This window comes from Bombina bombina, chromosome 3 (genome assembly GCF_027579735.1).
Source record: "Bombina bombina isolate aBomBom1 chromosome 3, aBomBom1.pri, whole genome shotgun sequence".
In the NCBI taxonomy this organism is placed as follows: Eukaryota; Metazoa; Chordata; class Amphibia; order Anura; family Bombinatoridae; genus Bombina; species Bombina bombina.
The window spans coordinates 1047296324-1047584681 of record NC_069501.1 but is presented as its reverse complement, the minus strand read 5'-3'; positions in this window follow the sequence as shown (position 1 = coordinate 1047584681).

Sequence of the window (288358 nt, the reverse complement as noted above, 5' to 3'; positions counted from 1 at the left end):
ATTTTGACCACTAGAGGGCATTAGTTCATGTGCTTCATATAGATAACATTGAGCTCATGCACGTGAAGTGACCTAGGTGTGAGCACTGATTGGCTAAAATGCAAATCTGTCAAAAGAACTTAAATAAGGGGGTAGTCAGCAGAAGCTTAGATACAAGGTAATTACAGAGGTAAAAAGTATATTTCTATAACAGTGTTGGTTATGCAAAACTAGGGAATGGGTAATAAAGGGATTATCTTTCTTTTTAAGCAACAAACATTCTGGTGTTGACTGTCCCTTTAATAATGGCTAGACCACTAGTACAATTTTGACTTGGTATTAAAATTTGTTCCCATATAACATAAAAATGAAGGTCATAGATCCTTTATACTCAGAGGAATTAGCATTGTTTCCAAAGAACAGAAATTAAAATGTTAGTCATTTTACCAGATGTGTATTTCTACAATGTTTAGCGAAGGGACTTGATCATTGGTTTACTCACCATACTTATCTATAAACTGGTCACTGAGCTAAGCTAGAGAGCTTTATTATCTCAGTTCCTACAGGCAATACACAGCAAACATAGATAGAACAGTAGTGAGATCATGCCAGTAAGGAAAATATACTCACACATTACTCACACTTTTGAGGTTCTATGAGGAAGTTGGTCAGGTTTTTAGAGTTAAAATATACAGGGTCAGATTACGAGTGGAGCGCAAACATTTGCTTGCGAGTGATAAGAGGTTTATCACGGGGGTTTGCGTTCATCGGGCTTACCGCTAGTATTACAAGTTGAAAGTAAATGTGATCACTTGAGCGCACGCTAGAATGATTACCACGACTTCAGAGCTCTATTTTATCTTTTTTTGGTACATTTTTGTGTTTTTAGTTTTCATAATTATGTACAGTATATTTATCAAAGTAAGACAATAAAAATTTCTTTATAAATACTAAACTTGAGGCATCTATGTCCAGGCATAAATTAAATAAAATCTATATGTAAAAAAAAAATAAAAAATGGTGCAAACACTTAAGAGACAATTTTTTAACGTAATTCAGAGACAGATACTGCAACCTTTAAAGCACAAAATAGCTGGTGCTCAAAATAAAGACAGGGAATTCAGTACATCTTTTGAAAAAAAGTTATTTTGGATTTTATTGCTTACAGAAAATCATCTATATCATATAGAGAAAAATAGATTATTTCCATTTAGCTCATTCAGTCACAGGGACTGCGATATCCTACCCAAAACACAATAAACAGTAAACACCATAGTGACGTAAAGTAATGTGATTGATTGTGATTACCTCGTATCTAAGCCTCTGCAGATTTCCCCCTTATTTCAGTTCTTTTGACAGACTTGCATTTTAGCAAATCATTGCTGACTCCTAGGTAACTCCGCATGTGTGAGGGCAATGTTATCTATATGGCTCACATTAACTAATGTCCTCTAGTTGTGAAAAACGATTAATATGCATTCAGATAAGAGGTGGCATTCAAGGGCTAAGAAATTAGCATATGAGCCTATTTTGGTTTAGCTTTCAACTAAGAATACTAAGAGAAAAAAAGCAAAATTGATGATAAAAGTAAATTGGAAAGTTGTTTAAAATTACATTCCCTATCTGAATCATGAAAGTTTAATTTTGACTCGACTGTCCCTTTAAAGGGCTGACAACACCACACCGATACAACAACAAACTAATAAACATAACTTTTGTCAAAAGATATGCTGAATTCCCTGTCTTTATTTTGATCACCAGCTATTTTGTGCTTAAAAGGTCGCAGCGTCTGTCTGTGAATTATGTTTAAAAAACCCCACAATAAAATGACTATAATGCTTAAAAATAATATTTGTTACAAGATCTATATGTAAATTGCTATGATCTTAAAGTGATGGTAAACTTATCCTATAATGAACCAGCCTAGCATTTCTCAATATTGCATTTAATGTAGTCGCTAAGTTCTTTTTGAGATCACTGCTAGATTTGGCACCAAAAAATATATTACAAATTCCCTACCGTTCGGCTCCTGACTCCTCCCAAGCCCTACTTCCTTGTTCTGCAAGTACTGACGTCTTCAGCAGCCCCATTCGCTCTCAACGTCATAGAAAAGCGTGTTCACGAATTGGACATAAAAAAAATGCGCTGCTTGCCGATGCTGCATTCAATCAGCCGAAGCTGTTGTATGGCATTCCTACATGTTAGTAGGACGCATGCGTGAAACGGGAGCGCGAGTGGTTTCCCATCTTCAGAAAATTTAATAGTGCATGCGCTTATTACTAAAGGGGCGGATGACGTAGAGTGACGGCTGCCTAACAGCCGACATTTCAATTGGTTTATATAAAAACGTGACCCAAAGAGAAAAAAAATATATATATACGGGTTAAATTTGTGCACGTCCGAAAATTGATTTATAAAGGTGAGAACTTGATTAATACTGAAATAAAAAAAAATTGATGAATTCATCTTAAATTTATTTTAGACACATAATGCTATACCGTATCGACATTACGGTAGCTTTACCATCACTTTAAAGTGACACTCAAGTCAAAATAAACCTTTATGATTCAGAAAGAGCATGCAGTTTTAAGACACCTTCCAATTTACTTCTATTATAACATTTTGCATAGTCCTTTTATATTCACACTTTCTGAGGAACAAGCTCCTACTGAGCATGTGCACAAGCTCACAAGGTATACGTATACTAGTCTGTGATTTGTTGAGGTCTGTCACATGATACAGGGGGCCGGAAAATGGGAGAAAAAATAAATAATTTTGGTGAACTGCTTGTGCAATGCCCCCCCCTGGCTGAAAAATTAAAATCAGCCAATAGGAATGAGAGCTGCTTAAATCCTATTGGCTGTTCAAATCAGCCAATATGATTTAAGTATCTCTCATTCCTATTGGCTGATTTTAATTTTTCAGCCAATAGGAATGCAACGGTACCCCAATATAAAAGTGGTACCTTGCATTGAATCCTCAGTGTGCTGCGGACGATTGCATGAAGAGGACCTCGACGTCGGACCAAAGGATCTCCACCTGGACCTCCGCCTCCGTGCATCAACCGCTCCGCCTCCGCAGGGATGAAGAAGATGCCAGTCCTGCGATGGATGAAGATGGAGCTGCCTGGATAAAGATGCTTCGCCGCTGGGATGAAGATCTTTCGATGGACAGCAACTGTTGGTACTCCAGGCGGAGGTCTTCATGCGATCGTCGATTTGGGGGTTAGTGTTAGTGTATTTTTTGGGGTGTTTTTTTTTTTTTAGATTAGGTCTTTTTTATTTTAATGGACCGAAAAAGAGCTGAATGCCCTTTTAAGGGCAGTAAAAGAGCTGAATGCCCTTTTAAGGGCAATGCCCATACAAATGCCCTTTTCAGGGCAATGGGTAGATTAGGTTTTTTTAGTTAGATTTTTTTATGTTGTGGGTTTGTGGGGGTGGGGTTTTGTAATGTTAGGGCGTGTTTGTTGTAATTTTTTAGCAAAAGAGCTGTTGGTAGTTTATTATAGATTAGGGGGGTTTTTTTTTTGTTTGTTTTTTTAAATGTCGACTTTATTATCAAAATAAGAAGTACAAAATTGGAAGACGCAGCTTCCCAAAGCAAAAATCGACAAAGTTTTACGAGATAAACTGTAATTAACAATGAAGAGAAATACTGGTATACAACCGGTATTTATGTGACCAAAAATGCAATTACATCATATTTGCTTGTAAAGGGTTAAAAGTAAGAGAGAAATGGAAGGAGTGAAGGAGAGGGAGAGAGATGGGAGGGGAAAGAATGATTACACTGTCTAATAGTGAGGAGAAAAAATAAAGTGGAAGAGTTGGGATAACCGGAGCCGACAAAATTGTAAGAATTATTGAAAACTTAGTAAACTATGTAGTTAAGCCCAAAGGCTATATCCCACCTGCTATGGTTATAATAAGTCAGGGGTCTTATCTTCGTATGTTGAGTGATTAAGAATCAAACTAGGAATCGTTATTTCTTAAGGTACTGTTCCCACAAGATGGACATTTCTGCATATACTTCCATTTTGAGATTTTTAAGATAATAGAATTCTTCTATATTAAGTAATTCCGTAACTCTGTTTTGACACATGAGCAAGGTAGGGGCCTCTCTAGACCTCCAATTTCTAGCAAGGAGGTATCTCCCGCTATTGGACATTATGTAGAATAATTTAAGGCAGTGTTTGGTTTTAATTTTCGGGGGTTTGTTCAAGAGCCACACTATAGGGTACAACGAGAATTGAATCCCAAGTATGGACTCCATTTCGCCAATTATAGATCTCCAAAAATTTTGGATTGAATTGCACCACCACCACATGTGCGCTAGGTTACCAAAGCTATGGCCGCATCTCCAGCAACATTGGGATTTGCTTTTGTATAGGCGGTTTAATTTGACTGGGGAAAGATACCATCTATGGAGGATTTTTAAGTTTATTTCCTGCATGGAGAGGGAGATCGAGGATTTAATTACATTATGAAATATTATGGTGCTAGTTTGTGGTAGTATTACTCTACCTAGTTCTTCTTCCCATCTTTCAATAAAAGGGGGTAAGTGACCTGGGAGGGTTTGTGTTAGAATTTTGTAAATTGTTGAGAGGGTATGGGTTATTGGTGGGGTACTTACGCATAAAAGTTCAAAATTTGTCAGGGGCCTCACCATGTTCCCGACTTGTTTGTGGTGTGTTATAAAATGATGGGCGCGAGTGTAGAGGAACCAGTTTCGAAAAATGGTGTAACCCTTGTCTATTACCGCGGATTGGGGGAGGATTTTTTCGTTTGAGGAGATAAAATGTATAGGAATATCTCTATAGAAGGAGTGTGGGATGGTTTCTAGGCTAAAAGGATCTAGTGTAAATTGGTCGTTATCGATGATAGATGTTAGGGGGGATGGTCTAGAGGAAACGTACGGGTGGGTTGCTAAGGTCAAATTCCAGATTTTGTATGTTTCTGCTATAAGTTGAGATTTGAGTCTAACATTGGGCGTCGGTTGAGACAGGTTCCAACAAAGTCTACCTAGGTGAGGTGTACAGGATATAGAGTGTTCTAATTGGACCCATCTTTTATGGTTGAAATGAACACACCAGTCAACCACTCTTTGCAGGAAAATAGCTTGCCGATATTTAGTTATGTTGGGGATTCCCAAACCACCTTGTTTTTTGGGAGTCTGCATAAAGTGTTTATTAATCCTGGGAGGGCGTCTGCGCCAGACATAATCACTGAAAGCTTTTTGGATGGTGGGAATGTAGTTTTTAGGAAGTGGGATCGGCAAGGCCTGCATGATATATAGAAGTCTGGGGAAGATATTCATTTTCAGAACATTAATTCTACCGAGCCACGAGATTTTTTTAGAGAGCCAAGAAGATAGGTCTCTTATAATAGTCTTTTGGATGGGAAGATAGTTTAACTTGAAGGTATTTTCTATCGAAGGGGATAGATCTATGCCTAAGTAGTGTAAAGTGAGGACACCAGTTGAAAGGGATTAGAGTTTTGATTCTAGCTAGGGTCTGGGGGTTCAGGTTAATATTTAGAGCTTCCGATTTCGATGTGTTGATGGAGAAGTTTGATAATGTTTGGAATATTTTAAATTCTTGTAGTAAGGCGGGGATAGATGTATCTGGTTTGGTAATAGTAAATAAGATATCATCTGCAAACAGCGAGATGGTGTAAGTATTTGAGCCAATTTGAATACCCTTGATTGAAGGATTTTGTCTAATTTTAGTGGCCAGGAATTCTATGAAGCATGCGAAAAGGAGGGGGGAGAGAGGGCATCCTTGTCGTGTGCCGTTTCGTATGACAAAAGAGTCTGATAATGTGCCGTTTATCAGTAATTTAGCATTGGGGTGTGTGTATAAAGCGAATATTCTGTTTAGTAATTTAGGGCCGAATCCAAAAGAGAGTAAGATTGCGTGTAGGAAGTCCCAGCCAACACGGTCAAAGGCCTTTTCAGCGTCAATAGATAATAGTAAACCAGGTATATTTTCATCTTGCATGTATTGAATAAGGTTAAGGGCCCTGACCGTGTTGTCTTTTGCCTCTCGTTTTGGGACAAAACCCACTTGATCTTGGTGAATGATGTCTGGGAGGATAGTGTTCAATCTATTGGCTAGAACTTTCGCGTAAATTTTCAGATCAGTATTTATTAAGGAAATCGGGCGGTAGTGAGAGGGGTGATTTAGGGATTTTTTAGGCTTAGGTATAAGGATGATATGGGCTTCTAGGGAGTTAGGAGAGAATTGTTGAACCTCATCTATATGGTTGAAAAACTTAGTGATGTGTGGGAGCAGTTCTTCTTGCAATGTCTTAAAGTATTGGTTACTAAAACCATCTGGGCCAGGAGATTTACCTGTGGGTAGGTCCTTGATCACTGATTGTATTTCCGTAACTGATATGGGAACTTCTAGTTGTGTTCTTTGGTCTATTGTTAGAAGCGGCATATTAAGAGATTTTAGGTAGTTATCTATATCTTTCGACCTATCTTCTGAGGAGGGTGGGTCCTTGTGGGGGGCAGACTGTAAGTTGTATAAATTATGGAAGTAATTCAAGAAGGTATTAGAGATGGATTTTGTAGAACAATGTGTTTTATTATGGTTATCAGTGATATTTAGTATAAAAGTTTTGTGCTTCTTGATTCTTAGGTATCTCGCCAAGGATCTGCCGGGTTTGTTTTGACCCTCATAAGTCATTTGTTGAAGTCTAAGTGCCTGTCTTTTATGTTCTTTGTTTAAGTGTGATGCCAGTTTGGCCTTTTCGGATTGAACGTTTCGTAAAAGGTTGTGGTCAGTTGGATTCTGTTTGTGTTGTTTTTCTAGGGAGTCTATAGAAGAAATTAGATCTGCTACAAGTTTGCGTCTCTGTTTGTTAATGGAGGCTTTAAGAGCCATAAGTTCGCCACGCATAACACATTTGTGGGCCTCCCAAACAGATGTAGGAGAAGACCCCTCTGTGCTATTGATGGTAAAAAATTCTGATAGGTATTTGGTTATTTGTAGTAAAATAATGGGGTCTGATAAGAGTTGATCATCCAATTTCCATATGTAGTCGTGTATTGGTTTGGAAGGCCACCGGAAGGAGCCTATGACTGAAGCGTGGTCTGACCATGTTATGGGAGTGATGTATGAGGATGAAAATAGTGAAAGACCTGAAAATGTAATCAATTCTGGAATATTGTTTGTGTGGGTAGGAGTAAAAGGTATAGTCTTCCTTTGTGGGGTAGAATGTTCTCCATAAATCTACTGCAGTGAGTTTTTTCAGTGAGTTTAATGTTCTAGAAATTTGGGTCTGGGGAACTGAGGATCTGGTGGCGGAGCAGTCTATGGAGGGGTTTAAGGGGATATTTAGATTGCCACACATAATTAATATACCTTTTTGATAGTCTAGGATGATATTTGATAGTTTTTTAATGAAAACTGATTGCTTAGAATTGGGTGTGTAAAAGGAAACCAGCGTGACTGGTCTGCCATATAGTAAGCCCACTACAATGAGGTATCTGCCTAACTTATCCCGTATAATATTTATTTCTTGGAAGGGTATGTTTTTCCTGATCAAGATACCTACTCCATTTTTCTTAGAATTTGTATGTGATGCAAAGAAACAATGGCCAAATTTAGTATTAAACGTTTTTGGTTCTCTGCCTTTGCGGAAGTGAGACTCTTGGATAAATACGAGATCAGATTTGTGGCCGTTAAAGTCCCTTAATGCTTGAGATCTTTTTGTTGGTATGTTGAGACCCTGAGCATTGATAGATTGAATATTTAGTGAGTTAGAAGGTGTTTTTAGGTGGGGTTTTTCAGTCATTGTAAATAAAAATTACTTATAATAAGGCTTTTATTTTCTATGAAATCGAGGTTATGGGGTAGTAAGTTATTTGTTTTGTCGGTTACCGGAAAAGACAGTGTGGAGGTATGGAAAAGAAAAGGGGAAGAAAAAGTAGGGAAAAGCACAAACAGAGTAAACGTTACCATTTTCATTTTCATTTTTGTGGGATCTTGTCGATGAGGGAGCGACTCCCCCTCAGCGGCCCAACATTAAAATATTTAACTATGATTATCTAACATTAGTCCTCTAATTAACATTGTATTTTTAAACACCAGACTGTGTATGAAGCAGTGTTCGTATAGGAATGATATATACTTTGGTTTGATTACAATGAGAGCTAATTATTGCGTTTAAACATTCTGCATTCCTAGCGAGGTGAAGAGTGCGGCAGTAATTTTAACAACAGTATTCGTCTTACACATACGAGGATAAACATTTTCAAATAAACAATACAAACAAGTAGAACTCTTTTAAACATTTTATAGTCCAGACAATAGTATATATTGGCTTCGACTAGAAGCGTTAACTTAGTGAGAGTCTCCCGACTAGATCGGAAGGTCTCAGTAAGCCTAATTACTGGGATTATTCAAACAACGGTATAACAATTAAATATACGAACTGAAATATACGACCTGGGAATGATCTCTGTGATATGATTGAGAATAAACGTCTTTTTTCAATTCAAGTACAAATGTTTATTTGGAAGGATTCACTCTAGGGCGTCTTCTAGACACTTTGATCCATGACGAGTTTCGCTGTAAGGAGGAATGGGGTTGAGTGTTATCTGTTTCTGTTGGATCTTTAGCTTCTGGGCAGTCGAAAGTGAGGTTAAGACTTTTGGATAAAGTGTCCAGATCATCTAAATCTTTATAGGTGATAATTTTTCCATCTTTATGTACCATCAGGCTGAATGGAAAGCCCCATCGGTATTTGATGTTGTGTTCTTGTAAGGTGGTTGTAATAAAGCGAAGGGATCTTCTTTTTTCGATTGTTGCAGGGCATAGGTCCTGGAATATTTTGATATTATGGCCCTGGTGTGTTATTGATCTTTGACTTCTTGCCTGCTTCCAAATGATTTCTTTCTGTTGGTAGTTAACAAATTTCATAATGATGTCTCTAGGTGGATTAGGAGGAGATGTTTTAGGCCTGAGTGCTCGATGGGCTCGTTCAAATGAGGTATCAGATAAGTTTAGAGAAGGTTCCAGTTGTTTAAACAGCTGCAGCAGGTAGTCTGTAAGATTGTCTTGAGTGACTTCTTCTGGAATTCCACGGATCCGTAGATTGCTACGGCGACCGCGGTTGTCGAGGTCTTCGACTTTTAATTGTAGAGCCTGAATTATGGCGTCTTGGCAATTTAAATATTGCGTGTTTTCGCTTACTACAGATTCTAAGTGTTCCTGGCCTTCTTCAATGTACTCAATTTTAGAGTTCATGTCATTCATGTCTTTTCTTAAAGAGGAAATTTCATTCTTGATGAAAGATTTCAAATCAGCTATGTCGCTTTTTGATGGAAGACATGCTATTGTCTGTTGAATCTGTGAGAGTTTGTCGTGCTGAAGTGAAGTAAGATCCTCAGGCTTATTAGGATCCATCTCAGGAATTTGTGAGGATAAGTCTATTTTGCCAGGAGTGACTCTTGTTCTAGGTTTGAAGAATGAGTTAACCTGTTTCTTGTTGATTTTTGATGAAGCTTTGTTGGATCTAGCAGAGCTCCTTGTTGCCATGTGATGAAATATATGAGAAGCGTAAGACCCCAATGGAATAAATTATGGGAGATAGGTTTCCATGTATCTGCGGCACATTTGAATTTGTGTTAATATGCAGTGTTTAAAATCTTCTTTTGCGTTTGGCCGGTGTTGCTTATGTCCCCAAAGGAATTAACTGTGGAAGTTAGCTTTCAATAAGTTTATAAAGTCCGCGTTTAACTGTGTTGATGTTTGTTATTTATAAGCAACTTTTATATATGTACCACGTTGATACGGTGCAACTTTTCAGTGTCTGGGGGGTTTTATTATAAGACCAGAATCGTCTCATCCCATGAGAGACTTGCTAACATGTAGCACAGGGAGTGGTGTTATGCAGTGCGAGGAGCAGGTTAGGTAAGCTTACCCTCTGGTAGTTATCGGGTCTCAAGTTGGATGTGTCTGTTTCTAGAGGAGATCGCAATAAGTAGCGAACGGATTAATGCTGCGTAGTTAGGGCCTGCGCTGCTGTCAATATGGCGACCTCCGGGCATGAAGTATCTTTGCGGACCAAAGCTGGATAGAAGCTGGTATTCTTTGCACTCTTTTTTTACATATCTAAGAGCCGAGGGGGTTTAGGAGGACATCCGGAAGGTTTTCATACAGTTTAGGTCGAAAATCCTATATTTAGAGAGCCGCTGAGTGGGGAAAGGCTACGGAGCTAATTCACAGTGCGACCATGAGCCTGCACGGTCACGCCCCGCCTCCTAGATTAGGTTTTTTTTATCTTGGGGTGGGGTTTTTTTAAGCGGGGTATAAGAATAGGAATAATTATTATTATTTTGGTTAAATTCGTTTGCTATTTTTTTCTAATGGGATTATTTTTATTTTTGCTGTGTTTTTTTTTTTTTAGATTAGGCATTTTTTATATTTAATGGGCCGAAAAAGCGCTGAATGCAATAGGTATATTAGGATTATTTCCTTCCATAAGGCAGGGAGAGTCTACGACTTCATTCCTTACTGTTGGGAAATACAACACCTGGCCACCAGGAGGAGGCAAAGCCACCCCAGCCAAAGGCTTAAATATTTCTCCCTTTCTTTCTCTCTTTCCCTATCCCCCAGTCATTCTTTGCCTTTCGTCACTATAGGAGGTGGCAGAGAAGTGTCAGAAGATTTGGATAGTCCTGTATGGGTATGTTCGAGAAAGGACTGGAGTTTTAAGTAATCATGTCAACCTCTCAGTGAGAGTATTGATGAAAGTTATGCAGGGAAAGTTTTTCTGTGAACCCATCCAGACTGTCGCTAACAACTCCTCAGTAATCAGTGTTGACGAGTTTCACTGCTTGTTTGCTGCTACATACTCAAGTCCATGTCAGAAGCGCTGCTGCAAGACTGTCACACTTGACAAGCTCAGCTGTGCCTGTTCCACAGCATGGATCCTGGAGGGTAAGACCATTTTTTATATATACATTTTAAAACGTTATACAGGGTCACAGTGTGGCTCCTTTATAGCTTGATAGGATCAAGGGTTAATAATTCCTTCAGGGAGATTATTCAAACAGTTTGGGGATTTATATCTGCTTAATGTGAGAGTTTTTTTTAGGCTCATAGGCTGTGTGTTTTTGGCTTGGAAGAAACAGATTTCACTTTAGTTTTTTAAGCGTTCCGCATAATAGCTTGGCACCCTTTTTCACAGCAGTGAAAGTCCTGTCTTACATACCATGTGACCGGGTGCGGTCTCTTTAATTTCCTCAGATCCTGCTGCAGCCATCACTTCTGAGGCGTTTTCACTGTTGGGACTAGGAGGTGGTGAGTGCCCCAGGCATTGGGAGTATTAAGGTGCCGTTTTTTAAATAAAAGCATTTCTTTTTGATTGTCCTCCTGTGGGTATATGCAAAGCTATGGAAGAGTCTGATACTACATTAGAAGGTACTGCTCCTTCTGTATTGATGAATAATTCCTGTTTATATTGTGAGGAGGCTGTGGTTTGCCCACCTGCTCAGTTTTGTTCCATTTGCCTAAACACTGTTCTAAAGTCTAAGTCTAAGTCTGTGTCTCCCACAAGCCTGTCAATACTCATAGCGCTATTAGCCCTTCTGAGCCGTCTACTTCTCAGGAATCTGGGTCCAAAGAAATTACTACCCTTTCTACATTACCCGCTTCACATGCAGTTCTCCGCGGCTCAACTAAACCTCCATCTGGAGGGGACTTTTTCCAGCGGACTTTACCGTGCACTTACAATCGGCGGTGTCTGCAGCCTTGAGTGCCTTACCTCGCTCTAACAAACGCAAGAGAAAGGTTAAACATAGTTCTCCTGACCTAGGGGGATATTTATCAAGCCATCAACCACAAATACGCTGGAATTCCACAGCGTAATTGTGGCGAGCTTGATTCAACCTAGTTATCAAAGCCTGTAGACCGGCAAAAGTTTAAATCTGTGACGTAACATACGATCCGCAGGTCTCAATCCGACACAGATCGATGCTTACGTCATTACAGATGTTCCGAATACACATTCGGCACTATTTGACACTTTTTAAAAGCTATTCCGGCCCAGCGAACCTGATTTTCAATTCGCCACCCTGGAGGCTGTGGATGCCATAGGAATCAATGGGAGTCTGAAAGTAGGGAAAGCTCATGTTCGATGCTGCCAGATATCCCATTGATTTGTATTGTAGAAAACCAGTAACGTTTACACCTAACACCCTAACATAACCCCCGAGTCTAAACACCCCTAATCTGCCACCCTGACATTGCTGCAACCTAAATAAAATGTATTAACCCCTATTCTGCCGCTCCTGGACCCCGCCGCCACTAAATAAAGTTATTAACCCCTATTCCGCCGCTCCCGGACCCCACCGCCACTAAATAAAGTTATTAACCCCTATTCCGCCACTCCCGGACCCCGCCGCCACTAAATAAAGTTATTAACCCTATTCCACTGCTCCCGGACCCCGCCGCCACTAAATAAAGTTATTAACCCTATCCCGCCGCTCCCGGACCCCGCCGCCACCTAAATAAACATTATTAACCCCTAAACCTCTGACCTCCCACATCACTACCATTAACTAAACCTATTAACCCCTAAACCACCAGCCCCCCACATCGCCATAAACTAAATTAAGCTATTAACCCCTAAACCTAACAACCCGCTAACTTTATATTAAAATTACAACATCCTTTTCTTAAAAGAAATTAAAACGTACATTTAGAATTAAAATAAACTATATTAAACTTATATCCTTATCGTGTAGCACTGTAATTCTTCCTCTAAGATAGTATGGAAGTTATATATTTCAGATATATAGTTTATAACCAAAATGTCCTGGAATCTTAAGTAGAGTCTCAGTCTAGTGTAAGCTGGATTAGTAGAGCTTCTGACAGGGTATTCCTTCACGCAATAAGGGTAAGGCAGCGAATGGTCAGAGACAAACAAAGTCCGGCAACAAGAAGGATATCCAGCAGTTCAGCAGCTCAGGGGTAAACCAGTAGAATGGTCAGAGACATGCAGAGGTCAGCAACAATAAGGCAATCCAGCATTTCAGCAGTTCAGGGGTAAACCAGTAGAATGGTCAGGAACAGGCAGAGGTCAGCAACAATAAGGCAATCCAGCAGTTCAGCAATTCAGGGGTAAACCAGTAGAATGGTCAGGAACAGGCAGAGGTCAGCAACAATAAGGCAATCCAGCATTTCAGCAGTTCAGGGGTAAACCAGTAGAATGGTCAGGAACGGGCAGAGGTCAGCAACAATAAGGCAATCCAGCAGTTCAGCAATTCAGGGGTAAACCAATAGAATGGTCAGGAACAGGCAGAGGTCAGCAACAATAAGGCAATCCAGCAGTTCAGGGGTAAACCAGTAGAATGGTCAGGAACAGGCAGAGGTCAGCAACAAAAATGCAATCAGCAGTTCAGGGGTTAAGCAATAGAGTAGTCTTGACACAGGCAGAGTTCAGTAATGATAAGGCAAACAGCAGTTTAGGTTAGAAAATATAAACACCCAGGAGCACACACAGTAACACCTATACTTGGGCAAAGTGCATAAAGTGAGAGGTACTTACATAGGCGCAGGTTCGCGCCAAGAACAGCAAACAGGAAAGCCGCATCAGAGGGCAGAAGTGGCGTGCGGCGATGACATCATCGCCACAAAAACCACTGCAACCCTGGCAACGGCCATGGTAGGAGAGGCAGAGCCGCTGCCAAGACGGAGCGGCGTGACAGTAGAACTGTATATCTTTCAGAATGAAAAAGCAGGAAAATCCAAAGCAATCATCTATGTAGTACAATAGACCAAATCAGGATTATGATTCTAAATAAACCCCTTAGTTTCAGGGCTGACAAGCAGTAATCTAGATTTCATTTAAATTTGAACCAGGACACAATCCAAGAGAATATAGTACAGTTTCGGATGCAACATGAGAACTTGCAATTTTTAATTGGCATCTTCTGTTCATCCTCACACGCAGATCACTCAACAGGAGTTCCCTCTCCGACCTTGTGTCCGCAGGTAATTGTGCAGATTCCGTCGCTGCCCTGGCCCCTCAGCCTGTGAAGAGACTAGTCCCCCGTAGGGGTTTCTTTTTCCTTTTACTCCCAGTTCTCTGGTTTGTTAGTGTCCCCCACTTGTCAGCTGTAGCTGTGTTAGATACACAAGGTGTCACAGGATGATACCTCACTTTGACTCCGGTTGTGGCCCTGGCAAAATGGCCATCCACGGCCTATGTTGGCTTCTTAGGGGGTCCTAACAATGGACTGATGTCCTAGGGCATAGTTTTATATCGTTCTATACCAGCAACTGGCAAAATGGCCATCCACGGCCTATGTTACCACGGCCTTGTGTCCGCAGGTAATTGTGCAGATTCCGTCGCTGCCCTGGCCCCTCAGCCTGTGAAGAGACTAGTCCCCCGTAGGGGTTTCTTTTTCCTTTTACTCCCAGTTCTCTGGTTTGTTAGTGTCCCCCACTTGTCAGCTGTAGCTGTGTTAGATACACAAGGTGTCACAGGATGATACCTCACTTTGACTCCGGTTGTGGCCCTTGCAAAATGGCCATCCACGGCCTATGTTGGCTTCTTAGGGGGTCCTAACAATGGACTCATGTCCTAGGGCATAGTTTTATATCGTTCTATACCAGCAACTGGCAAAATGGCCATCCACGGCCTATGTTGGCTTCTTAGGGGGTCCTAACAATGGACTGATGTCCTAGGGCACAGTTTTATATCGTTCTATACCAGCAACGGACAAAGTACCTTGGGTGAGAACGATACCGAGCTCTTCGGCAGCACACTGAGCACCGTGTGTACTGCCTAGCCCCACCCACCGGAAACCCAGAACATCCTGAGAAAACCTCCTCGCCATTCTTTATATATAAACAAAGTGCTGACCTGCTGACATATTATATATATATATATATATATATAGTATATATACACAAACATATATATATATATATATATATATATATATATATGCATATATATATATATATATATATATATATATATATATATATATATATATATACAGGTATATAGTGTTTTTGTGGAGAGTCATCCACTAGTCAAAACTACACATAAAAAATTTTTAAGGTGCTAAATCGCCACCCTTGGTGCAGACCCTGTAAAAAGATACGTAATATATTATGGCAAGAGATAGAAGCCGCAAATGGGTCTGTGTGTGTGTGTATATATACGATACCAAGCTCTTCGGGCAGCACACTGAGCACCGTGTGTACTGCCTAGCCCCACCCACCGGAAACCTAGAACATCCTGAGAAAACCTTCTCGCCATTCTTTATATATAAACAAAGTGCTGACCTGCTTACATATTTCATATATATATATATATATATATATATATATATATATATATATATATATATTATATATACACACATACACATATACAGGGAGTGCAGAATTATTAGGCAAATTAGTATTTTGACCACATCATCCTCTTTATGCATGTTGTCTTACTCCAAGCTGTATAGGTTCGAAAGCCTACTACCAATTAAGCATATTAGGTGATGTGCATCTCTGTAATGAGAAGGGGTGTGGTCTAATGACATCAACACCCTATATCAGGTGTGCATAATTATTAGGCAACTTCCTTTCCTTTGGCAAAATGGGTCAAAAGAAGGACTTGACAGGCTCAGAAAAGTAAAAAATAGTGAGATATCTTGCAGAGGGATGCAGCACTCTTAAAATTGCAAAGCTTCTGAAGCGTGATCATCGAACAATCAAGCGTTTCATTCAAAATAGTCAACAGGGTCGCAAGAAGCGTGTGGAAAAACCAAGGCGCAAAATAACTGCCCATGAACTGAGAAAAGTCAAGCGTGCAGCTGCCAAGATGCCACTTGCCACCAGTTTGGCCATATTTCAGAGCTGCAACATCACTGGAGTGCCCAAAAGCACAAGGTGTGCAATACTCAGAGACATGGCCAAGGTAAGAAAGGCTGAAAGATGACCACCACTGAACAAGACACACAAGCTGAAACGTCAAGACTGGGCCAAGAAATATCTCAAGACTGATTTTTCTAAGGTTTTATGGACTGATGAAATGAGAGTGAGTCTTGATGGGCCAGATGGATGGGCCCGTGGCTGGATTGGTAAAGGGCAGAGAGCTCCAGTCCGACTCAGACGCCAGCAAGGTGGAGGTGGAGTACTGGTTTGGGCTGGTATCATCAAAGATGAGCTTGTGGGGCCTTTTCGGGTTGAGGATGGAGTCAAGCTCAACTCCCAGTCCTACTGCCAGTTTCTGGAAGACACCTTCTTCAAGCAGTGGTACAGGAAGAAGTCTGCATCCTTCAAGAAAAACATGATTTTCATGCAGGACAATGCTCCATCACACGCGTCCAAGTACTCCACAGCGTGGCTGGCAAGAAAGGGTATAAAAGAAGAAAATCTAATGACATGGCCTCCTTGTTCACCTGATCTGAACCCCATTGAGAACCTGTGGTCCATCATCAAATGTGAGATTTACAAGGAGGGAAAACAGTACACCTCTCTGAACAGTGTCTGGGAGGCTGTGGTTGCTGCTGCATGCAATGTTGATGGTGAACAGATCAAAACACTGACAGAATCCATGGATGGCAGGCTTTTGAGTGTCCTTGCAAAGAAAGGTGGCTATATTGGTCACTGATTTGTTTTTGTTTTGTTTTTGAATTTCAGAAATGTATATTTGTGAATGTTGAGATGTTATATTGGTTTCACTGGTAAAAATAAATAATTGAAATGGGTATATATTTGTTTTTTGTTAAGTTGCCTAATAATTATGCACAGTAATAGTCACCTGCACACACAGATATCCCCCTAAAATAGCTATAACTAAAAACAAACTAAAAACTACTTCCAAAACTATTCAGCTTTGATATTAATGAGTTTTTTGGGTTCATTGAGAACATGGTTGTTGTTCAATAATAAAATTAATCCTCAAAAATACAACTTGCACTCCCTGTACACAAACATATATATATATATATATATATATATATATATATATATATATATATATATATATATATATATATATATGTATATATGTGTATATATATATATATATATATATATATATATATATATATATATATATATATACACAGGTATATAGTGTTTTTGTGGAGAGTCATCCACTAGTCAAAACTACACAGAACATTTTTTTTAAGGTGCTAAATCGGCACCCTTGGTGCAGACCCTGTAAAAAGATACGTAATATATTACGGCTAGAGATAGAAGCCACACATGGGATATGATAAGCCAATTTATCAAAGCCAGGGAATTCAGCACTCTTTTAAATGGTACAAAAAAAATGTAGATATTTATTTGGTATTACAAAAAGTAACACACAAATAAATAAATAGCGTTTGTAGCTAAGCTAAGTAGCTTTGCTTTGCTCGAGCTGACCTGTTACAATAGCAGAATACTAACGTACCTGGAACTGTGTGAAGTCTCTGTCAAAAAGTTTGTCGACCGGTTGATCATACGCGTCGGACTAAGGAAACGGATTGCTCCCATAAGCAGCTGTGAACTGGCAGCTATGTCCGCTAAACTAATGGTGGCTGAACTTTGCATATAAAAAAGCGATATTAATTTCTATAATTGGTTGATGTATCTGTATGATCAACTGTATATTGCCATTTTTTACTAATATCAGCATGTTATTTTGCATTCCACTGCAGCCCACAACTGTCTCTAGCTCTCCCTTGCACGGATGACATAGATCCCATTTTCTACCTGCCCAGGTTTGGCTTGGGGGTTCTGTGTGCAGCAGGGTGTTGTCAGTCCGTGTTAAGGTGTAGTTATTAACCATCTGCTTGACTTGCATTATATATCTTCCTACCGCTTCATACATTTGTTTAGTATCATAGGCGCCTTTGCTATAAGGACAGGTCCTTTATTACATTTCATATATATCATTGCTTTTATGATTGGGTGTTTTTTCACTGTATATTTGATGCAGTAGTTGTGTAGGGGCATTTTCTGTCTGTGATGACATTTGCATATTGCTCCAAACGCTATTTATTTATTTGTGTGTTACTTTTTATAATACCAAATAAATATCTACAATTTTTTTGTACCATTTAAAAGAGTGCTGAATTCCCTGGCTTTGATAAATGGGCTTATCATATCCAATTTGTGGCTTCTATCTCTAGCCGTAATAGATTACATACAATATGTATATATATATATATATATATATATATATATATATATATATATATATATATATATATATACATACACACACAACACAGACACGTTTTAGCCCTTCCAAGTCAAACACCTTGACATATAAAATATCCATATCAAACAAAGCAGCGTTTCTTTTTTTCTTTTTTTCTTTATTATTTTAATAGTAATACTTTTTTATATCTTTGTTCCTCATTCAGAAGAAAATGCTCTTTGTAAAATGCTTTTGTGGCACGCTTAATAAAAGTCTGTGGACAAAGGGAGTTAGCATGACCTCGCTATCTGACCTTTAGATGTTAGCACGCACAATTCTTTCGCTCACACAATAACTTTCAACTTGTGATACCAGCGCAAGAAGAGGAGCTCTATTGATTGAACTTGAGTGCAGTAAGCGCTCAATAGCGCTAATATTTTTCCAATCTTCTTGTAATCTAGGCCTAGATAATTAGACATTGCTACATAATCTTTGTATAAGGCACTTTACAGAAAATAAGGTGAGCTAATAATTTGTATAATTTTATTTTCAGCTTTTAAGAGTTATTTTGTCTTCCAGGCTTTGAATATATTTATTTCTTCCCAGTACATATAAGTAAATATTTATTAAATGTTCATTTTATGTTTCTTATTATATATTGTGATCAGCTGTATGTTAAATATGTATTATTTATACACTGAATACGAAGGTTTCCACTACTCCTTTATAGGGACAGTATACACTAATTTTCATATAACTGCATGTAATAGACACTACTATAAAGAATCTGCACAGATACTGATATAAAACTCCACTATAATAACTTTTAAAAACTTACTTGGAGCTCCTAGTTTAGCAAGTTTAGCACTGTTGAAGAGGATAGGCTGGGACACCCACTGTAAGTGGCTGAGAAAGCAAAAAAATCAGACAATCTCCCCTCCCCTGTACATGAAAAGACCCATTACTCAAACAGAAGCAAGCAGGAGTCTGTAGACTTGGGTCTACATCTGACACTTCGGGGCTTGGATAGTAGTCTGAAAATCAGCACAATGTTATTAAAGAATAAGCAAAACTATACATTGTTACAAAAACACTTCCAGATGGGCTATATAAATGGGTCATCTACAAAACATTTATGCAAAGAAAAATAAAGTGTACAGTGTCCCTTTAAGCACATTATCAACAGCAGTGACATAATTAAAATATAAGCCTTGGCCTGCATGCAGATAATCATGTTCCCAATGATAAGCCAGGACATATCTGTATAACTAGCCTTGTAAGCTGTCGGAGTTATATGTGGAAAGCTGTGAGCAAAAGCAGATGTTTGGAGCAAACTGTCAAATTCACGCAAAAGATAAAAGGGAATTACATGACAAAAACCCTGCATAGGTAATCAGTTAACCACGTTTCTGTGCATTACTGACCAGTGATATAATGTGTGCTATGTGCTGTTATCTGCTCTTTTTTTATTTCTATGAGGGTGAATTTTAAAACATTACAAGAACCCTGTACTGGTTTTTACCTAAGTTTTAAATTCCAAGGCATTCCAATCCATCTAAAAATCCATCTTTCATGCTTTTGCCATTTTTTCCCCAGCAGTGGTTATGCAATGGATACTTCCCATTAAACCCCTCACCAATAATATTCCAGTGCCAAGGAAAACACTTTGCACAGGTTTTGCTTTTTATTTTCTATTTCCACAGAACGTTACCACTTAAAAGTACACAATGATTTGTATCAAACAGGATATTTTGGCTGTTATAACTGCTTTGTTTTTCTTCAAAGTTTCCATATATTTCACGCACAGTTCACATGACACTCATCTAAAATAGAATACTTCAAAATGTATTATAGAGCTTGTTTATTTTTTTATGCTCCTGTGCTGAATAAAAACAACTTTTCTGTGTGAATTGTCCCTTTCAGAGTGCTGGGATGTTTATGTGGTATGTTCAAAGCGCCAAAAAGGTAAGGTATTCTGTATTAAATCTATGTCTCTGGTGTTGTGATAAAGAGCTAATAGCGAGTTCAGAGTGATTATAAAAGGAGATGAATAATTTATTACATATAATAATTTCCTCACAATATGTGGTGTGTGTCCATACTAGACTAATTAAAAAGGGTTATAAATATAAAACATAAAATATAAATAGTAAAACCATTCAGCAGCTAATGCACAATGATAATGTTAAAACAATAAGGGATTATACTTAGGTGAGTAAACCCCGAACAGAGATAGTTGCAATAATATCAACAGTGGTGATCACAATAATATCAATAAGTGGACGTCATAAATAAATGCACGTGCATAAAAAAGAAAAATTGTAAAATGTGTGAAAAATTATGTGAAAAATTATGTGAAAAATTAAAAAATAGAAAATATGTCAAATGTCAGATAAGGTGCAATCTTCTAAACAAATAAAGATGCAGTGTTCTGTTTGTGCCACAAAAAATATAACAAAATTATAACAAAATGTGTGTGGCAGTCAGTGTCACAATCCAAATGAATAATATCCCATTGATGTTTAACAAAGGATAGTGAAAAACTATGTTTAAAATTTAAAAACAAACTTGTTTCCTGATGGTGAAGAATCCAGTGATGGTGATCCTGGGAGAGTGAAAAAATGTAAATCATAAGTTTTATCAACTTAGAAGAGGATCACTACGTGCAGAATTTAAAGTACAGATCTAATAACTGAGCTAGTGAGCTAATGTCATTTACAAGTGGGTCCCAGCCAATCACAAACTAGAATAGACCCGCATGGTTTGGTAAACAGACCGGGCGATCAGCTGTGAAAGGTGTGGTTCCTAACCACACGACAATAACCAATCAAACACTAGTTAGCTCGAGTCCTCCAACCAATACGGTGAATGTATACAAGCCGAATCCAAAGCCGAATGCGCACGAAGGAACGAGATATCTCTCTGACATCTAAACATATGGAGTATAGTTTAATATATTCAAAATAGATCTCCCCTCAACCCGATTTAAACTTATGAAATACAAGGTTTATCAAAATCAAATACCATAAATAATCAGCTACTTCCGGTTTCCAACATCCGGTCTATCTGACGTTAGAATCAAAAAGTCTGTTTATAAAAAGGGTATATATAGCTGCCAGCCACAAACAAAAAACAGTCTAAAGGCCAAGTATTTGACCGAAACGCGTTGACAAGCAGCTGGTAAGCGCAATTCCAATCTTTTTATTTTAGTTTGGACGTTCTGCACTATTTGTTTTATATTCCTACAGGATATCACATCATAACTCAGGATGGATAACAAAGAATTCATCAAGGTCTAAAGAGGACTACTGGGTTCTCCCAGGATCACCATCACTGGATTCTTCACCATCAGGAAACAAGTTTGTTTTTAAACATTTTAAACATAGATTTAAACACTGACTGCCACACACATTTTGTTATAATTTTGTTATATTTTTTGTGGAACAAACAGAACACTGCATCTTTATTTGTTTAGAAGATTGCACCTTATCTGACATTTGACATTTTTTCTATTTTTTCTATTTTTTCACAATATTTTAAATTTTTCACATATTTTACAATTTTTCTTTTTTATGCACGTGCATTTATTTATGACGTCCACTTATTGATATTATTGTGATCACCACTGTTGATATTATTGCAACTATCTCTGTTCGGGGTTTACTCAACTAAGTATAATCCCTTATTGTTTTAACATTATCATTATGCAGTAGCTGCTAAATGGTTTTACTATTTATATTTTATGTTTTATATTTATAATTCATTTTAATTAGTCTAGTATGGACACACACCACATATTGTAAGGAAATTATTATATGTAATAAATGATTCATCTCCTTTTATAATCACTCTGAACTCGCTATTAGCTCTTTATCACAACACCAGAGACATAGATTTAATACAGAATACTTTGTCTTTTTTGCGCTTTGAACATACCAAATAAATATCGTCTTATTCATTAGCTAGCTAGGTAGCCTTTGTTCAAAGTCACAGGTAACAGTGGGTCTTGGCGCTATATCTACATACATCCAGAATGCTGGGATGTACTTTTATGCACTCATACACTTTCTTTTAATTTAACATTAGCACCTTTTGCTTAAACCTTTCTTCATGCAAAAAAAAAAAAAAAAAATTAACATTTTTAACTGCAGCTACTTTTATCTACATGATACACAAATTTTTTAACTGCAGCTAGTTTTATCTACATGATACACAAATTGCTTAGTTTAACAAAAAGTTAAATTGCTCAAATCCTATTTTTAAACTATAAAATATACACAACTAAATACAATCATTTAACTGTTCATTTATGATTAAAATACATACTTGGAGGTTTTAAAAATTAATATAAGGTTAAAAAAAAGAAACTGTTGTTTGCGAACAATTTTTAAATGATATAATTATTTAAGTAAAAAAAGCCTGTAATCAAACATACAAGTTAGATGTCACCAATCAAGAATAATATAGCCACCATGTTTTATTTTTGCATTGGTCAATTATTTTTTTATTCCATGGAAATGTAAAAATACCCCTTCAAAACAACCTTGGCAAAATACTAAGAAAAAGCATTTAGTAATACATGTTTGCATTTTTACCCAATACAATTAAAAGAAACATAGATCTTCTATTATCGTATATGTAATTTATAGTTTAGATGTCTTAACATCTTCTAATGGAATTGAAAGCCATAGAAAAGGAAGACAAAAAAAAATGTATTGAGTATGAAGTTCTTTCTCTTCAATGCCCTATGAACTGAAATGAGGACCTATATATTTGAAGAAGCATGCCTAGAACTTGTTTAGAGGGGCAATCTATGCCCAATAAAGAATTCTGATTACTTATTCTTACATATCAGAGAAGCATCTTGCAACTGGTCCCACATCTATAAGCTTGTAAGAAGTACATGAAACAATTAAATATTCATTGTTTGTTAGGATCAGAAAATTCCACCAAGCCCGCCCACATATTGCGTGTATATTTTGGTATGTTTAGTTTCTCCAATCACTATCGACTCTTAAATACGTTTTGCTAATCGCACATTCTGATTTGTGCATGTGCAATTTGAAATAGCTAACTGAAAAATATTAAATGTGCACTGCTAAACTGTCAAACAAGCAAACAGCTAACTGGACAAGAAGAAAGCTGTGGGTGGAGCTTGGTGGCCATTTTTGATTATTTAAAAGTTTCATGTACTTCTTACCATCTTATAGTTGTGCAACCCCTTGCAAGATGCTTGTCTGGCACTGGGTCTAGCGGTAATCAAAAAGTAGTAGCAAATACAGTGATAGATTCCAATCCTTCTATTACTCAGAACATTTAAAATCTGATAAATTAACTCTGCATAATACAAATCTCTACATGTCTATTGTAAATGATACGTTTACTTATAGTAACATCTGCATTTCCATTCCTGATGCTGATAAAGGGTGATCCATTTTCTTGCTCTTTTTCAGAATGTAATTTAGAAGAAATTACTATATGGTCAATAGTATTTTCACTTATTTCAGTAATATTCACTTATTTCTCTATTTATATATATATATATATATATATATATATATATATATATATATATATATATATATAGGGGTCGATCCGATATAAAGCGTCGCCCGCAAAAGCCGGCGACGCCAATATTTGCGCGGATTTGGTATCACATATACGGCGTAACCTAGAAGTTACGCGCGTATATTTCTGCCGTCGCCCGCAGTTTTTTGGGCCATAGGCAGGTATATCAAACCCGCGCAGTTTGGTATCCAATATGCAGCGTAAGGACTTACGTGGCGAAAATGGAGAAAACTTACTCCATTTTCACCTCGCCACAAAAAGCAGCCGTAAGAAGCCTTACGCTGACTATTGGAGCCCCGTAACTCCCTAAACTAACTAGAAAATAAACCTAACACCTAACGCATGCGCAATGTCTATCTCCCTGTCAACCGCGATCTGCTAAAATAAACCTAATACCTAACGCATGCGCAATGTCTATCTCCCTGTCAACCGCGATCTGCTAAAATAAACCTAACACCTAACGCATGCGCAATGTCTATCTACCTGTCAACCGCGATCCCCCCCCCCCCCCCGAAATCCCTAATAAAGTTATTACCCCCTAAACCGCCGCTCCCGGACCCCGCCGCCATCTACATAAACTAACCCCCTACTGTGAGCCTCTAAAACCGCCGCCATCTACCTTATCTATCCCCTAATCTGACCCCTTACACCGCCGCCACCTATATAAAAATGATTAACCCCTAATGTAAGCCCCTTACACCGCCGCCATCTCTATTAAAATGATTAACCCCTAATTTAATCTACCTACCCCGCCGCCAGCTATATTATCTATATTAACCCTAAGTATATTATAGTTAATATAGGTATTACATTATATATATTAACTATATTAACCCTAATTATATTAGGGTTAATATAGTTAATATAGTTACTATAGTATTTATATTAACTATATTAACTCTATCTAACCCTAACTAAATTTATATTAAATTAATCTAATTCATTTATAAACTAAAATATTCCTATTTAAATCTAAATACTTACCTATAAAATAAACCCTAAGATAGCTACAATATAATGAATAATTACATTGTAGCTATGTTAGGGTTAATATTTATTTTACAGGTAAATTGTTAATTATTTTAACTAGGTATAATAGATATTAAATAGTTATTAACTATTTAATATCTACCTAGTTAAAATAATTACCCAATTACCTGTAAAATAAATCCTAACCTAAGTTACAAATACACCTACACTATCAATAAATTTAATAAACTACTAACATCTATCTAAAAATACAATTAAATTAACTAAACTAAATTACAAAAAAAAACAAACACTAAATTACAAAAAATAAAAAAAAGATTACAAGATATTTAAGCTAATTACACCTATTCTAAGCCCCCTAATAAAATAATAAACCCCCAAAATAAAAAAAATTCCCTGCCCTATTCTAAATTCAACAAATTTCAAAGCTCTTTACCTTACCAGCCCTTAAAAGGGCCTTTTGTGGGGCATGCCCCAAAGAATTCAGCTCTTTTGCATACAACAAATACAATACCCCCCCCCCATTACAACCCACCACCCACATACCCCTATTCTAAACCCACCCAAACCCCCCTTAAAAAGCCTAACACTACCCCCCTGAAGATCTCCCTACCTTGTCTTCACCACACCGGGCCGAACTCCTGATCCGATCCGGGCGATGTCTTCCTCCAAGCGGCAAAGAAGAATTCTTCCTCCGGCGATGTCTTCCTCCAAGCGGCAAAGAAGAATTCTTCCTCCGGCGACGTCTTCCTCCAAGCGGCAGCAAAGTCTTCATTCTTCCGGCGGCATCTTCAATCTTCTTTCTTCGCTCCGCCGCCGCGGAGCATCCATCCCGGCCGACTGCTGAACTTGGAATGATGTACCTTTAAATGACGTCATCCAAGATGGCGTCCGCCGAATTCCGATTGGCTGATAGGATTCTATCAGCCAATCGGAATTAAGTTAAAAAATTCTGATTGGCTGATTGAATCAGCCAATCAGATTCAAGTTCCATCCGATTGGCTGATCCCATCAGCCAATCAGATTGAGCTCGCATTCTATTGGCTGATCGGAACAGCCAATAGAATGCGAGCTCAATCTGATTGGCTGATTGGATCAGCCAATCGGATTGAACTTGAATCTGATTGGCTGATTCAATCAGCCAATCAGATTTTTTTAACTTAATTCCGATTGGCTGATAGAATCCTATCAGCCAATCGGAATTCGGCGGACGCCATCTTGGATGACGTCATTTAAAGGTACATCATTCCAAGTTCAGCAGTCGGCCGGGATGGATGCTCCGCGGCGGCGGAGCGAAGAAAGAAGATTGAAGATGCCGCCGGAAGAATGAAGACTTTGCTGCCGCTTGGAGGAAGACGTCGCCGGAGGAAGAATTCTTCTTTGCCGCTTGGAGGAAGACATCGCCCGGATTGGATCAGGAGTTCGGCCCGGTGTGGTGAAGACAAGGTAGGGAGATCTTCAGGGGGGTAGTGTTAGGCTTTTTTAAGGGGGGTTTGGGTGGGTTTAGAATAGGGGTATGTGGGTGGTGGGTTGTAATGGGGGGGGGGTATTGTATTTGTTGTATGCAAAAGAGCTGAATTCTTTGGGGCATGCCCCACAAAAGGCCCTTTTAAGGGCTGGTAAGGTAAAGAGCTTTGAAATTTGTTGAATTTAGAATAGGGCAGGGAATTTTTTTTATTTTGGGGGTTTATTATTTTATTAGGGGGCTTAGAATAGGTGTAATTAGCTTAAATATCTTGTAATCTTTTTTTTATTTTTTGTAATTTAGTGTTTGTTTTTTTTTGTAATTTAGTTTAGTTAATTTAATTGTATTTTTAGATAGATGTTAGTAGTTTATTAAATTTATTGATAGTGTAGGTGTATTTGTAACTTAGGTTAGGATTTATTTTACAGGTAATTGGGTAATTATTTTAACTAGGTAGATATTAAATAGTTAATAACTATTTAATATCTATTATACCTAGTTAAAATAATTAACAATTTACCTGTAAAATAAATATTAACCCTAACATAGCTACAATGTAATTATTAATTATATTGTAGCTATCTTATGGTTTATTTTATAGGTAAGTATTTAGATTTAAATAGGAATATTTTAGTTTATAAATGAATTAGATTAATTTAATATAAATTCAGTTAGGGTTAGATAGAGTTAATATAGTTAATATAAATACTATAGTAACTATATTAACTATATTAACCCTAATATAATTAGGGTTAATATAGTTAATATATATAATGTAATACCTATATTAACTATAATATACTTAGGGTTAATATAGATAATATAGCTGGCGGCGGGGTAGGTAGATTAAATTAGGGGTTAATCATTTTAATATAGATGGCGGCGGTGTAAGGGGCTTACATTAGGGTTAATAATATTAATATAGATGGCGGCGGTGTTAGGGGCTCACTTTAGGGGGTTATAGATATAATATAGCTGGCGGCGAGGTACGGGAGCGGCGGTTTAGGGGTTAATAACTTTATTAGGTTGCGGCGGGGTAAAGGAGCGGCGGTTTAGGGGTTAATAACTTTATTAGGTTGCGGCGGGGTACGGGAGCGGCGGTTTAGGGGTTAATAGCATTTTTATTGTTAGGCTAGTGAGGGGGGATAGCGGATAGAGGGTTAGACAGTGCGGGCTATGTTAGGGAGGCGTGTTAGACAGTGCGGGTGTTTTAGACTTTAGTCAGGTTTTATAGGCGCCGGCAGATTCTAACGTGCCGCAAGTCACTGGCGACGCCAGAAATTTGTACTTATGCAGATTTCTGGACATCGCTGGTTTGTGAGACTTACGGCACGTTAGCATCTGACGGCGACCTATATGGGATGGCTCGAGTTGCGAGCTGAAACTGCGGGCGACGCCGGTTCCCTCGCTTGCGCCGCAAACTGCGATCGATATCGGATCGCGCCCAGAGAGAGAGAGAGAGAGAGAGAGAGAGAAAGAGAAATAAGTGAATATTCAGCCAGCACAATCTTCCATAAAATTAAGTTCCTTTATTTTATGACATAATTAAAATGCTTTGAGACAGCTTAGCCTTAATCATAGACATGCAAAAAGTTGAAAACAATTAAAACTTATACCTGTTGCTGTTTCACAATTGGATAGCCCTAATCATGTGACTAAACTAAGTTCATCCCTTCATTTAACCATATATTGTCCATTTTTGTTCTGTGGATCAACTGGTATATTTTACATAGAAGAATGCATATAAACAAAAACAATTATATTGATAGGTGGCATAAATACTACAAGTAATTCAGCTTTAAAATAACAGCCTCAAAATTAAATAAAATTTCAATTTTATACTTAATCAGTAATCTTAATTTACTGAAAAATAGAAGACACACCTATGTCTATATGTACTATACGATAATATACATATTCGATTAAGATGACAAGGCTCTATGTTATACTGAACCACTGTAATATTGATGAATACATATATATATGTCCTTGATAAACAAGAATTTGCATATTATAAATGCCACTAGAGAATATACATATCTTATCATTTCAGAATTACCCGACATCACAAAACTTTATTTAGTCTATATTATGTGTGTAAACTTACCAATTTAAATATTCTATCATAACATACTACAGTTCAATTTGTTTATACTTATATTTCTTGGGATATTCAGTGATAAGGTTAAAGTCTCTCTGGAATTAAATCAGGATAACTGTACAGGTGGCCTTATTATATGACTTGGTCCTGATGATAGCTATAACAATCTTTAATTTATCTTAGGTGGGAATTATCTTGATATATGATAGATTATCTAAAATGATATATTTTAACAACTATCCATTACCCTCCAAGACATATATTAAGATGATATGTGACCATCATAACATCTGATTGGTCCTCCATATTGTGGACATATATCACACTGAGATTTTTACTTAGATGTGTATATGTTTTTTAAAAACCTTCATTCCCAAAAATTGATATCATCATATATAGAGTTGTAACCATTCGGAATACGGGTGGCCAGGGAGAAGATCCAGAACGCCTCTCTTTTAAGTAATAATTTATTGAGATCTCCTCTTTTTGCTTTTTTATTTTTTCAATAATCATCCATTTAAATGTTGCCTTTGAACTTGCATGTTCAGAAATAAAGTGTTAAGCTAGCTCTGAGCGAGCATCAGATCTCTTTATATCCGAAAGATGTTGGCGGATCCTGTCCCTGGCCTCCCTTGACGTACATCCTACATATTGTTTTTCTGAGGAGCTGCACCAAGCCATATATACAATATTCTTGGCTTTACAATTCGCGCAGCTTTCTAATTTGTATTGTTTTTGTGTTATGTAAGATTTAAATGTGTCCCCTTTATGTATAAGGCTGCAGGGGATGCATAGTCCAAAGCCACACCTCACCATTCCCTTCGATGTTAGCCAAGAGCTATTATTTTAATTTAGAGAGATATCGCTAGGCGATAAAATGTTCCAGAGAGTCAAACCACGTCTATAGGAGAACCTACAGCCGCGTTTCACTGTATTTATCAAGTCTTCATCTGCCATTAGCATAGGGAGATGGTTCTTGATAATTTTGCATACTTCGTCATAGTCAGTGGAGTATTGGGTGACAAACGTGACCACTCCATTGTTCATACCATCTGTCTTTTTCGACTTCCCTGGTATGTGTCTGGTTTTAGGTTTGTCACTCAGTAATTCCATCCTACTTAAATTATCCACCTGGTCTTTGGTTTTCTTGACAACATTTTTATTGTAACCTCTTGCTAACAGTCTCCTGGTTAACTCTAAACTTTGTTTTTTATAGTCTTTTGCATTCGTACAATATCTTTTTGTCCTTATATATTGCCCTTTCGCTATTGAGTGTGGTACACTCTGGGTATGATTGCTCTTCCCATGTAGAATAGTATTCCAAGAAATTGGTTTTCTGTAAATAGTTGTTTCTATCTTTTTAGTTACATGATCTGCTTTAAGTACCAGGTCTAAGTATGGTATACTTTCTTTGTTAGTTTCAGAAGTAAATTTTAAATCTCAAGGGTTCACATTGAGAGATCGCACAAATTCCTCCAATTCACTTTATCTTCCTGTCCATACAAAAAGTAGGTCATCAATAAATCTATGATATGATTTGATTTTTTTGGCAAATTTATTGCTATCTTTAAAAATATGGGTGATCTCCCACCATCCCATTGTTGCAAATTTTGCCCCCATGGTGGTTCCCCTAATTTGGAGATAGTAAAGGCCATCAAATCGGAAATAATAGTGTGTTAGGAGGAATTGTGCAACCCTCAATATGAAATTAATGAATTCAGTGGTATAATTTGTATCTCTCAGTAGAAAAAACGTTAGGGCACCAATCCCCATTTGATGGGGAATCGAGGAATATGAAGACACTACATCGACAGTAGCCCAGCTATAGGGTTGTTCCCATTTAAAATTGTCAAAAATGTGCAAAAGATGTTTGGTATCTCGGAGATAACTGAATAGGTTGGGGACAAGGGGTTGAAGTAGGCTATCTAGCCAATTAGACAGTGGTTTGCATACGGAACCAATACCCGAAACAATGAGCCGTCCTTTGATGTCCGTTAGAGATTTATGAACTTTCGGGAGTATGTGGAATATAGGTATATATATATATATATATATATATATATATATATAATAATAATTAAGATCATGCTCATGGCTATGTTAGTGAATTTAATGAGTGGAACACAGAGGGGGAACTGTAATAACTAAACAGAACTGTACATGATATTTCGGACATTATAGCTACAGAAGATGTTCTTATTTGTATATTTATGCAGTTAATGAATGCAAGCCTTTATCTTTGATAATGCACAGACACCACTTATAAACTATATTTATTTATTTATTTATTTTAAGTCTAATTACAGTAAAGGAAAACACTGATTCTGGTGCATTCATAAGTGTTGATGCTTCCAAGTCATAATGACAAAGTACTGTATGAAGGCCGAAAAAAATAGCTTGAGAGTGATTGATGGAGGGCTGTATCAAATAAAAGAAGAATCAGAAGAAATAATATCAAAGCGCCAAACAACACTGGCAGGGTCTGGGTGGTGTACTTTGAGTGTTAATCAAGTATAAATTGTAGAACAATGTGACATTTTTAAGACACTTTATTATAATAAACAATTTAAAACAGTATAAGAATATAAAACAATGTTGGTTTAAAACAATGTTACATTAAAAACAAATAATCAAGGATCCAAGATTTTACAAAGGATGACAAAAATACAAAGGATGACAAAAATACAATACAATATTTATAGACTAAAATGTCGGCCTATGAGCGTGATACAGCAGTATAATATATAACTGATGTCTGTAAATGAAGGGGTTTACTTAGTGTTAGATGTTTACTTGATATTGAAATGTGTGTTCCTAGTATTGAGATGCATATACGATAGATAAGCAGGTTGGTGAAAAATAAGTGTCAAAATCAAAATCTTAAAAAATAATAATAATGTAAACTTGACAAATAAACAATGTGAAAGAACTGTTCAAAAAAAGGATAAGCAGAGAACAGTGTAAACAAAAATTTTTTTTGAAATGTTTCCCAAAAGGAAGTCCAAACTGTGTTCGTTAAAATGTCAATAAAAAGTGAATCAGCAGTTTCCAAAAATGGTGAAAATGTATCCAGTGAGGTGCAAAAAATATATAAAAATGTATCCGGTGAAAAAACGATTACAAAACCAGAAAGCAAGTAGTTAAAAAGTAGTAAAAAAGGAGAAAGTCTGTTCAAATTTGTGTTGGTTAATCACACAATCCAAACGAATATTAAATGTGGGTGTGGGAGTTTTCTCCAAAGTTGAGGGAACTAGTGTGTCTTCAAAAATAGATACAACTTGTTGCAGATGAAAATCCTTCTGCCAAAAAGAAAAATAACAATAGTGTAGATGGTTTTTTTAAAATTAGTATTATCAGAATGTCACTCACCAGTCGACGCGTTTCGGTCATCCACTGACCTTTATCAAGACTGGTTTTTTAGTGTTGTTGGGGTCTTTATATACCTTATTTTGTGATTGTTCAATTATCGTGTGTACCGGAAGTGCACCTTGCCACTTCCGGTTTCGCGTAACTCAAATTATCCCTATATTTTTTGGTTACCGTATGTACATTATAAGTCTTTATTTTCTGTCTGCATATTTGTTTTGCTCTTTGCCTGTCTTGTCACTTATCCCTTTCTTATATATATGTGCTTCGTACATACGGTAACCAAAAAATATAGGGATAACACTAGTTCCCTCAACTTTGGAGAAAACTCCCACACCCACATTTAATATTCGTTTGGATTGTGTGACTAACCAACACAAATTTGAACAGACTTTCTCCTTTTTTACTACTTTTTAACTACTTGCTTTCTGGTTTTGTAATCGTTTTTTCACCGGATACATTTTTATATTTTTTTTGCACCTCACTGGATACATTTTCACCATTTTTGGAAACTGCTGATTCACTTTTTATTGACATTTTAACGAACACAGTTTGGACTTCCTTTTGGGAAACATTTCAAAAAAAATTTTTGTTTACACTGTTCTCTGCTTATCCTTTTTTTGAACAGTTCTTTCACATTGTTTATTTGTCAAGTTTACATTATTATTATTTTTTAAGATTTTGATTTTGACACTTATTTTTCACCAACCTGCTTATCTATCGTATATGCATCTCAATACTAGGAACACACCTTTCAATATCAAGTAAACATCTAACACTAAGTAAACACCTTCATTTACAGACATCAGTTATATATTATACTGCTGTATCACGCTCATAGGCCGACATTTTAGTCTATAAATATTGTATTGTATTTTTGTCATCCTTTGTATTTTTGTCATCCTTTGTAAAATCTTGGATCCTTGATTATTTGTTTTTAATGTAACATTGTTTTAAACCAACATTGTTTTATATTCTTATACTGTTTTAAATTGTTTATTATAATAAAGTGTCTTAAAAATGTCACATTGTTCTACAATTTATACTTGATTAACACTCAAAGTACACCACCCAGACCCTGCCAGTGTTGTTTGGCGCTTTGATATTATTTCTTCTGATTCTCCATACATTTCTGACCGCTAGGGGTCAATATATTAGAGCTAAGGGTCTTATATAGCTGGCGCCCAGTGTACATTCCATTCACTCAAATAAAAGAAGATATTTCAAGGAAATATTACTCACCATTTTAACACTGATCAAAAGAACTTTCTTGAGCCAACAATAGAAGGGGCCAGCATGTTCAATGCCAACATGTTGATGCATCTGTAACAGACAAGACAAGGTCTTGATTGTAGCCTTGCCTAATAAAAAGAAAGTTAAAGGTACTGTCTAGTCCAGAATGTTTATTGTTTTAATAGATAGATAATCACTTTATTACCCATTCTCCAGATTTTGATAACCAATACACAGCTAGATTACGAGTTTGGCGTTATGAGTGAAAAAGCAGCGTTATGGCCCATAACGCTTCATTTTCCCTAACACTGCTATTACAAGTCTTGTCGATATAGCTGTACCACACATCTTTTAGCCTGTCACGCAACGTCAGTACCGCACTTTTAAAAAAGTCCTTTTTCAATGGGAATCCCATAGCGCCGGTATTACGAGTTTACCTGGGAGACCAAAAAGTGAGCGGTACACTCTATAACCACAAGATCCGTACCGCCATTTAAAGTCAGTAGTTATGAGTTTTAAGTTACAAAGCTGTACCATAAAACTCATAACTAAAGTGTTAAAAAGTACACTAACACGCATCAAATGAGAGCAGAGAGCAAAAGAGGGAGAGACTTAAAGGGACAGTCTAGTATAAATTAAACTTTCATTATTCAGATAGGACTTTTTTTTTTTTTTTTAATTTATTTTTATTCAAGGAGCTCTGGTACAGAACAAGCACAAGTAGAGATACAAAACAGATAAATTATAGTAATGCACAATAAGAGCAATCTGACAAGAAATACAATGTGAAAGATTACATTATGCATATACAACGTTTCTTAAATTAAAGCAGAGAAGAGATAGAAATATGGAGCATATCCATCTCATTGTTTGCAGGCATAGATGCTTTTAGTTCGAGTGGCATTTCCAGGCTGAAAAGCAAGTGAGTCTATTGGGATATCTCTGAATACAGAGCACCAGGACTCCTTATTTTTCCAACAAATATTAAAAACAAGCAACAAACAAACAAAAAACAAACAAAAACAAACAAACAAGCAAAAAACAGAAATAACACAAACAAGCAAACCAGGGGTGGCCTATCCCTCCAAAGGCTACACTGTGGATGAGACTTAGCATGTACCGCAGAATGTATGTATATTCTTCGAATCTACATTTGCCAAAAAGTTATAACTATTTCAAACATAAGATGCAGGTCAGCCGGGTAAGGTGCTAAGCAAATTTCCTGACACAACTTATCCACTAGATGTATACTTTCTAGGCACATATTTACATGTTCAGGTGCTTCAACTTTTCAGCAGGAGTACGTTACAAGGGTTTGATTCGCAGAGAGTCTAATAAAAGTTAATAAGTGAAAAGATGTTGAGTGTGCATTCATGGGTGTCTGTGAGTAGCTTTGCAGGAGTGGGTAACAGCAATAGGAGGGTATTACTGTAAGAGTTTTAAATCTAGCTCTTACTCTATAAGATGTAATGCTATCATGTGAAGGGCCTGAGATTTTCTTTACTGCTATACCTTAAATAGTTTTCCAGGGTGTATGTATAAAAAGGTTATGGGTTTATAGTTACTGGGAGTAGTATCTCACTAGCCCAGAGTACCTGAAATAACCGCCAAGGGCTGCGTTGTGTTGCGGTTGACCTGTTATAGATAAATGTTGGAGCCTTAGTCTAGGTCAGAGTGCAACTGTGATTTGGCACTAAGGTACATTCAAAATTAATAGGAGTACATGGGTGTCTGTGAGTAGCTTTGCAGGAGTGGGTGACAACAATAGGAGGGTATTACTGTAAAAGTTTTAAATATAGCTCCTACTCTATAAGATGTAATGCTACCAGGTGAAGGGCCTGAGATTTTCTTTACTGCTATACCTTAAATAGTTGTCCAGGGTGCATGTATAAAAGGGTTATGGGTTTATAGTTACCTGGAGTAATATCTTATTAGCCCAGAGTACCTGAAATAACCGCCAAGGGCTGCATTGTATTGGGGTTGATCTGTTATAGATAAATGTTGGAGCCCTAGTCTAGGTCAGAGAGCAACTGTGATTTGGCACTAAAGTACGTGTAAAATTAGTAGGAGTAAAAAGATTTAAAGTTAAAATATCATGATGCATAACATGTTTAAAGTTAAGTGGTTTTTGGTCGCTGCAATCTGGGTCTGCTCCGTTTCGTTCCCGGTGTATATTTATTGATGGACAGGTACCGCTAAACAAACAACTAACCAAACGGCACATGAGACAGCCATAGTAAAAATGTAACAGGGTAACAGAGATTATGAGGATTAAGCAACTGTTTTCTGTTGCATGGCATATAAATATTGAGTGATTAATCTGTGGGGATACTTATGGGCTGGCTAATTCTACCCATAAGTGAGTATTGCGTCATAGCTTGTTAATAAGGGAGCCAAAGAATGAGATAGTACAACTATGATGAACCACATGTACAACGGCAACACACAACATAAGTACATAGGGTAATTGCAAGGTTTCAGTCTGGCGTGTATACAGGAATAAAGGACAATTCACAGCATATGCCAAGGCTCTGCATATGAGGGAGCAACAGGCAGAGAGTTACTGAAAATGTGTAGCTGCAGAGATGTAGCCATAAGGAGCACCAATCTATTATATTATATAGCACATAAGTGTGAGAGAGCAACACAAAGGAATACAATAACGGCAAGTTACTATTATTAACAACATGAACACTATCTAACCCATCATGCATGAAAGTACAGGTAGGTAAGAACAGGACCACACATACCACTCAGCCAACCCCTATGCGGGTTCTGTACAAGCAGAATTCAAGAAAGTTTGTCATTTTTAGTAGCAAAGATGTGTGATGCGCAAGCCTAGCTGGGTACATCAATTCGTGCAGAGGTAAATACTTTGAGTGCAGTCTCAGAAGCAGAGGAAGAAAGTCCAAAGCCGATGGCACATCCAGGTTTCGCCAAGAGCTTATCAGGGAAAACAGGCAAGGGTCCGTGAGCTGAAAGAGTTCTAAGCACAGCACCGTGCTTTGGCCGACTTCCCCATACTCAGTGACGCTGTCAAGACGAACGGCTCTGTGGGTAGTAGACATATTGTTACCGATAGTGCAGTCCCCAGTGTAATCTTGGGAAGCTGGATACTGCCTTGGCCCCGTGTTTCTCGAGTCCGGGTTAATCTGTACGGGAGGCGGATCTCCCTTCCTTCCCACGAAGCAATCCAGAATCTTTACTCTGTTACCCATGTGGACATCCCTAAAAGTTTCTCCCATTGGCGGGGTACAATATTGTGCAGTATCGAATCTCAGCCCGTTGTCCTGCCTATGATCCTGGGAGGCATTATGTGAGTTAGCTGTGGTCAGGCCGTCAGCCTGGGGAGTTTCAGAAGAAACTATCTCAGAGTTGCTGATGCATAGAGGATCTCGATGTTCACAGCTGATGTGTGTCACAGAATCAGCTTTGTTTAGCACGGGGGTCTTTTGTGCCAGCTTCATAACCACTGCGCTAGATACTGGTCCCTTATCGGCCTGAGTGTCTTGCAGTATGCTTTCCAGTGATGATAGTAGATTATCAAATAAGGGTAAGAAAAGCATATAGATGTCGTTAGTAAGATGCGCCATCTTGCCTTTCTGATGCGTTGTAGAGTAGCTATGGCGGTAAAATTCTTATCTGACTCCTCGGTGGCCAGGAGATGGTATGTCCTGATCCACAAAAGTTCCTGGGCACCTAAGCTGCCAAAGGAGAAATGGATGGCAAAAGATATAGCCACAGTTATGCTAGAAACCAGAGATTTAGCTTGGAGCTCTAAAAAGCAGTGGCCATCTTATCACGCCTCCAACCGGAAGTCCTCAGATAGGACTTTTAATTTTAATCAACTTTCCAATTTACTTTTATCATCAAATTCTTAGTTTAAACTAAACATAGGTAGGCTCATATGCTAATTTCTAAGCCTTTGAGGGCTGCCTCTTATCACATGCTTTTTAAATCTCTTTTCAACACAAAGAGACAGAAAGTACACATGGGCCATATAGATAACACTGTGTTCAGGTACAGGGGGTTATTTAAGATTTAGCACAATACAATGCTAAATTTAAGACAATAGATAATAAACAGTCACAGTCATGTGATCAGGGGGCTGGAAGAAGGTTCCTAGATACAAGGTAATCACAGAGGTAAAAAGGATATTAATATAACTGTGTTGGTTATGCAAAACTGGGGAATGGGTAATAAAGGGAGTATCTTTCTTTTAAAACAATAACAATTCTATGGTACACTGTCCCTTTAATATAACAAATTTTTGCGCCAAGAATGGCAAAAATGCAGAGAAAAAAACTTTTGGAGCCAAAGTTTAACAAAGTAAATGACGCGACTCGCATCATAACAGGCACGACTCGCGTCATAACAGGCATGACTTTGCGCCAAAAAAACTTGCGTAAAAAAACCCACACGAAATTATACTATTTGTGTTACGGCAGACGCGACTTTCGCGCCAAAAAATATTGCGCCAAAAATGTCTCAATAAAATTCTGCATCATCGCGACCCTAAGCCCACGAAAATTTAAAAAAATACAGACTCCAAGTTACAACTAACTGGGACCTCAGGTAAGCCTAAAAACGCCCATAAACATAATTTCCATGTTAGACTGCAAAGGAAAATACACAGACTTGACTCATGGCAAATATATACAATATACATTTAAAACTTTATAAGATAAAGTGCCAAACATAGCTGAGAGTGTCTTAAAAAATTATATATACTTAGCAGAAGACACCCATCCACATATAGCAGACAGCCAAACCAGTACTGAAAGATATCAGCAGAGGTAATGGTAGAGGAGTATAATGTCGATCTGTAAAGGGAGGCAGCAGATGAATCCCTGCGACCAATTTACAGAGAGCCTTAGAATAGATTTTCCATAGGTAAAAACATGGTGTCATTAGGCAATACTCCCTTCACATCTCTCAGACAAACACTGTACTTTGAGAGGAACTGGGCTTCAATATGCTTAGAAGCGCCTATCACAGAAGAAAATCAAGCACAACTTGCTTCACCATCTCCATGAGAGGCAAAGATTTTAAAACTAAGGTATGTGTGAGGTGGGAGGTGTATTTATAGGCATTTTGAGGTTTGGGAAACTTTGCCCCCTCCTGGTAGGAATGTATATCCCATACATCACTAGCGCATGGACTCTTGCCACTTACATCAAAGAAATCAACCCGAGCTTGCTTGCTCAGGGTGATTGACAGACGCTTCTCTCACACAAAGAAGGGGTGGGCTCTAAACACTCACGTACTATTATTATACTTTATTTATAAAGCGCCAACATATTCTGCAGCGCTATCCATGGGTACAATTCATTTAAATAAAACAATTATATAAAACTTGTAAGAGACAAGACAACATTTTACAAACACATATAGGAGGAATTAAGGACCCTATTCACATGGGAACGTACAACTTGAGCATATAATGATACATATGAGCAGCAGATTAACAGAATCCACTGCCCATATGGCGCAAAGGTAAGCAGACAACTTCTCAAGTTGAGAAACTTTGTCCGCTCGCTTTATAATACATGTGGGCCTGTTTATCTCTAATTCTACTTTAATTCCATTTGGATGTAACAGAGAGTATAAATTAAATAAATTAATTTAGCCTCTTTAAGGAGTATTTGGGATTCATAGTCCCCTCATCTCCAATTTCTTTTTACCTTACAAATAACTGTGTAAGTGAAGGTTTTCACACTATTATTGTGATATTATTTAAAGTACTTTGCCACACCGTTGTCATCTATGCCATGTTGAGTGGCACATACACTAAGCAGGTAGTTGGCCTACATACTGTAGACCACACCTACAAGAGATTAAGTAAATAATTCCGCTGTAAGAGCATCTTATTAGATCTGTGTTTTTTTATGCGAACACATTGGTCTTATTGGTATGTTTACAAACTGTACAGCGCATCCATTTGCTTTTAACTTGTAATATGTGCACTAGCTTTCTTAGTTGTGGACTCCTTATTGCGTCTTACACTAACAATAGAGTGCCACTTGTAGTTTAGCCAGATAAAGGGGCTTTGTACTGTAAAATTGTCTTTCATTTAATGTGTTCCCAATTATCCATTTTACATACAGGAGTGTATTAAATTGTTTAAAAAATAGTTACTTTACATTTATTTTGTCATTTGCAATAGCTAATTTTGCCTGTTGAAACTTTCTCTTACATGGCATATTTTAATATTGCAGTGCTGGCAAAAAAAAATCTATGTAAACAAGAAGCGGCAGCTAAATCAATCTCCAGTGGGGGTTTTAAGAGAGAGAGAGAGAGAGAAAGAGAGAGATGATACCATTTATAAATGGTTTGTCTGCTGCAAATGGTTACTTATAAACTTTTATCATCTGTTTATGTGTATATAATGTCCCTTAAAATATAGGCATGTTGGGCAAAAGCAAACTATTCTTGTTAAAATGTATTAGCATATAGAAGGTGAAACTGATAATTTTCTAGATATGATGCGCGGGAGCCTTCTATATTTTGCAAAAGAAGCATTCAAAAAAAGGCATTTAAAGGGTTATTAAACAGTATATACATGTTTGATATAATTATGTATCTAAAGCAAATATTAACCTTAGGATAATATGTAGATGCAATTATATAAGTTATTTAAATATTAAAGATATAGGTGTAAAGGTTTAGGCCTAGATTTAGAGTTGGGCGGTAGCCGTCAAAACCAGCGTTAGAGGCTCCTGGTTTTTACCGCCCTCTGGTATTTGGAGCCAGTCATTAAAGGGTCTAACGCTCACTTTCCAGCCGCGACTTTTCCATACCGCAGATCCCCCTACGCCAATTGCGTATCCTATCTTTTCAATGGGATCTTTCTAACGCTGGTATTTAGAGTCTTGGCTGAAGTGAGCGTTAGAAATCTAACGACAAAACTGCAGCCGCAGAAAAAAGTCAGTAGTTAAGAGCTTTTTGGGCTAACGCCGGTTTATAAAGCTCTTAACTACTGTGCTCTAAAGTACACTAACACCCATAAACTACCTATTTACCCCTAAACCGAGGTCCCCCCACATCGCCGACACTCTATTAAAATTTTTTAACCCCTAATCTGCCGACCGCACGCCGCTGCCACCTACGTTATCCCTATGAACCCCTAATCTGCTGCCCCTAACACTGCCGACCCCTATATTATATTTATTAACCCCTAATCTGCCCCCCTCACCGTCGCCTCCACCTGCCTACACTTATTAACCCCTAATCTGCCGAGCGGACCGCACCGCCACTATAATAAAGTTATTAACCCCTAATCCGCCTCACTCCCGCCTCAATAACCCTATAATAAATAGTATTAACCCCTAATCTGCCCTCCCTAACATCGCCGACACCTAACTTCAAGTATTAACCCCTAATCTGCCGATCGGAGCTCACCGCTACTCTAATAAATTTTTTAACCCCTAAAGCTAATTCTAACCCTAACCCTAACACCCCCCTAAATTAAATATAATTTTATTCTAACAAAATAAATTAACTGTTATTAAATAAATTATTCCTATTTAAAGCTAAATACTTACCTGTAAAATAAACCCTAATATAGCTACAATATAAATTATAATTATATTGTAGCTATTTTAGGATTAATATTTATTTTACAGGCAACTTTGTATTTATTTTAACCAGGTACAATAGCTATTAAATAGTTAATAATTATTTAATAGCTACCTAGTTAAAATAATTACAAAATTACCTGTAAAATAAATCCTAACCTAAGTTACAATTAGACCTAACACTACACTAGCAATAAATTAATTAAATAAAATACCTACAATTATCTACAATTAAACCTAACACTACACTATCAATAAATTAATTAAATAAAATACCTACAAATAAATACAATTAAATAAACTAACTAAAGTACAAAAAATAAAAAAGAACTAAGTTACAAAAAATAAAAAAATATTTACAAACATTACAAAAATATTACAACAATTTTAAACTAATTACACCTACTCTAAGCCCCATAATAAAATAACAAAGCCCCCCAAAATAAAAAAATGCCCTACCCTATTCTAAATTAATCGAGTTCAAAGCTCTTTTACCTTACCAGCCCTGAAAAGGGCCCTTTGCGGGGCATGCCCCAAAGAATTCAGCTCTTTTGCCTGTAAAAAAAACATACAATACCCCCCCCAACATTAAAACCCACCACCCACATACCCCTAATCTAACCCAAACCCCCCTTAAATAAACCTAACACTAAGCCCCTGAAGATCTCCCTACCTTGTCTTCACCTCACCGGGTCCCGATCTGTCCAGAAGAGGGTCCGAAGTCTTGATCCAAGCCCAAGCGGGGGGCTGAAGAGTGACGTCCATCCTCGGGCTGAAGTCTGGATCCAAGCGGCGGCTGAAGAAATCCATCATCGGGCTGAAGTCGGAAGTCCATCATCGGGATGAAGTCTTCTATCAAGCAGCATCTTCAATCTTCTTTCTTCCGGAGCAGAGCGGAGCCATCTTCTTCCAAGCCGACGCGGAACATCCTCTTCAACCGACGCCTACTCGCCGAATGACGGTTCCTTTAAATGACGTCATCGAAGATGGCGTCCCTCGAATTCCGATTGGCTGATAGGATTCTATCAGCCAATCGGAATTAAGGTAGGAATATTCTGATTGGCTGATGGAATCAGCCAATCAGATTCAAGTTCAATCCAATTGGCTGATTGGATCAGCCAATCAGATTGAGCTCGCATTCTATTGGCTGTTCCGATCAGCCAATAGAATGCGAGCTCAATCTGATTGGCTGATTGGATCAGCCAATCGGATTGAACTTGAATCTGATTGGCTGATTCCATCAGCCAATCAGAATATTCCTACCTTAATTCCGATTGGCTGATAGAATCCTATAAGCCAATCGGAATTCGAGGGACGCCATCTTGGATGACGTCATTTAAAGGAACCGTCATTCGGCGAGTAGGCGTCGGTTGAAGAGGATGTTCCGCGTCGGCTTGGAAGAAGATGGCTCCGCTCCGCTCCAGAAGAAAGAAGATTGAAGATGCTGCTTGATAGAAGACTTCATCCCGATGATGGACTTCCGACTTCAGCCCGATGATGGATTTCTTCAGTCGCCGCTTGGATCCAGACTTCAGCCCGAGGATGGACGTCACTCTTCAGCCCCCCGCTTGGGCTTGGATCAAGACTTCGGACCCTCTTCTGGACAGATCGGGACCCGGTGAGGTGAAGACAAAGTAGGGAGATCTTCAGGGGCTTAGTGTTAGGTTTATTTAAGGGGGGTTTGGGTTAGATTAGGGGTATGTGGGTGGTGGGTTGTAATGTTGGGGGGGGGGTATTGTATGGTTTTTTTTACAGGCAAAAGAGCTGAATTCTTTGGGGCATGCCCCGCAAAGGGCCCTTTTCAGGGCTGGTAAGGTAAAAGAGCTTTGAACTTTTTTAATTTAGAATAGGGTAAGGCATTTTTTTATTTTGGGGGGCTTTGTAATTTTATTAGGGGGCTTAGAGTAGGTGTAATTAGTTTAAAATTGTTGTAATATTTTTCTAATGTTTGTAAATATTTTTTTATTTTTTGTAAGTTAGTTCTTTTTTATTTTTTGTACTTTAGTTAGTTTATTTAATTGTATTTATTTGTAGGAATTGTATTTAATTAATTTATTGATAGTGTAGTGTTAGGTTTAATTGTAGATAATTGTAGGTATTGTATTTAATTAATTTATTGCTAGTGTAGTGTTAGGTTTAATTGTAACTTAGGTTAGGATTTATTTTACAGGTAATTTTGTAATTATTTTAACTATTTTAGCTATTAAATAGTTATTAACTATTTAATAGCTATTGTACCTGGTTAAAATAATTACAAAGTTACCTGTAAAATAAATATAAATCCTAAAATAGCTACAATATAATTATAATTTATATTGTAGCTATATTAGGGCTTATTTTACAGGTAAGTATTTAGCTTTAAATAGGAATAATTTATTTAATAAGAGTTAATTTATTTCGTTAGATTTAAATTATATTTAACTTAGGGGGGTGTTAGTGTTAGGGTTAGACTTAGCTTTAGGGGTTAATCCATTTATTACAGTAGCGGCGAGATTCGGTCGGCAGATTAGGGGTTAATAATTGAAGTTAGGTGTCGGCGATGTTAGGGAGGGCAGATTAGGGGTTAATACTATTTATTATAGGGTTATTGAGGTGGGAGTGAGGCGGATTAGGGGTTAATAACTTTATTATAGTAGCGGTGCGGTCCGCTCTGCAGATTAGGGGTTAATAAGTGTAGGCAGGTGGAGGCGACGTTGTGGGGGCAGATTAGGGGTTAATAAATATAATATAGGGGTCGGCGGTGTTAGGGGCAGCAGATTAGGGGTACACAGGGATAATGTAGGTAGCGGCGGTTTACGGAGCGGCAGATTAGGGGTTAATAATAATATGCAGGGGTCAGCGATAGCGGGGGCGGCATATTAGGGGTTAATAAGTGTAAGGTTAGGGGTGTTTAGACTCGGGGTTCATGTTAGGGTGTTAGGTGCAGACTTAGGGAGTGTTTCCCCATAGAAAACAATGGGGCTGCGTTAAGAGCTGAACGCTGCTTTTTTGCAGGTGTTAGGTTTTTTTTCAGCTCAAATGGCCCCATTGTTTTCTATGGGGGAATCATGCACGAGCACGTTTTTGAAGCTGGCCGCATCCGTAAGCACCGCTGGAATTTAGAGTTGCAGTGGCGTTAAATTATGCTCTACGCTCCATTTTTGGAGCCTAACGCACTGAAAACCCAGCCATTCTGTGAACTCTAAATACCAGCGGTATTTAAAAGGTGCGGGGGGAAAAAAGCCAGCGTAGCTAACGCACCCCTTTGGCCGCCAAACTCTAAATCTAGCCATTAGTTTTTATAAAGTACTTTAGTTTTTCAAAAGTATTGGGCACTGCCATGTTGGAACCTATATTTACTTTCATTTCTCTCTTCTACTGAGGATAATAAGAGACAGATATAAACCAAACAATAAAAGATTCAAACATGGCCGTGCAGGAAAAGGGGACAAAATTAATAATATATTTTTTTACAACGCATAATTAAACAATCTCATACCATTTAATGCCCTTTAAAGGATTCAACTCAGACAAAAAGTGGCACTTTAGAACCATAATGGCACTAGACATGCTTGATGCAATAATGTGTGAGTAGAGAGTTGAGTTCCCAGATGCACTAAAAAATTGAAAGTTCTCCATTAATGTTGGTTGTGTTCATTGTATTAAATGTACTGCATATAAAAATATCATGCCATATATATACTGTATATTCAGATGATAGACAGATGTTCTGTGTACAAACCTTCCAACAATCATACCGATGCCAAAATTCTTTAAAATCTGCAAAAGTAGGCTTGAGTCTGCAGACAACAAGGCTAGGCATTGTTATAATGTTAGTATAAAATGTGTTGTTTTGCAGTTATCTGCTACAGTCAAATATAGAGATATGTAGCAGGATTAAAGGGACATGAAACCCAAAATGTTTCTTTCCAGGTTCAGTTAGAACATACAATTTTAAACAACTTTCCAGCTTACTTCTATTTTCTAATTTGCTTAGTTCTCTTTGTATCCATTGATGAAAACCATACCTAGGTAGGTTCAGCTAGCTGCTGGTTGGTGGCTGTACATATATGCCTCTTGTTATTGGCTTACCGATATGTACAGCTAGCTCCCAGTAGTGCACTGCTGCTCCTTCAACAAAGGATACCAAGCGAATGAAGCAAAGTTGATAATAGAAATAAATTGGTAAGTTGTTTAAAATTGTATACTCTATCTGAATCATAAAAGAAAATAAAAAAATGTTTACGTACCTTTAACCTTGAAAAGTCTGTAGTGTACATTCCCATTTCTGAGAATTAGAAAATACACTATTTTCAGAGTTAAATTACATGAAAAGGAGCACAATTATTGTTTTACTTCCCATAACTAAACTTGTTACATACAAATTCTCAAGGTGTTCTCTACAGAACTTTTCCCCAATGTAACAAGTGTTGTGCATTTTATCCTCAGTGCACAAAGAGTCATCTAAAATATTACTTTTTATGTTTTTATTTATTTGAATTTTATCACTGGTGCTTTACTTTAATTCTCTGAGTAACAGTTCCCTTGTTTTATATTAACTTTAATAATAAACATAAATCTAAATATAGTATAAATAATATAGTTGCACTTTATTAGTCTATTGTGTCGAAATAAAATTATTTTACAGAGCCCAGGTTAGAGTCTGTCTCCCACCCTCAGAGAAATAGGAGGTCTACAATGATAGGATGGGTAGAGGTTACAGTAGTGAAGCCAAGTCAACAGAGGCTTGATTTGGAGTTACAACAGTGGGAAGAAAAGGGAGTATATTGGCTGTATCCCTGGGAAAACAAATCTACAGAATTTGGACAGCAGAATAATGTCAAGGAGGTATCAAGAATTACGCCCAAGCAGTGAGTATTTTTCACCATGAATATGCTTTAACGTCAAAGTGAATTATCAATGAGTCTAAGTACCCTAAGTACCACATAAAGATGTCATAGAATAAACATAGAATAATGTTCTGTTGTATTTTGCAGCATAATTTCTGGAATCTACAAAGGCTTTCAAGCTGAGTATATATATATATATATATAATAATAATATAGCAATAAGTTCACACTTTGAGGAAGAGAATCTATATCCCCAAAACGTTACGCTGTAATACACTGATGTGTGTTCTAAAAAGACCAGAAAGTGCTACTACAATTATCTTTATAATTTGCTGGCACCCTGGCAGATGACCTTATTGAAGTGAGTATGCACTAGATTTTGAATATTTATATATATATATATATGACAGGGTAATGTGTGTCACTGTCTCTTTTATTGAATGTCAGTATTAGTGAGTCCCAAAACAGAAGACCTTTGGCTCTCTGTCAGCAAAAAGCATCCTCTTTCTATCCATCAGATTGGAACAGAAAGTAGATAATGAGCCAGCAGTTGGATATAACGCACACAGCTGGACTGGATGGGAGGATTTTCCAAACACACCATTTAGATAACAATATTATGTTTAACCCAAGCATAACAGGAAAGAAACATTTACTATTACTACATTTTCTTTCCATAACATAATAACTGTATGCAGAAATCTCACACTCATATGTTCACATTATCTACAGAATAATGCACTTCCTTTAATCAGCAGAGCAGAGCTTGTGTTTTGTTTTGCTAATTGATTGGCTCACAAAGGTGAAATGTAAAAGAGGGAAATATTGGCAGAGATCACAATGGATTAAGGAGTCAAAGTTTATAGATATCTATTTATTGGAATATTTTTAGCCAATTTATGTTGGTATTGAAACTGCTCTGTCATTCCATTAAAGGGACATTCCAGTCAAAATTTAAATGCACATAGATTTATTACATCTTTGAATAGAAACATATTTGCAATATACATATATTGTCAAAAATGCTTCTAGTAAAAGTTATCACTGTTTTAGTGTTAGTATTTTTCTCTGCATGTGCATGTGAAGCATAACTAGATATTGTCACTGCACCCACATTTTAAATAATGTAGCTGCTAAGATCATCTTTGGGTCTTGTATCATGTCAGCAATTAACAAATTGAGGCATTTCCAGATGGTCCAAGAACCTTAGGCTCTCTGAACAAGTGACGAAAATGGATAGGGTACAGCGCTAGACCAAACCTACTCAGCCTCACTATGGTGATTGTTAGAAAAGGAGATAGAGAGGGCGCCACATAGTGTGATATTGTTTTATAGAGAGTGATACAAATGTAGAAAGGTAATGCGCTTACCAAAAACTGTGGTACTGTGCTGTGACCAGTACAATCTCGACCTGCTAGCACTTAAATCAGTGGCTAGTACACTGTCAAACAGGATCCTTCCTGGGGCTCTTCCTTCAAGCTGTGGTGTTAGCTGTGAGATAAATCTTAGTTTTGCAACTTTGAAATTTTGCTCAGTATGGTTGCGTCAAAGAATGTATACAACTTCCAGGATTAAAAGAATTAAAAAGGCTTTATTATAACGCGTTTCTCAACCTCCAAGGGTCGTTTCTTCAGATATAAAAGCGAATAAAATATGTTACAAATTTTGACATTATATACACATTTGTTAATTAAAACGGAAGTTGTCACAGAGGATTTTAAACCAATAGATGACATTACAAGATTCAACTGAGAAGCCGAACAAAGGAGGTTCAAGAAAAAAAAGACCCAGAAAGGGGTTGAAACGCGTAGAGGACTTACCTGCCATCTATTGAGGACTTACCTGCCATCTATTGTGGGCTGTTTGATATTTACAGCTGAGCTGAACTCTGCGTACCCTGGTGTACTGAAGTGCAGAGGTTTGTTTGGATACAACCGTGAAAATTACTTGTGCAAGTAGTCACCTAGGATCCGGAAACCGGGTGACGTCACTCACAGGATTTTGCATACCAAGAATCGAAGGAGTAGCCGTAGTGTCGGGTCAGGTGAGGAGGCCGACAAGTAGACACTTGGAGGAGGTAAGAGAGCCTCCCGACTCCATTCAGTATTACTGACTGTTCTTACCACTAATACAGCGGCAAGGGAAGGAAATATACCACCTTTTGTTCTATAGCCGCATTGAAAAGAAAGCGACTGAAGGTATAACGAGGTTGCTGACACTTGGGGGCACACATACAAGTGACTTGTGTTGGAGAATTTTTAGTTAATCTAGCCCACATTGACATTCTGGATCTTAGTTGGGGATCCCCTTAAGAGACAGTAACAGCTGAACACTTATGAGATTGGCATTCATAGAGCATATTATGTGTCTTTGAATTTGAGAGATTGTAATGTTGAATGAGCAGTGTGAATGTTGAACTGGTTTTAACATATATATGTTTTAGCGGTATATGTTTTTTATCTGTTTTTTGGATTAACCATCGATGAGTTTGAATTTTATTGAACTTTATATTGATTAAAATAACGATTTTCGTTTTTATACTAGTACTGGCTCATTTATCTATATTATATAAGGTGACATCGATACTTTATACACATAGTGAGACTATATATCTATAAATCCTACAGCTTTTTAGCGCCTTCTATATCCATTGTTTTTATGCTCTCTGAACAAGTGCTATGTTTAAAATGCTGGTGCACAGTGCATACTTAAATACACTTTTGAAACAGCTATAGCTTTTATTAGAAGCATTTTTGCTAATGCATGTATAATACAAAATTGCTTCTGTTGATTACCGAAATGCATCCATTTGGTTTTCAATTTAGGCTGGAATATCCCTTTAATTTACCATCCGAGAAGAAACACCCATCAAAAACATCAAAAATACAATTTTATTAACAAAATACTTTCAACAACAACAAATAGCCCATTAAATGTTTATATCCAACCCAGAGAGGCCTGCACTTATTGACTTAACTTGTCTCCCTCAATTAGTTGATGTCTCTGCCAAAACATTCAGATAAAGCTATGGGTCCTCTCTCAACATAAGTAGAAATATAAGTTAACCAGAACTCCATTTATCATGAGCACATGTCTAATTCAAGGAAACTGCTTTCTTTACAGCACCTTGGTTGCAGCCACCTTTATTGCAGTAGAGTTTATGTGTCATGTAAAGTGTTTGCTGTAGTCTATAATGATGGTCTAAATCTGAAGGAGCATAATGCTGTGAATGTCGGGCCAAGAGTCTCTGCCGTACCTCCATTAATGTTAAGAGCAAAATCAGGGCTAGGAAGGGTTTATCCACCAGACTGGAACCCATCTGCTTGCAACACAGTCCAGATGTGTGAGGGTGCGGCAAAGATGAATTCCAAGTCAGCTCATTCAGTTCAATGCTTGGATCATGACGGATGCAAGTTGAAGCTTGGCTCAGGGTCAACAGGTACTGCAAATGGTGATTGTTTCTGAGACTATGCGCAGTTCTTGAGGTTGATGCTGTAGATGGTTCAGCTTATAGTGGAGTGAGCCAATGATGGTAGTTGTTGGCACTAGGTACTGATATCACTGGTCCGCTCTGCTGAATCCATTGCACAGGCTAGGTAATTGTGTAAAGGGCTCTGCGAGAGCGGGTTCGAGGAGTTTATGTGAGGTGGTGGCAGGCTTAGGACTGTCTTGATTACTGAAAGGGGCCAGTAGTATGTGCTTTTTTATGGAATTACCCCTTTTAGTCATGGTTTAGTAACAGACAAGCAAGTAAGTATATTGTATTGGAACTGGACACTTGAAAACTGGAAACAGTATAGGTGAGAAGGTACACCCACACCAGAACTGGAGTCTGAGGTAATGCCCACAATAGGGCCAGGAACAGGAGTGCCCACTTTAATAGGGTGCTAACTTAGTTCGAAGACAGGAAAGCGCCCACTGACTAGAGGTTAAGACAGGAGTTGCCCACTGGAGGTCGAGACTGGAGTGCCCTTTTGAGGCAGAGACTGTACTGCCCACTTGAGGCCAAGACTGGAGTGCCCACATGAGGCAGAGACAGGAAAAGGACATAGATGCTTGACAGAGAAACTGGCACTTGGCAGATACCCTTTGCAGAGTTTGGTACAGGTGCTGGATACTGGAACTGGGCAGATGCTCTCTGCAGAGCTTGGACTCTGTAGCTGGAGACTGCACTTGGCAGAAACCCCCAGCGAAACTTGGATGCACAAGTGAGTGACTGGTAGTTGGCAGATACTCTCTGCAGCACTTGGGTACATGCACTGGATACAGGAACTTGGCAATAACTCTCTGCAGGACTAGGATACAGGAACACGATGCAAGAGAAGCCGAATGATGCCACAGGAAAGACTGGAAGCAGAAACAGGCAGGTACTGAGCGAATAGCCAGGAGACAAGTCGTGGATCAAAGCAGATTAAGGTCAAATTCCCGGCCCGGGTCAGCAACAAGAAGGCAGAGGTACTAGGTAAATCTGAGATGAAAGTACAAAACAGGCGAAAATGTCAGCATCAAGTAATCCAATGACAGAATAGCGTACCAAGGTAGCACAAAGTAAAAACCTATACAGGGGCAAGCAAAAGCAATCAGGAAGTACCTTATAAAGGTTTAAAGGAGCTAAACAGAGTGCAAGCAAGACAGCGCATCTGAAAATATAAAACAGCGTGTCAGTGAAAGCGTGTTCACAAAATGAAAATATTGGATGTCTGCGTTAAATAAGAATAGCGCACATATGCCCTAAAATTATACAGTGCACCCACACTAAATATCACAGTGTGCCTGGCAAAACTAAAAGAGCGCCTGTATAACATCCAAACAGCAAGCCTGTATTAAAAATATAACAGCACAAAAAATAAACAGTGCTCCTACTAAATATTACAAGACTGATAGTGTGCCTGATTCTCGTAGCACACCCAAAAATTGTAGCGCATCTAATTATTTCTCTACTAAAAGACATGGTGCGTCTGAGCCTCAATAGCACGTGCCTCACAAATACTGCAGTGTCTTTTCTGATGTATAAACTATAAATTGCCCTGTCTATGGCGGCACCCTCAAGGCAACCACAACCTGAACCCTTCTTGGCACAAGTTAAAGACTGAATTAGCTGAATTCTGCACCATCTCCAGAGCCCCTCACAGATCTTGACTATGGGATAAACAGATAGGGCAGACTTCTGATGACAATTGCCAGTGCTCTATTTTGACAGGTAACCCCCTTCCAACCCCTGATCCTAATCTTAACATTAATTGAGCAGGACATCCATGCATGTCTATAGTTTTCTGCTTTATAGATTCCTCTAATAATTCTTGAATTAGTTCCAATAGGTACAAAGATTTTAGATTTGTTGGCACCCCAACCCCATGTGAATCTGAATTAAGCTATACTTTAGACAAATTTCAAAATTGATTTCCTTTGCCAACCCCTTCTATCATGTGACAGTCATCAGTCAATAACAGACTCATATAAGAATACTCTGTGAGTTCTTGTACATACAAATTCAGCAGGATCTGGTGCCTCAGAAAGTGATCATATAAAAAGCATGTGCATAATTTGTAAAGTCTCTTAAAACTGTGTGCCCAATCTGAATCTGTTGAGGTTTTGACTTTAGTGTTCCTTTAAGTGGATGCCAAAAAGCAGAATAATGAAGTGATTGCGGGAAGAAATCTATGATATGAGCTCAGCCATATGTGACAAAAAAGTCCAAATTGGTAGTTGTTGCCTAGGACAGTACAAAACTACTAACAACCCACACATCCCAACAATTTTAGCTACTATTTGACCCATATATGTCTTATAACCAGAGGATAGGGACACATAGGGCTAGATTACAAGTGGTGCGCTAATATTAGTGAGGATCACTATAAGCAATATAACGAGTGCACTAACACGCACTCAACGGATTAGCACACCTGAAGAAACCTTTGGTGTTCAAACACATCAATATACACATAAGTGTATAAAACACTACCTAAACTCCAGGTGGTTCATACACAACAGTATAATGCAACCTAAACAGAGTAAAGGAGCATGTAACGCTACTATGACGTTACAATGTTGCAAAGTTCCTTGAACTGTCACTTAGTTGCTGAAATGGAAAGTGAAGCCCTTAGTGTATCAACATGCTTCACTGATCAGAGTATCATAGCCAAACTTCAATCACAAGCTTGTTTGTATATAATCCAGTGTTCAAATAACATTTCCCTTTACAAAGTACCTTCACAGTTACCAATTATAGGTCAAAACCATTCCTGACCTGCAAACTGGTGAATCGTGTCCAGGCTGCTGAAGTTTGTTTTCCGGATCTATCCCGACTTTCAAGTTGCCACCAATAGTGTGCAAAGTTCCGTATCTGTATGGGAGTTACCGCATTACACTGAAAGTTTGCAACGGAACGGTTTGGTAACCGTGAAGGTACTTTGTAAAGGGAAATGTTATTCCGGATAATATACAAATAAGTTTGTGATTGAAGTTTGCCTATGATATTCTGATCAGTGCAGGGCCGGCGTTTTATATAAGGCAGTATAGGCAGCCACCTTATTGCGCACCAGCAGGGGGGCGCTGAGAGCGGTGCCAACTGCCGAGGATAAAATCTGCCGCCCTGAAGCCTGATGGATCATGACAGTAAGGGACAGACACAGGAAATCTATTTTTAGAATATGTATTATTATTATTTATGTTTGTATGTTGTTATTTCTTTCATTATCGGCGATTCGTCACACCCGGGGGTCTGGCTGGCCCCCACCTCCCTGCGTGCTAGTAGGTACAGTGTATACTTCCTGTCCCGCCTGAGCTGGCTCGGCTATTGCTTTTTGCTTATAGCCTATTGGAGGGCCGGGGCGCACGTCAGAGAGTGTGAGGAGGTGGAGCTCACTTGCTGCTGCCTAATCAGATACAGAGTCACTGTCAGACACTTATGACTCACTCGACTGAGACTGTCTGGAGGGAGAAATCGTGCGGGAAACGATGAGCCACCTGACTCCACGTGACAGACTCACACGTCTGCCCCATAAGAGCCATGTGATGTGAGTGATTGCTGCCCATTTGCCCAAGATGGATACAGCCCGGCCTAGCCCAGCCCACAGATGACTGAGTGAGGTAGGAATGGTGGGGATCTCTGAGGAGGCAGGAGCGGGCTGCGGGCATATGTATCAGTAATCAGTGATTTGTATAGAAGATAATTTGCTGCATTGCAGCTGCACTTGATAAAGTTTGTAAGTGCAGACATCTGAAACAACCTAACTATGCGAGTGTTATTACTAGATAGGGTGACCATATTGCCGCTTTAAGAAGGGACAAAATGAAAAATACATATGTCAGGGCTGTTTTCAGGGCTGTTTAAAGAGAAATGTTTTGTATAAGAACCCTGGCATATGTATTTTTCATATGTGTCCCTTTTTAAAGCGGCAATAATGTCAGCCTATTACTAGAGGAAGCTCAGTTTTACCCTAGTTGCCTGGTCTTTGTTATTAATCTTAAGACGTCACTTTTGAGAGCTTTGCTTGGTGCGGTGATAGTTGCAGATGGAGCTGTGAAATTGATTCAGTTATAACGTGTATGTATTATATTAACCTCTTGGATTCTGTAGAACTATGGTAGTTCTGCAGAATCCAAGAGGTTAATATATAAGGACATATTATGCTTAGCATCCTAATAATGTCCAGGGTGGAAAATAACCCAGTTTACCAGGCAAGTGAAAATAAATTAGTCCATCAGAAAATGAATCTAGTGGAGATAATACTAGTACTGGACTAGTGGAAATCTTCCACCCTATTAACATTATTATTCATCAATTCCATACAGAAATTAATTAAGTATTGTAAAATGTTTAAATGTTTTGTGCACACCTTTTGAGACAAATTAATATTGTGCTTTTCTGAGACAAAACCTTTTTGTGGAAGTGTTTTTATGTTTATTAAAACAGTAAACTATATTGGTGCTTCTCAGAATAAAAGTGAGGAGGCTTCCTATTAAACTTTAAAATAAAGTATGAGGTTTAAAAAAAAAAAAAAAAACAGTCCCAGAGTGCATAATTGGAAAGTAAATAAAGTTGTTAATTAAATAGTTGTGTGATTCCTTTTATTTATTGGCTTTCTATCAAGGTTAGTGCAATTTAGATTAATATTAATGAACTACTTATCATATTTCTAATACATAATTCAAATACAGTATTGCATTCAACTAACTAGACACGAGTGATCTGTGATAAAGTTCAGTACTGACTCTGGAGATCATTGTGTAATGTAACATGACGTTTAGAAGATTTATTGAACACCTGCAGATTACTACATTTCTTGCTTGGAAAATTCAACTTTTTAACACATTGGGTGCTAGAGAGTATTATAGCCTATAATGTAACAATGCTGCTCTTTTGCTCTATTTTGCAAATAAAATGTACTTGGTATGGGGGTGGTCTGGAGGAGGGCAGGGAGGTTGGTGGTATTGTCTGGGTTTTTTATGGTGTTGTGGTGGGGGGGGAGGGGGGCGTCAAAAAGCACCTTCGCCTGTGTAGACAAAAATCCTTGCACCAGCCCTGCATCAGTGGAGCGTGTTGATACACTATGGGCTTCACTTTCCATTTCGGCAACTAAGTCACAGTTCAAGGAACTTTGCAACATTGTAATGTCATAATAGCGTTACATGCTCCTTTACTCTGTTTAGGTTGCATTATACTGTTGTGTATGAACCACCTGGAGTTTAGGTAGTGTTTTATACACTTATGTGCTCTGGAGGTACTTGCTAAACTCTGATGTTCTTTCCTTGTAACATTTACAATTGTTTTCCAGGCCTGGATTTGTATTTACATGTGTTTTGCAGCTTTTTAGTTAAGTTGTTTTTTGGTTTGTCAAGGGATATGATAAACAAGATTTAATTATGAACCTGAGTACAGCCTTGTCATGCTTTCACATTTACGAGTTGTGTGAATGTAACTCTATTTTTTAGTCTCATATATTACATTTGTGACTGTTTGCAGGGCCGCCATCAGGGGGTGACAGGGATGACTCCTGTCAGGGGCACAATGGGCCAGGGGGACCCATGTGGTAAGAACAACTTATTTAAAAAAAAAAATATATATATATATATTTTTATTTTTAATTTTGGCAGCCACCAGAGGGTACTACAGCAGAGTGCTACTGAGCGTGGGAAATGTTATTACAAGTAGTAAAGCATTAGCATTTGTGAGGATTTCTGAGTGTGCAATAAACCACTATGCACAGTGTGAGACAGACATGGCACTTAAGTTTGTACAGTGTGCACCTGAGTCAGACAGCAGATCACTTTCATTTGACTTAGTAATTTTTTTTTATTTCTTTGTGCAATTTTGGATTGTAACTTCAGTGTTGTAGTAGTTGTATGGTGGGGCCAGGGGTCCATAAAAACATTTTTTTTAGCAATATGCAGCAGTGTATTGATGATTATTTGATAATGCTGTAGAAATTCTATATTTAAAGCCATGCAGAAATGTTTCCTCCTCAATACACAAATGGTAGGTGCCCTTTTGGCAGATATGAGTTTTTTTTAATTAATATACATATTTTAATTACATTTAAGTTCACTGCCCCTTTATGCAAGGACTTTCCAGATGCAAGGATGCATTTTATCTAAGATTTTTACATCTGCATAAAATGTTATACTCTCAGACTAAGATTGCTCAGTGTTTGAAATGAGACAGGTTAACTTAAAAGTCACAAATGAAAAACGGAGCACAGGAAATATTATATTTTCTCAAAGCATTTATTAAATTTAAACAAGCAGAATAGCAAGATAAAAAATACTTGCAAGTATAAGCTGTCTGGTATGACGCGTTTCGGCCTAAGCCGTCATCAGATACCTAGATAGTACCATATACTGTCACCTTTTATAGGCTCATATGTTAGTTTGTATGAAAAGCACCTGTGAACCATCATTAGTGTAACCTGATACATCTTACACATCTCTGATTGTATTAACCATTAAAGTCTTGAGTTGAAATCTAACATTCAAATAAACACTCATATAAACTAAGTATTAAGTTAAAGCTACACCCTTATACTACTGAGGACTGTAATTTCATATAATATTGACAAGTGTTACATTGTGTGTTAAATTGTAATCACATATTTATGTGAAAATTTACTCTAAATAAGTTAGACACTATTATGTAACTTTAAACAATAAAAAATAATTACAGACTCACTGCAAGGGCAACTAAATAATACAAAAGTCTATTTTAAGTGTAAAATGATGTAAAAGCCCATAATAATATTTTGGGGGACATTAAATTTCAAAAGGTGAATTAAAAAAGAATAAACACCTGGAGCGAATATACAGTGGAAGTTTAAATAAACATTCACTAATGTTTCAGTTCACTGCCCCTTTATGCAAGGACTTTCCAGATGCAAGGATGCATTTTATCTAAGATTTTTACAGTTCACTGCCCCTTTATGCAAGGACTTTCCAGATGCAAGGATGCATTTTATCTAAGATTTTTACATCTGCATAAAATGTTATACTCTCAGACTAAGATTGCTCAGTGTTTGAAATGAGACAGGTTAACTTAAAAGTCACAAATGAAAAACGGAGCACAGGAAATATTATATTTTCTCAAAGCATTTATTAAATTTAAACAAGCAGAATAGCAAGATAAAAAATACTTGCAAGTATAAGCTGTCTGGTATGACGCGTTTCGGCCTAAGCCGTCATCAGATACCTAGATAGTACCATATACTGTCACCTTTTATAGGCTCATATGTTAGTTTGTATGAAAAGCACCTGTGAACCATCATTAGTGTAACCTGATACATCTTACACATCTCTGATTGTATTAACCATTAAAGTCTTGAGTTGAAATCTAACATTCAAATAAACACTCATATAAACTAAGTATTAAGTTAAAGCTACACCCTTATACTACTGAGGACTGTAATTTCATATAATATTGACAAGTGTTACATTGTGTGTTAAATTGTAATCACATATTTATGTGAAAATGTACTCTAAATAAGTTAGACACTATTATGTAACTTTAAACAATGAAAAATAATTACAGACTCACTGCAAGGGCAACTAAATAATACAAAAGTCTATTTTAAGTGTAAAATGATGTAAAAGCCCATAATAATATTTTGGGGGACATTAAATTTCAAAAGGTGAATTAAAAAAGAATAAACACCTGGAGCGAATATACAGTGGAAGTTTAAATAAACATTCACTAATGTCTAGGCAAAATTTTTTTTTTTTTTTTTTTTTTTTCACCAATGTCTCCTTACTTGCAATATTTAATGATACCTTTTTAAGTAATTTAACTACTATAGAGGTTAAATGTATCTTAAACTCTCAAAAATAATAATAGAACTTATGGGCATAAAAAGTTAATAGTGGGGATGTGTAAATATAAGTGATGAGACACTAAATTCTATTTCCAAACATTAATTATGTCTGCCTCAGTATTGAATCCCTGAGGCAATCTGGTATTTAAATTGAAAATCCAAAAAATTTCTCTTCTGGACAAAAGCTGGTCCAAATTACCTCCTCTCACTGGATTCCTAACTTTTTCTATGACCATCCATTTGAATGAGGCCACATGACCACTATGTCTCTCAATGAAGTGTGCCGCAAGAGCAGAACATGGAGTCTCAGATGAAATGTCATTTAGATGCTCCCGTATTCTTACTCTGGCCTCCCTGGTGGTCATGCCTACATATTGCATGTGGCAGACCACACACTGCACCAAGTAGACCACATAGCTTGACCTACAGTTAGTGTAACCTGTAACATCATACACTTTCTGTGTGGCGCATGATTGGAACTGTTTGGCTACCCACGCATGGCCACATGCTTTACACGTGTGAAAACCACATTTATAGTGGCCTATGCTGGTTAGCCAATGACTCCTGCCTATGGCCTTTTCTGTGACCATGCTAGGAGAAAGGTAGTTACCCAAATTGCGGTTCCTTTTTGGTACAAAGTTGCAACCTTTCATTATCACATCATATAAATCCTTATCTCCCTTCAGAATGGGGAGATGTTTTTTAATGATGCTTGTGATTTGTTCATACTGATTTGAAAATGTGGTCACGAAAGTGAGTTTACTCTTATCATGACACCTTTTGTTCTTAGGTGCTTCCTGCAGTAAATCTTTTCTGTCTATTTGGAGTACTTGCTGAAAAGCACTATCTATAGCGGAGTGATTGTAACCCCTCTGTAGGAATCTCTCTTTAAGCCTAATGCTCTCTTGTAGAAAGCTACTTTGTTCTGAGCAATTACGCTTGATTCTGATGAATTCACCCTTGATGATTCCAAAACCAGTGTGCTTCGGATGTGCACTTTTAGCATGTAAAATTGCGTTAGATTGAAGTGGCTTACGATAAAGTTCACTCTCTATTTTATTATCTGCACAGTTGCCTTTCAGTAACACATCCAAATACGCTATTTTCTTTGAATCAAATTCATGGGTGAATTGTAAACCAACTGAGTTATCATTAAGTAAATTTACAAAGTCTTCTATCTGTGAAGTTGTACTCTTCCATATAAAGACCAAATCGTCTATATACCTCCTGAAAAAATGGATACAGTCTTTAAAGCGATTCCTATCTCCATAGACGTGGGACAGCTCCCACCAACCCATATAAAGGTTGGCGTAAGATGGGGCAAATTTTGCCCCCATGGCTGTCCCACGCCTCTGGAGATAGTACTCACCATTAAACAGAAAGTAATTGTGATTAAGGAGAAAAGATGTTACTCTTATCACATAATCCTTAAAGTTGTCTTCAAAGTTGGTAAATTTATCAAGAAAGAAGCGAATTGCTATTAGGCCTTTATGGTGTGGGATTGTAGAATACAATCCCACAACATCCACTGTAATCCATAGAAAACTCTCTGACCAGACTTCATCGTCCAACAGCCTCAAGAGGTGCTTGGTATCCCGTATGTAACTGAGTCAACCCAAGTGGATAGCCTCTCCAAAAGCGACCCTATCCCTGACACTATGGGCCTACCTTTAATGTTTTCCAGGGACTTGTGTATCTTCGGAAGGTGGTGAAAAATTGGAACAATTGGTTCCACAACATACAAAAATTCAAAGGTGGACTCATTGATGAAACCCTCCTCTCTACCATCATCTAAAATATGATACACAAGTCCCTGGAAAACTCCTGTTGGATTACCATCAAGTCTGCAGTATACCTCTGTGTCCTCAAGCTGTCTTTTGGCTTCTTTCAAATACTCAGCCTTCCACATTACCACAATGTTTCCTCCTTTATCTGCTTGTCTGTAGACAACAGATTCTTTACCCCTAAGCTTTTTGATGGCCTCACGTTGCCTAAAGGAAAGATTAGAATGAACTTTTTCAACTGATACTGAATTAGATAAAAACCTAAGGTCTGTCTCTACCCGGTGGTGGAAGGCCTCTAAAACACTACCCCTTGATTTAGTCGGGTAGAATATTGAAGGAGGCTTAAAACTCTGACCCTCTCTGGTTAAACCAAAATTATCCTTATATGTCTCCATTTCTAATTCTAAAAGGGACATGTAGTCACTAGCCTCATCAAAATTAATGTCACACATGGTACCCAAACTTAGTGGTGAAAATTCTTGTAATTCTTCAAAATCAGCATCTTTATTGGTTGTAAAGTATTTTTTTAGGGTTAGCTTGCGTATAAAACAATTTAAATCTATAACAGTATCTAGAAGATTGAAGTTTGTACTGGGGACAAACCCCAAACCTAATCCTAATACTTCCATTTCTTCTTTTTCAAAAATCTCTGTAGTTAGATTTATAACTGTTAAATTTTGTACTTGTTCTTTGCTCTGACTGCTCTCAACCCACAACTTATTTAAAAAAAAATATATATATATTTTTTTTTATTTTTAATTTTGGCAGCCACCAGAGGGTACTACAGCAGAGTGCTACTGAGCGTGGGAAATGTTATTACAAGTAGTAAAGCATTAGCATTTGTGAGGATTTCTGAGTGTGCAATAAACCACTATGCACAGTGTGAGACAGACATGGCACTTAAGTTTGTACAGTGTGCACCTGAGTCAGACAGCAGATCACTTTCATTTGACTTAGTAATTTTTTTTTATTTCTTTGTGCAATTTCGGATTGTAACTTCAGTGTTGTAGTAGTTGTATGGTGGGGCCAGGGGTCCATAAAAACATTTTTTTTAGCAATATGCAGCAGTGTATTTATGATTATTTGATAATGCTGTAGAAATTCTATATTTAAAGCCATGCAGAAATGTTTCCTCCTCAATACACAAATGGTAGGTGCCCTTTTGGCAGATATGAGTTTTTTTTAATTAATATACATATTTTAATTACATTTCAGTTCACTGCCCCTTTATGCAAGGACTTTCCAGATGCAAGGATGCATTTTATCTAAGATTTTTACATCTGCATAAAATGTTATACTCTCAGACTAAGATTGCTCAGTGTTTGAAATGAGACAGGTTAACTTAACACTGTTCCGTTTACACTACAGCTGACATCATTTTGAAATACCTACAAACAAGCCTAAATCCTGCATTTAACCAGATCTAATGGCATGAGACTGAGTACCACAGCTTATGGTTCCACCAAGCCCATATAGATTACAGCATTTTCAAAATCCATAAGTACAGCTGACAGATGCAAACATTTGTACACCATATTTGAAGTGGTGCTCTTGGTTGGGGAAAATGGGGAAAAACAAACAAACCTTTCAAAAGTACTTCTCTTCATCTAGCCATCTACTCAGATCATTAATGTACAATTTTGAATTCACAGAATTATTTTTGTTTGCACATTTACAAATATGATTCTTTAAAAAGTGATCTCTTAATTTCTGCAATTTTTTTATCATGCATTTAGGGGATACAATGTGCAGACATTTTAGCTCCTATGAGTGTTTCTGTGGGTGTCTGTGTTTATATCTTTGTGCTTTTGTTTGTGTCTCTATGAGTGTGTATGTATTTTTTTTTGTGGGTCTCTCTGTTAGGGTGGGTGTGTATGTATTTGTGCATTTTCTGTGGATGTCTGTGTGCTTTTTCTATGGGTGTCTCTCTGAGGGTGTGTATATGTATGCCTTTGTATATTTTGTCTGGATGCTTCTGTGAGGGTGGGTGTGTATGTCTTTGTGTGCTTTCTGTGGATGTCTCTGTGAGGTTGGGTGTATTTCTGTGCATTTTCTGTGGGTGTCTCTGTCATAGTGTGTGTATGTCTTTGTGTGTTTTCTGTGGATATCTCAGTGAGGGTGTGTGTATATGTATGTCTTTGTGTGTTTTCTGTGTGTGTATGTCTTTATGTGTTTTCTGAGGCTGTCTATGTCGGTATTTCCGTGGGTGTATGTGCAAGTTTGTGTTTGAGTTTGTGTGTGTGTCTATTGTCTGTTCCTTTTCAGGACATTTTGACCTTACTACTGATTATTCACATCTTTCAACAGACTTTGAGACTAATGAGACCTTTCCGGAAGTCACCAATCCACCATTTAACCTTTCAATTACTGTTTAGGCAGTTCAGGGCCCTTCCTTTTAGCCACTGCATGCTGTTGTCATCATTTAGTTGGCATCTTCCTTGACAAACAGATAATCAGAACTTCATATTTTGTTTTGTAAATCTCCTTATTTGACAAAACTGTAGTCTACCTCATTACTTGTCAGGTCAATGTAAACAAGTGCTAAGTGTATGTTTGGGTGTCTGTGTCTGAGTGTTTCTTTGCGTGTCTGCTAGAGTGCCTATATGTGATTTCTTATGTGTGAGTGTGTGTTTCAGTGTATGAGTGTTTCTGTGCTTGTGTGTTACTACCTTTACAACATTTTCAAGTTTGACTACACATAAGAATAAAGTGCATATACGTTTTAGTCACTTGGTCAAAACTTGCACATGTCAAAAGGGGGGGGGGGGCTGATCAATGGTTAAGTCAGGGCCCCCAAAATTTCTAGTGGCGGCCCTGACTGCTAGACATAATCTCACTGGCTATCAGAGTGCACACACTTTTTGTATATTTTTATTTATTTATATATATATATATATATATATATATATATATATATATATATATATATATATAGAGTATATATAAATGTGTGTTTATATATATATATATATACACACACGTGTGTATATATATGTGTATATATATATATATATATATATATACACACATGTGTGTATATATATATATATATGTGTGTATATGAATCCAATCATTTTTATAATACCACATGAACAAAACAGATAAACAAGGTAGTTTTTATAAAAACATTATAAATAAATAAAAAAAAATTGTTTTTTTTTTTTTTTTGGAATACTACGGTAACATGAAAGAATACCCCAAAAAATACAAAGAAGCAATCTAACCAAGTGAGCACTCTACAGTCAAAAAACTGACAAATTGAGCTTTTGGAAAAAATTGATTAATATAACTAAGTTTTAAATGAATACAATTTACAATAACAAATATGGAGCAATTTCCGGTTTGCTAAGATAAATAGCAGGCAAGGATGGGAGTGGATTCTAACTCTGATGAAGTGGGCATAGGACCCACGAAACGCGTAAGCTCGCGAGAACTCAGTGACGTCACTTCCGGTTCTCACCAAGGATCCACTTCCGGTTTCGCCGAAACCGCTAACGGCTGTACAAACCCTTTGAGCTCTATCCACTATACACCAACGATTGGACTCTTGTTTGGAGATAAGTTTTATTAATATTTAGGCGCTCCACAGATTGTTTTATCATATATTTATAACACTCTGTTTTAAACCAAACAATTTATTCGATCATTTTATAAATTTTGTAGTGCGCACTACTTATAGCACAAATCGTCAGTATTTTTAACATTTTAGTGACTTCTATATAATCAATTGTCCATTTATAATATACCTGCATTTTTTGATTTTGATTTTTACATTCCATGAATTTTATTCATCTTATTTTGATCCATACATGAATTTTTATATATTTTTTAATACATTTATCAATCATTACTCTGTCAATACTATTGTTCTGGCATCTGTCTGTTACATACTTTCTATGAGTTAGTTTCAGACACTATTGCCAGACCTAGAACAAACAGCTTATAACTCTGTTTTTGTATGTTTTATGTTCCAATTGTGTGAACCTTCCTTTTTTTCTTATTTTTGTGTTTTAATTAAGCATACTAATAAAACATTGTTTTTAGCAATAGGACTCAGCACAATAGTACTGCTTTCAAAAAAATGACTGCAGTCAGTGTGTAACTGAGCCCAACATACCTAAACAAGATTTCAATTTTCCCAAATTTTCCCATTTTTAATACAAAAAACAAAATAAAATAAAACATTTTGTTGTGGTTAAATAAACCTACACTATATCATTCATTTATACTAAAACCATCTTTGGGACCTTTAGCGCTAGTTCCATAATCCTTCTATTTTTATTCTTTACCTCACTTGTTAGTGGTTACAAGTACACACATATAGAACTTAGCTGCTCTAAGGAATACCATATAACACCCACCAGGGTTTATAGATAGCGCTTATAACTGATCCTTTACTTCTATATATGTGTATATATATATGTGTATTTATGGGTTTATAAGTGTAAATATGTATATGCATATATACACATGTATATACATATAAAGACATATATATATATATATATATATATATATATATATATATATATATATACACTTTTGATCCCTTTCTAGTCAAATTCCTTGAAACATGAAATATTTAATTTTAATAATTTTTATTCACCTAGATCACGAGTTGTGCGTTTGTGTTTTAATGCTGAAAAATGTGTAATTTCAGCATTAAAACAGCACCGCAGCCATTACAAGTCTTGTCGGAATAGGTGTGCCGCAAGCCTTTTAGCCTGTAACGCAATGTCAGCCCCGCACTTGTAAAAATGACGTTTTTTCATGGGATTCCCATAGCACTGCCATTACGAGTTTTGTGGTGAGGCTAAAAAACCTGCGTTACACCCTAAAAGGACAAGATCTGTAACGCTAACTAAAAGAAGTAGTTATGAGTTTTACGCTACAAATCTGTTACATAAAACTCCGAACTAAACTGCTACAAAGTGCACTAAACACCCATAAACTACCTATTAACCCCTAAACCGAGGCCCTCCTGCATCACAAACACTATATTAAATTTATTAACCCCTAATCTGCTGCTCCTGACATCGCCGCCACTAAAAAAAATATTGACCCTTATTCCGCCGCTCCTCGACATTGCCACCACTATCATAAACATATTAACCCCTAAACCGCTGCCCTCCCGCATCGCAAACACCATTTAAATATTATTAACCCCTAATCTACCGTCTGCCCCACTATACTTAAATTATTAAGCCCTACACCGCCACCACTATAATAAACCTACTAACCCCTAAACCGCAAACCCCCACAATAAAATATACTAAAGTAAACTATTAACCCCTAAACCGAAAGCCCCCACATCGCAATAAACTAAATTAAACTAGTAACCCCTAAACCTAACGCCCCCCCTAACTTTAGATTAAAATTATGAAAAAGTACAAACGAAATTATCAAAAATGAAAAAGAATTACACCTAATCTAATAGCCCTATCAAAATAAAAAAGCCCACCCAAAAAAAAACCTAGCCTACAATAAACTACCAATAGCCCTTAAAAGGGCCTTTTGTAGGGGATTGCCCTAAGTTAAACAGCTCTTTTACCTGTAAAAAAAATACAAAGACCCCCCAAAAGTAAAACCCACCACCCAACCAACCCCCCAAAATAAAAAACCTAACTCTAAAAAAAACCTAAGCTACCCATTGCCCTGAAAAGGGCATTTGGATGGGCATTGCCCTCTTTTGCTGCCCAAACCCTAAACTAAAAAAAAAAACACCCAAAAAACCCTTAAAAAAACCCCCGAAGATCCACATACAGTTTTTGAAGTCCCGCTTGAACGATCTTCATCCCGACAGCGAAGTCCTCATCCAGGCGGCGAGAAGTCTTCATCCAGGCAGCCTCTTCAATCTTCATCCCAGCGATGAAGTCTTCATCCAAGCGGCGAGAAGTCTTCATCCAGACGGCATCTACTATCTTGATCCCAGCAGCGCGGAGCGGGTCCATACTGAAGACATCCGGTGCGGAGCATCCTCTTCATATGGTCGCCGCCGTACACTGAATCTTCAATGCAAGGTTCGTGATTCAAGATGGTGTCCCTTGCATTCCTATTGGCTGAAAAATTTTAATCAGCCAATAGGAATTAGTGCTGCTAAAATTCTATTTGCTGTTCAAATCAGCCAATAGGATTTAAGATGCTCTCATTCTATTGGATGATGAATAGGAATAATTTTTATTAATTTTGATAATTTGTTTGTTATTTTGTGTAACGTATTTTTTTTTTTTTCGTTTTGGGGTGGGTTTTTATTTTTAGATTATGGCTTGGGCAGCAAAAGAGCTAAATGCTATTTTAAGGGCAATGCCCATACAAATGCCATTTTCAGGGTAATGGGTAGATTAGGTTTTACATTATTTTTATTTTGTGGGTTTAGGGGGTGGGGGTTTGTAATACTGTTAGGGGGTGTTTGTTTTTGTAGCAAAAGAGCTGTTAACTTAAGGGCAATGCCCTGCAAAGGGTCCTTTTAAGGGCCCTTGGTAGTTTATTCTAGATTAGAGTTTTTTATTTTGAGTATTTTTTTTTATTTATTTTTTTAAAGGGAATTAGAATAGGAATCATTTTTTATTTTTTTGGATAATCTTGTGGGGGTTTTTTTAATGGTAGATTTTTTATTTTGTGTCATTTTAGTGTTTTTAATTTTTTTTAATTTTAGGTTTTAGTGTAAGGTAGCTTAGGTTTTATTTGACAGGTGTAAGTTTGTATTTATTTTAACTAGGTAGTTGGTAAATAGTTAATAACTATTTACTAACTAGTCTACCTAGTTAAAATAAATACAAACTTACCTGTGAAATAAAAATAAAACCTAAGCTAGCTACAATATAACTATTAGTTATATTGTAGCTATCTTAGGTTTTATTTCACAGGTAAGTATGTATTTACTTTTAAATAGGTATTATTTAGTTAATCATTGTAAGTTTAATTTAGCTCTATTGTAATTATGTTAAAGTTAGGCGGTGTTAGGGTTAGTTTTAGGGTTAGGTGTAGGAGTTAATAGTTTAATTTAGATTTTTGCGATGTGGGGGGCTGGCGGTTTAGGGGTTAATAGGTTTTTTAGTGGTAGTGATGTGAGAGGCCAGAGGTTTAGGGGTTAATAGCTTTATTTAGTTGCATTGATGTCGGGGAGCGGCAGAATAGGGGTTAATAGATTTATTATGGTGTGGGCAATGTGGGGGTGCAGGGGAATAGGGGTTAATAACGTTAGTAGAGTAGTGGCTATATTGGGGACGGCAGAATATGGCTTAATAACATTATCTAGGTGGCGGCAATATTAGGGCGGCAAATTAGGGGTTAATAACTGTAGGTAGGTGGCGGAGATGTTGGTGGCCGGCAGATTAGGGGTGTTTAGACTCTGGGTTTATGTTAGGGTGTTAGGTTTTAACATTTTAAGCGTTACGGAGCTCTTCTTTCTGCAATCGCGGGTGTTAGACTTTTTTCTGACCCGCTCTCCTCATTGATGTCTATGGGGAAAGCATGCACAAGCACGTCAAAACAACGCTTGTTTTTGGTGCGGTATGGAGCTTAAAAGCACCATATCGCATGCACAAGCTGGGTTTTTAAAAACTTGTAATGGCTGCGCTATAGGGGGTTAAAATACGAAACTTTTGTTGCATTCATTAATTTCCCTATAGCGCGCATAACTTGAAATCTATCTGATTGTGTTTTATTGTGTTTTGAATATAAATGCTTTTCATTTCAAATGTTCTATATCTGTATATGTATCTATACCTGTATATATTTATATAGATATATATAGATATATATTTTCCCCAAAAAAATCATCAGATATATATAGAAATAAATATTTTTTTTTTAAAAATTCTTCTATGTGAAGAACATTGGAATGTAAAATATTCATAGGTCCCTTCGACTTTAGAACAGTTGGTCTAACGCAGTGTTTGGTTAGCGCACAAGTTATAACTGTTAGTTTGTTGTTTTTTTTAAACAGCATGCTCCATTGAAGTCTATGGGAGAAGTCACAAAGTCCTGGAGTTGGTGCACATCGGCCTTTCGCTCACACTCTAAATTTTTACTTTCAACTAGTAATACGCACACTAAGCCAACCACGTTAAACATACCCTTTGAGGAGAGTTTATGCGCGACACATGAAAGCAAATTGATGAAAAACAAGCGAGCGAAAGTCAACACGTGCTAATTTTAGGACTTGGAATATTGCGACCGCGCTAACTTCTTCTCCCCCATAGACTTCAATTGAGAGTGCAAACTGGAAAAAATCTCACTACAGCATTAAACCCAATATAGTTATGAATATTTTACATTCCAATGTTCTTATCATAGAAGAAAATGTTCTATTTATTTTTAAATATATATTTCTATATACTGTATATCTTTTTGTAATATATATATATATATATAAATATATGTAGGTATAGGAATAAGTATAAAGAGATATATATAGGCATTTAAAAATACATAGAACATTTTCCCCTATGCGAAGAGCATTGTAATGTAAAATATTCATAGTACATACACAGTAAAACACATTATTAAATATTAAAATTCAACAAAATGATTTTTCTTGTTTTCAGGTATTTGAGTGGAAAGGGCTCTTAAATATTTATACATATGTATACATGTGTATACACGTGTGTTTTTTTAAACATAAATACACATGTATACACATATATACACATCCCCTTAACATCAAGGGTCGTACAGGGTACGTCTTACACAAACTGGTCTTTAAAGACCAGCGACGTACCCTGTACGACCTAGCTGTTTAAAGCGGCTGGAAGCGAACCTGATCGCTTCCAGCCGCTTTCAAGGTATTGCCGTGATGCCTCGATATTGAGGCATCATGGCAATACCTTTTCTGGCACACCGATGCAGAGAGGGCCACTTTGTGGCCCTCTCTGCATCGGCCAGCGATGGTGCCGATCGTTGGTGGGTGGGAGCAGCTGCAAGGAGGAGGGTGGGCGGCCCATCGCTGGGAATCTTCTTCCGGATTAGTCCCCGGTGCGTGCGGGAGCATGCACGGGGGCGGGGCTGCGTGTGCGCAAATGTGTGTGCGCGCCCCCGCAATCTAAATCATCTCAGTAAACGGTCCGGTTGTGGTGGGAGCGGGTGGTGATCTGTGGTGGGAGCGGGTGATGGGGGTCAAATTTTTATTTATAAAAGGGATCTGGGAGAGGGGGGTATTGAGGAGGGGCCAGCTACACTACAGAAAAAAAAAATATATTAAAAACAATGCACAAAAGTTTGAAAAGTGGCTACTGGCAGACAGCTGCCAGTACCCAAAATTGCACCAAATAGTGAGAGGGGGAAGATTAGAGCTCTGTGTTGGGGGGGTCAGGGAGGTTGGGTGCTATGGGGGGATCCTACACAGCAGCATATGTAAATATGCTGGAATTTAAAAAAAATAAAAATTAAAAGATAGCTATTATTTTAGTACTGGCAGACTTTCTGCCAGTACTTAAGATGGTGGGGACAATTGTGGGGGAGGGAAGAGAACTGTTTGGGAGGGATCAGGGGGTGGGATGTGTCAGGTGGGAGGCTGATCTCTACACTAAAGCTAAAATTAACCCTGCAAGCTCCCTACAAGCTACCTAATTAACCCCTTCACTGCTAGCCATAATACATGTGTGATGCGCAGCGGCATTTCGTGGCCTTGTAATTACCAAAAAGCAACTCCAAAGCCATATATGTCTGCTATTTCTGAACAAAGGGGATCCCAGAGAAGCATTTACAACCATGTGTGCCATAAGTGCACAAGCTGTTTGTAAATAATTTCAGTGAGAAACCAAACATTGTGAAAAATGTTACGATTTTTTTAATTTGATCGCATTTGGCGTTGAAATGGTGGCATGAAATATACCAAGAAAGGCCTTGATCAATACTTGAGGTTGTCTACTACACTAAAGCTAAAATTAACCCTAGAAGTTCCCTACATGCTCCCTAATTAACCCCTTCACTGCTGGGCATAATACATGTGTGGTGCGCAGTAGTATTTAGCGGCCTTCTAATTACCAAAAGTAATGCCAAAGCCATATATGTCTGCTATTTCTGAACAAAGGAGATCCCAGAGAAGCATTTACAACCATATATGCCATAATTGCACAAGTTGTTTGTAAATAATTTCAGTGACAAACCTAAAGTTTGTGAAAAAATTTGTGAAAAAGTGAACAATTTTTTTTATTTGATCGCATTTGGCGATAAAAATGGTGGCATGAAATATACCAAAATGGGCCTAGATCAATACTTTTGGATGTCTTCTAAAAAAAAATATATACAGATGGCCCTCGTTTTACAACGGTTCAATTTACACCGTTTCAGAATAACAACCTTTTTTCCAGTCATGTGACTGCTATTGAAAAGCATTGAGAAGCAGTTCATTTATTAAAATAGCCAGTAGGTGGAGCTGTCCGCTTGTGTTGCAGCAAAGCCAAGCAAGCTGAAATTAATCAGTTTAACCAGACCTGAGCCATCAAGCAGATTTCAAAGGAACAAGATCTTTCTGTCTATAACTCAGTCCAGATTGGAATGCATAGAAAGAACTGTTTGCAGAAAAATGCAAGTGAAGTCTGTGTTGTGTGATTATTTTATTGGGTTTATAATGCTGTTTAGCAAATGTTTTTGTTCATTTAACTTAGTTTAATTATATATCCTGTGTTGTGTGATTATTTTATTAGGTTTATAATGCTATCTAGCATTTAAAGTCTTCATTTCAAAGCTTTTAAAATAATGTATTAGGTGTTACTTATGACAATTTTGAGAGGGGCCTGGAACCTATCTCCCTCACTTCCCATTGACTTACATTATAAACTGGGTTTCAATTTACAACGGTTTCGATTTACAACCATTCCTTCTGGAACCTAACCCCGGCGTAAACTGAGGGCTACCTGTACACATCAAGGGATATTCAAGAATTCCTGAAAGATATCAGTGTTCCAATATAACTAGTGCTAATTTTGAAAAAAAGTGGTTTGGAAATAGCAAAGTGCTACTTGTACTTATTGCCCTATAACTTGCAAAAAAGCAAAGATCATGTAAACATTGGATATTTCTAAACTCAGGACAAAATTTAGAAACTATTTAGCATGGGTGTTTTTTGGTGGTTGTAGATGTGTAACAGATTTTGGGGTTCAAAGTTGGAAAACGTGTGTGTTTTTTTCCCATTTTTTCCTCATATTTTATAAATTTTTTATAGTAAATTATAAGATATGATGAAAATAATGGTATCTTTAGAAAGTCCATTTAAATGGCGAGAAAAACGGTATATAATATGTGTGGGTACAATAAATGAGTAAGAAGAAAATGACACAAGAAAAACACAAACACCGCAGAAATGTAAAAATAGCCCTGGTCCTTAAGGGAAAGAAATTGAAAAATGGCCTTGGTCCTTAAGGGGATATGTATATATACATACATTCACATGTGTATGTATGTATATATACATTATAGCCCTTTCCATTCAAATACCTTGTCATTTACCATATACTTTTTAACCCTTATAACTTTCTATATATTTAAATGAATAATTTTATTAGATAGTGTATGTATGAGTATAAAAGTTAATTTTATTGTATTTATATTGGTTTAATGCAACCTTTTTTTTTTTTTAGCCCTAACCCTTTACACAAGGTCTTCAGTTGTGCTCGTGTGATCACATGTACTTTCCACTTATAATACGCACACAAGTTAACACGGGTTGATATTTTAATATTGTGTGCACACTAACGTTAGCACACCACTTGTAATCTAGCCTTCTGTCTGAATGCCTACCCTGCTTGCTGGCATGACTTCTAGAAACTGTAATGCTCTTGTTTGTTACCTGAATTTCTGTGTATTATCTTGCCCTTTACAAGATTTAATTACTGGACTGTATATTGTTACTAGATAAACTCTTGTTACCAGAAATTGTGTGTATAACCCTGCCAACATACCAGGTAGGAACTCTTTTTGCAGTTACCGTGTTTGACATTTATTGGACTGATCTTATGTATTATAATTGCTGCCTCACCTTCTATGCATTGCTATAGGTTTTGTTCACTTTATATTTGGGTCCAGCCTCTTTCTCTTTTTAAAGGGACAAACAAGTACAAAAAGAATATGCTTCTAATGCTTTAACTTTGTGTTGAAACTCTGCAAGAGCATCAATGCACTAATGGGACCTAGCTGAACATATCTGGTGAGCCAATGACAGGCATATATGCATAGCCACCAGTCACCAGCTGGTTCCTGGTAGTGCATTGCTGCTCCTGAGCCTTTATACGATTTTCAACAAAAGATACCAAGAGAAAGAAGTACAGTTGATAATAGAAGTAAATTGAAAATTGTATTCTCTGTCTGAGACATGTACTTTTCATTTTGACTTTCATGTCCCTTTAACTATAGAGTCCAATACTAAGATTAAACAAGTACATAGTGAGGAGGGCTATAGTGAACATATTGAGACAACTGCCACATTAAGTTTTAAAAAAAAAAGTCTACATTTGATCCTATCTTCAATTATCTTTAAAATGCAACAGTCTACCAAAAGTGCGTGCACGGGTATAAAGTAATATACACTTATTAAGTAAAAAAAATGGAGATGAGGATATTAGGATACAAATTACTGAAGGCTGAGTTCAGATGGGTTTATAACTTACAGATCCTACAGCCAGATGAGATACATACTGTATTAGAGGCTTTTTCTTTTATCTTAACTAAAGATGCAAACCTTCTGGGATACGGACTAAGAGGGTATTTACCTGAAACATGCCTTAAAGGGATAGTCTGGTCAAAATCAAACTTTAATGATTCAGATAGAACATGCAATTTTAAGCAACTTTCTAAGTTACTCCTATTATCAATTTGTATTTGTTCTCTTGGTATCTAAATTTAAAAAAGCAAGAATGTAAGCATAGGAGCCGGCCCATTTTTGGTTCAGTACCTGGGTAGCACTTTCTGACTGGTGTCTAAATTTAGCCACCAATCAGCAAGCGCTACCCAGGTGCTGAACCAAAAATGGGCTGGCTCCTAAGAATATATTCAAATAAAGATACCAAGAGAACAAAGAAAAATGAATAGTAAAAATAAAAGTAAATTAGAAAGTTGCTTAAAATTGCTGCTCTATATGAATCATGAAAGTTGAATTTTGACTAGATTATTCCTTTAAGTAGAAATCTCATGGTATACAGAGGGTATAAGACTGAAGTTGTATTACAGGGGAACAGGAAATGTCAACAATACATCAAGCGTGGTGAGTGAGGTTGGTGCAAAAGAACCAGCCTAGCGGGTGTATATCTCCAATTTCTCCTGTTATTAGGTTGGTGGTGCCGTAACTGAAAAGTAACTTGCTTTACAATCCAACAAAACTCACCGGGAGCATCCAATTAAGTATAAGGTTAGTGAAGAGCTTACATTACATATGGAACTGATACATTACATATGGCCATATGGAACTGATTTTATTTTTACCAAGCGAGAAATACTTTTCTCTAAAGTTTATTAGAAATAAGGAAAATGCAAATTCAAATCTCATATAATTAAAGATTTTTTTTAAAAACACAAACAGCTAAAATACCTTGCAACTCTCTTTTGAGTCCTTGTACCATATTCTCTAAAACTCACTGTTTTCTGCTGCTATTCCACTCTGCAGGGCCGCCACTAGAAATTTTGGGGCCCCTGACTCAACCATTGATCAGGCCCCCCCCCCCCCCTTCCTTTGACATGTGCAATGTTTGACCAAGTGACTAAAACGTATATGCACTTTATTTTTAATTGTCTATTTAAACTTGGAAATGTTGTAATGGTAGTGACATACACCCTCATACACTGAAACACACAAACACACTCACACATAAGGATTCACATATAGACACTCCAGCAGACACGCAAAGAAACACACTAAGACACAGACACCCAAACAGACACTTAGCACTTGTTTACATTGATCTGACAAGTAATGAGGTAAACTACAGTTTTGTAAAAAAAAAAGGAGATTTAGAAAACAAAATATGGAGTTCTGATTATCTTTTTGTAAAGGAAGATGACAACTAAATTATGACAACAGCATGCAGTGGCTGAAAGGAAGGGCCCTGAACTGCCTAAACAATAATTTAAAGGTTAAATGGTGGATTGGTTACTTCCGGAAAGGTCTTGTTAGTCTCAAAGTCTGTAGAAAGATGTGAATAGTTAGTAGTAAGGTCAAAATGTCCTAAAAATGAACAGACAATGGACACACACACACAAACTCAAACTTGCACATACACCCAAGGAAACACCAACAGAGACAGCCTCAGAAAACACACAAAGACATACACACACAGAGACGCCCACAGAAAACACACAAAGACATACACACACCCTCACAGAGACACCCACATAAAACACACACCCTCACAGAGACATCCACAGAAAACACAGACATACATACATACACACACACACACCCTCACAGAGACATCCACAGAAAACACAGACATACACACCCACCCTCACAGAGGCATCCAGAGAAAATACACAAAGACAAACATACACACACCCTCACAGAGACACCCACAGAAAAAGCTCAAAGACATATGCACACACCCTCACAGACATCCACAGAAAATGCACAAAGACATACACACCCACCCTCACAGAGAGACCCACAGATAAAAAATGCATACACACTCCTAGAGAAACAAACCAAAGTACAAATACATAAACACAGACACCCACAGAAACACTCACAGGAGGAAACATTTATGCATCATGCATCCCCTAAATCAACAGTGTGTGACATGCATGATAAAAATTTTTTAGAAATTAAGAGATCACTTTTTAAAGAATCATATTTGTAAATGTGCAAACAAAAATAATTCTGTGAATTCAAAATTGTACATTAATGAGCTGGGTAGATGGCTAGATGAAGAAAAGTACCTTTAAAAGGTTGACATATGTTTGTTTTTTCCCCAACCAAGAGCACCACTTCAAATATAGTGTACAAATGTTCCCAGCTGTCCTTATCGATTTTGAAAATGCTGTACTCTATATTGTCTTGGTGGGACCATAAGCTGTGGTACTCATACCATTAGATCTGGTTAAATGCAGGATTTAGGCTTGTTGGTATGTATTTCAAAATTAAGTCAGCTGTAGTGTAAACTGAACAGTTTTAAGTTAACCTGTCTCATTTCAAACACTGAGCAATCTTAGTCTGAGAGTATAAAATTTTATGCAGATGTGAAAATCTTAGATAAAATGCCTCCTTGCATCTGGAAAGTCCTTGCATAAAGGGGCAGTAAACTGGAATGTAATATATATATATATATATAATGCATATCTGCCAAAAGGGCATCTACCATTTGTGTATTGAGGAGGAAACATTTTTGCATGGTTTTAAATATAGAATTTCTACAGCATTGTCAAATAATCATAAATACACTGCTGCTAAAAAAAATGTGTTTTTATGGACCCCTAGCCCCACCAAACAACTACTACCACACTGAAGTTACAATCCAAAATTGCACAAAGAAGTAAAAAACATTTGCTAAGTAAGTCCTACCTCCTTTGCAAATGAAAGTGATCAGCCGTCTGACTCAGGCACACACTGTACAAAGTGCCAAGTCTGTCTCACACTGTGCAGTGGTTTAGTGCACACTCAGAAATCCTCTCAAATGCTAATGCTTTACTCCTTGTAATAACATTTCCCATGCTCAATTAGCACTCTGCTGTAGTACCCACTGGTGGCTGCCCAAATTTTAAAAAAAAAAAAAAAAATTTTTTTTTTTTTTTAGTTCTTGCCTCATGGGGCCCCCCTGGCTCATTGGGCCCCTGACAGGAGTCACCCCTGTCACCCCCTGATGGCAGCCCTGCCACTCTGTATAACTCTCTTTTGGTATGTGATTGAAGTCCTGTATTTACTGGGATGATATTGTTAATGTTTTGTTATCTGCTATGTGGACGTTCAAGCCTTTTCAATAGTTGATATAATTCTTAGATTTATACAATGAATAACGGCATAACTGGAAACTTCCTCCAAATTCTATTATCTGTTTATTTCAACTTATCTCACCCTGAACTGGCCTGAATCAAAATTCCCAATTGGCCTTTTTGACTCTATGTGATTCTGACATTAAGTAATTTAGTGGACCCATCTGAATGCTCTGCTCTATAAATGTAACACTTGTATAGGGAAGCAAAGCAAGTGGTTAACAAAACATGGCAGTTAACAGTACTTTAATATCATATGCTCTCGCAAGGCAATAAGCATTAGGCAAAATAGTTATACAGGAGTTCAACAAGGTTTGAACAAAGGGCAGGAAATAAGGCAAGAACTGTTATAATATGGTGTTCTATGTGTTTCATTGATTCCCTTCGGTAAAAATGCTCCATTTCTTCATATTCCTTTTTGCTTTTTGTCGATACAACAAACTATCGGCTAGATTGCGGGTTTTGCACTATACAGGGTATCGTACTTTCCATAGCGCTGACATTACGAGTTACTGAAAAAACTCCTTGTGCTGTGCGTTATGGTGTTAAGCTCCATACCACACAAAAGCCAAGGGCTGAGTTTACGTGCTTGTGCACGCTTTCCCCCATAGACATTAAGAGGGAGAAAGTGTTAGAAAAAAACTAACACCTGCGTTCGCGGAATGGCAAATTACCGTTACGCAACCCCATTGATGTCTATGGGGAAAAGAAAGTAACGTTTAAACCTAACACCCTAACATAAAACCCTAGTCTAAAGACCCCTAGTCCGCCGCCCCCTGACACTAAATAAAGTGAATAACCCACAAACCGCCTCCCCCGCATCACTAACACTTAAATGTTTTAACCCTTAAACTGCAGGGCCCCCACATTGCTACTACTATAATAAAACTATTAACCCCTAAACCACGGCCCCCAACATCGCTGACACCTAAATAAAGTTATTAAGCCCTAATCTGCTGCTCTCCAACATCGCCGACACTAAAGAAACCTATTAACCCCTAAACCACCGGACCCCCACATTGCAAAACACTAAATTAAACTATTAACCCCTAAACCTAACACCCCCTAACTTTAAATTAAAAGTTACAATATAACTCTTTAAATAAATAAAAACTTACCTGCGAAAACAAACAAAACTAACATTAAACTATAAATTAACCTAACATTACTATTCTAATAAAATTTTAAAAAACCTACCAATTAAAAAATCTAAATTACAAAGTTAGATAAACCTAATACTACGAAAAAATTAAAAAAATCTAACATTACAAAAATAATAAACACTAAAAATACAAAAAATAAAAAACTCTAAGATTACAAACAGTAATAAACGGAATTATCAAAAACAAAAACATTTACACCTAATCTAATAGCCCTATTAAAAAAAAAAAAAAAAAAAACACCCCCTAACCTAACAATAATCTACCAATAGCCCTCAAAAGGGCCTTTTGTAGGGTACTGCCCTAAGTTAAAACAGCTCTTTTACCTACAAAAAATTACAAAGTTCCCCCAACAGTAAAAAAAAACCCCAACCAAACCCCCAAAATAAAAAAAACTAAATCTAAAAAAAATCCTTATCTTCCCATTGCCCCTAAAGGGGCATTTGTATGGGCATTCAGCTCTTTTACTGCCATTAAAAAGGCATTCGGCTCTTTTACACTGCCCAAAGCCCTAATCTAAAAAAAAAATTGAAAAAATAACTGGTGATGACATCCAGCGCGGAGCGTCCTCTTCTTACGATCACCGCCGTACACTGAAGCTTAAATGCAAGGCACCTGTTTAAAAATGGGGTACCTTGCATTCCTATTGGCTGACATTTTCAAATCAGCCAATAGGATGAGGCTACTGAAATCCTATTGGCTCTGCGCCACCGGGATGAAGATAGAATATGGTCCCATGATGGAGAAAGATGTCGCCGTCTGGATTAAGACCGTAAGTAGATATTCTGGGGTAAGTGTTATTTTTTTTCCATTTTTTGGGGTGTTTTTTTTAGATTAGGGCTTTGGGTATTGTAAAAGAGCTGAATGCCCTTTTAAGGGCAGTAAAAGAGCTAAATGCCCTTTTAAGGGCAATGCCCATACAAATGCCCCTTTAGGGGCAATGGGTATTTTAGGATTTTTTTTAGATTTATGTTTTTTTTATTTTGGGGAGTTGGTTGGGTGGGGTTTTTTTACTTTTGGGGGGGGCTTTGTAATATGTTAATGTAAAAGAGCAGTTTAACTAAGGGCAATGCCATACAAAAGGCCCTTTTAAGGGCTATAGGTAGTTTATTGTTAGATTAGGGGGTGTTTTTATTTAGGGGGGCTTTTTTATTTTTATAGGACTATTAGATGTATTAGGTGTAATTGTTTAGTATTTTTGCTAATTTATTTATTTTTTGTAATCTTAGAAATTTTTATTTTTCGTATTTTTAGAGTTTATTATTTTTTGTAATGTTAGATTTTTTTATTTTTTTCATAGTATTAGGTTTATTTAAATTTGTTATTTAGTTTTTTTTAATTTGTATTTTTTTTTTAATTTTATTAGAATAGCTATGCTAGGTTAATTTATAGTTTAATTTTAGATTTTTTTATTTCACAGGTAAGTTTTTATTTATTTTAAGATAGTTATATTGTAATTTTTTATTTAAAGTAAGGGGGTGTTAGCTTTAGGGGTTAATAGTTTAATTTTGTGTTTTGCAATGTGGGGGGCTGGCAGTTTAGGGGTTAATAGGTTTATGTAGTGTTGGCGATGTGGGGGTCGGCGGTTTAGGTGTTAATAGGTTTATATAGTGTTGGCGACCTGGGGGACCAGTGGTTTAGGGGTTATTAGGTTTATTTTAGTGTCGGCGACGTGGGGGGCTGTCGGTTTAGGGGTTAATAAATTTAATATAGTATTTGCGATGCGGGAGGGTGGCGGATTAGGGGTTAATAGGTAGTTTATGGGTGTTAGTGTACTTAGTAACCTTTTAGTTATGAGTTTTGTGAAACATTTTTGTTTCGCAAAATCCATAACTACTGGGCTCAGATGGCGGAATGGATCGAGTCGGTATAGGCTGTAACGCAAGCATTTAAGCCGGACTGCACAACCTGTAATATGGCGCTATGGAGAATCCCGCATTTTTTGAGTGCGGAATAGATGTTGTGTTACAGGCTAAAATGCCTGTGGTATAGCTATACCGCGTCACTCCCGGTCCCTCACAACTTCCTAATCTCTCCCACCCATACCTTTATAAACCTAAAAAACAGAACTCTGAATTTCTTTTCTATCTAAATCCAACACTTGCTTCACTTGTGCCTCTGGAACTGTCACTCTGTTTGCAACAAGCTCAATTCTATCAATGACCTCTTCCTTAACCTTCTGGCTCTCACAGAAACCTGGCTCTCTCCAGTCCCAGTCTCCCCTGCTGCATTGTTACATGGTTGTCTCCTCTTCAGCCCCATCCCTAGGCCTTGTAACAGGCAAGGAGGTGGTATAGATATTTTACTTCTGCACCTTTCAACAAATACAACCCATCTCTTCACTCATATTTTCTTCCTTAGATACCCACATGATTTGCTTATTCTCTCCCCTCTCTATACGTGTTGCAGTAATATATTGCCCCTGGCTCCCCAATTTAAATGTTTTGATAATTTTGTTGGCTGACTACCTTATTTCCCCTCCTCAGACACCCCTGCCTTAATTTTTGGTGATTTCTACTTCCCTGTGGACAATCCCACTGCCCATGGAGCAAAAAAAACTAATTGTCCAGCTCACTTCCTGTTACATAGAAACATAGATATTGACGGCAGATAAGAACCATAGGCCCATCAAGTCTTCCCAATATTACCTAAAAGTATAGACTTATCTAGTTCGTAGGATAGCCTTATGCTTGTCCCAGGCATTTTTAAAATCCCCCACAGTGTTTGTCATTACTACCTCTTGAGGAAGATTATTCCATAAATCAATCTCTCTTTCTGTAAAGAAGTGCTTCCTCAACTTACTTACAAATAACTTAAAAATAATTACCACAAATAACTTACGATCTGTTACAATGGACCGACTCTCCCACTCACAAAGTTGGACATTCCCTTGATCTGATTTTAAGCTATCAATGCACTCTCTCAAACTTCACAAATTCCTCTTTTCCTCTTTCTGACCAAGTGACCATGATCTCCTCACTTGCAGTATGAAAGCACGTCCTACCTACTACTCTCCCTCCATCTAACCCTCATACTAAACTCCACAGAAGCATTAGGTCACAAGATTAGCAACATCTCTCAAACTTCTGCTCCCTTCCATCTCCTCCTTTTCCTGCCCACACCAATCTATGTGTCACTTCAACTCCCCTCATACTGGTTCTTGAAAATTTGACCCCTCCCTGTTTATCCTTCTCATGCTGTCTGCAGCCTTTGATAATGTTAACCACCCCCTCTTGCTCCAAACACTCCAATTTTTTGGCATTTGCGATACAGCCCTCTTGTGGTTTTCCTCCTACCTCTCTAACCATACCTTTACTGTAGCCTTCTCTGGCTCATCCTCTGCTCCTTTACCACTTTCTGTTGGGTTGCTGCTAGGCTCTGCCCTTGGTCCCTTTCTGTTCTCTATCTATATGTCATTCTTAGGTTCCTTAAACTACCGATTTACCCTGTACGTTGTGAGGTCGCTAGCAGTTTACTAGCGCAGCTTTGCCGACAGTGGCGCAAATACACTAGTACTGCATGCCTCACTTCTAAGAGGCATGTAGATCTATTGCAGTCTTGCCGACATCTACAAGACCTGTGCTATAAACAGGTCCAGAATAGAGGGCATGTAAATGATGTTAAAGGGTTAAAAAAAGTCCAATGGATTTCAAAATAATTTGTATGCTTATGATACCTAAATCTACCTCTCTGCACCAGACCTATCCCCATTCTTGATAACTCGTGTCACTAACTCTCTTTCTAATATTTCATCCTGGATGTCCTGTCACTATCTTTAGCTAAATCTCTCCAAAACTGAGCTCCTTATTCCCCCTTCTTACAAAATCTCTACCCTCCCCAACTTTCTATAACTGTTGTTCTTTAACCCTACATTTCTAATGTCTTGAGGTCACACATGTAATGTCTTGAGGTCACACATGACTTAGATCTTATTTCCCTCCTAACATCCAGCCTTTGGCCAATTCCTATTGTTTCCACCTTAAAAACATCTCCAAAATTCTCCACTTCCTCACACAAGACACAATTAAGATTTTAATCTACATTCTCATCATTTCCTGTCTTCACTATTGCAACACCATCCTCTCTGACCTCCTTAGCTGCTGTCTATCTCCTTTAAAATCCATAATAAATGCCTGTGCCAGGCTGATATTCCTTACATATCGCTCTTAATCTGCTGCACCTCTCTGGCAATCCCTTCATTGGGGCCTAGTTATCAACATGTCTACTTTTCCTGCCTTCGCCGGCCCAATACGCCCGCCTAAGCTCGCCTCACATCGCCGCCGCGGACATGCCAAAAAAGTTATCAAAAAAGCTGTCAAAAAGCTGCGCACCAAGTACGGGGCGATGAGCAGCGGACTGTGAGAGTTATCACTCATCCGATCTCGCTGCTCTTCGGCTTTTTGACAGCTTTTTTGCTAGCCTGTCACTAAGCCCCCACACTAAACTACACTGTTCTACCCCCTATACCGGCGCCCCCGGAGCCCTCCGCAACTAAATAAAGTTACTAACCCCTAAACCGCCACTCCTAGACCCCGCCGCAACTCTTATAAATGTATTAACCCCTAAACCGCTGCTCCTAGACCCCGCCGCAACTCTTATAAATGTATTAACCCCTAAACCGCCGCTCCCGGACACCACTGCCACCTACATTATACCTAGTAACCCCTATCCTGCCCCCCCTATACCATCGCCCTCTATAATAAAGTTATTAACCCCTATCCTGCTGATCCCGCACCTCACCGCAAATAAATAAATAGTTTAACCCCTAAACCGCCGCTCCCTGAACCCGCCGCAACCTATATTAAATTTATTAACCCCTATCCTGCCCCCCCTACACCGTCGCCACCTATATTAAATTTATTAACCCCTATCCTGCCCCCCCTACACCGTCGCCACCTATAATAAATTTATTAACCCCTATCCTGCCCCCCACTACACCGCCGCCACTGTAATAAAATTATTAACCCCTAAACCTAAGTCTAACACTAACCCTAACACCCCCCTAACTTAAATATTAATTAAATAAATCTAAATAATATTTCTCTTATTAACTAAGTTAATCCTATTTAAAACTAAATACTTACCTGTAAAATAAACCCTAATATAGCTACAATATAAATAATAATTATATTGTAGCTATCTTAGGATTTATTTCTATTTTACAGGTAACTTTCAATTTATTTTAACTAGGTACAATAGCTATTAAATAGTTATTAACTATTTAATAGCTTACCTAGCTAAAATAAAGAGAAATGTACCTGTAAACTAAAAAATAACCTAAGTTACAATTACACCTAACACTACACTATACTTTCATAAATTATTCCTATTTAAAACTAAATACTTACCTGTAAAATAAACCCTAAGATAGCTACAATATAATTAATAATTACATTGTAGCTATCTTAGGATTTATATTTATTTTACAGGTAACTTTGTATTTATTTTAGCTAGTTAGAATAGTTATTAAATAGTTATTAACTATTTAATAACTACCTAGCTAAAAGAAATACAAAATGACCTGTAAAATAAATCCTAACCTAAGTTACAATTAAACCTAACACTACACTATCATTAAATAAATTAAATAAACTACCTACAAATAACTACAATTAAATACAATTACATAAACTAACTAAAGTACAAAAAATAAAAAAAATAAGTTACAAACATTTTAAAAATATTACAACAATTTTAAGCTACTTACACCTAATCTAAGCCCCCTAATAAAATAACAAACCCCCCCAAAATAAAAAAATGCCCTACCCTATTCTAAATTAAAAAAGTTCAAAGCTCTTTTACCTTACCAGCCCTTAAAAGGACCTTTTGTGGGGCATGCCCCAAAGAATTCAGCTCTTTTGCCTGTAAAATAAAAATACAACCCCCCCCCCAACATTAAAACCCACCACCCACATACCCCTAATCTAACCCAAACCCCCCTTAAAATAACCTAACACTAATCCCCTGAAGATCATCCTACCTTGAGTCGTCTTCACTCAGCCGAGCAGCGATGGAACCGAAGTGGACATCCGGAGCGGAAGAAGTTATCCTCCAAGCGGCGCTGAAGAAATCTTCCATCCGATGAAGTGATCCTCCAAGCAGCGCTGAAGAAGTCTTCGATCCGGGTGATGTCATCTTCTAAGAGGCGCTGAAGAAGTCTTCTATCCGGGCGATGTCATCTTCCAAGTCAGGTCTTCAATCTTCATCCCGCCGACGCGGAACATCCTTCTTTACCGACGGACTACCGACGAATTAAGGCTCCTTTAAGGGACGTCATCCAAGATGGCGTCCCTTCAATTCCGATTGGCTGATAGGATTCTATCAGCCAATCCGAATTAAGGTAGGAAAAATATGATTGGCTGATTGAATCAGCCAATCAGATTCAAGTTCAATCCGATTGGCTGATCCAATCAGCCAATCAGATTGAGCTTGCATTCTATTGGCTGTTCCGTCACATCTGGAGTGACGTAAGAATCGATCTGTGTCGGACTGAGTCCGGCGGATCGAAGTTTACGTCACAAAATTCTACTTTTGCCGGGATCTAGCCTTTGATAACTAAGGCGAATCAGCCTCGCCACAAATACGCTGCGGAATTCCAGCGTATTTGAGGTTGACGGCTTGATAACTAGGCCCCATCGGCTTTTTCTAGCCTTCAGAATAAAACATAACACTCTGACATTCAAGGCCCTCAATAACACTGCTCCCCCTACTTCTCAGACTTTGTCTCGAGATACTCTCCCCATATGACCTCTCTTGTTACCTCCTTATATTCCTGTCTACAGAACTTCTCCAGATTGGCCCCTATTTTGTGGAACTCTCTGCCTCGCACAAGACTCTCCCATAGTTTTCAAAGTTTCAAGTGCTTCTTAAAGACCCTACTGTTTAGGGATGCATACAATGTACGCTAGCTTTTCCTCAGTTCAGCCTCTTGAACCTCCTTAGCTTGCAAGCCTATGAACCCAGCTGTTTTGTAGCTCACCTTCATGAGAGCTGATTTACAACAGTGCTACTCTTTGCAGGGCCCTCTACCCATTTATCTCCTATAAATGCTAACTTTGCACATTAAACCTATGTTCATAGCTCTGTGGAATCTGTTGCCACCCTACAAATTACTGACGATAACAATAACAAGGAAGAAGATAAGTAGCAAAGGTTCTTTGCTTTTGTTAACTCTATTGGTTATATATTTAACTTGAACTTAGTGTAACTTTTATATCAGGTGATATCAAGTGACATTTTGATTTAACAGCGATTTGTAATTATTTTATACTGTGGCCACAGTTCATACTTTGTACATTTTGTATATTCATGAGTGTAAAATTAATTGCAGAATGTGCTTATATCTCCTATCTTGTATATCATGTGACAGCCATCAGCCAATCACAAAATGTATATACATATCAGGGCTCAAAATTTTAAGCAGGGAGTGGAAATTTTGGGCCCTGCATATATACACTGTAGTTTCTTATACATGCTCAGTAGGAGCTGGTGCTTCAGAAAGTGTTAAAGGGACAGTCTAATTTTTATTGTTTAAAAATATAGATAATCCCTTTATTACCCATTCCCCAGTATTGCATAAGCAACACAGTTATATTAATACACTTTTTACCTCTGTGGTTACTTTGAATCTAAGCCTCTGCAGACTGCCCCCTTATCTCAGTTCCTTTGACATAATTGCAGTTCAACCAATTAGAGCTGACTCATAAATAACTCCACGGGAGTGAGCACAAAGTTATCTATATGGCACACATGAACTAGTGCTGTCTAGCTGTGAAAACTATCAAAATTAACTGAGATAAGATGTAGCCTTCAAGGGTCTAGAAATTAGCATATCAGCCTAACTAGGTTTTTTAGTTTTCAAAAAAAGAATACCAAGAGAACAAAGAAAATTTGATGATAAAAGTAAATTGCAAAGTTGGTTAAAAGTGCATGAATCATGAAAGTTTAATTTTGACTAGACTGTCTCTTTAAGCAATAAAACTCAAGTCTACCCCCTCACTTAGTAAGGAACAACACAAACACAGACAGAAAAAGAAAAGATAGGTGGTCCATAACACATAGCTTTTAATATATCACACTAAGCCTGTCATCCCTAGGGCAGAAAAAATGATAGAACCTGGCAGCACACACTATACTTCATTACCAAAAGATTGTAGCAGAATGATTTTGCAACACGCACAATCAATTGGAACAACAAAAGAGAACAACTTGGTAACTCTAGCAACTAAGCTGTAATGAATATGTTAGGATAAAAACAACTTCCCATGCCTCCTAGATTATATTGTGTGTTTGCACTTCAGATAGTGTTAAAGGGACAATCTATATTAATACACTTTTTACCTAATAACTCCACGGGTGAGCACAATGTTATCTTATGACACACATGAACTAACACTAACTGTGAAAAACTGTCAAAATGCACTGAGATAAGAGACGGCCTTCAAATCAGCTTATGAGCCAACCTAGGTTTGGTTTTCAACAAAGAATACCAAGAGAATAAAGCCTATTTTGATATACACAAATAGACGAAAATTCTGAGCTGCATTTTAAAACTTTTGTGAGTTTATTCAATCTTAAGAACGGTTACATGTGTAACAAATGAACATGCCCTTAGTAAACATTTTGATATATTTTATGCTACTGTTTCGTGGCCAAATGTGATAATATTAGAGAGATTATTAACTTTTTCACAAACTTCAGGTTTCTTACTGAAATTATTTACACACAACTACTGCAGTCATAAGGTTCTCTGGGGTCCCTTTTGTTTAGAAATAGCAGACATGCTGACTTTGCAATTAGAAGGCCTCTAATTTCAACTGCGCACTATACTTCTGAAATTCCAGGCAGTGAAGGGGTTAATAGGTTAGCTAGTAAGGGTAATAGTAAGGCAGGGATTGCCCTCCCAACTGACACTTTTCACATCCCTGAACCATCCCAAACAGCTCTCCCTCCCCACACTCCTGACCACCATCTTAGGTACTGGCAGGCAGTCTGCCAGTATGAAGATTTTTTATAAAAAAATAATAATAATTTATTTATATATTTTCTCACCTCCCTGATAACTCCCAAACAGTTCTCTAACCCCCCCCCCCCCCCCCCCCCCAATGGCATCCACCATCTTAGGTACACTTGCGTTGTCACTTGATAACCGAGAATGCTTGTGCTTCCTGAAGATCGGACGTAGATCTACGTTATGTAGTATGATGGACTATATACCACATGACGTAGATCTATGTCTGATTGGCAGAAGGGTTTAAAATTGCATGCCCTATCTGAATCATGAAATATATATATATATATATATATAAATATATATATCAAAAAACAAGAAGCACTCCAGAAGACTTTCAAATGATGTCACCTTTAATTAGTGAACGTTTTCGGGCAATAAACTGCCCGTCCTCAAACTTACAAGGTTACCGAAACTTACCACCCAGCTGTGTTATGTACCGCCACCAGAGAAAAGTGCGCCACGCTCTCCGCGGTTGATGCGCCGCCCCTGACGAGTGACGTCATCGCCCGCGGCAACGTGAGAGGACTAAAAAGGGCAAAACAGAACAGGCAAAATATTATACAGGCATATAATAAGCCCTAAACCTAAATACAACGCCTATAAGATAAGCATATCAAATAAGTAAATGCTACAGTACTGGCTAGAACAGGGAATAGGTTATATAGCAAAATATAAATGTACGGTTGTCATAGCAACCAGTAAACAATAGACGCCGTATATGGCAAGTCATAAATTATGTCAGTCAAATTTATAATATAGACAAAAATAACACTGCAAATAAGTGGCTCCCCAAAACAGAAAACCAACAAAATTAGGTATAGCATATGCACCAAAGAACTGAAGAGTGGAGTCACGTACAGGATAAGCAGAACGAAATAAGTAAAATAAGCTAATGATATTACATTAATTGGAATGGACCATGGCTCTCAAAAAATGAAATAAAATAAAACAATCAGCAGTAATATGAATGACCATGGACACCCCCTGAAGTATGGAAGAACACCATATATCAAAAAATGTATCAGATAATGGACCGGGATCATAGGAACACCTGCCAATCTAGTTGTGTATTCAGCCCATAAGGCACAAGAGTGTTCAACTCGAATGTCCATTTGGCTTCTTTTTGGAGAAGCAGTCGATTCCTATCGCCTCCTCTTGACAACGGTGGCACATGGTCTATAATTGTATATTTAAGGTCCATGACACTGTGTTTTTGTTCCAAAAAGTGTCTGGCCACTGGTTGCTCCGATGTGCCTTTTTTAAGCGCCGTTTTGATAGCAGAACGATGGTTTGCCTTACGTGTACTCAAATCATCGCAGGTCTTTCCTACGTAATACAGTCCACAAATACAGTGTAAAAGATACACTATATGTGTGGTAGTGCACGTCAGGCGAAATTTATGTTTATAAATTTTGCGTTTTTGTGGATGGGTAAAACTCGGTCCAGTGATTAGACCCCCACATGTTGTGCAGCCAAGGCATCGAACGACCCCTGGTTTTTTTAATATCCAACCATGTTGAAGATTTATAACTTTGTATCGGGTCAGTTTTGATTAGCAAATCCCGCAGTGACCTGGACCTCCTATAACCCACTCTTGGTGGTTCAGCTTTATGTAAAGGTAACGATCTGTCCGTATTAATGATCTCCCAATGCTTATTGAGTATATCTTTTAAGGGGCCTTTGTCACCTGTGAAGGTTGTGATGAATGTCATCCTTTTATCGTCCTTTTTAGGTACTAAATCTCTGGCCTGGCAGACCTGAGCCCGCTGTTCATTCAATAGTTTGTCAGGATAACTCCTTACTTCAAAGCGTTGCACCATCTCAGTGAGTTGTTCTTCCCTTTTATCCATTTCAGAGTTATTCCTCACCACTCTAAGTAATTGAGATTTAGGCAATGCTTTCTTCAATGCGGGAGGATGGCAACTGGTATAATGTAGTAAGGAGTTTCTGTCGGTCTCCTTTCTATACAGAGTTGACTGAATCCTACCAAAGCTTGTATATAGTCTCACATCCAGAAAGTCAATTTGTACTTTGCTTGATGTCATTTTAAACTTCAGAGCTGTATTCGCCCCATTAAGTTCTTGAAACCAATTCTCCAGGCTAGCTGACGTTCCAGACCAGATCAAAAACAGGTCATCTATATATCGCTTAAAAAAGCGAATATTATTGACCTTAAACAATTCTGTCCCAAACTCCTCGAAATGGGCCATAAACAAATTGGCGTAAGATGGGGCCATGCTTGACCCCATCGCCGTCCCCTTCAACTGTAAATAGAAGGATTGTTCAAAGCAGAAATAGTTGGTGGTCAGGCAAAATTCCAATAATTGTAGGATTATCTCAGGAGGTGGTCCAATATATGGATATCTGCAGAGATGAAATAGGACAGCAAGTAACCCCTCGTCATGAGGGATTACAGTATATAGACTAGTCACATCCAGTGTGACTAGCCATGTATCCTCATCTATATCTTCAAATTGTTTCAGCATCTCCAGAAGTGCCATTGAATCCCTCAGGTATGACGGTGTATTGTATACCAAAGGTTGTAAAAATCTGTCGACTAGGGTAGCAATGGGCTGCTGTATTGACCCTATTGAAGATACAATGGGTCTTCCGGGGGGAGGTGAGATCCCCTTATGTATTTTAGGGAGGGTGTATAGAACCGGGGTTCTGGGATGTGGTACCACTAAATACAAGTAAGTGTCCTTATCAATAAAACCCTGATCATATATCAATTTGATATATAAATCCAGCTGTTTCTTAAATGCCTGTGTAGGGTCGTGTGGTAGCGGTCTATATGTACTTGTATCCACAAGCTGAGATATGATCTCCATCCTGTAATCGCTATAGTTTAGAATGACCACTGCCCCACCTTTGTCAGATTCACGTATGACTAGGTCTTTATTATCCGCAAGGTTTTTGAAGACTTTCCAATCTTCTTTGGAGAAGTTATTAAACGTCTCCTTATGTTGTGTGGCTAGAGAATGATTCATATCCTCCTGTAACCGTCGTGTGAAAGTGTTTATACTGGCGTTGGCAAATTGGGGAGTGTATGTAGATTTTTTCTTCAGTTGGCTGTGCTCTGTATCCATATCTCCAAATTTTTCTTTTAAGGATAGTAGTCTCTGAAATTTTTTTGTATCTATATAGAAGTCAAATGAGTCCGTACGAGAAGTAGGCACAAAAGTGAGACCCTTATTTAGAATCTCAATTTCAGAATCACTCAAGATGTAATCACTCAGATTGACTTCTATGTCATTTTGCATCGTTACTTCTGTTACTTCTGTATTGGTGGTTTTCCTCTTATACCCACCTCTCCTGATCCTCTCCCTCTTCCTCTTCCTCTGTAGTTTTTTGAGTGTGTTGTTACTCCTTTAGGGTGTTGTATATCTTGAGAGGGGTTTTGTGCTTGATCCGTGTCAGAGCCTGAACCCGACCCTGAACCCCTCTCAAGAGATACAACACCCTAAAGGAGTAACAACACGCTCAAAAAACTACAGAGGAAGAGGAAGAGGGAGAGGATCAGGAGAGGCGGGTATAAGAGGAAAACCACCAATACAGAAGTAACGATGCAAAATGACATAGTAGTCAATCTGAGTGATTACATCTTGAGTGATTCTGAAATTGAGATTCTAAATAAGGGTCTCACTTTTGTGCCTACTTCTCGCCTACTTCTTGTACGGACTCATTTGACTTCTATATAGATACAAAAAAAATTCAGAGACTACTATCCTTAAAAGAAAAATTTGGAGATATGGATACAGAGCACAGCCAACTGAAGAAAAAATCTACATTCCCCAATTTGGCAACGCCAGTATAAACACTTTCACACGACGGTTACAGGAGGATATGAATCATTCTCTAGCCACACAACATAAGGAGACGTTTAATAACTTCTCCAAAGAAGATTGGAAAGTCTTAAAAAACCTTGCGGATAATAAAGACCTAGTCATACGTGAAGCTGACAAAGGTGGGGCAGTGGTCATTCTAAACTATAGCGATTACAGGATGGAGATCATATCTCAGCTTGTGGATACAAGTACATATATACAGCTACCACACGACCCTACACAGGCATTTAAGAAACAGCTGGATGTATATATCAAATTGATATATGATCAGGGTTTTATTGATAAGGACACTTACTTGTATTTGGTGGTACCACATCCCAGAACCCCGGTTCTATACACCCTCCCTAAAATACATAAGGGGATCTCACCTCCCCCCGGAAGACCCATTGTATCTTCAATAGGGTCAATACAGCAGCCCATTGCTACCCTAGTCGACAGATTTTTACAACCTTTGGTATACAATACACCGTCATACCTGAGGGATTCAATGGCACTTCTGGAGATGCTGAAACAATTTGAAGCCTGACCACCAACTATTTCCGCTTTGAACAATCCTTCTATTTACAGTTGAAGGGGACGGCGATGGGGTCAAACATGGCCCCATCTTACGCCAATTTGTTTATGGCCCATTTCGAGGAGTTTGGGACAGAATTGTTTAAGGTCAATAATATTCGCTTTTTTAAGCGATATATAGATGACCTGTTTTTGATCTGGTCTGGAACGTCAGCTAGCCTGGAGAATTGGTTTCAAGAACTTAATGGGGCGAATACGGCTCTGAAGTTTAAAATGACATCAAGCAAAGTACAAATTGACTTTCTGGATGTGAGACTATATACAAGCTTTGGTAGGATTCAGTCAACTCTGTATAGAAAGGAGACCGACAGAAACTCCTTACTACATTATACCAGTTGCCATCCTCCCGCATTGAAGAAAGCATTGCCTAAATCTCAATTACTTAGAGTGGTGAGGAATAACTCTGAAATGGATAAAAGGGAAGAACAACTCACTGAGATGGTGCAACGCTTTGAAGTAAGGAGTTATCCTGACAAACTATTGAATGAACAGCGGGCTCAGGTCTGCCAGGCCAGAGATTTAGTACCTAAAAAGGACGATAAAAGGATGACATTCATCACAACCTTCACAGGTGACAAAGGCCCCTTAAAAGATATACTCAATAAGCATTGGGAGATCATTAATACGGACAGATTGTTACCTTTACATAAAGCTGAACCACCAAGAGTGGGTTATAGGAGGTCCAGGTCAATGCGGGATTTGCTAATCAAAACTGACCCGATACAAAGTTATAAATCTTCAACATGGTTGGATATTAAAAAACCAGGGGTCGTTCGATGCCTTGGCTGCACAACATGTGGGGGTCTAATCACTGGACCGAGTTTTACCCATCCACAAAAACGCAAAATTTATAAACATAAATTTCGCCTGACGTGCACTACCACACATATAGTGTATCTTTTACACTGTATTTGTGGACTGTATTACGTAGGAAAGACCTGCAATGATTTGCGTACACGTATGGCAAACCATCGTTCTGCTATCAAAACGGCGCTTAAAAAAGGCACATCGGAGCAACCAGTGGCCAGACACTTTTTGGAACAAAAACACAGTGTCATGGACCTTAAATATACAATTATAGACCATGTGCCACCGTTGTCAAGATGTCATGTTCTGTCTCAGGATATCATGTGAGAGCCTCATTGTCTGGAACAGTTGCTTTAAAGGAAGATTAGTAGAAGCCATACTGATTGAAAATGAAAACAAATTTATTTAAACAATAAAATACTTTGTTTAAGCAAATACTTGCAGAATATTTAAATATGCTACTCAGGTATGTTAAGACCACATACAGCAGGAGTGAAAATAAAGAAAACTAGTAAGCAGAGATGCAGATTCAAAAAGGAAAGTCTTTCTCTTGGTAATAACTGAAATGTAAGATTTGCACAAGGCAGAAAACAACTTGCAAACTGGTAACAGGTTTAAAGGTAAAGTCTCTCTCCTTGTAATTGCTGAGTGCAGGAATTGCACAATTGCAGGAAACAACTTGCAAACTGGTAATAGGTTTAAAGGTAAAGTCTCTCTCCTTGTAATTGCTGAGTGCAGGAATTGCACAATGCAGGAAACAACTTGCAAACTGGTAATAGGTTTAAAGGTAAAGTCTCTCTCCTTGTAATTGCTGAAGGCAGGAAACAAACTTGCAAACTGGTAACAGGTTTAAAGGTAAAGGCTTTGTCCTGGTAATACCTTGTAAACAGGTGCAAAGGTGTAATCTTTCTCCAAAGAAGTACAGGAAACAGGTTCTGACTTGACAAAACAGATCCAATGTGAAGACAAAAATGCAGACTAAAAGCCATCCTTAAATAGGGAGGTTTTGCACAGGGTTGGTTCTGATTAATTCCAGAATTGAGAACACCTGTGTGTTGCACAGGTGTAATAACAAGTAAGGCAAATAGTTATTTATCAGATCTTTTAAGATCCCTGCTATTGCTAGAACTGGCTGTGGCTCAACATGTAAGCAAACAGAAATAGCAACCACAGAGCCACAGGTTCAAATCCCCACACAGCCCTTCTTAACAGAATGCCTCCCAGACCTTTTCTTTTTCTTTTTCGTCTGGAGGCTTGGTTCATGACACAAGAGGAGGCGATAGGAATCGACTGCTTCTCCAAAAAGAAGCCAAATGGACATTCGAGTTGAAGACTCTTGTGCCTTATGGGCTGAATACACAACTAGATTGGCAGGTGTTCCTATGATCCCGGTCCATTATCTGATACATTTTTTGATATATGGTGTTCTTCCATACTTCAGGGGGTGTCCATGGTCATTCATATTACTGCTAATTATTTTATTTTATTTCATTTTTTGAGAGCCATGGTCCATTCCAATTAATGTAATATCATTAGCTTATTTTACTTATTTCGTTCTGCTTATCCTGTACGTGACTCCACTCTTCAGTTCTTTGGTGCATATGCTATACCTAATTTTGTTGGTTTTCTGTTTTGGGGAGCCACTTATTTGGATGTGCAGTGTTATTTTTGTCTATATTATAAATTTGACTGACATAATTTATGACTTGCCATATACGGCGTCTATTGTTTACTGGTTGCTATGACAACCGTACATTTATATTTTGCTATATAACCTATTCCCTGTTCTAGCCAGTACTGTAGCATTTACTTATTTGATATGCTTATCTTATAGGCGTTGTATTTAGGTTTAGGGCTTATTATATGCCTGTATAATATTCTGTATAATATTTTGCCTGTTGTTCTGTTTTGCCCTTTTTAGTCCTCTCACGTTGCCGCGGGCGATGACGTCACTCGTCAGGGGCGGCGCATCAACCGCGGAGAGCGTGGCGCACTTTTCTCTGGTGGCGGTACATAACACAGCTGGGTGGTAAGTTTTGGTAACCTTGTAAGTTTGAGGACGGGCAGTTTATTGCCCGAAAACGTTCACTAATTAAAGGTGACATCATTTGAAAGTCTTCTGGAGTGCTTCTTGTTTTTTGATATATCCCATTTTTGCTAGCACCCGAAGCTGCTGATTGTTTGAATCTGGAGTGCACTTTGTTCGTCTATCTATATAAATATATATATTTATCTCCATCTTTAGAGATGTACTGTATATGTGTGTATCTTAATGTTAAAGCCCTTTGTCTGTCTTATTTTTTTCTAACACCTGAGACCTCATATCTTTGAGACCTTATAACTTTTTTGTGCAATATTTTTTTGTGTAATACGTTTGTTAGATTGTGTTATTATGAGTGTAACTGTACTTTTTACTGTACTTTTTATGTGTTTTATGGCCGTTTTTTGTTTTGCGAAACAGCTAACCAGCTCTGAGCTCTGAGTATGCGCTAACCGGATAAGCATTAACTTCAATTGTGCTCAAGTGATAGAGTTTACTTTCGACTTATAATATGAGCAAAAAACCTGACTCACAAAAACAGCTGCGATAAACCCCTTTTCGCTTGCGCACAACAGTTAGCGCTCCACTTATAATCAAGCCCTTGGTGAATTAAAAGCAACACAAATATGAAAACAAATTCAGGCTGCTTGTTGCTAGGTCTTAGAACTAAACAGTGTGTGTGTTTCTGCCAGAGGTTTCCTTGAATGGGATCTCAGTGACTCATTCTCACTCGCATGTTCTTCTCATACCAAATATAAACACGTTTCTCAGAACTTTTAATGTTTAATTTCTTCCCCCCCTATTTGGAAATAAGTCTCAGAAATAAAGCTTGCCATTCCAGAGCTGGGGACTAAAGGTTGAGAAGGAAAGTGTGGCAGAGGGAGCAGACAGCTGATTGCATGACTCAGTGCTACTGACATTAACCCTTTAATTGCATCGGAGACCACATAGCAACACTGTGAGTTCAAAGGAAACGATGAGTCAGTGTTACATTTTAATCACTCTCTGGCTGTGGTTTCTCTTGCAGAGCTTAGTATATTGCTTGTTTTATGACCTATAACCCATGAGAACTGACCCTTAAGCATTGATCTCATTATGTTGACAAAAGCACTTATGTACAATTTAGCTGTGCCTCCTATTCTAATAGTACCAGCAAAAGTCCACAGTGGCTGCCCTGTGACACAGTTGCTTAGCAACCGAAAATACCTACTTCTATTGAATGTGTCCCTTATACAAAAAAAGGCGATTCATTGACTTATTTATAGTAATTCAAAATTCTTATAATAACAAATAAGGTTAGTTTTTAGGCAAAAAACATAATTCCACAGCCCAAAAAATATAAAATAAATAAAGAGCACTAACCTATAATGGAAAGAACACTTTTTAATCTGTCAAAACTATTTTCTGTTGTTCTTATAAACTCTGGTACACCCCCTACTGGCTGTGAATATTTAATTTAGAATTTAAAAAGGCAGTAAAATTTATATCATTTAGATATGTAAGAGTTCTATTTAAACAATGTTAAAAATATTTATTGCATTAATAATGGTTAAGATAAAGCTGTTTATTTTTATTTTTGACTACTTATAGTGCAGAGGATGGCAAATGGTTAACGTCTGCACTATGCTCACAATAGAGAGGACAAAAACTTGTCTTTCTCTTGTGGGGTTCACTATTTCAATGCAAATTCTGGTGACCTCCCCAAAAGGCAGGGAGGAAAGGAGGCTGATGTTTACTTGCCTATTGCCATCTGCAGGGGGGCAGTCCTTATGATGTCACAGGTAAAAGTAATTCTCCGGAACCTCCCAGTTACTGAAGTTGCAATTAGGGGCTTTGAAAGCCCACATTGGCAATAGCCTGCATCAGCACTTAAAGTGTTGTTTTGCATGAGAAGGAGAATTTAATAAAGCTCCTATCTCCCAATGTTTGTATTTGAGGAATAAGTGACCCCTCATTTTAAAGGGTAGACTCTTCTTTTAAAAACGGTGATCACCTACCCTACTAGAAACCAGGCCATTTCTATTTCTTGGGAGGGGCTCTATTACAGACTTCCTAACTCATCCTCTGGTTTTATTAGAGGGGTCTGAAACACTTCAGTGAAAGAGGGAATTATCCTCTTTTAAATAAGGTAACACATCCCCTCTATCAGGTGATCACAGTAGTAATGGTTATTACCTGCTCAAATTATGCAGTCACTGCAATCAACTGTCAACTAGGTGACTTTTACTATGCTCTGAGCTTTAAAGGGGACCATAGCATCCCAAAATAAGCACTATGATGGGACTAGTGGGATATTTTTTTAAAAGAGAGGCCTATTTTTAAAATAAGGGTTTGTATGCCCAGGTGGCTATCACCATGGCAACAGTGGCCACCTGATAGAACCATAGGCATTTAAAACAATATGTTTTGATCCGCACATTGTTTGAACAAAATAATCATGCACTTTTACTATCACTTCATTTTGCTATTTTATGCTATTTTCAAATTAAATTTATCTTCTACAAATGCTTGGTCTTTTAAAAAATTATAAATTTTGTGCGGGTACTATTGAAGATAAGCCCTATTTTTCCTTGTTATATAGGCACACTACAGCCCAATTACATCCAGGACAGCTTTCCACAGTGTGAAAAATAATTATCCATAGTGTGATCTGGAGAAGACACGCAAAGCAGTGTGTTTTGACTTAACTAGACACTAGAAACCATTTAAAGAAGGGCTACTAAAATGCTACATGATGTAGGAAATTAAACTTTGTGAGCTTATTCCGTATAGCGCATAGGAGAAAAGAGAGGGTACAACTATATCACCTCACCAGCAGCAACACCCCCTTAAATTAAAGCTGGCAGCCCCAGCAAATGCAGCTCACCGGGAAATAGCTGGCATTCCAAACTGGCCTTGGGTATTTCAAAGAAAAAAATCTGAAATTAATGTACATGACAAAAACAGCTTGCTCAAGCATATGAATGAGAATTGAATCAGCACTGAAAGGGTTAAGCTAGCAGGAAGTGAATATGTTTGTATAAAGGGAACTTAAAGGGACAGTCTAGTCAGAATTAAACTTTCATGCTTCAGATAGGACATGTAATTTTAAACAACTTTCCAATTGACTTTTATCATTAAATTTGCTTTGTTCCCTTGGTGGTATTTTTGAAAAACTAAACCTAGGTAGGCTCAAACTGGTTTTAAACCGTTGAAAACCGCCTCCTAGCTCAGAGAATTTTGAAAGTTTTTCACAGTTAGACAGTACTAGTTCATGTGTGTCATATAGATAACATTGTGCTGACTCCCGTGGAGTTATTTAGGAGTCTGCACTGATTGACGAAACCGCATGTCCGTCAAAAGCACTGAGATAAGGGGGCAGTCTGCAGAGTCTCAGAAACAAGGTAATCACATAGGTAAAACATATTTTAATATAACTGTGTATGTTATGCAAAACTGGGGAATGTGTAAGAAAGGGATTATCTATCTTTTTAAACAATACAAATTCTGGTGTAGACTGTCCCTTTAAGGACTAATTGCTCGCTAGATGGTAATGTTTTCCCCCCCCCTCCCTCTTACTGTGCACATTTGCGAACCTGAAAAAAAAGGGGATTGAATACTTACCTTTCGCGTACTGGAGAGGCACGCTAACCATGATCCTTCTTCTCAGAGCCCTGGGCCGCATTAACTTTTTCACCTTAGCAAAGGAACATTTACATTCGTTTAATGAAAACTAATGTAAATTTTCCATCAATATTTAGAATTTATTTAGTTTTAAACAAAGTGAATACCGAATAGTGCAGCAGAGTAATATTCAGGGAAATAAATTTCCCTGAATATTTGCTCTGAAAGATTAAGACAAACCTAATTTCCAGTATTTGCATCAGTATTGATCATAAACACATTCAATTATTTGCAAATATATAATCATGTAGATTTCACAAATTTCTAACATTTTAAAAAGGTAAAAGAATGATCCAGGAAAAGCATGCAATTTAAAAACTTTCCAGTTTCTGTTACCAATTGGGTTCCAATTCTAAAAAGATCTCTGGTCTGGTGAGATTCTATAAGAATGCCGGCCAGCCCTTCTATTTACCTGGTGAAATGATAAAAAGCCACTTTTATACTGCATTTTCGTATGGGAATGTGAAGGAGATGCCTACATTACTAAAGTGCACAATAAAATTCATCATTTTAAAATCTTACAAAACAAATTATTCAAATATTCACACAAAAATAGGCAGCAAAAATTGTATTGTTAAGGTACATCAAAATTCGTAACGAAATTATTCACCAAAAATTATATTTTATGAAAAAAACATTTGTAGGAAAATAAAACAATACATAAATCGTATTAACTATGCACAGTTAAAATCGTAAATTAAAGTACACTGGATATGCAAAAAAATGCAAGAAATTCAAACAAAATACAAAACGTAATTGTTTCCCCCCCCCCGTAAAATGGGCTAAACATGGGCGTTCCGTGGGCATATATAAAATTTTATCTCAAATCCCACCTTTATTCTATAAACATTTTCGCACTACAGTGCTCACTATTTAAATAACCAGCCATTACAAGTGACTGGTTAATGCTACCGCAAACTTGCGGTAGCATTTTACGCTTGAATTCATTAACCAGAGATAAGATCTCTGGTTAATGAAAAAAATGTCCCCCTATTGCCCCAAAATAAAGTGTATAGTTCCTTTATATATAAAAAAATTAGCATTTTTTTTTTTTTTTTTTAAATAACTGCACAAAGCAGTTATAAGGGGTTAAAGTGAGCGGATGTGGGGTGTTAGAAAAGAAACTGCACTGAAAAGTGCCTTTACATAGCGATCTATGGGGACTGTTAACATATATGTATATGCTTATATACATATATATATATGTGTTTACATGTGCATATACACATATAAGCACATAAATTAATATGTATTTAATCATTTACATATATATTTAAAATTTGCTGCACTACTTACCCCCTGCGCAGCGCTAGGTTCTTTGCCGTGTCTATCTGCATCAGAACGAAGCTCCCATTGGAGCCTATGGAAGTACGCTCTCCTGAGCGCAAAGCTTCCATGCAATGCACTTTACTTGTAATATAAACACACATTTGCGTGTGCCAGTATTACTGAGTGGAGTGCAAATATCGCACTCATGAAAGCACAATTTTGTGCTCCACTCGTGATCTAGGCCATAATATGGAAGAAAGACTACATCATGCTAACCTGTGATGTCAGTTCTATATACTCAAACATTGAACATCACCTAGGTTTAAAGGAGAGAAAAAAAGACATGCCTGATGAAACAGCTAGTCAGCTGAGAAACGCGTTGTATGTTTTATATGTTTTAAAATAAAACTGTGATTTTAAGTAGTCTGCCTTTTAACTACTTTTTCACTTTGGAGCACTTTAAACCCCTTATTCCAACCATTTGAAAGAACAATCCAGGGAGACCTGATTCAGACAGCTGGTGTCTGTAACATCCAGCCTGCCTTGTTTGCACGATTTCTTTGTGCAAACTGGACCCATTATGTATATTTTCTTGGAATCATTCTTTTTAAAGTTTAGCTTGCACTAGGAGAAGTTCTGTGTCCTTTATATTTTTAAAGGCTACAACATCCAGTATCCAGTCTACTGAAATCCGAGGGAGACCTTGCCCCATCAGTCAGCTGGAGACTGCAAAGCCCAGCCTGCGCATATTGCACTTTATTAGTGCACACACCCTTGTGAGTAGTCACTTGTTAGCAACTGTGTATTCACTGAAAATGTATTTTACTGCACTATGAGGCGTCCTTCTTTACATCTTTTTTAGATTCTTCTTGCAAGTCCAATCCTGCCAGAAGCAGAGCAGACTCAGAAACTTTTAAAACACAACTTCATTGTTTCTTTTATTTCTATTATAATTTTTTATTTTTTATTTTTCACAATTATTGATGTTATAACAACTATATTGTATATACATGATTGCACATAACTGCACATTGTCCCATTATTATTATTATCTCTTTTATTCACACATAGAAATACCCAAATTATTTCAAAGAGAACACACAAATTGAAACCTAAGTTTCATACACATCCATTTAATTTTCAGCACCTTTTTTATAACACAACCATTTATATTTGCATCCTCTGCAAACCTCCTACTATAGGAGTTTGCATTAGACGCTTTATAGGTTTAAAGGAAGTTGATTTTTTTTTAAGTAAAGACAATTCTCTTATGAGTGAACAAAAATCCTTCCTCTTGAATTGTATTGAGTTTGTTCAATAAATTTAAAATAATTATTTTTTAAAATAGTTTTTCCTTCAAATAAAAGGTACAGCTATGGGCACATGGTTTGCCCCCAGTTACTCCAATTTATTCATGGGATACTGTAAGGAAATTTACCTAAAGGTAATACCATAGTGGGTGAACCTTGTGCACTATAAACACTTTATTGATAATATCTATTGATAATAATTTGATATTAACATAAATAATTTTGGCTTCAATTTTACGTCAGAATCTAGCAGCTGCAAGATCCATTTTTTAGACATTGAAATATTTATAGAGCATTGTAACGACCAAGGTTATCCAACCCTGCACCAGTCACTTGTTTGGCACAGAAAGGGTTAACATATCCTTTCCATCTTAACCAATCTGTCACAGTCTATAGCCACTCCAGGCAAGTTTGTGACTTTAGTTCAGTGGGTGCAAGGGTTAACAAACACTCTCTAATCTGTTCTAGACCTAAAAAATGCCCCAAACTCCCCTTAAATGCCACCCACACTAAACTATATCTAAGCTGCCACCACTTAAGATTTATTATATGGGAAATCTTAAGGAAACCCCAGACTAACAAATTAAATCCTAGAATACAATTTAGCAATAAATAATCTAAAAAAACACACTATTAATACTACCAGTCTCTTTCAGTAACATGGTTCAAATTTTAGACAAAGGTAAAAACTTAATAAATTAATATTTATCATGAGCAAAAATCAAGTCACAGTGCATTATTAATAAAATTATGTTAACAAATATATGTATACACAAGCAAACAGTTTTTAAAATAAAAAGGAGAAATAACAGCTACTGTACTAGCTTAGAAGTCTGCGCCAGGGATCTTGGCAACAAAAGATGGTCACTCACTTTGTTGGTACACAGCCTCCCATGCAGAATGAACAATTTTTATTGTCAGACACAACATTTTATTACTGTTTCTCTGATATCAAATTGCTTGAAAATACCTCTTTCCAGAGGGGATAGGGAAATATCCACCCTCTCTTTTTTTTACGACATATCATAAAGCTCAGAATCTTTGGCTGAAATTATATAACATCTTATATTTTCTGTTGTGTATACATATTTTATATACACAGATAGGCAATCCCTTAGTAATGCAATGAGTATTTTGACACCAAACACTATACATTTTGCATTCTCTATGGTTCTGAGGCATTATGACTTATAAAAAGTAGATTTAGGGCTCCATGTACTAAGCCGTCAATTCATCCGTCATTGTAGACGCGGCTAAACTCGCCATTACTCGCCGCGGGCGAAATGGTGTCCGCTGTTGCTATGTACTAATAATCCCACAATAAATAGACACGTCTAGCCCGCCACGAGCAGTGGCGGAATATTGATAAATTTGACGCCTCGCTCGCCGCGACTAAGCTGATGTACTTAACTTTCAGTTGAATTGTCTGGCCAATTGTTAACAAGTGACATGGAAGGTGTCACGAACGTCATAGTAGTCGCGGGAATAGAATTTTGTTCCTATAAAAGTACAACTTTTGTAAACAACTTTATTATTGTTCCAGAATTTTTGGAGAGTGATTACAGAGCGTTATTTTTTGTGATCTTTATTTACAAATTCGATATGGCTTCATCTGGATCTGAAACCGCTTCACAATCCAAGAATCCTCACTTTTCTCATCAGCAAAACGTCGTTTTGATTGACATGATTATTGACTCTTAGAATTATTTGTTTGGATGTCGTGTCAAACAGACACATTTTTCTAGGAGGAAGCAGATCTGGCAAAGGATCAGCGATGCTGTTAGTGCCCAGGGTCCAGGAAAAAAGGATGTTGATCAGCTGAAGAAGCGTTACAACGAGATTAAACGTTTCGCCAAAGCTAAATTGGCCAGAGAAAAAAATTCGGCATGTGCTACCGGAGGTGGACCAGCATATGTGGCAGACCTCAATAATTATGAGCAGAAGCTTGTTCAGCGTCTGGGACCAGAGATCATCACTGGCATAACGGATGATTGTGACAGTGATTTAAGCGGTAAATGTACAACATAATTGACGCAAAAATGTTTGTTAAATTATGATAGCTCATTGTCTCCAATATATATTTCTTAAAAATAACATGATCTGACTTCTTACGCTTCCGTATCTGAATCCATATAGGCCATTTAGGCCCCAAATACTGTAATCATTTATGTCGCATATATGTATAAGGGATTGTACAATAATAGGGTTGTTATACTGCCTTTTTTTTATAGCTATAACGGAAATATACATTTGTTGATTATAAATATAGTGATCCCTAAAGATAACACCCATGTGTTCATTTACAAACCAGTATTGCATAGAAACTCCTTAAAGAGATAATGACAATAGAAATAATGTATTTTGAAATTATTACAAAAATATAGATGTTGTGTAACATGGTATGTTCGACAATAATCATGAGACTGACCCCAGATCACATGCCTTCTTAAATCTCTGCTCTATTGACATCCATGTAGCGTTATTTGAGTATAGAATATTATTTTTAACATCTTTCAAAATTAGAATATATAATTGTTCTCCGCTTTCTAAACATATACTTTTTTCAGACATAGCTATCCACATAGTTGACGCAGTCATATGACCCATCTATGTGCATCAACCAATGATCATTTACTTTGCCTGTATAGATTTGCTTTTCATCAAAGTATATCAATCCAATGAAGCCAAAAACATAATACAATTAAATATTTTTGAAACAGCATTTTGTTATGAGATTTCGAAAGGAAATTTCATTTGTTCATGTCCCTTTAAAAGGCCACTAAATCCAAAATCTTTCTTTCATGATTCAGATAGAGAATAGAAAGTTAAACAGCATTACAATTTACTTCCATTATTTATTTTACTTCATTTTCTAGATATTCTTAGTTGAAGAAAAAGCAATGCACATGGTGAGCCAATCACATGAGGCTTCTTTGTGCAGCAACCAATCAGCAGCTAGTGATCATATCTAGATATGCTTTTCATCAAAGACTATCAAGAGAATAAAACAAATTAGATAATATAAGTAAATTAGAAAGATGTTTATAATTGCATTTTCTTTCTAAATCATAAAACAAAAAATGTGGGTGGCATGTCCCTTTAATGATTGAGCCTTCATTCACTGCCTTGATTATATTATTATTAACACTTGTAGCTTTCAGTTTAAACTAGAAATAACAATAAAAATAAAGTATTAATTTTTTTTTAATTTTTTTTTTAAAGCAACACCAACAACACAAGCAGAGCCTGTGAGGAGTAACAACGAAAGGCCCACTTGTTCTACTTCATCTTCTGCTGTTTCCAGACCACCCAGTGCAGCTGTTTCCAGACCTTCGGCCAGTTTTTCACATGGCCAATTCATACGCTCCACATCTAATGTTACACACACTACTTCATCGGCGGACACACTTCCTGATGTAAGGACCAGCACTCCAGAAACTGGTGTTGGCAGAGCAACTGGTAAGTAATTTACTAATTTAATCAATAATTTAAATGTTCTGTGTTTTATCTCTTATCTATCAAATTTTTTAATTTTTTTTTGTAAAAAAAAAAGTAAAAACATAATTTATGTAAGAACTTACCTGATAAATTCATTTCTTTCATATTAGCAAGAGTCCATGAGCTAGTGACGTATGGGATATACATTCCTACCAGGAGGGGCAAAGTTTCCCAAACCTCAAAATGCCTATAAATACACCCCTCACCACACCCACAATTCAGTTTAACGAATAGCCAAGAAGTGGGGTGATAAAAAAGTGCAAAAGCATATAAAATAAGGAATTGGAATAATTGTGCTTTATACAAAAATCATAACCACCACAAAAAAAGGGCGGGCCTCATGGACTCTTGCTAATATGAAAGAAATGAATTTATCAGGTAAGTTCTTACATAAATTATGTTTTCTTTCATGTAATTAGCAAGAGTCCATGAGCTAGTGACGTATGGGATAATGATTACCCAAGATGTGGATCTTTCCACACAAGAGTCACTAGAGAGGGAGGGATAAAATAAAGACAGCCAATTCCTGCTGAAAATAATCCACACCCAAAATAAAGTTTAATGAAAAACATAAGCAGAAGATTCAAACTGAAACCGCTGCCTAAAGTACTTTTCTACCAAAAACTGCTTCAGAAGAAGAAAATACATCAAAATGGTAGAATTTAGTAAAAGTATGCAAAGAGGACCAAGTTGCTGCTTTGCAAATCTGATCAATCGAAGCTTCATTCCTAAACGCCCAGGAAGTAGAAACTGACCTAGTAGAATGAGCTGTAATCCTCTGAGGCGGAGTTTTACCCGACTCAACATAGGCAAGATGAATTAAAGATTTCAACCAAGATGCCAAAGAAATGGCAGAAGCTTTCTGTCCTTTTCTAGAACCGGAAAAGATAACAAATAGACTAGAAGTCTTACGGAAAGACTTAGTAGCTTCAACATAATATTTCAAAGCTCTAACAACATCCAAAGAATGCAACGATTTCTCCTTAGAATTCTTAGGATTAGGACATAATGAAGGAACCACAATTTCTCTACTAATGTTGTTGGAATTCACAACTTTAGGTAAAAAATCAAAAGAAGTTCGCAACACCGCCTTATCCTGATGAAAAATCAGAAAAGGAGACTCACAAGAAAGAGCAGATAATTCAGAAACTCTTCTGGCAGAAGAGATTGCCAAAAGGAACAAAACTTTCCAAGAAAGTAATTTAATGTCCAATGAATGCATAGGTTCAAACGGAGGAGCTTGAAGAGCCCCCAGAACCAAATTCAAACTCCAAGGAGGAAAAATTGACTTAATGACAGGTTTTATACGAACCAAAGCTTGTACAAAACAATGAAGCATTTTCAGCCCCCGCGAGCCTAACAGCCCACAGGGAAAAAAGAGTCAAATTTTTGAAGGTAAGAAAAAATGATTAATTCAAATGCATTATCCCAAATATGAAACTGACTGTCTGAAAATAAGGAATGTTGAACATTCTGAGTCAAGGCAAATAAATGTTTGAATACATATATTTAGAACTTTATAAACAAAGTGCCCAACCATAGCTTAGAGTGTCACAGAAAATAAGATTTACTTACCCCAGGACACTCATCTACATGTTTTTGTAGAAAGCCAAACCAGTACTGAAACGAGAATCAGCAGAGGTAATGGTATATAAATAAGAGTATATCGTCGATCTGAAAAGGGAGGTAAGAGATGAATCTCTACGACCGATAACAGAGAACCTATGAAATAGACCCCGTAGAAGGAGATCACTGCATTCAAATAGGCAATACTCTCCTCACATCCCTCTGACATTCACTGCACGCTGAGAGGAAAACCGGGCTCCAACTTGCTGCGGAGCGCATATCAACGTAGAATCTAGCACAAACTTACTTCACCACCTCCATAGGAGGCAAAGTTTGTAAAACTGAATTGTGGGTGTGGTGAGGGGTGTATTTATAGGCATTTTGAGGTTTGGGAAACTTTGCCCCTCCTGGTAGGAATGTATATCCCATACGTCACGAGCTCATGGACTCTTGCTAATTACATGAAAGAAATGTCATTATTGACATAATCGAGTTCGAGATCTTTTACAGATGGAATGGAATTTGAAGGACAAATAGCAATGATCTTAGATTTTCATGAAAGGGACACTGTACAAATTATTTTAAATGAGGATTCATGTAGAGTATGCACGCAATTGTAAGCAACTTTCTAATGGGTTTAAATTTTATCATTATTTTCTTTTTGAGAATTGATCATAGTATTACATTAGAAAGTTGATTGAAATTCCATGCTATATATCTTATTCTAAAAAATATTATTTTTGGTTCAGTGTCCAGTTAATTGCAAAGTACATTTTAATTAATAATTTTACTAATAGAAATTTAACTGAATGTAATAGCGTTTGAATATATGGTTACATTGCCTAAAAAATTTTTTTTTTTTTTTTTTTTTTTTTATAGGTGATTTGGGACGTCTTTTCCAGAGATTGACTGGACACTATCAATCTCATGCCAATAGTGGAAAATCCCATTCAAGATGAACCACCAGGAGGAAGCGAGACTCCAGATATTCTTGATGAATGTGGAGATGCACAACCTGATGAAATCCACACACTGGAAAACCTGGAGGAAACTGTTGAAACTCAGGCACAACCAATTGCACTGGAAACAGGTGTTGTAAATATTGAAAATACACCGGCAGAAGGACTATTGGCCGATGTGGGATTAAGGGAAATGTTGACCCTTGCAAGGCAATACAGAGAGGACCACAGAGATATGCAAAATATTATTAACACTAATATTGACCGCTGGGCAGCTCTGTCAGAAAAATGTTTTGAACTGGAAATGCAAAGGAATGACATTGAAAGGCAGAAATTAGAGCTGCAAAGAGAAATGTTCCAGTGGCAGAGGCGGATGGATGAAGAGAAAAACCTGCAAATTAACAGAGCTTTATCCATCACTGAAAGGACATTACAATCTCTGTTGTCTATTGTCAGTGAAAGGGAGGGTACAACAGACCCAGAGAGGCCACTTCTGCAGTGAACATTTAATTTATTATTTATAACACCTTAGTCCCTAAAGTTTTATTTTATGTTAATTGTTTTCTTCTATATATATTTTTTAATTAGTTATTATTTGTGCTCTTTAAGTTAAAAATGTTATTGTTTAATAAAGAGAAATTTTTTTATGCCCAAAAAAAGGTTTATTTACATAAATTCAAAATCACTATTGATTCTTCAACAAAAAAGTTTTTCTCATTAATTATTTGTCATTTTTCTGACAATCATCATGACAAAACAAAAAATTAAATCAAATAACATATTTTCGGTATAAAAAATCTACTTGCTCCATTAACATTCCCAAAGCTGCCCGAATTTTTTAAATTTTTTGTTTAACATGATCTTCAAGAGAACTCTGAGTACTTTTGTCTTCAGTTTCAATAGTTGATGTTGAAGATAAATCTGTAGAAAAATAAAGGAAAAGAAAATTTTAATTCCATTTACATATACATATGCAATGTATAATATGGTTTATTTAATCACAAATATTACCTCCTGATGCACTGTTATATAGGTTATCTATTATATTGGCTTCTACACTTATGTCCACTCCTTTAAAACTTTCATCTGAGCCAACTCCTATTAGAAATATACAATATGTATTAGTTAAAACTTAGATTTTCTTAGATTTCAGATTACTGAATATGAAACATACCTTTATCTACCATCATTGTTGTTAAAACTTATATCCTTGGTTGAGTATCATCATAACTCAAGGTTTCAAATATTGGCACACTATCAGGATTTTGAAAATCTTCCATTTCCATACTATTTTCCATGTCTTCCAAGGTAATATCTATGAACGTAATTACAAAGATAAAGATAGAATACTATTAAATCCAAAACCTAAAATATATTATTTAAAACTTAAATAATAAGTCATTACCTGTCTGTGTTTTTATGAAAAACTTCATATGGTTTGGGCAGGGCCGCCACTAGAAATTTTGGGGCCCCTGACTTAACCATTGATCAGGGCCCCCCTTTGACACGTGCAATTTTTGACCAAGTGACTAAAACGTATATGCACTTTATTCTTAAAGGGACAGTCAACAACAGAATTTTTGTTGTTTTAAAATATAGATAACCCCTTTATTACCCATTTCCCAGTTTTGCATAACCAACACAGTTATAATAATACACTTTTTACCTCTGTGATTAACTTGTATCTAAACATCTTCTGACAGCCCCCTGATCACATGACATTTTATTTATTATCTATTGACTTTTATTTTAGCCAATTAGTGCAGTGTCTGCCACAATTCACGGGCGTGCTCACAATGTTATCTATAGGGTTTACTTGAACTAGCTCTCCCCTGCTGTGAAAAGCAAATACAAAAGCATGTGATTAGAGGCGGCCTTCAAGGGCTTAGCAATTATCATATGAGCCTTCCTAGGTCTAGCTTTCAACTAAGAATACCAAAAGAACAAAGCAAAATTGGTGATAAAAGTAAATTGGAAAGTTGTTTAAAATGACATGCCCTATTTGAAACATGAAAGTTTTTTTGGACTTGACTGTCCCTTTAAGTGTCTATTTAAACTTGGAAATGTTGTAAAGGTAGTAACAAACAAACACACTCATACACAAGGATTCACATATAGACACTCTAGCAGACACGCAAAGAAACACACAAACACACTCAGACACAGACACCCACAGACACTCAGCACTTGTTTACATTGACCTGACAAGTAAGTATCTTTTGTAAAGGAAGATACCAACTAAATGATGACAACAGCATGCAGTGGCTGAAAGGAAGGGCCCTGAACTGCCTAAACAATAATTTAAAGGTTAAATGGTGGATTGGTGACTTTCGTAAAGGTCTCAGTCTCAAAGTCTGTAGAAAGATGTGAATAATCAGTAGTAAGGTCAAAATGTCCTAAAAAGGAACAGACAATGGACACACACACAAACTCAAACTTGCACATACACCCAAGGAAACACCGACAGAGACAGCCTCAGAAAACACACAGACATACACACGCACACACACACACACACACACACACAGACATCCACAGAAAACACACAAAAACATATACACACCCTTACAGAGACACCCACAGAAAACACACACCCTCACAGAGACATCCACAGAAAACACAGACATACACACCCACCCTCACAGAGGCATCCAGAGAAAATTCACAAAGACAAACATACACACACCCTCACAGAGACACCCATAGAAAAAGCTCAAAGACATATGCACACACCCTCACAGAGACACCCACAGAAAACACATACCCTCACAGAGACATCCACAGAAAACACAGACATACATACATACACACACACACACCCTCACAGAGACACCCATAGAAAAAGCTCAAAGACATATGCACACACCATCACAGACATCCACAGAAAATGCACAAAGACATACACACCCACCCTCACAGAGAGACCCACAGAAAAAAAAATACATACACACTCAGAGACACAAACCAAAGTACAAAAACATAAAGACAGACACCCACAGAAACACTCACAGGAGGAAACATTTATGCACCTTGCATCCCCTAAATCAACAGTGTGTGACATGCATGATAAAAAAAAATTGCAGAAATTAAGAGATCACTTTTTAAAGAATCATATTTGTAAATGTGTAAACAAAATAATTCTGTGAATTCAAAATTGTACATTAATGATCTGGGTAGATAGCTAGATGAAGAAAAGTACTTTTAAAAGATTGACATATGTCTGTTTGTTTTTCCCCATTTTCCCCAACCAAGAGCACCACTTCAAATATAGTGTACAAATGGTCCCATGATCTGTCATCTGTACTTATGGATTTTGAAAATGCTGTACTCTATATGGTCTTGGTGAAACCATAAGCTGTGGTACTCATACCATTAGATCTGGTTAAATGCAGGATATAGGCTTGTTGGTATATATTTAAAAATTAAGTCAGCTGTAGTGTAAACTGAACAGTTTTAAGTTAACCTGTCTCATTTCAAACACTGAGCAATCTAAGTCTGAGAGTATAACATTTTATGCAGATGTAAAAATCTTAGATAAAATGCCTCCTTGCATCTGGAAAGTCCTTGCATAAAGGGGCAGTAAACTGGAATGTAATATATATATATATATATATATATAAATAAATAAAATGCATATCTGTCAAAAGGGCACCAACCATTTGTGAATTGAGGAGGAAACATTTCTGCATGGTTTTAAAAATAGAATTTCTACAGCATTGTCAAGTAATCATTAACACACTGCTGCTAAAAAAAAAATTATTTTTATGGACCCCTGGCCCCACCAAACAACTACTACCACACTGAAGTTGCAATCCGAAATTGCACAAAGAAATAAAAAACATTTGCTAAGTAAGTCCTACCTCCTCTGCAAATGAAAGTGACCTGCGTCTGACTCAGGCACACACTGTACAAACAAAGCGCCAAGTCTGTCTCACACTGTGCATAGTGGTTTAGTGCACACTCAGAAATCCTCTCAAATGCTAATACTTTATTCCTTGTAATAACATATCCCATGCTCAATTAGCACTCTGCTGTAGGCTGCCAAAATTAAAAAAAATTTTTAGTTCTTGCCTCATGGGGCCCCCCTGGCCCAAAGGACCCCTGACAGGAGTCACCCCTGTCACCCCCTGATGGCGGCCCTGGGTTTGGGAGATAATTCAATATCCAATAGTGTTATTGGCAAAGGTGGAGAAAGAGCTTCACTTCTGGGTGTTTGCACCAACATTGACCTAAGGTAGCGTGGTGGCTGTTCACACTTTGTTCTCCTACTTTTCATATCTATAAAAAAAATTGAATGAAAAAAATAAATGTAATTAATCCAAGTAATTTTTTATTTTCAAAAATTATGCTTAAAACTACAATGACAATAATTGGACACTGAACCATTTTTTTCTTCAATTGGGATTGTAATAGAACATGCCATTTAAAAAAAATGTATAATTCACTTCAATTTTAAATTTGCTTCATTCTCTAATATTTTTTTTTTAGAAAACAAAAAAAACCATCTACGTTTTTTGTTCTATACAATGTAAATTTTATTGGTGCATGTATTTACCAACCAATAAGAAAAGAAGAACACAATAATGTTTTCACACACAATGTGCCTGCATCAAAACTGAAATTATTGCTTTTCAAAAAAAGATACAAAGAAAATGAAAATAAATTTGATGATAGGAGTACATTGTAAAGTTGGTTAAAATGGCAATTACATTTTACTATACTTATTCAGTTCTGCATGCTTACTTTTCTAACATGTTTCAATGGTATATAGTAATATATTTATATTTTATTCTACTAACTCAGTTCTGCATGCTTACTTTTATAAGATGTTTCAATGGTATATACTAATATAGTTATATTTTACTATACTAACTCAGTTTTGTATGCTAACTTTTCGAACCTAAGTGTATATAGTAATATAGTTAAATTTTAATCTACTAACTCAGTTCTGCATGCTTACTTTTGTAACTTGTTGCAATTGTATATACTAATATAGTTAAAGTAACACTCAGAAAATAATATTGTCCTTGATTCGTCAATGATGACGCAGTTCAAAAATAACATCCTTATTTTATATTATAAAAAATAATTTCATTTATAATTTTGGAACTTACATGTCCTCATCAATCTTCAAATAGATTTATAGTACTTTGGTTCTCTTCTCTTCAAATCACTATATTTTCTAAGACACTGTCGTCTTGTTCTTTTAATTTTTTAAATACGATGCATTCTTCTCAGCATCTCGTATATAATTTTGTCTCTGCATTCCTGTCTCACTCCCCTCACACCACCAATCCGTTTAGGGAAATATTTATCCATGGCATAAACTAATATCACCAATTCTCCAGCACCAAAAGGTTCAGGACGCGACATGTTTGACGATGACGTGATTAATCGTTATGTCAATCATTAGCGCATTGATCTAGATATGTATCCCTGAAAAATTGAAAAAAATATAATGTATACTGTATGTAGATTAATGTATTTTATGAAGGTTTGTAAATTTAATCGATGTTTATAGTTATTACAAATGATATTTTGTTTCTATACATTTTCTTTGTTTCAGATGTGTTGATATGTATTAAAATTAATTTTGTTTTGCAATTGTTATTTTGTTTCTAAACATTTTCTTTGTTTCAGATGTGTTTATATGTATTAAAATTTACTTTGGTTTACAATTGCTAATATATAATGTTTAAAGATTGAAATTTTGTAATAAAATAATTTATTTTCCATTATTTTCTATATGCCACTATTCTTTTAACAAATCTTGAATGGAAAAAGATATTATTAAGGATAAGAAAATAAGTGTTAGAGTAAGCACTTAAGGTATTTATTGGAATATGGGACAACCTAGTAGCTGTTAAAAATTGAGGTTAGAATAAAACAAAGCAAATTAGCAAGTCTTTTTTAACTAAAAAATCCTATCTGATAACATAAAGCACTTTGGAATATACTGTCGCTTGTTACAGCTACAATTCAATGACACAATACAATGAATTAGCATCAGCTATAGAGGGATTACATTACACTAATCACATTATGTAAAAGAGTGAGAGCAGCTGTAGACACTAGTGTGATGTCACAAAGACAATGTATTACCTATAATATATTGTCTCTAATAACTTTGATCATAAACTTTATTGATTTGAAACCTTTGATAATTGAAGAGCAACAACTGTTATGTATTTAACTGTTTATCATGAGTGATTTTTAATAACCTTAATTCTTAAAAAAAAGTAGAAGACAAGTTAATAAAGAAAGTTTTTTATTGATCAACCGAAACTTTAATCTTCAAAATATTGTTCTGAAACCATGTCCCTTGTTGCCATACCACGCCTATTAGCTTGGTCTACACATATTTCTTCTGGTAAATCATCAGCATCTATTGGATCTTCATCTTCTAATGGACAGCCTCTTTTAATTGCTATATTGAGCAGTATGCAGCAAACCAATATAATTTTTGCAACTTTCTCTGGTGCATACTGCATAGCACCACCAGAACGATCAAGACATCAAAACCGCATTTTCAAAAGACCGAAAGTCCTCTCAATAACCCCCCTGGTAGATCGGTGAGCTTCATTGAAACGTACTTGACTTCTGGTCTGTGGGTTGTTATAGGGAGTCAACAGCCATTCTGTACATGAGTACCCTCCATCTCCTAATAGAAGATATAATAAATATAAATATTAATATAAGAATTATTATAAAGATTGAGAACTATACAATACAAATTTAAAGTATACAGATTACAGTCAACAAATTGGGCGCAATTTTTGTACATTGAAATGAGAGACAAATTAGACGCCAGTTATGCTTACCTAGAAGCCATCCTTCAGGCATATTTCCGTCCTCGAACTTCCGGTATAACCCAGTCTGCCTTAAGATGTAAGAATCATGACAGGAGCCAGGAAAGTTAGAACGGACACTGATAATCCTCATGTTGGGGTCACAGACCATCTGGACATTCAAGGAATGGAAATGCTTTCTATTCCTATAGATCTCCTCACAAGCTTGAAGTGGTCTTACAGCAACATGGGTACAGTCTATGGCACCTAGGACATTGGGCATCCCAGCCATCCTATAGAAATCTGACTTCATAGATTGCCATTCTTCAGGGGTAGATGGCAAACAAACATATCGATGAAAAATAACCATCATAGCCCCAATGACTTTGGATAAGTGGCGTGAAAAAGCAGATTGACTCATTCCAATAATGACGCTAGAAACTGCCTGAAAGGAGCCTGTTGCCATAAAATGCAATGCAGCTAATAGTTTCAGAAGTCCCGGAATAGCTTGTGAACGAGCTGTCATCGGCTCCAAATGATCTTCAATCTCTCGATACAGGTGTAATATGGATTCACGATCAAGCCGGAATCTTTGTATGATCTCTCGGTCAGAAAGGCCGTGCAAACCAACCCGTGGAAGGAATACACGGGGGACACGAACTCTCCTTCTTCTAACCATACGATTAGCGACATTTCCAGTATTCTGTCTTCTAGCCCGGATTTGCATCACACGGAGAATAAACAAATACAGAATTCTCTCCATAGCTGCTGAAATGAACAATGTAAGTACAATGCTGATATTACTGCCTTTTATATATGTCTAGACTGGCGTCTAGATTGACTTTCCTATTGTTTTGTACCTTGCCCGCCACCTAAAAGGTGGCGAGGCAAAAATTACGAGGTGGGGGCGGAGATTGATGCGAGCGGACAAATAGATTTTTTAGTACATTCGTTTTTGGCAAGTTGGTGGTCAAATGTGTCTAATTACAGTGAAAAATGGAGAGGTAGCGAGGTTTGGCGGATAAGTACGCTCGCAATTTTAAAGATGCAAGTTTTAACATAGTTGACGGCTTGGTACATATCAGTTTGCGAGTTTTGACGCGAGATTTGTTGCGGGTAGCTCGCTGACTGCTTAGTACATGGAGCCCTTATTTGGAAGGCTGGTTGTCCTGTCAATGACCTCAGTTTAGTGCCTGGATAGAGGCAACACATCCTATCACTCTCTGTGCTGACAGGTTGGGGCAATAAACTTATCATAAGCCATAACATTTTCTCTTGTGGATCTTACAAACTATTTATGAGGGCTCTGGCTTATCTAAGGAAAAACCCAGCAACAAATTTATTCTGAAAAAACTAATGTTTAGTTAGCAGCTAAATAATGAGGTCTTCATTTTTCAGGCAGCTGCCATCGGGCAAAGTGGATGGAAAATATACCCAAAGGGCAGTTTTTAAGACTAAAACGGAAGTGTACAGACATTAAAGATTATAACATGCCATTGAAAATAAATTTCCAGAAAGAGTTATAATATGGAAGAGGTAAAAAACACTAATCAGGGGGTATGTTATATAGGCAGGTGTAATCTCCTTAAAGATTCAAAACCAAACAATAAAAATCTAGGGCAAGGAACGACTTAAATTAATTGAATGTCCCCTTTATCACAGTATTTAGTGAAGATCATAAAGTTATCAAAAATATAATATCAAAACATTGGCACTTAGTAAAAGAATATCCAATATTAGGGGAATTAGTAGACCCAAATCCTAAGTTTATTTTCAGAAAAGCAAACATTTTTAAAAATATTTTGCCTCCAAGCAAATTTAAGCAGCAACATAAACACAAAAAAATAATAATTTGAGGGTGAGGAATTAGAAGGCTTCTTCCTGTGCTTTGATTACAAATCTTGTAGATTTAGTGAAAAAAACAAAAATGTTAATTGGTAACTAGACTAGAATTTTAAAATTAGGGGCATCATACAATGTTCTGATAAGAACATTATATATCTATCACAATGTTCCTGTCATCTACAATATTTAAGCCAAACCAGCAGACAACTTAAAGAAAGAATAAGAGAACATATTTAGCAAATGGAAAAGGGAAATACTGAATCTGTCCTTTATAAACATTTTAGAGAAGTCCATAGCAGGAATAACAAAGAAATTCAATTTTGGGGAAATGTTGGCTCTGAATTAGATCTAAATATTCTTTGTAATGTGTGACATTGACTAAAATATGTTCTGCTTCAAAATCATGTCTAAATATGTTATTTACTAATTTATTATAAGTATTGAGAAGCATAAAGATCTTTAATTTCTTTTAGGTTGCTTCCAGTAGAAAATTTTACAACTAACTTATTCCTATGTATTTTTAATAATATTGCAGGTGCGTTTATTTGTGCGTATTACAAGTTGAAAGTAAATGCTTATGCTTTGTTATCGCAACTGAAGATCTCACGTAAAGGGTTAGGGATAAAAAAAGTTGCACCAAGCACAACATAAATACATTAACATATACAATTACACTCATATATATACACTAATAAAAATTATTCAAATAAATATTAAAACATTTTATAAAGGTTAAAAGATATATGGTATATCGCCATGTATTTGACTACAAAGAACTATAATATATATGTGTCTAAATAATAATTCTTTAATAATATTTAATAGTGTTTCACTGTGTATTTATTGTAAATATGTCATGTTCCGATGTTCTTCACATACAGGACAATGTTAATTATATTGTAAATATAATTCTATATATGTATCTGTGTATAGACTGACCCAGCAGGTTAGCACTCCAGTAAACAGAATGTTCTGCCTGGGGTGCAACAAATATTCAGATAATTTTAAAGCAAAGTGCACTTACCGTGACTTTAACCAATACACCGTTTATTTGTGAACGTTTTCAGGGTTTTACCCCCTTCCTCAGACAGACATATGTGGAAAAATTACCCAAACATTAACAGGCGTCACCCCATAAATGACGCTATCACCCCGGGCAACGCAGGATTTCGGCTGTTAAAAACAAAGTACATATCATGAGATCAGAGTCATATACTACATTATTGCAAGCCTCATGTCACATATATAGATTATTATCAGAATGCAATACAGCAAAAAACGAGGTAGGATGCAATTCAACAACATGATCACTTTATCAGCAATGAACCTAATTGCCATGGTAACCACTTCAATCCTAAAACAGCTTCTAACTGTCAGTGCCCAACACCATACGAGACATAACAGTTTTAAAGGCAAAGTGGCAAAATATCAAACATCATTGCCTACCAAGTCATCATGTTGGGTTATAACATAACTTAATATATATTTATATTTATAACCATTCCAGTTACACACAGAAGCAACATATTTTAGCAGGAGCAACATTTTAGCATACTCTAGCAGTTCTAGTTCATTACAAAAACGTAAACAAAGAATAGACAATTAACAAACAGCAAACAAATATATACAGAAAGAGAAGTCCAGGAACAAACAACAGTTAAATGGATTGTTCTATGGCCCGGTTACCACCTAGGAGTAGCTTTTGTGAAAAGTACAAATGAGCAAAAAAACATAATTTATGTTAGAACTTACCTGATAAATTCATTTATTTCATATTGGCAAGAGTCCATGAGCTAGTGACGTATGGGTTATACAATCCTACCAGGAGGGACAAAGTTTCCCAAACCTCAAAATGCCTATAAATACACCCCTCACCACACCCACAATTCAGTTTAATGAATACTTAAACAGGGGTTGGAGGTGGCGCCCAAGGCTGTCTGGTCAAATTAATTATATTGTGTATATTACAAATGATATATATAAAAATAAAAAATATAAATGTAAATAATATATGAAATTTCGGACAATAATTACAATAAGGCAATCAGCTGCTGGCTATTAATAAATATAAAATTCTCTTTATTACAACATACAATCAATCTTACATTCAATATTCCATTTGTCTGTATAGATAAAACTCGCTACGACACCGGTGTCAGAACCAATTTAAATTTAAAAACCAATTTTAAATTAATTTTAAATTATGTTCGATTTAAATAATCTAAGCTAAAAATGCAACAGATGAGAAAAAAGACTTGGCACATTAACAAATTAAATACAATGTAACGCTACTTTCAGAACCGGGTTCAATTGAACCTATATTGCACTGCCTTGGCGGCTATCAATAGACACTAGTCTTGTTCCTTTATGCACAGTCTTTTAGGTAACAGTGTTCATATAGATAAGTATTCATTCAAAAGTACTTGTAATTTAACGACAGGGTCCTTTATGAATAGGAACAGATCTTAGGACTTAAAGTCTTCTTACTCACTAGTGAGGATCTTTCCAATTACACAGGTTGTCAGTCATTGGCAAGTTCCGCTTACCCGGTGTTCCGGTGATAAGGGCAGTCTTATTCGATCCGCTCACCTGTATTCCACCTTATACTCCTATTCCGTTGGTAGTGGACTTTAGAAAACTCCAAATGTTTTTTCAAAGTGTGCACACTTCAGATCCTCCTCTGATTAACGCTCCTACCGTTTCGCTCAGTACTTCAGTCGGTCAACTCGGTTCTAGCGTGACGGTCCTGGGAGCTATTCGTGTCTGTGTCTTTCCAAACAAGCCGGATACTGGTATGATCTATGCGTTTCAGCTCACCAGGGAGCCTTTGTCAAGGCAGTGCAATATAGGTTCAATTCAACCCGGTTCTGAAAGTAGCATTACATTGTATTTAATTTGTTAATTTGCCAAGTCTTTTATCTCATCTGTTGCATTTTTAGCTTAGATTATTTAAATCGAACATAATTTAAAATTAATTTAAAATTGGTTTTTAAATTTAAATTGGTTCTGACACCGGTGTCGTAGCGAGTTTTATCTATACAGACCAATGGAATATTGAATGTAAGATTGATTGTATGTTGTAATAAAGAGAATTTTATATTTATTATTAGCCAGCAGCTGATTGCCTTATTGTAACTATTGTCCAAAATGTCATATATTATTTACATTTATATTTTTTATTTTTATATATAACATTTGTAATATACACAATATAATTAATTTGACCAGACAGCCTTGGGCGCCACCTCCAACCCCTGTTTAAGTTTAGATTTCCCTAGATTTGATTGCACAAGTTGTGAGAAGTGCAATTAGGAGAGTGGCTTATCTGGTTTAGCTTTATATCAGTTTACACACACTTCTTTAGTCAGTTTAATGAATAGCCAAGTAGTGGGGTGATAAAGAAAGGAGTAAAAAGCATCAACAAAGGAATCTGGAAATAATTGTGCTTTATACAAAAAAATCATAATCCCCATAAGAAAAGGGTGGGCCTCATGAACTCTTGCCAATATGAAAGAAATGAATTTATCAGGTAAGTTCTTACATAAATTATGCTTTCTTTCATGTAATTGGCAAGAGTCCATGAGCTAGTGACGTATGGGATATCAAATACCCAAGATGTGGAACTCCACGCAAGAGTGACTAGAGAGGGAGGGATAAAAATAAACAACAGCCATATGCTGAAAAATTAATCCACAACCCAAAATATAAGTTATTCTGATGAAGAAAAGAAAAACTTATAACATCAGCAGAAGAATCAAACTGAAACAGCTGCCTGAAGAACTTTTCTACCAAAAACTGCTTCTGAAGAAGCAAATACATAAAAACGGTAGAATTTAGCAAATGAATGCAAAGAGGACCAAGTTGCCGCTTTGTAAATCTGATCAACTGAAGCTTTATTCTTAAAAGCCCACGCAGTGGAGACTGATCTAGTAGAATGAGCTGTAATTCTCTGAGGCGGGGCCTGACCCAACTCTAAATAAGCTTGATGAATCAAAAGCTTTAACCAAGAGGCCAAGGAAATTGCAGAAGCCTTCTGGCCTTTCCTAGAACCAGAAAATATAACAAAAAGACTAGAAGTCTTTCTGAAATCTTTAGTAGCTTCAACATAATATTTCAAAGCTCTCACCACATCCAAAGAATGTAAGGATTTTTCCAAAGAATTCTTAGGATTAGGACACGAGGAAGGGACAACAATTTCTCTACTAATATTGTTAGAATTCACAACCTTAGGTAAGAACTTAAATGAAGTCCGCAAAACTGCATTATCCTGATGAAAAATCAGAAAAGGAGATTCACAAGAAAGAGCAGAAAGCTCAGAAACTCTTCTAGCAGAAGAGATGGCCAAAAGGAACAACATTTTCCAAGAAAGTAGTTTAATGTCCAAAGAGTGCATAGGCTCAAATGGAGGAGCCTGTAACGCCCTCAAAACCAAATTAAGACTCCAAGGAGGAAAAATTGATTTAATGACAGGCTTAATACGAACTAAAGCCTGAGCAAAACAGTGAATATCAGGAAGAGTAGCAATCTTTCTGTGAAATAAAACAGAAAGAGCAGAGATTTGTCCCTTCAAAGTACTTGCAGACAAAAGTTTATCCAAACCATCCTGAAGAAACTGTAAAATTCTAGGAATTCTAAAAGAATGCCAAGAGAATTTATGAGAAGAACACCATGAAATGTAAGTCTTCCAAACTCGATAATAAATCTTCCTAGAGACAAATTTACGAGCTTGTAACATAGTATTAATTACTGAGTCAGAGAAACCTCTATGACTTAGCACTAAGCATTCAATTCCCATACCTTCAAATTTAATGATTTGAGATCCTGATGGAAAAACAGAGCTTGAGACAGTAGGTCCAGCCTTAACGGAAGTGGCCAAGGTTGGCAACTGGACATCCGAACAAGATCCGCATATCAAAACCTGTGGGGCCATGCTGGAGCCACCAGCAACACAAATGATTGTTCCATGATCATTTTGGAGATCACTCTTGGAAGAAGAACTCGAGGCGGGAAGATATAAGCAGGTTGATAACACCAAGGAAGTGTCAGCGCATCCCCTGCTTCCGCCTGAGAATCCCTGGACCTGGACAGGTATCTGGGAAGTTTCATGTTTAGATGAGAAGCCTTCAGATCGATTTCTGGAAGACCCCACATCTGAACAATCTGAGAAAACACATCCGGATGGAGAGACCACTCCCCTGGAAGTAAAGTCTGACGGCTGAGATAACCCGCCTCCCAATTGTCTACACCTGGGATATGAACCGCAGAAATTATACAGGAGCTGGATTCCGCCCAAACAAGTATCCGAGATACTTCTTTCATAGCTTGGGGACTGTGAGTCCCACCGTGATGATTGACATATGCCACCGTTGTAATATTGTCTGTCTGAAAATAAATGAACAGTTCTCTCTTCAACAGAGGCCAAAACTGAAGAGCTCTGAGAATTGCACAGAGTTCTAAAATATTGATTGGTAATCTCACCTCTTGAGATTCCCAAACCCCTTGTGCTGTCAGAGATCCCCAGACAGCTCCCCAACCTGAAAGACTCGCATCTGTTGTGATCACAGTCCAGGTCGGCCAAACTAAAGAGGCCCCTTGAACTAAATGCTGGTGATTTAACTACCACGTCAGAGAGTGTCGAACTTTGGGATTTAAGGATATTAATTGTGATATCTTTGTATAATCCCGAAACCATTGATTCAGCATACAAAGCTGGAGAGGTCTCATGTGAAAATGAGCAAAAGGAATAGCGTCCAATGCTGCAGTCATGAGGCCTAAAACTTCCATGCACATAGCCACTGAAGGGAATGACTGAGAATGAAGGTGCCGACATTCTGCAACCAATTTCAAACGTCTCTTGTCTGTTAGAGACAGAGTCATGGACACTGAATCTATCTGTAAACCTAAAAAGGTGACCTTTGTCTGAGGAATCAAGAAACTTTTTGGTAAATTGATCCTCCAACCATGTTTTCGAAGAAACAACACTAGTTGATTTGTGTGAGATTCTGCAGAATGTAAAGACTGAGCTAGTACCAAGATATCATCCAAATAAGGAAACACAGCAATACCCTGTTCTCTGATTACAGAGAGTAGGGCACCCAGAACCTTTGAAAAGATTCTTGGAGCTGTTGCTAGGCCAAATGGAAGAGCAACAAATTGGTAATGCTTGTCTAGAAAAGAGAATCTCAGGAACTGATAATGTTCTGGATGAATCTAAATATGAAGGTAAGCATCCTGTCAAAAGACAGAATAGTCCTTATAGTCATCATCTTGAAAGTTGGTACTCTTACATAACGATTCAAAATTTTCAGATCCAGAACTGGTCTGAATGAATTTTCTTTCTTTGGGACAATGAATAGATTTGAATAAAACCCCAGACCTTGTTCCTGAAGAGGAACCGGCATGATTACCCCTGAAACCTCCAGGTCTGAAACACACTTCAGGAAAGCCTGAGCTTTTACTGGATTTGCTGGGATGCGTGAGAGAAAAAATCTTCTCACAGGAGGTCTTACTCTGAATCCTATTCGATACCCTTGAGAGACAATACTCTGAATCCATTGATTTTGGACAGAATCTGTCCATATGCTTCGGAAAAAAATTATTCTGCCCCCCACCAGCTGAGCTGGTATGAGGGCCGCACCTTAATGCAGACTTGGGGGCTGGCTTTGGTTTCTTAAACAGCTTGGATTTATTCCAACTCGAAGAAGGTTTCCAATTGGATTTTTTGGGGGAAGGATTGGGTTTCTGTTCCTTATTCTGTTGAAAGGAACAAAAATGGTTAGAAGCTTTAGATTAACCCTTAGGTCTTTTATCCTGAGGCAAAAAAACTCCCTCCCCCCAGTGACAGTTGAAATAATTGAATCCAACTGCGAATCAAATAAATTATTACCTTGAAAAGAAAGAGATAGTAATCTAGACTTAGATACCATGTCAGCATTCCAATATTTGAGCCACAAAGCTCTTCTAGCTAAAATAGCTAAAGACATAGATCTAACATCAATTTTGATGATATAAAAAATGGCATCACAGATAAAATGATTAGCCTGTTGAAGCAAGCGAACAATGCTAGACAAATGAGGATCTATTTCCTGTTGCACTAAACTTTCCAACCAAAAAGATGATGTAGCTGCAACATCAGCCATAGAAATGGCAGGCCTGAGAAGATAGCCAGAATATAAATAAGCTTTCCTTATATAAGATTCAAGTTTCCTATCTAAAGGGTCCTTAAAGGAAGTACTATCTTCCATAAGAATAGTAGTTCGTTTGGCAAGAGTAGAAATAGCCCCATCAACTTTGGCTATCTTTTCCCAAAACTCCAATCTAACTGCTGGCAAAGGATACAATTTTTTAAACCTTGAAGAAGGGATAAAAGAAGTACAAGGTCTATTCCATTCCTTAGAAATCATATCAGAAATAGCACCAGGAACTGGAAAAACCTCTGGAGTAACCACAGGAGGTTTATAAACAGAATTTAAATGTTTACTAGTTTTAGTATCAAGAGGACTAGTTTCCTCAATATCCAAAGTAATCAACACCTCTTTTAACAAGGAACGAATATACTCCATTTTAAATAGATAAGTAGATTTGTCAGTGTCAATATCTGAGGTAGGAGCTTCTGATATCATGTACATTAGATGTTGAAGGAACAACAGGTATTGTACTAGTACTGATGGATACATTCTCTGCATGTAAAAGCTTATCATGACAACTATTACATACGACAGCTGGAGATATAATCTCCACAAATTTACAACAGATACACTTAGCTTTGGTAGAATTGTTCTAAGGCAGCAGGGTTCCAACAGTGGTTTCTGAGACAGGATCAGATTAAGACATCTTGCAAATGTAAGAGAAAAAACTACTTATAAAGCAAAATTATCAATTTATTTATTTGGCAGTTTCAGGAATGGGAAAAAATGCAAACAGCATAGCCCTCTGAACATAGAAAAAGGCAAGAGGCATATAGGAAATGGGGTTTTAAATAATGAAATTATTTGGTGCCAAGTATGACGCACAACGCAAAAGGAATTTTTTTGGCGCTAACAACATCCGGAAATGACACACTCGCATCATTGCAGACGCAACCGTGTGCAAGGAAACTTGGCGTCAACTAAGACGCCGGAAATGACGAATTTGCGTCACCGGACGTACCTTCATGGCAAAAATATTCTTGTGCCAAAAATAACGCAATAAACATCAGCATTTTGCGACCTCGCAAGCCTAATTTTGCCCACAAAAATTTTATGAAAAAGCAGTCAATTTGAAAAAAGACTATACCCCAGGTAAGAAAAATATTTTCCTGAATATATTTTTTCCCAAATATGAAACTGATAGTCTGCAAAAGGAAATATACATAAACCTGACTCATGGCAAATATAAGTACAATACATATATTTAGAACTTTATATTAATACATAAAGTGCCAAACCATAGAGTGTCTTAAGTAAAAAAAACATACTTACTGAAAGACACCCATCCACATATAGTAGATAGCCAAACCAGTACTGAAACAGTAACAGTATCTGAAAAGGGAGGTAGGAGATGAATCTCTATGACCGATAACAGAGAACCTTTGAAAAGATTTCCCGTGAGGAAAACCATAAAATCAATAGGCGATACTCTCTTCACATCCCTCTGACATTCACTGTACCCTGAGAGGAAACGGGCTTCAAAATACTGAGAAGCGCATATCACAGAAGAAAATCAAGCACAAACTTACTTCACCACCTCCATAGGGAGGTTAAGTTTGTACAACTGAATTGTGGGTGTGGTGAGGGGTGTATTTATATTCATTTTGAGGTTTGGGAAACTTTGCCCCTCCTGGTAGGATTGTATATCCCATACGTCATTAGCTCATGGACTCTTGCCAATTACATGAAAGAAATATGCCTAACGCACTTTGGGTTTCGTAATGTAGGCGGTGTCGGGTTAGCGCACATGAAAACGTAGTTATCTTAAGTCCCGTTATTGAAATATTAAATATAAAATATTAAAAAATATTAGTTATAATAATTATAGATACTGTAAAAAAATAAATCCTAAAATATATATATAATATATATATAATATATAATAATTATTAATAGTTTTTAATACTTCATATTTAATATTTTAATATTGTGCCTTAAGATAAGTAAGTTTTATGTGCGCTAACCCAACACGCGTTAGACCTACATTGGGAAACCCAAAGGGCGTTATGCATATATTACATTCCTATGTTCTTCACATAAAAAAATTCTAAATTTTATTATCTAATAAATAAATATATATATATATATATGTGATAATGTTAATGTAAAATAGGGCTCAAAATTTCCACTCGTCCACTAGCCATAGGTGGATGGAAATTTAACAGTGGCGAGTGAAAGATAGTGAGTGAGTGTTGAATCAACATTCACTCACTGTCCAAAGCTTGGTGGCGTGTTGCAAATAGCAAAGTTAGCACATTGTATTTCCACAATTTACTTTCTTATTGCAGCACAGACAAACATACATTTTGGGGTATGTGCTAAAAATATTATCTAAAGGGATATTATAAATCCATGAAAGGGCAAGGATATGTTATTCCTCTAGGGCTATAGGGACCCCATTAGTGCTTAGATTCTTACTTCTGAAAAGTGTAAACAGATGCAGAGAAAGAGAGAGATTGGAGAGGAAAAATGAAAGTGAAGAAGAAAATAGAGTTAGAAGAGAGTGGAGAAAAAAAGGAAAGAGTGAAGAGATATGAGAGAGGGGAAAGAAAGAATGTAAAGAGAAGATATGACCTGAGAGAGAAGGGAAAGGGTAAAAATAGAGCTTGAAGAGGAGGGAGTGGAGAAAGAGAGAGAAGGGAGAGATAATTATTAGAACAAAATCTCCAGGTCTGCTAATTTAACTATTGCAATGGGGTTAAACATATAGTTGTCACCTCCAGAGCAGCACTCCATTACTGAAAGCTAGGTGAGCATATATGGTAAGCCAATAACTAGAGGTATATGTGCAAAGTAGGGCCTAGATTTAGAGTTTTGTCGGTAACGACCCGCATAGCTAACGCTGGCTTTTTTCTGGCCGCACCTTTTAAATAACTCTGGTATTGAGAGTTCACAGAATGGCTGTGTTAGGCATATTTAACGCCACTGCAACTCTCGATACCAGAGTTGCTTACGGACGCGGCCAGCCTCAAAAACATGCTCGTGCACGATTCCCCCATAGAAAACAATGGGGCTGTTTGAGCTGGAAAAAAACCTAACACCTGCAAAAAAGCCGCGTTCAGCTCCTAACGCAGCCCCATTGTTTCCTATGGGGAAACACTTCCTACGTCTGCACCTAACACTCTAACATATACCCCGAGTCTAAACACCCCTAACCTTAAACTTATTAACCCCTAATCTGCCGCCCCGCTATCGCTGACCCCTGCATATTATTATTAACCTATAATCTGCCGCTCCGTAAACCACTGCTACTTACGGAATTAAGGTAGGAATATTCTGATTGGCTGATGGAATCAGCCAATCAGAATCAAGTTCAATCCGATTGGCTGATCAGCCAATAGAATGCGAGCTCAATCTGATTGGCTGATCGGATCGGCCAATTGGATTGAACTTGATTCTGATTGGCTGATTCCATCAGCCAATCAGAATATTCCTACCTTAATTCCGATTGGCTGATAGAATCCTATCAGCCAATCGGAATTCGAGGGACGCCATCTTGGATGACGTCCCTTAAAGAAGCCTTCATTCCTCGGTAGTCCGTCGGGCCAGCAGGATGTTCCGCGTCGGAGGTCTGCAAGATGGATCCGGAAGAAAGAAGATTGAAGATGCCGTTGATAGAAGACTTCAGCCGGATCATGGACCTCTTCAGCTCCCGCTTGGATGAAGACTTCAGCCGGATCATGGACCTCTTCAGCTCCCACTTGGATGAAGACTTCAGCCGGATCATGGACCTCTTCAGCCCCCCGCTTGGGCTTGGATCAAGACATCGTAGGAACTCTTCTGGATCGATTGGTGAACCTGGTATGGTGAAGATAAGGTAGGAAGATCTTCAGGGGCTTAGTGTTAGGTTTATTTAAGGGGGGTTTGGGTTAGATTAGGGGTATGTGGGTGGTGGGTTGTAATGTTGGGGGGGGGTATTGCATGTGTTTTTTTTACAGGCAAAAGAGCTGAATTCTTTGGGGCATGCCCCGCAAAGGGCCCTGTTCAGGGCTGGTAAGGTAAAAGAGCTTTGAACTTTAGTAATTTAGAATAGGGTAGGGCATTTTTTTATTTTGGGGGGCTTTGTTATTTTATTAGGGGGCTTAGAGTAGGTGTAATTAGTTTAAAATTGTTGTAATATTTTTCTGATGTTTGTAAATATTTTTTTATTTTTTGTAACTTAGTTCTTTTTTATTTTTTTACTTTAGTTAGTTTATTTCATTGTAGTTATTTTTAGATATTGTATTTAATTAATTTATTGATAGTGTAGTGTTAGGTTTAATTGTAGATAATTGTAGGTATTGTATTTAATTAATTTATTTATTGATAGTCTAGTGTTAGGTTTAATTGTAACTTAGGTTAGGATTTATTTTACAGGTAATTTTGTAATTATTTTAACTATTTTAGCTATTAAATAGTTCTTAACTATTTAATAGCTATTGTACCTGGTTAAAATAAATACAATGTTGCCTGTAAAATAAATATTAATCCTAAAATAGCTACAATATAATTATTATTTATATTGTAGCTATATTAGGGTTTATTTTACAGGTAAGTATTTAGCTTTAAATAGGAATAATTTATATAATAAAAGTTAATTTATTTAGTTAGATTTAAATTATATTTAACTTAGGGGGGTGTTAGTGTTAGAGTTAGACTTAGCTTTAGGGGTTAAAAAATTTATTAGAATAACGGTGAGCTCCGGTCGGCAGATTAGGGGTTAATGTTTGAAGTTAGGTGTCGGCGATTTTAGGGAGGGCAGATTAGGGGTTAATACTATTTATTATAGGGTTATTGAGGCGGGAGTGAGGCGGATTAGGGGTTAATAACTTTATTATAGTAGCGGTGCGGTCCGATCGTCAGATTAGGGGTTAATAAGTGTAGGAAGGTGGAGGCGACGTTGTGGGGGGCATATTAGGGGTTAATAAATATAATATAGGGGTCGGCGGTGTTAGGGGCAGCAGATTAGGGGTACATAGGGATAATGTAAGTAGCGGCGGTGTACGGAGCAGCAGATTAAGGGTTAATAATAATATGCAGGGGTCAGCGATAGCGGGGGCGGCAGATTAGGGGTTAATAAATATAATATAGGGGTCGGCGGTGTTAGGGGCAGCAGATTAGGGGTACATAAGGATAACGTAGCTGGCGGTCGGCAGATTAGGGGTTAAAAAATTTTAATAGAGTGGCGGTGATGTGGGGGGACCTCGGTTTAGGGGTACATAGGTAGTTTATGGGTGTTAGTGTACTGTAGAGCACAGTAGTTAAGAGCTTTATAAACCGGCGTTAGCCCAGAAAGCTCTTAACTACTGACTTTTTTCTGCGGCTGGAGTTTGGTCGTTAGATTTCTAACGCTCACTCCAGACACGACTCTAAATACCGGAGTTAGAAAGATCCCATTGAAAAGATAGGATACGCAATTGACGTAAGGGGATCTGCTGTATGGAAAAGTCGCGGCTGGAAAGTGAGCGTTAGACCCTTTAATGACTGACTCTAAATACCAGAGGGCGTTAAAATCCAGCGTTAGGAGCCTCTAACGCTGGTTTTGACGGCTACGCCCAACTCTAAATCTAGGCCTAAATTTGATAATAGAAGTGAATTGAAAAGTCTGTTAAAATTGCATGCTGTATGGGAACAACAAAAGTTTCATTTTGATTTTCCTGAGGATCCATTGACCTTGCCAAGTACCTAGGAAGTTTGTTGTTCAACCGAGAGGCCATCAGATCTACTTCTGGAAAACCCCAAAGATCTACAATCTGACTGAACACTTTCAGATGAAGAGGCCATTCCCCTGGATGAAGGAACTGACAACTGTGCAAATCCATTCAAAGAATTTGAGAAACTTCCCTCAGGGCTAAAGGATTGAGAGTAAATATTCTCCTCTCAGCAAGGGCCAAGCTTGAAGAGCTCTGAAAATTGTACAAAGACGTTTATAGGCAACCTTGACTCCCTGCGCTATCAGAGACCCCCAAACAGCTCCTAATCCTGAAAGACTTGGATTTGTAGTGATCACAAACCAATTAGAATGAGCAAAATAAGCCCCCTGCAAAATATGCTGGTGATCCTGCCACCAATACAGAGACTGTCTTGTTTTTAGATCTAGAAAAATTCTCTGAGACAACAGAGTATGATCTTTGCACCACTGTCAAAGCATACAAAGCTGAATGCTCTCATATGAAATGGAATAGCAGCCGAAGCTGCAATTATAAGACTTAGAACCTCCATAGAAAGAGCAACAGTGAAAAACTGGAGAGACTGAAGATTTTTACTGGCCAAAACCAACTTCAATCTAATTTGATCTGTTAAAGAAAGTCTCATAAAGACTTAATCTATCTGGAACCCCAGAAAAATAACCTTTGTCTAAAGAACTAAAGAACTCTTTAGCAAATTGATCCTCCAACCATGTTGACGAAGAAACAACAACAGTCTGTTGGTGTGAGATTCTGCTAAATGTAAAGATGGAGCTAGTACTAAGATATCATCCAGGTAAGGAAACACAGCTATTCCCTGACCTCTCATGCCAGACAAAAGATCCTTGGAGCTATAGCCATACCAAACAGTAGAGCAACAAAATGAAAATGCTTGTCTAGAAAATCAAACCTCAGAAACTGAAAGAGACATTTTTGGATTGGAATATGGAGGTAAGCATCTTTTAAATCTATTGTGGACATAAACTGCCCTTGCTGAATGAAAGGCAGAGTAGACCGAATAGTCTTCATTTGAAAGTTGATACTTTGACAAACTTGTTCAGAGCCTTTAGATCCAAAACTGATCTGAACATTCCCCCCTCCTTGGGAACAATAAAGAGATTTGTATAAAATCCCTTTCCCTGTTCCAGCAGAGAAACAAGAACTATCACTCCCATGGATTCCAGATCCAGTACTGATTGAATAATGAGCTTTTAAATAATTCTTCAGAACATTTGACAAAAGAAACCTTCTTCTGAGAAGTCTTGCCCTGAAACCTATCCTATAACTTTTGGAAAACAAAATGTATGCTTACCTGATAAATGTATTTATTTCCGGATATGGTGAGGCAACGTCATCAATTACTAGTGGGAATATCTCTCCTGGCCAGCAGCAGGCAGCAAAGAGCACCACAGCAAAGCTGTTAAGTATCACTCCCCTACCAATAATCTCCAGTCATTCAACCAAAGGAAAGAGAGGTAGCAGTAGCCTTTTGACCCTTATGCTTTCCCGAGAAACAAGCAAAAAGGGCAGAGGACTGGCGAAAACCCTTAGTCGTCTGTAAATAGAATTTTAAACAAGCACTACATCTAAGTTGTGCAACAGACGCTCCTTATGAGAAGAAGGATTGGGACAGAGAGAAGGAACAACAATTTCCTGATTAATATTCCTAACTGAAACCACCTTAGGAAGAAAACCTAGTATGTAGGACCAACTTATCTGCTTAAAAGATAAGGTAAGGAGAATCATACTGCAGAGCCGAGAGTTCTGAAACTCTCATTGCAGAAGAAATAGCAACAAGAAAAAAAACCTTCCATGATAATAATTTAATATCTATGGAATGCATTGGCTCAAACTGAGCCTGCTGCAAAACCTTAAGAACAAGGTTAAGACTCCAAGGAGGAGTAATCGACTTAAACACAGGCCTGATTCTGACCAAGGCCTGACAAAAAAATTGAACTTCTGTCACAACCGCTATACGCTTATGCAACAGAATAGATAAAGCAGAAATCTGACCTTTCAGAGTAGTGACTGAAAACCAATTCTCCAGACCTTCCTGGAGAAAATACAAAATTCTGGGAATCCTAACCCTACTCCAAGAGTAGCCCTTAGATTCACACCAATAAAGGTATTTAAAAGTGGGGAGAAATACAGACTAGCGCTTTAAAAAAGCTGCTAACAAAACTAGAGATAGAGATAGATTATATCAAATTAAATTGAAAATGTATGACATCAAAATATGTATATAAAGCAAATAAATATTTATTTCACATACAGGCTATATAAAATGGCTATGATGTGACCGGTCACATATATTATAAAAATTATCACAATCTCTGTCCAGAAAATAGTGGATTCAAAAATTCTGTATAAAAGAAACTAATACCACCAAAAAAGACCACTAATAGGATATACAAGTCACTTGATAAATGTAATGCAAGCTGTATTGCAAGCGAACTTTCAAATGTTCCAATCTATTTGCAAGTTAGCCTTAAACATAGATTGTTCCGATAATATCCTCCAACGAAGGGTGGAAAAATACTAGGACTGTGTATGTACTTCCGCTCTGTGTTACCTTGAATCCTTGTATATCTCCCCAGTCCCGAACTCATGTTTCACAGATATCACCGGTGGGCTTCTACAACTGCAGCAGAAGACAAGGAGGCACTGGCGTGGAGACGCTTTCGCGGTATACTGTCAGGGTATCTGAATGTTATTAAATAATGTATATATATATATATATATATATATATATATATATATTATTTAATATACTATTCCTAAAGCCTGTTCACACGGGCCATTTTTTGCAGTACAGTGGTCCCACCCCTTGCTCTCTTTCCCCCTCTCTTTTGTGCTCTCTCCCCCTCTCTTTTGCGCTTTCTCCCCCTCTATTTTGCGCTCTCTCTCTTTTGCGCTCTCTCCCCCTCTCTTTTGCGCTCTCTCCCCCTCTCTTTTGTGCTCTCTCCCCCTCTCTTTTGCACTCTCTCTCACTCCACCTCTCTTTTGCTCTCTCTCCCCCCTCTCTTTTGCTCTCTCTCTCGCCTCTCTTTTTTGCTCTCTCTCTCTCCCCTTCTCTTTTGCTCTCTCTCCCCCTCTCTTTTGCGCTCTCTCCCCCTCTCTTTTGTGCTCTCTCTCCCTCTCTTTTATGCTCTTTCTCCCCCTCTCTTTTGCGCTCTCTCCCCCTCTCTTTTGTGCTCTCTCTCCCTCTCTTTTATGCTCTTTCTCCCCCTCTCTTTTGCGCTCTATCTCCCCCCTCTCTTTTGTGCTTTCTCTCCCCCCTCTCTTTTGCTCCTTCTCTCACCCTCTCTTTTGCTTTCTCTCCCCCCTCTATTTTGCTCTCTCTCCCCCTCTCTTTTGTGCTCTCTCTCCCTCTCTTTTGCGCTCTCTCCCCCTCTCTTTTGTGCTCTCTCCCCCTCTCTTTTGCGCTCTCTCTCCCCCTCTTTTGCGCTCTCTCTCCCCCCTCTCTTTTGCTCTCTCTATCCCCCCTCTCTTTTGCTCTCTCTCTCTCCCCCTCTCTTTTGCTCTCCCTCCCCCTCTCTTTTTCGCTCTCTCCCCCTCTCTTTTGTGCTCTCTCCCCCTCTCTTTTGTGCTCTCTCTTCCCCCTCTCTTTTGTCCTTCTCTCCCCCTCTCTTTTGTTTTCTCTCCTCCCTCTATTTTGATCTCCCTCCCCCTCTCTTTTGTGCTCTCTGTCCCCACTCTCTTTTACGATCTCTCTCACCCCCTCTCTTTTGCGTTCTCTCTCTCTTTTGCACTCTCTCCCTCCCCGCCTCTTTTGTGCGCTCTCTCTCCCCCTCTCTTTTGTGCTCTCTCTCTCCCCCTCTCTTTTGCGCTCTCTCTCTCCCCCTCTCTTTTGCATTCTCTCTCCCCCTCTCTTTTGCACTCTCTCTCCCCCCTCTCTTTTGTGCTCTCTCCCCTCCTCTCTTTTGCACTCTCTCCCCCCTCTCTTTTGCTCTGTCTCTCGTCCTTTTTGTTTGCTCTCTCTCTCATCCATCTCTTTTGCACTTTCATTCCCTCCCTCTCTTTTGGTCTCTCTCTCTCCTCCCTCTCTTTTGCTCTCTCTTTCCCCCTCTTTCCCCCTCTCTTTTGCCCTCTCTCTCCATCCCTCTCTTTTGCTCTCTCTCTCCCCCTCTCTATTGCTCTCTCTTCCTCTCTCTTTTTCTCTCTCTCCTCCCTCTCTTTTTCTCTCTCTCCCCCTCTCTTTTTTCTCTCTCTTCCCTCTCTTTTGCTCTTTCCCCTCTCTTTTGCTCTTTCCCCTCTATTTTGCTCTCTCTCCCCCCCTCTCTTCTGCACTTTCCCTCTCTTCTGCTCTCCCCCTCTCTTTAGCTCTTTTCTATCTCTTTTTGTCTCTCCCCCTCTCTTTCTATTTCTCCCCCCTCTCTCTCGCGCTGACCGTGCCCGGCCACGCCCTCACCACGCCCATATCCCTGTTGGTCACACCCACATTCCCATCCGGCCATGCCCACTTTCGCCGCAACAGCATGTCAGGTAAGGCCAGGGGTGTTTGTCCTTGTGCTGTCTCTACTGCACATGACAGCATCGGACAAACACACTTGGCCTTTTATTTAATAGGATATGGCTGTCTACACCAAATGATTCATTTATTTGTAAGACATTAGATGCCTGGCTGACCCCAATTCAATCCTCCCCCACTCAATATGCAAAATTACAATGCATCCAGGTCAGAACAAAGGGAAGACGTTTGGTCTAGTTAAGTTCAGGCAGTTATTTCAAAGAAAGACAAATTACTTCAAAAAGAGGGTCATCTATATGGTTGTATATTGCAAATCTTAGATCAGACATGAGATACTTCTCCTGATTAACATATGCCTAGATTTAGAGTTTGGCGTTAGCCGTCAAAAGCAGCGTTAAGGGCTCCTAACGCTGCTTTTTACCGCCCGCTGGTATTTAGAGTCAGCCAGGAAAGGGTCTAACGCTCACTTTCAAGCCGCGACTTTTCCATACCACAGATCCCCTTACGCCAATTGCGTATCCTATCTTTTCAATGGGCTCTTCCTAACGCTGGTATTTAGAGTCTTGGCTGAAGTGAGCGGTAGAGCCTCTACCGACAAGACTCCAGCCGCAAAAAAAAGTCAGTAGTTAAGAGCTTTATGGGCTAACGCCGGTTTATAAAGCTCTTAACTACTGTGCTCTAAAGTACACTAACACCCATAAACTACCTATGTACCCCTAAACCGAGGTACCCCCACATCGCCGCCACTATAATAAATATTTTTAACCCCTAATCTGCCGACCGCACATCGCCGCCACCTACATTATCCCTATGAACCCCTAATATGCTGCCCCTAACATCGCCGACACCTATCGCTCTCACCACCCTCTCTTTTGCGTTCTCTCTCTCTTTTGCACTCTCTCCCTCCCGCCTCTTTTGTGCGCTCTCTCTCCCCCTCTCTTTTGTGCTCTCTCTCTCCCCCTCTCTTTTGCGCTCTCTCTCTCCCCCTCTCTTTTGCACTCTCTCTCCCCCCTCTCTTTTGTGCTCTCTCCCCTCCTCTCTTTTGCGCTCTCTCCCCCCTCTCTTTTGCTCTGTCTCTCTCTCCTTTTTGTTTGCTCTCTCTCTCATCCCTCTCTTTTGCATTTTCTCTCCCTCCCTCTCTTTTGGTCTCTCTCTCTCCTCCCTCTCTTTTGCTCTCTCTCTCTCCCCCTCTTTCCCCCTCTCTCTTGCTCTCTCTCTCCATCCCTCTCTTTTGCTCTCTCTCTCCCCCTCTCTATTGCTCTCTCTTCCTCTCTCTTTTTCTCTCTCTCCCCCCTCTCTTTTTCTCTCTCTCTCCCCCTCTCCCTTTTTTCTCTCTCTTCCCTCTCTTTTGCTCTTTCCCCTCTCTTTTGCTCTTTCCCCTCTATTTTGCTCTCTCTCCCCCACTCTCTTCTGCACTTTCCCTCTCTTCTGCTCTCCCTCTCTCTTTAGCTCTTTCCTATCTCTTTTTGTCTCTCCCCCTCTCTTTCTATTTCTCTCCCCTCTCTCTCGCGCTGACCGTGCCCGGCCACGCCCTCACCACGCCCATACAGGGAGTGCAGAATTATTAGGCAAATTAGTATTTTGACCACATCATCCTCTTTATGCATGTTGTCTTACTCCAAGCTGTATAGGCTCGAAAGCCTACTACCAATTAAGCATATTAGGTGATGTGCATCTCTGTAATGAGAAGGGGTGTGGTCTAATGACATCAACACCCTATATCAGGTGTGCATAATTATTAGGCAACTTCCTTTCCTTTGGCAAAATGGGTCAAAAGAAGGACTTGACAGGCTCAGAAAACTCAAAAATAGTGAGATATCTTGCAGAGGGATGCAGCACTCTTAAAATTGCAAAGCTTCTGAAGCGTGATCATCGAACAATCAAGCGTTTCATTCAAAATAGTCAACAGGGTCGCAAGAAGCGTGTGGAAAAACCAAAGCGCAAAACAACTGCCTATGAACTGAGAAAAGTCAAGCGTGCAGCTGCCAAGATGCCACTTGCCACCAGTTTGGCCATATTTCAGAGCTGCAACATCACTGGAGTGCCCAAAAGCACAAGGTGTACAATACTCAGAGACATGGCCAAGGTAAGAAAGGCTGAAAGACGACCACCACTGAACAAGACACACAAGCTGAAACGTCAAGACTGGGCCAAGAAATATCTCAAGACTGATTTTTCTAAGGTTTTATGGACTGATGAAATGAGAGTGAGTCTTGATGGGCCAGATGGATGGGCCCATGGCTGGATTGGTAAAGGGCAGAGAGCTCCAGTCCGACTCAGACGCCAGCAAGGTGGAGGTGGAGTACTGGTTTGGGCTGGTATCATCAAAGATGAGCTTGTGGGGCCTTTTCGGGTTGAGGATGGAGTCAAGCTCAACTCCCAGTCCTACTGCCAGTTTCTGGAAGACACCTTCTTCAAGCAGTGGTACAGGAAGAAGTCTGCATCCTTCAAGAAAAACATGATTTTCGTGCAGGACAATGCTCCATCACACGCGTCCAAGTACTCCACAGCGTGGCTGGCAAGAAAGGGTATAAAAGAAGAAAATCTAATGACATGGCCTCCTTGTTCACCTGATCTGAACCCCATTGAGAACCTGTGGTCCATCATCAAATGTGAGATTTACAAGGAGGGAAAACAGTACACCTCTCTGAACAGTGTCTGGGAGGCTGTGGTTGCTGCTGCACGCAATGTTGATGGTGAACAGATCAAAACACTGACAGAATCCATGGATGGCAGGCTTTTGAGTGTCCTTGCAAAGAAAGGTGGCTATATTGGTCACTGATTTGTTTTTGTTTTGTTTTTGAATGTCAGAAATGTATATTTGTGAATGTTGAGATGTTATATTGGTTTCACTGGTAAAAATAAATAATTGAAATGGGTATATATTTGTTTTTTGTTAAGTTGCCTAATAATTATGCACAGTAATAGTCACCTGCACACACAGATATCCCCCTAAAATAGCTATAACTAAAAACAAACTAAAAACTACTTCCAAAACTATTCAGCTCTGATATTAATGAGTTTTTTGGGTTCATTGAGAACATGGTTGTTGTTCAATAATAAAATTAATCCTCAAAAATACAACTTGCCTAATAATTCTGCACTCCCTGTATCCCTGTTGGTCACACCCACATTCCCATCCGGCCATACCCACTTTCGCCACAACAGCATGTCAGGTAAGGCCAGGGGTGTTTGTCCTTGTGCTGTCTCTACTGCACATGACAGCATCGGACAAACACACTTGGCCTTTTATATAACAGGATATGGCTGTCTACACCAAATGATTCATTTATTTGTAAGACATTAGATGCCTGGCTGACCACAATTCAATCCTCCCCCACTCAATATGCAAAATTACAATGCATCCAGGTGAGAACAAAGGGAAGACATTTGCTCTAGTTAAGTTCAGGCAGGTATTTCAAAGAAAGACAAATTACTTCAAAAAGAGGGTCATCTATATGGTTGTATATTGCAAATCTTAGATCAGACATGAGATACTTCTCCTGATTAACATACGCCTAGATTTAGAGTTTGGCGTTAGCCATCAAAAGCAGCGTTAAGGGCTCCTAACGCTGCTTTTTACCGCCCGCTGGTATTTATAGTCAGCCAGGAAAGGGTCTAACGCTCACTTTTAAAGCCGCGACTTTTCCATACCGCAGATCCCCTTACGCCAATTACGTATCCTATCTATTCAATGGGATCTTCCTAACGCTGGTATCTTGGCTGAAGTGAGCGGTAGAGCATCTACCGACAAGACTCCAGCCGCAAAAAAAAGTCAGTAGTTAAGAGCTTTATGGGCTAACGCCGGTTTATAAAGCTCTTAACTACTGTGCTCTAAAGTACACTAACACCCATAAACTACCTATGTACCCCTAAACCGAGGTCCCCCCACATCGCCGCCACTATAATAAATATTTTTAACCCCTAATCTGCCGACCGCACATCGCCGCCACCTACATTATCCCTATGAACCCCTAATATGCTGCCCCTAACATCGCTGACACCTACATAATATTTATTAACCCCTAATCTGCCCCCCCCCCAACGTCGCCACTACCTACCTACACGCCGCCACTCTAATAACGTTATTAACCCCTAAACCGCCGCACTCCTGCCTCGCAAACCCTATAATAAATAGTATTAACCCCTAATCTGCCCTCCCTAACATCGCCGCCACCTAACTTCAAGTATTAACCCCTAATCTGCTGACCGGACCTCGCCGCTACTCTAATAAATGTATTAACCCCTAAAGCTAAGTCTAACCCTAACACCCCCCCTAAGTTAAATATAATTTTATTCTAACTAAATAAATTAACTCTTATTAAATAAAGTATTCCTATTTAAAACTAAATACTTACCTGTAAAATAAACCCTAATATAGCTACAATATAACAAATAATTATATTGTAGCTATTTTAGGATTTATATTTATTTTACAGGCAACTTTGTATTTATTTTAACTAGGTACAATAGCTATTAAATAGTTATTTACTATTTAATAGCTACCTAGTTAAAATAATTACAAAATTACCTGTAAAATAAATTCAAACCTAAATTACAATTAAACCTAACACTACACTATCAATAAATTAATTAAATAAATTAACTACAATTACATACAATTAAATAAACTAAACTAAATTACCAAAAAAAACAAACACTAAATTACAAAAAATAAAAAAAATTACAAGAATTTTAAGCTAATTACACCTACTCTAAGCCCCCTAATAAAATAACAAAGCCCCCCAAAATAAAAAAAATTCCCTACCCTAATCTAAATTTAAAAAGTTAACAGCTCTATTACCTTACCAGCCCTTAAAAGGGCTTTTTGTGGGGCATGCCCCAAAGAAATCAGCTCTTTGCCTGTAAAAAAATAACAATACCACCCTCCAACTTTACAACCCACCACCCACATACCCCTACTCTAACCCAAACCCCCCTTAAAAAACCTAACACTACCCCCTTGAAGATCTCCCTACCTTGAGCCGTGTTCACCCAGCCGGGCACCGATGGACCAAAAGAAGACATCCGGAGCGGCATAAGTCTTCATCCTATCCGGGCAGAAGAGGACATCCGGACCGGCAGACATCTTCATCCAAGCGGCATCTTCTATCTTCATCCATCCGACGAGGAGCGGCTCCATCTTCAAGACCTCCGGCGCGGAACATCCTTCTTCAACGACGACTACCCGACGAATGAAGGTTCCTTTAAGTGACGTCATCCAAGATGGCGTCCCTCGAATTCCGATTGGCTGATAGGATTCTATCAGCCAATCGGAATTAAGGTAGGAAAAATCTGATTTAAGTTCAATCGGATTGGCTGATCCAATCAGCCAATCAGATTGAGCTCGCATTCTATTGGCTGATCGGAACAGCCAATAGAATGTGAGCTCAATCTATTGAGTCAATACTATTTATTGTAGGGTTTGCGAGGCGGGAGTGTGGAGGTTTAGGGGTTAATAACGTTATTAGGGTTGCGGCGAGGTCCGGTTGGCAGATTAGGGGTTAATAAGTGTAGGTAAGGTAGCGGCGACGTTGGGGGGGGCAGATTAGGGGTTAATAAATATTATGTAGGTGTCGGCAATGTTAGGGGCAGCAGATTAGGGGTACATAGGTATAATGTAGGTTGCGGCGGTGTCCGGAGCGGCAGATTAGGGGTTAATAGTGTAATGCAGGGGTCAGCGATAGCGGGGGCAGCAGATTAGGGGTTAATAAATGTAAGGTTAGGGGTGTTTAGACTCAGGGTACATGTTAGGGTGTTAGATGCAGACTTAGAAACTGTTTCCCCATAGGAAACAATGGGGCTGAATTAGGAGCTTAACGCTGCTTTTTTGCAGGTGTTAGGTTTTTTTTTCAGCCCAAACTGCCCCATTGTTTCCTATGGGGGAATCGTGCACGAGCACGTTTTTCCAGCTAGCCACTACTGTAAGCAACGCTGGTATTGAGAGTTGAAGTGGCAGTAAATAGGCCTTTACGCTCCCTTTTTGGAGCCTAACGCAGCCCTTCAGACAACTCTAAATACCAGCGTTGTCTTAAGGGTGCGCTGGAAAAAAAAGCAGCGTTAGCTACGCGGGTCTTTACCGACAAAACTCTAAATCTAGCCGATAGCATTTAAGAGTTCAAAAGAGAGCATCTGTCTCATTACCTAGATCACAGGAACCCCTGGGTTAGTAGAGGCATGATGTCTAAGATTTTTCATTTGAGGCCTAATGAGATTCGAAGAACCAGTTTTTTGCTGAAGAAATGACTAGATGTCACCTATGTGTTAAATTGTCCCTATTGTGTTGAATCCACAAATTCTAGACGATGAACGTTTGGCCAGGCAGAGACACATGTGACATTACAGCCCTTAAATTCATTTTAAACTACAGCCTGTATAATTTTAAATACTATATACGCAAAGAAACGTACAAGGAAATGGCTGCATTGTCATAAATAAATAGTCAGATATTTACTATTTCTTTAAGACAAGGCAGCCATTTCCTTGTACGTTTCTTTGCGTAGAGAAACCCAAAGAGAAATACCCTTTTTTGCAAGCAGAAGGATCGTTGTGCAAGTATAAGAACCAAGCCGTCATACAGAGACATTGATTGGCTCCATAATACATGTGACGATATACGTCATCGGACATGCCGGAAGCAACCGAAGGATAGTGTATACCGCAAAAGCGTCTCCACGCCAGTGCCTCCTTGTCTCCCGTTGCAGTTGTAGAAGCCCACAGGTGATCTCTGTGAAACACAAGACCGGGACTGGGGAGATATACAAGGATTCAAGGTAACACAGAGCGGAAGTACATACACAGTCCTAGTATTTGTCCACCCTTTATTGGAGGATATTATCGGAACAATCTATGTTTAAGGCTAACTTGCAAATAGATTGGAACATTTGAAGGTTCGCTTGCAATACAGCTTGCATTACATTAATCAAGTGACTTGTATATCCTATTAGTAGTCTTTTTTTCTGGTATTAATTTCTTTTATACAGAATTTTTTAATCCACTATTTTCTGGACAGAGATTGTGATAATTTTTATAATATATGTAACCAGCCACATCCTAGCCTCTTTATATAGCTTGTATGTGAAATAAATATTTCTTTGCTTTATATACATATCTTGATGTCATACATTTTTTATTTTTTTATTTTTTTATTTTAAACAATCTTTATTAAAAAATATCAATGTTACAACATCAGAAATCAAGGTCATCAACAGTTGTCAAGGCAAACAACAAATACAGACAATAGGTGATGACGTTGACAGGAGTATATATTGACAGTAGTCGTACAATTTAACATAATGCATAATCCATAGGATAGTATCCTACAACATAGGATACTCACAATCACATAGGTCTCAATTTTATCCCAGAAGTGCAGAGCCGAGAGGACTATATTGTTTTGGATATTAAATGAGGCTCGGATATGTTTAGGGATCCAGATTAGGTCTGAGAGAGAAAGCGAGCCTGGCAGAGTGGCCTGTTCCAATTTCCACCATTTACACTCTGATGTAACAGAGTTCCAAGGGCGGATGTGGGCAAGTCTAGAGGCTTCATGGTAGTGTGCTAAGTTGGGGGCGCCATCACCTCCACTCAGCAATGGCTACTGCATGATTCTTGTAGCTATGCGCGGGTGTTTGTATTTCCAGATGAATTTGTTACATAGCAGGTGGAATTTTCCTATGAGGGATTTGGGTATGGGTATCGGTAAAGTCCGGAAAAGGTAGGTTAGCTTGGGCAGGAGGGTAATTTTAAAGGCTGCCACTCTACCAAGCCAGGAAATGCATGGCACATTCCAATGATCCACGCATCTCTGGAAGGAATGAAGGAGTGGATAGAAGTAAGTCTTGACGATGGTGGAGATGGTCCAAGAAAGAAAGACTCCCAAGTGTTTAAGTTTGTGTTGCGACCAGTTAAATATATATCGTTTTTTGAGGTCAGCATATTCTATGTCAGGGATATTAATAGCTAAAGCGTCAGTTTTGTTTACGTTTAATTTATATTAGCTAACTGTCTCAAAGGTATGAAGGAGTTCAAAGAGGGCAGGGAGGGAATGGGAAGGGTCACTCAGGAACACTGTTAGATCATCAGCGAACAATGCAGTCTTTTGGGGCAGTCCTGTGACAACTACACCCTTAAAATTTTTGCTGGATCTAATTGCTTCAGCTAGGGGTTCTATTATTAGTTCAAATATCAAGGGTGACAGGGGACACCCCTGTCTTGTTCTGTTAGTAATAGGAAAATTAATCCCAAACCTCTTACTGTCGCTGACGGGGAGGCGTACAATGCTTTGACACAAGTGTAAAATTGTGGCGGGAAACCAAACTTATTTAGGACTTTGAAAAGATAAAGCCAATTCACACTGTCAAATCCCTTTTCGGCGTCTAAGGCTAGGGTGGTGCAGGGGATTTTCTTGCTTTTGGCTTCAAAGAAGATGTTTAAAATGTGTCTGGTATTGTCGGGCCCTCCCTTCCCAGAGTAAATCCCACTTGGTCCCAATCGATCAGGGAGGGCAGAATATGGTTGAGCCTAGTGGCTAGGATTTTGGCAAGAGGTTTTGTATCTACATTAGTTAGCGAGATAGGTCTAAAGTTCTCACACGTGTTGGGTTCTTTACCGGGTTTAGGTATTGTCACTATAGTGGCCCCAAGAAACTCAGGGGGAAGGGCACCTGTCTGTCTGGCTAGGGTGAAAACTCTAGTGAGTAGGGGTACAAGGAGAGAGCTAAATTTTTTATAGAAGAGGGCAGTATACCCATCTGGGCCTGGGGCCTTGTGTGGCTTTAAGGTTTTAATGGCTAGTGCTATCTCTTCATACTAAAGGGAGAATCTAAAAGGTCCTTCTGTTAATCTGTCAATGTCGGTAGGGTTAGTGGGTCGAGGAAGTTTTTAATTGCTGTAGAGGAAGGGGCAGGGGCTCTTGAGAGCTCTCTAGGTTATACAAGTCATGGTAGTATTTGGCAAATGTCTTGCCTATATCAGCCAGGAGTCTGACTATTCCATCAGGAGTCTTAATGTATGGTATACGAGCATCAGCCGTCCGCTGTCTCAACTTGTTGGCTAAAAGGCGATCTGCCTTATTCCCCTTGGCATAATAGGTTTCACTTTTTGCAATTGCCATTGCATTTTAACATTTTCTAAATTCGTAATTTGTAGCTTTACTGTTTCTATCTGGGTGAGTGTATTGGGGTCAAGCGTGACCTTATGTTGGGACGTAAGTCTACGTAGTTAGATGTGGAGTTGCACCAAGGTCTCTCCTTGGGTCTTTCTATGTATGGATTGAAGTTTAATTAGTATACCTCAGACATAAGCTGTGAGCGAGCCCCAGAGGCAGTAATCACTCACTGACATATCATCATTGATGATTAGAAATTGTTTAATTTCCTCTTGAATGTGAGTGATATTGCTTAAATCTGCTAAAAGAAATTCGGGCATCCTCCAAGGGGGCCTTGAAATCAAGGTAATGGGGGAGCTCATTGTCATCTGAATGGGGGAGTGGTCTGACCATGTGCAACTTGGCATATGAGCAGTACGTATGCAATCTAATAGGTATGGCTCACAGAAGATAAAATTGATATGGGAGTAGGAAGTATGAACTGCGAAGTAGCACGGGTAATCTCTAGAGTTAGGGTGTAAAGAGCACCAAATATCAAACAGATTATGTTGTGCTATTAGGGTGGAGAATTGTTTGGAGACCTTAATTAAAGAGGGGTAATATGCCCTGTGCTTAGGGGACCATATTAAACTCTCCTGCAAGGAGTAGATTACCTGATTTATCGTCACACAGATATTGCAGGAATTTTCTAAGGGATTTAACCTGACCTGTATTGGGACCATAATAGGACACAAGGGTATATGGGATTCCATCCAGCTTACAGTTTAGCACCAGAAAACGCCCCTGATGGTCTTTATACACATACATTTTTCATATAGTATGCTTTTATGAATTAAAATTGCCACCCCTCTGGATTTACTCGAGAAGGACGCCGTCTTGACTACTGGGTATTGCTTGGATTAAAGGGGAATGGGGGAGCCATCTACCCAATGGGTTTCCTGCAAAAAAACTATCTGGGACTTTGCGTAGTTGAGATATTGCAGACGTCTGCTGCATTTGTTAGGGGTGTTGAGGCCTCTGACATTGTGGGATGTGCACGATAAGGCCATGTTTTAAGACAGTAGATAGAGTGGGTGAGAAGGAATAGAGATGTGAGGGAGAGAGAAAACAGAGGAAAAGGGAAGGGGAGGAAGAAGGAAATAGAGAAAAATAGAGAGAGAAGGGGAAGAGGAGAGAGAAGGAAAAAAAGGGGGGGGAGGGGGGAGGATGGAGAGGTAGTGCTAAATAAAATGAATGTCCGACACTAGGTGCTATAATAAAGTTTTAAAATGAGGGAAAATTAAGGGTGTGGTATCGGCAAGACAAACCGCTTTGGTAGAGAGGCACTTTATGCGGGGGGGGGGGGAGGTTAGGGTACAGTAAGTATAGGCACAGAGTGTCCAATACAGCTAGAGTATGGGAGAACTAGTCATAGATATGAGGGAGAGGAACGGGGGTAAGGAAGGCCATTTATAGGAGAGGTGGGGACGAGTTGCCGCTATATATTCAGTAGGTAAGCGCGGTGTAGCGGCGTCCGGAACCGGAACCGGTAATGGTAGGTAAAATGCTCCAATGGAATGGTCTGGCAGAGTGCCGTAGCCAGCGATCAACTCAAAATTGCTGTATATACAAGAACAGGAAGGCAAATGGCAGGTACTCCAATAACCAGATAGGCGCAACTATATTCGGTAAAAAATTCAAAACTTTAATGAAAAAATATATTTAAAAATTGTATATAAAATACACAATCAAGCTGGACACAAAGACAGGGGGTGAAAAAAAACAGGCCTGACGCGTTTCGCGCCCCCTAGTGGCGCTTATTCATAGGCTGCAGCACCTAGTGTGTGGTGCCTTTTTAAAGGGCAAGGAAAACCATTAACCCTTAGTGTGCAAATCATTGTTAAAAACAGTAACAAAATAAAAACAACAACAAATTTACATTGGGATTACTTACAAAACATATAAATACAGATTCAGATTCAGACATACCTGAGCCAGTGTGTGGAATAATGTGATACCTAGACATCTTAATAAGAAATTAATATATACCAATTACCTAAGTTTGGATACTAGTAACTGAGAGATGTCCTAGTTTTCTTAAATATGTATAAACCAACTAGTATTGTACACAATAGGGATATCACAATATTAATATAGTAAGGGAAATATATAATTAATTAATAGTCTCATGACTACATAGTGCCATTTCAGTTATCAGTGAAGTAGTTAATATCGCATGCTTTATTCATTCCTAGTGGTTGGCATGTATTAAGCTTTAATATCCAAAATATTTCTTTCTTATCTAAGATTTTTTGCCTATTGCCTCCTCTAATTGGAATTTTAGCGATATCAATGATTTGGACTGAAATATCAGCCTTGTGGGTGAAATGTAAACCATTAAAGTGACTAGCGACTGCGGAGTCCTTAGAATAGTTTTTAACGTCTCTAACATGTTCCCCAAACCTGGTTCTGACTTCGCGTGAGGTTTTACCTACATATTGACTTTTACAGATATTACACGTTAAAAGGTAGATGACAAATCTGGTTTTACAGTTAGCATAGAAATCTATGACATATTGTTTATTATCTACACTTGAGTAAAAATGTGTACCCCTAATGAGATTAGGGCAAGTTAAACAATCCCTGCTACCACATTTGTATAACCCCTTCTTGGATAGCCAGTCTCCTGAGGGGACACTCGCAGTATCAGTAACCAAGCTGGGAGCAAGTACTTTCCCTAATGTCCTTGGTTTTTTAGGGACGTACCTGAAATTATTTACAAGTGGTTTGAGAATGTCATCTCCCAGAAGGATATGGGAATGCTTCTTTAAAATCTTTACTACTGCATCATAATTCGTTGAATACTCTGTTGTGAAGGCTATAGTGTCACTAGTGACTTGGTTCTTCTTATGTGCAGTAATGGGTTGTTTATTATAAGCCTTAACTGCTAGTCTGCATTGTTCAAGCCTACTTGGGTTATAGCCTCTCTTAGTAAGTCTATCTTTTAGCTCTAAGGACTGTCTGTCATAGATGGAATCATCTTGGGTATTCCTGCGTAGCCTAATAAACTGCCCTCTTGGGATGGCTTTTTTTACATGTTCTGGGTGTTGGGATGCCGCATGCAGGATTGTATTGCCTGCCACTGGTTTTCTATAGGTTTGAGTTACTATTTGATTATCACTAATTAATAAAGTAAGATCTAAATAGTTAATCTGTTTATCATTTACTTCACCTGTAAATCTTAAACCCATGAGATTATCACTCAAATATGACAGCAAATCATCCAAAATGACAATTTTTTTATCATTATTGACAATTAGCAACAAATCGTCTATGTAACGAACAAAAAGCACTACTTCATCCATCCAAGGGTTATTTGTTGAAAAAATATAAGTAAGTTCCCACCATGCCACATAAATATTTGCAAAAGCTGGGGCAAATTTTTCCCCCATGGCGGTCCCCCTGATTTGTAAGTAGTACTCTTTGTCGAACATAAAATAATTGTGCGAAAGCAAAAATTGTAAGGTTTCACAAATATAATCAATTTCTTGGTCACTAAGATTCGTGTCCCTTTTTAAAAAATAGTTGACTGCTCTTATGCCTAAGTGCTGTGGTATACTGGTATATAATGAAACTATGTCAGCTGTAATCCAACTATAGTTGTCTTTCCATTTGATTGTGTTTAATGTGGTAAGCAGATGTGATGTGTCCCTCAAATAGCTGAGTTGTCTTTGAGCTATAGGTTGTAATATAGTGTCAATCCATTCCCCTAGAGGTTCTAAAAGAGAACCTATGCCCGCAACTATGGGCCTTCCCGGGGGGGTATCCTTGTTTTTGTGAATTTTGGGGACATGATGAAATAACGGAGTGACTGGATAATCTGGTATTAATGTTGCCACATCTTCATTTTTAAAGATCCCCAAAATGACTCCATCTGCTACAAGTTTACCCATTTCTTTTTTGAAAGTATGGACAGGGTTGCCAGGCAACAACCTATATACACTGCTGTCTGAAAGTTGTCTCCGTGCTTCCTCGAAGTAGTAGGACTTATCCATGACTACGATGCTGCCACCCTTATCTGAATTTCTGATGACTATATCATCATTATTTTTAAGAGTTTTAATCGCTAGACGTTCATGATATTTCAGATTATGGGTGACAGCATCGCTGCCAGTGTCCATATCAGCTTCCAGCTTAAGTATATCATCTTGTACCAACCTATGGTAAGCATTGACCATAGGGCCTCTATAATTGGTAGGATAGAAACTAGACCCATGCTTGTTAGGTCTATCCAATATCTCCTTATGGTCCTCCTGGTCAATGCCACCCATATTGTACAATTCATTCAAGGAAACTACTGATATGTTTGATATGTACAACAGGGAAGATTTTTTCAATAAAATATTTTCTAAGGCTGAAAGTGATATTGAGGAGTCAAGCATAAGAACAAACTTTAAAGCACTACAGAATACCTTGATCTCTGATTTGCGCCTGATGTGGGACATTGTAGCTTTTAATAGATACTTAGAGGCAGACCGTATTCCAAGGGGACTCAGAATAAAGAAATATCCATCTTTTGAATTTGAAGACCCCCCTGATATGGAGGATTGGAACTCGGCACTCACAGAGTGTTCCCTTAAACTCATCAGGATCCTTATCAGAGTGAAAGAGAAAAAAAGAATGAAGTTAAAAGTTAAGGTTGAGAGCATTAAAGAGGATCTTAAACCGTTGGAAGCAAGTTCTAAGTTTTCTGAGCACAAAAAGAAAATGGATGAGACTTTGAAAAAATGTGATCAAGAGCAAGCCTCAAGAAAAGGAACAAAATTTGTGCGTGATAAGGAGGATTATGATCTGGATAAAGTATATAACTGGGCAGAGGTGCGCCAACAACAACGTGATAAAAGAAATAAGTCATGGAAAAACAGACAACAGTTCAAAAACATGCAGAAAGATAAAGACAAAGATCAAGTCAAGCTAGCTCCAAAATCCATACTTAAAAATAAAAACAAGAATGCTAGGAAGGTGGCATTCAGTGCTTCAGAGGGAGAGTCCACGGATTCAGAAGCTAACACTTCAGCTATATCCTCTATTTCTTCTTACTGCACTTCTACTGCTTCTTCATCGTCTTCTCCTGCCTCTTCTCCTCCTTCCTCTCCTACTCCTCTTTCCTCATGTGCTTTTTTACAGGTGCAGACGGGGGAAGAAACGGAAGGACAACCAGTGACACGTTTGAAAATAAAGAAAAATGCAGAAAAAGGAAAAAACACAGAAGGAGGTGGCGTAAAGGAAGACAAAAGAAAGCACAAGATGAAGAAAGGGCAGAAGTAACACCCTCAATATCGTCACACAAGTCTTTAGAACAAGGACTCAATGTTATTAATATCTCTCAATATGAGTTAAAGGACAGTGAAATTTCAGTGTTATCAAAAGGACTGGGTTTTGCTCCAACAAATAGGCTTTCATGCTTTAACACTCTCTTGGATGTAAACAAATTCATTCGTAAATTGTCCTTAAAAAGGTTCTTTGCCTTAACTGATAAGGGTACTGAAGAGCCACAAACTAAGATTGTGGCATCAGATGTAGATAAAGTTTCCCCACATTTACCATTTGCTGATGCTTGCTCTGTAGCGACCTTGAATGAATTGTACAATATGGGTGGCATTGACCAGGAGGACCATAAGGAGATATTGGATAGACCTAACAAGCATGGGTCTAGTTTCTATCCTACCAATTATAGAGGCCCTATGGTCAATGCTTACCATAGGTTGGTACAAGATGATATACTTAAGCTGGAAGCTGATATGGACACTGGCAGCGATGCTGTCACCCATAATCTGAAATATCATGAACGTCTAGCGATTAAAACTCTTAAAAATAATGATGATATAGTCATCAGAAATTCAGATAAGGGTGGCAGCATCGTAGTCATGGATAAGTCCTACTACTTCGAGGAAGCACGGAGACAACTTTCAGACAGCAGTGTATATAGGTTGTTGCCTGGCAACCCTGTCCATACTTTCAAAAAAGAAATGGGTAAACTTGTAGCAGATGGAGTCATTTTGGGGATCTTTAAAAATGAAGATGTGGCAACATTAATACCAGATTATCCAGTCACTCCGTTATTTCATCATATCCCCAAAATTCACAAAAACAAGGATACCCCCCCGGGAAGGCCCATAGTTGCGGGCATAGGTTCTCTTTTAGAACCTCTAGGGGAATGGATTGACACTATATTACAACCTATAGCTCAAAGACAACTCAGCTATTTGAGGGACACATCACATCTGCTTACCACATTAAACACAATCAAATGGAAAGACAACTATAGTTGGATTACAGCTGACATAGTTTCATTATATACCAGTATACCACAGCACTTAGGCATAAGAGCAGTCAACTATTTTTTAAAAAGGGACACGAATCTTAGTGACCAAGAAATTGATTATATTTGTGAAACCTTACAATTTTTGCTTTCGCACAATTATTTTATGTTCGACAAAGAGTACTACTTACAAATCAGGGGGACCGCCATGGGGGCAAAATTTGCCCCAGCTTTTGCAAATATTTATGTGGCATGGTGGGAACTTACTTATATTTTTTCAACAAATAACCCTTGGATGGATGAAGTAGTGCTTTTTGTTCGTTACATAGACGATTTGTTGCTAATTGTCAATAATGATAAAAAAATTGTCATTTTGGATGATTTGCTGTCATATTTGAGTGATAATCTCATGGGTTTAAGATTTACAGGTGAAGTAAATGATAAACAGATTAACTATTTAGATCTTACTTTATTAATTAGTGATAATCAAATAGTAACTCAAACCTATAGAAAACCAGTGGCAGGCAATACAATCCTGCATGCAGCATCCCAACACCCAGAACATGTAAAAAAAGCCATCCCAAGAGGGCAGTTTATTAGGCTACGCAGGAATACCCAAGATGATTCCATCTATGACAGACAGTCCTTAGAGCTAAAAGATAGACTTACTAAGAGAGGCTATAACCCAAGTAGGCTTGAACAATGCAGACTAGCAGTTAAGGCTTATAATAAACAACCCATTACTGCACATAAGAAGAACCAAGTCACTAGTGACACTATAGCCTTCACAACAGAGTATTCAACGAATTATGATGCAGTAGTAAAGATTTTAAAGAAGCATTCCCATATCCTTCTGGGAGATGACATTCTCAAACCACTTGTAAATAATTTCAGGTACGTCCCTAAAAAACCAAGGACATTAGGGAAAGTACTTGCTCCCAGCTTGGTTACTGATACTGCGAGTGTCCCCTCAGGAGACTGGCTATCCAAGAAGGGGTTATACAAATGTGGTAGCAGGGATTGTTTAACTTGCCCTAATCTCATTAGGGGTACACATTTTTACTCAAGTGTAGATAATAAACAATATGTCATAGATTTCTATGCTAACTGTAAAACCAGATTTGTCATCTACCTTTTAACGTGTAATATCTGTAAAAGTCAATATGTAGGTAAAACCTCACGCGAAGTCAGAACCAGGTTTGGGGAACATGTTAGAGACGTTAAAAACTATTCTAAGGACTCCGCAGTCGCTAGTCACTTTAATGGTTTACATTTCACCCACAAGGCTGATATTTCAGTCCAAATCATTGATATCGCTAAAATTCCAATTAGAGGAGGCAATAGGCAAAAAATCTTAGATAAGAAAGAAATATTTTGGATATTAAAGCTTAATACATGCCAACCACTAGGAATGAATAAAGCATGCGATATTAACTACTTCACTGATAACTGAAATGGCACTATGTAGTCATGAGACTATTAATTAATTATATATTTCCCTTACTATATTAATATTGTGATATCCCTATTGTGTACAATACTAGTTGGTTTATACATATTTAAGAAAACTAGGACATCTCTCAGTTACTAGTATCCAAACTTAGGTAATTGGTATATATTAATTTCTTATTAAGATGTCTAGGTATCACATTATTCCACACACTGGCTCAGGTATGTCTGAATCTGAATCTGTATTTATATTTTTTGTAAGTAATCCCAATGTAAATTTGTTGTTGTTTTTATTTTGTTACTGTTTTTAACAATGATTTGCACACTAAGGGTTAATGGTTTTCCTTGCCCTTTAAAAAGGCACCACACACTAGGTGCTGCAGCCTATGAATAAGCGCCACTAGGGGGCGCGAAACGCGTCAGGCCTGTTTTTTTCACCCCCTGTCTTTGTGTCCAGCTTGATTGTGTATTTTATATACAATTTTTAAATATATTTTTTCATTAAAGTTTTGAATTTTTTACCGAATATAGTTGCGCCTATCTGGTTATTGGAGTACCTGCCATTTGCCTTCCTGTTCTTGCCGCTATATATTGCCCGCCCAAGATGATATGTTGGTATGGCATTAGGCCAATTATAAAAAGGTGGATCAGTGCTTTGTTTTTATTTTTAAAGGAAAAAACAAAATTCTACGTTAGCATACGAGAATCTGATGTGCCTTGGCACAGAATTCGGTGGGGATGGGACAAGGTGGAATAACAACGGGGATCTTGAGAGTTGAGTAGATGGTTTTAGTCAGATAATCTTGTGCTCAGGTGGTGGGCTCAGGGGTGAGGGCATAGGTGTGATGGCCTAAGTGGGGTCCGAAATGGGACACAAGATCTCAACTGGTGTCTCTTGCAAATAGAATAACAGGGTATGAGGATAGTTGGGCACAGATATCCACTCATCACCCAATCATACTACATAGTTGGGGTCATTAAACTGCTCAGCTAAAACATACTAGAGGTAGTGTACGCTCAATGAATGAGTGGAAAGATAACTGGTTCAATGAGATCACTGAAGGTAAACAAGCAAAAACATAAAGATAACAAAATTAAACACAATGAAACACAATTAAACATTTCCTGATTATACAGTGCAGTATAATAAACAAATAAAGGTTCAAGTTATTAACACATATTTAACAGGCTCTTCATATGGGAACCTAAGGGAGAGGTTGGAAAGAAAATATTCCTTATGAGTGTTTAATTAGGTAGCTGGTCCACTAAAAGCGTGGGAGCCAGACAACAGAAATGGTACACAATTGTACATTTTCAGGTCATACAGTGAGGTATAGTAAACAAATAACAATTCAAGTTTTAACATATGTTTAGTTTAACTTGGAATGCTCTCCACGGAAGCACACAAAGGAGAGGCTTGAGAAAAACATCCCTTGCGGGATCCGCGGCATATAAGAATGCAGCGCTTAAGGCAGGTATTCGCAATTGTGCTTTACCATGTACAAAGTACCGGGGCTGCATACTCATTAGGGCTAAATTCAAACACTTACAGGCATGTAATCTGGTAACCTCACACTCCTCCTCTGTGATGGGGGATGAGAGACAATGTGGCCCAATTAAGCTATGGCTTAGCTGCTAGAGGGGGCAGTCTGAAAATGAGCCTTGATTAGCCCACCGACTCACTATCATAATCTAGGGGCATATTTTAGAGTGAAATAAACCTGAGGAACAAAATTTATACCTAGAACAAGACATATTAAACAGGCAAGGCATATACAACAGATACCAATTCAAAATTCAACTTATACTTATCAGTCCTGTGTCGTGTCGTAAGGCAGCCAGGAGAAATTAAGATCCCCAAGCTTCCCCATTAGAGGAACCAGAGTCCTAAGGCTACAGTTCTGGACAGTGTATGGTCGCCCAGAAAGTGCAAAGAGAATTTCCATGAGCATATACAAAGACTAATCTGTCAGGCGAGTTAGGCTGCCTTTGGGGAAGAGCTATCCTTTCAGATGCTTTGGCGTTTAGACGAGTTTGCTGCTGTGGTCTTTGAGGCTCACCTGAGTGAGTAGTCGTGATGTTCCAGGTTTTGAGAAGTTCCAGTCCTTGAGTAACATTATGGATTGTGTGTGTCGGGTTATCCTTGAAGATCAATAGTTTAATTGGGTAGCCCCAAAGGTACCTGATGTTCTTCTTCCTCAGGGTCGTAGTGACATCTGAATAGGTTTTTCTCTGCTGCAATGTCCGTGCAGACAGATCCAGGAAAATCTGAAGATTCTGGAATTTCTCTGGGAGTGGGAGTCTCTGGGAGTGGGAGTCTCTGGGAGTGGGAGTCTCTGGAAGTGTGCTCTCTGTATCCTCTCTTTATATGTAAAGTAATGAAGCCTGACAATGACATCAAGAGGCGGCCCCTCGGGAAGCCCTTTGGGCCTAAGTGAACGATGGGCTCTGTCAAGCAAATCTTCTGATTCTGATGTTGTTGGAGCTAGGCTGTGAAAGAGTTCTTTGAGATAAGGCTGGAGGTCCGATGAGGAGACAGACTCAGGCACCCCCTGGATCCTAAGGTTGTTGCGCCGAGATCTGTCCTCTATGTCGGCTATTTTATCTTCAACAGAGTCCAGGTATTCTGAGAGGTAGTGGGAAAAAGTCAGCCCATTTGATTGCTCTGTAGCAAGGTCTTCATACTTTCATTCAAGCATATCAATGCGTTCATTTGTAGAGGAGATCTCCTTTTTCAGCTCGGCAGTTGATGCAGAAAGTTTAGCAGAGAGCGATGAGTGATGGTCATCTAGCATAGATTTGAGAGAGTCCAGAATAAAAGTAGGGGTGACTGTCTCCAGGGAGCCATGTTGGATATCTTTCAGGACAGATAGAGCAAAGTCAGCTGATTCAGACCCCGGAGAGTCAGGGGGTTCAGTGCTAGCATGGAGCTCTGACTGAAATGATCCATGACCGTCTTCTTGGGTGGGAATTGTGGCCTGTTCTTCCTCTTTTGCGAGTGCAACATGTTTCCACTGGATAAGTAATGTTAAAAGGATTAATGTGAGGTATGGACACAAGCCCCAGCCGTCAGTTGGGGTATAAGGATATGCACTGACCAGAGACCAATCCCCCAGGGTAATCCAGACACAAGGGCTGAGAAGTTAAACACTAAGCACAGGGCAGATGCTTGCGGCCATGGGGGATATTTATTCCAATATTTTAGAGTGTAGAGGCCTTCAAAAAGTGGTACAAGAGGAAGCAACTGTGCAACTGGTTATATCTGGGTGATGCAATGCCTTACCCAGACCTGTGTGGCCTTGCAGCAGATTCAAGGTATGGTTTATTGAGCACAATGTCCCAGAGGGACCACAGTTAGCTGTTAACTATAAAGCCCATTATAGTATGTGGCATAGCAATGCAATCCTAAATTGTGAACTCCAGTTCTGCTAATGTCAGGTAGTCCGGTATGAGCACAGTGAATGTCCCTCTAGGCTAATAGCTGATCTGTGCTACGTTAATAGTGTGGTATGAGGGCCTAAAAAATTATGTCCCTGCTCCATGTGGGAGCTATATGCTGCAAGTTAGGGTATAATAGTTAGTTTTATCTGTCTACCCTCCAGATGGCAACACACCAGGGGACCCTCGTAAAAGGGCTGTGTCCAGTCTAATATCCTTCTGCGTTATACAGACCCTGCTGTGATACTGTATCAGGAGCAGTGCAGAGGTTATACACTGGGTGTCTGGGCCCAATATGGCGATTCGCGCCAAACCGGCTGCTTATTATTGCGGAGATGAAGGCTTGCAAGTGTGGTTCCCCCTTAGCAAAAAACTGCTAGTGTCCGTGTGGAAGGAGGGGATCGTTGCACTTAGCCAGCAAGGGGGAATACCCGGCTTACCTTCCAGTTGCCGTGATGGGCTGAAGGCTGCAGGATGGAGCGTTGCAGTAAAGATTGGACCTGGGCAGTTCAAGTAGAGGTAAACAGTCCCTCTAATACTGTTAAGCTTACTTCACCTCCGAAGCAGAGAAGTAGCCAAAAAGTTGCGCCTGTAGAGGGGAAACAGATTCGTGCGGCCGGCTCACTTCTATGGCTGCTGTTTAGATCTGGTGATGACCAGGTCTCTGTATTGCAGGTCACCGTTGCAGTTCCACTTCACCTCTACTGAGGAGGTAGACCTTCTCTACGCTGTCCGGTAATGTTTTCCAGGTGATTTAGGGTAAATACAGTGGATATAAAAAGTCTACACACCCCTGTTAAAATGTCAGGTTTCTGTAAAAAAATGAGACAAAGATAAATCATTTCAGAACGTTTTCCACCTTTAATGTGACCTATAAACTGTACAACTCAATTGAAGAACAAACTGAAATCTTTTAGGTAAAGGGAAATAAAAATAAAAAAATAAAATAATATGGTTGCATAAGTGTGAACACCCGTTTATAACTGGGGATGTAGCTGGGTTCAGAATTAAGCAATCACATTCAAAATCATGTTAAATAGGAGTCAGTACACACCTGTCATCATTTAAAGTGCCTCTGATTAACCCCAAATAAAGTTCAGCTGTTCTAGTAGGTCTTTCCTGACATTTTGTTAGTCGCATCCTATAGCAAAAGCCATGGTCCACAGAGAGCGTCTAAAGCATCTGAGGGATCTCATTGTTAAAAGGTATCAGTCAGGAGAAGGGTACAAAAGAATTTCCAAAGCATTAGATATACCATGGAACACAGTGAAGACAGTCATCATCAAGTGAAGAAAATATGGTGCAACAGTGACATTAGCAAGAACTGGATGTCCCTCCAAAATTGATGAAAAGACGAGAAGAAAACTGGTCTGGGAGGCTGCCAAGAGGCCTACAGCAACATTAAAGGAGCTGCAGGAATATCTGGAAAGTACTGGCTGTGTGGTACATGTGACAACAATCGCCCATATTCTTCATATGTCTGGGCTATGGGGTAGAGTGGCAAGACGGAAGCCTTTTCTTACAAAAAATACCATCCAAGCCCGGATAAATTTTGCAAAAACACATCTGAAGTTTCCCAAAAGCATGTTGCAAAAGGTGTTCTGGTCTGATGAAACCAAAGTTGAACTTTTTGGCAATAATTCCATAAAGATATGTTTGGCGCAAAAACAAAACTGCATATCACCAAAAGAACACCATACCCACAGTGAAGCATGGTGGTGGCAGCATCATGCTTTGGGGCTGTTTTTCTTCAGCTGGAACTGGGGCCTTAGTCAAGGTAGAGGGAATAATGAACAGTTCAAAATACCAGACAATATTGGCACAAAACCTTCAGGCTTCTGCTAGAAAGCTGAACATGAAGAGGAACTTCATCTTTCAGCATGACAACGACCCAAAGCATACATCCAAATCAACAAAGGAATGGCTTCACCAGAAGAAGATTAACGTTTTGGGATGGCCCAGCCAGAGCCCAGACCTGAATCCAATTCAAAATCTGTGGGGTGATCTGAAGAGGGCTGTGCACAGGAGATGCCCTCGCATTCTGACAGATTGAGAATGTTTTTGCAAAGATGAGTGGGCAAATCTTGCCAAGTCAAAATGTGCCATGCTGAAAAACTCATACCCAAAAAGACTGAGTGCTGTAGTAAAATCAAAAGGTGCTTCAATAAAGTATTAGTTTAAGGGTGTTCACACTTATGCAACCATATTATTTTAGTTTTTTAGTTTTATTTCCCTTTACCTAAAAGATTTCAGTTTGTTTTTCAATTGAGTTGTACAGTTTATAGGTCACATTAAAGGTGGAAAAAGTTCTGAAATGATTTATCTTTGTCTCATTTTTTTACATCACAGAAACCTGACATTTTAACAGGGGTGTGTAGACTTTTTATATCCACTGTAAGTAGCTAGTATCCTAAGTTTAAAATAACAGAGCCCAGGAGCTCTATGAAGCTCTGACCGTTGCGATAGGCAGTTGGCTCCGCCCCCTTTTAATTTAATTTTATATAATCTATCTCTAGTTTTGTAAGCAGCTTTTTAAATCTCTAGTCTGTATTTCTCCCCACTTGAACTATATTTCTTTGCAGCCATTAGGGAAGGCTGAATTTATACAGACAAGCAGACTAACAGATAGGTTTGCACTTGGGTTTACTGTAATTTTTTAATAAAGGTATTTACGCCATACCTTATGTGAGCTTGAATCATGGTCTCAATGACCGACTCAGAAAAACCATGCTTAGATAAAACTAAGCGTTCAATCTCCAAGCAGTCAATTTCAGAGAAACGAGATTTGGATGGAAGAAAGGACCCAGAGTTAGAAGATCCTTCCTCAGAGGAAAACTCCAAGGAGGCAGAGATGACATGTTCACTAGGTCTACATACCAGATCCTGCATGGCCATGCAGAAGCTATTAGAATTACTGACTCTCTCTCCTGTTTGATATGAGCAATGACTCGTGAAAGGAGAGCAAATGGATAAACTAGATAAACTAGAATGAACCCCCAAGGCATCGCCAGAGCATCTATCAGAGCTGCCTGTGGATCTCTTGACCTTGAATCGTACCTTGGAAGCTTGGCGTTCTGCCGAGATGCCATCAGATCCAACTCTGGTATCCCCCATTTGAGGGTTAACCTGGAGAACACCTCCGGATGGAGAGCCCACTCCCTGGGATGAAAAGTCTGTCTGCTCAGAAAATCCGCTTCCCAATTGTCCACTTCTGGAATGTAGAGGGCAGATAGACAACAATCGTGAGCTTCTGCCCACTGAATAATCTAAGTCACCTCCCTCATGGCTAAGGAACTCTGAGTTCCTCCCTGATGGTTGATGTAAGCCACTGAGGTGATATTGTCCAACTGAAATCTGATAAAGTGGGCTAAAGCAAACTGAGGCCAAGTTAAAAGAGAATTGTAAATCGCTCTCAACTCCAAGATGTTTATTGGGAGAGCAGACTCCTCCTGAGTCCATAATCCCTGCGCCTTTAGCAAGTCTCAGACTGCTCCCCAGCCTAGCTGGCTGGTATCCATGGTCACAATCACCTAAGAAGGTCTCCAGAAGCATTTGCCCTGAGACAGATGTTCCTGGGAAAACCACCACGGAAGAGAGTCTCTCGTTAACACATCTAGATCTATCCTCTGGGACAGATCTGAATGGTCTCCGTTCCATTGCTTGAGCATATATAATTGCAGAGCTCTCAAATGGAATCAAGCAAAGGGAATGATGTCCATGGAAGTGACCATCAACCCAATTACTTCCATACATTGGGCTACAGATGGCCGAACAGTAGACTGAAGAGAGGCAAGCAGAGAGAATTTTGGATTTCCTGACCTCCATCAGAAAAATCTTCATAGATAGGGAATCTATTATAGTACCTAAGAACACCACCCTTCCCCAGATTCACTTTCCATCCGTGGGAACATAGAAAAGACAACAAGATCTCTGTATGGGAGCTTGCTTGTTGAAAAGATGGCGCCTGAACCAAAATGTTGGCTAAGTAAGGTGCCACTGCAATTCCCCGAGACCTGATCACTGCCAAGAGAGCCCCAGAACCTTGGAAAAAATTCTGGGAGCTGTAACAAGGCCAAACAGAAGAGCCACAAACTAAAAATGTTTGTCTAGAAGAGTGAATCTCAGAAATTTGTGATGATCCCTTTGAATAGGTACATGAAGATATGCGTCCTTCAGGTCTATGGTCATCATGAACTGACCTTCCTGGACCAAAGGAAGAATGGACCGAATGGTCTCCATTTTGAAGGACGGCACCCTGAGAAACTTGTTGAGACACTTAGGTCTAAAATGGGATGAAAAGTTCCCTCTTTCTTGGGAACCACAAACAGATTTGAATCCTAGACCCTGTTCCTTTACTGGAACTGTAACAATCACCCCAGAGAGAAAAGATCCTGAACGCAGTTCGAGAATGCCTCTCATTTTACCTGATTTGCAGACAACCTTGAGAGGTGAAACCTGCCCCTGGGAGGGAGAAATTGAATTCTATCTTGTAACCCTGAGAAACAATACCCACAGCCCAAGGATCTGGGACATCTTGTAGCCACTCCCGACAAAACAGGGAAAGTCTGCCCCCCACTTGATCAGACTCGGGACCGAGGGCTTACCCATCATGCTGACTTAGACTCAGCTAAGGGTTTCTTAGATTGTTTCCCCTTGTTCCAAGACTGACTGGGTCTCCAAGAGGACTTGAATTGCTCCTGTTTGGAAGCGGAAGAGAAAGGCTTTTGACCTTTGAAATAAGAAAGGAACGGAAATTACTTTGACGTCCCTTAAATCTAATCTTCTTGTCTTGCGGTAGAAAAGATCCTTTTCCACCCGTAATATTAGATATTATTTTGCCAGTCCAGGCCCAAACAAAGTCTTACCCTTGTAAGGAAGTGCCAAAATCTTAGACTTGGAGGAAACATCAGCTGGTCTAACAATTATGTGTTACCCTGCCCAGGAATTTTTAAAACACCAATAAGCCAATAGGTAATGGAGAGCCCCTCTCTCCACAAATAAGACAAAAGACTAATAAAATAACTTGCTCCAAGAATGAAACAAGAGATTTAAAACCTTTAGCGCTGCATCAAATGCTGCTAAAATTGGTGAATAAAAAATTGAATAAGGTATGATATAACATGTCAGAGAGTATAAAGTTGAAGGACTTTTGGTCTCAAGGATAATAAATAAGCAAATATTTAAAAATAAACAAATATTTAAATTTATTACAAATAAACAGAAAAAAAAATGCTGATCAGCAACTTGAATCACAAACAAAAATAATAATAATAATTGTGTAATATCAAATACTAAAACAAGGTGAAAATTCATACAACAAAGTAAAAATTTGTTCAAAGCAATTCATACAAGACTATAGGCCCTCAAAGGTTATATTGTTGGTTGAGTCCAGAACGGAAGTATTACGAAATCCCCTTCAACAGCTGAATTCTTGAACGCCAAAATGTAGCTGGAAAGGAGCTGGAATGAAAATGGATCCAAATCAAAAAACAAGCAGAGAACCAAAATTAAGGTGTTCAATTTTCCTTACACCGTATTTTGGTCTCTGCAGAAACATCAGCTGACCAAGACTTAAGCCACAAAGCCCTGCAAGTTAAGACAGAGAAACAAGAGAGCTTGGCCCCCAATTTTATAACTTGCATGTTAGTATCAGAAATGAAAGAATTGGCTAGCTTAAGAGCTTTAATCCTATCCTGAATTTCCTCCAACAAAGTTTCCTCTAAAATAGATTTAGATAAAGCATTGCAGCAATAAGATGCTGCACTTGTCGCTGTGGTAATACAAACTGCAGGTTTCCATTGAATACCCTGATGCACATACATCTTCTTCAAATATACCTCCAGCTTCTTATCCATTGGATGCTTAAAAGAGCATCTATCGTCCATAGGGATCGTAATTCTCTTAGCCAGAGCAGAAATAGCCCCTTATACTTTAGGCACTGTGCGCCAAGAATCCTTGGATTCAGCAATAGGAAACATCTTCTTAAAAACTAAAGATGGGGAGAAAGGAATCCCTGTTTTTTCCCATTCCTGCGCAATAATCTCCGTCACACAATCTGAAACAGGAATCACTTCCATAGAGGACGAGAAATCATAGAATCTATTAAGCTTACTAGATTTCTTAGGGTTAACTACAACAGGAGAGTCAGAATCATCCAAAGTAGCCAAAACCTCCTTTAATAAAACATGAAGGTGTTCAAGCTTAAACCTAAAGCTTACTTCTTCCACCTCAGACAAAAGATTAACACTGTCAGAATCAGAGATTTCACCCTCAGAAGGAAATGAGGTAACATCCTCCCTAGAGTTATGAGGAAGATCAACCTGTATAGTAGCTACTGAAACAGGCACTTTACAATCTATTAAGTGTTTAGTTTTCCTCTTGCGTTTTCCAAAACCCGGATAAGCAGATAAAGCTGCAGATACCGCAGAAGATATCTGTGCGGCGAAATCTGCAGGCAAATATACCCCACCAGGAGGTTGAAAGGAACCGCAGGGCACTGCATGCAATGCCATAAAGTCTTGGGACGTTTGAGGAGAAGGCTGCGGCATTGCCTGAACAGCATCATCCTTAGAGACATTAGGCTCATAAGGCAATATTTTTTTTTTACATTGTAGCGTTCTAGCTAAACAAGTAGTACAAAATTGCAAAGAAGAAACAATTTGTGCCTCTAAACATAATAAACATTTATTAAAAGCAATATTATCCAAAATCTGCCCCAGAAAAAAAGGGAAACATTTTTTGAATAAAGGACAACTGTCACTTTAAGAGAAACCTAAAAACAAAAAAAGTTATCAAAAAAATTAAAAAGTTTGACAACCTCTACATCTCAGCAGCACTGAGGTGCCTACCGCAACTCCAGGAGACTTGAAGAGGACATAGAGACTGACACGCAACTGCACATGCACTGAGACAGACTGCAGCAACAACACAGGCGTCGATCCGTTCCGTATAACTGAAAAACAAGGATCACATGACCAGCACATCCGGAAAAGTGCAGACAAGAAAAAAGGCGCGCAATCCGAAAAAGACATAGCAACAACCGTAATTACCTAAACAAATCAAACATTTGCCAAAAAACTAAAAATCTAGCAGCACTCCCAACGTGTAATCCCCAAATCACAAAGTGCCTACATATTGCCTATCGAATCCTATTTAAAGGATTACTAAATCACGAAGAAAAACTGAAGAATATAAATAATGAATCTTTTAACCCCTTAATGACAGAGGACGTACCAGGTACGTCATGGAAAAACATTCCCTTAATGACAATTTACGTACCTGGTACGTCCTCTGTTGTTAGAAGCGCTGGAAGCGATCATGATCGCTTCCAGCTGCTTACAAGGGATTGTAGTGATGCCTCAATATTGAGGCATCACTGCAATCCCTTATTTTACCCACCGATGCAGAAAGGGCCACTCTGTGGCCCTCTCTGCATCGGACTATAGTGATCTCACATTCGTTGGTGGGTGGGAGCAGCTTCTGGGAGGACCGTTAAGTATATGCTCCCGATCGGTATTAGTCTTGAGCAGTTCCTGCAATATCGGCGGTTGCGGCGGGGGGGGAGCGGGGGCGGATGCACGTGCGTGCGCGCGCACGCAAAATATGACCGGAAGAAATAGAAAAAAAATATATAATTAATGCAGATGCCTGGGGTCCTGGGGATCTTCTTTGAGTAGTAAGGGATCTGGGAGGGGGAGGGATGTAGATTATTAAGGGGGGCCCAGCTACACTACAGAAAACATATTTTTCATCTAAAAAGTAAAAAAAAAAATATTTTTGGGGGCAAATTGGGTACTGGCAGACAGCTGCCAGTACCCAAGATGGCGGGAAATAGGTAGAGGGGGAGGGTTAGAAAGATGTATGGGGGGGATCAGGGAGGTTGTGGGGTAAGGGGGGGATGCAGACTGCAGACAGTATGAAAAAAAAAAAAAAAAAAAAAAATGATTTTTATTTCAGTACTGGCAGACTTTCTGCCAGTACTTAAGATGGCGGTGACAATTGTGAGGTGGGGGAGGGAAGAGAGCTGTTTGAGGGAGGTCAGGGGGGGATCAGGGGGTGGGATGTGTCAGGTGGGAGGCTGATCTCTACACTAAAGCTAAAAATTAACCCTACAAGCTACCTAATTAACCCCTTAACTGCTGGGCATATTACAAGTGTGGTGCGCAGCAGCATTTAACGGCCTTATTATTACCAAAAAGCAACGCCAAAGCCATATATGTCTGCTATTTCTGAACAAAGGGGATCCCAGAGAAGCATTTACAACCATTTGTGCCATAATTACACAAGCTGTTTGTAAATAATTTCAGTGAGAAACCTAAAATTGTGAAAAATTTAACAGTTTTTTTTTTATTTGATTGTATTTGGCGGTGAAATGGTGGCATGAAATATACCAAAATGGGCCTAGATCAATACTTTGGGATGTCTTCTAAATAAAAATATATACATGTCAAGGGATATTCAGGGATTCCTGAAAGATATCAGTGTCCCAATGTAACTAGCGCTAATTTTAAAAAAAAGTGGTTTGGAAATAGCAAAGTGCTACTTGTATTTATGGCCCTATAACTTGCAAAAAAAAAAAAGAACATGTAAACATTGGGTATTTCTAAACTCAGGAAAAAATTTAGAAACTATTTAGCATGGGTGTTTTTTGGTGGTTGTAGATGTGTAACAGATTTTGGGGGTCAAAGTTAGAAAAAGTGTGTTTTTTTCCATTTTTTCCTCATATTTTGTATTTTTTTTTACAGTAAATTATAAGATATGATGGAAATAATGGTATATTTAGAAAGTCCATTTAATGGCGAGAAAAACAGTATATAATATGTGTGGGTACAGTAAATGAGTAAGAGGAAAATTACAGCTAAACACAAACACTGCAGAAATTTAAAAATAGTCATTGTCATTAAGGGTAAGAAAATTGAAAAATGGTCCGGCCATTAAGGGGTTAAAGTGCAAAGTCTCCCATACCTAGAAGACAAAAAACTCCTTACAGAAACCTGTGGAAAAAAGAAAGAACAGCGTAACCAACTCTGGCTTTCTTTACTTAGGGCAGCAATATGTTAGGAAACAAACAGCAATATTACGAGTTTTGCGTTAGGCTTCAAAAGCAGCATTAGCCGGTCCCAACGCTGCTTTTTAACGCCCGCTGGTATTACGAGTCTTGAAGGTACAGGTGTACCGCTCACTTTTTTGGCCAGACTTGGAAATACCACAAATCCACTTAAATTGCGTATCCTCTTTTTTCAATGGGACTTGCATAGCGCTGGTATTACGAGTCTGCCAAAAAGTGAGCTGTAGACCCTCTCCTGTCAAGACTGGTACCGCATATTAAAGTCAGTAGTTAAGAGTTTTACACTACAACGCTGTAGCATAAAACTCTTAACTAAAGTGCTAACAAGTACACTAACACCCATAAACTACCTATTAACCCCTAAACCGAGGCCCCCCGCATCGCAAACACTAAAAACATTTTTAAACCCTAATCTGCTGAACCGGACATCGCTGCCACTATAATAAATATATTAACCCCTAAACTGCCGCACTCCTGCCTTGCAAACATTATTTAAATATTATTAACCCCTAATCTGCAGTCTATAACATCACCAACACCTACCTACATTTATTAACCCCTAATCTGCCACACCAACGTCGCCGCCACTATACTAAAGTTATTAACCTCTAAATCTAAGTCTATCCCTAACCCTAAACCCCCTAACTTAAATATAATTAAAAGAAATCTAAATAAAAATTACTATCATTAACTGAATTATTCATATTTAAAACTAAATACTTACCAATAAAATAAACCCTAAGCTAGCTACAATGTAATTTAATAACTACATAGCTAAAATAAATACAAATTGACCTGTAAAATAAAACCTAACCTAAGTTACACTAACACCTAATACTACACTATAATTACATTAATTCCCTACATTAAATACAATTAAATAAATTAAATTAAATTAGTTAAAGTACAATAAAAACCAAACACTAAAATACAGAAAATAATAAACAAATTACAAGATTTTTAAACTAATTACACCTAATCTAATCCCACTAACAAAATAAAAAAGCCCCCCCCCCCTTAAAAAAAGCCCTACCCTACACTAAATTACAAATAGCCCTTAAAAGGGCCTTTTGCGGGGCATTGCCCCAAAGTAATCAGCTCTTTTACCTGTAAAAAAATTACAAATCCCCCCCAACATTAAAACCCACCACCCACACAACCAACCCTGCTCTAAAACCCACCCAATACCCCCTTAAAAAAAACTAACACTATCCCCTTGAAGATCACCTTACCGGGAGAAGTCTTTATCCAACCAGGCCAAAGTCCTCAACAAAGCCAGGAGAAGTCTTCATCCAGATGGCATCTTCTATCTTCATCCATCCGGCGCGGAGCGGGTCCATCTTCAAGACATCCGACGCGGAGCATCCTCTTCATCCGACGACTAACACTGAATGAAGGTTCCTTTAAATGACGTCATCCAAGATGGCATCCCCTCAATTCCGATTGGCTGATAGAATTCTATCAGCCAATCAGAATTAAGGTAGAAAAAATCCAATCAGCCAATAGAATGCCAGCTTAATCCTATTGGCTGATTGCATCAGCCAATAGTATTTTTTCTACCTTAATTCCGATTGGCTGATAGAATTCTATCAGCCAATCGGAATCTAAGGGGCGCCATCTTGGATGACATCACTTAAAGGTACCTTCATTCATCTTTAGTCATCGGATGAAGAGGATGCTCCGCGTCGGATGTCTTGAAGATGGACCCGCTCTGCGCCGGATGGATGAAGATAGAAGATGCCGTCTGGATGAAGACTTCTGCCCGTCTGGAGGACCACTTCGCCCGGCTTGGATGAAGACTTCTCCCGGCTTCATTGAGGACTTCGGCCCGGTTGGATGAAGACTTCTCCCGGTAAGGTGATCTTCAAAGGGTTAGTGTTAGTTTTTTTTTAAGGGGGTATTGGGTGGGTTTTAGGGTAGGGTTGGTTGCGTGGGTGGTGGGTTTTAATGTTGGGGGGATTTGTAATTTTTTTTACAGGTAAAAGAGCTGATTACTTTGGGGCAATGCCCCGTAAAAGGCCCTTTTAAGGGCTATTTGTAATTTAGTGTAGGGTAGGGCTTTTTTTATTTTGGGTGGGCTTTTTTATTTTGTTAGGGGGATTAGATTAGGTGTAATTAGTTTAAAAATCTTGTAATTTGTTTATTATTTTCTGTAATTTAGTGTTTGTTTTTTGTACTTTAGCTAATTTTATTTAATTGTATTTAATTGTATTTAATTTAGGGAATTAATTTAATTATAGTGTAGTGTTAGGTGTAATTGTAACTTAGGTTAGGTTTTATTTTACAGGTACTTTTGTATTTATTTTAGCTAGGTAGTTATTAAATAGTTAATAACTATTTACTAACTAGTCTACCTAGTTAAAATAAATACAAACTTGCCTGTAAAATAAAAATAAATCCTAAGCTAGATACAATGGGGGGTAGTTATCAAGCCGTCAACCTCAAATACGCTGGAATTCCGTAGCGTATTTGTGGCGAAGCTGATTCGCCTTAGTTATCAAAGGCTAGAGACCGGCAAAAGTAGAATTTTGTGACGTAAGCTTCGATCCGCCGGACTCAGTCCGACACAGATCGATTCTTACGTCACTCCAGATGTTCCGTACACAAGTGCGGCACAATCTGACTACTTTTGCTAGTTATCAAATGACTAGCAGGTACGCTCGGCACTTTTCCGGCCCAGCGTACCTGGTTTTCAAACCGCCGCCCTGGAGGCGGCAGATCCCATAGGAATCAATGGGAGTCTGACCATAGCAAAAGTTCAAGTTCGCTGCTGCCAGATATCCCATTGATTCATATGGGAGATGTCTACACCTAACACCCTAACACGTACCCCGAGTCTAAACACCTCTAATCTGTCCCCCCTACACCGCCGCAACTAAATAAAGTGTTTACCCCCTAAACCGCCGCTCCCGGAGCCCACCGCCACTATAATAAACATGTTAACCCCTAAACCGCCGCTCCCGGAGCCCACCGCAAGCTACTCTATACATATTAACCCCTAAACCGACGCTCCCGGAGCCCACCGCAAGCTACTCTATACATATTAACCCCTAAACCGCCGCTCCCGGACACCGCCGCAACCTACATTATACCTAGTAACCCCTATCCTGCCCCCCCTATACCGCCGCCCTCTATAATAAAGTTAACCCCTAATCTGCCCCCCTACACCGTCACCACCTATAATACATTTATTAACCCCTATCCTGCCCCCCTACACCGCCGCCACTGTAATAAAATTATTAACCCCTAAACCTAAGTCTAACACTAACCCTAACACCCCCCTAACTTAAATATTAATTAAATAAATCTAAATAATATTTCTATTATTAACTAAATTAATCCTATTTAAAACTAAATACTTACCTTTAAAATAAACCCTAATATAGCTACAATATAAATAATAATTATATTGTAGCTATCTTAGGATTTATTTTTATTTTACAGGCAAATTTCAATTTATTTTAACTAGGTACAATAGCTATTAAATAGTTATTAACTATTTAATAGCTTATCTAGCTAAAATAAAGAGAAATTTACCTGTAAAATAAAAACTAACCTAAGTTACAATTACACCTAACACTACACTATACTTTAATAAATTATTCCTATTTAAAACTAAATACTTACCTGTAAAATAAACCCTAAGATAGCTACAATGTAATAATTACATTGTAGCTATTTTAGGATTTATATTTATTTTACAGGTAAGTTTGTATTTATTTTAGCTAGTTAGAATAGTTATTAAATAGTTATTAACTATTTAATAACTACCTAGCTAAAAGAAATACAAAATTACCTGTAAAATCCTAACCTAAGTTACAATTAAACCTAACACTACACTATCATTACATTAATTAAATAAATTAAATACAAATAACTACAATTAAATACAATTACATAAACTAACTAAAGTACAAAAAATAAAAAAAGCTAAGTTACAAAAAATAAAAAAATAAGTTACAAACATTTTAAAAATATTACAACAATTTTAAGCTACTTACACCTAATCTAAGCCCCCTAATAAAATAACAAACCCCCCCAAAATAAAAAAAATGCCCTACCCTATTCTAAATTAAAAAAGTTCAACGCTCTTTTACCTTACCAGCCCTTAAAAGGGCCTTTTGTGGGGGCATGCCCCAAAGAATTCAGCTCTTTTGCCTGTAAAAGAAAAATACAACCCCCCCAACATTAAAACCCACCACCCACATACCCCTAATCTAACCCAAACCCCCCTTAAAATAACCAATCAGCCAATCAGATTGAGATCGCATTCTATTGGCTGATCGGAACAGCCAATAGAATGCAATCTCAATCTGATTGGCTGATTCAATAAGCCAATCAGATTTTTCCTACCTTAATTCCGATTGGCTGATAGAATCCTATCAGCCAATCGGAATTGAAGGGACGCCATCTTGGATGACGTCCCTTAAAGGAGCCTTCATTCGTCGTTAGTCCGTCGGGGAAGAAGCATGTTCCGCGTCGGCGGGATGAAGATGGATCATGAAGAAAGAAGATTGAAGACCCCGCTTGGAAGATGACATCGCCCGGATGGAAGATGATCTTCCGCGCCGCTTGGAAGATGACATCGCCCGGATGGAAGACTTCTTCAGTGCCACTTGGAGGATCACTTCATCGGATGGAAGACGTCTTCAGCGCCCCTTGGAGGATCACTTCTGCTGCTCCGGATCTCCTCTTCAGTTCCATCGGTGGCTCGGCTGAGTGAAGACGACTCAAGGTAGGATGATCTTCAGGGGATTAGTGTTAGGTTATTTTAAGGGGGGTTTGGGTTAGATTAGGGGTATGTGGGTGGTGGGTTTTAATGTTGGGGGGGTTGTATTTTTCTTTTACAGGCAAAAGAGCAGTTTTCTTTGGGGCATGCCCCACAAAAGGCCCTTTTAAGGGCTGGTAAGGTAAAAGAGCTTTGAACTTTTTTAATGTAGAATAGGGTAGGGAATTTTTTATTTTGGGGGGCTTTGTTATTTTATTAGGGGGCTTAGATTAGGTGTAATTATCTTAAAATTGTTGTAATATTTTTTAAATGTTTGTAACTTATGTTTTTTATTTTTTGTAACTTAGCTTTTTTTATTTTTTGTACTTTAGTTAGTTTATGTAATTGTATTTAATTGTAGTTATTTGTAGTTAATTTATTTAATTAATTTAATGATAGTGTAGTGTTAGGTTTAATTGTAACTTAGGTTAGGATTTATTTTACAGGTAATTTTGTATTTCTTTTAGCTAGGTAGTTATTAAATAGTTAATAACTATTTAATAACTTTTCTAACTAGCTAAAATAAATACAAAGTTACCTGTAAAATAAATATAAATCCAAAAATAGCTACAATGTAATTATTAATTACATTGTAGCTATCTTAGGGTTTATTTTACAGGTAAGTATTTAGTTTTAAATAGGAATAATTTCTTAAAGTATAGTGTAGTGTTAGGTGTAATTGTAACTTAGGTTAGGATTTATTTTACAGGTAAATTTCTCATTATTTTAGCTAGGTAGCTATTAAATAGTTAATAACTATTTAATAGCTATTGTACCTAGTTAAAATAAATTGAAAGTTACCTATAAAATAAAAATAAATCCTAAGATAGCTATAATATAATTATTATTTATATTGTAGCTATATTAGGGTTTATTTTATAGGTAAGTATTTAGTTTTAAATAGGATTAATTTATTTAATAATAGAAATATTATTTAGATGTATTTAATTAATATTTAAGTTAGGGGGGTGTTAGGGTTAGTGTTAGACTTAGGTTTAGGGGTTAATAAATTTATTACAGTGATGGCGGTGTAGTGGGGGGCAGGATAGGGGTTAATAAATGTATTATAGGTGGCGACGGTGTAGGGGGGGCAGATTAGGGGTTAATACATTTAATATAGGTTGCGGCAGGGTCCGGGAGCGGCGGTTTAGGGGTTAAACTATTTATTTAGTTGCGGCGAGGTGCAGGATCAGCAGGATAGGGGTTAATAACTTTATTATAGAGGGCAGCAGTATAGGGGGGGCAGGATAGGGGTTACTAGGTATAATGTAGGTTGCGGCGGTGTCCGGGAGCAGCGGTTTAGGGGTTAATAAATTTATAAGTGTTGCGGCGGGGTCTAGGAGCGGCGGTTTAGGGGTAAATACATTTATAAGAGTTGCAGCGGGGTCTAGGAGTGGCGGTTTAGGGGTTAGTAACTTTATTTAGTTGCGGGGGGCTCCGGGGGTGCCAGTATAGGGGGTAGAACAGTGTAGTTAGTGTGGGTGCTTAGTGACAGGGGTATCAATAAAGCTGTCAAAAAGCCGAAGAGCAGCGAGATCGGATGAGTGATAACTCTCACAGTCCGCTGCTCATCGCCCCGTACTTTGTGCGCGGCTTTTTGACAGATTTATTGATAACTTAGGCTAATTTTTTCAGGTCCGCGGCGGCGAAGGTAGGCGAGCTTAGGCGGGCGTATTAAACCGGCGAAGGCAGGAAAGTTGACACGTTGATAACTACCCCCCAATGTAACTATTAGTTATATTGTAGCTAGCTTAGGGTTTATTTTACAGGTAAGTATTTAGTTTTAAATAGGAATAATTAAGTTAATGATAGTAATATTTATTTTGATTTCTTTTAATTATATTTAAGTTAGGGGTGTTATGTTTAGGGTTAGACTTAGGTTTAGGGGTTAATAACTTTAATATAGTGGCAGCGACGTTGGGGACGGCAGATTAGGGGTTAATAAATGTAGGTAGGTGTTGTCGATGTTAGGGCCGGCAGATTAGGGGTTAATAATATTTAACTACTGTTTGCGAGGCGGGAGTGTGGAGGTTTAGAGGTTAATATGTTTATTATAGTGGCGGCGACGTTGGGGGCAGCAGATTAGGGGTTAATAATATTTAACTAATGTTTGCGAGGTGGGAGTGCGGTGGTTTAGGGGTTAATATGTTTATTATAGTGTCGGCGACGTTGAGGGTGGCAGATTAGGGGTTAATAAGTGTAGGTAGGTGGCTGCGACATTGGGGCGGCAGAGTAGGGGTTAATAAATATTATGTAGGGTTTGGTGATGTTGGGGGCAGCAGATTAGGGGTTCATAAGTATAATGTAGGTGGCGGCGGTGTGGGGGGCAGCAGATTAGGGGTTAATAAGTGTAAGATTAGGGGTGTTTAGACTCGGGGTTCATGTTAGGGTGTTAGGTGTAGACATAAAATGTATTTCCCCATAGGAATCAATGGGGCTGCGTTAGGGAGCTTTACGCTGCTTTTTTGCAGGTGTTAGACTTTTTTTCAGCCGGCTTTCCCCGTTGATTCCTATGGGGAAATCGTGCACAAGCCCCTTACACCAGCTCACCGCTGACTTAAGCAGCACTGGTATTAGAGTGCAGTAATGAACAAAATTTTGCTCAACGCTCACTTCTTGTCTTTTAAGGACGGGTTTGTAAAAACTTGTAATACCAGCGCTGTAGGTAAGTGAGTGGTGAGAGAAAACTGCTTGTTAGCACCGCACAGCCTCTAACGCAAAACTCGTAATCTGGGCCATAGTAAGCACCACCTTACAACTTCCTAACTGCTTAAAAGCCACCACTACTCTGCAGCAGAGATTGACGTGGACTACAGCTATATCCAAATCCTTGCTTGCAGGGAAAACTATCCCCATAAAGGATTTAATTTCTTCAGACACCAAACTTCACCTCCTCCATTGACAGAGACAAAGAGAATGACTGGGGATAATGGGTAGAGGAGTGATACTTAATAGCTTTGCTGTGGTGCTCTTTGCTGCCTCCTGCTGACCAGGAGAGATATTCCCACTAGTAATTGATGACGTCGTGGACTCACTATAACCTAGGAAAGAAATTATATTTAGAGCCCAGGGGGCCGATTTATCATGCTCCGTATGAAGCTTCATGCCCACGTTTCCCTGTAAAGACTGCTGCTCCATAACTTGTACGCCTGCTCTGAGGCCGCAGACAAATATCAACCTGATTGAATACAATCGGGTTGATTGACACCCCCTGCACAAGAACTGCTGGTGGAATGATAAATGCCAACATCGTATTATGTCCGCTCGCACATTAATAAATAGGCCCCCAAGAATCTGAAACATTCTGAAACAATGCCTCCTGAAAGATACTTAACCTGCCCCCCCACTAGAGAATTTGAATTGGGGGCCGCACCTTCATGCAGACTTGGGAGCAGGAGTAGATATTTTGGACTGCTTATGCCTGTTTCATTTAGCTGTGGAGAAATAAGCTTTTTGTTTTTTACACTGATGAAAGGAATGAAAATGACTAGAAGCCTTAAATTTACCCCTAGATTTCTTATCTTGGGGGGAAAAAAGCACCTTTACCACCAGGAACGGTGGAAAGAATGGAATCTAGATCCACCTTAAATTATTTCTTTCCTTTAAAATAAATGTTCATGAGTCTGGAATTAGAAACTGCCTCAGAAAATCATGATTTTAAAATGATTGCTTATCTAGAAAGGAAAGGCAAGAACATGGTCTTAGCATTATTATAATATACAACTAGGTGTAAAGTACAGCAAAATAAACAATAAAGATTGTATATAATATAATCAAAAAACACAATTTGCAATGGTGCAGACCCTTAAATAGTTTTATAAATCAATATGCAAGATAGAGCCCTGAGGAAGCTCAATTTCAATATGCCAATGTGAGGAGTAAAACGCACGCCGGCTATTGGCTGTTTATACCATTTGACACGTGACGTGATGTATGGAGCTAGAGTGAGCATGGACACCAAGAGCAACTAATCCTTTGTTTGGAGCTATCGTTGCACTTTACTTTCCAAGGCTGGATGTTTGTATCTATACCTTTACATAAGATCTGGATGGTGGACATACTGAGGTTTCACGGAGGCACCAGATTGTAATATACCACATCTTCACTTTGCCTTTTGTGGCTCTTCTCCTGAGCCTGTACTGAAGACTTACCCTGGCCTTATCTGGCTGTAGCTGGGAGTGACTATCTGTGAATAAGGGCTTGGAATACCGGTGTTTGTCTCTTACATGTAATGCTATTTGTACTTGCTATTTCTTTTCTACGAATCACCAGTACTTGTGATAGATATTCTATATCAGCATAGATCCCCAAGTTATATCTGCACTGACATTATCCATTAAATAGTCTGATGGGGTCAGCTAGCAGCTAGGGTGTAGCTAAGATATATGAGATTCTATCTCATGAGTGCCTTTGAGCATGTACATCTCAGCCATTTTATCCCCAATTTAACTAGAGTGGTATACAGCAGTATCTATTTATAATATATACATTGTAGCTCTATTGCCCTTTTGTTTTTTTTTACCGTTCCATGATGTAATTAATAGTAATATTGCAATACAATTACCTCCAGTATTTACAGAGAGGTCTGGTTACTACTAAGCTCCTTTTGGAGTCTCTTTTTATAAAATTGTTTTTAATTGTCTATGTATTCAAGTTTAGAAAGCTTGGTTTTGATGCAAGGATGTTGCACAATTTTTTGCCAGTAATTATATTTCAATAAACTTTCATACTTTATTTAAGAGTTCTGAATCCCCTAGCTTTTTTTTGAGCACTTGTATTTTATCTTATATCTTGCATATTGATTTATAATGCTCTTAGCATTTATCCTAAGAATATCCAAAACATCATTTTCAATAAAGGAATTGGCACATTTAACAAACCTAAAGGTTAAGAAAATCTTCACTGTCAGAATTCTATAGAAATCTGATAAGAAAGGCTATACAACCAAATGGAAACAGCAGCAGAAACATCAGCAATAGCTGGTCTGAAAAGATAGCCTGCCTGCAAATAGGCTATCCTATTAAATTATTCATGTTTCCTATCCAAAGTATCTTTAAAAGAAGTGCTATCCTGCAGAGGGATAGTAGTACTTTTATCCAAAGTAGAAATGGCACCATTCGCTTTTGGGACAGCCTCCCAAAACTCAATATTAGGAGCTGGAAGAGGATATATCTTTTTAAACCTTGCAGAAGGATTAAATTAACTACCAGGTTTAGACCATTCTTTAGAAGCTTCATTAGCCTGATGAGATACAGGAACATTGTTACTAGTAGAAGGTATATCTTGTACTGACCTTTTACGCTTACTTACATTTCAGACATTGTAGCCGTAATTAATTCTTTAATGCCAGGAGCAATATAGGCTGGACATTCCTGTAATGAACAAACAGAAAGAGCAATAATAAATTGGAAGCAAGTGCAGCATTAGTTTGTTCTGAATGCATAGCAGAATATGTTCTATTTATTCATAAATACATGTGTATATATATATCTGATGGCTCTTTGCTAATATATATATATATATGTAAATATATATATATATATATATTGCCCTATATGCAGAACATTGGAATGTGAAATATTTAGGGATGCACCGAAATTTTGGCCGCAGAAAGTTTCGGCTGAAAATGGCATTTTTGGTTATTTCGGTTTTTTTGCCTTTTATTTTCGGTAAAATTGTTGTGTAGCATATTTCAAATTTGATGCCAACCTAGAGCTGCTGTTTGAGTTCATTACTTGACTTAATGTTTTGCATATAATAATACTTTTCTAGGACTATACTTTATTTTGATAATTGGTTAAAAAAAAAAAAACTGGTTAAATCTGATTCTGTTACACAGAACTAAATAAAGAATAATACTAGCGATGCACCAAAATTTGGGCAGCCAAAAATGTGCAACTCCAATTTCGGCCCAAAGAGGACCAAAATGGCTAAAAATGTACAGCCCTCCCCTGTTCTATTGAGTTACATGCCTATCCTTAGCATAAGGTGAGCAGCACAGCACTGGTATGTTACACAGATCACACACATAAGTACCATGACATGATGATATTTAAAACCAGCAGTGCCCTTTTTTTTTTTTTTGAAGGAAACCAAAGTTCTGAATTCAGTATTCAAAGGAGGATAAGTAACATGTTTATAAACACTTGATATTATCAGACAGCCCTAAGCACACACAGTGAATATGTATAAGCCTTATATACAGTGCTTATACATCAGCCTCTTGTGAATAGACATTCTATTCACCTGAGGCAAATATGCGTGCACACTATATATGCATAAGCCCCAAGCTCGCACACAGTTGGTACAAATTAGCACCCACCAGACAGTGTATTGTATACAAAAAAGCACAGTATCTTTCTATAACCACCTTGCACGTAAGGTTGTAGCTAAGTCTGGTGGTCCTGGTGATAGGTGACAGGCAGACACCATTTGGGGCTCCAGACATATAATCTGACTGGTCAGTGTGAGACCCGAACCAGGAACTAGACGGAGATATGATGAGAGACGACCAGGTGCAGCCATGCCCATCCCACAGATAACTACACCCAAAAAACAAAACACATGTCCACCTCGTATTGTTGTCTGGCTATAACCAATCTCTCCCTTGTAGAGCTCCACCAGTTTCACTGCAGATCACGCCCTACGGTACAAGTGACCACGCCCATTTGTTGGAGCTTTCCCGCCTACAAGCTCTCTCAGCTACACACACACACACACACTGTAGTTAAAAAAGAAACAAATTTCGGTTTTTGTTTCGGTTTTCGGCATCCTGAATTTTCGGTATCAGTTTCGGTCTAGAATTTTCATTTTCGTGCATCCCTAGAAATATTTACAGTACATACATAGTTAAACACTTTATTAAATATGAATATTATATAAATATGTATTTATGTATTTAAATACATATATGCACATATAAATACATATGTACACACTAGATATGTGCATGATCGAAAAATTTGGTTCTGTTCGGATCGATTCAGAGTTTTTCGAATTTTGTTTCGGATCGATTCAAATTCGGGAAACTTCGAATGAATTCGTTTCGGATTCGTTTCGGATTCATTCGGATTCAAAAAAATTCGGCTGGATTCGGTTCGGAAATTCGGAATTTCGGTATGTGTGTTGTGTATTAGACTAGTATTATGTATTGTATATTAGGTGTAACCCATAGCAGAGTGATATAACCTAATATACTGTACAATACTAGTGTAATCCATGGCCATCCGAATTTACCGAATAAATCCGAACTAATTCGGATTTATTCTGTAATTTCGGCAGTATTTTAATTTGGAAATTCGGTTCGATCCGAATCTCCGAATTTGCCAAATTTTCCTAATCGATCCGAAACGAATTGCACATGTCTAGTACACACACATATATATATATATATATATATATATATATATATATATATATATATATATATATATATATATATATATATATATATACAGGGAGTGCAGAATTATTAGGCAAGTTGTATTTTTGAGGATTAATTTTATTATTGAACAACAACCATGTTCTCAATGAACCCAAAAAACTCATTAATATCAAAGCTGAATAGTTTTGGAAGTAGTTTTTAGTTTGTTTTTAGTTATAACTATTTTACGGGGATATCTGTGTGTGCAGGTGACTATTACTGTGCATAATTATTAGGCAACTTAACAAAAAACAAATATATACCCATTTCAATTATTTATTTTTACCAGTGAAACATTCACAAATATACATTTCTGACATTCAAAAACAAAACAAAAACAAATCAGTGACCAATATAGCCACCTTTCTTTGCAAGGACACTCAAAAGCCTGCCATCCATGGATTCTGTCAGTGTTTTGATCTGTTCACCATCAACATTGCGTGCAGCAGCAACCACAGCCTCCCAGACACTGTTCAGAGAGGTGTACTGTTTTCCCTCCTTGTAAATCTCACATTTGATGATGGACCACAGGTTCTCAATGGGGTTCAGATCAGGTGAACAAGGAGGCCATGTCATTAGATTTTCTTCTTTTATACCCTTTCTTGCCAGCCACGCTGTGGAGTACTTGGACGCGTGTGATGGAGCATTGTCCTGCATGAAAATCATGTTTTTCTTGAAGGATGCAGACTTCTTCCTGTACCACTGCTTGAAGAAGGTGTCTTCCAGAAACTGGCAGTAGGAATGGGAGTTGAGCTTGACTCCATCCTCAACCCGAAAAGGCCCCACAAGCTCATCTTTGATGATACCAGCCCAAACCAGTACTCCACCTCCACCTTGCTGGTGTCTGAGTCGGACTGGAGCTCTCTGCCCTTTACCAATCCAGCCACGGGCCCATCCATCTGGCCCATCAAGACTCACTCTCATTTCATCAGTCCATAAAACCTTAGAAAAATCAGTCTTGAGATATTTCTTGGCCCAGTCTTGACGTTTCAGCTTGTGTGTCTTGTTCAGTGGTGGTCGTCTTTCAGCCTTTCTTACCTTGGCCATGTCTCTGAGTATTGCACACCTTGTGCTTTTGGGCACTCCAGTGATGTTGCAGCTCTGAAATATGGCCAAACTGGTGGCAAGTGGCATCTTGGCAGCTGCACGCTTGACTTTTCTCAGTTCATGGGCAGTTATTTTGCGCCTTGGTTTTTCCACACGCTTCTTGCGACCCTGTTGACTATTTTGAATGAAACGCTTGATTGTTCGATGATCACGCTTCAGAAGCTTTGCAATTTTAAGAGTGCTGCATCCCTCTGCAAGATATCTCACTATTTTTTACTTTTCTGAGCCTGTCAAGTCCTTCTTTTGACCCATTTTGCCAAAGGAAAGGAAGTTGCCTAATAATTATGCACACCTGATATAGGGTGTTGATGTCATTAGACCACACCCCTTCTCATTACAGAGATGCACATCACCTAATATGCTTAATTGGTAGTAGGCTTTCGAGCCTATACAGCTTGGAGTAAGACAACATGCATAAAGAGGATGATGTGGTCAAAATACTCATTTGCCTAATAATTCTGCACTCCCTGTATATATATATATATATATATATATACAGTATATACATAGATAAACATATTTAGACATGTGTATGTAAGTATCTTTATGTTGCATGCCTTTTTTTTCTAACACCTGAGAACTCATATATTTGAGCCCTTATAACGTTTGTGTGCAATATTTTTGTATTAGATAGTGTTATTATGAGTGTAACTGTACTTTTATATTTATTTTTTATTTGTTTTGTGACACTTTTTTGTTTTGTGAAAGTTAACCAGAGCTGTGAGATCGTGCTATCCTGACGCACATTAACTTCAATTGCACTCAACTGATAGCAGTTACTTTCAACTGCTAATATGAGCGCAACATCTGAAGTTCACAAACAGCAGCGATAAACCCGATATCACTCATGTGTAAAAAAAAATGTATGCAATATTTTTTTAATACTTTTTATGAGATTGTGTTATTATGAGTGTTACTGTACTTTTAAATAAAATTTTGATGTGTTTTGTGCAACTTTTTAGTCGAGTGTAACAGTCATGCTATCCCAATGCACGTTAAATTCAATTGCACTCGAACGAACACGTGTACTTTCAACCTGTAATAAACATGCTACTTCTGATACTCGCAAAGAGCTGGAATAAGCCCTTAGATGGCTGGAAAACATTGCCACTTTCACTATCGGGCCGTGTGAATTTAATCAAAATTATTACTTTTCCTTAATTACTTTGGGCCAGATTACAAGTGGAGTGGTATTCAACACTTGTATTACAAGTTAAAAGTAAACTGTTTTCGCATGCGCACAAACCCGATGTGTATAAAAAGCTGAACTTAGAATATTGCGCGCACTATAACGTATTCCTCCATAGAAGTCAATGGAGCAAAAAAAGTGGGGGAAAAACCTAACACCCTACTCACGTGCAAACCCAATCACATATTCTCAAGTGCGCTAACCCGACATAAAAAAATATGAATATTTCACATTGCAATGTTTTTCATATAGAATATGTTATATATATGTTATATATATATGTTATATATATATATATATATATATATATATATATATGTATATGTATATATATATATGTATATGTATATATATATATATATATATATATGATGGTATTTTGGTACAATATATATCTATATCTCTTTTCCAGCTTATGTAATTTTCTCTTTTCCAGCTTATGTAATTAGACAGTGTGGATCCACAATTAAAATTGGTGAAGATTACTGTTGGGGGGACAACACCCCAAGTACCTTGTGATACAGGTGGTCCAGTATGGAAGTCCACTCGGTAGGCTGGCTTCTTCACTTGCTCCACTAAAACTGCACTGTTATGTTGTCCTCACGTTCACACAGCCTGTTTGCTAGCTGTTACGTCAGTGTGACTCCTCAGTCATAATTAGTGGAGCAAGTGAAGAAGCCAGCCTACCGAGTGGACTTCCATACCGGACTACCTGTATCACAAGGTACTTGGGGTGTTGTCAGCAATGAGTGAACACACTTTATTCACACTAGGTTGGGCTTAAAAGTCTTGCAGAAATTTGTTAAACAGCCTGGATCTGTTTCCACACTGCATGAACTGTGTTTCCCTGGGAGGGACATCTGAAGTACCAGTAATCTTCACCAATTTTAATTGTGGATCCACACTGTCTAATTACATAAGCTGGAACAGAGAAAATAGTCGTCCAGACTAACTTTAGCTGGCAGGACTTTACAAACTACCTGTTTTGAGCTACAATACCAGTGCGTGTATTAACACTTATGTGCCTGGTTCTACAGACTTTACGGCTGCTCTAGTTTTAGCAGTGGGGCCCCATGCTATTAATTGGTGTTTGGTTTATATAATCCTATGCTTGCTGTCATTGTGGTTACCATTAAGCAATTGAGAGTGAAGCTCAGTACACGCATATGTATATTGTTTAGCATAGGAAATACTGTTTAAAGGGATATTTCCTCTGTAAGCAAACATAGCCTGTGATGTTTGTATTTGTTTTATGCAATAAATTGCAATTTGAAATTTGGGTGGAGGATAGACGGTCTGGTCTGACCAGTCACACCCATATAGTAATAAAACTTAGAAAAACACTGTGCAGCCTGTGTCCTTCTTTGATTGACAAAAGTGTTTGGCCAATCCTTACTTATTAAGTATAATTGTGTGTGTATATATATATATATATATATATATATATATATATATATATATATATATATATACACATATAAAAACAAATACATATACATCTTTCGACATGTATACGTATGTATCTTATCTCTACGGTAAAGCCCTTTGCCTGCATTTTTTTTCTAACACCTGAGGGAAGGCAACTTTGTCACAGGATTTAAAGCAATCACACATTAAATTGTTACATCATACATATACCACACCGATAATCTACCAAAAATGGGTGCCAGCTGCAAATTATAAATGCCTGAGATGCCAGAGTACTGATCTATCGCTTGTGCATTTAGGGGTCGATTTATCAAAGCTTTCGCCAGCCTTTGACCCCCAACGACTGCAGGTTCTCACAAGTCTGTATTTAATGAGCCACGGTCATCAGACCGCTGCTTCCCTAACCTTTCACCATCTTTTAGGTGGGGAATTTCAATCTCCCAAGGCTTGTCCAACCGGGGAGATTGACTGCTCCTGCCCCAGTGATTAGCTGTGTCTGGGCAGGGGGCAGTGTTGCACAAGAGCACAAAATTGCGTTCTTGCGGAATTCAGCCTGCCAGAGGCGAGCTGCGACGGACAGGGGCGCGCATGTGTGCCCCTGTCCACTGCAACTTGATAAATAGACCCATATTATAAAATTAGTTGTTAAGACTTTATAGAACTTATGGACTGAACTATCCACATATATAATATTTTCATGTACTTGTTTAATGCTGTATCATTATTTTCATAATGTTAAAATTGTGACTTACGTTGGTTACTGTTTTGTCAACTTTCATAAATATATTTAAAAAAAAAAAAAAATATATATATATATATATTTGGGCTCCCCTTAATGACATACATAGTTCCCAAAAAAAAATTGTGATTAAAGCAATCCCTGTGGGGGCTTGTAATACTGATGAGGCATCTATTAGAACCTCACAATACCAGACAGCTTTAGAGAATCTGGCCCTACGGGCTTGTTTATTAAAGCGTTGCTGGGCCAAACATGAAAAACCACACTGTCACTCACATGGACAGCCCTCAGGGAATTCTATGAAACAGGGGCAGTACCTGCGAGTGGTGAGATGTCTCTCAAACAAAGGGCAAGATTACAAGTGGCACGCTATTTAGCGCTTTTACACAAACACAAACACCCTGCGCTAAGAATAGAGCTGGAACTGATATTACAAGTGCATAGTATAAAATAATTACCAGAGACTGTTAGCGTGGCCAAAATTCAATGGATAGAGAGGTTGAGCTAAACATCGCTCAAATTACAAGTGGTGAGTTATGTGTTGGCAATCAAGCGATTGGAGACTTGAAGTGTTAGGGCTACAATAAAAGTATATAAAACACAGGTAAAACATATTAAAATCAAGTATTTCATTTATATTTATACATATTAAACGTAAAATATATGTTGGCGTGCCCGTGTTACAACTTGTAATATGAGCACAATAATAAAAGCGCTATTGATTTAACTTGAGCTGTGTTAGTGCTCAATAGCGCTAATATTTTTGCATTCTATGTGTAATCTAGGTCTAAATTGTTTCTTTCCTCCACACTTTCAATACAAGTTAAAAAATTTCCATAAAATATTATTTTTGCAGAACAATTGGGTTACAATTGTTAATGCAATTAAACATTACAATTTTACTGTGTATTTGTATTACAATATTTAATTTATTTTGTTTTATAGATTCTTAAATTACATTTTTTTGTGATCCCTATGTATGCATCACTTTCAAATACTTTAAAGCAGGGAACACTGTTCTCAAAGTAAAAACTGCCTTTATATATTAAAACAGGGGCTTCATAGTGAAGGCAAGATTTCTTATAGAATCTCACAAGCCCAGAGAGCTTTATAGAATATATGTAGGAATTTGACTTTGTATATATATTACATTTGGTTTGGTTTTTAATATTTGTTTCATTCATTTAATTTTATTAGTATATACATGTTTATTTGTCATTTTTTGTATTTTCTATTTTATTATGTTTTCTTTATCAACAGTATTATTATACAGATATATATTTTTTTTCTACAAGATATTTTGAAATGTTTTATGTTGTTATTATTCAAAGTTGATGAAATATATAATATTGCATTTTTTGTGGTTTTCAAGCTTAACAGGCTTATTCATGTAGACTTGTAACACTGCTTCACAAAGAGTTAAATTGATTAATTGTTAACACTATACATTTTCAACACACCTGAACAACCACACCTCTCTGACGAAGTGTGATCTCTCACACGAAACGTGTAAGAGGCGTTCTGTTGCACTGGATGGGGATCTCTTAATTACCTGTTTACCATCAATTATGAATACAATATTGAAGTTTGCACCGGACCTGATTGGTTTGGTTTGATCTTTATAGAATCCTAAAACATTAAAAGGCCAGGAAATTGATTGAAGTATAATAATAATAATAATTAAAAAAAAATTACTTATATAGTGCTTTTCTCCTGATTGGACTCAAAGCACTTTACAAGTTAGAGATTTTAGTCTTGAAAGACTTGTGTGAACAAATAGACCTTGAATCTTTGTTTAAAAATATCAAGAGAAAGGGCTTCTGTCACATTGCTGGGGAGAGTGTTCCATAGAGATGGAGCGACTTGGCTAAAAGCTCACCAATTTTAGGAAATTCTTGGAACATGTAGCTTCAGGGCATGTGCTGATCAAAGACTGTGAGTTGGGACTTAGGGCACCAGTAATTCTTTTAGATAGATTGGTCCCTGATTGTGCAAAGCTTTGCAAAATAGCAGGACTATCCTGAATTTCTGGCTTCATTTTGGGCCAGATTACAAGTGGAGTGCAAAATTGCGCTTTCATGAGGACAATATTTACGCTCCACTCGTAATACCAGCGCACGCAAATGTATGCTGGTGTTTGAAGTGAAGCACAATGCGAACATTCACATTGCAGGGAAGCTTTGCGCTCATGAGAGTGTGCTTCCACAGGCTCCAATGGGAGCCTCCTTCTCATTCCGATAGTTGTGGCACAGAACCTAGCGCAGCTAAAGGGGTAAGTTGTACAGGGATTGGCAGCAAAGTTAAAATATATATGTATATGAATATATACATATATCTTTATGTGTTTATATGTGTATAATACATAAATTAACACAAATATATATATGTATATAAGCATATACTGTACATATATATTTACCTATAGTGTATAAGTAAAAAATAGGAAGCTCATGTGCTATATATCTTTATATCTGTATATATTCATGTAGATATATAGGTATAAATATATCTTTTAAAAATAAAAATAGGACAAGAAGTGGATTACCAGTAACTCAGCACTCAAAGTAGTTAATCTAGGTAACATATGTTACATAAACCAGGGTGGGGAGAGTGCCACAAAAAGGGGGGCAAGGTCAAAAATAAAATAAAACGTAACTAAACTCTATTAAAAATAATAACCAATGTGTGTAATTCGTAGTGTGTTTAAAACTTAGATTAAGAACTGAACAGAGAAACTGTGTCTGTAGCCACCACTAAGTTATAACAATACCAAAATTAGTAAACATAAACAGCCCCACAGCCCAGCTAAGACCACTACAAAGGGGTTCATGGATTGCAGGATAAGCTATCTAAGAAAGGGGATTGACCCCATCACATATTAAACTGCTCTATGCAATACTAGAACCCGGGTCAGTGCTGTTCTGAGACACTGTGTATTGCATAGAGCAGTTTAATATGTGATGGGGTCAATCCCCTTTCTTAGATAGCTTATCCTGCAATCCGTGAACCCCTTTGTAGTGGTCTTAGCTGGGCTGTGGGGCTGTTTATGTTTACTAATTTTGGTATTGTTATAACTTAGTGGTGGCTACAGACACAGTTTCTCTGTTCAGTTCTTAATCTAAGTTTTAAACACACTACGAATTACACACATTGGTTATTATTTTTAATAGAGTTTAGTAAAAGTTACGTTTTATTTTATTTTTGACCTTGCCCCCCTTTTTGTGGCACTCTCCCCACCCTGGTTTATGTAACATATGTTACCTAGATTAACTACTTTGAGTGCTGAGTTACTGGTAATCCACTTCTTGTCCTTCTTGTATCTCACATCAGTCAGCATCCATATATTTGTGTTATAGATACGTATGTCTATGATGGTATAGTTACATATATCCAGTTATTCATAACTAATATGTACAATCATTGAAAGGGGTAACTAGTAGTTTCTCATTAGATTTTTCACCCCACCATTGATCCCCTAAAAATAAAAATAGCATTTTCTTCTAGTAAAGAACATAGGAACGTAAAGTATTCCTAACTCACCTTTGGTTTTAGTGCAGTTTATATAGCGCAGTGTCGGATTAGCGCACAAATGACAAATAGAAAAGGATTTCATAGAAATCTATGGGGAGGAGTTAGCATGGTTGCGATATCCGAAAATCCTAAAGTTAGTGCGACTGAGTCTTTTGCTCACTATTTTTTTACTCTCAGTTTGTAATCTGTGCGCTAATCCGGCCTCACTAAGGCCTAGATTTGGAGTTCGGCGGTAAAAGGGCTGTTAACGCTCCGCGGGCTTTTTTCTGGCCGCACCATAAATTTAACTCTGGTATTGAGAGTTAAAACAAATGCTGCGTTAGGCTCCAAAAAAGGAGCGTAGGGCATTTTTACCGCAAATGCAACTCTCGATACCAGAGTTGCTTACGGACGCGGCCGGCATCAAAAACGTGCTCGTGCACGATTCTCCCATAGGAAACAATGGGGCTGTTTGAGCTGAAAAAAAACCTAACACCTGCAAAAAAGCAGCGTTCAGCTCCTAACGCAGCCCCATTGTTTCCTATGGGGAAACACTTCCTACGTCTGCACCTAACACTCTAACATGTACCCCGAGTCTAAACACCCCTAACCTTACACTTATTAACCCCTAATCTGCCGCCCCCGCTATCGCTGACCCCTGCATTACACTTTTAACCCCTAATCTTCCGCTCCGTAAACCGCCGCAACCTACGTTATCCCTATGTACCCCTAATCTGCTGCCCTAACATCGCCGACCCCTATGTTATATTTATTAACCCCTAATCTGCCCCCCACAACGTCGCCGACACCTACCTACACTTATTAACCCCTAATCTGCCGAGCGGACCTGAGCGCTACAATAATAAAGTTATTAACCCCTAATCCGCCTCACTAACCCTATCATAAATGGTATTAACCCCTAATCTGCCCTCCCTAACATCGCCGACACCTACCTTCAATTATTAACCCCTAATCTTCCGATCGGAGCTCACCGCTATTCTAATAAATGTATTAACCCCTAAAGCTAAGTCTAACCCTAACACTAACACCCCCCTAACTTAAATATAATTTACATATAACGAAATAAATTAACTCTTATTAAATAAATTAATCCTATTTAAAGCTAAATACTTACCTGTAAAATAAACCCTAATATAGCTACAATATAAATTATAATTATATTTTAGCTATTTTAGGATTAATATTTATTTTACAGGCAACTTGGTAATTATTTTAACTAGGTACAATAGCTATTAAATAGTTAAGAACTATTTAATAGTTACCTAGTTAAAATAATTACAAAATTACCTGTAAAATAAATCCTAACCTAAGATATAATTAAACCTAACACTACCCTATCAATAAAATAATTATATAAACTACCTACAATTACCTACAATTAACCTAACACTACACTATCAATAAATTAAATAAACACAATTGCTACAAATAAATACAATTAAATAAACTAGCTAAAGTACAAAAAATAAAAAAGAACTAAGTTACAGAAAATAAAAAAATATTTACAAACATAAGAAAAATATTACAACAATTTTAAACTAATTACACCTACTCTAAGCCCCCTAATAAAATAACAAAGCCCCCCAAAATAAAAAATTCCCTACCCTATTCTAAATTAAAAAAGTTACAAGCTCTTTTACCTTACCAGCCCTGAACAGGGCCCTTTGCGGGGCATGCCCCAAGAAGTTCAGCTCTTTTGCCTGTAAAAAAAAACATACAATACCCCCCCCCCAACATTACAACCCACCACCCACATACCCCTAATCTAACCCAAACCCCCCTTAAATAAACCTAACACTAAGCCCCTGAAGATCTTCCTACCTTGTCTTCACCATACCAGGTTCACCGATCCGTCCTGGCTCCGATATCTTCATCCAACCCAAGCGGGGGCTAGACATCCACTGAAGAAGTCCAGAAGAGGGTCCAAAGTCTTCCTCCTATCCGGCAAGAAGAGGACATCCGGACCGGCAAACATCTTCTCCAAGCGGCATCTTCGATCTTCTTCCATCCGGTGCGGAGCGGGTCCATCTTGAAGCAGGCGACGCGGATCCATCCTCTTCTTCCGATGTCTCCCGACGAATGACGGTTCCTTTAAGGGACGTCATCCAAGATGGCGTCCCTCGAATTCCGATTGGCTGATAGGATTCTATCAGCCAATCGGAATTAAGGTAGGAATTTTCTGATTGGCTGATGGAATCAGCCAATCAGAATCTAGTTCAATCCGATTGGCCGATCCAATCAGCCAATCAGATTGAGCTCGCATTCTATTGGCTGATCGGAACAGCCAATAGAATGCGAGCTCAATCTGATTGGCTGATTGGATCAGCCAATCGGATTGAACTTGATTCTGATTGGCTGATTCCATCAGCCAATCAGAAAATTCCTACCTTAATTCCGATTGGCTGATAGAATCCTATCTGCCAATCGGAATTCGAGGGACGCCATCTTGGATGACGTCCCTTAAAGGAACCGTCATTCGTCGGGAGACATCGGAAGAAGAGGATGGATCCGCGTCGCCTGCTTCAAGATGGACCCGCTCCGCACCGGATGGAAGAAGATCGAAGATGCCGCTTGGAGAAGATGTTTGCCGGTCCGGATGTCCTCTTCTTGCCGGATAGGAGGAAGACTTTGGACCCTCTTCTGGACTTCTTCAGTGGATGTCTAGCCCCCGCTTGGGTTGGATGAAGATATCGGAGCCAGGACGGATCGGTGAACCTGGTATGGTGAAGACAAGGTAGGAAGATCTTCAGGGGCTTAGTGTTAGGTTTATTTAAGGGGGGTTTGGGTTAGATTAGGGGTATGTGGGTGGTGGGTTGTAATGTTGGGGGGGGGTATTGTATGTTTTCTTTTACAGGCAAAAGAGCTGAACTTCTTGGGGCATGCCCCGCAAAGGGCCCTGTTCAGGGCTGGTAAGGTAAAAGAGCTTGTAACTTTTTTAATTTAGAATAGGGTAGGGAATTTTTTATTTTGGGGGGCTTTGTTATTTTATTAGGGGGCTTAGAGTAGGTGTAATTAGTTTAAAATTGTTGTAATATTTTTCTTATGTTTGTAAATATTTTTTTATTTTCTGTAACTTAGTTCTTTTTTATTTTTTGTACTTTAGCTAGTTTATTTAATTGTATTTATTTGTAGCAATTGTGTTTATTTAATTTATTGATAGTGTAGTGTTAGGTTAATTGTAGGTAATTGTAGGTAGTTTATATAATTATTTTATTGATAGGGTAGTGTTAGGTTTAATTATATCTTAGGTTAGGATTTATTTTACAGGTAATTTTGTAATTATTTTAACTAGGTAACTATTAAATAGTTCTTAACTATTTAATAGCTATTGTACCTAGTTAAAATAATTACCAAGTTGCCTGTAAAATAAATATTAATCCTAAAATAGCTAAAATATAATTATAATTTATATTGTAGCTATATTAGGGTTTATTTTACAGGTAAGTATTTAGCTTTAAATAGGATTAATTTATTTAATAAGAGTTAATTTATTTCGTTATATGTAAATTATATTTAAGTTAGGGGGGTGTTAGTGTTAGGGTTAGACTTAGCTTTAGGGGTTAATACATTTATTAGAATAGCGGTGAGCTCCGATCGGAAGATTAGGGGTTAATAATTGAAGGTAGGTGTCGGCGATGTTAGGGAGGGCAGATTAGGGGTTAATACCATTTATGATAGGGTTAGTGAGGCGGATTAGGGGTTAATAACTTTATTATTGTAGCGCTCAGGTCCGCTCGGCAGATTAGGGGTTAATAAGTGTAGGTAGGTGTCGGCGACGTTGTGGGGGGCAGATTAGGGGTTAATAAATATAACATAGGGGTCGGCGATGTTAGGGCAGCAGATTAGGGGTACATAGGGATAACGTAGGTTGCGGCGGTTTACGGAGCGGAAGATTAGGGGTTAATAAGTGTAGGCAGGTGTCGGCGACGTTGAGGGGGGCAGATTAGGGGTTAATAAATATAATATAGGGGTCGGCGGGGTTAGGGGCAGCAGATTAGGGGTACATAAGTATAACGTAGGTGGCGGTCGGCAGATTAGGGGTTAAAATTTTTAATCGAGTGGCGGCGATGTGGGGGGAGCTCGGTTTAGGGGTACATAGGTAGTTTATGGGTGTTAGTGTACTTTAGGGTACAGTAGTTAAGAGCTTTATAAACCGGCGTTAGCCAGAAAGCTCTTAACTCCTGCTATTTTCAGGCGGCTGGAATCTTGTCGTTAGAGCTCTAACGCTCACTGCAGAAACGACTCTAAATACCGGCGTTAGGAAGATCCCATTGAAAAGATAGGCTACGCAAATGGCGTAGGGGGATCTGCGGTATGGAAAAGTCGCGGCTGAAAAGTGAGCGTTAGACCCTTTAATCAATGACTCCAAATACCAGCGGGCGGCCAAAACCAGCGTTAGGAGCCTCTAACGCTGGTTTTGACGGCTACCGCCGAACTCCAAATCTAGGCCTAAATCTTTTTTTGGTCAAATGCTAACTGCATTAAAAGTAAAAAAAAATAGCGCGGCCAATTGTAATCTGGCGCTATAGATGGTGAATGCGAGGTTCAGGTTTCTTGGCAAATTACCAAGATGTTATCTAAGTGCCCCCCATCTTTTTTATCTGGTTTATAATTTTTTTACTTTATTTGCATAAATATGTGTACTGTTATGCTCACACATACCATCCTTGTGCATACTCACAATATGTGAGCTATATACATGCTTTATTTGTAAGGTAGATTATGTTTCCTTCTCTTAATGAATGTAGGTTTGTGCAGATTACTTTTGTATAAATATGTATCTTATCTCAGCATGAGCTTCAAGAGTACTTGTGCAGTATCTCTCCTGTCTGTTTTCCTCCACTGGCTATTATCAGACTCTCTGACTCCTTTTTCATGAATTCATGACACCTCTCTGTCTGCACTCACAGCCCTCTATCACTTTATGTGTGTGTAATTTGTAAATTCCCTCATATTAGTCTGTGTTGCTTCAGACCCAAAGAACAATGGCAACTCTCAAATCTTCTATTTAAAATGAACTGTTAGCCTATAAAAAATGTATGATTACTACTTAGAGCAATATAGTTGAACTTGCAATTGTGCCAATAATATTTTTTTTTGACTACAAAGACACATTTTGCCACCGCCCCCCCCCCCCAAAAAAAAAAATGATGTACACTGCAATTACTGCTCTTACAAAATGTTCTAGTGATGTGTTAAAGGGACATGAAACCCCAAATTTTTCTTTCATGATTCGGGTAGAACACATCATTTTAAACAACTTTCCAATTTATTTTTATTATCAACTACCTACTATCAATTTTGCTTTATTCTCATGGCATGCTATATTGAAGGAGCAGTGATGCACTACTGGGAGCTAGCTGTTCACATAAGTAAGCCAATGATAAGAGATATATATGTGCAGCTACCAATCAGCAGCTAGCTTTCAGCTCCTGAGCCTACCTATGTATTGTTTTCAGCAAAGGAAACCAAGAGGACAAAGCAAAGTAGATAATATAATTACACTAAAAATGGTATGCTCTTTTTAAATCATGAAAGAAAATTTGGGGGTTTCATGTCCCCTTAAAGGGACAGTCAACACCAGAATTTTTGTTGTTTTAAAAGATAGATAATCCCTTTATTACCCATTCCCCAGTTTTGCATAACCAACACAGTTATATTAATATACTTTTTACCTCTGTGATTACCTTGCATCTAAGCATCTTCTGACAGCCCCCTGATCACATGACATTTTATTTATTATCTAATGACTTTCATTTTAGCCATTTAGTGCAGCGTCTGCCACAATTCATGGGTGTGATCACAATGTTATCTATATGGTTTACATGAACTAGCTCTCCCCTGTTGTGAAAAGTAAATAAAAAAGCATGTGATAAGAGGTGGCCTTCAAGGTGGTAGAAATTAGCATATGAACCTCCTAGGTTTAGCTTTCAACTAAGAATACCAAGAGAACAAAGTAAATTTGGTGATAAAAGTTGTTTAAAATGACATACCCTATTTGAAACATGAAAAACAATTTTTTACTTGACTGTCCCTTTAAGCAGCTATAGATAGCTATTGTTTCTATAACAATAGAGAAAATAGATATCTGTTATCACATTAATCTGATTATTACAACTGCAATAGCTTTAAAGGGACAGTATACACTCATTTTCATATAACTGCATGTAATAGACATTACTATAAAGAATAAGATGCACAGATACTGATATAAAAATCCAGTATAAAACTATTTAAAAACTTACTTAGAAGCTCTTAGTTTAGCTCTGTTGAAAAGGTAGTTGGAAAGCCCACTGCAAGTGGGAAATAAGACACTCCCCCTCCCCCTTCTTTTGCATATGAAAAGACCCTTTACACAAACAGGAACAAGCTGGAGAAGGTAGCTGATGGTATTCACATAAAACTTTGGGGCTTGGTTAGGAGTCTGAAAATCAGAGCAATGTTATTTAAAAATAAGCAAAACTATACATTTAAAAAAAACAAAAAAAAAAACTTTATGGGCTATATAAATAGATCATCTACAAAACATTTATGCAAAGAAAAAAATTAGGATATAATGTCCCTTTAATAGTTAATTGCCAAAGTGATGGCTCTGCACAACATAGTAAATCAGTGGTGGCTCTGCATAAGAAGAATTCTTCGTTGCATAAATGTTTTGTAAATGATCCATATATAGTCCATATGGGAGTGTTCATTTTCTAATAACATTGTGCTGATTTTCAGACTAACCAAACCCAAAGTTTGCAGATGCACACACGCTTTTATAGACTCCTGCTTGTTTCTCTTTGTGTAATCTGTCTTTTCATATGCAGGGAAGGGGAGGGGCTGTCTGCTGTTCCTGTTTCCCCAGCCCCTTTTACAGGGTGTCTCAGCCTAACCTCATCAACAGTGCTAAACTGGGAGCTTCTAATTAAGTTTTTAAACGGTTTTATACTGGATTTTAAATCAGTATCTGTGCATATTCTTCTTTATAGTAGTGTCTATTACGTGCAATTATATGAAAATTGGTGTATACTGTCCCTTTAAGCATTGGTGACACTATATAAAAAACACACAGACCTGGAGGCAGGATGACCTATTTTCTTTTTGGCTATTACACATAGACTGATACTAGTCTTAAAGGCCAATCATATACACCAGGGCTCAAAATTTCCACTAGCCCACTAGCCATTTGCAAGTGGAAATTTAACGGTGGCGAGTGAAAGTTAGTGAATGTTGAGTCTGAAGTCTGATGGCAGGCTGTAAGTAGCAAAGATGGCACATTGTATTTGCGGAATGTACATTCCTATTGCAGCACTGACAAACACACATTTTGGGCTATGTGCTAAACCTATTATCTAAAGGAATATTATATAGCTATGAAAGGGCAAGGATATGTTATTCCTCTAGGGCTGTAGGGACCCCATTAGTGCTTAGATTGTTACTTCTGAAAGAGTAAACGGAGCAGAGAGAGAGATTGGAGAGGAAACGTGAAAGTGGAGAAGGTAAAAAGAGTGAAGAGATATGAGAGAGGGGAAATAAAGAGTGTAAAGAGAAGATAAAGGGGCATATTTAAAAATATGTGAGCGGACATGATACGAAGTAGCGTATCATGTCCGCTGCACATCGATAAATGCCGACAGCCGCAGGTGGACAAGTTATGGAGCAGCAGTCTTTAGAACGCTGCTTCATAACTTCTGTTTCCGGCGAGCGAAACAAGGGGCCTCAAGCTCCATACAAAGCTTGATAAATATGCCCCATGGCCTGAGAAAGAAGGGAGAGGGTAGGAAGAGAGATTGAAGAGAGGAGGGAGTTGAGAAAGATAGTTAAGAGTGAGAAGGGATAATAATTATATAGATAAGAGATAATAATTATTTAAAAAAAAACTCCAGGTCTGCTATGACTTTCCATGACTGTCAGCGCTCTCTGCACTCTATGTTCAACCACTTCCTTTTTCTATCCAGCTGTTGTCTTCCCCAGAACATAAGGTTGATGCTTCTAACTGCTATGAACTTATTTTTGTTAATTTATTACTGTATATCAGTGATTTGCAACCTTTTTTTTGCCGTGGCACACTTTTTTACATTAAAAAATCCTGCGGCACACCACCATCCCAAAACTTTACAAAATCACACATTGTAGCCTAATACAGGATATATATATATATATATATATATATATACACACACACACTGTACTGTGCTGTCATGCCATGCCTCCTACAAACTATACATGACATATTGACATTCATTCACAAACACCCCCGCACTGTTGTCAGTCTGCCGCGGCACACCTGAGGATCTCTCACGGCACACTAGTATATAGCATTATTTAATTTGTTATGGTGTAAAACAATATTACAAAATGTTTCACAAGGGCTAAACATATGTGAAGAGTGGGTGAAGTGCGGTAGGATTAAAAGTGGCAAATAACATTTTGTCCTGGCTAGTAGCTTAGGACTTGACATTTTGAGTCCTGATATAAACACACTCATACATACACAAACACACACTCTCATACATACATACTACACACACTCATACATACACAAACACACACTCTCATACATACATACTACACACATACACACATATATACATACTACACACACTCATACATACATACATACATACATACTATACACATACACACATATATACATATATATACATACTACACACATTCATACATACTACACACACTCATACATACACAAACACACACTCTCATACATACATACTACACACATATATACATACTACACACAATCATACATACACGAACATACACTCTCATACATACATACATACATACTACACACATATATACATACTACACACACTCATACATACATACTACACACATATATACATACTACACACACTCATACATACACAAACACACACTCTCATACATACATACATACATACTACACACATATATACATACTACACACACTCATACATACACAAACACACACTCTCATACATACATAATACACACACTCTCATACATACACACATACTACACACATATACACATATATGCATACTACACACACTCATACATACATACATACATAAACATGCACACTCATACATACATACATATGCACACTGATACATACATACTACACACTCATACATACTACACACATACATACATATATACATACTACACACACTCATACATACATACATACATACATACTACACACATATATACATACTACACACATACACACATATATACATACTACACACACTCATACATACATACTACACACAAATATACATACTACACACACTCATACATACATACATACTACACACATACACACATATATACATACTACACACACTCATACATACATACTACACACATACATACATACAGAAACATGCACACTCATACATACATACATACATACATATGCACACTCATTCATACAAAAACACACACTCTCATACATACTACACACATACACACATATATACATACTACACACACTCATACATACATACACAAACATGCACACTCATACATACATACACAAACACGCACACTCGTACATACATTCACAAACATGCACACTCATACATACATACAGAAACACGCACACTCATACATACATACTACACACACACACACTCATACATACAGAAACACGCACCCTCATACATACATACATACTACACACACACATACATACATACACAAACATGCACTCATAAATACATAAACACACACATTCATAGATACTTACACATACACGCACAGTCATACATACATACATAAACACACATACTCATACATACAGAAACACGCACACTCATACATACAGAAACACGCACACTCCTACATACGTGCACAAACACACATACATACATACATGTGCACACACAAACACACACATTGATACATGCACACATGCAGTAAAAAAACAAAACAAATGCTTTAGTGTTATTTTAATTTAAATAGTTTTTTATTGTTTTCAGTGAAAGAGAATATTCCACCATCTTTGTAGTAAAACATACTAAAAAGCTTATCTCCAGTGTGTTAAAAATGCCACCTAAAAGTGAGGGGTGGAGCATTCAGTAGATCCTGCTCCATAGGTAACACAGAGGGCACTCACACTGCCCTTCCTAAGCCTTGGTTCATAAAATATATGCAGGGAAGCAGCTCTGTAAAACCTATGGTACTGACTGTACCAGCTGTGTTGTGTGTGCATTAAAAAGACCCTGGGGAGAACTGCTAACGATGAATCATAACAGACCAGGTTTATCCAGTGTTTATTTCCTAGGGTTGGAGACAGACACAGTTTTAAAGTGTGAGCACAGGTGAGTCAGTTTATAGACCCTATTTTTGTCTTAAACGTCTGTCAACTGTCCTTGGATATAAATCCTAAACATTCCTGTAATAGACTGTTACAAGCTTGATGTTAGGTTTCTGGTAAGAACTACACTAAAACATTAAAGTCTCAAAATATTTACAAAGCTATTGAAACTATTACTACAAAAAAAAACAAAAAAAAAACATTGGCCTAGATTTAGAGTTGGGCGGTAGCCGTCAAAACCAGCGTTAGAGGCTCCTAACGCTGGTTTTTACCGCCCTCTGGTATTTGGAGTCAGTCAGGAAAGGGTCTAACGCTCACTTTCCAGCCGCGACTTTTCCATACCACAGATCCCCCTACGCCATTTGCGCATCCTATCTTTTCAATGGGATCTTTCTAACGCTGGTATTTAGAGTCGTGGCTGAAGTGAGCGTTAGAAATCTAACGACAAAACTCCAGCAGCAGAAAAAAGTCAGTAGTTAAGAGCTTTTTGGGCTAACGCCGGTTTATAAAGCTCTTAACTACTGTGCTCTAAAGTACACTAACACCCATAAACTACCTATGTACCCCTAAACCGAGGTCCCCCCACATCGCCGCCACTCGATTAAAAAATTTTAACCCCTAATCTGCCGCTCCGTACACCGCCGCCAGCTACGTTATCCCTATGAAACCCTAATCTGCTGCCCCTAACACCGCCGACCCCTATATTATATTTATTAACCCCTAATCTGCCGACCGCACCTCACCGCTACTATAATAAAGTTATTAACCCCTAATCCGCCTCACTCCCGCCTCACTAACCCTATAAGAAATAGTATTAACCCCTAATCTGCCCTCCCTAACATCGCCGACACCTAACTTCAATTATTAACCCCTAATCTGCCGACCGCACCTCACCGCTACTAAAATAAAGTTATTAACCCCTAATCCGCCTCACTCCCGCCTCACTAACCCTATAAGAAATAGTATTAACCCCTAATCTGCCCCCCTAACATCGCCGACACCTAACTTCAATTATTAACCCCTAATCTGACGATCGCACCTCACCGCTACTATAATAAATGGATTAACCCCTAAAGCTAAGTCTAACCCTAACACTAATTAACTCTTATTAAATAAATTATTCCTATTTAAAGATAAATACTTACCTGTAAAATAAACCCTAATATAGCTACAATATAACGAATAATTATATTGTAGCTATTTTAGGATTAATATTTATTTTACAGGCAACTTTGTATTTATTTTAACCAGGTACAATAGCTATTAAATAGTTATTAACTATTTAATAGCTAAAATAGTTAAAATAATTACAAAATTACCTGTAAAATAAATCCTAACCTAAGTTACAATTAAACCTAACACTAGACTATCAATAAATTAATTAAATACAATACCTACAAATAACTACAATTAAATAAACTAACTAAAGTACCAAAAATAAAAAAGAACTAAGTTACAAAAAAATTAAAATATTTACAAACATTCGAAAAATATTACAACAATTTTAAACTAATTACACCTTCTCTAAGCCCCCTAATAAAATAACAAAGACCCCCAAAATAAAAAAATGCCCTACCCTATTCTAAATTAAAAAAGTTCAAAGCTCTTTTACTTTACCAGCCCTGATCGGAACAGCCAATAGAATGCGAGCTCAATCTGATTGGCTGATCCAATCAGCCAATCGGATTGAACTTGAATCTGATTGGCTGATTCCATCAGCCAATCAGAATTTTCCTACCTTAATTCCGATTGGCTGATAGAATCCTATCAGCCAATCGGAATTCGAGGGACGCCATCTTGGATGACGTCCCTTAAAGGAACCTTCATTCTTCAATTGGACGTCGGAAGAAGAGGATGGATCCGCGCCGGAGGTCTTCAAGATGGAGCCGTTCGTCATCGGATGAAGATAGAAGATGCCGCTTGGATCAAGATGGTTGCCGGTCCGGATCTACTCTTCTTCCCGGATAGGATGAAGACTTTGGAGCCTCTTCTGGACCTCTTCAGCCCCCGCTTGATAGAAGACTTCAGCCGGATTATGGATCTCCAGCCCCCGCTTGGGCTTGGATGAAGATTTCGGAGGACGGATCAGTGAACCTGGTATGGTGAAGATAAGGTAGGAAGATCTTCAGGGGCTTAGTGTTAGGTTTATTTAAGGGGGGTTTGGGTTAGATTAGGGGTATGTGGGTGGTGGGTTGTAATGTTGGGGGGGGGATTGTATTTCTTTTTTTACAGGCAAAAGAGCTGAATTATTTGGGGCATGCCCCGCAAATGGCCCTTTTCAGGGCTGGTAAGGTAAAAGAGCTTTGAACTTTAATTTAGAATAGGGTAGGGCATTTTTTTATTTTGGGGGTCTTTGTTATTTTATTAGGGGGCTTAGAGTAGGTGTAATTAGTTTAAAATTGTTGTAATATTTTTCTAATGTTTGTAAATATTTTTTTATTTTTTGTAACTTAGTTCTTTTTTATTTTTTGTACTTTAGTTAGTTTATTTAATTGTAGTTATTTGTAGGTATTATATTTAATTAATTTATTGATAGTGTAGTGTTAGGTTTAATTGTAGATAATTGTAGGTATTTTATTTAATTAATTTATTGATAGTGTAGTGTTAGGTTTAATTGTAACTTAGGTTAGGATTTATTTTACAGGTAATTTTGTAATTATTTTAACTATTTTAGCTATTAAATAGTTAATAACTATTTAATAGCTATTGTACCTGGTTAAAATAAATACAAAGTTGCCTGTAAAATAAATATTAATCCTAAAATAGCTACAATATAATTATTCGTTATATTGTAGCTATATTAGGGTTTATTTTACAGGTAAGTATTTATCTTTAAATAGGAATAATTTATTCAATAAGAGTTAATTTATTTCGTTAGATTTAAATTATATTTAATTTAGGGGGGTGTTAGTGTTAGGGTTAGACTTAGCTTTAGGGGTTAATCCATTTATTATAGTAGCGGTGAGGTGCGATCGTCAGATTAGGGGTTAATAATTGAAGTTAGGTGTCGGCGATGTTAGGGAGAGCAGATTAGGGGTTAATACTATTTCTTATAGGGTTATTGAGGCGGGAGTGAGGCGGATTAGGGGTTAATAACTTTATTATAGTAGCGGTGAGATGCGGTCGGAAGATTAGGGGTTAATTATTGTAGGTAGCTGGCGGCGACGTTGTGGGGGGCAGATTAGGGGTTAATAAATATAATATAGGGGTTGGCGGTGTTAGGGGCAGCAGATTAGGGGTACATAGGGATAATGTAGGTGGCGGCGGTGTACCGAGCGGCAGATTAGGGGTTAAAAAAAAATATGCAAGGGTCAGCGATAGCGGGGGCGGCAGATTAGGGGTTAATAAGTGTAAGGTTAGGGGTGTTTAGACTCGGGGTACATGTTAGGGTGTTAGGTGCAGACATAGGAAGTGTTTCCCCATAGGAAACAATGGGGCTGCGTTAGGAGCTGAACGCTGCTTTTTTGCAGGTGTTAGGTTTTTTTTCAGCTCAAACAGCCCCATTGTTTCCTATGGGGGAATCGTGCACGAGCACGTTTTTTAAGCTGGCCGCGTCCGTAAGCACCGCTGGTATCGAGAGTTGCAGTTGCGTTAAATATGCTCAACGCTCCTTTTTTGGAGCCTAACGCAGCCATTCTGTGAACTCTAAATACCAGCGGTATTTAAAAGGTGCGGACAGAAAAAAGCACGCGTAGCTAACGCACCCCTTTGGCCGCAAAACTTCAAATCTAGCGGATTGTGAATTTATACCCATAAGTGCCATAATACAGATTTCTGTGTGCCATAATTTGTCATCCGTCAAACCCCTCCAGCACTATTTCAAGTGTATTTTCTTTTGGCCACAATAACTATGAATATTTTCTCCATGTCTACCATATTACTGACATCTTATAAAATGTCAGAAACCACTAAAATGCAGAAGTACAAACTGCCGTTTTGAGGCTATAGGGCTAGATATCGGAAGCTGCATTTGCAGCTTTTTGGGCTATCTGGAGCAAGTTCTCATAAGCAAACCTGCTGCCTCATTTTTAAGAAGCAGAAACTGTTTGTTCTGCCTGTCAGCCACCTCAATCACCCTGATTGCCCCCTTTTGTGCACTGCAAAATACCGTAATACATTTAATGATCTACATCCAGGATTGAATTCAGGGGTTACATCTTGAATGGCATAAATATAAAGAAACAACTTTTGCAGCAACTGCCACTGAAGCCCAAATTCATTGCAAGTGAACCCCAAAAATATTATCACTATTTTGCATTAACATCACTCAAGATCAATAGCCCTTCTATTTTTGCGCTCGCATTACATATTTAATACATATTTTTTTATCACTCAAGCGCTAACAACAAGTTACATTATTCACATAATAAACTTCTATGGGGTGCAGTAAAATTCCTGTTAGATATCACGGAGGCAGGCGCTAAGCTGACGGTGCACAAGTTGAGTTCTTTATGTTGTTTTGTGCTATGCTGTTAATAATAATGGGTAATTTTAGGTCTGTGAGATTGTGGCCAGCTTGTGCATTTTCCTTATCATGAGACTGAACACAAGACAACACACCCTGCGCTATTGATTGCGCTCTACTTGTAATGTAGCCATAAATGTTTTCCTAGAGCCATATGTAAATAACCCAAAGCCGTCTAAAAAAACGCTCTCTCTCTCTCTAGAAATGTGTATATATATATATATGATACATGCATTTAATTTGTAATATTATATATTAAAGGGATATGAAACCCAGAACATACAATTTAAAAAAAAATTCCAATTTACTTCTATTATCATTTTTGATTGGTTCCCATGATATTCTGCGTTGAAGAGATACCTAGGTAGGCATCTGGCGCACTATATGGCAGGAAATAGTGCTGCCCTGTAGTGCTCTTGCAAATGAATATCATTCTTGCAAAACTGTTTCCATATAGTGCTTCAAAAATGGGCCGGCTCCTATTATTTTTATTATTATTATTATCAGGTATTTGCAGAGCGCCAACAGATTCTGCAGCTCCTAAGCATACATCCCTGCTTTTCAACAAAAGATACTAAGAAAATTTGATAATAGAAGAAAATTAGAAAGTTGCCTTTTCTAGCTTAATCATGAAAGAAAAATGTTGGGTGTCATATCCCTTTAAGTCTATTTTTACTATAACACTTCAGTGATATCCCAGCTGTCGCATAATGAAATAGTGAAGTTATCCATAGGGTTGTGTATACAGCTGTATTACACATATTGTAAAGTGGTAAACGTAAGCACTTCTTGGCACAGTCAATGTTAAGCTTTGATCACTGATTATACAAGTGCAGAAAAGCTACTTTTTATTAGCAACCATTGATTATGGATCACAGAGAGAAAAAAGACCACACACACATAAAGATAGAAATTACAGTGTCCTAATAATTACATAGCAATGAGTAGATTCAGACCATCCACCCTACAGAAATTGTTTGACTTCACAGAGGGTCAAAGTGCCCTTAATATATCTCCATTACAGTGACTAACTGGCGGCACATGTGCTAAGCAGCAGACACAGCCTATAATTGTGGTAAGATGTAAAGTTCCTTAAGCATTGCTTTCATCCAGTAATTACTTTCCTGTGTGAGCCACCTTGCTTGATGTCCTAGGTAAGTGACCGAGGTCAGACATGACATGAGCTCTCTGATGTGGTACAAAGCTCACTGATGTCTGTAAAACTGTGTAGTGCAATAATAGGGCAAGAGTACAAAGAAATACCGGGGATCTCCATAGCCTGTTGATGTTTTAAAGGTATTAAAATACACAGCACATATTTATATTCTTTACTATAGTCACGTTGATTGGAGTAGCCGTGTTAGTCCAGAGATTTAGATATCAAAATAACAAGCGTATTGCATTGAGCAATGATACTTTTTAATTGGACTAACTATACATTTATAAGTTGACAAGCTTTCGGAAGAGTTCCTTCCTTTATCAAGTTTGAAGCAATACTGACCAATTCAATGGAATTTACAGATTGTATCTTAAAACACAGAATAGCTAAGAAGACCGTGCAGGGAGAGGAGGGGGTGTCGTAAAAATCATGAGGAGGGCTTAGGTAACAGGCAGACAGTGTCCAGTGTAGGAGAACAGACAGGGGAAATATATAGCTATACAAAGAGCATATACTGACATAAAGTTATATATCAACATTGAATCAATATCTATAAAGATGTGAAATTGTATATACAGGGAGAATACATAAGTTAAAAAAAGACAAAAGTGTGGACATAGGCTTACCTGTGTACCTATGTATAAAGAATGTGGAATATACAATGTAATTGACTAAATGAAAGTACATTACAAAAAAATTTGATAATGTTTTAAGAATCCAGAGTCCACATTTAGTCCAGAATTAAACAGGTTGAAGTGCATTATCATTTTCATTTCGAAGGTTTTTCTTTCCATGGTGTTTTTGAAGTTGCCTCTGAGAATTTTGATTTTGAGGTTTTGGATGGAGTGGTCAGGTTGGGTGAAATGGTGAACAACAGGGGTGCAGTATTTTGTTTCACAGTGGTTTTTGAAAAAGCAATGTTAAGTTGCGAAACATGTTAGGGACGATAGGGCAATGGTGAGGAGTCCTAGGAGCTCCTGTGTTTTTAGATAGCCTTAGGCTACCGCAAATTACTGTAGTCAGCAAACATTTCACTTGAAATAATGAACGCTCAGATTTAACTATGTGTTAATGTACTATGCTGGCACCGAATATTGTTTTAAGTGCTATTCCTCTTGTAATAACCGGCTTTAAAACTTATAGTGTAATATAACTGGACAATATAATTACGATTGTGGCTATTGCCTAATAAGTTACAACCGACCTCTAGCTGTATTAGGTATATTCACGATACATTTTTGCTGATAGATATCTCTGCTCCTAAAGCCAACGTGCACTAAGCATATTAAGAACGCAATTGTATTTGCCCTTGTGTTTCTTATCAGCTTGCAATAAGTGACTCTTTTAATTATTAAGTGCAGCTTGATCACAAAAGCACAACTTTGCCTCTAACACTGCTCATACAAAGAGCAGTGTACAAATTTAATCTGTGGAGATTTTGTATGGGGGGTGGAATGCACACAGACTAGTTTAATCAGCTGCGAGTGTGCAAGTTTAAACGAACAGTAGGTTCAACCTCATAGATTTACAATACAAGCAGAATCTCTGAACATCTTTTTGCCAAAACTCTGGTGTTGCTGGGAACAAATACGCTCCATTGCTGTAATATACCACACTATCCAATTACCGGAACACTGAGAGTTACTTAAATCGGTACTCAAATAAACCTGTGGTGCTTGGAACAAACACGCTCCATTGCTGTAATATACCACATTATTTAATTGCCGCAACACAGAGAGTTACTTAAACTGGCACTCAAAGAAACTGTGAGCATACAACTTCTACCCAAGTTCGTTTATATATACAAACTAATTTTGACTCATAAGTTGTGCAATATACCACTCAGGCATACCTTTTACTGCTGCTTTAATACATACTACATACTGGATCTAAGAGCCACTAAATATATACATGAAGAGCATTAGCAAATTTAATCCAACTACGTTCATAAATAATATATAATAATTAAGGGCACCTTAATAGAGATTGCATGTTCTGGCAAGCACAAAACAGTGACACTTACCATAATAAAATTGAGTTATCCACGGAGCCACTCAGCACATACAGCCTAAGTGCATATAATAAAGAACGCAATCCTTGCAATTAGCGTCTGAGTATATCTAATGTCAGCGGTTTATACAGAACCGCAGTGGAATTTAACATTATATTGTGTATCCAGTTGAATAACGATATACATTGTTTCAATAAATGAGAAATTGTATCACAATAAAGTTCAATCACCTATATACACTATAAGAGCGCTCACGAATGACAGTTTTTGAATTCCGGAGCGAATAGCTTACACTTTAATCCTTAAGTAGGTAATTGCTAGTACAGAAGTTTAGTTACTTTGGATAAGCAGTGATACTGTTTATAATTGTTGACGAAAAACGTTATACAAACTTGTCCCACCTTGAAATATACTTAGAATTCAAGTAATAAGTGGTGTAGATAATTTTAGCTGAATATAAGCATAAAAAATTATATACCCAATGTTCCACTTACACTAAGTTTTGCATATAAAGATATATCACTTTGGAGACATTGACAAAAATATAACGTTGTGTACTCAATTCTCATATTGGACTTGTGAACTTCTTATACAGAACGTGTTGTGCATCACATCTCCAAGATACAAGTATATAGCAGTTCCCACTCCAGCCTACAATTAACACAGAAGTACCAGGAGCAACAATCTTAACCTGTAATAATTTGTTTGCACCAATCATACACAAGCGGTGCCTAAGTGTGATTTTAAGTTCATTCCTATTTTAAATTTAACCCAATAAAAGTTATATTTTAAATTTGTAATTTGTTTTCTCCCCCTTTCATTTATTCCTTATGGAATAATTTGTGTCATTCAGTTAGATTAAATTTACCTTTAGACCTAGGAGTGCAATAAGTGTATACTTTCTTTCTTTTTTTTGCTACCAGAATTAAACAGGTTGAAGTGCATTATCATTTTCATTTCAAAGGTTTTTCTTTCCATGGTGTTTTTGAAGTTGCCTCTGAGAATTTTGATTTTGAGGTTTTGGATGGAGTGGTCAGGTTGGGTGAAATGGTGAACAACAGGGGTGCAGTATTTTGTTTCACAGTGGTTTTTGATTGAGTGTCTGTGTAAGTTCATTCGAAGGTGCAGTTTTTGGCTTGTTTCTCCAATATAGCATCCCATTTCACATGCAGTGCAATGCATCATGTATACCACATTTGCAGTTATACATGAATATGCCCCTTTAATGTTATAAGATGTATTATTGTGATTTGCTGTGCTGCTTTCACAAACGTGTTGACACAGTTTGCAGAGTGCTTTATAGCATCACTTGGTTCCATTCTGAGTGTTCTTTTTCTCAAGGGGTAGCTTCCTATGTACCAGTTTCTGCTTTAGGTTAGGTGGTTGTTTGTATGCCAGGATTGGGGGTTTTGGAAAGATTTTTTTGAGTGTGGGATCCTCTAAGAGTAGTGGCTGTAAGATTTTTCGTATCCCTTCCACAGCAGGGTTGTATTTGACTACTAGTGGGAAAAAAAACACTCAGAATGAAACCAAGTGCTGCTATAAAGCACTCTGCAAACTGTGTCAACACGTTTGTGAAAGCAGCACAGCAAATAACAATAATACATCTTATAACATTAAAGGGGCATATTCATGTATATCTGCAAATGTGGTATACATGATACATTGCACTGCATGTGAAATGGGATGCTATATTGGAGAAACAATCCAAAAACTGCACCTTCGAATGAACTTACACAGACACTCAATCAAAAACCACTGTGAAACAAAATACTGCACCCCTGTTGGTCACCATTTCACCCAACCTGACCACTCCATCCAAAACCTCAAAATCAAAATTCTCAGAGACAACTTCAAAAACACCATGGAAAGAAAAACCTTTGAAATGAAAATGATAATGCACTTCAACCTGTTTAATTCTGGACTAAATGTGGACTCTGGATTCTTAACACATTATCAAAAAATTTTGTAATGTACTTTCATTTAGTCAATTACATTGTATATTCCACATTGTTTATACATAGGTACACAGGTAAGCTTATGTCCACACTTTTTCCTTTTTTTAACTTTTGTATTCCCCCTGTATATACAATTTCACATCTTTATAGATATTGATTCAATGTTGATATATAACTTTATGTCAGTATATGCTCTATGTAAAGCTATATATTTCCCCTGTCTGTTCTCCTACACTGGACACTGTCTGCCTGTTATCTAAGCCCCCCTCATGGTTTTTACGACACCTCCTCCTCTCCCTGCACTTTCTGTCTTCTTAGCTATTCTGTGTTTTAAGATACAATCTGTAAATTCCATTGAATTGGTCAGTATTGCTTCTGACTTGATAAAGGAAGGAACTCTTCCGAAAGCTTGTCAACTTATAAATGTATAGTTAGTCCAATAAAAAAAGTATCATTGCTCAATGCAATACTCTTGTTATTTTGATATTCTTTACTAGAAATAATTAAATTGCATGGCATACTTCCCAACATTTGAAATGGCCAAAGAGGGACACTTTTCTCCCCGTTAACAGAGCTCCACTGCTCCTCCCTCGATGGGTAATATACAGCATATCCTATTTGAGGACACACACAAATATTTACACACATTTACTTACACACACCATGTTTGATTACACAGACACACTTGCAATTTTTTTTTTTTTGAATCAAGATTTTTTTTATTGAGGTGTTTCAAGAACATACAATTAACAAATACGATATACATTTCGAGGAATTATAGTATGCATTCATTCATGAGATATCATTTATCTATACAAAATAAAATTAACATCTCAAATACTACCTCACCCTCATTTACCATATAGAGGGGGAGTCTAAGACACTTTATGTGAATACATAGTATTTGAATCAAAAGTCATATTCACCTCTTTTACATTTTGTTTCTTATGTTGAGACAAAATAAATTTTTATGCTAATTAAATAACCATGAAAACAGATACCTCTTATAGAGTGATATTTTGTATGTAATAAAAGTGTATTCATTATCTAAGTCTTTGCAAAATTAAGGAAGCCAGTACAGGCAATTCCCATTCGAAATATAATGTACAAGGACGTAACAAAGGACGAAATGATCTGCCCTTTCCCGCTAGCAGAGGGAGAGAGGAGAAATAAAAAAAGGGAGGGGGGGAGGGCATAGAAGGCAGGATAAAATAGGTATGAGTGTGAGTGGGGTAATAGGAGTGGAGGCCTGGTCACATAGGCGGATTTCCTTTATTAGTGAGGGTGTTATTACAGTTTCTACACTCTGTTGTTCTCTATCTTCTAACTAATAATTATTCTCCGTGAAGTTCTGACCATCCCTCCCATATTCTAAAATGTAAGTCTATCTTCCCCATTAAGCTATATACGTATTGTTCCATATGTTTCATATGTGAAAGCTGATCAACAACGTTTTGAATGGAAGGAGGTGAAACCTGTCTCCATTTTCTTGCAATAATTAGTTTAGTGGCTGTAAGGAAGTAGATTAGAAAGATCTTTCTCTGTAAAGGCATTCTAGTCAGATTTAAATGTAGCAAACTAATTGAAGGAAAAAAGGGATATTATAGTGTAGGTCTCCCAGTACTTTCATACAGGTACGCCAGAAGGGTCTGATCTGTGGGCACTCCCACCACACATGCATCCAGGTGCCTCTCTGACCACAATTTCTCCAACAAGCTGGGGAGGAAGAGGGATAGAATTGGTGCAAACGCACAGGTACTAAATGCCATCTCCAAACTATTTTGTAGTGGATTTCCCATAGGGTTGAGCAATGTAAATATTGTCTAGCAAACACCATTGCCTTGTACCAGTTTCTCAAGTCAAAAGTCTCTTGTAAATCTTTCTCCCAGGTCACTTGAGTTGAGGTTTTAGTTAAAGGGCCATAATACCCAAATGTTTAAACACTTGAAAGTGATGCAGCATAGCTGTAAAAAGCTGTTTAGAAAATATCACCTGAACATCTCTATGTAAAAAAGAAAGATATTTTACCTCAAAAGTTCCTCAGTAGCCACCTCCCATTGTAAAGGATTTCTAAGCAGCATTTTAGTGTGTTTGTCCTGGGACATCTGAAGGGACTAGCATTGTGCACTCTCATATTATTTCACCAATCAGGTAAAGGAAGCTTACTATGAAATCTCATGAGAGTTAAGTGAAATCTCATGAGATCACAGTAAGAGTTCATGACCTCAGCACTGCTGATGCTGATTGGCAGCTGTTCATTTCTTCATTTTTTTAAATTTGTTTACCTGCAGCTGGAAGCAGCTGAGTATAACTTTTTACACAGAACTTACTCTGCTGAGCTGAGGAGATTGTGAGGTAAAATATCTTCCTTTTTTACATAGAGATGCTCAGGTGATATTTTCATGTCAGCTTTTTACAGTTATACTGCATCAGTTTCAAGTGATTTAGCATATGAGTATTATGTCCCTTTAATGTCTGGTCTTCAATTAATAATGAGTAAAGGAAAGACATCATACCCCTAGGTTTATGTTGTGATGTCCAACACATTTCCCATTTGGTTTTTTCTCTCCACTCACTACCCTGTAGACCCCAACTCCTCAAGAAACTAAGTAGCCTCATTGTCTCAAAACTGTATTTTCCGGGAATACGATATTTTGTCATAAAGGAGTCTAATGTTAAGGTGTCAATTCCGTCGTGTATGCCAGCTACCAACATATCTCTACGTTCTAACCATATGTTCATATGTAATTCCTGTAAACACCATGCCACACTAACGACAGGGTGTACAGGTGAGGGATGTGGAGCCAGATGTCCTCTGTGTCTGTTTTTATCCCAAAATCTACACTTGCAATTTTAAGCATCTGTCTAATTATCTTTATTTGGAAAAGCAGAAATCTAAGCTAAGGAGCTGGCCATTTTTATTACAGCACCCTGGATAATGCTTCCTGATTGGTGGGTACATTTAGCCACCAATCACCAAGTGCAACCCAGGTGCTGAACCAAAAATGGGCTGGCTCCTAAGCATACATTCTTCTTTTTCAAATAAAGATACCAGATACCAAGAGAACAAATAAAAATTGACAATAGGAGTAAAATAGTTATAAAATATTGTATGCATAAAGATTTGTCAAGTAGGTGTTTTTTGTTTTTGCTCTTTTTTTGTTTTTATTTTTTTAAAAGTAACTGCGGTGGCTTATTTATAACAATTTTAAAAATATAAATTAAAAAAGACCAGCTAAGTATAAGCAGAAGATTTTGTTTTTTAGGGTGCTGTAACCTGGTTCTGTGTGTTTTTCACAATGGTAAAAACTAAATTTATGATTACCTGATAAATTACAGTTGGGAATATCATCCTGACCAGCAGCAAAGCTGTTATATGTCAGTTCCTTTCCTACAATCCACAGTCATTCGACCGAAGGAAAATGGAGAAAAAGGAAATAACAAAAGATGTAGAGGTGCCTGAGGTTAAAGTTAAAAATAACTGTCTTAAATTAAAGGTCGGACCGTGGACTCATCGTATGCGGAAATAAATAAATTTATCAGGAAAGCACACATTTTTATAGAAAAATATATGTGAGTAAGTACTGCGCTGACCAAAAAATATATAGATATCAAACCCTTCTAAAAACACACCTTCCTCCAAAGTGTGTTATATAATTAGAGAACAAATTGAAGTTAGTATTTAGAGGGCGCTAGAAGAAGCTAAAGATATCTCAATATGTGACCTTAAATTAGTGTCTTAGCCTTAATTAGGCCTAGATTTAGAGTTCGGCGGTAGCCGTCAAAACCAGCGTTAGAGGCTCCTAACGCTGGTTTTGGGCGCCCGCTGGTATTTGGAGTCAGTGATTAAAGGGTCTAACGCTCACTTTTCAGCCGCGACTTTTCCATACCGCAGATCCCCCTACGCCATTTGCGTAGCCTATCTTTTCAATGGGATCTTTCTAACGCCGGTATTTAGAGTCGTTTCTGCAGTGAGCGTTAGAGCTCTAACGACAAGATTCCAGCCGCCTGAAAATAGCAGGAGTTAAGAGCTTTCTGGCTAACGCCGGTTTATAAAGCTCTTAACTACTGTACCCTAAAGTACACTAACACCCATAAACTACCTATGTACCCCTAAACCGAGGTCCCCCCACACCGCCGCCACTCGATTAAAATTTTTAACCCCTAATCTGCCGACCGCCACCTACGTTATATTTATGTACCCCTAATCTGCTGCCCCTAACCCCGCCGACCCCTGTATTATATTTATTCACCCCTAACCTGCCCCCCACAACGTCGCCGCCAGCTACTTACAATAATTAACCCCTAATCTTCCGACCGCAAATCGCCGCCACCTACGTTATCCCTATGTACCCCTAATCTGCTGCCCCTAACACCGCCGACCCCTATATTATATTTATTAACCCCTAATCTGCCCCCCTCAACGTCGCCGACACCTACCTACACTTATTAACTCCTAATCTGCCGAGCGGACCTGAGCGCTACTATAATAAAGTTATTAGCCCCTAATCCGCCTCACTAACCCTATCATAAATAGTATTAACCCCCTAATCTGCCCTCCCTAACATCGCCGACACCTAACTTCAATTATTAACCCCTAATCTTCCGATCGGAGCTCACCGCTATTCTAATAAATGTATTAACCCCTAAAGCTAAGTCTAACCCTAACACTAACACCCCCCTAACTTAAATATAATTTACATCTAACGAAATTAATTAACTCTTATTAAATAAATTAATCCTATTTAAAGCTAAATACTTACCTGTAAAATAAACCCTAATATAGCTACAATATAAATTATAATTATATTATAGCTATTTTAGGATTAATATTTATTTTACAGGCAACTTGGTATTTATTTTAACTAGGTACAATAGCTATTAAATAGTTAAGAACTATTTAATAGTTACCTAGTTAAAATAATAACAAATTTACCTGTAAAATAAATCCTAACCTAAGATATAATTAAACCTAACACTACCCTATCAATAAAATAATTAAATAAACTACCTACAATTACCTACAATTAACCTAACACTACACTATCAATAAATTAAATAAACACAATTGCTACAAATAAATACAATTAAATAAACTAGCTAAAGTACAAAAAATAAAAAAGAACTAAGTTACAGAAAATAAAAAAATATTTACAAACATAAGAAAAATATTACAACAATTTTAAACTAATTACACCTACTCTAAGCCCCCTAATAAAATAACAAAGCCCCCCAAAATAAAAAATTCCCTACCCTATTCTAAATTAAAAAAGTTACAAGCTCTTTTACCTTACCAGCCCTGAACAGGGCCCTTTGCGGGGCATGCCCCAAGAAGTTCAGCTCTTTTGCCTGTAAAAAAAAACATACAATACCCCCCCCCAACATTACAACCCACCACCCACATACCCCTAATCTAACCCAAACCCCCCTTAAATAAACCTAACACTAATCCCCTGAAGATCTTCCTACCTTGTCTTCACCATCCAGGTATCACCGATCGGTCCTGGCTCCGATATCTTCATCCAACCCAAGCGGGGGCTAGACATCCACTGAAGAAGTCCAGAAGAGGCTCCAAAGTCTTCCTCCTATCCGGCAAGAAGAGGACATCCGGACCGGCAAACATCTTCTCCAAGCGGCATCTTCGATCTTCTTCCATCCGGAGCGAAGCGGCAGGATCCTGAAGACCCCCAGCGCGGAACATCCATCCGGACCGACGACTGAACGACGAATGACGGTTCCTTTAAATGACGTCATCCAAGATGGCGTCCCTCGAATTCCGATTGGCTGATAGGATTCTATCAGCCAATCGGAATTAAGGTAGGAATTTTCTGATTGGCTGATGGAATCAGCCAATCAGAATCAAGTTCAATCCGATTGGCTGATCCAATCAGCCAATCAGATTGAGCTCGCATTCTATTGGCTGTTCCGATCAGCCAATAGAATGCGAGCTCAATCTGATTGGCTGATTGGATCAGCCAATCGGATTGAACTTGATTCTGATTGGCTGATTCCATCAGCCAATCAGAAAATTCCTACCTTAATTCCAATTGGCTGATAGAATCCTATCAGCCAATCGGAATTCGAGGGACGCCATCTTGGATGACGTCATTTAAAGGAACCGTCATTCGTCGTTCAGTCGTCGGTCCGGATGGATGTTCCGCGCTGGGGGTCTTCAGGATCCTGCCGCTTCGCTCCGGATGGAAGAAGATCGAAGATGCCGCTTGGAGAAGATGTTTGCCGGTCCGGATGTCTTCTTGCCGGATAGGAGGAAGACTTTGGAGCCTCTTCTGGACTTCTTCAGTGGATGTCTAGCCCCCGCTTGGGTTGGATGAAGATATCGGAGCCAGGACCGATCGGTGATACCTGGATGGTGAAGACAAGGTAGGAAGATCTTCAGGGGATTAGTGTTAGGTTTATTTAAGGGGGGTTTGGGTTAGATTAGGGGTATGTGGGTGGTGGGTTGTAATGTTGGGGGGGGTATTGTATGTTTTTTTTTACAGGCAAAAGAGCTGAACTTCTTGGGGCATGCCCCGCAAAGGGCCCTGTTCAGGGCTGGTAAGGTAAAAGAGCTTGTAACTTTTTTAATTTAGAATAGGGTAGGGAATTTTTTATTTTGGGGGGCTTTGTTATTTTATTAGGGGGCTTAGAGTAGGTGTAATTAGTTTAAAATTGTTGTAATATTTTTCTTATGTTTGTAAATATTTTTTTATTTTCTGTAACTTAGTTCTTTTTTATTTTTTGTACTTTAGCTAGTTTATTTAATTGTATTTATTTGTAGCAATTGTGTTTATTTAATTTATTGATAGTGTAGTGTTAGGTTAATTGTAGGTAATTGTAGGTAGTTTATTTAATTATTTTATTGATAGGGTAGTGTTAGGTTTAATTATATCTTAGGTTAGGATTTATTTTACAGGTAAATTTGTTATTATTTTAACTAGGTAACTATTAAATAGTTCTTAACTATTTAATAGCTATTGTACCTAGTTAAAATAAATACCAAGTTGCCTGTAAAATAAATATTAATCCTAAAATAGCTATAATATAATTATAATTTATATTGTAGCTATATTAGGGTTTATTTTACAGGTAAGTATTTAGCTTTAAATAGGATTAATTTATTTAATAAGAGTTAATTAATTTCGTTAGATGTAAATTATATTTAAGTTAGGGGGGTGTTAGTGTTAGGGTTAGACTTAGCTTTAGGGGTTAATACATTTATTAGAATAGCGGTGAGCTCCGATCGGAAGATTAGGGGTTAATAATTGAAGTTAGGTGTCGGCGATGTTAGGGAGGGCAGATTAGGGGTTAATACTATTTATGATAGGGTTAGTGAGGCGGATTAGGGGTTAATAACTTTATTATAGTAGCGCTCATGTCCGCTCGGCAGATTAGGGGTTAATAAGTGTAGGTAGGTGTCGGCGACGTTGTGGGGGGCAGATTAGGGGTTAATAAATATAACATAGGGGTCGGCGATGTTAGGGCAGCAGATTAGGGGTACATAGGGATAACGTAGGTTGCGGCGGTTTACGGAGCGGCAGATTAGGGGTTAAAAGTGTAATGCAGGGGTCAGCGATAGCGGGGGCGGCAGAATAGGGGTTAATAAGTGTAAGGTTAGGGGTGTTTAGACTCGGGGTACATGTTAGAGTGTTAGGTGCAGACGTAGGAAGTGTTTCCCCATAGGAAACAATGGGGCTGCGTTAGGAGCTGAACGCTGCTTTTTTGCAGGTGTTAGGTTTTTTTTCAGCTCAAACAGCCCCATTGTTTCCTATGGGAGAATCGTGCACGAGCACGTTTTTGAGGCCGGCCGCGTCCGTAAGCAACTCTGGTATCGAGAGTTGCATTTGCGGTAAAAATGTCCTACGCTCCTTTTTTGGAGCCTAACGCAGCATTTGTTTGAACTCTCGATACCAGAGTTAAATTTATGGTGCGGCCAGAAAAAAGCCCGCGGAGCGTTAACAGCCCTTTTACCGCCGAACTCTAAATCTAGGCCTTAGACTGGTATTGTCTGTATGTGTATTTATATAGACTAAACCACAAATACAATACCTAAGGATTTCTAAATTAGTGACTATAGATTGGTGTGAATATAGATTAGTCTTAAAGGGACATTAAACCCAAATTTTTTCTTTCATTAATCAGATAGAGAATAAAATTTTAAACAATATTCCAATTTACTTCTATTATCTAATTTGCTTCATTCTTTAGATATCCTTTGTTTAAGAAATAGCAATGCACATGGGTGAGCCAATCACACAAGGCATCTATGTGCAGCCACCAATCAGGAGCTTCTGATCCTATCTAGATATGCTTTTCAGCCAAGGATATCAAGAGAATGAAGCAAATTAGATCATAGAAGTAAATTAGAAAGTTGTTTAAAATTGCATGCTCTTTCTAAATCATGAAAGAAAAAAAATGGGTTTAATGTCCCTTTAATTATACTGGATATGTTTATATGCAATAAAATAAAATCTACCCCAAGCAGAGTAGGCAAAGATTATTACAAATGTATTTACAGAGATACTTCAGTATTTAATATACATTCACATTAGCAAAATTTGGGACGTCTCCCATACATATAGGACCACTGCTAAAAAATAACATATAAAATTATAAAAACAATCTCAAATTACAATAAAATGATAAAGCAAAAATGAATTCCAACTAATCATGGATCATATAGTAGATAAAATCAATGTATATGTATAAAACTCTTCCAAATAAAGAAATCTGGATAAGTGGATAACCTATGTAAGATAGCCAGCTAGATAGATAACATATGCCATTAACCATTTACAGAAATGATATATTCAGAGGTTTAGGAACCGCATACCACCATAGGAAAAAATGTATTATTGAGCCATTTTAGAACTCATCCACTTCTGATTAGATACAGTATATCTTTAAGACATACTTGTAAAAGTTTGTATTGCAAGAACTAAACAAACTTATGGAGCCACTTTGGAGGGCCAAGTAAAAGCAATGTCTCTTATTGTAAGTCTCTTATAGCGAGTTTCCCACTTCAGAATGTGGTAGCATACATTACTATTGCAAACATATTATTCTCAAGATCATAAGTGAACTGTTCCACAGGTAAGTGACACTTTGTATCAGCAGTTTTAGTTTACCTGCATGAGCTATGTTCCTAGCTCTTGTTTCTAACCACATTTTTTTTTTAAGCGTGTGTTTGGCATGTTGTGTGGCTCCTCTGTGGCGATCGCGTGACTTTATCTTACGTCACAGCTCTGATCCACTCTGTAGTGGTTCTAGTTAAGGGCTGGATTGGATACAAAAGAACTTTTCCAAAAGTAATAGCAACTTTAAAAGATTGCAACACAAAGTCTCCTTGCACTTAGTGCTGATAGCACGCAAGTAGTGTTTGATAAAGCATATATTATAACCCGGGTTATTTTTAAATCCAGCCCATAACCAGAACCGCTACATAGTGGATCAGAGCTGTGACGTAAGGTAAAGTCACGTGATCGCCACAGAGGAGACAAACACACGCTTGAAAAACTGCGGTAAGAAACAAGAGCTAGGAGCATAGCTCATGCAGGTAAACTTAAACTGCTGATACAAAGTGTCACTTACCTGTGGAACAGTTCACTTATGATCTTGAGAATAATATGTTTGCAATAGTAATGTAGGCTACCACATTCTGAAGTGGGAAACTCGCTATAAGAGACTTGCAATAAGAGACATTGCTTTTACTTGGCCCTCCAAAGTGGCTCCATAAGTTTGTTTAGTTCTTGCAATACAAACTTTTACAAGTACGTCTTAAAGATATACTGTATCTAATCAGAAGTGGATGAGTTCTAAAATGGGTCAATAATACATTTTTTCCTATGGTGGTATGCGGTTCCTAAACCTCTGAATATATCATTTCTGTAATTGGTTAATGGTATATGTAATCTATCTAGCTGGCTATCTTACAGAGGTTATCCACTTATCCAGATTTCTTTATTTGGAAGAGTTTTATACATATATATTGATTTTATCTACTATATGATCCATGATTAGTTGGAATTCATTTTTGCTTTATCATTTTATTGTAATTTGAGATTGTTTTTATAATTTTATATGTTATTTTTTAGGAGTGGTCCTATATGTATGGGAGACGTCACAAATTTTGCTAATGTGAATGTATATTAAATACTGAATACTCTGCTTGGGGTAAATTTTATTATATTGCATATAAACATATCCAGTATAATTAAGACTAATCTATATTCACACCAATCTATAGTCACTAATTTAGAAATCCTTAGGTATTGTATTTGTGGTTTAGTCTATATAAATACACATACAGACAATCCCAGTCTAATTTAGGCTAATCCTCTTTAACACTAATTTAAGGTCACATATTGAGATATCTTTAGCTTCTCCTAGCGCCCTCTAAATACTAAATTCAATTTGTTCTCTAAGCATAAATTTAGTTTTCTTTACTAAGATACGGTGAGTCCACAAAATCATCAGTTACTGTTGGGAACCAATACCCAGGCTAGAGGACACCAATGATTAGGGAGGGACAAGACAGGTAACCTTAACAGAAGGCACTACTGCTTGAAGAACCTTTCTCCCAAAAGAACATCAGCTGAGGCAAAAGAATCCAATTTGTAAAATTTGGACAGGGTATGCAGAGAAGACCAAGGTGCAGCCTTGCAAATCCGTTCCACATAGGCTTCATTTTTGAAAACCCAAGACAGCCCCAGTGGAATGAGCTGTAATTCTCTCAAGAGACTGCTGCTCAGCAGTCTCATAAGCAAAACCAATTATACTTCTCAACCAGAGAGAAAGAGAAGTAGCAGAATTTTTTTGACCCTTACGTTTCCTAGAGAAATAAACAGGGCAGAAGACTGGTGAAAATCCTTAGTCGCCTGTAAATAAAATTTAAAAGCATGCACAACCACCAAGTTGTGCAACAAACGTTCTTCAGAAAAGAAGAACTACGACAAAGAGAAGGAACAACAATTTCCTGATTAAAATTTCTGTTCAAAACCACTTTAGAAAGGAACCTAACTTAGTACGAAGAACTGCCTCATCGGAATGAAAGTTAAGATAACGCAAATCACACTGCAAAGTTGAGATTTCAGACACTCTCCGAGCAGAAGAGATAGCAATACGAAACAAAACCTTCCAAGATAATAACTTAATATCTATGGAATGCAATGGCTCAAACGGAGCTTGCTGCAAAACTTTAAGAACAAAAATTAAGGCTCCCAGGAGGAGCAACAGACTTAAACACAGGCCTGAATCTGACCAAGGCCTGACTAAAAAAAATTGCACATCTGGCACATCCGCCAGACGCTTATGCAGCAAGAAAATATAATGCCGAAATCTAACCCTTCAGAGAACTGTGACAAAACTCTAGACCTTCCTGTAGAAAGAGCAAAATCCTAAGAATCCTGACCCTATTCCTAGAGTAGCCTACAGATTCACACCATAAGGACATTCACAACATATATTATGGTAAATGTTTCAAGTAACAGGATAAAGCCAGAAACATGGTCTCAATACCTAACTCAGAAAACCTACGTCAGCTTCCGAGAAATGATATTTGGGTGAAGGAAAAGGCCCTTAATTAGAAGGTCCTTCCTCAGAGGCAATCTCCAAGGTGAGAGAGACAATATCTCCACTATGTCTGCATACCCAATCCTACGAGGCCACGCAGGAGCTATCAGAATTACTGATGCTCTCTCCTGTTTGGCACAAGCAATGACTCGTGGAAGGAAGCAAACTGTGGAAACAGGGATGCCATATTGAAATCCCAGGAAAAGCCGCCGGAACATCTATCGGAACAGTCTGCAGATCACTAGACCTTGAACTGTATCTTGGAAGCTTGGCGTTCTGCCAAAACGCCCTCAAAATCCAACTCCGGAAACCCGCCATTTGAGGGTTTACCCAGAAAACACCTCCGGATGGAGAGTCCCACTCTCTGGATGAAATATCTGTCTGTTGAGAAATCCGATTCCCAGATGTCCACCCCTGAGCAATCGTGAGCTTCCGCCCACAGACAATCCAAGTCACCTCCTATGACCAAGGAACTCTGAGTTCATCTGGATTAAATAATGTCCATGCACTGCATAGGTTAACTGGATTCTGGAGTGGTGGGATCCGAACCCACGCCTCCAAGGAGACTGGCGGCTTAACCCAGTGCCTTAGACAGCACGGCCACTGATGTAAGCCACTGAGGTGACCTTGTCTGACTGGAACCAAACTATGGATGACTGAGGCCAACCCCTTTAGAACATTGTGAATCTCTTTCAACTCCAAGATGTTAAAGAGGGAAGCAGACACTTCCATGCCTTAAATAAGCCACAGACTGCTTCCCAGCCGAGCAGGCTGGCGTCCTTGGTCACATTACCCAGGAATGTCTCCAGAAGCATGAGCCCTGAGACTGATACTCCTGAAAAACCACCACGGGAGAAAGTCTCTTGATGATTGATCTAGCTATCTCCTGAGACAGATCCGAATGATCTCCATTGTATGGAAAATAGCAAAACGGGAATGATGAAACCATCAGACCATATCCCTCCATACAAAGAGTCACTGAAAAGTGAAGGGAAAATCAACTGCAGCTAGATTCAAAATCTCAACCCTCTGGTTGCAAGATGGTTAAGCTATCAACCGGACCATTAGAGCTTGCTGTTGGCCAGACAGTAGACAGCAGAGAGAGGAAAGGGAATAAATCCTTGATTAGCTGACCTCTGAAAGAAACTTCTCCTAGATAATCTATTAAGGTCCTCCAGAAAAAAATCACCCTTGTGGATGGAACATGGGAACTCTACTCCAGATTCATTCCCCATCCATGGGAAAGTAGATTGGACAAGATCTCCCGAAAGAGAGTTTGCTCAAAGGAAGACACCTGAACCATATATTGTCCAAAAAGCACCCTTGCAATACCGCAAGACCTAAAAGTCTTTCTAAGAAGATGAAACTCAGAGACTTGAGAAGATCCCAATCCTGGGAACAATAAATACACATCCTTCAGGACCATTTTCGTTATGAATAGGCCCACTTGCAGCAAAGGAGAATGGATACTACTTCGAAGGGCAGAACCTGACTAGGACTATAACTCCCAGAAAAGGTCCTGAACCCAGTTCAAGGAATGCATCTCATCATACCTGGATTGTAGATACTCCAGAAGGAGAAATCTACCCCTGGGAGGAATCTTAGAATGGACTAAGTTTGGTTGGCTTCCCAAAGACATGATTGAACCTGCAGAAATAAGAAAAGGATAACTTTCCTTTACTCTATTCTCTTGATGGGTGGTATTTCCCCTGTAAAGTCAGAGGATTATTCTGCCAGACCAAGTCCCAACAAGGTCTCATCCTTGAAAAGAAATGCCAGAAGCTTGGATTAGGAGGAAACTTAAAATAAGAACCTGCAACTGCAGATAAGCCTAGGCAGCAATTCCAAGAAAGCCTAGGCTGTACCACTAAGCTGCAGGTAAGCTTCTCAGCTGATTTCCAAGATTTCAGTCACAAGCCCGACTGGCTAGCACAGCAAGTCTAATAAGACAAGGCATTGCTCTAAATGAACAATTAAACCTCCAGCTTCTTATCCATGGATTCGTAAAGGAGCAGCTACCCTCCATAGGGATCGAAGTTCTCTGAGCCATAGTAGAAAAGCTCCCTTCTACTTAAGGCACCATGCATTTTTTTTTTTTTTTTTTGGCACCATGCATTTTAATGGAGTCAGCGACAGGAAAATCATTTAAAGGACGGAGACAGGAAGAAAGGTATCCCTAGCTTCTCCTATTCCTGTAAAAACATCCAAGGCACATCTAGAAAACACCTCCTCATAGGAAGGAACATCATAGAAATGATAAAGTTCACAAAACTTTCCAAGGTTGACAACGACAGGGAATCAATGTCTTCCAAGTAGCCAAAAACCTCCTTTAACAGTACACAAGGTGTGCAAGCATACATATGAAGGAGATCACTTCAGCATCAGATGAAGGAATTAAACTGTCTGAATCTGATATTTCATCCACAGCATCTACCAGCGAATCCTCCTCACCAGACTTAGGAGAGAGAGCGACCTGTGTAGCAGAATAAGGAACAGAAACCTTACTATCTGAATTTTAAATATCCTCTTGCGTTTTCCCTGTAGGTAAGGAAAAAAACAGATAGAGCCGCAGATACCACAGAGGATATCTGAACTTAAAAATCTGTAGGCAAATACATTCCTCCAGGAGATTAGAGAGGAACAGCAGGGCACCGCATGTGACACCATTGAGGCTTGGGACGATTAAGGAGAAAGCTGTGGCATTGCCTAGACAGCATCTACCTGAGAGACATTGTGTTCAGGACAAAAATCTATCTCAGCATGAGAAATTTGTAGCTAAGCAAGCAGCACATATTACATATAGGAAACCATTTGCACTATAACAAATAACATAAAGAACAAGAGACAGAGATGTCTTCTTGATGCAGAAGTAAATTAACAAAAAAAAACTTTTATTAAAACATACAAATATGTACATATGTAACTATGTAAATATGCTGTGTACTTTCTATAAAGTACTGGTAGGGCTTCTGAGAATGATACTAGCACTAAGTTAGAAAAACCAGACCATTTTCAAACACCTCAGCTTAACTGAAGTAGGACAATTTATATTAAAAAAATCTCTGTTTTTAAAAACTTTCACTCCGCTTCTCCAGCCTAACTCAGCCCAGGAAGCACAACCAATCTACCTGTGTAGTGATCTAGAATGAAAATAATAATGTATCATTGGGGACGCCACTCTGCTAAGTGACTTCCACAAGTCAAAAGCAAAGCGGAGAAATGGGTCACGTTTGGGGACCCACAAAAAAAAAAAAAAACTGCATCGCATACAAACGCGCGCTTACAATCTCTAACCATACAGCGTCTCTTCCCACCCTAAAAATAATGGCAGACGGACAAAAGAATAAAGTAATGATCACAAGGATCATGGAGATTCAGTCTTTTCACACATTGTTACATGCTGTTAGAGCTGTTACAGCAAAGTAACACATCGTAGCATTCAGACCCTATACAGCCCAACTGTCCTAGAGGTCATAGTGGTCTCTGTGTAAATACATTCTCAGCCCATAAAACACAATATGAAAGAATTTTCCACAACCGTTTAAGTGTGGAATGTAGGCATGTAGGTTATGTGGACCATCTACAGAAAGGCTGCTAAAAAACTACAGCTTGCTAGCAGAACCCACAATGAATAAAAAGGATTATACTTTAAAACATAAAAAGTCATAACCCTTGTCTCCAGTCACATGTTAGTGCCTGCTCCCTGTCTGTCAATATTCTTACCAAGGATACATTTGTCCCATATAAGCTGCAGCTGAATCTTATGAAGTGCAGAGTCTCCTATCCCCAGAAGACAAAGGCACTTACCAGCAGTCTGGCCGTCCGGCAGGAGGACAGCTTACTAGGTATGAGAGGATGCCGCTCCTCACAGAGACCTGTAGAAAAAAGAAAGAAAACCTACTCTGGCTTTCTATACCATAGGCAGCAAATACGATAGAAGAATGCAGCAAGGTTCACCTTACAAGTTCCTAATTGCTTTAAAGCCACCACAGCCCTACTGAAGAGACTAACGTGGAATACAGCTAGACCCAATCTTGAGAGGAAAGGTCAGAGCAAACCTACTCTGGCTTTCAAAATAATAAAATCTTGATTGAAGTGAAATCTTCAGACACCAAAACTTCACCTTCTCCTTGCACTGAAGGCAAAGAGAATGACATATAACAGCTTTGCAGTGGTGCTCTTAGCCTCCTCCTGCTGGCCAGGAGTGATATTCCTAACAGTAATTGATGATTCCGTGGACTTACCATATCTTAGGAAAGAAAAATGCTTCAAGTTGATTACTTAGCTTACCAGAAGCTGTTTTTGGCATCTATTTGAGGAGCATATAGTCAGGGGGAACAATAAATAACACCAAATAACTACTAAATATATATCAGCCATCCATTAAATATTAATACATTTTAAAAAAATCTAGGAACCAGAGTGACTGTATAATTGTTGTTAGGTATAAAAGTAATGATGCTTTTGGCTGTAATGTAATGTAAATGTGTTTGTGTCTCAGACTGGTTTATTTGTAGGTTTATGCATTACTATTTACCTTAATGTCATACTTGTTACCTGAATATTCATGCAATCAACAGACTAAAAAAAAATCAGCTAATTGTATTACTTTTAAAAGGAAGAACTGAGAAGATTGTTATGTTAGGTTGTTGCCATGACAACCCTGTTCCGTTTTTCTCTCTGCACATCAGGGTAAAGTTTGTTACAGAGTGGCAAGATATCTGCACACACAGTAAGGAAGGAAGTTTGTTTTTATGCCTAATAAAGTATAGTATAATAAGCTGGTAAGCTCTGGATGCAGACTTTATACTGAGAGCTGAAAATAAACGGCTGTCACCTAGTTTATGGCTATGATCAGCACTGCAAACATGGTGACTTGATGTCTCTGCCGACACTGTCATGCTGCAAAAGCAACTGCCCCAGGATGGCTTTTACATGGAAGGCAGAAGGAGGAGCGCACAAACACTTGCTCCCAGCCCAGCCAGAAAGTAGTAAATAAATAGCGGTCCTGCCTATTTCAAAGGGGATACGTGGATGCTAGAGCCTCCATCCTCCAAGTAGGTCCAGTGCTTATTTGCGCCCTTTCCTTCTTGCATACAAGAAGTCCCCCCCCCCCAGGACAGCGTGTCTGTACTTACAAATAATTTAGGAAGCAAGAATTCCTCCTGATGGCCATCCGTCCCGTGTCCTTGCTCTGTCTGTCACAGACACTGATTGAGACAGCCTGGTCACAGAGTCAATTGTTCACTCAACAAAGGTTTTTTTTTGGTTAAGCACACCACAAAGGACTGTTTAATCTTAACACACATATTGTGGGAGTGCTACCAAAGTGACCAAAATAATTACAAAACAACAAAAAAATATTGGTGCACATCCAACCACTTAAGTCCACTCTTTCATGGCATATTTGTATATGCTTCTGTCTGCCAAATATACTTACATAGCTTCTAATAAGATTGGGATAAATATCTCGCAATAATATAAGCCTATATCTGTGCTGCAAAAAACATAATTTATGTAAGAACTTACCTGATAAATTAATTTCTTTCATATTAGCAAGAGTCCATGAGCTAGTGACGTATGGGATATACATTCCTACCAGGAGGGGCAAAGTTTCCCAAACCTCAAAATGCCGATAAATTACACCCTTCACCACACCCACAAATCAGTTTAACGAATAGCCAAGAAGTGGGGTGATAAGAAAAAAGTGCGAAAGCATATAAAATAAGGAATTGGAATAATTGTGCTTTATACAAAAAAATCATAACCACCTCAAAAAAGGGTGGGCCTCATGGACTCTTGCTAATATGAAAGAAATGAATTTATCAGGTAAGTTCTTACATAAATTATGTTTTCTTTCATGTAATTAGCAAGAGTCCATGAGCTAGTGACGTATGGGATAATGAATACCCAAGATGTGGATCTTCCACGCAAGAGTCACTAGAGAGGGAGGGATAAAATAAAGACAGCCAATTCCGCTGAAAAATAATCCACACCCCAAAATAAAGTTTAAATCTTATAATGAAAAAAACCCTGAAATTATAAGCAGAAGAATCAAACTGAAACAGCTGCCTGAAGTACTTTTCTACCAAAAACTGCTTCAGAAGAAGAAAACACATCAAAATGGTAGAATTTAGTAAAAGTATGCAAAGAAGACCAAGTTGCTGCTTTGCAAATCTGATCAACCGAAGCTTCATTCCTAAATGCCCAGGAAGTAGAGACTGACCTAGTCGAATGAGCTGTAATCCTTTGAGGCGGAGTTCTACCCGACTCGACATAAGCATGATGAATCAAGGATTTTAACCAAGATGCAAAAGAAATGGCAGAAGCCTTTTGACCTTTCCTAGAACCAGAAAAGATAACAAATAGACTAGAAGTCTTTCGGAAATCTTTAGTAGCTTCAACATAATATTTCAAAGCTCTAACTACATCCAAAGAATGCAATGATCTTTCCTTAGAGTTCTTAGGATTAGGACACAACGAAGGAACCACAATTTCTCTACTAATGTTGTTAGAATTCACAACCTTAGGTAAAAATTTAAATGAAGTTCGCAAAACCGCCTTATCGTGATGAAAAATCAGAAAAGGAGACTCACAAGAAAGAGCAGATAATTCAGAAACTCTTCTAGCAGAAGAGATGGCCAAAAGAAACAAAACTTTCCAAGAAAGTAATTTAATATCCAGCAAATGCATAGGTTCAAACGGAGGAGCTTGAAGAGCCCCCAGAACCAAATTCAAACTCCAAGGAGGAGAAATTGACTTACTGACAGGTTTTATACGAACCAAAGCCTGTACAAAACAATGAATATCAGGAAGATTAGCAATCTTTCTGTGAAAAAGAACAGAAAGAGCAGAGATTTGTCCTTTCAAGGAACTTGCAGACAAACCTTTATCCAAACCATCCTGAAGAAACTGTAAAATTCTAGGAATTCTAAAAGAATGCCAAGAAAAAAGATGAGAAGAACACCAAGAAATGTAAGTCTTCCAGACTCGATAATATATCTTCCTAGACACAGATTTACGAGCCTGTAACATAGTATTAATGACGGAGTCATTAAGGAACAATACTTTTCCAAGAAAGTAATTTAATGTACAGAAAATGCATAGTTTCAAACGGAGGAGGATGATTAGCAATCTTTCTGTGAAAAAAGAACAGAAAGAGTAGAGATTTGTCCTAACAAAGAACTGAAGACAAAACCTTATCCAAACCAACCTGAAAAAAATAATTAAATTCTATGAATTTTAAAAGAATGCCAAGAAAAGTAGGTCTTCCAGACTCAATATAAATCTTTCTAGAGACAGATTTATGAGCCTGAAACATAGTATTAATCAATGAGACTTAAATATTGTGGAGACAACAATGACGCTCAAATTTTTTAGCGCCAAAAAAGCCGCCCACATTATTTGGCGCCTAAATGCTTTTGGCGCCATAAATGACGCCACATCCGGTAACGCCGACATTTTTTGGCGCAAAAACGTAAAAAAAATTACGCAACTTCCGGCGACACGTATGACGCCGGAAATGACAAGAAAATTTTTGCGCCAAGAAAGTCCGCGCCAACAATGACGCAATAAAATGAAGCATTTTCAGCCCCCGCGAGCCTAACAGCCCACAGGAAAAAAGTCAAATTTTAAGGTAAGAAAAAATTGATTTATTCATATGCATTATCCCAAATATGAAACTGACTGTCTGAAATAAGGAACGTTGAACATCCTGAATCAAGGCAAATAAATGTTTAAACACAAATATTTAGAACTTTATATAAATGTGCCCAACCATAGCTTAGAGTGTCACAAAAATAAGACTTACTTACCCCAGGACACTCATCTACATGTAGTAGAAAGCCAAACCAGTACTGAAACGAGAATCAGTAGAGGAAATGGTATATATAAGAGTATATCGTCGATCTGAAAAAGGAGGTAAGAGATGAATCTCTACGACCGATAACAGAGAACCTATGAAATAGACCCCGTAGAAGGAGATTATTGAATTCAAATAGGCAATACTCTCCTCACATCCCTCTGACATTCACTGCACGCTGAGAGGAAAACGGGCTCCAGCCTGCTGCGGAGCGCATATCGACGAAGAATCTAGCACAAACTTACTTCACCACCTCCATGGGAGGCAAAGTTTGTAAAACTGATTTGTGGGTGTGGTGAGGGGTGTATTTATAGGCATTTTGAGGTTTTGGAAACTTTGCCCCTCCTGGTAGGAATGTATATCCCATACGTCACTAGCTCATGGACTCTTGCTAATTACATGAAAGAAACAAATATACAGGGAGTGCAGAATTATTAGGCAAATGAGTATTTTGACCACATCATCCTCTTTATGCATGTTGTCTTACTCCAAGCTGTATAGGCTCGAAAGCCTACTACCAATTAACCATATTAGGTGATGTGCATCTCTGTAATGAGAAGGGGTGTGGTCTAATGACATCAACACCCTATATCAGGTGTGCATAATTATTAGGCAACTTCCTTTCCTTTGGCAAAATGGGTCAAAAGAAGGACTTGACAGGCTCAGAAAAGTCAAAAATAGTGAGATATCTTGCAGAGGGATGCAGCACTCTTAAAATTGCAAAGCTTCTGAAGCGTGATCATCGAACAATCAAGCGTTTCATTCAAAATAGTCAACAGGGTCGCAAGAAGCGTGTGGAAAAACCAAGGCGCAAAATAACTGCCCATGAACTGAGAAAAGTCAAGCGTGCAGCTGCCAAGATGCCACTTGCCACCAGTTTGGCCATATTTCAGAGCTGCAACATCACTGGAGTGCCCAAAAGCACAAGGTGTGCAATACTCAGAGACATGGCCAAGGTAAGAAAGGCTGAAATACGACCACCACTGAACAAGACACACAAGCTGAAACGTCAAGACTGGGCCAAGAAATATCTCAAGACTGATTTTTCTTAGGTTATATGGACTGATGAAATGAGAGTGAGTCTTGATGGGCCAGATGGATGGGCCGTGGCTGGATTGGTAAAGGGCAGAGAGCTCCAGTCCGACTCAGACGCCAGCAAGGTGGAGGTGGAGTACTGGTTTGGGCTGGTATCATCAAAGATGAGCTTGTGGGGCCTTTTCGGGTTGAGGATGGAGTCAAGCTCAACTCCCAGTCCTACTGCCAGTTTCTGGAAGACACCTTCTTCAAGCAGTGGTACAGGAAGAAGTCTGCACCCTTCAAGAAAAACATGATTTTCATGCAGGACAATGCTCCATCACACGCGTCCAAGTACTCCACAGCGTGGCTGGCAAGAAAGGGTATAAAAGAAGAAAATCTAATGACATGGCCTCCTTGTTCACCTGATCTGAACCCCATTGAGAACCTGTGGTCCATCATCAAATGTGAGATTTACAAGGAGGGAAAACAGTACACCTCTCTGAACAGTGTCTGGGAGGCTGTGGTTGCTGCTGCACGCAATGTTGATGGTGAACAGATCAAAACACTGACAGAATCCATGGATGGCAGGCTTTTGAGTGTCCTTGCAAAGAAAGGTGGCTATATTGGTCACTGATTTGTTTTTGTTTTGTTTTTGAATGTCAGAAATGTATATTTGTGAATGTTGAGATGTTATATTGGTTTCACTGGTAAAAATATATAATTGAAATGGGTATATATTTGTTTTTTGTTAAGTTGCCTAATAATTATGCACAGTAATAGTCACCTGCACACACAGATATCCCCCTAAAATAGCTATAACTAAAAACAAACTAAAAACTACTTCCAAAACTATTCAGCTTTGATATTAATGAGTTTTTTGGGTTCATTGAGAACATGGTTGTTGTTCAATAATAAAATTAATCCTCAAAAATACAACTTGCCTAATAATTCTGCACTCCCAGTACTTCTATCTGCTAAATATACTTACATAGTTCAAATAAAATTGGGATTAGCATCTCGCAATAATATTGATTAATATTTATGCTGCAAAAAAAAAAAATTTTTTTTTTTTTTGCTTTAATACAAATATGCCATGAAAGAGTGGACTTAAGTGGTTGGATGTGCACCAATATTTTTTGTTGTTTTGTAATTATTTTGGTCACTTTGGTAGCACTCCCACAATATGTGTGTTAAGATTAAACAGTCCTTTGTGGTGTGCTTAACCAAAAAAAACCCTTTGTTGTATTTCTTAAATAGGTAGCTGACCAAATCCCTCCCCTTTGGTTAATGCACGCCACCCAGCCCAGGTGTGTTCCAGATAAATATACTTAATAAGCTAGAAAGCTTCACACTGTGTAGACCTGACTTGCTGCAGTGTGGAAACTGGTTAGAGTAGGACCAGTCTTTGTGGGACACCTTGTAAGGGGTGACTGGCTTAGCAGAATATGATCATATTGTGTGACTAAGATCCCATTTCATTTAAAGGCATTTTTTAAAGCAAAAAAAAATAAAAAATTTTTTGCAGCATAAATATAAGTCAATATTATTGCGAGATGCTAATCCCAATTTTATTTGAACTATGTAAGTATATTTAGCAGATAGAAGTATATTTGTTTTTGCAGCACAGATATAGGCTCATATTATTGCGAGATATTTATCCCAATCTTATTAGAAGCTATGTAAGTATATTTGGCAGACAGAAGCATATACAAATATGCCATGAAAGAGTGCACTTAAGTGGTTGGATGTGCACCAATATTTTTTGTTGTTTTGTCAATTGTTCACTCGCCACACTGAAATTTAGCTGCCACCTATTCACACGTGCAGTGCGCCAAACTTGTGAATCAGACTGGAGTCACATGACACAGCACTATGCCAGGACAGCAGGAGACCCCTAAAATCAGGCTCGCCAGAAACAGAAGTTATAAAGCAGCGGTCTAAAGACCGCTGCTCCATAACTTGTTCGCCTGCACTGAGACGGAGGACAGAAATCAACACAATCGGGTTGATTGACACCCCCTCCGCGAATCTGCAGGGGGCAGTAATTGCACAAGCAGTTCTGGTGAACTGCTTGTGCAATGATACGCTGTCGACATTTATCGATGTGCAGCGGACATGATACTCTACATCGTATCATGTCCGCTCGCACTTTGATAAATATGCTCCTATATGGTTTTTATACATAAACAGTATTACAATTATATTTTTAAGAAGAATTGCAATCAGATCAATATTGATAGCTTGCTATTCACAAATCAGTAGGCTCTCTATACCGGATTACAATGGTAGAAACACAATTTTTAGAGTTAAATAACAAAAAAAAGGGGGAATAATTAAAGCACATTGAAAATATTTTTGCTAAAAACTTTATATTACATTCTCCAAGTGTTTCTTGTCTCTTAATATACTGGTACTATAATATACTGGTACTATCTTATCCTAGCCTCAACCCAGGCCTACTACATGACCCCCACCTCAATACCCACTCCTCAGTGGTGTATTTAGTTTTTTATGATGCCTTAGGCACTAGAAATTCTGCTGCCCACCAAACCCCTTTACCCTTACAGTTGAATATTACTTTGTATATTTCTCTTAATAAGAGGCCAGGGATCCATAGAGAGGCCACAAACCACTGGTAGACAAATAAGGATAATTGACTTGTAACATAAATTAGTAAATAGGGCATCTTGAGGCCATAGGGAAGGACTTATATCATAGAACAACTCCTGAAAGGTTTGCACCATTCCAAATACTACTGCCCCAGGCACAGATCTAATTGGCCTAATTCAAGACATACCATTGCCTTTTACAGACTATTCACACTTTAGATAATTCCCCATTTCAATTCCAACCCTCTAACTCTCAAGGGCATCTCCTACACAACTCCTCTTCCTCCAAATCTTCCGCTCCTTGTACAATCTCGCCCGTTGTGACACCCTCCACCCTAACAACTTAAGGTTAAAACCTGCTTCATTCCCCCATATGCTAGAAGCCCACAGCACACACCCAAACACATAAACATCCCCTAACAGCAGAAATTCACCCTTCTGCTATTACCTTAAAAAGTGATCAACTGGCTACTCGTCAGCTTCATCTGACCACATCAATATTTTAACCAATCAGAATTACAGGGGAATCACTGACAAAACTTAATCCTCCCACATTATAAGTCTCAGTCTGTATCAAGGATGAGGAACCCGGATTCTGATGCTGAAGACTAACAATGTGACCGATGGATTAAGGGCTGAACATTCATTTGGGTGCCTTTTTAATTGTGTAGTGGGCAGTCTTTTGGTGTTAGGGAGTTTGTATTGGGATGGGAAGTTGGATAGTGGAATAGGTCAGAGTAGTTGGTGTGAGAGTAAATGAAGTGGTGCTTAGGATTAGTTGAAATGGGGGTTATTATATGCAGCAGATCATTTATACCTGATCCATATGCACTGAAATTTATTTTTAATAAAGATTTCACAGCAGGCTAAAAAAAAAGGGAAAATGTAATGGAAAGCACAAACATTTGCAACCTTTTCTATTGGGTTTAGTGGAATATGTATGCACCATTATTTACAGCATATCAGGTTCAAATCTCTCTGTTTAGCATTGCTGGTATGTACCAGATCTGTCTCACAAATTCCTAACTAAAATCTTGCTCTTAGTTTCTTTTTGGAACTGTACTTGATGTAAGAATATTCTCTGTTTTGTGTGAAACTGGTTGAGACAGCCTGATCACAGAGTCAATTATTCACTTGCCGCGCTGAAATTCAGCTGCGACCTAATCACGTGCAGTGCACCAAACTTGTGAATCAGACTGGAGTCACATGACACAGAATCTGACTCACTTGTCACATGGGGGCCCATTTATCAAGCTCTGAACGGAGCTTGTGGGCCCGTGTTTCTGGCGAGTTTTCAGACTCCCCAGAAACAGCAGTTATGAAGCAGCAGTCTAAAGACTGCTGCTCCATAACCCTGCCCGCCTGCTCTGATGAGGCGGACAGGAATCGCCGGAAATCAACCCGATCGAGTACGATCGGGTTGATTGACACGCCCCTGCTGGCGGCCCATTGGCCGCGAGTCTGCAGGGGACGGCGTTGCACCAGCAGCTCTTGTGAACTACTGGTGCAATGCTGAATACGGAGAGCGTATTGCTCTCCGCATTCAGCGAGGTCTTGCGGACCTGATCCGCACTGTCGGATCAGGTCCGCAAGACCTTTGATAAATAGGCCCCATGGGCTATACACTATTGGGTAGAATCACACAATAGGATTACATTTTTTTTTTTTTTAAAATCATCAATAGAGCGGCCCGGAGGGAAATTCGGGACAAACAGCACTATGCCCAGGACAGACCCCTAAAATCGGGACTGTCCCGTGAAAATTTGGGGCCGCCGGAAACAGACCGCTGCTCCATAACTTGTCCGCCTGCTCTGAGACGGCAGACAGAAATCAACCTGATCGGGTTGATTGACACCCCCTGCTAGCGGTCGATTGGCCGTGCATCTGCAGGGGGCGGTATTGCACAAGCAGTTCTGGTGAACTGCTTGTGCAATAATAAATGCCGACAGCGTATGCTGTCGGCATTTATCGATGTGCAGCGGACATGATACGAATATTTATGCAGCATTATTTACAGCATATCTGGTTCAAATCTCTCTGTTTTGCATTGCTGGTATGTACCAGATCTGTCTCACAAATTCCTAACTGAAATCTAGCTCTTAGAGTTTCTTTTTGGAAATGTACATGATGTAAGAATATTCTCTGTTTTGTGTGAAAATGAGATGCTTTGTTATATGTGATGCACCATTACGTCCTAAACATGAAACTTTTGCTCATACCGAATAGAACTTTACAATCCACAAAAGCTTGTCCCAATTGTGCAAAAACTTGCTTTGGTAAAATAAAAACAGTCTCTGTTTCAGCAGTTTCCAACCAACTTAGACTTTGGGTCCGATTTATTTAAGGCCGAATGGTCCCTGTTTCCGTGCGGGTCTTTAGGCTCGCCGGAAACACGAGTTAAGAAGCAGCGCTCTTAAGACTGCTGCTCCTTAACTCGTACAACTCCTCTGAGGCTGCGGACATAAATCCGCCCAATCTTATACGATCAGGTTGATTGACACCCCCTGCTAGCGGCTGATTGGCTGCAAATCTGCAGGGGGTGGCATTGCACAAGCAGTTCACCAGAACTGCCTGTGCAATGTTAAATGACGACAGCGAATGCTGTCGGCATTCAGCGATGTCGGGCGGACATGATCCGGTACATCGAATCATGTACGTCTGACTGTTAATAAATTGGCCCCTTTGGCTCTTTGAGGTATGGTGTTCAATATGTCTTGTAGGTAGGAAGAAACATTGTTAAAACAAATAATAATGAAGCCTGCATTTTGTTTTTGTAAATCTGGTGGGTCTATTTGTAACAGCCCTTTCAATAAAACACATGAAGTATGATACAGATTTGTTATGAGGCAACACATTTTTTGCATCTTGAAAATCGTATCCCACCTTAGCTCACGCCTGGCAGAAAGAAGTCCTTTCGAGAATAGAAGAAGAGTCAACGACGTACAATGGCATGTCTGTTTAAAAAGGAAAGCAAGCAAATACACACGGATTGGTCTGTCCGCATATTACATTTTGTGGATGTCACATACTTTTTGAATGGTTGAAGGCTTTGTATATTAGAAATTTGATCCGTGCACACTTTTGCGCAAAATTACATGCGGACAGCAAGTTGACGGCTTAGAACATGGGGCCCATTGTCCATGTTTCTTAAACATGGAATGATATTTTTCTTGATCAACTCTTTTTGTGCCTGGTATATACATAAAAATATACAGATATTAATTGAAAGTATTCCATCGTTTCCATCTTTTGTGAGGAGTGTATTTATTGTATTTATTTTAAATCAGTGGTTCTCATACTTTTTCAGACTGGGCAATGTAATTTTCTTTTTATCAGGGCACACCTGTGTTTTTAATGCTGGACTATTTTTTAATTAATATTAAATTTATATTATTTTACAGCTTGCATTATATTGGCTATATTACAATACATATTTTCATATTAAAACATGACATAAAACGAAAAATTTGACAGCGATGAATATTTAGTCTTCTTCTGTGTCAGCATCAAGTAGACACCCTTCTACTTCTTCTCAGTATTCTACAACATCACAGTCAACATGAGCAGTACATAAGATCAACTACTAATACCAGCCATGGTCAGATGTAAGGAGTAGAACCCCTGAAACAGCTGGTGGGAGAGGCACAGGTTAAAGTTTTTATGTTAAAGTTATCTAATAACCCAAAAAATGTGTTTGAATGAATTATATAGAGCATAACTTTTTCACACAAATTAAAAAATGCCTTCTGTTATTAATTTGCTTTATTCGCTTGATTTCCTTTAATAGAGAAGCACCATTGGACAGCTAAGTGTATGTACCCATCTGTAGCTACTACATTTTCCTGAGATTCACAATGTATGCTCTTAAACAAAGGTTAAAAAGAAAACAAAGCATCATAGGTAGCACAATTATACTTTAACAATTGTTGTAATTTTATGTTTAATATCTGTGATGTCAAGGACAATTGTTGTTGTTTTATTGTTTTTGGCCCTTAATGTTATCAATTATATTCCGGAACTTAAATTTTGTTGACTTTATACAGTATTTATTGTTTTTCACTGTTGATGTTGGTTGTATATTCCGGTTAATGATTATCACTTCGACCAGACTTTTTGAAAGAAATAATGGATATAAGTAAGAAATGTATAAAAAAAATTGTCTTAAAATTAACAAATGTGATGATGAAACAGTTTAATTAAAGGGACATGAAATTAAACATTTTTCTTTCAATTTACTTCTATCATCTAATTTGTTTCATTTTCTTTGAAATCCACGTGCAGCCACCAATCACCAGCTCCTGAGCCTAGCTAAGTATACCTTTCAATGAAGGATACCAAGAGAACAAAATAAAATAGATAATAAAATTAAATTGGAAAGTAAATTGTAATGCTCTATCTGAATATTGAAAGATAAAAATTGTGTTTGATGTCAATTAATATTAACAGAAGCCATGCTTGCAAATAATTAATAGGTTCCAAATATGGTAACTTTCTGAATGAAATGTAGAAAGCAAAATGCAAATACATCTAATTGTGTAACTAAGGTGGAAAAGTTAATTATCCAACATATAGTACATTTTCAAAGATTTATGTAATGTCGGGCGCACATGATTTGCTGTGGCGAACATGTCTGCCGACATTGCTATATACCGACAGCGTACGCTGTCAGCATTTAACATTGCACAAGAATTTCTAGTTAAATGCTTTTGCAATGCTGCCCCCTGCACATTCGCGGCCAATCGACTGCTAGCAGGGGTTGTCAATCATCCCAATCGTATCTGATCAGGATAAATGCTCTCCGCCACCTCAGAGGTGTAGGGTGCGATCCGATATAGATCGTAGTTTGCGGTGCAAGCGATGTCCAGAAATCTGCGCAAGTACAAATTTCTGGCGTCGCCAGTGACTTGCGGCACGTTAGAAACTGCCGGCGCCTACAAAACCTGACTAAAGTCTAAATCACCCGCACTGTCTAACACGCCTCCCTAACATAGCCCGACACGTCTAACCCTCTATCCGCTATCCCCCCTCTCTATCCTAACAATAAAATATGTATTAACCCCTAAACCGCCGCTACCTAATAAAGTTATTAACCCCTAAACCGCCGCCAGCTATATTAAATCTCTAACCCCCTAAAGTGAGCCCCTAACACCGCCGCCATCTACCTTACCTACCCCCTAAAGTGAGCCCCTACCCCGCCGCTATCTATTTTAAAATTATTAACCCCTAATCTAATCCCCCTACCCCGCCGCCATCTATATTAAATTATTTAACCCCTAAAATACTAAACTATCCCTACCACTAAACCTAAGTCTAACCCTACAAACAGCCCTGAAAAGGGCTTTTTGCGTGGCATTGCCCCAAAGTAACAGCTCTTTTGCCAGCCCTTAAAAGGGCTTTTGGCGGGGCTTTGTCACAAAGTAAACTGCTCTTTTGCCTACAATCTACATCCCCCTACACCGCGGCCACCTATAATAAATGTATTAACCCCTAATCTAATCCCCCTACACCGCCGCCAGCTATATTAACTATATTAACCCTAATTATATTAGGGTTAATATAGTTAATATAGTTATTATATTATATATATTAACTATATTAACCCTAATTATATTAGGGTTAATATAGTTAATATCGTTATTATATTATATATATATATATTAAGTATAATAACCCTATCTAACTCTAACATCCTAACTAAACTCTTATTAAAATAAATCTAATATTAATATTATTAATTAAAATATTCCTATTTAAATCTTAATACTTACCTATAAAATAAACCCTAAGATAGCTACAATGTAATTAATAATTACATTATAGCTATGTTAGGGTTTATATTTATTTTACAGGTAAATTGTTAATTATTTTAACTAGGTATAATAGCTATTAAATAGTTATTACCTATTTAATAGCTACCTAGTTAAAATAATTACCCAATTACCTGTAAAATAAATCCTAACCTAAGTTACAAATACACCTACACTATCAATAAATTAAATAAACTACAAATATCTATCTAAAAATACAATTAAATAAACTAAACTAAATTACAAAAAAAAACCCCACTAAATTACAAAAAATAAAAAAAAGATTACAAGATTTTTAAGCTAATTACGCCTATTCTAAGCCCCCTAATAAAATAATAAAGCCCCCCAAAATAAAAAAATTCCCTACCCTATTCTAAATTAAAAAAAGTTCAAAGCTCTTTTACCTTACCAGCCCTTAAAAGGGCCTTTTGTGGGGACATGCCCCAAAGAAAACTGCTCTTTTGCCTGCAAAAAAAAACACAATACCACCCCCCAACATTACAACCCACCACCCACATACCCCTAATCTAACCCAAACCCCCCTTAAATAAACCTAACACTACCCCCCTGAAGATCTCCCTACCTTGTCTTCACCACACCGGGCAGAACTCCTCATCCGATCCGGGAGATGTGTTCCAGCAAGCGGCAGTGAAGTCTTCTTCCATCCGGGCGATGTCTTGAAGCAAGCGGCAGAGAGTCTTCTTCCATCGGCGATGTCTTCAAGCAAATCGGCATCTTCAATCTTCTTCCATCGCTCCTCCGCCGCGGAGCATCCTTCCGGCACGACGACTTCCCGACGAATGAGGTTCCTTTAAATGACGTCATCCAAGATGGCGTCCGCCGAATTCCGATTGGCTGATATGATTCTATCAGCCAATCGGAATTAAGGTAGAAAAATCTGATTGGCTGATTGAATCAGCCAATCAGATTCAAGTTCAGCCAATCGGACAGGGCGGGCCGTGGACTCGGTACATCGCAAAAGAAAGAAATTTATCAGGTAAGGATAAATTTTGTTTTCTTTTGCATGATGTACCGAGTTCACGGATTCATCCTTACTCGTGGGATACCAATACCAAAGCTTTGGGAGGGACAAGACAGGAACCTAAACGGAAGGCACCACTGCCTGCAAAACCTTTCTCCCAAAAATAGCCTCCAAAGAAGCAAAAGTATCAAATTTGTAAAATTTTGAAAAGGTATGGAGCGAAGACCAAGTCACAGACTTACAAATCTGTTCAACAGAAGCATCATTTTTAAAAGCCCATGTGGAAGCTACCGTTCTAGTAGAATGAGCTTTAATCCTTTCAGGAGGCTGCTGTCCAGCAGTCTCATAAGCCAAACGGATGATGCTTTTGAGCCAAAAGGAAAGAGAAGTTGCCGTAGCCTTTTGACCCCGACGCTTTCCAGAATAGACAACAAACAAAGAAGATGTTTGATGTAAATCTTTGGTTGCCTGCAAATAAAATTTCAAAGCACAAACCACGTCCAAGTTGTGCAACAGACGTTCCTTCTTGCAAGAAGGATTAGGACACAGAGAAGGAACAACAATTTCCTGATTGATATTCCTGTTAGTAACAACCTTAGGTAGGAACGCAGGCTTGGTACGCAAAAACACCTTATCAGCATGGAACACAAGATAAGGTGAGTCACATTGTAATGCAGATAGTTCAGAAACTCTTCGAGCTGAAGAGATAGCAACTAGGAACAAAACTTTCCAAGATAAAAGTTTAATATCTATGGAATGCATGGGTTCCAACGGAACCCCCTGAAGAACTGTAAGTAATAAATTTAGACTCCATGGCGGAGCAACAGGTTTAAACACAGGCTTAATTCTAGCTAAAGCCTGACAAAAAGCCAGAACGTCCGGAACATCTGCCAGACGCTTGTGCAACAAAATAGACAGATCAGATATTTGTCCTTTTAGGGAACTAGCTGACAATCCTTACTCCAATACCTCTTGGAGAAAAGACAAAATTCTAGGAATCCTGATTTTACTCCAGGAGAAGACTATGGATTCGCACCAAAAAAGATATTTACGCCATATCTTATGATAGATTTTCCTGATAACAGGCTTTCGAGCCTGAATCAAGGTATTTATGACCGACTCAGACAAACCCCGCTTTGATAGAATCAAGCGTTCAATCTCCAAGCAGTCAGTTGCAGAGAAATTAGATTTGGATGCTTCAATGGACCTTGAATCAGAAGGTCCTGTCTCAGTGGCAGAGACCATGGTGGAAGAGATGACATGTCCACCAGGTCTGCATACCAAGTCCTGCATGGCCACGCAGGCACTATCAAAATCACTGATGCTCTCTCCTGTTTGAGTCTGGCAATCAGACGTGGAAGGAGAGGGAAAGGCGGAAACACATAAGCCAGGTTGAACGACCAGGGTACTGCTAGAGCATCTATCAGTACAGCCTGAGGATCCCTTGACCTGGAGCTGTAACAAGGAAGTTTGGCGTTCTGACGAGACGCCATCAGATCCAATTCTGGTGTGCCCCATAGCCGAACCAGTTGAGCAAACACCTCCGGATGGAGTTCCCACTCCCCCGGATGAAAAGTCTGACGACTTAGAAAATCTGCCTCCCAGTTCTCTACACCTGGGATATAGATCGCTGACAGATGGCAAGAGTGAGCCTCTGCCCATCGGATTATCCTTGAGACCTCTATCATCGCTAAGGAACTCTTTGTTCCACCCTGATGATTGATATAAGCCACAGTCGTGATGTTGTCCGACTGAAACCTGATGAATCTGGCCGAAGCCAGCTGAGGCCATGCCTGGAGAGCATTAAATATCGCTCTTAATTCCAGAATATTTATCGGTAGGAGAGCCTCCTCCCGAGTCCACAAACCCTGTGCTTTCAGGGAATTCCAGACTGCACCCCAGGCCAGAAGGCTGTCGTCTGTCATCACTATAACCCATTCTGGCCTGCGGAAACACATTCCCTGGGACAGATGATCCTGTGACAACCACCAAAGAAGAGAGTCTCTGGTCTCTTGATCCAGATTTATCTGAGGAGATAAATCAGCATAATCCCCATTCCACTGATTGAGCATGCATAGTTACAGTGGTCTGAGATGCAAGTGAGCAAACAGAACTATGTCCATTGCCGCTACCATTAGACTGATTACCTCCATACACTGAGCCACTGACGGCCGAGGAATGGAGTGAAGAGCTCGGCAGGTGGACAAAATCTTTGATTTCCTGACCTCCGTCAGAAATATTTTCATGTCCACTGAGTCTATCAGAGTCCCTAGAAATGAAACTCTTGTGAAGGGGAAAGAGAACTCTTTTTTACGTTCACTTTCCACCCGTGAGATCTTAGAAAGGCCAACACTAAGTCCGTGTGAGACTTGGCTAGTTGGAAGGTTGACGCTTGAATTAGAATGTCGTCTAGATAAGGTGCCACTGCTATGCCCCGTGGCCTTAGAACCGCCAGAAGGGACCCTAGCACCTTCGTGAAGATTTGTGGCGCCGTGGCCAACCCGAAAGGAAGAGCCACAAACTGATAATGCTTGTCCAGAAAAGCGAACCTGAGGAACTGGTGATGATCTTTGTGGATAGGAATGTGTAGATACGCATCCTTTAAGTCCACAGTGGTCATATATTGACCCTCCTGGATCAATGGTAAGATAGTCCGAATGGTCTCCATCTTGAAAGATGGAACTCTTAGGAATTGGTTTAGGATCTTGAGATCCAGAATTGGTCTGAAGGTTCCATCCATTTTGGGAACTATAAACAGATTGAAGTAGAACCCCTGCTCCTGTTCTGCTTTTGGAACTGGGCAGATCACTCCAATGGTAAAAAGGTCTTCTACACAGCGTAAGAACGCCTCTCTTTTTGTCAGGTTTACAGACAATTGAGAAAGATGGAACCTCCCCCTTGGAGGGGAATCCTTGAAATCTAGAAGGTATCCCTGGGTTACAATTTCTACTGCCCAGGAATCCTGAACGTCTCTTGCCCATGCCTGAGCAAAGAGAGAGAGTCTGCCCCCTACTAGATCCGGCCCCGGATCGGGGGCTACCCCTTCATGCTGACTTAATGGCAGCAGCAGGCTTTTTGGCCTGTTTACCCTTGTTCCAAGCCTGATTAGGTCTCCAGGTTGGCTTGGATTGAGCAAAGTTCCCCTCTTGCTTTGCAGCAGAGGAAGAGGAAGTGGGACCACTCTTGAAGTTTCGAAAGGAACGAAAATTATTTTGTTTGGTCCTTATCTTATTTGACTTATCCTGAGGGAGGGTATGACCCTTCCCTCCAGTAATGTCTGAAATGATCTCTTTCAGTGCAGGCCCGAATAGGGTCTTACCTTTGAAAGGGATGGACAAAAGCTTAGATTTAGATGATACATCAGCTGACCAGGACTTAAGCCATAACGCTCTACGCGCTAAAATGGCAAAACCTGAATTCTTTGCTGCTAACTTAGCAAGATGAAAAGCGGCGTCTGTAATAAATGAATTAGCCAACTTAAGAGCCTTAATTCTGTCCAAAATATCATCTAGTGGGGTCTCCATCTGAAGATCCTCTTCTAGAGCCTCAAACCAAAAGGCAGCCGCAGTGGTTACAGGAACAATGCACGCTATAGGTTGAAGAAGAAAACCTTGATGAACAAAAATTTTCTTTAGGAGACCCTCTAATTTTTTATCCATAGGATCAATGAAAGCACAACTGTCTTCAATAGGTATAGTTGTACGCTTAGCCTGAGTAGAAATAGCTCCCTCCACCTTAGGGACCGTCTGCCATGAGTCCTTTATGGTGTCAGAAATGGGAAACATTTTCTTAAAAACAGGAGGGGGAGCGAACGGAATACCTGGTCTATCCCACTCCTTAGTAACAATGTCCGAAATCCTCTTAGGGACCGGAAAAACATCAGTGTAAACAGGACCCTCTAAATATTTGTCCATTTTACACAATTTCTCTGGAACTATAATAGGATCACAATCATCCAGAGTAGCTAAAACCTCCCTGAGCAATAAGCGGAGGTGCTCTAGCTTAAATTTAAATGCCGTCATATCTGAATCTGTCTGAGGGAACATCTTTCCTGAATCAGAAATCTCTCCCTCAGACAGCAAATCCCTCATCCCTACCTCAGAACATTGTGAGGGAATATCGGATACGGCTACTAAAGCGTCAGAAGGCTCAGCATTTGTTCTTAACCCAGAGCTACTGCACTTCCCTTGCAACCCAGGCAGTTTAGATAAAACCTCTGTGAGGGTAGTATTCATAACTGAAGCCATATCTTGCAAGGTGAAAGAATTAGACGCACTAGAAGTAATTGGCGTCGCTTGTGCGGGCGTTACTGGTTGTGACACTTGGGGAGAACTAGATGGCAAAACCTGACTTCCTTCTGTCTGAGAATCATTTAATGCCAACTTTTTATAAGTCAAAATATGCTGTTTGCAATTTATAGACATATCAGTACAAGTGGGACACATTCTAAGAGGGGGTTCCACAATGGCTTCTAAACAAATTGAGCAATGAGTTTCCTCAGTGTCAGACATGTTTAACAGGCTAGTAATAAAGCAAGCAAGCTTGGAAAACACTTTATTTAATGAAAAAAACACAATTTGCAAAAACGGTACTGCAAAACAGGTTAAAATTGCTTTAAATTTTCCGAAATTTTAACAGTGTACCCACTAAGCTTTAGAAGGATTGCACCACAAGTAAATAAGCAATAAACCCCCAAATGAAAAAAACGGATTGAAATTTGTCTAAAACCGGTTAAAAAACCCTATTAGCACCTTGCCACAGCTCTGCTGTGGCCCTACCTGCCCTTAGGAAACGATAATATGGGGTTAAAGCTTCGAATAGGCCCTCAGAAGACTATCAGGACCTCAGGAGAAGTTGCTTACTGCTTGTCTGTATAACTAAATGCGCAACTGAGGTGCGAAAATAGGCCCCGCCCACCTCACTCAATGTTGCTGGGGCCTACACAAATCTAACAAACCTTGTTTTAAAACCATGTGGGTTATAACAACCCCAAATAAGCCAAATGAACCCTCAAGCAAACGTCTCATAAACATAAAAAACGTTACTCCCAAAACACACAAACGTTTGTCCCAAATTTCTCATAAACAAACTGAGTGCACAAAAAAATTAGCCCTTTATGCAAGCTAGTAAAGCCTCTTACAACACTAGGATTACTGCTTACCTTTCCCCTAATGGGGATACTGTCAGCCTTTCTGAGTTAACACAGTCTCTGCAGAAAATATGACTGAACATACCTCATTGCTGTATAGCAAGAAACCGTTCCTCACACTGAAGTTTTCCTGTACTCCTCAGCTTCTGTGGGAACAGCAGTGGACCTTAGTTACAAATGCTAAGATCATAATCCTCCAGGCAGAAATCTTCATCTATGTCCTGCCTGAGAGTAAATAGTACACACCGGTACCATTTAAAAATAACAAACTCTTGATTGTAGATAAAATAAAACTAACAGCTTAACACCTCTTTCACTTTACCCTTCCTGCTTAGAGCCGGCAAAGAGAATGACTGGGGGGTGAAGTTAAGGGGGGAGCTATATAGACAGCTCTGATGTGGTGCTCTCTTTGCCACTTCCTGTTAGGAAGGATAATATCCCACAAGTAAGGATGAATACGTGGACTCGGTACATCATGCAAAAGAAATACAGTTTTTTACAAATAATTTTCATTAACACAACTATAAATGTTTTTTTATGTACAATTTCACAAGAAAAGGAATAAATCCCACTCTTTGTTCATCCCCATTGGTATCCTAGTTTCAAGGTGATAGATCCAAAAGGCCTCTCTTTGTTTGAGCCTTTTGTCTCTATCACCCCCTCTTCTGTCTATTGGTATATGCTCAATTATTTGGAATCTCAGTTGACTCGCCAAATGACCAGCCTCCTTGAAATGACAAGCTACTGTTGATTTTTCATATCCATTCCTAATATTAGATTTATGCTCAGTAGTATGATCTCTGACCCTTATAGTTGTCTCGCCTAAATAAAGCTTTGAACATGTATATTTAAGAATATAGATGGCATATTCTGTGTTACAAGTAAAATACCCATTAATAGTGAATTTTTTCCCCGTACAAGGATGAAAAAAGTAAGACCCACATATTAAACTATTACAGTTAATACACCCTAAACAGGGAAAAGAACCATTATTTTTAGTGCTCAGGAGAGTCTGTCTCTGTATTTTACTTGGGCCTACATCAGACCTGGTGATTTTGTCTCTAAGACTTTCAGACCATTTGTAGGCGGCCATGTTTTGTTTTAAAATTCTTTCACTAGTAGATTGCTGTGTTATAAAATGCCCCAATGTTTATTGATAATTTTCAAAATGTTTGTTAAACTTTGAGACAAAAGCTATTCTATCCCTATTTTCAGATCTTTTCTTTTGAACATTTGTAGCTAAATGTGTAGTCCTAGGAATCTTCAATACTTGATATCTCTTCTTATGTATCAAATCCTCTGGATAGCCTCTATTTCTAAACAGTGTTGCAATTTCTCTCAATCTGATATCCAATATATCAGTATTAGTAACCATTTTACGCACTCTGAGAAACTGGCTTTTAGGCAATGAATTCTTTAAAGCCAAGGGGTGTGAGCTCTCATAATGTAGAAGATTGTTTCTATCTACCTTCTTTCTATATAGATCAACTTCAAGATCATTTGGTCCCTTGTATACCCTGGTGTCCAAAAAGTTAATGGAACATTCACTATATTCGAAAGTGAAACTGATACATTTAGTTGCACCATTCAAGGGTTCTAATGTTGCCCAGCCATACACCAAAAATATTGTCAATATAGTGCCACCATGTGGCGCCATATTGAATAAAAAAATAGATTTTCCTAAACAAAATGTTCTTCAAATGCATTCATGTATTAATTGGCATATGTAGGGGCGAAGTTGGAACCCATAGCAGTTCCCTGTAACTGCAAGTAAAATTGGTCTTGAAAATGAAAAAAGTTGTAGTGTAAGACTTTCCAGTAATTCAATTAATTTATTCAATTATAAATTCAATTTCTTGTTGATTATATATTTTTGCTTGAGCCAATAAAGCTTTCACAGCCCCAACACCACTGGCATGGGGGATGGAGGTATACAGACTGGAAACATCTAAACTATATAGAATGCATTTACCTGTAGGTAATTTTAAATTTTGCAATTTATTTAGAAAGTTCCCCCATATCTCTAATATAAGTTAGATTTCTCTACAAAAGGTTTTAGGAGTCTTTCCAAATAAATCGCAATAATGAAAAGAATGAAGCCCACCCCTGACACATTTGGCCTACCAGGGAGTTTGTTAAGGTTCTTATGCACTTTTGGTAAAGTATAGAAAATAGGGATCCTAGGGTTAGCAATAGTTCAAAATTTAGCAGTTTCCCCTGAAATAATGTCATATTTAATGGCTTTAGAAATGCAGGCTTGTATTTCACGTTGTACTTTAAACAGAGGACTACATGAAATAATGGTCATAGCTTGTGGTTATAGGGCTAATAATAGACAAATACAAAATACGTTGGGTACAATTCTTGAACGATGCAATAATTTTAATCAAAGAAGATAAGAGCTTGATAGGGAGATATTTGAGTGGCATGGACAAATGGAGCAGGAAAGAAATAATCAAATAAACCGTTCTTTGACTCTTGTAGAAAATACCCTACAAACTCTTTTTTGAAATAACAAGGGAGAGGCAGCGGGGGAGGTAATCACCTGATCCAAAGAGGCCAAGATTAAAATAGGGAATCAATTTAAGTATGCACTTTTCATTATTATTATTTTTTTTTCATGTTTGAGGTTACTGTGTTTACAAATATTTGGTTTAATTATGCTTTTAATTTATTAATTATTCTGTTTTTATTTATTCTTTTTAATATATATATATATATATATATATATATATATATATATATATATATATATATATATAAAGTTCAAAGTAGACAAGCACTCCAGAAATCCAAATCACATGCCCAGGGTGCAACAGATAGGTAAATAGAAAATAATGGAGAGTGCACTCGCCAGGACTTTTCAAAGTTTTATTCCAATAATGTGAACGTTTTCGGGGGATTAGCCCCTTCCTCAGACATACAAGATACAATATGAGCAAAAACCCACACCAGACACCCTTATAAAGGTGGGCCAGCCAATCACATGCTCTCCAAAGTAAGGTGCCTCCCACAAGTGAGGACACCCCCATGGCAACAAATGAGTCTGACCCAAACAGCAATCAAATAGTCAATAAAATACATAAATAAACAGCAGGACAATAATGGTCATAAGCAAGGCAATACAAAATGAATAAGAAAAATAAGTGAATACACCGTCTAAAACAAATCAAAGTTCCTATCCATCTAAGATCAGTTCAGCACTATTATCTGAATGCCTTTGGTAGTTGTTTAGATTGGGTTGTTATGGCAACCGACCGGTAACGCTCCCCTTCTATTTACTATGACATTCCTGGTCTTTTTCTCCCCCCCCCCTGCGATGTTTACAGCGCTGGAGACTATAAGGGATCTGATCTGTGTTATGCCTAATGTGATCCGTACATAGCTGAGTATATACACGCACATCGCTCTATGTATTGTAGTATTCTGACAATGTGACAATTGAACACATAACGCTATGATGTAACTACGATCCATTACTTGCTACTGTTTTAGCTACATTCCTGTATACATGGGTTGCTATGACAACCAGCCGACAGAGCCTTTTTTGAATGCCCTGATGTTTCCCAGTTTTTTGCAACTGCCTTACATCTGTCTTATACTCAAATGAACCCTAGTCCTTATAGACATTGGTATGTATATATTTATTATTAATGTGTTTAGGGGGACACACATTATTTGCAGACCCTTTTCTCTTATTTTCATTTATTGGCTTAATGATGTTGAACTTTGGCTTTTCTACGGTACTGTGTATACAAAGCCTGCCCCCCTCTTCTGAGTTTTTGACATGCCCATATGCTAACACACATTAATGCCTTTATGCCTTTGATACATTTTACCTATGTATTTATGTGCTTTCATGAACATGTTTAAGATGTTGATCTTAGGTGGATAGGAACTTTGATTTGTTTTAGACGGTGTATTCACTTTTTTTTCTTATTCATTTTGTATTGCCTTGCTTATGACCATTATTGTCCTGCTGTTTATTTATGTATTTTATTGACTATTTGATTGCTGTTTGGGTCAGACTCATTTGTTGCCATGGGGGTGTCTTCACTTGTGGGAGGCACCTTACTTTGGAGAGCATGTGATTGGCTGGCCCACCTTTATAAGGGTGTCTGGTGTGGGTTTTTGCTCATATTGTATCTTGTATGTCTGAGGAAGGGGCTAATCCCCCGAAAACGTTCACATTATTGGAACTTTGAAAAGTCCTGGCGAGTGCACTCTCCATTATTTTCTATATATATATATAGGCAAACTTGTTCAGGACCCACCTTTAATGTGTCAAATGCAAACACATAACGTTTCAGCCCCACACACGTGTTTTTTATTTATGTGACCAAGGCCTCCGTGTGGGGCTGAAACGTTATGTGTTTGCATTTGACACATTAAAGGTGGTTGTTATTTCTCTTGGTGCTTGCTTATTTTTAAAAGCCGTTATGACGGAATAGAACGTCATAGGTGACGGCTGTCCTGAAGCCTTCTGTGCTTTCAGGATTTGATCGCGGTCTGGAGGACGTTCCTAGGGTTGTAGGGACGCCCCCCAGATGCGATCCAATAATTGAATTCTTGCGATAAAAAACACCTAACTTAAAAAAATAAAACTAATCTACCCATTACCCCTAGGGACATTTGTATGGGTATTGCCCTTAAAAGGGCAATCAGCTCTTTTAGTGCCCCCTCCCACAAGAAAAAACATAATTTATTTAAGAACTTACCTGATAAATTAATTTCTTTCATATTGGCAAGAGTCCATGAGCTAGTGACGTATGGGATATACAATCCTACCAGGAGGGGCAAAGTTTCCCAAACCTCAAAATGCCTATAAATACACCCCTCACCGCACCCACAATTCAGTTTAACAAATAGCCAAGTAGTGGGGTGATAAAATAAGTAAAAAAAGCATACAAAAAGAGGGGACCTGGAAATATAATTGTGTTTTATTCAAAAATCATAACCACCAAAAAAATGGTGGGCCTCATGGACTCTTGCCAATATGAAAGAAATTAATTTATCAGGTAAGTTCTAACATAAATTATGTTTTCTTTCAGCTAGTGACATATGGGATAGGAATACCCAAGATGTGGAAGACCACAGAAGAGTCACTAGAAAGGGAGGAATAAAATAAAAACAGCTATTTCCGCTGAAGAAAAAATAAATCCACAAAAAAAATAAGTCTTTCTCATAATTGAACATAAATTTCAAGAAAAAAACAAATCATAAGCAGAAGAATCAAACTGAAACAGCTGCTTGAAGAACTTTTCTACCAAAGACTGCTTCAGAAGAAGCAAAAACATCTAAATGGTAAAATTTAGAAATTGTATGCAAAGAAGACCAAGTTGCTGCTTTGCAAATCTGATCAACCGAAGCTTCATTCTTAAAAGTCCAAGAAATGGCGACTGATCTGGTAGAATGAGCTGTAATTCTCTGAGGCGGAGACTGTCCCGCCTCCAAATAAGCCTTGTGAATCAAAAGCTTTAACCAAGATGCCAAAGAAATGGCAGAGGCTTTCTGACCTCTTCTAGGACCAGCAAAAACAACAAATAGACTAGAAGTCTTCCTGAAATCTTCAACATAATATTTCAAAGCTCTTACAACATCCAAAGAAAGTAAAGATCTTACAAGAGTATTCTTAGGATTAGGACACAAGGAAGAAACAACAATTTCCCTACTAATGTTGTTAGAATTCACAACCTTAGGAAGAAATTTAAACGAAGTCCGCAAAACAGCTATATCCTGATGGAAAAGCAGAAAAGGAGACTCGCAAGAGAGAGCAGACAATTCAGAAACTCTTCTAGCAGAAGAGATAGCCAAAAGGAACAACACTTTCCAAGAAAGTAGTTTAATATCCAAAGAATGCATAGGCACAAAAGGAGGAGCCTGCAAATCCTTCAAAACCAAATTAAGACTCCAAGGAGGAGAGGTTGATTTAATAACAGGCTTGATATGAACCAAAGCCTGAACAAAACAGTGAATATCAGGAAGTTTAGCAATCTTTCTATGAAATAAAACAGAAAGAGCAGAGATGTGTCCCTTCAAAGTACTTGCAGACAATCCTTTATCTAAACCATCCTGAAGAAACTGTAAAATTCTAGGAATTCTTAAAGAATGGCAAGAGATTTTATGAGAACACCATGAAATGTAGGTTTTCCAAACCCGATAATAAATCTTCCTTGAAACAGATTTACGAGCCTGTAGCATAGTATTAATCACTGAGTCAGAGAAACCTCTATGACTAAGCACTAAGCTTTCAATTTCCATACCTTCAAATTTAGCGATTTGAGATCCTGATGGAAAAACGGCCCTTGAGACAGAAGGTCTGGCCTTAAAGGAAGTGGCCAAGGTTGGCAACTGGACATTCAGACAAGATCCACATACCAAAACCTGTGAGGCAATGCTGGTGCTAACAGAAACACATGCAATTGTTCCATTATAATCTTGGAGATCACCCATGGAAGAAGAACTAGAGGCGGAAAAATGTAAGCATGTTGGTTAAACCAAGGAACTGCTAACTCAACCACCATCTCCGCCTGAGGATCCCTGGACCTGGAAAGGTACCTGGAAAGCTTCTTGTTTAGATGGGAAGCCATCAGATCTATTTCGGGAAGACCCCACATCTGTACAATCTGACAAAATATATCTGGATGGAGAGACCACTCCCCTGGATGTAAAGACTGACGACTGAGATAATCCACTTACCAATTGTCTACACCTGGGATATGTATCCCAGAAATTAGACAGGAGTTGGATTCCGCCCAAGAAAGTATCCGAGACACTTCTATCATCGCTAAAGGACTGTGAGTCCCACCCTGATGATTGACATATGCCACAGTTGTGATATTGTCTGCCTGAAAACAAATGAATAATTCTCTCTTTAATAGAGGCCAAGCCTGAAGAGCCCTGAAAATAGCACAGAGTTCTAAAATATTGATTGGTAACCTCGCCTCTTGAGGATTCCAAACTCCTTGTGCTGTCAGAGACCCCCAAACAGCTCCCCAACCTGTGAGACTTGCATCTGTTGAAATCACAGTCGAGGAAGGACGAACAAAAGAGGTCCCTTGAACAACCCGATGATAGTCTAACCACCAAGTTAGAGAGAGTTAAGTGTTGGGATCTAAGAATATAAATTGTGATATCTGAGTATAATCCCTGCACCATTGATTTAGCATGCAAAGCTGCAGAGGTCTCATATAAAAACGAGCAAAGGGGATTGCGTCCAATGCTGCAGTCATGAGACCTAAAACTTCCATGCACATAGCCACTGAAAGGAATGCTCGAGACTGAAGGTTTAAACAGGTTGAAACCAACTTCAAACGTCTCTTGTCTGTTAAAGACAGAGTCATGGACACTGAATCTATCTGGAAACCTAAAAAGGTGACCCTTGTCTGAGGAATCAAGAAACTCTTTGGTAAATTTATCCTCCAACCATGTTTTTGAAGAAACACAAGTTCATTCGTGTGAGATTCTGCTAAATGAAAAGATTGAGCCAGTACAAAGATATCGTCCAAATAAGGAAACACCGCAATACCCTGCTCTCTGATTACAGATAGAAGGGCACCAAGAACCTTTGAAAAGATTCTTGGAGCTGTTGCTAGGCCAAATGGAAAAGCAAGAAATTGGTAATGCTTGTCTAGAAAAGAGAATCTCAGAAACCGATAGTGGTATGGATGAATCGGAATGTGAAGATATGCATCCTGTAAGTCTATTGAGGACATATAATGACCTTGCTGAACAAAAGGCAGAATAGTCCTTATAGTCACCATCTTGAAAAATGGAACCCTTACAAAATTATTCAAAAACTTCAGATTCAGAACTAGTCTGAATGAATTTTCCTTCTTCGGGACAATGAATAGATTTGAATAAAAACCCAGACCCTATTCCAGAAGTGGAACTGGTACAATTACCCCTGAAAGCTCCAGATCTGAAACATACTTTAGAAAGACCTGAGCTTTCACAGGATTTGTTGAAATGTGAGATAGAAAAAATCTTCTCACAGGAGGTCTTATTCTGAAATCTATTCGATACCCCTGAGAGACAATATTCTGAATCCAATGATTCTGAACGGAACCTGCCCAAACATCTTTAAAAGATTTCAATCTGCCCCCCACCAGTAGAACTGGATTGAGGGCCGCACCTTCATGCAGTCTTGTGGGCTGGCTTTGGTTTCTTATAAGGCTTGGATTTATTCCAACTCGAAGATGGCTTCCAATTGAAGCCAGAATCCTTAGGGGAAGGAGTGGTTTTCTGTTCTCTATTCTGACGAAAGGAACAAAACCGATTAGAAGCTTTAGATTTACCTTTAGACTTTTTATCTTAAGGCAAAAATCTCCCTTCCCCCCAGTAATAGTGGAAATAATAGAATCCATCTGGGAACCAAATAAATTATTACCCTGGAATGATAGAGATAGTAACCTTGATTTAGATACCATGTCAGCATTCCATGATTTGAGCCATAAAGCTCTTCTAGGTAAAATAGCCAAAGACATAGATTTAACATCAATCTTGATAATATCAAAAATAGCATCACAGATAAAATGATAAGCATGTTGAAGCAAATGAATAATACTATGCAAATCAGAATCTTTTTCCAGTTGTGCTAAGCTACCCAACCAAAAAGTTGATGCAGCAGCAACATCAGCCATAGAAATGGCAGATCTGAGGATATAGCCAGAATGTAAATAAGCTTTCCTTAGATAAGATTCAATTTTCCTATCTAAAGGATCCTTAAAAGAAGTATTATCTTCCATAGGAATAGTAGTACGCTTAGCAAGAGTAGAAATAGCCCCATCAACCTTAGGTACTTTTTCCCAAAACTCTAATTTAGCCACTGACAAATGATACAACTTTTTAAACCTTGTAGAAGGAACAAAAGAAGTACCAAGCTTAGACCATTCCTTAGCAATCACATCAGAAATATCATCAGGAACAGGAACTACCTCAGGAGTAGAAACAGGAGGTTTATAGACAGAATTTAAATATTTACTGGATTTATTATCAAGAGGATCAGTCTCCTCAATATCCAAAGTTATCAACACTTCTTTTAACAAGGAAAGAATATACTCAATCTTAAAACGATAAGATGATTTATCAGTGTCAATGTCTGAAGTAGGCTCTTCTGAGTCAGAGAGATCCTCATCAGAGGTGGATATATCAGTATGTTGTCAGTCATTACAAATTTCATCAGTAGTATGAGAAGTTTTAAAAGACCTTTTATGTTTATTTGAAGGTGGAATAGCAGACATAGCCTTCTGTATCGCATCAGCAATATAACTTTTCATATCAACAGGGATATCATGTACTTTAGATGTTGAAGGAACAACAGATACTGTACTAGCACTAATAGAGACCTTTTCTGCATGCAAAAGCTTATCATGACAACTGTTACATACTACAGCTGGAGATATAATCTCCACTAGCTTACAACAGATACACTTAGCTTTGGTAGAACTGTGTTCAGGCAGTATGGTTTCTACAGCAGCTTCTGAGACAGGATCAGATTGAGACATCTTGTAAAATGTAAAAGAAAAAAATAACATTTAAACAAAAATATCTTATTTCCACATATAGCAGTTTCAGGAATGGGAAAAAATGCAAATGCTAAAATTGGCAAAAAAGCAAATAGCATAGCCCTCTGAGCATAAAGAAGGCAAGGAGCCAGGGGCGTATTACTGCCTAGGCCAACAAGGCACGGGCCAAGGGTGGCAGCTTGGGAGGGGCGTCACTTTTTGGAGTCTATATCTCTAATCTTCTTGTTAAGTGGAGTCTCCAAAGAATATAGCCCAACCTTTGTGCCGTGAGTAGCTCTAAACCTCCCTGACAAAGGAGGCACCCACCTGCCACCCGTCACAATCACAACCGTCTCCTTCCCTCCAGCTCAGACACAACCCGGCTGGGGCCCAAGCACAGTAGCAGTCAGAGCACAGTAGCCGGGAGGGAGAAACTCGCTCTGAGCGCACAGTGACTGACTACACACCACAAGCTCCTCCCTAACAGCACAGTGACAAGGAGAGGGAACTGAGGTGGAGCACACGCGGACCGGTGAGTGTTACGTTAGCCATCCACAATCAATAAGCAAAGTTGCTAGTGCTTGCGGGGGTGGCCCGGTAAAGCAGCCAGCAGACGAGAGTGACCCGGAGCGCTCACCAGGCGAGCACACAAAGCCGTAACAATCTTCTGTAAAGGTACTAATAGTGTGGACTGGTTTGTGTAACGTCGACACGGCTAAGAGCAGGAAATGAATAGAAGACTAAAAGGGCAGTAGTAATTTAAGGTGTTAGGGAAAGATCCCTTATCTACTGTGCAGGTCTAGGAAGGGATAATATTATGTATTGACAGTACTGATAATGACCATATTGAGAAGAAATGGAATTGTAACCGTGTGTCCCAAACAATTGCAGCACAAACATGATCATTGTCAATAGATTGGCGAAAAAATGGAGAATACTGAATATTTTATGTTGTAGTGTGCATGTCACAAACATCTTGGTGTTCAAGACAGTTCAATGGTTCTTACTTGGTTATACCTATTTACTTAAAACCCCACCTCTTCATTACTCCTGTTTGACTCAATGTTACATATGGGGAAAGAGATCCAATGTGAGTGCGACTGATATATATATATATATATATATATATATATATATATATATATAATTTATTATATATTTATATATATTAATTCATAATACTGTCTCTACAGGTTATGGGAAATAGATTTTATATATATATATATATATATATATATATATATATATAAATATATATATATATATATATATATATATATGCACTCTATATTTATATGACCTAGGTGTATGCAATTGTGTTGCAAGTCCTGATTAATATTTCATTAAAAAAAGTCACGTTATACCCGGACCAAAAAATATTATGGCCAAAAAAGAGCCTAAAACCTATGGGGGAGGAGGATGAGGGGGCAGCAGAATTTCCAGTGCCTAGGGCAGCACTAATCCTAAATACGCCACTGCAAGGAGCATATATGAAGTAAGGTAAAATAAACTTTTTTCTTTGGCGCCAAGCATGATGCACAACGCAAAAGAAAAGTGAGATTTTTTTTGGTGCTAACAAACATCCAGAAATGACGCAACTCGCATCATAACAAACACAATTTCGCGCCAAACAACCTGTTGTCAACTAAGAGGCAGGAAATTATGAATGTGTGTCATTATAGATGCACATTCAAGCCAAAAAATTCTCGCGTCAAGAATGACGCAATAAAAGACAGTATTTTGCGCCCTCGCGAGCCTAATTTGCCCGCAAGTCTTAAAAAGAAAAAACAAGTAAAATTGAAAAAAAGACTATACCCCAGTTAAGAAAACTTCCTAAAACATGATTCCCATAATGAAACTGCCAGACTGCAAAGGGAAATACACATAGACCTGACTCATGGCAAATATAAGTAAATACATATATTTAAAACTTTATATAAATACATAAAGCGCCAACCATTGCTGAGAGTGTCTTAAATAATGATACATACTTACCGAAGAACACCCATCCACATATAGCAGATAGCCAAACCAGTACTGAAAACTATCAGCAGAGGTAATGGTATAAGAGTATATTGTTGATCTGAAAAGGGGGGTAGGAGATGAATCCCTACGACTGATAACAGAGAACGCTTGAACAGATTTTCCGCGAGAAAAATCATAAAAAATCAATAGGCGACACTCTCTTCACATCCCTCTGACAAACACTGTACTCTGAGAGGAATTGGGCTTCAGAATGCTTAGAAGCGCTTATCATAGAAGAAATCATAGAAATCAAGCACAAACTTACTTCACCACCTACATAGGAGGCAAAGTTTGTAAAACTGAATTGAACTGAATTGTGGGTTTGGTGAGGGGTGTATTTATAGTCATTTTGAGGTTTGGGAAACTTTGCCCTTCCTGGTAGGATTGTATATCCCATACGTCACTAGCTCATAAACTCTTGCCAATTAGATGAAAGAAAAAACACCTAACACTAACCCAGAAATTGGTACTCACACTTCCTTAAGTCTGGTACTGATGGTTTTCTTCCAGGCGGCTCCATCTTCATCCAGCACAGGGCCTTCTTCAATCTTCATCCTGGTGGCGTGGAGCCTTCCGACATGAAGGGTCCTCTTCATGTTATCGCCTGCCACACACTGAAGATTGAATGCGAGATACCCATTTATATTGGACTACCTTGCATTCATATTGGCTGAAATTTTCAAATCAGCTTATAGGATGAGAGCTGCTTACATCCTATTGGCTGTTCAGAAAAACCAATAGGATGTAAGCAGCTCTTATCTTATTGGCTGATTTGAAATTTTCAGCCAATAGGAATGATAGTTACCCCAATATAAACATATATAAATATATGTACCTAGCAAAAGAATTCCAGTAGCCGATATGTTTTCAAGGACATTTAAGCCAGGACAAGGCGAAAGATAGGAAAGGGACTAAGAAGAGCATGTGCACTCTGTACTTTCACAATTATCTGCTACTGATGAGAAACCTAAAGAAAACAGAAGTGTCAAAGCGCTAGTGAGATCACCTATAGCTCTCTACAATAGGTCTCCTAGTAGACCTAGAGGTTGAAAATGTAAAAAGAAAGGTAGAGAGCGCCTAAGTTAAAGGCTAAGGTGGCTAGAGAAAGGTTGTAGGTTTTATTAGGATGATACAATATCAATAAATCAAATAAATAAAAACATAGTTAAACATATAAAATAAAATCATGGATCCATGAGCTAAACATAATTGTGCTTAAATAAAAGTACATAATAAAAACTATCACCTAGATTTCGAGTTTTGCGTTAAAAGGGGTGCGGTGCTAACGAGCAGTTTTCCCTCACCGCTCACTTGCAGACAACGCTGGTATTACGGGTTTTTACAAACCCGGCGTTAACCGCAAAAAAGTGAGCGAAGAGCAAAATTTAGCTCCGCATCTCACCTCAATACCAGTGCTGCCTACGGTAGCGGTGAGCACGTAAAACATGCTCGTGCACAATTTCCCCATAGGAATCAATGGGGGAGAGCCGGCTGAAAAAAAACCTAGCACCTGCAAAAAAGCAGCGTTCAGCTCCTAACGCAACCCCATTGATTCCTATGGGGAAATACTTTTTATGTCTACACCTAAAACCCTAACATGAACCCCCAAGTCTAAACACCCCTAATCTTACACTTATTAACCCCTAATCTGATGCCCCCAACATCGCCGACACCTACATTTATTATTAACCCCTAATCTGCTGCTCCTGACACCGCCACCACCTACATTATACTTATGAACCCCTAATCTGATGCCCCCAACATCGCCGAACTCTACATTATATTTATTAACCCCTAATCTGCTGCCCCCAATGTCGCTACAACCTAACTACATTTATTAACCCCTAATCTGCCGCCCACAACATCGCCGCCGCCACTATATTAAATGTATTAACCCCTAAACCTAAGTCTAACCCTAAACCTAACCCCCCTAACTGAAATACAATTTTAATAAATCTAAATAAAATTCCTATCATAAACTAAATTATTCCTATTTAAAACTAAATACTTACCTGTAAAATAAACCCTAAGATAGCTACAATATAACTAATAGTTACATTGTATCTATCTTAGGGTTTATTTTTATTTTAAAGGCAACTTTGTATTTATTTTAACTAGGTACAATTTAATAACTACCTAGTTAAAATAAAGACAAATTTACCTGTAAAATAAAACCTAACCTATGTTACAATTACACCTAACACTACACTATAATTAAATTAATTACCTAAACTAAATACAATTAATTACAATTTAAATAAATTATCTAAAGTATGAAGAAAAACAAACACTAAATTACAGAAAATAATAAAATAATTACAAGAATTTTAAACTAATTACACCTACTCTAATCCCCCTAACAAAATAAAAAATACCCCCAAGATAAAAAAAAAGCCCTACCCTACACTAAATTACAAATAGCAATCAGCCAATAGGATTGAACTCGCATTCTATTGGCTGATCCAATCAGCCAATAGAATGCCAGCTCAATCCTATTGGCTGATTGCATCAGCCATTAGGATTGAACTTCAATCCTATTGGCTGATTTTATCAGCCAATAGGATTTTTTCTACCTTAATTCCGATTGGCTGATAGAATTCTATCAGCCAATCGGAATTGAAGGGACGCCATCTTGGATGACATCATTCAAAGGAACCTTCATTCTTCAGTCGGCAGTCGTTTGAAGAGGATGCTCCGCGTCGGATGTCTTGAAGATGGAGCCGCTCCACACTGGATGGATGAAGATGCCTCCTGGATGAAGACTTCTGCCCGTCTGGAGGACCACTTCTGCCCGTCTGGAGGACCACTTCTGCCGGCTTTGTGGAGGACTTCGGCCCGGGTTGGTTGAAGACTTCTCAAGGTAGGGTGATCTTCAAGGGGTTAGTGTTAGTTTTTTTTTAAGGGGGATTGGGTGGGTTTTAGAGTAGGGTTGGTTGTGTGGGTGGTGGGTTTTAATGTTGGGGCAGTATTTGTACTTTTTTTTAAAAGGAAAAGAGCTGATTACTATGGGGCAATGCCCCGCAAAAGGCCCTTTTAAGGGCTATTTGTAATTTAGTGTAGGGTAGGGCTATTTTTTATTTTGGGGGCTTTTTTATTTTGTTAGGGGGATTAGAGTAGGTGTAATTAGTTTAAAAGTCTTGTAATTATTTTATTATTTTCTGTAATTTAGTGGAGTTTTTTTGTACTTTACATAATTTATTTAAATTGTAATTAATTGTATTTAGTTTAGGTAATTAATTTAATTATAGTGTAGTGTTAGGTGTAATTGTAACATAGGTTAGGTTTTATTTTACAGGTAAATTTGTCGTTATTTTAACTAGGTAGTTATTACATAGTTAATAACTATTTAATAACTATTGTACCTAGTTAAAATAAATACAAAGTTGCCTGTAAAATAAAAATAAACCCTAAGATAGATACAATGTAACTATTAGTTATATTGTAGCTATTTTAGGGTTTATTTTACAGGTAAGTATTTAGTTTTAAATAGGAATAATTTAGTTAATGATAGGAATTTTATTTAGATTTATTAAAATTATATTTCAGTTAGGGGGGTTAGGTGTAGGGTTAGACTTAGGTTTAGGGGTTAATACATTTAATATAGTGGTGGCGACGTTGGGGGCGGCAGATTAGGGGTTAATAAATGTAGGTAGGTGTCGGCGACATTAGGGCAGGCAGATTATGGGTTAATAATATTTAACTAGTGTTTGCGATGCGGGAGTGCGGTGGTTTAGGGGTTAATATGTTTATTATAGTGGCGGCGATGTCCAGTTCGGCAGATTAGGGGTTAAAATATTTATTTTAGTGTTTGGAATGTGGGGGGGGGGCTCGGTTCAGGGGTTAATAGGTATTTTATGGGTGTTAGTGTACTTTTTAGCACTTTAGTTAAGAGTTTTATGCTACGGCGTTGTAGTTTTAAATGCGGTACCAGTCTTGACAGGAGAGGGTCTACTGCTCACTTTTTGTCAGACTCGTAATACCGGCGCTATGCAAGTCCCATTGAAAATATAGGATACGCAATTTATTTAAGTGGATTTGCGGTATTTCCAAGTCTGGCCAAAAAAGTGAGCGGTAAGCCTGTCATTTCAAGACTCGTAATACCAGCGGGCGTTAAAAAGCAGCGTTGGGACCTCTCAACGCTGCTTTTTAACCCTAACGCACAACTCGTAATCTAGCAGAGTGTGAATAGAAGATACCCTATCCAAGTTCAAGGTGAATTGTTCAAAAGTGTGATATGGCTCAATGTTCAACCGTCCAATTGAGTAAATGAATATGAAAAGCTGTGTGGCAGTGTTCAATATCCAAATAAACACGAAAACAAAAGAAAAGAAGGGCCCTGGAGCACTAAAAAATGTGTAAAAAACTTGAGTGATAAAAAGTGAAAAAATGTGGAATGTGCAAAAATGATAAAAATTAAAATAAACTTGCTGTGAGATGAGTTGAGAATAACTATCTTATAATGATAGACTGCTAGTCATTATTTTGAAATAGTTCAACTAACAGATACTAAGGGGCCGATTTATCATTGTCTGTCCGACATAATACGATGTAGCGTATCATGTCCGACAGACATCGCTGAATGCACATTGCACTGCTAATAAAAAAATAAATGACCAAAGTTTACAAAATTAAACCTAATTCCTATGAAAATAAAAAAGCTCCCCCCAAAATAAGAACACCCCCTAATCTAAGAATAAACTGCCATTAGCCATTAAGAGGGCTTTTTGCAGGGCATTGCCCCAAGACAAACAGCTCTTTTACAGAAAAAAATTCTAAGTCCCCCTAACCGTAATAGGATGAGAGCTACTGAAATCCTATTGGCTGTTTAAATCAGCCAATAGGATTTCAGTAGCTTTCATCCTATTGGCTGATTTGAATTTGAAGAATCAAATCAGCCAATAGGATCGTACGGCGGCGATCGAACGAAGAGGATCCTTCATGCTCCATGGCTCCGCGGTCGCCGGTCTTCAGTTCCAGGGTCGCAGGTCTTCAGTTCCAGGGTCGCTGGTCTTCAGCTCCGCTCCGCTAGACTTCAGGAACGATGAGTTTTATTTAGACGAAGGGTTTTTTGGAGGGTTTGTTTTATTTAGATTAGGGATGGGCAGTAAAAGAGCTAAATGCCCTTTTAAGGGCAATGCCCAAACAAATGCCCTTTTCAGGGCAATGGGTAGTTTAGTTTTTTTTTAGTGTTAGGTTCTTTTATTTTGGGGGGTTTGGTTGGGGGTTTACTGTTAGGGGGACTTAGACTTTTTTTCTGTAAAAGAGCTGTTTATCTTGGGGCAATGCCCTGCAAAAAGCCCTTTTAAGGGCTACTGGCAGTTTATTCTTAGATTAGGGGGTGTTTTTATTTTGGGGGGCTTTTTTATTTTCATAGGGATTAGGTTTAATTTTGTAAACTTTGGTAATTTGTTTTTTTATTTTCTGTATTAGATTTTTTTTATTTTATGTAATTTAGGTTAATTTAAATTTAAGTTTAATTTTTAGGAGTTTTTAAAAAAAAAAAAATTTTGATTAGGGTTGGCAGCAAAAGAGCTGTATGCCCTTTTAAGAGCAATGCCCATACAAATGCCCTTTTCAGGGCAATGGATAGTTTAGGTTTTTTAGTGTTAGGTTTATTTATTTTGGGGGGTGGTGGGTTTTACTGTTAGGGGGGACATAGAATTTTTGGTAACTACAAAAGAGCTTTTTAACTTAGGGCAATGCCCTACAAACAGCCCTTTTAAGGGCTATTGGTAGTTTAGCATTAGATTAGGGGGTGTTTTTATTTTGGGGGGGCTTTTTTATTTTCATTGGGATTATGTTTAATTTTTTAAATTTTTGATAATTTGTTTATTTTTTCCTGTAGTTCCATTTTTTTTCCATTTAACAACACATAGACTGAGAGGGGAGAGAGAGGGGAGAGCAAAAGAGAGGGGAGAGAGAGAGCAAAAGAGAGGGGGGAGAGAGCAAAAGAGAAGGGGGAGAGAGAGCAAAGGAGAGAGAGAGTGAGCACAAAAGAGAGCTGGGAGAGAATGCAAAAGAGAGGGGAGAGAGAGAGCAAAAGAGAGGGGAGAGAGAGAACAAAAGAGCGGTGGAAAGAGAGAGCCAAATAGAGGTGGAGAGAGAGAGCAAAAGAGAGGGGGAGAGAGTGCAAAATAGAGGGGGAGAGAGAGCAAAAGAGAGGGGGATAGAGAGCAAAAGAGAGGGGGATAGAGAGCAAAAGAGAGGGGGATAGAGAGCAAAAGAGAGGGGGGAGAGATCAAAAGAGAAGGGGGAGAGAGAGCAAAAGAGAGGGGGAGAGAGAGCAAAAGAGAGGAGGAGAGAGAGCAAAAGAAAGGGGAAGAGAGAGAAAAAGAGGGAGAGAGAAAAAGAGAGGGGGGAGAGAGAGCAAAAGGGGTGGTGAAAGAATTCACCTGGATGGATTCTTTCAAAACCCTGCTTTTTTTGGAATCCAACTAGATGCAGCATAAGCTGCATCCAGGTGGATTCCAGAAATTGCAGGGTGGTGAAAGAATCCAGGTGGATTCCAAAAATGGCAGGGTGGTTCCATCACCACAATAGACTGCCCTTCCGGAAATGGCAGGGTGATTCCATCACCACAATAGACTGCCCTTCCGAAAATGGCAGGGTGGTTTGGTGGTTCCGTCACCACAATAGACTGCCCTTCCGAAAATGGCAGGGTGGTTCGGTGGTTCCGTCGCCACAATAGACTGCCCTCTGGGCAGGCTTTCCCACTAGTAGTGACATAAATGAGACTCAAAGCTCAACTGATGTTTCACATGTGGTCATACAGGAGGGACAATTACTAAGTACAACACCAACCTCACAACTCTCCAATCAAAGCTCCCATGTGATTCTTCCTAGCACGACAGAAACAGCACAAGTTGAGCCACCCAGTGGATTGTCCAGATATGGACAGAAAATCAAGCCAAAGTATTGGGAAGATTATGATACTATATAACTGTGTGCTTTTTTTAAAAAAAAAAAAAAGTATATTTCTTTATATTTATTATATATATTATTTTAATTTTTTAAGAAGGGAGATGTAATGAATATATCATAATGGTTTCTTTCAGTTTTTGTTTATATTTGTTGCAGTTCATATATTCGAACACTAGGGACAAGCATGAAGTATTTACAGTGAAATGGGTGTGTTGTCTTCAGTTAAAGGGACACTGAACCCAAATGTTTTCTTTTGTGATTCAGATAGAGCAAGCTATTTTAAGCAACTTTCTAATTTACTCCTATTATCAAATTTTCTTCATTCTCTTGGTATCTTTATTTGAAATGCAAGAATGTAAGTTTAGATGCCGGCCCATTTTAGGTGAACAACCTGGGTTGTTCTTGCTGATTGGTGGATAAATGTATCCACCAATAAAAAAGTGCTGTTCAGAGTACTCAACCAAAAAAAAGCTTAGATGCATTATTTTTCAAATAAAGATAGCAAGAGAACGAAGAAAAATTGATAATAGGAGTAAATTAGAAAGTTGCTTAAAATTGCATGCTCTATCTGAATCATGAAAGAAAAAATGTTTGGGTTCAGTGTCCATTTAATAAAAAGTTCTTGAAGATGAACAATGGTGCATTTGTGAGTTATGTACATTCTATAACAGGAGATCTTTACACTCTACAGCAGTGAATTGATACAGTCTCCTCATTTTTCCTAATTTCTATACTAATGATATGTTATGTGGATGGCGATGATGCAGATGCTAATGTTATATAGTCCTGTGTTATCTTGAGATCCTTTAATTATAACACATTATTTTTTAGTCATTTTTTAATGAACGTTACATTATTTCTTAAAAGATAAAAAAAATAGTGTGTTGATTTAAATAAGATAGCCGTAATGTATTGTAGTTTCCTCAAGATTACATAGGTTATTAAATATTAGACGTTAATATTTGCGTCTTCTATGTCATAGTAGATGATAGGGGAAAAAAAACGTTTCTTTAATCTGGAAAGGTCTGGAAAATATTTTTTTTTAAGTGCTGCACACATAGGGGCGCCGCACATTTATAGTGAAAGAAAATCAACTGTTCTACAAGCCAAAGGAAATAAATGCATTGTCAGAACATGCAAACAGATAATGGTGGCTGATTCTCTTTCCTTGTTTTACAGATTAGTAAAATGGTTAGAAAAGTTAAGACAAGGTTAGAGAATATCTATTAATGTTTTAAAAAGTATAGCAAAAGTGATGGAAAATCCTAGCGTTTGTGAAACACTAGGATTTACCAGTGCAACAAATAAAGGAGACTTTCAGTCATGAAAAATAAAATACTTCATGCTGAAAGTTCCTTTATTTGTCTGAAGCATTCATCGTGCTGAGCGCCTCAGGCTGCTCACAGCAGAAGTCATTTTTCCACCTCTTAGCCAATAGTTGTGCGGGCCAGCTGGCATTATGCAGGATAGCTAGCACACTATTGGCTAAGATCACCTCACTGCAAAATAGCATTCTGCCATGGGTGGCCTGAGGCACTCAGTGTGGTGAATGCTGCAGACAAATAAAGGAACTTTCAGCATGAAGAATTTTATACTTCATGACTGAAAGTCCCCTTTATTTGTTGCACGGGTAAATCATCCTAGCATTTCAAAAGCAAGTTATGGCTGCTATAATGACTTTATTTGCTATGTTTATTATAGTTAAAAATTATAATAGGCAGTGTAATGCCACATTATGCTGAGGATATAAAGCAATTGAACATGATCTCAGAAGAGACTGAATTTGATGCCGATGCGTATTTCTACATTGTTTAGTAAGAAAAGTAATGTGTAAACCACATGAATACTGATACTGCAACAATAAATATGCATATCTGAGTAAAATTGTGAGAGTGTGAGATTGGTATTGCAAAAATAAATATGTATATCTGAGGAAATTGTGAGAGTGTGAGATTGGTATTGCAAAAATAAATATGTATATCTGAGGAAATTGTGAGAGTGTGAGATTGGTATTGCAAAAATAAATATGTATATCTGAGGAAATTGTGAGAGTGTGAGATTGGTATTGCAAAAATAAATATGTATATCTGAGGAAATTGTGAGAGTGTGAGATTGGTATTGCAAAAATAAATATGTATATCTGAGGAAATTGTGAGAGTGTGAGATTGGTATTGCAAAAATAAATATGTATATCTGAGGAAATTGTGAGAGTGTGAGATTGGTATTGCAAAAATAAATATGTATATCTGAGGAAATTGTGAGAGTGTGAGATTGGTATTGCAAAAATAAATATGTATATCTGAGGAAATTGTGAGAGTGTGAGATTGGTATTGCAAAAATAAATATGTATATCTGAGGAAATTGAATACTGAAATTGGCAGATTGTTAATATCTGACTGCATAACACAAAATAAGTCAGTTTATTGTTAGTGTCTGTATGATAATGTCTGTATGATTTAATGGTCTCTGATTACATAAGGCAAATAAGTCAGTTATTTGTCAGCACTCACATAGGGCTCCATGTACTAAGAGGCGGGCGGACAGCTTCTTAACTCGCGAAGCTGTCCGCCCGCCTCCGCTACACACGGGCAGCGGATCTATTGATCCGCTTGCCCGTATGTATCATTACACACTCAGCGGAGTGTGTAATGCCCGCCCCTTCAGTCGCGCGACCAATCACGCGACTGAAGGGGCTGTCAATCACAGAGTGAGCATGCTCTCAGTGATTTTGCTTCTTCACCTAAAAGGTGGCGTAGGGTGTAAGAAGCAGCGGTCTAATGACCGCTGCTTCTTACATTGCGGGAAGCAGGCTTGCATATGCGAACCTGCCCCGCAAAGGCTCCGGAGCAGCTTTCGCTGCTCCGTACATGGAGCCCATAGTGTTTGTGTAAAGAATTATATATAATTAGTGAAATGAAAATGCTAAAGTTAAAGATAGGGAAAAAGTTCAATGTACTTCTTATATTAGATATGTTCTGTAACGCATATTGAATATTAGCAAAATGTGCTTAATGTGGTGTTGTCTATAATAAGGTTTGTTCAGTAAAAGTTGATTTACATTTAAAAGCAAATAAAGGCATTGTCAGAGCACACACACAGATAATGGAGTCTGATTCTCTTTCATTGCTTTACAGATAAACTCTTGAACCCCTTGTGGTGTAGATCTGCTGTTTGGTTTGGATACTTAAAAGTTGCATACAATTAAAGTGAATGTAAAGTTTGACAAATGTGTGCCTGGTTTTTAAAAATCCTATTAAAACGGGTACTTTCAATCATCAAACTCTACATTTCACTCGTATTGTTTAAAAACTTAGCTTTCTTTCATGTAATTAGCAAGAGTCCATGAGCTAGTGACGTATGGGATATACATTCCTACCAGGAGGGGCAAAGTTTCCCAAACCTCAAAATGCCTATAAATACACCCCTCACCACACCCACAAATCAGTTTTACAAACTTTGCCTCCCGTGGAGGTGGTGAAGTAAGTTTGTGCTAGATTATACGTTGATATGCGCTCTGCAACAGGTTGGAGCCCGGTTTTCCTCTCAGCGTGCAGTGAATGTCAGAGGGATGTGAATAGAGTATTGCCTATTTGAATTCAATGATCTCCTTCAACGGGGTCTATTTCATAAGTTCTCTGTTATCGGTCATAGAGATTCATCTCTTACCTCCCTTTTCAGATCGACAATATACTCTTATATATACCATTACCTCTACCGATTCTCGTTTCAGTACTGGTTTGGCTTTCTACTACATGTAGATGAGTGTCCTGGGGTAAGTAAGTCTTATTTTTGTGACACTCTAAGCTATGGTTGGGCACTTTTATATAAAGTTCTAAATATTTGTGTTTAAACATTTATTTGCCTTGATTCAGGATGTTCAATATTCCTTATTTCAGACAGTCAGTTTCATTATTGGGATAATGCATTTGAATGATCATTTTTTTTCTTACCTTAAAATTTGACTTTTTCCCTGTGGGCTGTTAGGCTCGCGGGGGCTGAAAATGCTTCATTTTATTGCGTCATTCTTGGCGCTGACTTTTTTGGCGCAAAAAAATTTCTTTGTTATTTCCGGCGTCATACTTGTCACCGGAAGTTGCGTCATTTTTGACGTTTTTTGCGCCAAAAGTGTCGGCGTTACCGGATGTGGCGTCATTTTTGGCGCCAAAAGCATTTAGGCGCCAAATAATGTGGGCGTCTTTTTTGGCACTAAAAAATATGGGCGTCATTATTGTCTCCACATTATTTAAGTCTCATTGTTTATTTGCTTCTGGTTGCTAGAAGCTTGTTCACTGGCATTTTTTCCCATTCCTGAAACTGTCATTTAAGGAATTTGATCAATTTTGCTTTATATGTTGTTTTTTCTATTACATATTGCAAGATGTCTCAGATTGACCTTGAATCAGAAGATACTTCTGGAAAATCACTGCCTGATGCTGGATCTACCAAAGTTAAGTGTATTTGCTGTAAACTTGTGGTATCTGTTCCTCCAGCTGTTGTTTGTAATGAATGTCATGACAAACTTGTTAATGCAGATAATATTTCCTTTAGTAATGTTACATTACCTGTTGTTGTTCCATCAACATCTAATACTCAGAGTGTTCCTGTTAACATAAGAGATTTTGTTTCTAAATCCATTAAGAAGGCTATGTCTGTTATTCCTCCTTCTAGTAAACGTAAAAGGTCTTTTAAAACTTCTCATTTTTCAGATCAATTTTTAAATGAACATCATCATTCTGATTCTGATAATGATTCCTCTGGTTCAGAGGATTCTGTTTCAGAGGTTGATGCTGATAAATCTTCATATTTATTCAAAATGGAATTTATTCGTTCTTTACTTAAAGAGGTCTTAATTGCATTAGAAATAGAGGATTCTGGTCCTCTTGATACTAAATCTAAACGTTTAAATAAGGTTTTTAAATCTCCTGTAGTTATTCCAGAAGTTTTTCCTGTCCCTGATGCTATTTCTGAAGTAATTTCCAGGGAATGGAATAATTTGGGTAATTCATTTACTCCTTCTAAACGTTTTAAGCAATTATATCCTGTGCCATCTGACAGATTAGAGTTTTGGGACAAAATCCCTAAGGTTGATGGGGCTATCTCTACTCTTGCTAAGCGTACTACTATTCCTACGGCAGATAGTACTTCCTTTAAGGATCCTTTAGATAGGAAAATTGAATCCTTTCTAAGAAAAGCTTACTTATGTTCAGGTAATCTTCTTAGACCTGCTATATTTTTAGCAGATGTTGCTGCAGCTTCAACTTTTTGGTTAGAAGCTTTAGCGCAACAAGTAACAGATCATAATTCTCATAGCATTGTTAATCTTCTTCAACATGCTAATAATTTTATTTGTGATGCCATCTTTGATATCATTAGGGTTGATGTCAGGTATATGTCTCTAGCTATTTTAGCTAGAAGAGCTTTATGGCTTAAAACTTGGAATGCTGATATGTCTTCTAAGTCAACTTTGCTTTCCCTTTCTTTCCAGGGTAATAAATTATTTGGTTCACAGTTGGATTCTATTATTTCAACTGTTACTGGGGGGAAAGGAACTTTTTTACCACAGGATAAAAAATCTAAAGGTAAATTTAGGTCTAATAATCGTTTTCATTCCTTTCGTCACAATAAGGAACAAAAGCCTGATCCTTCCCCTACAGGAGCGGTATCAGTTTGGAAACCATCTCCAGTCTGGAATAAATCCAAGCCTTTTAGAAAGCCAAAGCCAGCTCCCAAGTCAACATGAAGGTGCGGCCCTCATTCCAGCCCAGCTGGTAGGGGGCAGATTACGATTTTTCAAAGAAATTTGGATCAATTCAATTCACAATCTTTGGATTCAGAACATTGTTTCAGAAGGGTACAGAATTGGCTTCAAGATAAGGCCTCCTGCAAGAAGATTTTTTCTTTCCTGTGTCCCAGTAAATCCAGTGAAGGCTCAAGCATTTCTGAAATGTGTTTCAGATCTAGAGTTGGCTGGAGTAATTATGCCAGTTCCAGTTCTGGAACAGGGGCTGGGGTTTTACTCAAATCTCTTCATTGTACCAAAGAAGGAGAATTCCTTCAGACCAGTTCTGGATTTAAAAATATTGAATCATTATGTAAGGATACCAACATTCAAAATGGTAACTATAAGGACTATTCTGCCTTTTGTTCAGCAAGGGCATTATATGTCCACAATAGATTTACAGGATGCATATCTGCATATTCCGATTCATCCAGATCACTATCAGTTTCTGAGATTCTCTTTCCTAGACAAGCATTACCAGTTTGTGGCTCTGCCGTTTGGCCTAGCAACAGCTCCAAGGATTTTTACAAAGGTTCTCGGTGCCCTTCTGTCTGTAATCAGAGAAAAGGGTATTGTGGTATTTCCTTATTTGCACGATATCTTGGTACTTGCTCAGTCTTCTCATTTAGCAGAATCTCATACGAATCGACTTGTATTGTTTCTTCGAGAACATGGTTGGAGGATCAATTTACCAAAAAGTTAATTGATTCCTCAGACAAGGGTAACCTTTTTAGGTTTCCAGATAGATTCAGTGTCCATGACTCTGTCTCTGACAGACAAGAGACGTCTAAAATTGGTTTCAGCTTGTCGAAACCTTCAGTCTCAATCATTCCCTTCGGTAGCCTTATGCATGGAAATTCTAGATCTTATGACTGCTGCATCGGACGCGATCCCCTTTGCTCGTTTTCACATGCGACCTCTTCAGCTTTGTATGCTGAACCAGTGGTGCAGGAATTATACAAAGATATCTCAATTAATATCTTTAAAACCGATTGTACGACACTTTCTGACGTGGTGGACAGATCACCATCGTTTAGTTCAGGGGGCTTCTTTTGTTCTTCCAACCTGGACTGTGATTTCAACAGATGCAAGTCTGACAGGTTGGGGAGCTGTTTGGGGGTCTCTGACAGCACAAGGGGTTTGGGAATCTCAGGAGGTGAGATTACCAATCAATATTTTGGAACGTGCAATTTTCAGAGCTCTTCAGTCATGGCCTCTTCTAAAGAGAGAGTCGTTCATTTGTTTTCAGACGGACAATGTCACAACTGTGGCATATGTCAATCATCAAGGAGGGACTCACAGTCCTCTGGCTATGAAAGAAGTATCTTGAATACTGGTATGGGCGGAATCCAGCTCCTGTCTAATTTCTGCAGTTCATATCCCAGGTATAGACAATTGGGAAGCGGATTATCTCAGTCGCCAAACGTTACATCCGGGCGAATGGTCTCTTCACCCAGAGGTATTTCTTCAGATTGTTCAAATGTGGGGACTTCCAGAAATAGATCTGATGGCTTCTCATCTAAACAAGAAGCTTCCCAGGTATCTGTCCAGATCCAGGGATCCTCAGGCGGAGGCAGTGGATGCATTGTCACTTCCTTGGAAGTATCATCCTGCCTATATCTTTCCGCCTCTAGTTCTTCTTCCAAGAGTAATTTCCAAGATTCTGAAGGAATGCTCGTTTGTTCTGCTGGTGGCTCCAGCATGGCCTCACAGGTTTTGGTATGCGGATCTTGTCCGGATGGCTACTTGCCAACCGTGGACTCTTCCGTTAAGACCAGACCTTCTATCGCAAGGTCCTTTTTTCCATCAGGATCTCAAATCCTTAAATTTGAAGGTATGGAGATTGAACGCTTGATTCTCAGTCAGAGAGGTTTCTCTGACTCTGTGATTAATACTATGTTACAGGCTTGTAAATCTCTATCGAGTCTGGAAGATTTACATTTCTTGGTGTCTTTCTCATCATTTTTCTTGGCATTCTTTTAGAATTCCTAGAATCTTACAGTTTCTTCAGGATGGTTTGGATAAAGGTTTGTCTGCAAGTTCCTTGAAAGGACAAATCTCTGCTCTTTCTGTTCTTTTTCACAGAAAGATTGCTAGTCTTCCTGATATTCATTGTTTTGTACAAGCTTTGGTTCGTATAAAACCTGTTATTAAGTCAATTTCTCCTCCTTGGAGTTTGAATTTGGTTCTGGGGGCTCTTCAAGCTCCTCCGTTTGAACCTATGCATTCGCTGGACATTAAATTACTTTCTTGGAAAGTTTTGTTTCTTTCTGCTAGAAGAGTTTCTGAATTATCTGCTCTTTCTTGTGAGTCTCCTTTTCTGATTTTTCATCAGGATAAGGCGGTGTTGCGAACTTCTTTTAAATTTTTACCTAAGGTTGTGAATTCTAACAACATTAGTAGAGAAATTGTGGTTCCTTCATTGTGTCCTAATCCTAAGAATTCTAAGGAAAGATCGTTGCATTCTTTGGATGTAGTTAGAGCTTTGAAATATTATGTTGAAGCTACTAAAAATTTCCGAAAGACTTCTAGTCTATTTGTTATCTTTTCCGGTTCTAGGAAAGGTCAGAAAGCCTCTGCCATTTCTTTGGCGTCTTGGTTAAAGTCTTTGATTCATCATGCTTATGTCGAGTCGGGTAAAGCTCCGCCTCAAAGGATTACAGCTCATTCTACTAGGTCAGTTTCTACTTCCTGGGCGTTTAGGAATGAAGCTTCGGTTGATCAGATTTGCAAAGCAGCAACTTGGTCTTCTTTGCATACTTTTACTAAATTCTACCATTTTGATGTGTTTTCTTCTTCTGAAGCAGTTTTTGGTAGAAAAGTACTTCAGGCAGCTGTTTCAGTTTGATTCTTCTGCTTATAATTTCAGTTTTTTTCATTATAAGATTTAAACTTTATTTTGGGTGTGGATTATTTTCAGCGGAATTGGCTGTCTTTATTTTATCCCTCCCTCTCTAGTGACTCTTGCGTGGAAGATCCACATCTTGGGTATTCATTATCCCATACGTCACTAGCTCATGGACTCTTGCTAATTACATGAAAGAAAACATAATTTATGTAAGAACTTACCTGATAAATTAATTTCTTTCATATTAGCAAGAGTCCATGAGGCCCACCCTTTTTGTGGTGGTTATGATTTTTTTGTATAAAGCACAATTATTCCAATTCCTTATTTTTTATGCTTTCGCACTTTTGTCTTATCACCCCACTTCTTGGCTATGCGTTAAACTGATTTGTGGGTGTGGTGAGGGGTGTATTTATAGGCATTTTGAGGTTTGGGAAACTTTGCCCCTCCTGGTAGGAATGTATATCCCATACGTCACTAGCTCATGGACTCTTGCTAATATGAAAGAAATGAATTTATCAGGTAAGTTCTTACATAAATTATGTTTTTATTCTTGAAAGCCGCTCCAGCGCTTCCCCCGTCCGTCGCAAGTCTCTTCATACGCCAGCAATGACAAATACAGCTTCCTCCAATCACGGCTTCCACCCCAGAGCAAACATTGCCTGAAGCCAAGCCATTATCGGAGGAAGCCGGATTTGTCATTTTTTACATATGAAGAGACTTGCGACGTGCGGGGGAAGCGCTGGAGCGGCTTTCAAGAATAAAAGGTATTTAAAAAAAATTAGTGATATGTAAAGTTTAATGAATGAAAGTGCCCCTGTTTTTAATAGGATTATTAAAAACCAGGCACACATTAGTCAAACTTTACATTCACTTTTAACTGATATATACAGTCGTATGCAAAAGTTTAGGCACCCCTGACAATTTCCATGATTTTCATTTATAAATAATTGGGTGTTTGGATCAGCAATTTCATTTTGATCTATCAAATAACTGAAGGACACAGTAATATTTCAGTAGTGAAATGAAGTTTATTGGATTAACAGAAAATGTACAATATGCATAAAAACTAAATTAGACCGGTGCATAAATTTGGGCACCCTTGTCATTTTGTTGATTTGAATACCTGTAACTACCTAGCACTGATTAATTGGAACACACAATTGGTTTGGTGAGCCCTTTAAGCCTTGAACTTCATAGACAGGTGCATCCAATCATGAGAAAAGGTATTTAAGGTGGGTAATTGCAAGTTGTTGTTCTCTTTGACTCTCCTCTGAAGAGTGGCAACATGAGGGCCTCAAAACAACACTCAAATGAACTGAAAACAAAGATGGATCTTTTCCAGATAAGCCCCGCCACTAATGCAAACAGTGCACGCGCCAAAAGTTAAGCCCCGCCACTTTTGTCAGCTGACGTATTACATTGCAATAAAAACTATGAAAATGAGTGAAACTATGAACTTTCTTACGCTTTCGACTGTCGTTCATGACAAGGAGACGGCAATACTTTTTTTGCAAACACACGGAGTGATCCATCAGCAACGTTTATGCAACAATGGGCACCAAATGACACTTTCCACTGTTTCTGACAGGTGGAGGTGTAATGCACGACAGTGTCGTCAAGAAATCGCTCTTAGAAAGGGAACTTGGCTGGAACGGTCTAGGATTGAGTTCAGGACAGTAATTCTATTTATTTATTGCTGGTCTAAAAATCTGACAAGTATGAAATTCTGCTCTGAGGAATTATCTATTGGCCACACGACCGCTGTTGACTGGAAGAACTTTCTTCGCAAAATTTGTGCCTGGCGTCTTTTGCAGAATCCAACTATTGTCGGTGGGCCAGGTCTACACGTCGAGATCGATGAAACGCTAATATCTCGCCGTAAAAACAACGCAGGGCGAGTCCTTCCCCAGCAGTGGATTTTCGGAGGGATCTGCAGGGAGAGTAAAGAAGTGTTCATGTGTGCAGTTCCAGATCGAACTGCGGACACTCTGATGCACACAATACAGGCCTGCATAGCTCCCGGCTCAATCATCATTTCCGATATGTGGCCATCATACAAAGGAATTGAAACTATTCTTTCAATGAATTATACTCATCAAACGGTTAATCATAGTGAAAACTTTGTGGATCCAACGACTGGAGCTCACACACAAACCATTGAATCTTTCTGGCATGTCTACAAGATGCAGAATAAGCGCCAATGCGGCACACACAGATCTTTAGTGGACAGCTACTTGTGTGAGTTCGTTTGGAGGCAAAGGTACCGAAATACGGACCTTTTCATTCGAATTATCAATGACCTGTCCCAATTTCACCCTCTTAAATAAAAAATAAAGACCTGTCCCAATTTCACCCTCTTAAATAAAAAACAAGTTTCAATGCAAAATAAAAGTACAAAGTTTCAATGTACCGATAAAAAATAAAAGTACAAAGTTTCAATGCAGCGTCTTCAATAAAAAAATTAAACTACAATACAAAATAACAATATAAGTTACAGTTTAGTACAAGTTTAATTTAATTTCACAAGTACAAGTTTCAAGTACAAGTTTCATTTCACACTGTTCCTGTTCAATAAACAATAAATGTACAAGTTTAATATCTTTTTTTTTTTTTTCATATTTGTTGCGGCGGGGCTTAACTTTTTGGCGGGGCTTATCTGGAAAAGATCCACAAAGATTGTTCAACATTATGGTTTAGGGGAAGGTTACAAAAAGCTATCGTAGAGACTTAAAGGGACACTGAAACCAATTTTTTATTTTATGATTCAGGTAGAGCATATAATTTTCAGCAACTTTGTAATTCATTCCTATTATTAATTTTTCTTTGTTCTCTTGCTATCTTTATTTAAAAAGAAGGCATCTAAGCTTTTTTTGTTTCAGACTCTGGACAGCACTTTTTTATTGGTGGATGAATTTATCCACCAATCAGCAAAAACAACCCAGGTTGTTCACAAAAAATGGGCCGGCATCTAAACTTACATTCTTGCATTTCAAACAAAGATACCAAGAAAATAAAAAAAATTGATAATAGGAGTAAATTAGAAAGTTGCTGCTCTATCTTAATCATGAAAGAAAACAAATTGGGTTCAGTGTCCCTTTAAGCTTTCAGTGTCCAATGTGAGGAACATAGTGAGGAAATGGAAGACCACAGGCACAGTTCTTGTTAAAGCCTGATGTAAAATATTGGAGAGGCAAAGGATGGTGAGAACAGTAAAAAAAAAACAGCTCACAGACCACCTCCAAAGACCTACATCATCATCTTGCTGCAGATGGTGTTACTGTGCATCGTTCAACAATTCAGCGTATGGGAGAGTGATGCAGAAGAAGCCTTTTCTGCACACACGCCACAAACAGAGTCGCTTGAGGTGTGCAAACGCACATTTGGACATGCCAGCTTCATTTTGGAAGAAGGTGCTGTGGACTGATGAAACAAAGATTGAATTATTTGGTCATTACAAGGGGCGTTATGCATGGCGGCAAAAGAACACAGTGTTCCAAGACAAACCCTTGCTAACCACAGTAAAATTTGGTGGATGTTCCATCATGCTGTGGGGCTGTGTGGCCAGTGCCGGTACTGGGAATCTTGTTAAAGTTGAGGGTCGCATGGATTCCACTCAATATCAGCAGATACTTGAGAATAATGTTGAGGAATCAGTCACAAAGTTGAAGTTACGTCAGAGCTGGATATTTCAACAAGACAACGACCCAAAACACTGCTCAAAATCTACTCTGGCATTTATGCAGCGGAACAAGTACAGTGTTCTGGAATGGCAATCCCAGTCCCCAGACCTGAATATCATTGAAAATCTGTGGGGTGATTTGAAGCGGGCTGTCCATGCTCGGCAACCATCAAACCTAACTGAACTGGAGATGTTTTGCAAGGAGGAATGGTCCAAAATACCAGAATCCAGACATTCATTACAGGCTATAGGAAGCGTCTAGAGGCTGTTATTTCTGTTAAAGGAGGCTCTACTAAATATTATTGTGATATTTTTGTTGGGGTGCCCAAATTTATGCACCGGTCTAATTTTGTTTTGATGAATATTACACATTTTTGGTTAATCGAATAAACCTCAATTCACTACTGAAATATTACTGTGTCCTTCAGTTATTTGATAGATCAAAATGAAATTGCTGATCCAAACACCCAATTATTTTTAAATGAAAATCATGGAAATTGTCAGGGGTGCCTAAAGTTTTGCATACGACTGTATATAAAGAACTGGAATTAGAATGTTACAAATACAAGCTTGTGCCCCGAAAAAAATTAGGCATGTATACAGAAAAATGTTGCAGTTTTATGGCAATACAGTTATTGGTATTGTTACTTAATGTTAATGTATTTATATTAAATTGATATTATGTTTTAATGTCCCTTTTGACTATATCACCACCTCTGAAGAAAAAAAGATAAAAGGAAAAGAAGGATCGAATGGAAGAAGATAGAAGACTAAAGATGGAAGAAGAGGGCCGCCCTGAAGGACCACTAGCATTAAGAAAGAAGAGCACTGCCAGAGTCAACTTGGTGAGTACAAACCTTGGGGTTTAGCTTTAGGATTTTTTGGCTTATTTATTTTTAAGATTTGTTTGTTTTTTTCTTTTAGTTTTTTTTTTTAGTATAGTTTTTTTCCTCCTTTCAGGGCAATCTTTTTTTAGGATAGGGATTTTTTTTTTTTAGTTCAGGTTTTTTTTTTTTAGATTTCTTTTAGGGGGGGTTACTGTAGAATGGGATTGGAGTATTTATTTGAAAAAGAGCTGTGGCACTTTAGGGCAATGCCCTACAAAAAGCCCTTTTAATGGTTATTCTTATAGTAACTCTTAGGGGCCGATTTATCAAGGGTCGAATGGCCCCTGATGCCCCCGTTTCCGCACGAGCCTTCAGGCTCACCCAAAACAGCAGTTAAGAAGCAGCAGGCCTAAGACCACTGCTCTTTAACTAGTCCGCTGCCTCTGAGGCTGCGGACATCAATCCGCCCGATCCTATACAATCGGGTTCATTAAAACCCCTTGATAGCGGCCGATTGGCCATGAATCTGCAGGGGGCGGCATTGCACAAGCAGTTCACTAGAACTGCTTGTGCAATGTTAAATAACAACAGTGTATGCTGTCGGCATTAAGCCATGTCTGGCGGACATGATACGCTACAGTGTATATCATGTCCACCAGACACTGGTCAATTAACCCCTTAGTGTTAGTTTAGGTTTTTTAATTTAGTTTCAGTATATGAGCTACATTTATATCCAATGTTAAAATGATATGCATTGTCATGTATAATGCATATTATTTTAAGTATTGTATATGATTTAAAATGTAGTTATTTTGATTGTACATTTTATTATTTTAAACATTAATATATATTTTAAATAAGTACTAGTTAGTCAGCACCAGTCAAGCATTGAACTACCTAGCCAAAAACATCTGGTGAGCCAATGACAAGAGGTATATGTGAATAGCCACTAATCACAAATTAGCTCTCAGCAGAGCATTGCTGCTCCTTAACCTACCTAGTAGATACATTTAATAATAAAAATAGACTGAAAAACCTCTAAAAAGTGCATGTTCCATCTGACACATAAAAGTTTCATGTTTCTTTAAATCTTGAACTTAAAAATACAATTTCTAATGAAATACAGCATTTTATTTTGGTACAAGTATTATAAAACTATGTGCTATTGCTTTGGTTGTAGTGCACAAAGTGAATGATACTGCATCATGATTTGAAATGCAACTGAAACAAATATTTTACATCTCTCTTCCTGATAGATTCTGAAGTGGTCTATTCCCTCAGTTGCTTTTTAGCCTCAAACAGCAAACCAAGAGTAACAGTTAGAAATTTCTTTCTTTGTTTCATGTGCCAATAAATCCGAGCACAACTCTGTTCTTATTTTTAAACATTTGTATTCTTATAATGGTTTATTAGGATCGCTGAGATTAAAGAGTCTTCTTATGCGTCATAGGATGGAGCCTGCATGAGAACTAAGCCTCACCTTACCTTTTATAGCACTGTCTGGGATTTACCAGGGTCACTGAGAGTCTCACAAGAGAAAACCCCAGTGCTTAGTCATAAATACTTCTGCAAGGATTTCAGCCATGGAAGCCATTCTCCTTTGCAAATATAATAATCCACTTCCATTTTAATTGATTTAATCTGATTTTTTTTGTTATTATAATATAAAATCAGATTAAATCAATTAGCCTTATTATATTTCTAATTTTTTACAACTTTTTTTTTAAACAAACAATAGAGAAGGCAGAAACATAATTCCTTTAGGTTTTTTTTTTTGAGTTTTAACGGTTTTTATTGGTTATCACAAAAGTACAGAAATAAAGAAAAAAGACATGCAGGAACACAAATACAGTTATAACAATCATCTGTGTGATATATGTTAAACATTTGTCAGCACTTCATAACTTATATAATAACTAAATCCATGCGTAAATAATAGCACCCTCAACGTGGGTATTTGACGTTTGTAGAAAAGAAAGCATATGCATGTCAATATTACGGTGTTAAGGTGCAGTGTGTCATAGTGACATATATCCCGACTGAGTCTTCTCTTTCATATCATGGAATAAGGGGGGGGGGGGAAAGTAGCAGGAAATAGAGTGGGAGGGGAAAGGCTGAACATAATGGGCTGTCCAGAAGGGATTAATGGGAGAAGAAAAGGAGTGCTACGCATTTTCGGAAGGTTATAATGGTATCGCCAGTCCCAGTTTCAAGGGTCAAGTACCATCTACTTATGAGTTTAAAGTGTATCTCTTGCATAGTGGCAGATGATGAGGCCTTGTTCGCTTGTTGGAAAGACCTATTCCATACCTTTAGCTTCAAAGTCGAGCCAGCCTCTGCATGCCAGGCCCATAACTATGTTGGCAGCGTTTGTTCATTTGGGAGTAGTAGAATATTTTTATAAGAGAGAATCTGTGTGCCTAGGTGGTGTCCGCTGTGTGCATAATTTTTCAAAGGGGGTTAATTTGTGATGTAATTTGGATTTGTGTTTATGTGTTAACCCCTTAACGACCAAGGACGTGCAGGGTACGTCCTCAAAAAAAAGGCAGTTAATGCCTGAGGACGTACCCTGCACGTCCTCGGTGTGGAAAGCAGCTGGAAGCGATCCTGCTCGCTTCCAGCTGCTTTCCGGTTATTACAGTGATGCCTCGATATGGAGGCATCCTGCAATAACCTTTCACGGCCATCCGATGCAGAGAGAGCCACTCTGTGGCCCTCTCTGCACCGGACATCGATGGCCGGTATCGTTGGTGGGTGGGAGCCGGTGTGGGAGGTGGGTGGCGGCCATCGATGGCCCTGGTCATGTGGAGGGGGGAGGGATCGTGGGCGGGTAAGCCCGGGGGGGCGCGCGGGCGCACGCACGTGCATGAGGGGGCGGGCGCGTGCACAGGGAGGGAGCGGGTGGGAACCGCTACACTACGGAAAAAATGTGTCAAAAGTAAATAATAAATGTGTCAAAAGTAAATAATAATAAAAAAGCCCTTAGGTGTGATGTAGGTGGGGGGGGGGTGATTGAGCTACACTACAGAAAACATTTTTAAACAAAAATAAACATTTGATTGTTCAAAATGGGTACTGGCAGACAGCTGCCAGTACCCAAGATGGCCCCCAATAAGGCTGAGAGGGAGGCTTAGAGAGCTGTTTTGGGGGGGATCAGGGAGGTTGGGGGTTAAGGGGGGGATCCTAAACACAGCATATGTAAATATGCTTTTTTTTTTTTTCTTAAAAAAAAAAAAAACTTTTATTTTAGTACTGGCAGACTTTCTGCCAGTACTTAAGATGGCGGGGACAATTGTGGGGTGGGGGAGAGAAGGGAGCTGTTTGGGAGGGATCAGGGGGTGGGATGTGTCAGGTGGGAGGCTGATCTCTACACTAAAGCTAAAATTAACCCTGCAAGCTCCCTACAAACTACCTAATTAACCCCTTCACTGCTAGCCATAATACACGTGTGATGCGCAGCAGCATTTAGCGACTTTCTAATTACCATAAAGCAACGCCAAAGTCATATATGTCTGCTATTTCTGAACAAAGGGCATCCCAGAGAAGCATTTACAACCATTTGTGCCATAATTGCACAAGCTGTTTGTAAATAATTTCAGTGAGAAACCTAAAATTGTGAAAAAACGTTAACGTTTTTTTTTACTTTGATCGCATTTGCCGGTGAAATGGTGGCATGAAATATACCAAAATGGGCCTAGATCAATACTTGGGGTTGTCTACTACACTACACTAAAGCTAAAATTAACCCTAGAAGCTCCCTACATGCTCCCTAATTAACCCCTTCAATGCTGGGCATAATACACGTATTGTGCGCAGTGGCATTTAGCAGCCTTCTAATTACCAAAAAGCAAAGCCAAAGCCATATATGTCTGCTATTTCTGAACAAAGGGGATCCCAGAGAAGCATTTACAACCATTTATTCTATAATTGCATAAGTTGTTTGTAAATAATTTCAGTGAGAAACCTAAAGTTTGTGAAAAAATTTGTGAAAAAGTGAACAATTTTTTTTATTTGATCGCATTTGGCGGTGAAATAGTGGCATGAAATATACCAAAATGGGCCTAGATCAATACTTTGGGATGTCTTCTAAAAAAAAATATATACATGTCAATAGATATTCAGGGATTCCTGAAAGATATTAGTGTCCCAATGTAACTAGCGCTAATTTTGAAAAAAAGTGGTTTGGAAATAGCAAAGTGCTACTTGTATTTATGGCCCTATAACTTGCAAAAAAAGCAAAGAAGATGTAAACATTGGGTATTTCTAAACTCAGGACAAAATTTAGAAACTATTTAGCATGGGTGTTTATTGGTGGTTGTAGATGTGTAACAGATTTTGGGGGTCAAAGTTAGAAAAAGTGTGTTTTTTTCCATTTTTCCTTCATATTTTATAATGTTTTTTATAGTAAATTATAAGATATGATGAAAATAATGGTATCTTTTGAAAGTCCATTTAATGGCGAGAAAAACGGTATATAATATGTGTGGGTACAGTAAATGAGTAAGAGGAAAATTACAGCTAAACACAAACACCGCAAAAATGTAAAAATAGCCTTGGTCCCAAACGGACAGAAAATGGAAAAGTGCTGCGGTCATTAAGGGGTTAAAATAAAGTGAATGAGTTGGGATCGGGAGAACCAGTTAGGGAAAATTGTCTTATCCCAGAGTTGTAATTTCTCTATGGTCATCATGTTACTCTGCTCAATTACAGAATGCAATATGCCGTCTCTTAAGCTGTACTTCAGTCTGTTAGGAGTATGTGTGCTGCATATAGGTATTTTCTCTAATAGGAAGTAATGGTGAGTAGATGGAAGAGATTTGTGGATTTGTGGCTGTAATCTTGTCCCATTCCCTAAAGGTTTCCGATATGGTTGGGTAGTAAAATATTGTGTCTGGTCGTTTTCTGGGTTCCGTCCAAGCTAAAGTCGGTACATTACCCATTTTCAGTATATAGTTGTCTAACTGTACCCAGGCCTTCTGATCTGAATTATGGCTCCAGTCCATTATTTGTTGCAAGGCAATAGCCTTCCTGTAGAGAGCCAGATTGGGAACTCCCAATCCTCCCCTCCCCCTGGGCTGACATACCGTCTGTCTCCTTACTCTGTTTCTTTTTTCACATCCTATAAAGCTATCTATAAGTGATTGTAATTGTGGGATGCATTTTATAAAAGTGGAAATAGGCAAGGCTTGAAATAAATATAATAAATGGGGTAGAATATTCATCTTGATATCCTGCCCATCCATGATAAAGGTTTGTTGTTCCAAGAGTTAAGATCTCTGGATATCTCATTTTTCAGATGAGGGTAGTTGTATAAGAATAAATTCTTTGGGTTGTCTGTAAGATAGATGCCTAGGTATTTGAGTTTGGATGTGGCTACTGTAATATGGAATTTTGTGACTAGATGATTAACTAGTTGTGGGGACGATGGAATGTTAAGTAGTTCTGACTTTGATAGGTTAAGATGAAAGTTGGAAACTTGGCCATATTTTTGTAATTCCGTTAACATTTCTGTGATTGAGGTATCAATGTTAGACATTGTGAAAAGTATGTCGTCTGCATACATAATGAGTTTATTATCTAAATTGCCTGTTTTTATTCTGGTGGTCCTTTCATTGAGTCGTATTTTTTGGGCTAGGGCTTCGAATGAGAGGACGAACAATAAAGGTGATAGTGGGCATCCCTGTCGGGTTCCGTTTGTTATATCGAATGTATCTGACAAGACGCCGTTCGCCCTCACCCTTGCGTTCGGGTGGGAGTACAGAGAAAAGACCATCTTGGCCAAAGTTCATCTTGGTCATTACTTGCCTGAGATAGAGCCAATCCACTCTATCAAAGGCCTTCTCGGCATCTGTTGAAAAGAGTGAGAGGGGAAGTGAGTTATGTTTGGCGAAATTGATAATGTGTTGTATTCTAATGGTGTTGTCTTTGGCCTCGCGCTCCAGGAACGAAGCCCACCTGGTCAATGGATATTAGTTTTGGGAGGATTCTATTTAGTCTATTGGCCAATATTTTTGCTAACATTTTTACATCCGTATTCAGCAGAGAGATCGGGCGGAAATTGCCTGGGTTATTAGGTGTTTTGCCTGGTTTGGGTAGTACAGAGATGTGGGCCTCAAGCATCTGGTGATGTAGTGTTTCAGTATTAATCAAAAGAGTAAGAAGGTGTGGAGCTAAAAGGGTTTTATAATTTTTGTAGTATTTCGGGGTAAATCCATCTGGTTCCGGGCATTTCCCTGAGGGAAGTTCCCCTATGGCTTGTATTATTTCTGTGTCTGTGATTGGTCTGTGATTCTTCCCTGGTAAGAGAACTGAGGGGTAAATTTCTCAAGTAGTCTGTTACTAGTGCTTGTTTAGTGGTGTTGTGAGAACCATTAGTGGTGTCCGGAACTTGATTTAGGTTATATAGTGATTGATAATATTGGCGAAATACATTCGCTATACCTTTACTGTCCTTAACCTCTGTCGAGTCGCCTGTCTTGAGGGAGTGAACAAATTACTTGTATTTTTTCCGTTGTATGGATCTGGCCAATAGTTTGCCGGGTTTATTACCCTAGTCATAATAGAGCTAGCAAAGGTATAAAGCCTGTCTTTTAGAGTCAGCTGTAATAAGTTCTCCAAGTTCCTTTCTAGTTTGGGTTAGAGATGAGAGAGGAGTTTTGCGGGTCAATCTTATGTTTTTGTTCTAAGTGGTAAATTAAAGAATGTAGTTTCTCATAGTGTGCTCTTTTATCTATCAATTTTTTCACTCTAATTTTGATTAGCTCTCCCCTTATAACACACTTATGTGCTTCCCCGGTTGTTTGAGCTGGATGTGTCTGTGTGTGTGTGTGTTAAGAGTTAAAAATTCTGCAATAGCTTTGCCTATGTTTTCATTTGTAAGTGGGTCTAACAGTAAGTAGTCGTCCAATCTCCAAATAAAATCAGTCAGAGGAGTATCGGGCCAGACCACAGCACATGAGGCTGGAGCATGATCTGTCCAAGTAATTGTGCCTACGTCACATTTAGTCATAGAGGAAAGTTCTATCAAGTCTGTAAATAGGTAATTAATACGTGAATACTTTTAATGGATATTAGAGTAGTATGTGTAGTCCTTTTTCGTGAGATGTAGGGTACGCCAAATGTCGTGGAGGTTAAAATCAGATATGGTAGTTTTTACTGATTTTAGAATATGTCTGGGAACGCTGGAAGTGTGATTTGAGGTATCTAGTAGTGAATTAAGTGAAAAATTGAAGTCTCCGCCCAGTAGTACCATTCCTTTGTGGTGGTCTAATAGGAGGTGTGAAATGTTTTTAATGAAACAGTGCTGTTCAGTGTTAGGGGCGTAAATGTTGAGCAGGGTGATAGGTTTCCCAAACAGGAGGCCCACAACTAATATGTAACAGCCCTCTGGGTCACTGATTACCGTGAGCAGTTGTAGGGAAATCGACCTGTGGAGCAGCACTCCCACCCCATTTCTTTTGTGAGAGTTAGAAGCAAAAAAAGTATTGGGGTATTTGGGATTGGACCATTTAGGTTTCTTCCCTTTCTGAAAATGTGTTTCTTGTAGGAAAATAATGGAGTGGTTGATTCTATTGATTTCTTTTGTGGCAATTGACCTCTTTCCATTGCTATTCAATCCCTTGACATTTATTGTAGTTAATGTTATAGTATGATCAGAGTTGATAGGTGGTCTGGGATGTGTCATGATTGTAAGCCAATTAAAATGTCTGAGTAGTACTTAATTCCTGGGGGGGGGGGGGGGTGACAAGGAAAGGAAATAGAAAGAATGGGAGTATTTCCTGTGATCAGTGTACAGGTTAATAGGATGTGGGAAGGGGGGATTTAATATTCGGTTACTGTCTAAAGTTTTGTACTAGTGTGAGGGGGGATTGAGTATAGTATACCATGGGGGTAGTAGAGTTGGAATGCTCAATGGTATACCAAGTGAAGAAGAGGTAGACACAAGAGTGTCAGTGGGGATGTGTCCCTGTGGCACATGTGTGTCATATATCTGTGCGTTGAAGTTTAAGAGGTAGAGTTAAACCCTATCCTCTGTGTGTAATATGTAGTTAATTTAGTTTTGTTAGTGTTTTACTCCACAATAGGGGAGTCCTAAGGGATCAGCAGCTATTGTGTATAGTGACACAGTAGGCACATGGAAAAGTGAGAGGAGGGATTGAGGTAGAAGGCATTTAATAACTCAAACTGTAACAGGTTATACATTAACAACAATGCTCAGAACTTAATATCTATTTGTTAATTACTTTAAGCCCGGCCCGCTATTCCAAGGACAACAAGACATATTCTATAGACACTATATCTATCTTGGTTAAATGTTGCATCAGGTCTGGTGTCCATAATACTATAAAGTCATACCAGCAGGCAGTCCAAGGCATGACTCTAATAGCCGGGTGACACTCCCTATGTCACAGTGTCTTTGTCTAAGCACTCAGCAGTCTATAAGACCATAGGGCCAGTATTGGGCATTTTAAAACTACGCTAAACTTTGACATCTTTACATTCTTAACTATGTGCAAGACAGTATATAACAAAATAAAGATTTTCAAATTAGAATGATAGAGTACACAGGAAAAGAAAAAATACAACTTGAGCCTTAGCTCTATGTGATATCACAGCCTCCGGATCTTGCATAATGTTCGGAAGGACTATCAACCCTCTAGTTGACCCAACCTGGCTTTCTCAATAACATTAGTATCTCAATGTTGTCCCGGTGGGTGTGCATGTACTTGGCGGTAAAAGCCCAAGTTCGCCATCCACTATCATTCTCAGTTACTTTCTCCTCTGTTGGCTGGTCTTAGGTGAACAAATCACCCGAGGAAATGAGGATATGCCCTATGTGGGCCTTTCTGAATCTTCCAATGTCGGCCTCCGCTGGGGGTCATTGTTTGAGGGAGTTGGAGATTGTGGTATATCAATTGAGAGTTCTCTGCAAAATTGCGGTAGGTCTTCCTCTGTACGATAAATCACATTCTTATTGTCCTTTGAAGTTATAATAGCCACCGGAAAACCCCATCTGTATGGTATCTTGTGTGCTTGCAATATAGAGGTGATATGTGATAGTGCTCTGCGCTTTTGCAGAGTTACTGGGCTCAAGTCACTAAAAATTTGTATTGGCATGCCGGCATGTTGAAGAGGCTGCTTAGCCCTGGCGTTGGGTAGTATCTCTTCTTTGTCTTGAAAGTTGAGCAGCTTGAGAATAATATCACGTGGCGAGGCTTTAGGATGGGGCCTGGGCTGCAATGCTCTGTGCGCTCTTTCAATTGGAATATCCACTGAGCTTGGGGTCCCTTTGATGGTTCTGAATAGGCTTTGGAGGTACCCCTCTATTGCAGTGGTGGAGACTGACTCAGCGGTGGCTGTGATTATCCAAATCCTCTATTTTGTTGTTTAGGGACTGTATTAGACTATCTTGAGAGGTCACTTTGTTGGTAAGCTGTGTTAAGTTAGTGGAGGTCGATGTTTGATCATCCTCGACCACAGTGATCCTAACTTTCAGTGAGGCTATATCTTTATGAAGCTCTTTGTATAATGTGCATACTTCATGCATTACTACCTTTATATCCTCTTTAGACGATAAGTGGCTGAGGTCCTCTTTGGTAACTTAATATGGAGGTAGAGTGTCAGCAATATGTGCTTCCGCCATTGTAATCTGTTGGTTACTTGTAGCTTGTCCTGTGGGTGCGGGCCCCTGGGTTTCCTTTGGCTTTAAATAGTGGCCCAAAGTTCTGCTAGCATTGACTTTCTCTCCTCTGGCCTGCTTCTTGTTGGGCATCCCAGAATGTGATAAAGGTATAAAGCAGTCAATTTAGTACCCACTCAGGTAGATTGTAAAGAAAAATATGTTATACCTGAGTTTCCCTGTGCTGGGTGGGTCGATGAGAAAGTTTCCAGGCAGTGCGATATGATGCTCTGCAAATGAAGGCCCAGTGGAATTTACTGCTTAACAGTGGATAGGGTATCTTATACAGTGTTAGTGTAGGTTTGGTCTTCTTTATTATCAGGCAGTGTCTGTGCTACTATTTATGCGGGTATATATTCGCTTCTGAACTGCCCACGTGGCTGATGGCTGCTTCCTCTACCCTTCCCTTTGTCTGTGTCCCACCACTGTTTTGTGAGTCCAGTATTTGCACAAACCTAGCCTGCTGCTTTTAACGCACTGTCCTGTGCTGTATTTCTCTGCTAGTCAAGCTTACATTACTGTGGGTCTCCCTTTGTGCCCCAGGCTGCCCAGCACCTGAATGTTCTGTTATGGCCATGCGATTGCGTTCCTAATTGTCTGCTGTTTTCTGATATCGGGACCTGTCTTGAGGGTGCTCCGCCAGCTGCGGTCTGTTTTATCGGGAGCTCCGTCCCAAGCAAGGAGTGTATACCTGCTGACACTCCGTAGTGTTCCGCCTAGGCCGCAAGCCGTCCGATATCTTTTTGGCCACTCAGCTCCCAGTGTAGCATTGCCAAAGTCGCCAATTATGGTCTCTACTCTGCTCCGATATTGCGGGTGTTGTTTTGGGTAATGATGAGGGTCCTATATATTATTAATACACTTTTTGTGCCACAGGGTGCAGGAGCTCTCTCAGATTGCGGTCATCGGCCTGCGTGGCTAAGCTCCGCCCCCCCTTTAGGTTTTTTAAGGTAAGTATACATACAGTGGGTATTGAAAAGAATCACCCATCTTGAAAATAATCACATTTTGTTGCTTTGCAGCGTGAAATAAAGACAGACACAGTTTTTGTTTATCCAGTTGTATTTTACTCAGTGCAACTTATAACCACTCTTTGTCATAAATTCCTGCAACTGCTTCAGAGTTGCTATGGGCCTCTAGGTAGCCTTTCTGACCAGTTTCCTCCTGGTTCTTTCATCCAGTTTGGAGCGACATCCTGATCCAGAGAGGGTTTGTATTGTACCAAATACCTTCCACTTCTTAATAATAGCCTTCACTGTGCTACTAGGCATTGATAAAGCCTTTGATATTTTCTTGTATCCCTCTCCTGACTTGTGCCTGTCCACAACATTATCCCGGAGATCATTTGACAGTGCCTTGCCACCCATAGTTAATTGTTTGCTTCAGTTGCACTACCAGGGACTGAGATGCTCCAGGAAAGCTATTTTCATGCTGAGCTAATCAATCTGTCAGGGTGCCAAGAATCAGACTGAGACGAGAAGTGCAAAAATAATCACTCCTTTATTAATAGCAAAAAATATTAAAAAATCCACAAGTCGGGGGCGTGTCGAAACAGCAACCAAGATGGCTGCTTTTCTTTAAGGCTGACTACAGGAGCAGATAAAACCGCTATTTACTGCTCTGAAATCTTACATTCTGAATTATCTTTCAGCGATATTTTACAGTCCAGAAGCTACTGAATAGAAAGATATATTTATTCACCTAGATTTCAGCCCGGAAGACCTAATAGATGTGGTGCGTAGCGGAGGCCTTCTAACGACCTCAGCCTGCATCTCACCCTCCCTAATATCCTGCAGACACAGGACCAGCAGCGGTACACGCTGATCATTTCCCAATCCCTACCCGCTTAGCTGGGACTGAGGGTAACCAGTAAGGACTTAACAATTCACAACGTACTGAAACAACACTTTGAGACAAATCAACCAGTTTTATTAAGAAGTAAAGTGCGCAGCAAAACTATGGATGCACTTGACAGATGGGAGATGTCGCTCCAACAAGCGATTCAGAGCCACTTCTCTATGCTCAAACAGCAGCTCTCTCAAATCCTTTCCCCTACTAGTGAGAGGCTATCGGATGGCATGGTCGCAGAGGGGGACCAGACTCAGACAGAGCGGATCTGCATAATGAAGGGAATAACCTATGACCCTATCGGGGACTCATTTTCCGAGGAGAGGATCCTTCCACTACTGCACGATCGTTACCTGAGGCTTAGACGATTGCATTCTGGGAGGTTTACCGGTGTTCAGACCTCGGAGCTGGGGGCTGTCTGTGGGGCTGAGCGCTTTGCGCACTTGGATCCGATTAACTGCCTACACCCGCTTATGGGACCTGATGGCGATGCTCCTGTCGACCAGATATCAGAACAGCCCTACCATCATGAGGGTAAACTAGAGGACATGCTGACAACTGAGATGGTACCAGTACGCTAGCGGTACAGTCTAACCAGCTCTCTTTCCCTAACATTAGTAGCGCAATCAGCGTATTACTGACACAGTCTGACATTTTGAAAGATGTTTACTGCATTGGGATTTACATTAGACCTAAACTGTCCCCACTAGATGAGCCATACAGCCTCCTCCAAGCTAAAGACTGCCCACGATTTTATGTGATGAGGGGACTCAAAACCGGAGTTGGCTAATTAACTAACCCTGCCATGATTTCTGTCTGACATCGACAACAAGTAGATGATAGACATTATACAAGTCTCCCCTATACAGGATTTTGGCACTTGCCTGAGACACTCTATCTAATAATGTGTATGTATTCTGCCTAACTCTAGGTTCTGTTTATCATCATTAGCTTGGATTTCATTTAAAGTTTATTCTTCCTAAAACCATTTCTATTGAGACTGTGTAGGTTTTATATTTTGAACTGTTTTCATATATTTACACTGGTCGGTCTGATAGTGGTTCTCATGCTAGTTATTCACAGTTATCAGGGGTAATTCATTGAACTTAGACTAATAATTGGACCCTTAGCATTAGGATGTTTGCAGCATTAGACTTGGTTCAAAGAGTCCTTCTTGCCATATATTGCCCTATATGCCACATGTGAGTAAAATAGATTGCACGTTTTTTCAATCCTCTTTGCACGTACACTACCTCATGCAAATTAGAGGCGTTATTTCTAGGAGTCACACGTTAGAAAATGCAACTCTTTCTATTCCTTCTCCCCATATACCAGGCTGAATAGACTTAATTTCCTATGGTTCTATAGTGGCCAATAAGCTGCATAATAATCATCTCCCCCTATATCAGGCTGACCGACCTTACTCTCTTAATGCTATAATTTAGCGCATATTATATGGCAATAATACAATCATAATTGTCTAAGTTAAGCAAGATACGTCAGAAACAGCAGCAGTTTTAATTACTTGCTATTCATAGTGATTGTTTGATGCAAATGTGTATATATAGAATATTAAGCATGTATATATATGTACTGTGTTTTGAATTTCATATATAGCCCTATCTTGTCTAGTAGCATTCCTACCTTGACCTTCTACAGTTATCAATTATACCTCTAGCTATGCCCTGAGTGATATTTATGCTAATTGGTTTTAAAGTTATCTAGCATATCTGAGTGTAGCAATTGTTAGGTATTACAGTAAAAACAAAAAATAAGGTTTGTTTTCCATTAGAGATCCAAAAGTGGTCTCCTTTGTTGGTATCCACTTTCACTAGTTTGTTTTATTTAGTGCGGAAGTCCAAGAGTGACCTCACTGTTTATTTTGGAGGTGGTTAGAGTACTGGGCATAATAACTGCTTATCATGTTCTTTTCTTTTTCTCCTTTATTTAGGAATACATAATGTCAATTATAATGCTTTGTCGCATGCTGTATGTATTCCATTAATGCTAAGATGTTACATTTTTCCATACTGTATGTATACCTTATATCAAACCTTAAATAAAAACTTTATAAATAAATAAAAAAAAAAATCCACAAGTCAAATAACAGGCCAGGAATCAAAACCAGAGCTGGTAGTCAGACGAGCCGAGTCAAGAGCCAAAGCGAGTAGACGAGCCGGAATCAGGAACAAGGAAAACAGCAGAATCAGGAACAAGCCAGGGATCAGGAACCAGGAGGGACGTCAGACAGCCAGGTAATACACAGGAGCTCTCACAAACAGGTCTGAGACAACGCAAGGGCAAAGCATAGTGAACAGAGGCCCTTTAAATCAGGGGTCGCCAACCTTTCGGACCTCAGGGACCACTAAATTCACAATTTTGAATCCCGTGGACCACTATCATGAATTTTTTTTAAAGGTACAAACCTCTATAATGTGTGTGTGTGTGTACCGTATATATACTGTATGTGTGTATATATATATATATATATATATACACACGCATACTGTAAATAACTAGTATAACCATAGCTAAGTTTACATTATGTATATATTTACACAATTTTTTGGAATTAACTAACTGAATGACAGAACAGAGAGAATAGTTCAGAATGACAGATAAAGGGTGAGTGCCAACTTTTGAGCTGCAAACAGAGATGCGGAAAAGTGGAAAAAAAGAATTTTGTTTAAAAGGACCACAAGACTTCCAAGTTACCTCCCCAGTTATGAATTGTTCAAAACTACTTATGATCATGGACAGATGTTGGAGTCATAAATTAAGTTTATATCAGAAAGCTCTCTTTATGGATGTGAGCTAACCACGACTGATGTTATTGGCAATTACTATAATACTGGTGGGATATGGCTGATCTGCTGGATGGCAATTAATACAATTAAGGTGGAATGGCTTTGTGTGCTGGAAAATTATTAGAATGAAAAATAATTAATATTTAATAAAAAAAAAATTTGAGGGGAGGAAGACAAAAAGTGATGTAAGTCCATCTGAAGGATCTCTGTTTTGGGTTAGGATCAGCAATACATTTGTGTGTGCAGTGATGTATTAAGGTTTAATGCTCACTTAGGCACAGATAAATCTGCCGTTTTTCTTCACACCAAGCTGTTTTACATCGTATTTTAGTTATCAACTGTGCAATTTGTTACTAACTACTTCCTGTCAGACACAAAGCTCCTGAGCCTCATATAAAATATTTTTAACCACTTGTCATCCACTTTATGGAATCCTACTTAGCCAAAGGTGTAGCAGGGGGTAACCCCTTAAATCCATGTATTAACCCCTTCTTAGCAATGCATAAAGCAGTATAACCCTTTGACAGTTATTACTAAAGTAAAAATTAAACCCTCTTAAACTGCCTATGAACTATTAGTATTAATGCCTATTCAGTCACATGCAGAGTAGTATTAACATCTTGTTGACTATAAGACCTTCATTAATCACTTGTAAGCCTCATTATTACAAAGCAAAATAATTTGTCAGCCATCAACAGAGAAATATTAACCAATTGTAATCCACACAAAAAGTAGAAACAGGTCAACATATCCACTCTAGGAATCTATTTTGTGATACCTAGAGATCAGTGGAGCTTTTTTCTTCCACGTCTTCAAATTATGCAAATACTGCCCTCCAAAAAAGTGCCATGCCATGATGAATATAGTACTGTATTAGCATATGTTTAAAGGCAAGGAGTTATATGAAGGTGAAAATGTGCTAACTGCTAAACCACCAGAGTGATGGGATGTGAAGCAGCCTGGTAGCATGCCACTAGGTCCATTAAAATATAAAAAATAGAATAAATTTGAGGGACATCTAGGCTGTAATACCCATGGGTATACAGAATAGGATCTATTTTATATGAATAATTATCAGACAGTTGCAGATGGTCCCCACGAATGCTTTAGATAGACAATGAATATTATAGAGCTATGAACAAGGAGAAGGAAATGATGTTGAATTTTACAGGCTAGGTCCTGGAACAAAAGTCCCATGTATAAAATCTGCAAAGCTAGCATTTGTTTTTTTCATACAGTGTTTCCTATTTTCCAAGTAAGCATCTTGTATTTCACTGATTTACAGCCTGTTAAGTGCTCCCAAGAGCAACTTTATGTATGTGTTTAACCCATTTGAGGGGATTAACACATAGGGGTTAATATAATCCTTTATAAACATGTATCTAATTATTTTTCTACAAAATTCACTATTTCAGTCAATAAGGATTTTTGTGTAGATAAATCATTCGATATGCTTTTCTAAAGGCTTGTGAGCAGCCCCATATTTAGCTAGGGTCATTTATGCAACAAATAACATGTATCCTGGTGCTGCCCACATCATGGGTGAAGATCACGGGAACGTCCGTCATCTACCCAATCCCTGCAGGTCTAACCAGCCAAAAAAGTGTCTCTCTGATGGTCTAATGATGACCAGGGATCTAGCTGACACAGTGAGGCTGCAGTTCTCAAGAAGTGTGAGTTAATCCAGCTGGCACAGCTCAGTTGTATATTTATATATTCTATTTTTTTTTTTTTGTATATACTTTATTGAAACAAAATGGGTGCAATTTAAAGACAAAGAAAACATCATATTACAATCATATAATAGCACTTCTAATTATATCTCCATCTTAATCTAACAGTACAATTCAAACAAAATAAATTCTCACACCCATGATGAGGTTTTCCAAATTTATCCCTATTACCTTTTCCTCCACAATGGGAGGACATCCATTCATCCACTCATATCACAGACAATAACAAGGAAGGAAGGGGAGAGAAGAAGAAAAAAAAAATAAAAAAATGGGAGAATACTCTCTGTTGCCCCACTCCTCTCAGCCATCCCTTCTCCCAAAATTACCTATACTTTCCGCACAGCCCTCTCGGGCTAAGTTTATCTCGGATCAATACCATTCAGTTGGGAAGACACCTGTCAGAATCAGAGTTTCAAAATATTCTGTTCTTCGAAAATTAGAAATAACATAATTTATGTAAGAACTTACCTGATAAATTCATTTCTTTCATATTAGCAAGAGTCCATGAGCTAGTGACGTATGGGATATACATTCCTACCAGGAGGGGCAAAGTTTCCCAAACCTCAAAATGCCTACAAATACACCCCTCACCACACCCACAATTCAGTTTAACGAATAGCCAAGAAGTGGGGTGATAAGAAAAAAAGTGCGAAAGCATATAAAATAAGGAATTGGAATAATTGTGCTTTATACAAAATCATAACCACCACAAAAAAAGGGCGGGCCTCATGGACTCTTGCTAATATGAAAGAAATGAATTTATCTGGTAAGTTCTTACATAAATTATGTTTTCTTTCATGTAATTAGCAAGAGTCCATGAGCTAGTGACGTATGGGATAATGACTACCCAAGAAGTGGATCTTTCCACACAAGAGTCACTAGAGAGGGAGGGATAAAATAAAGACAGCCAATTCCTGCTGAAAATAATCCACACCCAAAATAAAGTTTAACGAAAAACATAAGCAGAAGATTCAAACTGAAACCGCTGCCTGAAGTACTTTTCTACCAAAAACTGCTTCAGAAGAAGAAAATACATCAAAATGGTAGAATTTAGTAAAAGTATGCAAAGAGGACCAAGTCGCTGCTTTGCAGATCTGGTCAACCGAAGCTTCATTCCTAAACGCCCAGGAAGTAGAAACTGACCTAGTAGAATGAGCTGTAATTCTCTGAGGCGGAGTTTTACCCGACTCAACATAGGCAAGATGAATTAAAGATTTCAACCAAGATGCCAAAGAAATGGCAGAAGCTTTCTGGCCTTTTCTAGAACCGGAAAAGATAACAAATAGACTAGAAGTCTTACGAAAAGATTTCGTAGCTTCAACATAATATTTCAAAGCTCTAACAACATCCAAAGAATGCAACAATTTCTCCTTAGAATTCTTAGGATTAGGACATAATGAAGGAACCACAATTTCTCTACTAATGTTGTTGGAATTCACAACTTTAGGTAAAAATTCAAAACACCGCCTTATCCTGATGAAAAATCAGAAAAGTAGACTCACAAGAGCGAGCAGATAATTCAGAAACTCTTCTGGCAGAAGAGATGGCCAAAAGGAACAAAACTTTCCAAGAAAGTAATTTAATGTCCAATGAATGCATAGGTTCAAACGGAGGAGCTTGAAGAGCTCCCAGAACCAAATTCAAACTCCAAGGAGGAGAAATTGACTTAATGACAGGTTTTATACGAACCAAAGCTTGTACAAAACAATGAATATCAGGAAGAATAGCAATCTTTCTGTGAAAAAGAACAGAAAGAGCAGAGATTTGTCCTTTCAAAGAACTTGCGGACAAACCCTTATCTAAACCATCCTGAAGGAACTGTAAAATTCTCGGTATTCTAAAAGAATGCCAGGAAAAATGATAAGAAAGACACCAAGAAATATAAGTCTTCCAGACTCTATAATATATCTCTCGAGATACAGATTTACGAGCCTGTAACATAGTATTAATCACAGAGTCAGAGAAACCTCTTTGACCAAGAATCAAGCGTTCAATCTCCATACCTTTAAATTTAAGGATTTCAGATCCTGATGGAAAAAAGGACCTTGTGACAGAAGGTCTGGTCTTAACGGAAGAGTCCACGGTTGGAAAGAGGCCATCCGGACAAGATCCGCATACCAAAACCTGTGAGGCCATGCCGGAGCTACCAGCAGAACAAACGAGCATTCCTTCAGAATTTTGGAGATTACTCTTGGAAGAAGAACTAGAGGCGGAAAGATATAGGCAGGATGATACTTCCAAGGAAGTGATAATGCATCCACTGCCTCCGCCTGAGGATCCCGGGATCTGGACAGATACCTGGGAAGTTTCTTGTTTAGATGGGACGCCATCAGATCTATTTCTGGAAGTTCCCACATTTGAACAATCTGAAGAAATACCTCTGGGTGAAGAGACCATTCGCCCGGATGCAACGTTTGGCGACTGAGATAATCCGCTTCCCAATTGTCTACACCTGGAATATGAACCGCAGAGATTAGACAGGAGCTGGATTCCGCCCAAACCAAAATTCGAGATACTTCTTTCATAGCCAGAGGACTGTGAGTCCCTCCTTGATGATTGATGTATGCCACAGTTGTGACATTGTCTGTCTGAAAACAAATGAACGATTCTCTCTTCAGAAGAGGCCAAAACTGAAGAGCTCTGAAAATTGCACGGAGTTCCAAAATATTGATCGGTAATCTCACCTCCTGAGATTCCCAAACTCCTTGTGCCGTCAGAGATCCCCACACAGCTCCCCAACCTGTGAGACTTGCATCTGTTGAAATTACAGTCCAGGTCGGAAGCACAAAAGAAGCCCCCTGAATTAAACGATGGTGATCTGTCCACCATGTTAGAGAGTGTCGAACAATCGGTTTTAAAGATATTAATTGAGATATCTTCGTGTAATCCTTGCACCATTGCTTCAGCATACAGAGCTGAAGAGGTCGCATGTGAAAACGAGCAAAGGGGATCGCGTCCGATGCAGCAGTCATAAGACCTAGAATTTCCATGCATAAGGCTACCAAAGGGAATGATTGTGATTGAAGGTTTCGACAAGCTGTAATCAATTTTAAACGTCTCTTGTCTGTTAAAGACAGAGTCATGGACACTGAATCCATCTGGAAACCCAGAAAGGTTACCTTTGTCTGAGGAATCAAAGAACTTTTTGGTAAATTGATCCTCCAACCATGATCTTGAAGAAACAACACAAGTCGATTCGTATGAGATTCTGCTAAATGTAAAGACTGAGCAAGTACCAAGATATCGTCCAAATAAGGAAATACCACAATACCCTGTTCTCTGATTACAGACAGCAGGGCACCGAGAACCTTTGTAAAAATTCTTGGAGCTGTAGCTAGGCCAAACGGCAGAGCCACAAACTGGTAATGCTTGTCTAGGAAAGAGAATCTCAGAAACTGATAGTGATCTGGATGAATCGGAATATGCAGATATGCATCCTGTAAATCTATTGTGGACATATAATTCCCTTGCTGAACAAAAGGTAAGATAGTCCTTACAGTTACCATCTTGAACGTTGGTATCCTTACATAACGATTCAATATTTTTAGATCCAGAACTGGTCTGAAGGAATTCTCCTTCTTTGGTACAATGAAGAGATTTGAATAAAACCCCATCCCCTGTTCCGGAACTGGAACTGGCATAATTACTCCAGTCAACTCTAGATCTGAAACACATTTCAGAAATGCTTGAGCTTTTACTGGATTTGCTGGGACACGGGAAAGAAAAAATCTCTTTGCAGGAGGTCTCAACTTGAAACCAATTCTGTACCCTTCTGAAACAATGCTCTGAATCCAAAGATTGTGAACAGAATTGATCCAAATTTCCTTGGAAAAAACGTAACCTGCCCCCTACCAGCTGAGCTGGAATGAGGGCCGCACCTTCATGTGGACTTAGAAGCAGGCTTTGCCTTTCTAGCTGGCTTGGATTTATTCCAGACTGGAGATGGTCTCCAAACTGAAACTGCTCCTGAGGATGAAGGATCAGGCTTTTGTTCTTTGTTGAAACGAAAGGAACGAAAACGATTATTAGCCCTGTTTTTACCTTTAGATTTTCTATCCTGTGGTAAAAAAGTTCCTTTCCCACCAGTAACAGTTGAAATAATGGAATCCAACTGAGAACCAAATAATTTGTTACCCTGGAAAGAAATGGAAAGTAAAGTTGATTTAGAAGCCATATCAGCATTCCAAGTTTTAAGCCATAAAGCTCTTCTAGCTAAAATAGCTAGAGACATAAACCTGACATCAACTCTGATAATATCAAAAATGGCATCACAGATAAAATTATTAGCATGCTGAAGAAGAATAATAATATCATGAGAATCACGATGTGTTACTTGTTGCGCTAAAGTTTCCAACCAAAAAGTTGAAGCTGCAGCAACATCAGCCAAAGATATAGCAGGTCTAAGAAGATTACCTGAACACAGATAAGCTTTTCTTAGAAAGGACTCCATTTTCCTATCTAGAGGATCCTTAAACGAAGTACCATCTGACGTAGGAATAGTAGTACGTTTAGCAAGGGTAGAAATAGCCCCATCAACTTTAGGGATCTTGTCCCAAAATTCTAATCTGTCAGGCGGCACAGGATATAATTGCTTAAAACGTTTAGAAGGAGTAAATGAATTACCCAAATTATCCCATTCTTTGGAAATTACTGCAGAAATAGCATCAGGGACAGGAAAAACTTCTGGAATAACTACAGGAGTTTTAAAAACCTTATTTAAACGTTTAGATTTAGTATCAAGAGGACCAGAATCCTCTATTTCTAAAGCAATTAGGACTTCTTTAAGCAAAGAACGAATAAATTCCATTTTAAATAAATATGAAGATTTATCAGCATCAACCTCTGAGACAGAATCCTCTGAACCAGAGGAATCATCAGAATCAGAATGATGATGTTCAGTTAAAAATTCATCTGTAGGGAGAGAAGTTTTAAAAGATTTTTTATGTTTACTAGAAGGAGAAATAACAGACATAGCCTTCTTTATGGATTCAGAAACAAAATCTCTTATATTATCAGGAACATTCTGCACCTTAGATGTTGAAGGAACTGCAACAGGCAATGGTACTTTACTAAAGGAAATATTATCTGCTTTAACAAGTTTGTCATGACAATCAATACAAACAACAGCTGGAGAAATGGCTACCAAAAGTTTACAGCAGATACACTTAGCTTTGGTAGATTCAGCACTTGACAGCGATTTTCCTGTAGTATCTTCTGACTCAGATGCAACGTGAGACATCTTGCAATATGTAAGAGAAAAAAACAACATATATATATAAAGCAAAATTGATCAAATTCCTTAAATGACAGTTTCAGGAATGGGAAAAAATGCCAAAGAACAAGCTTCTAGCAACCAGAAGCAATAAAAAATGAGACTTAAATAATGTGGAGACAAGAGTGACGCCCATATTTTTTCGCGCCAAATAAGACGCCCACATTATTTGGCGCCTAAATGCTTTTTGGCGCCAAAAATGACGCCACATCCGGAACGCCGACATTTTTGGCGCAAAATAACGTCAAAAAAATGACGCAACTTCCGGCGACACGTATGACGCCGGAAACGGAAATAGAATTTTTGCGCCAAAAAAGTCCGCGCCAAGAATGACGCAATAAAATGAAGCATTTTCAGCCCCCGCGAGCCTAACAGCCCACAGGGAAAAAGTCAAATTTAAGGTAAGAAAAATGTTAAATTAAAATGCATTATCCCAAATATGAAACTGACTGTCTGAAAAATAAGGAAAGTTGAACATTCTGAGTCAAGGCAAATAAATGTTTGAATACATATATTTAGAACTTTAAAAACAAAGTGCCCAACCATAGCTAGGAGTGTCACAAAAAATAAGATTTACTTACCCCAGGACACTCATCTACATATAGTAGATAGCCAAACCAGTACTGAAACGAGAATCAGCAGAGGTAATGGTATATATAAGAGTATATCGTCGATCTGAAAAGGGAGGTAAGAGATGAATCTCTACGACCGATAACAGAGAACCTATGAAATAGACCCCTTAGAAGGAGATCACTGCATTCAAATAGGCAATACTCCTCACATCCCTCTGACATTCACTGCACGCTGAGAGGAAAACCGGGCTCCAACTTGCTGCGGAGCGCATATCAACGTAGAATCTAGCACAAAATTACTTCACCACCTCCATCGGAGGCAAAGTTTGTAAAACTGAATTGTGGGTGTGGTGAGGGGTGTATTTGTAGGCATTTTGAGGTTTGGGAAACTTTGCCCCTCCTGGAAGGAATGTATATCCCATACGTCACTAGCTCATGGACTCTTGCTAATTACATGAAAGAAAAGGGAAAACTGAATATCACGTGG